The sequence below is a fragment of the Poecilia mexicana genome, unplaced genomic scaffold (assembly GCF_051168715.1).
Source record: "Poecilia mexicana isolate PSO_F unplaced genomic scaffold, ASM5116871v1 scaffold_4, whole genome shotgun sequence".
Taxonomy (NCBI): Eukaryota; Metazoa; Chordata; class Actinopteri; order Cyprinodontiformes; family Poeciliidae; genus Poecilia; species Poecilia mexicana.
In genome coordinates this window covers 7,017,494-7,261,286 of record NW_028263373.1, presented here as the reverse complement: position 1 = coordinate 7,261,286, position 243,793 = coordinate 7,017,494, and the positions used below count along the sequence as shown (strand labels likewise).

General features: G+C 41.1%; 11 protein-coding genes and 2 long non-coding RNA genes across 16 annotated transcripts; 6 read left to right on the top strand and 7 right to left on the bottom strand.

The window, feature by feature from the left end:
* Positions 1–1,007: 1,007 nt before the first annotated feature.
* lrrc52 (leucine rich repeat containing 52) lies at positions 1,008–22,437 on the bottom strand. Its single transcript, XM_014991962.2, has 2 exons — positions 20,839–22,437; positions 1,008–1,336 (listed from the first exon to the last, which is right to left on the bottom strand). The coding sequence occupies exons 1-2, from the start codon at positions 21,485–21,487 to the stop codon at positions 1,008–1,010; spliced, it is 978 nt and encodes a 325-aa protein (XP_014847448.1). The 5' UTR covers positions 21,488–22,437.
* Positions 22,438–22,714: 277 nt separating this feature from the next.
* LOC106920819 (uncharacterized) lies at positions 22,715–31,046 on the bottom strand. Its single transcript, XR_001418886.2, has 4 exons — positions 30,960–31,046; positions 27,418–27,583; positions 23,170–23,319; positions 22,715–23,095 (listed from the first exon to the last, which is right to left on the bottom strand). It is a non-coding gene; the product is annotated as an uncharacterized LOC106920819 (long non-coding RNA).
* echdc2 (enoyl CoA hydratase domain containing 2) lies at positions 31,032–36,395 on the top strand. Its single transcript, XM_014992067.2, has 11 exons — positions 31,032–31,377; positions 32,363–32,430; positions 32,507–32,594; positions 32,674–32,760; positions 32,851–32,943; positions 34,710–34,766; positions 34,867–34,929; positions 35,019–35,143; positions 35,583–35,633; positions 35,722–35,769; positions 35,924–36,395. Exons 1-11 carry the CDS (start codon positions 31,137–31,139, stop codon positions 35,999–36,001), a joined length of 999 nt encoding a protein of 332 aa, XP_014847553.2. The 5' UTR covers positions 31,032–31,136; the 3' UTR covers positions 36,002–36,395.
* A 148-nt stretch (positions 36,396–36,543) lies between these two features.
* zyg11 (zyg-11 family member, cell cycle regulator) lies at positions 36,544–47,900 on the bottom strand. 2 transcript variants are annotated; one of them, XM_014991975.2, is made up of 18 exons: positions 47,733–47,900; positions 47,209–47,374; positions 46,122–46,333; positions 45,690–46,007; positions 45,494–45,607; positions 44,683–44,799; positions 44,460–44,600; positions 44,136–44,312; positions 42,011–42,075; positions 41,806–41,905; positions 41,683–41,733; positions 41,422–41,583; positions 41,226–41,273; positions 40,925–41,122; positions 40,788–40,840; positions 39,514–39,611; positions 38,732–38,919; positions 36,544–38,642 (listed from the first exon to the last, which is right to left on the bottom strand). In XM_014991975.2, the coding sequence occupies exons 1-17, from the start codon at positions 47,805–47,807 to the stop codon at positions 38,735–38,737; spliced, it is 2,280 nt and encodes a 759-aa protein (XP_014847461.2). In that variant the 5' UTR covers positions 47,808–47,900; the 3' UTR covers positions 36,544–38,642; positions 38,732–38,734. The 2 variants fall into 2 exon arrangements, with proteins under 2 accessions (XP_014847461.2, XP_014847469.2); XM_014991983.2 differs by having other exon boundaries at positions 47,483–47,859.
* A 3-nt stretch (positions 47,901–47,903) lies between these two features.
* Positions 47,904–50,974, top strand: coa7 (cytochrome c oxidase assembly factor 7). The gene is made up of 3 exons (XM_014992080.2): positions 47,904–48,304; positions 49,002–49,142; positions 50,200–50,974. Exons 1-3 carry the CDS (start codon positions 48,199–48,201, stop codon positions 50,643–50,645), a joined length of 693 nt encoding a protein of 230 aa, XP_014847566.2. The 5' UTR covers positions 47,904–48,198; the 3' UTR covers positions 50,646–50,974.
* Positions 50,975–51,556: 582 nt separating this feature from the next.
* ralgps2 (Ral GEF with PH domain and SH3 binding motif 2) lies at positions 51,557–137,344 on the top strand. Of its 3 annotated transcripts, none has more exons than XM_014992002.2 (21): positions 51,557–51,765; positions 74,964–75,079; positions 77,621–77,748; positions 78,852–78,959; positions 80,007–80,057; positions 94,213–94,296; positions 97,628–97,717; positions 97,866–97,958; positions 98,115–98,241; positions 121,148–121,285; positions 122,686–122,776; positions 123,669–123,736; positions 123,829–123,958; positions 124,211–124,362; positions 124,462–124,516; positions 125,128–125,205; positions 128,633–128,738; positions 130,147–130,239; positions 132,637–132,742; positions 133,415–133,506; positions 133,595–137,344. In XM_014992002.2, exons 3-21 carry the CDS (start codon positions 77,683–77,685, stop codon positions 133,622–133,624), a joined length of 1,758 nt encoding a protein of 585 aa, XP_014847488.1. In that variant the 5' UTR covers positions 51,557–51,765; positions 74,964–75,079; positions 77,621–77,682; the 3' UTR covers positions 133,625–137,344. The 3 variants fall into 3 exon arrangements, with proteins under 3 accessions (XP_014847488.1, XP_014847497.1, XP_014847480.1); XM_014991994.2 differs by having other exon boundaries at positions 51,558–51,765; positions 77,617–77,748; XM_014992011.2 differs by lacking the exon at positions 125,128–125,205 and having other exon boundaries at positions 77,617–77,748.
* Positions 102,322–118,032, bottom strand: angptl1a (angiopoietin like 1a). Its single transcript, XM_014992042.2, has 6 exons — positions 117,484–118,032; positions 108,171–108,418; positions 107,476–108,084; positions 104,767–104,960; positions 103,745–104,015; positions 102,322–103,668 (listed from the first exon to the last, which is right to left on the bottom strand). The coding sequence occupies exons 2-6, from the start codon at positions 108,358–108,360 to the stop codon at positions 103,481–103,483; spliced, it is 1,452 nt and encodes a 483-aa protein (XP_014847528.2). The 5' UTR covers positions 108,361–108,418; positions 117,484–118,032; the 3' UTR covers positions 102,322–103,480.
* A 4,019-nt stretch (positions 137,345–141,363) lies between the features above and the next one.
* Positions 141,364–161,058, top strand: fam20b (FAM20B glycosaminoglycan xylosylkinase). The gene is made up of 9 exons (XM_014992055.2): positions 141,364–141,604; positions 143,600–143,903; positions 144,375–144,622; positions 145,467–145,553; positions 145,699–145,808; positions 152,782–152,953; positions 157,400–157,591; positions 159,735–159,794; positions 159,890–161,058. Exons 2-9 carry the CDS (start codon positions 143,775–143,777, stop codon positions 160,119–160,121), a joined length of 1,230 nt encoding a protein of 409 aa, XP_014847541.1. The 5' UTR covers positions 141,364–141,604; positions 143,600–143,774; the 3' UTR covers positions 160,122–161,058.
* An 11,076-nt stretch (positions 161,059–172,134) lies between these two features.
* On the top strand, positions 172,135–176,162 carry LOC106920670 (uncharacterized). Its single transcript, XM_014991826.2, has 3 exons — positions 172,135–172,380; positions 173,742–173,784; positions 173,927–176,162. Exons 1-3 carry the CDS (start codon positions 172,135–172,137, stop codon positions 174,292–174,294), a joined length of 657 nt encoding a protein of 218 aa, XP_014847312.2. The 3' UTR covers positions 174,295–176,162.
* A 9,319-nt stretch (positions 176,163–185,481) lies between these two features.
* Positions 185,482–188,413, top strand: LOC148159913 (uncharacterized). Its single transcript, XR_015762753.1, has 3 exons — positions 185,482–187,142; positions 187,238–187,313; positions 187,406–188,413. It is a non-coding gene; the product is annotated as an uncharacterized LOC148159913 (long non-coding RNA).
* Positions 188,414–217,121: 28,708 nt separating this feature from the next.
* On the bottom strand, positions 217,122–219,616 carry faslg (Fas ligand (TNF superfamily, member 6)). Its single transcript, XM_014992136.2, has 4 exons — positions 219,090–219,616; positions 218,498–218,546; positions 218,304–218,390; positions 217,122–218,224 (listed from the first exon to the last, which is right to left on the bottom strand). Exons 1-4 carry the CDS (start codon positions 219,360–219,362, stop codon positions 217,806–217,808), a joined length of 828 nt encoding a protein of 275 aa, XP_014847622.2. The 5' UTR covers positions 219,363–219,616; the 3' UTR covers positions 217,122–217,805.
* Positions 219,617–223,441: 3,825 nt separating this feature from the next.
* On the bottom strand, positions 223,442–225,568 carry LOC106920833 (uncharacterized). The gene is made up of 5 exons (XM_014992114.2): positions 225,433–225,568; positions 225,138–225,178; positions 224,976–225,050; positions 224,675–224,864; positions 223,442–224,046 (listed from the first exon to the last, which is right to left on the bottom strand). Exons 1-5 carry the CDS (start codon positions 225,497–225,499, stop codon positions 223,505–223,507), a joined length of 915 nt encoding a protein of 304 aa, XP_014847600.2. The 5' UTR covers positions 225,500–225,568; the 3' UTR covers positions 223,442–223,504.
* An 8,179-nt stretch (positions 225,569–233,747) lies between these two features.
* Positions 233,748–235,741, bottom strand: jun (Jun proto-oncogene, AP-1 transcription factor subunit). The gene has a single exon (XM_014992148.2). The coding sequence runs from the start codon at positions 235,413–235,415 to the stop codon at positions 234,441–234,443; it is 975 nt and encodes a 324-aa protein (XP_014847634.1). The 5' UTR covers positions 235,416–235,741; the 3' UTR covers positions 233,748–234,440.
* Between the last annotated feature and the right edge of the window lie 8,052 nt (positions 235,742–243,793).

Here is a 243,793-nt window from a genome sequence, read left to right as displayed (position 1 = left end):
AATTAAGCAGATAATCTTCAATAGTACTTTTAGCTAAAAAGAACAACAAAAAAATTGAACGAATACAGACTCAAAACTCCATCGGTTATCAAACTTAGAAACATTTCATGGGAATTAATAGGAATTTAGTTACAAAAAATATATATATTCATGCTCGTATACGATGTGGTTTCCTTAAATGAACCCCATTTCCAGTTCATCCTCGTGATTTCCCATGAAAGGTTCACAGTTTGAAATATTTCGAAGATCCCCACGGAGAGTTTCCGATAACACTTCGATCTCAGCAGCCTCAAATAAAGAGCAGAACGCGTTGACTTTTGGACGGCAGGTCCCTGAACTTCCCGTGTTTGTGTTTCAGTGAGTTGTGAGTCACTTGTTTTACGTACAATCAGCCTACTGTGTTTTCTATCTATTTAATTATGTAACCCCCAAAATGAGTTTTTGCTCTATGTGGACAGATTTCGTCCTGAACACAGAAACAGCTAACGTTGACTATTTCAGGTGAAGATACCGTTTAAACACTGATATACACAAGTTTCCCTGTTTCCACTGTGGCAGATTTAAGGCATCGGTCTTTATTTTTTCTTTTTGTGAACCTCCCCCCATTTTACCTTTATTTTGTGAATGAAGTGTACGTGTGTGCTTGAATGTGCCACTCACACAAGGTGTTGGTAAAGAACACTTTTCATCGTATGGAGGAACTTGTGGTTGTATGTGCAGGGTTATTGCTCTCAATAATCTCAGAGGTCAATCTGTTCTCCTAGCTCGAAGGCATCCTTATTGCTGTCTCTGATTGTTTCTCTCTCACACACACACACACACACGCACACGCACACACGCTTAAACACACACTTTTCGTTACGGTTAAAGAGCATTTGCGATATCTAAATCTGCAACAAGAAGAGACAAGCAGATCTCAGTTTCACGGCGGAGGCTCGTCCCTCCTCCGTGTTCTTGTCCGTCTTCCCTTCACGCAGCGTTTCCGGACGCCTCCCCGCAGCGGCCCGTCACACCTGCATGTTGGGTTTGCTCAGGTCCCCGTTCCCCTGGTTCCCTCCTCCGCCGCTCCCGTTCATCGGGCCCCTCTCGTCCTCGTCCTCGCTGTCCAGCTCCTCGCTCTTCCGCTTGCTGTAGCGCTCGTACAGCACCATGAGCACGCCCATCACCCAGGCCGACACCGTGCCGGCCGAGAAGATGACGAAGCCGATGGCGATGAAGAAGAGGTAGTCCCAGTAGCCCAGGCCCTGGTGGCAGTCCGCCCGCAGCTGCATGCCGACCTCCGCCAACCGCTGGCCCGCCAGCTCCGGAGGGTTGTAGCAAATCGTCTGGCCCTCATCTGGAAGTGGAGGTGAGATGGGGGAATTAATTAGGAGGGGACATCGCATGAAAGGACGTCAGGGCTGAGGATAATGAGTGCATACGGTGGAGGATGAAGGGCAGAGTGTCAGAAAAGGGGGAAACAAAAAGGACAAAAAAAATGTAATTGCTTTGGAGGAAACGCCGGGCGACCATCAATAACATCCACACAGACACAGCCTTCGACAAGGCGTCGATAACCTTCGTGATAAAGGATCCCAAAAGACGCTAACATATTTCCTCTGAGTAATAATAATAAGAAAGAAAGAAAAAAAGTCTTTGGCGTGCAGGACGCCGGAACAGAACATTACTATGCCGCACACACCGACGCATGCATTCAAGGAAAGGTGACACCGGCCCTCCCTCACTCGTCCGACAATAAACACCAACAAATGACTCCGCCGCTGCGGAGAGACAAGCAGACAAATGTTTTCTCTGACAAGACATCTGCCCTCGTAATGAGGAATATGATAACCGGCCTGACTGACGGCTGACCAAACAAAAGACGCAGAATTATTGGCACGAAACAAAACACTGCGCACGGTAAAGAGTTCATTTGGAGGCTGGAGGGGATGGCGCTGGGCGCGTAAAGGTTACAACAGCCAGACAAACAGGATTATGGGATTAAAAGTGTTTCCGAAGAGTTTATCAGGAGAAACCGATCAGCATGCCGGAGTCAATACGTCTTTACGCCGTTCTGCTCTTGTAAAGACTTTGCTCATCATTTACTACTGAAATAAATCAAAAGGGAAACTTTTTTTTTGTTTGAATTGATTGAAGTACATATATGCAGGTAGGAGGGTGTACATACAAAATTTCACTTTAACCCCTTAACTTTCCTGACAGCATCCTCACTGACTTACATACAAAGCATTTCGAGGGCGACAGGTAAACGTTTAGCTCTTTGCTTTCTAAACTGAGTCAGAAACTGGATTCTTTTTATAACTCAAGCTTCCCACTTTTCACAAGCAGAAGAATTATAGCAGCATTGATGGTCTTTGCTCTGGATGATGGCGATGTCTTTCACAGCTGAGCTGCCCACTCCATCCAAGAAACTGTGTCATTCTGCTTCAAGATTCATCACTAAAGATGGCCATACAACACATAATTACATGTTACATAAAAGCAGATCTCTCTTTTTTTTGTCTGTAAGAAGAGATTACAGCTACTTTCCCTAAGGCACCTTCACATCCACAGACTGACGTTATTTGTCCGTTCTCCTTTGCAAGCTGTTTTATTCTCAGTCAGATTGGATGGTGAGTATCTGGACTCTAAAAACAATTAGGTTTAGGACAGGACACTCAAACCTACCAGTATGTTTTGCTCAAATACAAGCCTCTTTTTTTTTTTTCAAGGTTTGTATTTGGACACATTTACAAAAAGTTACTATAAAAGGTGCAATTAAATTCCCTTAGCAGGTTCTTGTTTGACTCTGCAAACAAGCAAAGATGACAACGTCGCCTCGTGAACTTGTAACGAGTCTGAGAGACCTCTCAGTCGACAGTTAAAAGTCGAAGGTCAAGACGAGGTCAGGAGGACGGAGAACGTTTTCTGGGTCAGCCGTTCCTGGAGCTGGAAATCACAAACCTTTCTAATTTGACTGCGGAAGACGTTCAGAGTCTCTGCAGTGGGAGTTCACCGCTGTGCGCTGCAGAAAAACACCGACTTTCATGGATGAGTCATAGAAGGAAAACCTTTCTGCATTCGCAACACAATTCGGCATCAGAAGCTAAAAAAATTAAACTTAACAAAGACCATGGAAGGAAGGAGAGGGGGGAAAACCCTCCAGCCAAACGGAAACATTTTGAAAAATTCTCTACAAAAAACTTAATGCACCAAACACCAACTCAAATTCTCCTCCCAGCTGCAAAACATGTGCTTAAAAGCTGTGAGATCTCGCACGGCGGTGGCATCAAAGGTTCATGTCGATCAACAACACTCAGCCTTTTAAAGGGCATGCAGAGTTTTTTTTTCTTTAAGACACTGATAGATTATTTCAGCATGGATTCTTTTACATGTCCACTAAAATAATAGGAAACTCAGCAGTTTGGTTTTTGATGTTAAACTGAGTACCACTGATGCTTAGTTTCGTCTTTTTGAAATGTGGTCTTATTTGAAGCTTTTTCTCCTCTTGCCTTCCACAGATTGCTCCTCGACTGAGGTCTACTGCTGCTGTACGACAGACAAGCTAACAAGGCATTTACTAAAAGTAACGAAATGAAATAATGACCCCATGCATTACGGAGCTTTTCACAGGTAAGTTATCCCACCACAACTCTGTCTATGGTTTCTATGACGTCTATGCTGAAAAAAGAAAAACCACAAAAAGAGTGATAAATCTGGGAATAAATCTAAAGAGGCAAGAATTCACACTATAGGAAGGCGACTATAAAGATAATTTGCATTAGAGATGGGCGGCTTGATCCAAAGTATAAATAAAATCGATATTAAGTTGGTATCACTATAGGATAGGAACTATGCTTTCGTTTCAGATTCCCTCTTGAATTTTCTTTTTCTTTTTTTTTTTTTTGGGATTGTAGTTTCTCAACTCCACCTAAAAAAAAGAAAAGATTTTGCTTTGATTTGTTCTCAAATGATAAAGAAGGACACAAATAGTTTGTTTTTCAAAAGTTCAGTTTTTCTGTTTTCTCTGTTTATGGTTTTAATGTGTTATTTAAGTATTTTTGCAGACACGTGTAAACTTTCTCCATATTCCAAATTTATTTTAAAAGGAAAAAAACCCCACAAAAACACATAAACGATCAGGAGTTTGATAAGACATCAAACAAGAATACACAATTTTAGTATCGGTATCAGTATCGGTATCAGTGTCAGTATCATTGACAGTGGTGTTGTATTCACTTGGTATCGGATCGACACCAAAACGATATTTTGCACACTTCTACTTTGAGTTTTTATTCTTGACATTGTGAAACAGAAGAAAACAACAAGAACAAAAAACAGACATTAAATCATAGGTAAAATATTCCCCACTGAACTTTAAATCTAAACTAACAATAAAAAAAAAAGGGTTTGTCCTGCGCTTGAAAAGCTGCCAAGTTTATGCCGATTAGAGTGACTTCTGCATGTGTCTAGAAAAGGAAAGAAAGCAGGAAACAGTTTTCAATCAGCCCATCTTCACCAGTCCTGCTACTTCCCCTGCTCCTCCCTGCCTCTTTAATTGCCTTGTGCGCTCCAGAAAGGGCAGATTTTTCTCTCCTTCCTCCAGCTCAGAACAATGAGAGAGATGACGGAGAAGAGATAGAGAGACGAACAGCGGCAGCACTTTTAAAGATGAAAGTCCACAGGGAGTGGGGACCTAGATAATAACAGAGAATCCCGTCAGACGGAGAGGAAAAAAAAAAAAAAAAAAAAAGCTAACTTGTGCACAGATTTAAAATATTTATATCCACATGCTTTTAAATCAAACTGCCAAATGATGAGTCTGATTTTAGAAGGAGAGGGAAGGTTTCTTTTTGCTTTTTTCTTTTGGCAGCAGTCTGAATGGATTTCCTTATTATCTTAATTAAGCTGCAGTTATCTACCAATAAAAGTCCCGACGACAAGGAAAGGAGCGGCAGCAAAGAGCAGCAGGATAGGATCTGTACTTGTCAATCTACCCGGCCTGGTTGCTTTTTTTTAAACTTTTTTTCTTCAGCAGCAGCTGCAGGAAACAGACAAAACAATTACACCCATGCACACTTTACAAATCTCTATCTGTGTTATTCAGATTCAGCACTCAGATAACCCGAGACTAGACAAGATCCATCTGATGATGATGATGATGATGATGATGATGATGATGATGATGATGACGATGATTAGATCGGTGCTACGTAGAATGTGAGGATTAAATGTAACAAATTAGCCAGCTCGGTGGTCCGATAAGCTATCTCTAAGCCCGCCGGGGAGAAATTTCCACAACACACCTGCACAGCTTTGATAAGGTTTTTTTTTTTTTTTAATCGATACGGACGCAGCAATCGCCTGAGGATTTGTCTCACCAAAGGTCTCCTGTTAACGCTTTTATGTCATGTGTGCGCCGGACCTCTGCTTCTTAACACAGCAGCTGAGACGTGTTTGTGTTTATCTGACAATTGTTCCCAGTGCAGGTTTTAAATAAAATATATTATGTACCAAGAGCGTTCACAACGCTTTAAGCTGCTGGGGAGGCTTTTAACTTTATTTTAAGGCATTTTGTGGGATTAGTGATGAGGCATGTGTTAAGATTACATTGAGGTTGCTCTGCAGTAAAAGTTCAGTTGAGGATATTTGCCGACAGGCAACGGCAGTGTGCGACTCGACCGACGTGGTTATCTTCTTCCTCTTCACGTTTCACAACACCTCCTTTTGCTCAAAGGAGACTAAAACGCACCAAGCTGGTTTTTACTTTACCTCGGTCTCTGAAGAAACCGAGGCAAACGCTTACCTTGAAAGTTCACAGAGCCTAACGCAAAACCAAGAAAGAATTTAAAACAGAGGACCGCTTTATCTGTGTTTTTAACTTGGAAACCATCCTGCTTGAGAATAAGTGGCTCTTTCTTCTTAAAAGGGCCCCAAAGTGGGAACCTTTAAAAAACTCAAAACAAACATGAATTTAAAAAATGTTTGGGCTGGTAGAGCATTACCAAAATATTCATTCAGGATGACCGCAATCACACCAGCCTTCGTGCCCCACAGCCATAAGTTGCTGTGGCATCATGTCTGGTCACTGAAGGGTAGCAAAGAATGGTCGAGCAGCTGAAACTGGACACGTCCTCACTGCGTCAACATGTTCAAGGCACCTCAAGAGGAGAGAACCCACTTACAAACACAGACCTAACACACAAGTGACCTACCACAGGTTCACAGCCAAATCAAAATGGATTCACCCAGTTACCACTCGCAAAGGCAAATAAAATGATGCCTTTAAGTTCACTGTCAAGTGACATGCGTCGAACGTTGCCGGGGGAGTTGGCATTCAAAGGCCTTCATGTCTCCATACTTTCGCTCCTCTGAGGCTCTCTGTGCTTCGGCTCGTACGGCTGTCCGTCCACAAGCCTGAGTCACATGTAGTGACTGTTGGAGCCGTTTAGCCCATTCTGACAGTCTCAATACCCTGCCAGGCTTTCTTCCAAGGTAGGTGTGAGGATTGTGCATTATCACTTAAACAGCATCACTTTTTGTAGCAGGATATGGAAACCCCGTATGTGCAGACACGAACGCATTAGCAGACACGTCCCTCCGGATATTTGGGTCTGTTTTCTTTTTTCTTTTCTCCTCTGATCTCTCTTTCAAACATAACATTTTCAGCTTTGTTCAACATTTGTCGATTTATGTCTCTGCAGCCTCCTCTCTTAAACAAAACAAAACAAAAAAAACACTAACAAAAGCCAGGAGTGATCTATAAAACAACGCCAGGGTTTGCAGTTGCAATTACTTTAAGGGTGCTCTAATAAAATCCCTTTTTCTTTTGTTTCACAGGCTCAAGTAAGAGTTCATAAGGGAAGAAACAATAATCAAACCTTAAGGATGGTCCTGCTGACCACGAGCTGCCATAACTCTGTGAAATTAAATATAACAACAAATACATTAGCTGCAGTAATGAAATAATACAACAAAGGCAAATCCGTAAAGTCGACAGGACTTCCTGAACGAGAGGCTGCAGAGGCCGAAAGCACTTGGCTGAAGAATGAACAGAGAACGACAGCAGGATGCTGCAACGTTACAACCCACAGATCAGACGGCTGAAACTAGAAAACACTTGGCTGTTTTCATATGTCATGTTTGCAGCATAAAGCGCAGAGATGAGCAGAAAGTAACAGAAAGTTTTACTGCAAATGATAAATACAAGTTAAGCAAAAGGAACTAAGAGGACTAAACCCAATAGCACAAAGAATGGAACATTGGAATAAATTAAGAAGCTAAACACAAAGGAATGAGGTTATATTGACAATAATGGGTACAGAAACTTGAGTATCGCAACACATAAAACAGCTTTTGTGACTTCCTGGTTCTGTTCAGCTGATAAAACGGATTTAGCTACATGTGCTGTGCCGTGTTATTGACGTCAGATATTGCATTCTTCTTGAAAGTAAACACAAAATAGGGTACTCCCAGGGTAATTTTGGAAACAAAAGGACAACCTCAGTCTTCAAAGCCCATCATTGTAAGCTTTCAGTGATTCCAAACATGTCAGATAAAATGACAATTATCCCAAACAGTGAATAAAGCGGAAGAATAAAATAAAAAAATAAAGCTGGATTCCAGCAGTTTTGGCTCGCTCGCTTAAGAAATCCAGCAGAGGAACAAAAAGAAAAGTCAACCTGCACATATACGTACACTGTGTCTCTACTTAACATTCATGGCTACGTTTTAGAGAAAATTCATGACTGATTGCTATAATCAGAGATAAGAGAAAATAATGTGCGTATTACCGGAGAACACAGGAAAAGGTGGCAGTCAGGATGATTCACCCTCCGCTTCGGCATTTTTCACCGTCTGTTTCTTTGTCGCACGTCCCATCACTCAGACCACTCAGACGTTATTCTGGCACAATGCCCTTGACATTTTCAGTTTGCCTCTGTTTTTCCACAGTGCTCACTTTTTCTGCTGAGTCTTGTCTTCAGTAATTCATGCTCATATGCACTTTTTCATATGCACCCCAACCAACTACCAAAGGTCCCACGAGTCTTCCCTGAAAAATCCATTGTTTAGGATACAGGAAGTCACACGGTCAAAGTTGTAAAAATGCCATTCTCAGAAATGCGTCGTTATCGTATGGATCTCTGTTCTATTGAGCAGAAAACATTTAGTTTTTAAACAGATATTTCGATCTAAAAGCAGAACTTTGTGAAATATTAAACATGCTGAATATAAAAATCTTGATTTGTCCTTTTTTGTTCTATTTGTTCGTCTTTTCGAGCTGAAACAGATTAGCTCGAAATCTGTGTGTCACGCAGAGTTTGCTGGCTGATCCTTTGGATTATGAGTGCAGTCACCATGAAGAACATGTTTGCATGGTCAGTGAACGCACCACAGCAAAGAGGTAAATAAACAACAGCACAATAAGCAATCCTCTGACAGGAATATTGCTGAATGCACTCAGGTAGACATTGCTTTTAACAATATTAGCACACCTTAAAGTTAATAATTATTTATATTTTTTTTTCATTATCTCAATCTGAATCACATGATCTAAATTTTTCACATTGCCAGATTCGCAGTAAATAAAGCTTGAGAGACGAGAGACGGCCCAGAGGAGCTTTAAACTCACATGTGAGCAACGTCGCCTCGTTTCTTAAAAATCTGTGAAGGATCCGCGGGCGATCTCTGTTATTCTTTTAAAATAAATTATGAAAATATTTCTTTGAACGAGGGATTTGCTTCCTCTTTTCCCACAGCCTACTGCAAACAGACCATCTAAAATCACCTACGATTAATAACAATGCGAGCTGTGGATTTTACATTGATATGGTTGAATTAAAATGTTGCAAAAAAATAAAAAATAAAAGCACTTTGAAGTCGCTGGCACTCTCACTCTACAACAGTTTGTGGTAAAGTAACACTTCGCGATGTCTTTTTGCGAGTATTGTGGAATAAAACGACTGATTGATTTTAGGGGAGCTTTTACAAAACGTCGCGACCAAAGTTGACCCTTTTTTTAAGCTACGTTAAATTGCCATAACATGGTCTTACAAAAAAGTTGAAATTCCTGCACTTAATCTTCCTTTTAAAGTCTGCAAAAGGATAAAGCAGACGAATTGTTGCAGTCCTATGTTATTATTTCTGATATTTGCTGGAGTCTCACTTCCTGTATAAAGGTATCAGTCAGAATGAGCAGCAGAAAATACCTCAGTAGAAAATTTCTGCTGCGTTTCTAGAGGTTTCTTAAATCTTTTCTGCTTCCTTTGATTTTATTAAAAAATGTTTCTAGCTAACTGAGTTTTCACTCTGGTATGATGCATTTTCTGTTTAGAGTTTTTTTTTTTTGTATTAAATCACTGCATAAATGCTGTTATTGTCAACAAGATGTTTAATTCGGCCATAAATTGGTAAAGAACTGTTTGAGTTTGCGTCTCAAAAAATTTATGAAAACCACAAATCAGAAATTGATGGATCTGTTTCAATGGAATCATTGTATTTCTATTTTTCTAAACTGTTCACTTTGTCGGGACGGCGACTCTTCCGTGTGTTGGTTGCTGAATTTCACCACCGTCTTGCCGCTCATTAGTACATATTTTAGGTCTCTGCATTCACAGCATTTCGTAATGCTGTAAAAAGACACAGACACCCCAGGAGCCAACTACCGGATGTTTTCAGGTTAGGGAGGAAAAATACAGCAGACAGAGATTTAAAGATGTACAAGAGCGTCCCACCCCACCTTTGTTGCTGCACAGTAGCAGGAACCTGCAGTCTAATTCCTCTTAGGAAAGTAACTGCTGCCTCAAAAAAAGAAAAAACATCTACAGCTTCTGCATGCTTACTGCACTGCAGTTTCCACACAGCCTCAGCTTAACCTAAAATCTGGAAAACCCTGCAGCATGCGCCCGGGTCGGGAAGCGTCGTGGCGTTGTGAGATGTGGCTGGGTGGAGAAAACTTTAAACGTTTGCAAACAAATTAATAAATCTGCACAAGCATGGAGAGAACTGTCGCGTTATTATCGAGGAGGACAGGAAGCAGGCTGCAGCTGAGGTTTTGTTTTTGTGACGAAGACCCACGCTGTCCCGACGTCGGCATGCAACAAGGATTGTGGCCAAGCCGGGCGGAAAGTGTGGAGAAGCCTGCCGCTGAGAGTGCACAAAGCCCTGCGGCTCAGTGACACCATCGGTGCCTGGGGCTATTAGGATAAAAATAGTACTGCAGGAATTAAACAGCAGCAATAAGAGGAAAATACACAGAAAGCATCTTACTGAGCTACAGACGCAGCAAGATACTGACAGCACAAGCAACCGCTAACGGAGAGAATAAACAGAGCATTAAAGTAACTGGTGCATACAAGGTAAACACAAGCAGAGTCTACGTGTGTGTGTGTATGTCTGTAAGTATTCTTTAAATACAAAATTAACTTTTTCTTGAATAATTTTTTAGAACCACAAACTTTAAAGGGGCAGTATTAAGTATTTTCCAGACTCAGTCTCATTTCATAGCGCAATCAATGACAATGTTAACTTCAGTTGTTATAAAAAGTGTTGTACATATATCAAATATGACTTAAAAGAAATCTGACATCATAATTTAGCACCTTGAAATCGGGCTTCCTTCTCTTTAAGAAACTCCTGCTCTTTCTGAAACTCCACCTTCAGGAAGTCATGGCAACATGGCTCCTCTGTTAACCCTTTAATGTCATTTTTACCAGCGTTTCTCCAAGAAGCAGCGAATGAAGAGCTCAGCTGAAACCAAAAAAATCTCACTGTTTCCCAGTTAAAAGCAACATTAATCCACCAAGTGTCTGCTAATTGCTGCTTGCTAGTCTGAAGGAGCTGAGTGGGGGAGTCAGTTTAATGTACTTTACAGAGATTTTAGGCAACAAACCAACATGACGTAGCAAATGTTTGTGAAGTGGAAGGAATATGATAAATGTTTTACAAATTAAAATCATTCTCCCCTTTTACGTCCCGACACCCCAAATTAAAATCCAGTGAAGTGCCCCTGTGTGAAGGCCTCGTCATGACGACCGTAGGACACATCAGAGATAAATGTCTGTGGGTCAGCTCAGCTTAGAAACACACACACAGATCTTGTCCTTGTGGAACATCGGCAGGAAGAAAGCCATCAGAAGTTCAGTTTGCAGTTCGGAGACGCCAGACACTGGAAGCAGGTGCTCTGATCAAGTAAAACCAAAATCAGACTTTTTAGGCCTGCATGTGAAATGCTGTGCATTTTATTGAAAAATTAAACAAACAAAAGAAAAAATTATGCAACCTTTTTCTCCCAATTCATAGCTATGCAAACTTTGTGTTGGTTTATGAACATTTTGGTAAGGAATATTGTAAATGTACGACTAAATTGTGTCTGCTGACACAGAAGCAATTGTTGAAAGTCTGGATGTGGGAAAAAAAAAGTTTTACCTTAAAATAAAACTAACAATTTCACTGGAAAATTGGGAGACGTTTTATTTTACGTCAAGGTCTTCATCAAACTTTTGTGAATAATTTTCACTTTTGTGAATGATCTCTGGAGTTGGACAAAATATCAGACACGCTTCTGTATTTTTGGCACCAGGGACGTTAAGATAACGACCATCGTAATTCCTCCAATTAATTCACATTTTAGTCAGCTCCAGTTCCTCTCTAACATCGATGTTATGAGGAAATATAAGTAGAGCATTAAAATATATGTTTATCTTTTCCTCCATGAGCAGTAATTCTTTTTTATATATTTCTTATCTAAGCTAAGTCTTATCTTAGCGATTGGCACAGTTCTTGCACATTGGCAAGAAGAAAGTCTCTGTTACATCTCTGTGTGTCTCCCAGGGAATCAACAAGCCAAAAAGATTTTTAAAAGTTTTTGGTGAGCCTTTGACAGTCTGTAGCACCAGGCTTCCACTGTTGCATCTGTTTAGCTGTGAAATCAAGCTTGTTTGTACATTTGTTCAATAATTATAAAAGACCAGAATGTGTAAGGACGGCTTAACACTTTTGAAATCAGAGTCTCGTGGATCTGACATTTTATTACTGTTGGATCATAAAAAACATGAAACATGAAACAGAATGTTCAAGAAGGCAGCTCTTAACAAAAAATCGCAAGGTTACAATTTAAAAAAAGAAAAAAAAACCCTGTTCAGTAAATATTTAAATGTTTAAGTTTCTCCACTCCTCATCAGTTCTCAGAAAGACAGAATAATAATCTGATGATGAGAGTCGGACAGGGAGAAAAATTCATCTGAAAAATAAATTACAATTTGTCAATCTTGCATTATTTTTTTTTAATGTTTTTCAAGTTTCCGCTATACCTGCAGGTTGAGTATTTTCCATTGTAGCTTGTAATGAACGACCTTCTGTTTCCCAGGGGTATAAATATGGCATCACGCAGGTTAATAACACAGGAGTAGGTCCAAAAAATCTCACTGTTTCCCAGTTAAAAGTAACATTAATCCAGCTTTTGATGATGGCTGACCTCTTTTTTTTTCTTTTTTTTTAATAACACACACCTTCCCTCGTCCCTCAGACGCAGCATTAGTCAGATTACCGACGTGCTGCTCTCCATCATCTATATGATCCCTGCTTCCTCTGATTCGAGAGATCGGATGCAGCGACGGAAAGCAGAGCGGGTCAAACGGAAACACACCGAGCAGTCTTCTTCTGTCACTCTGTCTCCTCTGCTTTATCACTTCTTCTTCTTCCAACTCTGACAAGTTTGCCCTCATCCTCCACTCACTGCTATCCATCCTCCTTTCTGCTCTTCACACTCTCCTCTCTCATTTCCAGTCCCATTTCGCTGTTGTCACGCACATTCCCGTACACACGCACGCACACACACACACACACACACACACACACACACACACACACACACACACACACACACACACACACACACACACACACACACACACACACGCATGCAGCCACGTTGCGCATCCAAACTCGGGCTCCTGTGCTGACACTCCTCGGCAGCTCAGGTGATCGCATCGCAAACGCGCCCACGCCGTGCATCACATCAGTCCTGGTTTCAAGTTCACGCTGTGAAATGCGGCGGGACATAAAAATATATGCAGGCTCCCAGCAGCCGGGCAGGCCGGCTGAATTTGATACGGTTCTCAGCACCAGATGGGTCTGAGGAACGGTTCCAGCTGATGAATAATAGATCATCTACCTGTATTAAAGTGAATCGATGCCTGCTTGTCATAATGAATGTTTTAATGGGCCGGAGTGACAGATCTGGGGCATAGCTAAAGGTAACTCCTTATTTGTCCCTTTTTGTTTTCATCGGCTTCCTTTGAAGGCCAGTGACCCGATTTTATTTTCACGCTTTCTTCTTCATCTTTTGCCGCAAAGTTTTATATAATCCACAAATTCTTTGGATATTTTATGCATTTCCACCATTTTGCCTGTCGTGTACCTCGCCGTTTGTCTTTTATGAATATTTAACTCCTTTACTGTGTGTGTTCCCCTCTTCTCCCCCCCAGCTCTGGCTCTTTGCCCCTCACTTATGAGCTGTCCAGGACACCAAGGGGCAGCCAGAAACGCTTTCCCTCCGAGCGAGGGCCGTCACCTCGGAAACGCCGCCAGCCCGGCGTCAGACACGCGCCGTACGTCCTGTGCATCTGAAACGACGGACTTCTCAAAATCAGCAGCCCTATACTGTAAGCTCCGTGTGTCATTCAGCGACTCCGGCGTTACATTACGACAAGAAAATGTACGTAAGCTCTCGACGTCAGGAAGGAAGCGACGGCTGCAAGTGAGAGGGAGAGAGCGACGGGGAAGGACGAAAGAACAGCCTGGCTTTAAGTGGACAAATTTTATTCTGTTATGGTTCAAACGCAAGTCTCAAAGCGGAACAATAAGCAATTAATTTATTACCAGTGACATGATAAATAATATTGCCCATTTGTTGTTTAGTTTGTGTGTGTGTGTGTGTGTGTGTGTGTGCGTGTGTGTGTGTGTGTGTGTGTGTGTGTGTGTGTGTGAGTGTGTGTACGATTTTGTCTTGTCGCAACCACAGCGTATTTGATCGGCGCTTTTAGTGATATACCAACACAAAGTGAGAAATTAAAAACACTGTTTTCCTTTTTGTCTGTCTTTACAAATAAAAATCAAAAAGCAGGATTCGAATTTATATCGATCCCCCTTTATTTTGACACCCCCAAAAAACTAAAATCTAGAGCACCAAATTTCCCTCAGAGGCCATAAATAATTAATAGAGTTCACCGGTGTGTAATTTAATCTCAGCACAAATCCCAGCTGTTCTGTGAAGGCCTCAGAGGTTTGTTAGAGAACATTAGAGAAGAAGAAGAAAAAAAAAACGACATGAAGACCAAGGAAGCGATGGAAGTATAGAGATGTTTAAACATCCTACAGAGGGCCGTTCAATCCACGATGTAACTACATTTAGCTGTTTATGCCATGAAAGAGCCTTAATAAAAGTTTAAAAAAAAAACCCAACATAAAAAAACAATATGTAAAAGCTGGTGAGACCAAGACGTAACTTTTTGGTTCCCAGAACACAATGCGAGGTGGAAAAAGCATCATTCTGGAAGCTCCGTCCCCACTGTTAAGCACGGTGGTGGCAACATCATGATGTGGGGACACTTTTCCGTAGCTGGAGCAGGAAAGCTGATCACAGAGGTAAACACAGACCTCAACACAGAGACTAAACTACACTGCAGTGATTAAAATCAAAGTGCGCTGATGTGCTGGAATGGCCCAGTCAAAGTCCATACAAAGATACAATTGGAAATACGTAGTGATATTTGAAATTACTACGCCTAGTGTGCCTAGGCGATGTTGCAGAGAGGGAGTAGGGGGAAAAAGCGGAAAAATGCTTCCAGCCACATATGAACAGGTCAGAAGTACACTGCACCTTTAAGATTTTTATCCACATAAACCATTTATTCACTTCAAGATTCAAACTAAACACACTGAAGTTTTTTGTTATAAAACATTCAGCTTAAAAGGTATTGAATAATTGTACAAAACACTGCAGAGCTTTTTATTTGGACTGAGTTCTATCCTCTTGTTTTTGGTCACTTTTTTACCCTCTTCCTGTTTGTTTCCCACAGAACTGAAAGCAGCTGCCAACCTCACCATCCTGAAACCAAACTTTTGACTTTGGTGACTGTCAGAACATGTCAACTTTTCTTGCAAAAAAAAAAAAAAAAAAAAAAAGAGAAAAAAAATCTCACAGAAACACACTAAACCTGCATCAATGGTTGGAAATTTAATTTAGGTTCAAGGGACGAATGTTGAGCAAGACCTAGTTGTCTCCCGGAGTAGATATGAGCCGTTCCAACCGTTCAGAGGAACACTGAGGCTGCGGTTTGTTTAGTTCTTCAAGCCATTTCATGACAGTACAAAAAGACGCTTCTCAGTGGTTGTTTTTCTCATGCCGCTCTGTGACACTCGGTGACACATTTTCAGCGGCGCGCCGCTCCGTTCTCTTTGTAATTTTATCAAACTGCAGAATTTTCAGCCAACTCCGTGTTTCTTTAACTGCACTGACTGAACAACCTTTTTTTGTCATCACTTTTTCCACTTTCCTTCATAACAAAAACAAACATGTTTCAGCAAGAGGAGAAAGAGTTGCTCTTCAAGATCACATTTAATCTCTGTTTTTCTGAGAAAGACCAGCCATTTTAAAACCAATTTTAGACACAGAGACATAAGAGCTTCCCCTCTCAAAACAGGAAGTGCATCATTCTTATTTAAGACGTGCTCTCCAGATTCACAGATCTCACCTGCCTGTTGTAGACAAAAACCCAAAACAGGCAAAGTATACGAACACTTTTTGCTCATGGGTTATGAATCGGATAAAATCTCTGCCATAAGAAGAAGAAGACATCTGAAGAATAAAGGAAGCAACAAGGTTCATGCCATGGCGACAAGAGATCGCTCAAGCAACGAATCAGCAGGCAGACCATTAAGGTGACTGACGATGGATGTTATTTGTGGGTGTAAAGTTTGTCTGGTCAGAAAATTTGTCATTTTTAAATGGTTTGATTAAATTTAGTTTATTTCTCTGAAAGAGTAAGTAGGGAAGGCTGGCCTTTTTTAAAGTCCTGGGTAGGGTGCCGGTCTACAACGTCTCTACACTTCTGCTCTCAGAAAACATTTCTTCTAACTTCCTCCAACTCACTGGATAAATTGAAGCCGGAGTTCAGGGCTGCCTCAGCAAAACTCCACTTTCAGCCGCAGTCTGGTTCTTGCTGCTGATTTACTTATTTTTTCTTTAACATATTCACTAGTGTTGAAATGCGTTAAAACTGACCCGATTGTAATATTTTGCGATTGTGACTTTTATATATTCCCTTGCTGTTTCCAGTGTTGCCTTGGACAACAAGCCATTTAATTAAAACGTCGCATTTAAAAATAAAACAGGTCTGTAACCAGACTAAAAATAAAGTTTATTAAGATTTCAGGAACAAAATTCCCAAATCAACTGCAAGTAGCACAAACTCAAAAATGTTCCATCTAGCAAACAAAATTATTTAAACAATTGAATATTTATTTTTTTTTTTTTTTGTGCACTGACATGTTAAACTCTGACACAAATGACATATGATATCATATAATACAGAAAAGCATCGGCTGTTCCTGACCAATTCCCTGAACTATGTATTAAAAATGAGGTTCATGGAGCAATTCAGTATTTCCATTTCATGATCAATAACTTTATTGGTAACTTCCTCCAGTATTCATTAGTAATGCACACAGTATTTAATTTGATTTGTAGAAATGTTTTTTCCCAAACAATTTCATGAAACCAAAGGTTAAAATCTGCTGCTGCAGTGGTAAAAAAAAAAAAAAAAAAAAAAAAACTCAACGAAGAGCAAAGCTACGTCTTTTTACACCTGTAAACATTCAATATTTTCCCACTAAAAAGAAACGAAGGTATGCCGAGTCAGAGAGCCTTTTAAACTCTTTTAAACATACTTTTTTATTATTAAAACATATACTTCCCTGCTTTTATTTTGGTTTGTTTCTGCTCAAAGTGACACGTTGCCCCTCTCCTGATTCCCACCGCTGCCTTCAAATTGAAACACAATGTGACTAAACACGAATCCATGTGTCAAATACGAGCCACGTCGTCAGCAGCAAAACAAAGTGATTGTTTTTGAGTTTTGAACCCACAAACATCCACCGCCGTTCGCGCCTGACTCATATTCGCACCGAGAGACGGCGACAGCTGGAATCTGTGGACGTCGGACTCACAGGCCTGCAGGTCGACCGCGAGGCTTTCATGGCCGACGAAACGCTGACGGCTCCAACACAGAGCTGCTCGCTTGATCCTCGTTTCGCCGTGTCCCACGTTTATTTTGCAGTGGTTTATGAGGGCCATGTACGTCCGTGGGTTTGTCTTTGTGAGACTTTATTCATACAAACATCCTGGTTATGGATGTCATCCGTCTTCAGCCGTCAGAAATGCATTTGAGCTCTTATTTTTCCGGGGTGAGTTTTCAAAACAAGTTTTAATTTATCGTTCATTTCTTCCAAGTTGCACTGGGATGACATTACACATATAGGGTCAAATACACACATAAATCCCTATGATATTAGGATAAACGCTCAGCAGTAATTTGCACATCAATCACACACTTATTGTTGACACCAATAAGCTTCCAGCGTAATTCTGGTTGCATGTTTAAGTGCTCTCTCAATTTTTTTTTTTTATCAGAATCTGTAGATTAAACTTGAATGTGTTCTATTGATAACTCACCTACTAAGCATATTTCACAAATTATCACTCTGAGAGTTTATCAGAACCCTGGGTTTGTTGTGTGTTTGAGAAAACTGACCTGGATGAAAACACACTTTTGTCCGCATTTTAAATTTGAAGGTGAAGCAAAAGAATTATGAGGCAGTCTTTCATTTCTACTATGTGCAGCAAAACAGCCCCACAGAATAATACTGCCACCACAGAACAGCAGGTTCCCTTACGCTCTCCCCTAAAAAATACAATACTTGTCTGACATCAAAAACATTTTCTCCAGAAGGCATTTAGTCTGTACACCAGGGGTAAGGCCGGCTTTAATGTGTTTATTTTGGATATTAGTTTGGAGGTTTTCAGTTAATGTTCTGATGTTAAACTGGTTTCCCTGTTGTTAATGACACTGGAGTTTCAGTATTTCCCACTTTATGACTGACCGAAGCTTTGGTGGTTCTTGGGTAATTTCCAAAGGCTATAATTTGGGTGAGATGGAACCTGTATGATCAGACAACGAGCCCAAGAACACAGCTGAAAAATGTAAGTAAGTTAATATTAAACTTTTGGAACACCACTATTGCCATTATTGTGCAAAAACATGGACATTATGCTAAAAAACAAAAATCAGGTCAGAATCAGGAAACCAAACAGTTTAAACAAACTCAGCTAAATTTGAAAATAAGCCAAAATTGTGCTAGAAGCTCCAAAAAAGTGTTTGGTCGATGTGCAACTTGCTACAGGATATTTAACCAAATATTTAGTGGGAGGTGTATGAACAAGCTGGAGCTTGTATAAATCATTTTCACTACATGTGTGACAAAGTGTCCAAAAGAAACTCAAACTTGTTTTTTTAGTTTTTTTTATTTTGTCCTTTCAAAGCACCAAAGCGAGTCATGATGTTCATGCATGTGAACCTATGAGGCATTCATAAACAAACATACACAAGCTGCTCAGTCAGAATATCAACTCTGAATTTGAGAAATAGAACATCAGACGACAGAAATAAGCAAGCTCTCTGTTTATGTGCAACACTTTTTCAGAGTCTGGCTCAGCTGAAGGCGGATAACAACTTTAGGGACTCTGTGCCAGGAGGAGAGCTTCCTCTCAAGCTCCTCATTTCACCCCAGGTCCCCTCAGCTCACACACCGATTAGCACTCTGACACACACACACACACGCAGAAACACCCACATCCACGCACACTGCCCTTCATCAGATAGTCAATGTCCATCTTTTCCGAGCTCCATCATTAACCATCTGGACTGAAGGGTCATAGGTTTATATGCAGTGTGTGTTTGGGTAGTACCTACTCAAACACACACCGATGAGCCTTTGTGGATTTGTCTGTGTTTGTGTTTGTGTATCCAGAAAGGGTCTGTGTCGAGCAATGAAAAAAAAAAAAAAAAAAAACTAGTACAAGAAGGACATTATCGTTCCTTAAACACCGACTCTGGCCTCAGGCTTCCTATAGACACTGAGTTATCTTTGATGAACATATCAGCTATAAAAAGCAACACACATATTGTTATGAATCCTGACCTTAGCTCACCTGCTTTGGAGCTGCGCTCTACTAACATTTACAGACAGCTCGTCTGGGCTGGTCCTCAATCAGAGTGAAGCATTCTGGTTTATCTTATTTGCTCTGACAAAGTCCCATCTTAATGGACATGTTGGCAAAAACCCGCTAAACCCTTATCGAGTAGTGAAGGGCAGCTTGAGGGGGAGTGTGTGTTGCAGGAAGTAAGGTGAGAAAATCTTCAGACTTTCTCAGTTGGACTTACTTTAACTAGGCCATTCTAAAAAAAAATGGATATGCTTTGACCTAATCAGTTCCGTTACTCTGTATTGTCCTCCTAGTTGTTCGCTCAAGGCTCATGCAGCCTCCTTTGGTTTAATTTCAGAAATGCTCTAGCCGTATTCCCATCAACTCTGACCAGAGTTCATGTTTAAAAAAAAAAACATTTATTAGGAGCTAAATTAATAGAATTCTGATTATCTGAGTGAAAGTGTCAATAATAATAGGGGTGCTTTGGCTTATGGATTTATATTTACTCTCCAAGCCAGAAAAAGGAAAAGATGCCACACAGCAGAGGCATTTTCAACAAATAACGATGCATAAGATATTTTATGTTGGAATGTTTCTTAAAATAAATAAATACAAATAACGTGATATGCATTAGGGATGCTCAGAGACCCAGGTTGTGAAAGAAATGATGGATTTAATGAAGAGAGCTCAGACAGTCCAATACGGCAGAGAGTTAGCACACAGCTAATTACCGGGAGCAACTGAAAGAACAACGGACTGAAAACGAGAGCGGAACCAACACAGGACTTAACAGTACGACTGTGGTGACAAGCAGACAAAAGACATATGACGTACGTTTGACGAGGACCCGACAAGAGACAGAGACAACAGGTGGACTCAAATACACACGGGGTAATCAAGGGTACGAGACACACCTGGGAACAATCAAGGGCTGAGAGGACAACACAGAGACTCGGGGAAACAGGACTAAACACAGAAAATCCCAAAATAACTAAACAGAAAAACACGGATCATGACAGTATCATTTATCATGACAAATTACTTATGATAGAAATTTTTTATTTATTGTTGTTATGATAAATTCAAATGAATGATGTTTAAAATGTCCCAAAACTGTCCTGACAGGATTGATAACTTTACCATTTACACAGTTACCATGTGCAGCTCAGTGATAAAAAAACAAAACAACAACAACAACACAAACACACACACATACACACACACACACACACACACACACACACACACACACACACACACACGCACCCCCCCCCCCCCACACACACACACACACACACACGCACCCCCCCCCCCCCACACACACACACACTTCTTGGATGGGTGGATCAAAATTGGGGATGTCTTTCACGAGCATTGTTTGTGTTTGTAACACTGTTACTGCTGTGACACACAGTCACAGTCATAAAATCACCTAAAACACAGTAGTAATAAATAGTCCTCTCCCCACCCCCACCAAAAAAAAAACATCGCGAATATCGAAAACTTTAAGACCGTATCGCCTACCCCTACACCCATCAACAATGATTTCTGAAAACTGCCTGCCTAATCGGACAGGTTTTGACCGAACTCACCTTGGAACTTGAATCCCTCTATCTGCACCCACAGGCAGAGGTCCTCGGTGTCACAGTCGCACCTCCACGGGTTCCCGCTGAGGCCCAGAGAGCGCAGAGCGGGCAGGGCGATCAGACTGCTGATGTTCAAGACCGTCAGGTTGTTCCGACTCACGTCCAGGACCTGCAAAGCAAAGTTCTCCGAAAAGGCGTCCGGGTGGATCTCTCCCAGACTCGGATTGTCCGTCATCCGGAGCATCACCAGGGAAGAAAGGGGCCCGAAAGTCCGGTCCTCGATCTGCAGCAGCGTGTTGAAAGACAAGTCCAAGTAGGCGAGTTTCCGCAAGTTCCCGAAAGTAGACTCGGAGATTTCTGTCAGCGAGTTGTTGCTACAATCGAGATAGACCAGGTCGGACAGGTAGTTGAGCTGAAGGGGCGGCAGGTCCGCGATACGGTTGTTGGAGAGGATGAGCTGCCGGGTCGCCAGGGGCAGGTCGTTAGGGAACAGCGTGAGATCCTGCCCGGCGCACTGGACCACCAGCTGGTCGTCGCACACGCATCCGTCGGGGCAGCCGGCTGTGAGTGCCGGAGAGGGGGCCACCCCCATCACGAAAATAAAGAGGAAGAGAAGCCTGAGGGAATGGGCGCTGGGCACGGGCAAGAAACGCATGACGAGGCCGCCCAGGGCGTCATGAACTCGGGCTGAGCTGGACCAGCGCTCCCCGGCGGCGCTTCCCGGGCATCCTGCATGAGTCTGGGGAGCGGGGAGAGAGGAGAGAAGCCTGCGCTGGGAGTCCAGCCGTCGCTGCCTGACAGCCTGCCTGATGTTTCTATCCAGCCTCTCTTTCTCTCTTGGACAGACTGTCGGTCAGTCAGTCAGTCATTCACACGCACGCCGGCGCGCCGCCACAAGGCATTATAGCAGAAGGTGACCGGAGAGACCTACCAGACTTTGTCCCACCTGAGGACCACAAAACAGCGGGACGTCGCCAAAAACTTCCTCCGAGTCCCATCTTCGGGTATCAGCCGTCTCCGACAGAGTGCATTGTTTGACTAGTTTCCAAACAAGATGCCACGACTTGCAGAAATCGGCTGAAATCCTGAATGTTGCAGACTACTTTTGCGCAACCTCCCTTTTGTTGTTGTAGTTGTCTTTTTTTCTTTTTTTTTTTTTTGTCTTCGCCTGTCAGGTGTGTGTGTGTGTGTGTGTGTGTGTGTGTGTGTGTGTGTGTGTGTGCGTGACGCTATCCAGCAAACAAAACAAAAGCTGATTTCCCCCGTCTCCTCGGAGATCGGTGCGTCCTTTCCCGGTGTCACCGCGGCGCTCTGCTGCGCTGTACTGATGCTCTCTCTGCCGCTCAGCGCGCCCCACTGCGCTCCCTCCTCCTCCTCTGCACATACGCGCTCAAACCGCAGCTACACACACACACACACACACGCACACACACACACACACACACACACACACACGGACACACACTTGTACGTGTGTGTGCCCGTGTGTGACTCAGCCATGTAGGTGATTTGTGCTGGTGACGTCACAAGGTGATGCCCTTTTTCAGAAAACCAGACGTCCGGTGAACAGATGCGCAAACAAAATGAGAAGCAGGGCCGGCCCGAGGCAGAAGCGAACCATGCGCATAAGTCAATTTAACATCTAGTTGTTTTATTATTATTATTATTATTATTATTATTATTATTAGGATGCCAGAGAAAGTCGCAGGGTGATACAGTTTCTCCAGCATAATGGAGATTAGTGTAACATATACAGCACTGCATCTAGATCACCTGTTGCTGAATGAATATGAAATAATTCATATCACGAATGACAGATTTAACATACGTAGCAATAAAAATGTATTACTGATCATACAAAAAGTTGACATTCATAAAAACATTTATAAGTTTGTCAGCTGTTTATTCTCTGTTTTTGTGTTTCAAAATCTATAAAACAAATGTTTGGTAACATTATTATAACGTCATCATTTAATACGTTGTTTGATTTTAGCAGTAGAAGAAATTAATAGCTGCCTTTCCATTTCACAATAAAGCAATATGTTACCAATTTAGCTTTAGATATTTTTTGTTAACACACAGAGATGTGATAGTGGAATGTCATATCATCCCATGTATAAAATCCATGTAGACAGAGTGAAATATTTTACGGCTTTACATTTTTAAAAGTGACCCAGGATAAAGTTATCAGACTCCAGTTTAATGATTAATATCCTTTACTTGGCTCGTCATGGTTCAGTCCAGAGTCAGTGCTTCAGCAGAACTAATGCAAAAATAGTTTTAATTACAAAAAGTGATGTCGATGAAGTCTGAAGGTTCCAAGTGGGCGGATCTTACCGACGCAGGGGTCACCAGAGCTCCAGGAGGAGGCGAGTCTGCCCACGAAGCCGAGGCTGGCGACCGCCCGGTGATCAATGCTCGGTGAACGACGATCCATCGGAGGGAGAACAGGCAGGTGAGTGCAGGAACAGGCAAACCCGAGAGAATCTAAAAGTGAATTATGTCGACACCAGAATAGATTATATGTTGGGTAAAAACCAACATTTCACCAACAGAACCTCATACCAGCTATGAATTATGGAACTGGAGGTGCAATAGGGCTCCCCGTGAATTGTAAAACTAATCAGAGAGTGCTTGAAGAAAAGCTGAGACCATCTGTAAAAAAGTAATAATAATAATAAAAATAAAAAAAATAAATAAAACTGAAGCAGAACTGGATCCTGCAAGATAACAATGAACCCCAAAAAAACATTCCTAAATCCACCCAGGAGTTAAGAAAAAGAAACCAGATCTTAGATTTACTGAGATGCGGTGGAGAGGCTTTGTGAGAAACACCTCAAACGTCTCACAGATGAAAACGAGGAGTGGAGCAAACCTTTGTCAGACCGACGTCAGAGGCCAGATGACAATGTCTCACTGAAGTTACTGCACCCAGAAGGCTGAATGTTTCAACTTTGCCTTGGTTAAGAAACACACTTGGTTGCAGTTACAAACTATAACGATGATTACACCCGAACTCTTAATGCTTGAGCTTTGAACAGGGATGATATGAAGAGAACATCAGCTGAGTTTGTGGTAAATCGTCGTCTCCCAAACAAATTCTGTTTAGGGTTCCACACGACACCAAGACCGGCTGCTGCGTTTATGTGGAGGCTGGGGTGTGTGGGGGTGGTTGGACTGTATAAAAAAAAAAAAATAATAATGTACATAATCTCGTGTGAAAGCAGGCGGCATTAGCCACATACACACACACACACACACACACCCCCACACACACACACACACCCACCCCCCCACACACACACACACACACACACACACACACACACACACACACACACACACACACACACACACACACACAGACGTAAAGGGCCTTATCTCATCTGGTCCGCTGGTTAATTTCTCCTCCGTGTGCGTGTCCCCCGGCGGCTTCTTGACAATAACAACGCATTCGGATTGGATTGTGTTCGCTCCGTTAGGCTGTTAATTGTTTGGCATTGTGGGATTTTTAATTGAGGAAGGAAGTGAACTCGCACACGCTTAGCTGTCAAAATGCATGCGTTTATTTATTTGCTGATTCACTCAGTTGCCTCACCACTGTCACCACTTGTGCTCCCTGATTCTCCCCACAGTCATTTTGATGAGAACGCTCCTGAAACTGGGAGCTTAACTGCTGAAGCCGAGGTCAGCCTCAGGCGGTTAAATACGTTACGCAAGAAAGATGATTAGGTCCGATAGATTTAAACCCTTAAAACCAAGAAGGAAGGCAAATGATTAATGTGACGATCACATTAGTTTGAGTGGGTACGTTGGATCCCGAGGCTTGGAGATGCACCGTGTTATAACGATTAATTTATAGAGATTTTGTTAGATAAATAAAGATTGATTGACAAGTGCCATACCCAAAGCAGCCATGCCTGAATAACCATTCGAGCTATGTTGCTGCAGTGCACCAGCACCTGTGACTGGTCAGCAACGACAACCGTAACAAAAAGGGGGGAACAACGCTAACAGCGTCTTGCAAAAATATTCACACTTTTCTTTCTTTATTTATTTTTTCTCTGTCACATTTTTGTTGCATCTTGCTTCTGATAGCTTTTTGCAATATTTGATTCTTCACAACCTCTCTGCAAACTACAGCTTTACCCAATATCATCAGAATCCAGGATAATCTTATTAGGAGAGTGGCATTTGATTAATCAGATTCAAAATATGTGACATGAACTCAAGAAAACAGGATGGTGAAACGGAATTAAAAAAAAAAAAGTGCTTAAAAAGTATTGTACTCATGTGCACCTTGTGATAATTGTACCTAAGCTGTACAGAAAGTTTTACAAATGATTTAAGCTAGATTTTCTTTACATGACAAAACCCCTGATGTTTTAGCATTGGTGTGAGTGTGTGTGTGTGTGTGTGTGTGTGTGTGTGTGTGTGTGTGTGTGTGTGTGTGTGTGTGTGTGTGTGTGTGTGTGTGTGTGTGCGTGTGCGCGCGCGTGCGTGTGTGTTTGTGTGTGCAGTTTGGAGAGCCAGTGTAAACACATCCACTGCAGAGGGACTGAAGAGATTCATGTCGCCCCAAAACCAGAGCTACAGACTCCTGGACTCGACGCAGAGACTTCATCTGTCTCAGTTAAATCACTTAGCTTGCAGTAGGGATGGCTGCTGCTAAAAAGTGCGAGAAGTTGGATTGTGTCTGTGGAGGCTGCAGTGACTGTGACTTGAAAGCAATGATGAGGTGGATCAAAAGAGGCCTGCAGAGCTTCTGTAGAAACAGCAACATGGAGGCCACTCCTTCCCTCCCTCCCTCCCTCCAATTGAGAGCGGAGTGGAGACTTCCACTAACAAGCAACCAAAAACCATAAGATGACGAGGCAGAGGATCCTAATGAAGAAAAATCACTTTTTGTTGATCCCCATGTGAGTTAGTGTTGCCTGAAAAAAAAATCACTTTTACCTAACTGGGCTGCAAGCAAAAAAAAGTCCAAAATAAATGCGAATATAGTTTAACTCTAATCAAAGCTGATTTCAGCTACATATTGACAATACACTGATCCATGTGGACGAACTGTGGATGAATACAGCTGGAGCGTCGTTTTTAAGTTTCCCACCTGGTCACCGATTAAATTAGATTTAAAAAAAAATAAAATAAAATAAAAAATCATTGCAAGGTTTTTGAGGATTATTTGCACGGAAGTAGCCACTCATAACCTCTTAGTGATGTTACAGTCACAAACGTCACTGCATTTTGTTGAGCCTTCATGTTACAGATCGACACAAACACTGCCTAACCTTCTGTTGTTTTTACGAATAAAAATCTGAAAAGTGTGGCATGAATGTGTGTTTCGTGCCACAGAAGTGATGCAAGTGGCAAATAGAGTTTGTAATTTAATGTCGGTATTAATCCAGCCGTGTCAGAGGTTTGCGAAGAGAACGTTAGTGAACAAACTTCAACAGGAAAAGTGTCTTCCTCTGATCTGAGTTTGAACTATTTTACAAAGAGAAGAGAAACAAAGAACATCAGTCATTCAACGTGTAAACTGGTGTAGACAAACGCCTAAAGACATGCAGCTGGAATCCCAGCCTAAGAGAGCATTGATTTAGTGTTGCTGAATTCAAATGCATGCCAGATTTTTTTTAATTTTCTTTTTGTAAAACAATAAAAAGCCACATGTCATTTCCCGTTTAATTCATGGAAACACCTCGCTTTTGTAGTGTAGTTCATGTTGGACAATGGCATAAAATCCTAATGAAACACACTGAAATTTGTAGATGAAATGTGAAAAGGGACCCTGTAAAGCACAGATTCCCTTCAAAAAGTGGATTCTACTGTGTTTTGTTTTTTTTAATCCATTCCTTAATATTTATTCCAAGACGACCCGCTGCTCTGCATCCATAAAGAACTGCTTGGATAAAGCGATCAAAGGTAGTAAAAAGCAGCTCTTAAAGTTCCCAAACCAGCAACCTGTGGCTGGAGGAAAATAAATCACAGGTGGTTTTACGACTCAGGCTCACATGCTGCAGTCCTGACACACGCAGACATCGTCTCATTTCAGAGCCGCTGAGGTCAGGCGCGGCTATCTATCTATCTATCTATCTGGACTCCGATGTGTCATTATTACAGCAGAGCTCGGGCCGAGTGCAGAGCCAGCTGGAGGAAAACGAGCCCGTTTGGCTTGGTGAAGCCATGGGCCATCAGAATCTTTAATGTAAAACTTTCCTCTCTGGCTGCTCTAAACGGTGTCAGCTTCCAGAGGGCTTTGTGTGCAGTGCAGGCCCACGTGAAAGGAGGCGCAGGGAGGGCGAGGGGGGCAGGGGGGGGACACACGCATTCCTCGAATTGACGGATGGGCCCCTGAGAACGTGATCCCTAACGTGATCAGTGAGGAGTCTTTATTTTTTTATTAAGGGTGTGTTCCGTCTCCTCTGTCAGCTGCCCGATCCTCCCGACCTACGAAGGAGGATCAACCTCATGCCAGCGCAGGTGTCACCTTTGCTGCCTCTCCATTACCTCACATGGTCAGTTTTTTTTTTCTTCTTTACTTTGGGAGATTTACTAGAATCAATAATGAAACTTATTTCCTACCACGGTAGCTGACTGATCTGTAACTCTCCCCCTCTCTTCTTCTCGTCCCGTCAGTCTGCGTCCTTCAGGTCGTGAGTCTGGCTCCATCATTCCACAATGTATTTGGATCAAGACCGGTCGGTGACCCGTGCATCTTGACTGGCTCGGTGCTGTGTGTGATCATCATCTGGAAAGGAAAGGGAGAAGGTTCGACATGAAGAGACAGGACATTCGATTTCACTGTTTGGATCAGAATGTGGTTGAAAATAACTCGCTCTTGCACTTTGTCCGTTTTTACCAGGCTAAAATTTCAATGCATTTTATTGAGATTTTATGTGATACACCAGGGGCCCTGCAGCTTTTAGATGTGTTTCTGCTTCAACACACAACAATCAGGTCATCACTGACCCTAGAGTTCCTCATTTCTCATGTAAAATTTATCAGGATAATAATTTTGATTTATCGTTTTCTCAGTAAACTTCAATTACTGATTTTTTTTAAAAAACTGACTGCTTTATTGGAAGTGTTATTTGTACCATTTTCTTTACCGTTTTTTTCCACGAGAACGTCAATAACACCAACTTTGAAAACATTAAATGCAGTAGTGTAATTCTTACTTTGTAAGAGTGTAAGTTTAAGTTATTTAGGTGACGAAACCTAAAAACATTCAAATGGGAATGTTTTTCCAAGACAATATCTGTGTTTGTGCCACTGTGTAGCTGTGCCATGCAGTCACAGCTTCACAGTTACCTAAACATAACACACTAAATAATTAATAATTAGTATCACAATAGTACCATAAAATATCATAATAAAATTTCCACCTCCTACCCTCTCCCTGCATGAGCTAATCACACCCTGAATTGTTAAAAAAAAAACAAAACAAAAAAAAAACTCAAAATGACCAGCAGCTTCCTGGACCGGCATTGGAGTTTGCTGAAACATGCATGATCCTCTGAGTTTGGGATGTTCTGCTGGGAAGCTCAGAGCTATTGCATTTCCAGTATCAACACACGCTGGTAACGCAATCCACACCTGCAGAAGGACTTTTACGTACTTTGGCCACGTGCTGATGGGCTCACGTGACAAGAGACGCATCATCCCGTTCTTTCTCATTCAGACAAGCAAGTTGCACCTTAAATTAATAATCATCTGAGATTTTCTTTAGATTTTTCAACTCTCTCCTGTGATGCACGTAATATGCCACTGGGTGAAGAATTTAGTTTTTCCTTTATAAAGTGCAGGCTGTGAACAGAAATACTCACCAGCAGGGATCATTAAATGTTGGAATTGATAAGACACTAAATAATTATATTGGACCAAGTGGAAAGCAGGCTGAGGGAAGGTGATGGATGGAAAGGGAAATGGAGGAAGGGAGGTAAAGAAATGAATCTGAAACAGATTTTAAAAATACATTTTAAAGAAAAACTAACCTAAGAAAACAAATTCAAAGCTTGGAATAGATAAACTTACGTATTACATAATTTAATCAACAACAGTTCATATTCTGATCAAATCTTCGGCAAAAACAAACAAACAAAAAAAACAAAACAAAAACAAAAGTTATTTCAGCTCAATCTAATGTCGCAAGGAAGAGCTTTTCAGTAGCCTTTATCAAAGTGTAAACTGTGTGTGTGGCGTGTGTGTGTGTGTGTGTGTGTGTGTGTGTGTGTGTGTGTGTGTGTGTGTGTGTGTGTGTGTGTGTGTGACATGTGGAGCTGAATCTAAAGGTGCAGGCAAAGCCAACAAGAGAATTACGGTCTACTATCATCAGACACAAAGGTCAAACACATTGCACTCGCCCTGAGCAGATCGTCACTGTGCCTGCCATCTTCCTCCTTGCAGACATTTCATCCCCGTGACTCATGCTTGACCTCATACCCTGTCACCAGGCCTCCCTGCTCGCATTCAGCCCTGGGCTTTGATGGAGCTGAGAACATGGACGGCTGTGAGCAACTCGCTCCTGCATCCTAAAATTAAAATCAGCGTGCAACTCGATATGACGTGAAGGCAACTGCTTTGTTGACAATCAAGGCAACCTTGACGTGTTTGCGTCAGAGCAGGCCGCGGCTTTGGTGTGATTCGCGTCCAACTTGTGCATCTTTTTTTTTTTTTTTTCTTTTCCCAGAAACAAACCGTCTGCAGCGGACTCCATCAGGCTCAGTTTCTGTCACTCAGACAGCCTCACTCTCAAGCTGCCAGGGTCACTTCCCGTCTCGTGGCGCTCAGGAATGAAAACATGCCAGACATCAAATCTGAACGACCTGTTCTGCTCTAAATCCTACAGGTATCGCATCGCAGCGCCGCAGAACCCGGAGGCCGGTCTCCAGCTGCGATTTCCACCCACAAGTTGACTCAAACTTTAACTTAAAAGATTGATTTTAAAATTATCCCCCCCCCAAAAATAAATAAATAAAATAAAATAAAATAAAAATTCTGCCACATTTCTGGGACTAGTGTGTGGTAAGCATGAGAACATGTGCAACCCCTCATTAATGTTTCAGTTTCACTTCAGTTTTACACACAGCCACCTGCACTCTGAGCACTACTCACATAGCGTTAATTTACATCACAATTGCAAATTGGTATGATTCATTACGCAGACTCGGCGGAATCAAAGTTAATTAGGAGCAGCAAACAAAGCCAGGCGACAATAAAAACCGACACCGAAAATCGTTGTGACAGACAGAAAAGGAGTCTGATTGATAACCGGTCACTGTCACGGTGCCCGGATCATATGGACTTGCATGCGGATATCCAACTCTCTCTCTCTCTCTCTCTCTCTCTCTCTCTCTTCCACACGACGTGTCCGTCTGTCACTGACCGATTGCATAACTTGTAAAAGATATGCTCAATAATGCATGGTCAGACTAGACCAGAAGCAGTCTGATGGAAAACCTTACCTCAACAACAAAACTAGAGGTCCGGCTGCAGCCTGCGGGTCAGTTGCATGTGCGTGTCTGCTTAGTCCAAAAAGGACCAACGCAAGCAAAAAAATGTGAGAGGCACGTTTCTTTGTAGATAGTGCTCAAACTTTTAGATGGTTGATTGCGTAGACCTCTGTTAGATGCTCAAGACTAACCCTGCTTTAAACCTTTCCACAACTTTTCCACAGACGTGTCCGCTGTCTTGGTCTTCATGGTGCTGCTTGTTCACTAATGTTTGATCACTGATGCTCTCCAGCAAAAATAAAAAATAAAACAAACAAAAAAATAATGGAACAACTGAATTATTTGAGATTAGATTAAACACAGTTGGGTGGCATTTTATCAGTAAGTGACCTCTGAAGGCTGTTGTTTGCTCTGCATTTTATTTGTGGGTATCAAAGTAAAGTATAGTGAGGACCACTGCATGTTTAGGAAACATTCTGAAAACCATGTTACTCTTTACTTTGTGTAGGTCTTTCACATCCAAAATCAAAACACGCATTACAGTTAGCAGGTATAACATGAAAAAAAAAACCCGTGAACACACTACTAATAATTAAAATAGTTTTGATATGCGTCTATTTATATAAATGTAAGTTAAAATTATGACAACAGTGAATAAAAGGAGTTGCTCACTCGGCGTTGTCGCTGCTGTCGTTGTTGACTGCGTCCTGGGGCAGACAGGTCCCTCCTTCCTCAGGAAGAAACCTCCAGTAAACTTCCTGCTGCCCTCGACCAGCCACTTTTTCCCTAGTTGCTCTCACGCCGCTTCTTTTAGGACCAGAAAAACAAAACAAAACAAAAGAACTGAACATGGCATCTGTCCTTTACAGACTGGCAGTACCGAGGTGCTCTCTGTTGCGGAGCTTGGCTGTCCCACGGTGGGAAACGCAACGACTTAAACACCCTGGGTTACACCGGGACGCGACGAAACTGCTATCCGGGGAAAATCGCTCTCTCGCGGCCTGCAGCCGGGCCGACAGCCGCTCACAGCACACAGCGGTGGAGGTGTCCGTGGAGGTGGACCTAAAGCGGCTAGAGGGACAGGACAAGGGTAGGGACACATTAAAAACAACAACAAAAAAAACATTATTATTGTTATCATAATTATAGCTCGACCGCAGTCATGTTAGCAGGTACATGTCATTCATTTGATGGATTATTTCCTAATATTTAAATCCTTTGTATGTAGTGCAAACATCCGCGCAGCTACTTGGTTACTAGTAAAGAAAGAAGCAGCAGCATTCCCACAGGTGACCCACTTCTGGATTATTATTAGACGGTAGAGTTGTGTTTGTCTCACAGGGGAAATCATAGAGTGAAATGTGTCTTTGTGCCGCTATACCTGAAACCACAGCCGGACTGAAATTCAATGGAGCCTTGAGAAGAACTTCCTTTAGGGGGCTCCACTTCCGGTCAAACCCACCACTGCTGACATCTTTTTAATATGGTCCATTCTTTGTTGTTTGTCTGGACATTTAATATGAGATGGTTTATTGGTAACTAGTGGACCCCTGGTCTGTAAATTAGCTATTCTAAATTAGCTGTTTCAGAGGCTTGTTCTTTATCAGCAAATGTAAAATTTGAGATATATAATGTGTGAGAGTTCATGTGGGCTTTGGGGAAACTTCAAAGCACACTGCCTGTCAGCTGGCTGAGTAAAAGTTAATACACACAAACTGTTTGGAAATATTTCTGGTTCAACCCCCACCCCCACCCCCCACTCCCAGATATTTAATAAGTTTGACATCAAATACAATTAAAATAAACGGCTGCGGGGATAATTGCAGCCACATTCCTATTTGGGAATCCCATGATGGCTCAGTATTTTCACACCATCTCCAACAAACCAAACTCACAGAAAATAGGAAGTGACTTTTCTACTTCCACTGCTCACAGCCAGAGACACTAGCAGGGGACATGAACTTTGCTGACAATCAGTAGCTTATCCACCCACAGGCTTGATGAATCCGTTCATTATTAACCATTCGGGTTAACGTCTTGTGTTTTGTTTGTGCCGCTGCCTGTTGTCCCCTCAGGAATAGTGGAGGTGCTGATGTGCCGCCACAGAGCAAGGAACGCTCTCGGTCACACGTTTGTGTCACAGGTGAGCAGACCTGTCTACATCACACACGTTCACACACTCGCAGTACAGACACAGACCTGAACTCTTTTGTGTGCAGATGAGGGAGCTGGTGTCCACTCTGTCCCATGACTCAGCGGTTCGTGTGGTGATCTTCAGGAGTTTGGTGCCGGGGGTCTTCTGTGCAGGTGATGGGGGGGAGGGAGGCCAGGCTCTGCGCGAAAGTTCTCAGTGAATCTGTGGACCAGTGACAATTTCTGTTCACAGGTGCCGACCTGAAAGAACGAGCGTTGATGGACAACTCCGAGTCCGATCTGTTTGTCCAGAGCCTGCGCTCCCTCATGTCTCAAATAGGTAGCGGGGGGAATCAATATACGGAGGCTGAATGATGAGTTTGAGGTGGAGCTTTGAACTTTCCTCACCTCATCTTAACTGCCTCGGCAGCGGTATTGCCCACGCCCACTGTCGCGGCGATGGACGGCGTCGCCCTGGGAGGTGGACTGGAGCTCGCCCTGGCCTGCGACCTGCGCACTGCCTGTGAGTGACCTCACCTGTCAAAAGCCCGGCCGGGGAAAAGGCACACGGCTGCTCAGTCAGGTGACGCTAATGCAGCTGGAAGGGGGACGTCATGTTCTCCCTTTGCAGCTGTCAGTAATCCAGTCATATAAGGTCAGCGGGTGAGTTTACACAGGGTGACGGAGGATAGGAACTTCCATTTTCAGTCTTTGCGTTAGACCGACAGCTCCCAGATTGCATCAGTTGTTGCTCAGAGCAGTGGAGCTCACCACGAGGTACTGGTGCGTCCCAAGGTCTCACGAAAAACATTCTCAGAGGGCACATGACCTGCAAAAGTATTCGTCTGTTTTCAACATTCACATTTTGTGAGGCAACTACCCCAGATCTTAATGTATTTTAGTGGTATTTTGTTTGAAATCCCATTAAAAAAGCATACGACATAAATTATGAAATGGAAGTGCTGGATCCTATTGTGGGTTACTTCATAGCATTGATTCAGTGACGCTGAATACTTATGCACAGCTTTTCAAGATCAGAGTTATGATTATGATTTTTTTTACATACATTTTTTTAAATCATTTTTGTCATTTTTCTTGCTCTAAGCATTTATGAACCTCTCTGTGTTATATAAATCATTTAAGTTTGAAGTTTAAACATGGCAATAGGTGGAAAATTTGAAGTGGTATAAATACTTGCAAGGAAACGTAAGTGACACTGATCTGCTGTGGAAAATCATGTTTATCTTCCCTTTTCACTGAGGAATTTTAAGGACATTGGACACTGTCCAAGTGAGAGCGCAGCACAAATGTTTCCATTTGAAAAATCATCCACATGTTGCAGAAAACGAGAATGAATAAGATGCCTAAAAATCTACAGAGAACGGCAACAATGGAATAGGTTGGGTTTTCTTTTTACAGTGGGAGGGATATGTGAGGTAGTTATCTGTTTTCAGTATCTTACAAAACAAGGAGAAATTGTCATGGAGGTGGAAGGCTAGATGTTAACCCCACTTAGGCTCCTTTTTGAGCAGATTTCAGCCTTATAAAAAAACCCATAAAACTCAGTAGTGTTACAGTAAATAATTGTTCAGTCTGATGACAAAATTAAGCTGCTATATCATAAAAATTTCTGGATACAAGAAGTCTTTTTGGGTGGGCAAATTAGTGAAACACTTTGTGATATGAATTTAAAAACATATACCTGTGGAAAATGTAAATCTAACAAATGGGAAGAAATTAGGATTAAAGTTAGGGTTCTAATGCCTATGTTAGAGATTAGGAGGAAATTAATTCAACAACTTTTGGTCATTGGATAGTTTGTTGCTGTGAATTCACAGCGTATTCCCAGCAGCCTTAATTTATCCAACTAATGCCTGACGATGCACATCCCACACTATCCAAAAGTGATATTGGAAACCTTTGTCGCCATCTAGTGGTCAAGGTTTAACAGATTTTCTCCCTACTAAATATCTCTACATTACATCTACAATCCATTTCTTTACATAGCTGTAAATAATTCAGGCAGTAAAGGGGTTAAATTTCTTATCACTTTTATTGTCTCGGGTGTTTTAATGGCCTGGCGTGGAGCCGTGGCGCTAATGATAGCCATCTGCCCAGCTGTGCATGTACATACATCACCGCGCGATAGGTTATATTAGGTGTGGCACTTCAGTGATTGGTTGAGCACGGCTGAGCGAGGTGAGCAGGTGTTTGGGTCCCGACGCTCTGACAGAGGCATCACTCAGACGTTGACCTTCACCCGTCCTGTTTTGCGTGCGTGTCTTTCAGCAACTTCAGCCCAGATGGGTCTGATTGAGACGACGCGAGGGCTGCTCCCGGGGGCGGGTAAGTCCACCGGAGCTCACAGCAATCACCCCGAGCCGCACTGATTTGCTTTGCGAAGGAGCTGTGAGAAGTTCACCTTGACGGGGTTTTTGTCCTGCAGGGGGCAGTCAGCGGCTGCCGCGGATGGTCGGCGTCACTCTGGCCAAGGAGCTCATATTCACAGGTGGTGGTGAGACAGAAATCCAGACGTCTGAACAGACTCAAAGAGGGTCTGATGGAGCGATGCGGTTGTCCGTCTCTGTGTGTTTTCAGGGAGGCGTGTGGGAGGCCAGACCGCTCTCGAGTTGGGGCTTGTAAACAGAGCCGTAGAGCAGAACCAGAGCGGAGATGCTGCTTACAAAGAGGCTCTGGCCCTGGCCAGAGAGATTCTACCCCAGGTTAGATCACAGTCTGTCTATTTTTAGCTGCAAATTAATAGGTGGTGGCCGCCCAGTCATATCATCTGAATGTTCTGAAGAAGCAGTGTGACATAAATATGGACCAGTGGTGGGTAGAGGACCCCAAAATGGCCCTCAACATATTTTTACTCAACATGCATCTTTAATGCTTTTAAATCTTTTAAAAATGTGACTAGATAAGTATTTCACAAACAGTTCAGAAAGTAAATGGAGCCTTGATAATGCTCCATTCCGCAAAACTGACCTGACTGAGAAAGCCATGTATATAAAGTAATGCATGTTTTTTTTTTTTGTATTTTCATTGACGGTTTGTTTTGTTTGATTAAAAAACTGAAAAGCTTTTGTGTCCAGTTTTAAATACATCTTTAAAAAAAAAAATGGATGTAAAATCCAATGTCATTTCCTTTGTGATCACCAGGCTCCTTTTGCAGTGCGGATGGCCAAAGAAGCAATAAATAGAGGTGTTGAGGTGATGCATGAGGGATTCATCTTCATAATATGCTTCTTGCAATGTCTTTATATCAAAACATGGAGTGACCGCAATCCATTTCCCGCAGGTTGACATTGGGTCAGCAATGGCGATAGAGAGGCTGTGTTACGCCAGGGTACGTTTTCCGGCGACGTTTCCGAATCATTGTTTTAATGTAAAGAAGTGGGCGATTCCAAAGGTTTTGTCTTCCCATGTGTCATACTTGTTAGAGCTTTACTGCTTTCAGTAAAAGCTGATCAGTTCCTCACGCGGCGTCTGTTCCTTCTCAGGTCATTCCCACACGGGACCGACAGGAGGGCATGGCGGCCTTCATCGAGAAGAGACAGCCACGTTACACCGGGGAATGAAAGCGCTCCACCGATATACCAACATGAATTTGAAGAAGGATATTTGTAGAACACCGTTGCAAAGAAAATCTGTTTTTTCCCCAAATCCAACGATGCATTTAAAGTTTTTAGTCAGTGAGGGCTGCAAAATTATTTTTTACTTAGTTGACCCAAAGTTCAGAAGGAGATATAGTAGGATACGAGTGGGTGGGTTCTGTTGATCAAATCTATCGTCGTTATCGATCATCAGTAGATAATTTGACTTGAATTTTGAGTTTTGTAAAAGTAGTAGCATATGTTTTTGATTAGTTGGAGATGATGTCATTTTACTTTGTGCAAAAATATCTCCTCTATTGAGGAACCAGCAGGTCTTTTTTTTGTGTTTAGAAAAATAAAATGAAATGGTTCAAAACTACTAATTGGTACTGATCAAAAAATATTTTTTGTCTGCTTTCCTGATGGTCTGTACCTAAGTTTTATGAAAACTGATGTTACAGGCCATGTTTTTATTGTGTTGTATCTTATAGCTCATGATCTTTTGAGTGGACTAAAAGAAAAAACAGTTTATATGGCAACATACATTCTTTATTTTCATACTTTAAAACATGACTGAGCAGCAGTATGGCACAGTCTCGGTTTCTTCATTTTTATTTATTTTTTTTTTACCCCTTTTCTAGTTGAAATAAATCGTAAGAAAACTAAAACTGGCTTTAAATCTGAGCAATGGACGAAACAGCCGGATTCAATTGAAGCAACAGAAATCCTTACTAAAAATCATAATCCAGTCCCAGTTGGATGGATAACAAACGGTACATGACAAATTTAACAAAACCATAAGGCCATAACTCACTGAACAGATGAGGCGGTGTACAGTAGGTAAGCTTCACTGACTGACATGTTATTTTTGGTTTCTGGACCTGTGATCATAGTTCACCTTGTTATGTATGCAAACTGACCCGTCCTTCGTGGCATCTCCGTTTTTAACCGCAGTTTGTAAAACGCAGGTTGATGCGACTTGCACAGAAAATGCCAGGTGAAAAACTAAGAAGTGAATAATTAAAGTGGCAGCGTCTGTCCTCTGGGTTCCTATGCAGTATGGACATGCAAGTAACTCGTATTATTCAAAGTCTGGATAAGCATTTAAAAAAAAATACATTGAGTATAGAAAATGTTTGTGCATCTAAAGCAGTGGTTCCTAAACGACTAATAAATTAAGTGAGAACAAAAACTTTAGCAGCAACTATTTTTCATTCATTTAGCCACAAACCTCAAATTATTTTATTTAAATTCTGTGTGACAAACACAAAGTAAAGTAGGACAAAAAAAAAAAATTAGAAGTGGTATGAAATCAGTCCGTCATTCTTCTACTCATTAAGTTGTAAAGGGAAAACATTTTTAAAAGTTCAAATACTTCTGCAAGGGATTTTGTTTGAGAGATTTTAAAATAAGCTGCTTCAAATGGCCACAATGCTGAACCTCAACTCTGTGTGGTCCTGTGATATGATTAAAAAATGTTTCAGATTTAAAGCTGCATGGACAAAACAAGCATCTGTATGGGAACCCTGAGGACAGCAGAGGCATCCAACATGGTGTGGCATCACAGTCAGCAGTTTTTCCTCTTTGACATGATTCCTATTTATGTTAGGGGTGAAAAAAAACAATATCTGAATAAAACTGCATGCAAAAACTGAAATCCTCCTTGGCAGAGAACCATTTTGGCCTCGTTATATATTACACCATATAGAAAAGGCAGCTCCTTCAGACCGTCAGGTTGGGAAGCAGTGCAGAACGTAAACGTATATACAGGCGTTTCCCAAGGAGAAAAACTGATGACGCCTACTCTGCCCAGGTCGTTATTAGCATTTGCGTCCAGAAGTATACACTTGCACAAAAAACAGACAGACATAATGTGCTAAATATTCCAATAAAATCTGCTTCTGAGTTTTGAAACTGATTTGTTACTCAAACGAGTTTAGGAAATATCAATTTACTAGAAATTCTCAGTCATCTTGTGGAACACTTAGACCCTCCGAGCGCATCCGTATCAAGTTCCCCTTTAGCAGGTAGATAAAGCGGGCGCTGCAGACGCAGAGGCATGATTTTAATGCTTGGAGCTCCGCTACAGTCAAACGTGCAGGCGTTTATTAAAACCAATAGTACGAGCATTCACACCAGCATGCTTGAGCTCTCAGCAGTGTCATGCATATATTTAAAGTTATACCCCCCATTTCAGACAATAAAGAAGTTGGCAACACACCTGGAGCCATTGAAAGCTCCACCCTATTGCTCAAGTCAGTCGGTTTGGGGTTTGAAGCACCTCAGCGTTTTCTGGTGCAAGAAACATCCATGTGCTCAGGCGAACGAGAGCGAGCACAAATACAAAACCCAGCTTATCAGGATTTCAATTCCCCCCCCCCCATCGCTGGGCTCAAAATATTTCTGTCTTGAAAAGAACACAAAGGAGATAAATAAGGTTTAGAGTGTGCAAACATTAGCTTTTTCTCTGTCTTTTGCTCCTGTTTTCTTCAGAAGCATCCGTGAGCGTTTGCGTTGCGCGACGGGCGTCGCAATCGCCCACGCATGCGCTCTGCTCTCACACGACTCCCTTTTCCGTGACGAGACCGCATTCCAGCTCCCCTTCTTCATCAGGGCTCACTGTTTTCTGAAAGGGGAGACGCCAGAAGATGAGACGTCTTTGAAGCTGTAAGCTTTTTATTTTATTTTATCTTATTTTTTTTAAGTTTTCTTCACCTGTTACTGTGTGGGCGGGCGTCGACTTGTGTGCGTGGGCTGGCCGGTGCGCGCTCTGTGTCGCTGTAGGTTCTCCAGGATGCTTTCAGCCAGCAGTTTCACATCTTTGTGGGTCTGCGGGTGCGTGTGGACGTGCTCCAGCTGGTCCAAGCCGCCTTCCTCCAAAAGCATGCTGCAGTAGCGAGATGCTGCAGCAAAGTGGCAACGGAACATCAGAGAGGTGAGCGAGGTGGTGGGAAGAATTGGATGCTAGGTTTTCAAAGTATTCACTGATAAAAATCTGAAAAGGGTGGCAGGTATTTGTTTCCAGCAGAGTTTGGGGTGTGCGTAAGCTAACTTTCAGCTAATCTATTTAGGCAGAACGCATAAAAAACATCATTAAACTTACAAATCTTGACAAAAACATATTTAAAAACTTCAAGGATTATCAATACCTTTATCAGTATCTGAATAGCACAATAACAGCCTTTATTGTCTTGCACAAGGGAAATTAAGGTGCAACAGCAACATGAAGTTTAAAAATTCTTAAAGTGTTAAAAATAATAATAATAATATACTGCACAAGACTATAGCAGAAAATACTATCCACTTATTAGAAATAAAAGTATTGGACTCGCGATCAAAGGACATGCAACTGAGTCTGACCACTTTTCTACAAATGTACATAATGTGCGCGTGTATTGAAGACCGAAAAAGACAGACCGCTTACAATACAGTAAATCACTGCAGATAAAAACAGATGTATGTATCAGAAACGTTATTTAAAAGTGTTCGTGTCTCACCATTTTTGCTGCATACATGTTGCATGGCCCAGGCTGCCCACAGCTGGACGCCAGGTGTGTGAAAACACTCCAGCAGGGGAAAGAATGGATTAAAAGACCTGAAGAACAAGAGAAGGATAAGTTCACTTTAAACTTTTCTAACAAGCTGTAAATATTTACTAAACAGCCACAGTAGGAATAATGTCTACTTTTTATCGTGACAGTTGGTGTAGGTTTCACCAAATCACATTTAAGACCTTTTTAAGACCATTATGAATGAAATTTAAGACCTGTTTCATGACAGAAATGTGTGAAAGAAAATGTCATATTTCATATATTAGTGCCAGGCTTTTTTTGCCCATCAAACAGGTTTGCAACATAAGTTGTCCAATGGCAAAGACGAAAGTCATTGGGTCAACTGGAGATAATTAATAATCAGCTAGCTAGAAAGGTTTTGTTAGCAGCTAGTTAGCGGTAGCCTCAACCACCTCAAATCACAAAATGTAATGAAGTTTCTGAGTGCGACTCAAATGTTTGCCTGACAGAAAAGTCTGAAAAGACAAATAAACTACATAGAATAGTTTCAACTCGATTGGATTACTGTAACGCACTTCATCTGGGAGTCAGTCAGTCGCTGCTCTCACTGTTGACAGGAACTCGAAAGAGGGGACACGTGACCCCTGTCCTGGCCTCACTTCACTGGCTGTCTGTATATTTTAGGATTAATTTTAAAATTCTTATGTTTGTTTTTAAATCACTACATAATCTTGCCCCGGCTTACCTCTCTGAGCTTCTTCACCCATACATACCTTATCGGTCTCTCAGGTCCGCAGATCAGCTGCTTTTGGAGGTACCGAGATCAAGAAGGAAGCTCAGAGGGGTCAGGGCTTTCTCTGTCATGGGCCCCAAATTATGGAACAACTTGCCTTTGCAGGTCAGAGAGGCCCCTTCACTGTCCACTTTTAAAGCTCGTCTTAAAACACATCTATTTTACTTGGCTTTCAACTCTAGCGGGATCTAGTTTTAAATTGTATGTTTTTGTTTTTAAACTGTAAGTTTTTATTTTATGTTTTTTTATTGTTATGTTGTGTTTTGATGTACAGCACTTTGTATCAGCTGTGGTTGTTTTAAAGTGCTTTATAAATAAAGTTGGTATGGTATGGTATATGAAAGTAAATAGCATGGCCTGTAATTAAGGCAAACTTAATTTTTTAAAAATGAATGTAAGATATTTTAAGGCCTTAATTAAAGTTTTCAAGGATGCGCTGTATAAAATCTCCACATCTGCAGCTCACCTGTAGGCCACCATTTCACACTCCGGAGGGGGCCACTTCATAATGACAGCGTGCTAGAAAAGGCGAACACGTAAATGACCACAGTGCTTCGCATGTTTTGCATCCACCACTTTGAAGAGGTTCTGCTGAACTCCTACCAGCTGCTCGAGAAGCGAGCCCCGCAGAGTCGGGCCGAGCGTCCAGGCCTCCTCGCCTCGTGACGTCAGGTGTGCGAGGATCCCGGCGGCGAAGTAGCTGACCTCCACCTCGGGGCTGTGCAGCAGAGCGCTGATGTGGTCCAGAAAGCTCTGCACCATCAGCTCGCAGTGCAGTTCCCTGACTTCTGCTATGTTGTTCTGCATGGCAGAGGGCGAAAAGGGAATGCCGAGGCCTTAATTTGGGCGGTCAAGCAAACTAGAGTATTTATTCGGAAGGGCAGGAAAAGGTCAGTAAACATACCAGAAGACCTAGCACCTTCTGCTGGATGGAAGATTCATTGGGGAAAGACTGCAGCGATGGCGGAGGGGAGGGATGGAAAATAAAAGTGAGTCACAATGCCCTACAGTGATATGCAAATGTACTATGTGCCGCTAATGATGATTAACTCCGGTTAGGAATCAGCATGCAGAGCCTTATTTGTAATTCTTTTGTGTACCTCCAGCACTTTAATGAACAGTTCCAAGCCTTGGTTCTCAATAAAATGGCGGCAGGTCGTCGGCGATTCATCTGTGAGGTTCCACAGAGCGCTCAGCGTAAACTTCAGCGTCGCGTCCACGACGTTCTGGTTTGCCTTCTGACGCACAATGTGCAGCAGTTGCTGCGAGCCAGGGAGAGAGAGCGTGTACATTTAGTCTAAAGCTGTCGACTTTTACGGTAAACCTGTTGACTATTTTTCCAGTCGTGAGAGGAGTCGTACCTTCACAATAAACAGCTCTGCTCCCAGCTGGGCGGTCTGTTCGGTGGACAGCTGCAAGGAGCAAAACACGACTGTGAAAAAGATCTGGAATGCAGAGGAGACTGTGAGCCAGACAACGTGTACCTTAGCAGCCAGGATGGAGATGATAGCCACAGCCATCCTCTGCATGTTCTGGTCTTCGTGGTTGCAGAGCCACTGCATCACCAGCTTGGCTGCTTCGAACCTTACGAACAGAAATGCACGACGACTCACAATCCAGACTTTGCCTGACGATGTTAAATAGTGGGATGTGAATCATTTGGAGACGGTACGAAGATCTGCTTCTCACCTGTTGAATGGAACCTCTTGTAAGATGCGATCGCTGCACAGAGACAGCAGGCAGTTTTTCTGCAGCTACAAAGAGAGAAAACAAAACAACAGACATTTCAGAACCCGTGTAAAAAAAAAAAAAAAAACATCTTCATGTTGTTGCCAAAAAAGTTCCACTTATTTCCATAAATTTGGTTGAAAAAGATTAAAACAGAACAAGAAAAGGGAAGCTAAAAACTCTGATTGTTGAAAGTTCCTCCATTCAAATTTCAAGATGTCACAACACGCGTTTACAGTCAGTTTCAGATTTATACCGTTAGTTTTTCGATGTTCTGGTGTTTTTTCTGGGACAGAACCACACAGGTGACAACTATTACGGTTACAAATTCAGACAAGTGATGTCTGATGTACATTACACAGCCGGAACTAGCGATTATTTTAGTGATCGACTAGTCAATTGATTATTCTGACAATTAATTGGGTAAAAAAAAGAAAATTTTAATCACTTAAGCCTTTAAAAGATGCAAATAAACAAATAATTCCTTTTATAAATAAGAAAGTAAAAGTACCAGAGGTTTGTACAACTGTCTGGAGCAGAGTATGGCATCGCTACCCCACCTGCACACTGCCACACAGCTGGCCTACAGAAAGCTGCTACATGTTTTCCCCACTTCCATAAAAATTCAAATTTGACACAGACGGTGGAAACTGAAGTCGTGACAATCAACGCTCTTGTTAAAGTTCAGATCAGCTAAAATCTGCGTGTTAGACCTGGTTCTGCATATTTGTTCATGTGAGAACAGATCACAAAGCCACTTCTTCCTGTCGCCAATTTATTCAGAACGACGGCGTTAGTCCCACGAGGTCTCGCTCTCTGTTCCACTCCCTGCACGTCGCTCAGGCGCGCACAGATTCCCAAGAACAGAGCTTTGATCGTTCAGTGCGTACATGTTTAAACACAATGACTGGTTGGACAAAATAAGCGATGATCTAACCTCTCTCTGTCTCCGCCTGCGGATCGTTTTCTTCTTATTCTTCGGGTACTTCTTGATGTATGAGGTATTGATATAATCATTTAAGATAGCTGCTGATAAATGAGGCTCTAATATAATCGTTTTCTGCTCAGGAAAGCGCAGTGGCAAAGAATCCCTCCGCTCTGTGAGTCCCAGACGGATCGCTTATGCTCCTGCTGAGTGTGTGATCAGAAAAGCCCACAGTGTTCAAACAAAGAGTTTTGCCGTGTCAAATTTTGTTTTAGAAAGACAGCAGCAAAAATGCTCCTTACGATCACGGCAAGTTGTTCTGAAACCAACAATATATCCCAAACCGGGAGAATAAAGACAATAAATCTGCAAAGTAAGTGTCTCAAATTGAATTGTTAAATTTCCACCTGTCACCTTCCAGAATCAGTTTAAGAAATGTATGAAAGTGAAGTTAAATGGACCCCGTCTTCTACTGTACTGAAAATCATTTTCTACGACCGGGACTAGATTTTAAAAACTGCTTACTCAAGTGTTTGGGGGACCCAAATATTTTTTTATTTTTATTTTTTACAGTTGCATATTTTTCAAGTAAGGTGTTTTGATATTGGTGGATTTTTAGAAACAACATAGGTCATTAAATCAACAGAATTTGAAGATAATGTAATTATAGAACATCCCTTAGCATGTAGCAGCCTACCAGACGTTTTAAACCAACAATTCATTGATTTGTACCCACCAATGTGTTGGTCTACCAACCAGTATGCTGTAATTTCCATGCGTAAAATACATTTTTAGTGGATAGGGAACCAAAACTGGCTCCAGATTCTTCTAAATGCGACCCTGCCCTGGACTTTCTCTGGACTTTTTGTTGACTTCTGCTGCGTTTTGTGTAAATTACATTTGGTGCTGAAAGGGAGGCAACTCCATGCTGATCCTTAGCAGGAGTGTTATTAAGAAAATGAAAGAGAAGTTATAAAAATCACCCCGAATTCAGTGAAAACATAAAATGTTCTGCCATCTGCCTGCACTGCTTTTGTTGCAGAAAAAGAGAAATGGGGTAAAGAATGATTGCAAACATCCACACAGACTCATGCAGAAGGTTCCTCAAACACACGTGCACTTTATGACGGAGCAACAACGAAGGACTCCTGACGTTTTTACCTGTTGGTGGTTGGGGAACGTCCTCATGGCCTCCAGGAGGAGCTGGGTGACGTTACTCAGCAGCCGGACCGGCATCCCTGCTGCCAGGTCCTGCTTTGTCAGGTTGAACACACACGCGCTGGCAGCCAGCTGGACGTTCAGAGTGGCCGGGTGATTCTTCATGCCCAGAACTACGAGCTGCACAGAAAGTCAAGAGAAACCGTCTGAAGGTTGCTTAGAAACAACAGATACCATGTTTTGTTGTTTGTCATCCATAGCAAAACCCAATTGTTTTGTGTGTGTGTTTTTTTTTTCCTTCCGCATTATTTTGAGCGAACTATTTACCTTTAGAATGTCAGGCCGTGGTTTCTCCATGACGTGAGTCAGGCTGAACAGATGAAACAGAGCTTCCCTGACGAATCCCTCCCTCTCGCTGTATCGCCTCAACGCCTCGCAGATCTGAGTCTCGTTGGCTTCTCCTGTAACCTGTTTCCATGCGGACAAAGCCTCAGCGGACCTAAACTCCTCTGCTTTGTTTCCACGTTAATCCTTGTGCGTCCGTTCCTACCTTAAGATTTCCTTCTCCGGAGAGGAAGTCGGAAAAGCCGGCATCTGTGGCCAAAAGGCCCACAAAGGTCATCCCAGGCCTCTCTTCGACAAACGCCCTGACGGCTTTATCAGACACCTGCAACAAAGGAAGACGGAGCACATACACTTTTACTAATCGATTATACTTTAGTAATACATTAATCTATCAAATATTATAAAGAATAATTTGGGGGGAAAAAATTGGCACATTCTGCAGATTTATCTGCTTAAATCTTTTTAATACATTAAAAGATGCTTTTAATAACAAAGCAAACTTTTTTTTTTGAGTCAAATACAATAACAGCATTCCCTTTGTGAACCATTGATCATTTGTAACAAAGGATGCACCTGCAGCTAAAAAACACTTCTGACATTAACATGTAAAAACTCAGGTTTTTCTGCTCAACTTATCAATACAGCGTAGGACTGATCTGTTGCATTATTGTATTGATTAACTAATTAATAATTGGATAGCAAAAGGCGCTTAATAGGAAATTATTTTGAAATTACTTTTCCAGAATTTGAACTGTGTGAAGCTGAAACTTTTCCATTTCAGGAGTTCTGGGTAAACATCTCTACAGACAAAGCTTATTTATTTTTATCTCAAATGCAAAATATATCCATTTTTGTCTTAATTACTGCGCTCACAATGTTCCTTTAACAAATTACCTTTTTTCTGTTTTTTTGGGGGGTCTGTGTTAATGATTAATCGATTACTAAATTAGTTGACGATCATTTCACTAAACAATTCATCGCGATTAATCGTCTCAGGCCTGACAAAGAAAATCCACCTGTTTCCTCCCCGAGACGTCCAGGGAAACGAGAGCAGGAAGGATCCCCCGCTGCGCCAGCAGCTGACAGGCCACGTCGGAGGTAAACTGCTTGTCGTCGCTGATGTCCAGGTGCTGCGTTGAGCACAAGCGTGAGTTCTGACTCTGCCGCCGCAAATGTGCATTTACCATCGACACCAGAATGACGGCTACCAACCTGCAGCACATTCAGCTGGCCTATGACTCCCAGCAGCTGAGCCGTGCTCATCTCCAGCCTCTTCAGCTGGTGCAACGTCAGCGAGCGCAGGCGCTCCTTCAGGCCCAGCAGCGGGCTCAGGTTGGTCACCGACGTGTTGGAGAGATCCAGGCTCTCCAGCCGAGGGAGCGAGCAGACGTCGACGAGGCCGGAGTCGTAGAACTCCACGTTAGCTAGGGACAGAGAGCGCAGGCCGCGCAGGGCGCTGAAGCGGTACCAGCTCGGTTCCTCCAGGGAGGCCATAGTGAGTCCGGTCAAGATTAACCGCTGGAGAGACTCCTGCAGGGAGAGAGATAAAACAAACAAACAAAAAAAACACAACATTTTCAGACTGACTTCAAGTTGTACGAAGAAAGGATTTCCTAGCAGGTGACACCTCCTGCTTTATTTTACCTGACAGTATTTGTTGGTAGCCAATCCCTGCAGGATGTCAGGAATGGTGAGGTCCGCGTTGACCCTTGCGGCGTCCAGCTCCAGCAGTCTGTGCGGGCAGAGCGCTTTCTGGAACGCCTCGGCAGAGATCCGGGCCGTGCGGATGCAGGCTCGTCTCAGCCGCAGGTACTGACAGTTCCTGAACACCCCCACGGTGCTGTCGTTCAGGAGGCCTGGAGGGGAATGAAGCACCATCAGTCGCAGTTTCTCAACATGTCAACATTTCATTGTTGTTTTTATTTGACGAACAGATACACTCGACATGAGGAGGTAACAGCGAAATGTCGGAGCCGATATTTAAACACGACAAAAACCTTGCGTTTCGATTCAGAAGGCTGTTAACATGACCAAAAGATTTAGTAAAATTCAATTATCTAAAGCAGTGAGTGTATTATATATTTTTTCAAATTAATTACATTTCAACTGACATAAAAGGTGTGTATTTTAGCTGAGGTCTCCCTGTGAAGTGGGTTTCTTATCTGATAGATTAACACAAAGTATCACACAAGTGTGAAATGGGAGTAAAAATCAACTTTCTAACTGACCCAGCCTGTATTTTTTTTTTAATCAGGCTGATTTAAAACATTTTAATTTAAATCAGCCTTTTTAGGTCCCTGGCTCTGATGCTGTTCTGAGATGATACTCTCAACAACAGACTTATAATTCTTCATCTTCACAATAGTGTGTTACCTTGACTCTGCACAAGTGTGTAGCTGTAACATGATTAAAATGTTGACGGAGAAGAGTGTTGACGACTGAGAAATTATTTAAAAGTTTACTTAATTAAACAAGAAAAGCCATACGGAAAGTAAAGGAATAATAATAATAATAAAAAACATAGATATCAGTAGATGCAAATAAAAAAAAGCATGTATAGGGGAACATTATTTCTTCACAGCAAAGAAACATTCCTACACTGAGATGGAAATTAGTGCCTTTAGGCTTTTTGCTTCCAGTCAGTTTATTAAGAATCATCAAATTCTCACTGACCTATTTTATCCCAGATTCCCAGGACATGCATCCCCTTATCCGTAGAGGTTAGGCTTACCTTCAGTGGCCATCTTGGCGAGAAGCTGGTCTGCCAGCTCCTGAGGGAAGAGCACAGCCTCCCTGAAGCACAAGGAGCCGTCAGGCAGCTTCACGCAGAAACACTCCAGGTTCTGGCTCACATAGGTGAGGCACAGGTCTGTCAGAGCCGCCGGGGAGGCGTCATCCTGGACACCAAAGCAGAGGTGTTTTTGTTTATTTGTTGTTTTTCCAAATGAAGGCGGAAAAAAAAACATACTGGCAAAAATAAATAAATAAATAAAATTACAACCTACCGTGTTTAAAAACAGAGAAGCCATAGCCATAGTGTAAAAGAGAAAATAAAGAGGATAGTTGTAGCTTAAAAGCAGCAGAGGGCTGGCGTCAGAAAGAGCCAGAAGAAATGCAGCTTCGCCTGTTTTCTGTCTGTATCAGAGCTTTTCAGTTTCTTTTTCACCTGCCTGCTCTGACACAGAGCTGAGCGAAGCGGAGGGACAGCAGTGAAGGTAGGACAAGCGATAAGCCTGAACCCAGCAGCTAGCTTACTTGTTGTTGCCACTGAGCTGAGAAACCTCCCCCGCTGCTAAAACACCCGAAACCGCCGGAGGTGGCGGAGTTCATGTCGACCAAGCACCGTAGCGACAGAAAACCTGCGAAATGAGGAACTAGACAGGAGCGACGTTTTCACTGCGAGCGACGTCTGTTTTTTTTTCCTCCCCCTCTGGCTGAAGCGAAGAGACTGACAGTAAACAAAGGTCACAACACAGGAAGTACATTAGGAGAGGAGGCGGCGCTACGGAAGCCCGCACAGGACGGTTACGAAAGAGCTAATGCTCCTCGGCTTTTAGAGGTTAAGCAGCACACGAGGGAAGGTAGCTGGCAGCTTTGGTGCTAACAGAACCAGACCGGGTCCACATGCAGGAGAAGCTTTGGAACCACTCAAACAGCTAATTTTGTTGCGCAGCTCCAGCTCATGTTTCCGCTGTGCTGCGGACTTGACAGAAGTTGAGTCATGGCTGGACTTATAAACTTCGAGGATGAGAAGGAGGTGAAACAGTTCTTGGACAACCTGGGAGTGGAGTACAGTTACCAATGTTACAAGGAGAAGGACCCTGAAGGTAACTACAACCCTGAGCTGTTCACAGACCAGCGGTGCTGAAACACGGACCCTCACGTTGCTATTTTATGTTGTGTCACGTTATTCTGAGATATAAAGCTACAGTATTTTATATGGCTGTGCTGTTATGTAATGCTGAAATAAGGCTATGTTTTTCATATATATTTTATGATATTTAAAGTTGTGCCTTTTATATTCTTATTTCGTTCTTTTCATGTTTTGCAATGTTATTTATTTTATTTAATTTACACAGTTTTAAGTTTATTTTAAGTTTTTCTTTTCTGTAATTCCAAGTTACTATATTTTGTTGTTACCTTATTTTACTGTAGGTATACTGTTGTTTTAAGTTATTGTATAACAAGTTATTTTATTTTAAGAGATATATCTATTGTATGCTTTTATGCTGTTTTTGTTGTTTTTAAGTTATGGCAATATATTATAATATAATATTTGCCCAAATACATTATTTTACATATTATAGCATTTAATACATGTATATCTCAATAACAGCAAAGTTTTTTTTTAAAAAAAAGTAGAGATGGAGAATAAATATAAGATAAAATGGACACATAAAGAACAAACACCATGCATTTAAATAATATATATAAAATCCTTGAGTCATAGAATCATAGTTTTAGTTTAATGCTACTTTGTGATGTTTGCCTCTGTGTCTCTAACTTTCTGATGCGTCTCCTTAGGGTGCCAGAGGCTAGCAGACTATTTGGATGGCGTGAAGAAAAACTACGATTCTGCAGCACAAGTCCTGAAACACAACTGTGACACATACGGACACTCGGAGAGCTGCTACAAACTCGGAGCTTACCATGTCACCGGCAAAGGTATGCGAACAGTCCGCTTTTTTTGGAAGGAAAGAAAGAGCGGACTCACTCTTATTACTGCCATCGTTCAATCACGTGGCCTTAATCAGGCTCTAAAGTTACTTAATTACTGCCTCAAACGTGTTAAAAACATCCTAGAGAGTCAACACTGTCATTAGCAAACATAGCGTCTAATCAAAGACAATCACTTGATTTCCAATCAATCACATTAAAAACTCTACTTAAGACTGTAGAAAAACGCTGGACAGCAACTGTGACCTATGGTGGTGGAGGTGTTATGATTTGGGCTCAGCTTGCAGCTACTGAGTTGACCTTGAACCACTCTGTGTGTCAGATATGAGGCCATCAGTCCAACAATTAAACTTAGTCAGAATTGCTTTCAAACTGTTTTTTTTTAGATAACATTTCTGCCCTGACATGTAAAAACCCTAGAACTGAGAGCGGCCATCCCTTCTCTCTCACCAGCAATGATTTTTCAGCTTTTATTTTTTTTATGTCAGTGTTTGAAATGGATTTATTTTTGCTTCAACATTTCAACGAAAACTTTTCTTTTGGTTCTGTTAGCTGCCCTTTTGTTGTTGTAAGCAACATTTCAAGTATTTTGTCTTCAATATGTTGTTTGTAAATTCTTGAAAAACAAAAGTGCAGTAACACCTTCCCAGCATGTCTTGCTCATACAGTAAACCAATAAGTAAGATGATGAGGAACAAGTAAGTTTGTCTGGATGTTTTTTTTGTTTTTTTTTTCCTTTTGGTACCCAAGTATGAATCAGACTTCTGGCTGTTGTACTTGTACATATATTCTTAAGTTAATAAATTCCTAATGTATCCCTGATCCTAATCCTATTAAAGATACAACGATTTAATGCATCTTTAACACATAAAAACTACAAAAATGAACCGTGGGATGTGTATGGACTGTTTTTATGTTCAAATATAGCTACATTTCCTGTTTTAAATTAATATGATTTCAAATTAAATTTTTAGACTTTAAATGTGTTTAGACTTACAGCAGATTTCTGTCGTCTTAGTGAGCCTCTGCTGAATCTGTGCACCAGGTGGAGTGACCGAGTGTCTGAAAACCGCCTATTCCTGCTTCGTGCGCTCCTGCAACGCTGGAGGAAAGAAGTCCATAGACGCCTGCCATAACGTCGGTCTGCTAGCCCACGACGGACGAGCTCTGGACGGCGGCCCCGACGCCACTTTGGCCCGGGAGTACTACGAGAAGGCCTGCGCTGGCGGCTTCGCCCCTTCCTGCTTCAACCTCAGCGCCATGTTCATCGAGGGCAACGCCAAAGGGCTGCCGCCGAACATGAGTCAAGCCTTCAAGTACGCCAGCAGGGCTTGCGAACTCGGACACGTGTGGGGGTGCGCCAACGCCAGTCGGATGTGCAAACTCGGGGACGGCACGGAAAAGGACGAGAAGAAAGCCGAGGATCTGAAGAACCGAGCGAGGGAGCTGCACGGGGCAGAAAAGGAAAGGCAGCTGAAATTTGGGGAGTGATTTTAGACACGTTGCTGTCAAGTGAAGGCTTGATTGATTTTTTTTTTTTACGCTGCCATGCGTTGTTTCGCCTCAGGCAGTTTTGTTGGAGTAAAACGGGATAATTGCAGTTAAGGGATACCAATACGGTGTTTTTTCCAATGTATCTGTTGAAGATTGTCACAACTGTGTACATTTGTGTGATATAGAAAAATGTTGACGTCCAAACAATAAATTAATGAAATTCTAATATTTTTTTTCTGTGCTTCTGCAATTTGTAACCTGCAGTTGTTCAAAGAAGTACGGATAAGGATACAGTAGTAAAAATGTTAAGAAACAAAGCACAAGAATGTGTTTGTGGTGTTGTTATTATAACATTTTTAACTGTTCTTTTTCCAGAGTGAAATGACCTTATTCTGGGTACACATGTTTGAGTTTATTGTGGATTTTCTGTAGCGTGAAAAATGATTAACTGATTAACACCTGATGCACAGCTGATGATATTTGTTTAAATGTCAAAAACTGCTTAAAGATAACATCCAGTGACAGGAAACATTTGAAAATTAAAATAACAGATAAAAATAAAACTTTTGGAAAATTCTGCTTAAAATTTGAGAACAATTGTTGAGTACTCGACTCTACCAACCTCTGCCGAGATGCACCTGCAGTAGTTTTGCTTCTACCAAACTAAAAATAAAAAAGGAGTTTTACCGCAAGTGACCACTAGAGGGAAGCAGAAGCAAACACTTGAACTTTACTCTTATTTCAAAGCCCCATGGAAGCGTTCTACTGCACCCTGCCTGCAACAATAAACAAAGAGAAACGCGGTCCCCATCTGTCAAACTGACACTGTACTAGTCAACAATAATGCCGAGACGGACAAAAGATCTCTGTACTTGAGGGTACTAAAGGCAGGTCTGCTGAGGATGATGAGCAGCCTGCCCCAGTTAGCACCCTGGAAGCTCCGCCCGTCCGTCCGCTGTGCGCCTCCTCAGCTCTCATTCAAAACACAACACAGCTGTTGCAAGACGCACTGTTGTGCTGCGGAGCGTTGTGGTTTATAGAAAACTGCGAAGCGCCGTCCTCTGATGTGCCCGCTGGAATACCATCAGACGGAGACAGAGGAAAACGGGGCATTTCGGTGAGTTACCGCACATAATGGCCCGGGGGGGCAACTTGGATATCGTGAGCCGCATCATTCGGTAATCCCCCGCGCATCAGACGTCGAGCTAGCTAGCTAAGGCAACGTTAAATCCCCATGGACGGATTTGGGTGTGTTTGTTTTTATTCACAGGATGCTCCTTTTTTATATATATATATAAGCAAAGCACCGTGAATCCATAATGAAAGCGTGATTAGAAACGACACGCTTAATGCAGGGATGATTGCCTTACGCAGACTGTTGGTATCTGTGGCTAGGTGCAGAGATGTATTAAAGCTTTTATTTTATTTTTCTTCACTCAGCCCAGGTGAGGTTAAAATAGCCCCTCCGCATACAGAGAGAGGGAGCGGAGAGGGGCTTGATCTGATGCCAGCAGTAAATCATGCGCCCCCTCCTTCTTTTACAAGCTAGTGAGTCAAGCTAGTTAGCAGTATTTGTGACTTGCTAATATGGAGGCGTAAAAATAGCAGCGAGGAGACTCGGAGAGTGAGCATTGCTGATTTTTTTTCTCTCTCTTTCTCTTTGTTCGTTCATATTCAGCGTGTGATTCAAAGGCCGCTGAGTTTACGTGTGGCAGCCAGTGTAGTTAGCTCGCTGTTAGCCACTGCAGGCGCAGTACCTGCTGCCTCTTCCGAGAGCTCATAGGCGATGAACCCCCCGCACAGCTCCCCTCCGGGGGGGAACGCTATGGGTGTGGCGGGGGGTTCACCCGCAAACAATACCGAGGGGGCAGCCTTGGCTTACCCCAAACTTAGCCTTAGCATATCGGGGGAAGGTGTGCGACAGGAAAAGTAGGAGAATTTTGAAATTGGGAAATGGGCCAGAAGCGGTTTTCGACCTGAAATTAAGTAGAGTCGAAACTTAAAAAAAAAAAAAAACACCTGTATAAATTATAAATGTTTATTTTCTGTTAACACTACTGTGGCTAAATTAAACAATCCGAATCAGAGATGTCATCACGTTACAAGCTATCAAAAATAATGTATTTTCATTTTAACTTTATTTAATAGACCCAACACAAAGTAGCACGTAATTGGGAAGTGAAATGAAAAGCATACATGGCTTTCTTTTTGTTTTTTATTTTAAATAAACACATGACGTCTCTTCTTATTCAGGATCTCAGTTTCTCCATTACTTACAGAAACATCCTTTGCCACTTCTTTCGGGGTTATGTCTCTACCAGTTTTGCACATGATTTATCATTGGGCAACATTTTCTCCCAGACAGACTGGATCGGGAGCATCAATTTTTTAAAGTACATTTTTAAGTCTTCCCCCCGACTTCTCTTATGGTTTTTGATGTAGACTTTGTGTGACTGTAACACATGAATTGGATTGAAGACATTGCATTGTGCCTGTAGGTTTTGGCTTCCTCCATCTTGGGTCTTTTGTATCCTCGTCCAGGATTGCCCTTTTATTTAGTTTTCCCATCAACTCTAACCAACTTCCCTATTTCCTGATGCAGCTACCACCCTGTTATACCATGAGGATGGTAATGTGAATATTAGTTTTTCTCCACACACAGGAAAACTAATGCACATGGACCAAAAAAAAATCTTCTTTTAAATTTAACATATGCAAACCTCCTTATGGGATTTCTTTCAAAATCCTGTTTGCTCCCGCGACTTTTTGAGCGCACAACTTGAACACAACTTTCCACTTTACAATTGTGAATTGCTCTATTAAATCTGAGTAAAACACATTGAAGATGGTGGTTGTAAAGCAAGATAATGTGGACAACGTTCTGGGGGCATAGTGCATGAATATCTGTTGAAGGTTAACTTTCCTTTTGTTGGTTTCTCTTTGACTCTCAGCTGTTTGAGCATGCCACATGAGCGGTCATGAACACTCGGTTTGCACAGCTGAAAACGTCCTGCGCCACCCTGACTAGAACTCGATTTTATCCGTTAATGTTTCCTGATTACTGTTGAGATTATTCAGAGAATAGGGTGGACCATTGTTTACATTTTTCAATGACTTCTTATTGTGAATTGGCTAAATGAAAGTAAACCACCCATGGAATGCCTAAGCGTTTTCTGGCTGCTATATCGACACGTTGCTCTCTGTTTGCTGCATAATGGCTCTAGATGTGATTTTGAAAGACCTACGAGAATGCTCTGGGGGCCTTTCACTATTGCGTTCCCCTCTACACCCTCACACGCAAACGGCCTCCCCCCTCCTGTGACGTCGTATCTCCCTTTTCTCCCCTCGAGATTTTTCTTTTGAGGAATTCAAGAAGGTTACATTTCGATATTTCGTACGGCTGTGTGAGTTTGTTGTTCTCCACGCGTCACAAATGACCCAGAGGTCTCGGGTTCAGACTCATGACTTGGCGTGCCTTTTTACAGAGCTGTAGTGTTATTCAGAGGAGACTGATACAATCCCGCTCTTTTTTTTTTATTCGTAACCGCCTTCCTTGACATTTAGTAATGTGCAGAGGACATTCTTGGAAGATGATGACAATTCTGAGCAAGTTCTAAAAACTTGGATGTTTGCAGTGCTTTTATAATGACATGTTTAAATTTTTGCTCCTGGACTTTGAGAGGTTTGGTTCAGAACTGAATGAAAATACGAGAGTTAAGTGGTGGGGCCTTCTCGATCTTAGCCACCAACCTGGGTACTTGTTACTTCAAGCTAATTTCATGGAATTGAGAGTAAACATTCAAAATACTTCTACCCTAAATGAATACCTCTGATCCCTGCTTTTGTTTAACCGTTTGAATCCCACTTTTACTGGCTTTTGAAGGCAGGTTTTTCTTGTGATTCCTCCTCCAAGAGCTGGCAGTAAACTAGTTAGATTTTTACACAACTGGCAGCCATGTTGCTAGCTACTTTCATTAAAAGGTGCATTCGAGACCTACTTCAGTTTGGCTGTAAAATTGTGTCACAGTCATACTTAACAGTGCTTGTTTTTCAGCGTTTTCAGACAACAAAATGCAAAGTTATTTTGGTTTGGTCTCCAGCTTTGAGTGTTTTCAATACATCAGCATTTGGTATCTTTACTTTGCTCAGAAATATTCTCCAAATTTTCTTGTAAAGTCATAATATAGGATCTCCCTCTATGCTGATGATGTACCATTGTTTACAACTAATCCCCAGAATTCAGTTCCTGCTCTATAATCGGTTATTTAAAATGTTTTATTAATCTGTGTGGCCTTATCTCTGGATGTAAAATTAGCTGTAAATCAGAGTATCAGCAGATGCTAAAAAGCCTTATAGCTTTATAGATTAATCTTGGCATCAATTAAAATGATTGAATGAAGGTGTTTGTTAAAATCCGATCTCAACCTAAACATCTACTGCAAATTAATTACGGCTACAACTAACGATTATTTTAGTAAATGGATTATTCTAAAAATTTATAAATGAATTGGATAAAAAAACCGACACCTTGTACTAATTTTTTGATTTTACCTCTTTAGCTATTTTCATACATTTTTCAAAATACAAAAAAAAAGCAAATAATTAAATTTCTTTTGTCTAAATAGCAAAATAAAGATTTTAATGCTTAAAATGCAATCGTATAGCTTCCCTTTAGTGAAGCTAAAACTACATCACCTGAGTTTTGTGTAAAGAATATTTACGGACAAAGGTGTTTTCATCTTAAATGAAAAATATACACATGTATATATTGCACAGTTTTTTGGCTTATTTACTGCTGACTGTGCTCTTTCAGCAAATGGCCTTTTTTGAGTCTGCCAGTTATTCATCACACTTAATCTGAGTTGTTTCAGCCCCAATACTAACAGTAATGCCTTTGAGTCATTAAAGCTGCGTAGGAACGCAGTAACGACACAGATTCCCTGTAACGTAATCAGACCGGCGGCCGGTTGGAGGAAGCCACCCATCGGTAGCTGCACGCCGCACCGCCACTTAATCCCAGCGCTGCCTGACGAACGCTGGCCCATCTGTCCAGGACCGCGGTGTAACTGCTCGGTCCCAGGTCTGCAAATGTGATTAGTCGGAGATTACATCTCTGCGTGTGTGTGTGTGAAATGAAACTCCCCTCTCACAATCAGAGCTTCGTGTTTACAAGAGAACAGGATAAAGTGCTGAAGGGGCCTCTGCGTCATCGAGTGCAGAGTCCTGGTCTCTCAGATTATGTTCCTCCATGCTGTATTGCATCACGTCCCGTCATGGCAGGCGTGTTTCTGACCTTCTTGTTTGTCGGCTCTAGATGCGTGTGCAGGTGAGTTAACAGGCCGTCTTCATGTTGGCCGCTATAGATGGTCTTCGAGCCTTTTTTTTTTTTTTTTTTTTCCTTTAGTCCGCGTCAGCCTTCATCTCTGCGTGACCTCCAATCAGGGCTGTAGCTCTGTTGCCACGGTAACTTTATGCCCGAGTCTGGCATATCCATTCAGCACAGATGGAACTGAGAAGTCACATGTTGTCACACACTTTTTGTTGTTGTTTTTTTTTCCTTTTCTTTTAGCGGCCTCCTCTCTGTTCCTGTCGGGAACGGGCAAACACGGTCTGCGGCGTGCGACGGCTTGTTTTGGAACACTGATAAGGGTATTGTGGACGACTGTGGGTTTGGTGAGGACTGCGTATCAGCTGGGAGTTGGGTGAAGTGGGTGTCGTGGATGCGGGGCTCGGCCAGCGCCTGATTAGCTGCGTGCACGACTGCGTGCAAACGTGCAGCAGGACGATAAGAGGCGAGGACAATGCAGGATTCCACTTCTTAAATCTCAGAGGCTTGCACCACGTTGCAAGGTGCAGACTGAGCTACTTGCCTTTTTATTCGCTACGACGTTTGAGGAAGTAATGGTACAGTGTCTCCCCTCCTCCCCTATCATTGTGTGTGTGTGAGTGAGTGTGTATTTGCCATGTGGTTCCTGTTGTGTTGTAATCACAGCTACTGTTTAGGAGAAGTAGAGGCCACCGAGAGCTGCTAGCCACAGGCAGCGTTGTAGCACAGAGGGTCAGGAGCAGAATCTCAGTCATTCACAGTAAATACACAGCGGGGGGGGGGGGGGATATGTGTATGACTTTGATTTGATTCTATTTTACTGTGTTGCAATCATAAAACCTGGAATACATTTATTCATGAGGGAAAACAAGTCTAATATAGGAAATAATTATTATAGGATCACTGGAGGCGCAATTCTGGGTAACCTTAACAATTGCTATGAAATAAATGTTTTTTTTACATGTTGCTAGTTTTGTTTTTCTCAAGTTGATCAAAGTTTCAAGGAATTTCTAATCCTAGAAACCTAAACAAACAAACAAAAAGCTCTCCAAAGTGCGCTTTTAAAGAACTGCAACAAAAAGCCAATTAAATGATATCCTGTTGGTAACGGGACAGAAAAGGCGTTTCTGGCATAAATCCTAAATGTTAGCATGGAGACTTCAATTTGGGGCTGGGCAACAAATCAGTAACGGCATGTATAGCGATTGACACGTGATCAGTATCGGTAGCAATCTGTCCGATACCGTGTTTAATAATTTCACTGGTCTCCGATTCCAGAAACCCGCACAGCATTCTGGGGGATGTCGGCAGAGGAAAGGTTTCACCTGCTCAACCTCACACTGCTAGCTAAGCTAGGTGGGTGGCATCAACTAACTCACTCTTACTGGTCACCTAGCAACAACTTGTTGAGCAACTTGCAGATTCAGATTTTCACCACTGTGCCTCATAAGTGCTTAAAAATAAAAGGACAAAAAGAGGTGAACAGGAAAAGTCTCATCTCCAGCTTGGTAGTATTTCAGAGACTTAAGACAAAAAAACATAGCAACAATTATTAATACTGGCCGATATGAAACTCTTTGGTCAACTTAAACCACATACTTTGGTCAAATGAGCCTAAGATTGATGCCTTTCCATTTTGGGGTTTTTCCACCCCCTATGGGTTTGGTGTGACTTTAACGTGAAGATGGCTTAACGGGAGAAATAACATGCCCTGTTCTTTCACACCCTTGATACCAGTACACTCACACTGGTCAAACTGGAAGCAGCTATAAAACGTTACACAAGCTTAAACTTTTTGGTGTTTAAAAAAAAAAAAGAAAAAAAAAAAGCCGCTTCATTTGCTCATGTTTACACTACAGATTCACAATATATCGAATTTCATTCGTCATCACAATATGAGTTTGTTCAATCCCAGAGGACTGTGCTGTCCTGCGACTAGTTTTGATCTAAGCCACACACACGCGTCAAACTCGAGGCCCGGGGGCCAAACCTGGCCCGCCGTAGCTTTTCATGTGGCCCTCTGGACTCCAGATTACATCAATTAGACCTTCCACTTTTTCACAAATCTGCAAAATTCACACAAAATCAGCGGATCCCTACATTTTACCGCAAATGTTTTCTCAAAATTGGTCAAAAACGTTGGGTTTAACTGACTGCTGTCTCAGCCGTATGTGGTGTCAAGTTATAGACCGTGATTTCTTTAACCAGTAGTAAAAAGTCACATTCAACACCATATGTTAGTGCTAATATCATAATAATTTCTTACCAATACTCCTAAATTAACACCACAAAATCTGTGATTTTGATTACCAAGAGCATCAAAAACGATCACAAAATCCTATTTGTTGAAAACAGTTTGGTTTTATCAATATATTCTGGCACAGCCGGCTCTTTAAGAACATTCAGATTGTTGATGCGGCCCAAAATGAAACTGAGTTTTACACCCCTGGTCTAAACAATTATCACGTATAAAACACTGAAAAAAAAACAAACAAAAAAATAATAAAATAATAAAAACTACTCAAATGTTGAATTTTCCTCAGAATTTCAGTGTGACATCCCACTGCAGTAAAATATGTGCTTCTTTTAAGGCGTTTTAAGCATCTGCCAGTAAGTGTGGCTAGCACTGCATGTACCGAGCTTTCCCTCCAGTTGGAGGGAGAGCCGTTCCTCCTGTCTGGACATCCTGGCCAAAACACCGAGCCGCACTTTGCCTGTAATATTAACATGGTTTTAAAATGCATTAGACAGTCGGTGTCTACAGTTCTGGACTGTTGGGAGTGCTTGTGTCAGTGAGTGAGTGAAAACAATAGACCTTAAAGTGTGTGGCGCTTTATTATCATTTATCGACCGGACTGTTGCGGCTTCCACGTGGAGAGCTGCAGGTGAATATTATTGTTTCTTTGATTATTGTTTCTTTCATTTACTGAAAGGTGAATATGTGAGAGTTTGGGGAGAAAATTGGTGTGATTGTAATCGGAGATGACCAAACTGGTGTTGCTGGGTAAGCCTAGTCAAATTTGAGACGACAAAACTCTCTCCTTGCACATTATGGTTGCACGATGCTTGTTGAGTCGTTCCTCATCTGTATGTAATGTAATATTATGCACAGCAGAGTGGTTTCGCTTTTTGTTTGTTTTGGTCGGTACCAGCATGTTCCACATGCAGCAAGAAACTGGGATAGAGAAAACCGCCCGGCTCTTGATCAGTTTTTCAGCTGGGATTGGATATTATTAATGTTATACCCCCCGATTTATCTATTAGTGAAACGTCCCGGTTTCGTATGCAACATTTGCATACGAAAACATGCAAATGTTGCATGTTTTTCGTATGCAACATTTATTTCTCAAACCTATTTGAATGTACCATAATGCTCAAAATTTAATGTAGCTCTTTATGCCAAATCTACATTCTCCAGTCCTCCTCCATCCTTGTTTGTTACAGTTCCAATTAGTTTAAAAGTGTCACATTTTTGCTTTGATTTTGAATGTGGGAGTATCTATTTCTACCTTTCTTGAACTGCATGTTCTCCTTTTATACCCTTTTCTTTTTTGTTGTTTTGAAGATTGTCTGTGAGAAATGTATATGTCCCCCTGCGGCATCTTCTGGGCTCTCGCTCAAACATGGATTTCCTCCAATAGTAAACTTTCGCTGCACATTAATAAAACCTGAGTATCTAATGCAAACGGTTGGGATGTCTTGTGTGCACCAGTGAAGGTAGCAGTGTTTGATTTTTCTGGTCAGCAGTGTACGTTTCCACTCAAAATCTGCACTGGACTTAAAGCAACAGCTTTAAGTCCAGTGCAATGCACACCTTGCAGTTTCTTGCAAAAATATTTGCAATTTTCAGTATTTTTATAATGACTTTATTGGACCAGAGTTCAGTGAGGTTGACTATAGAGGGCATGTTTGATAATCAGCTTTTAAGGTTTTGCCACAGATTCTCAACGGGATGTAGATCTGAACTTTGACTGGGCCACTACCTCACACTCCAGTTTTTATTTTTGCGGGTTTTGTTTTCAGGACTTGCTTCCATCCTTTATTTCCAGCATCCGTTCTCTGCTAAAGAAAAGTATGATTGTTTTCTGGCATTTTAAAAACTCCTGCAGCCTCAAGTTCTGCGATTAATCCGCAGCACTGGAACAACGTGAATCCTCGTGTCTTTAGAGCATAGCAAGTGTCAAGGCCGTTTTTCTTCTACAAATAGAAAGCTTTTATACACCGGCTGAAATGAGCATAAACAGACAGATGCCTCACCCTTCCACTTCCTCTGCATATTGTCCTGATCCACCGGTTTGGATCAGACATCCGGCGGGTCCTTTCTGGCCTCGCAGCGTGTGGCCTGAGCTATCTGTCTCGGAGTGCTTTGGCTTGCGTTGGAGCTGAGCGCCGGCTATGTCATGGAAACTCGTGAACTCGGGGGGGCCGCTCCGCAGCCAAAGACAATATATCACACGCAGACGTGGCTTCGGCACTCCATTCTCTCCGTGTTCGCCTCCTTTTTTGCGTTCTGCTTTTCGCTTTTGCACGTTTTAACCCCCAAGACACAGCTGGCTTCCTGGTTTTCTGCTAAAGTGCGCCAGTTAAATTGCACAGATGCCGGAGTCAGCCGATTTTATTTCACTCGACTTGCTCCGATTCTAGTGACCGGCAGATGAAATGACCATAAATCAGGTTTTTGTTTTTTTCCTTTTGCATTAAATGAATCAAAACTAACAAATCAAAAGATAAAGTTGGATAAATACTTTAATAGTTGGATGAATTAACCATGTAATTTAGTTTTTCTCGGTTTGATTCAAAACCACTACCTCTATAAGCGAACATCCAGGATAATTATCTTTTTTGTGTTTCTAATGTAATGATGTAATTAGGGTCGTCATGATAACTTATTTTGCTGGATGATAAATTGTCTCAGGAATTATTGTGATAAGTGATAGTATTGTTGTTTGGAGGCCATTTTCAAGTAATTGATAATGGCTTAAGACTAATAAGCTTTAATTTTATACACAATACTCCTCAACTGGAAGACATTTAATATTTCCAAAATAAAACTCAACAAACAAAAATATCAAATAAAAAGACAGTTTAATTTTGTTATGTTTAAATGTCACATTTAAATGTTTTAGATCATCAGACGAAGATAATAAGAGCAAACAATAAAAGCAGCTTCCACATTTTGGTGGTTTTTAAGGGGGGAACAAGCTACCTAAACCAACCTGAACCTATGTGAAAAAGTATTTACCCCCTAAATCCTACATCAAAAAAGTTGACCAAAGTGGACTATGAATACGAGGATCTTTTTCTGAAATCTTAGTCTTTATTTAAAAACATATTTTTACTCTTCTTCATGTTGTTGGACAGATCAGGCCCTGGCCTGGGTTTGTCTAGGTGAACCGAACACAAAAAAAACCCATCCAGGTAACTACAGTTGCAACATGGATGATCTTTTTTTTTTTTCCCCTACATAAAGGATTTAAAACTGAGTTTTCTTTTTACAGTGTCACAATAGACTATGTTTGATCTAAGAGAGAATGACATACTTTTCATGAATGGTTAAGGATTCACAAATGAAACCGACACGTTCCTGTGACTCTTAAAGGGTCCATTCAGACTTCTGTGACTGGCACTCGTTTCCTGTCGCCGGCGTCGGGTTTCCCGCAGTTCACGTCTCCGCTTGCAGCCGCGGGCTTGTAGGTGCATGCCCGGAGTTCCACGCTCGACATCGCCAACTGTCAGTGTGGGAATGAAGTCACTACATTCGTCACGTTTTCAGAAAGTCATCGCTTTATTTTGTTGTTTTGTTTGGTGCCAGTTTGAAAGAAGCTGATTCAGGGAGGTGTGACCGTATTGCTGAATGAACTTGACGGACAGGCTTGCATCTGATTTACCTTTGCTTCTGAAAAACAAAAGGTTGGGTAAACCCCAGCCAAAGTGGGATTGACAGGATTTGGTGATGAAGGACAGCAAAAGCGACATTTCTGCCGGTAATGCCGTCTCGAGGGAACGCAGTGATTTCTGCGGCAACACGCGCTCTATGGGAGAGGATAGGATCAGAACAAGGGTGTGCGAAGAGAGAGCAGCGAGGATGAAGAAGAAAAGCGGTTTGAGGGGGAGGGGATTGAAGCGGTACAGCTGTTTCTCCCATCTCAGCTGTTGCTCTTCTTATTCGAGGCAGACTCTCTTTCTCCCTTTATCTCTCCGACGTACGCCGGCACCCTAACAGGAAGAAACGCACTGTGTAACGCCGTCCTTCGCTCGGAGAGGAAGATGAAAGAGTCTGCCCCTCTCCTGCTGCTATCTGATGGGAATCGTAACTCCTTCTCCATATTAGTACGCCAGGGGAGTCAGCACCAGATATGGAAGAATCTGAGCGGATCTTCCCATAAACGCAAAGACATTTGAGGAAAATCTTCAGTGTTTTTTTTTTTTCTTTTTTCTTTTTTGTGCTTTTTTTCCATAAGGTCCTCTGTGTGTGTTGCCGGTGTCACGTTTTATTCCTCCCCTTGTGATCTCTGACCCCTCCTGACCTTTCAGAGCAAACAGCTCAATGTGTGTCGGTGTGTAGTTCGAGAGTTCTTGAAAGGTTTCGACTCTCATTTTCGGCGCTCTGCTAAAAACAGGTGTAAGGTGTTGACACACTTTGATCGCAGACTTCATCGTCTGCCCACTCTGTTTTTATTTCATTTTCTCTCTGCTTCACCTCCTTGGTAGCACCCACTGCAGGTTTCACTTCTTTTATTTATTTATTTTTTTTAAACTTTCTGGTGGTGGAGCAAGGGCAGTGCTATGTTAGGGGAAGTGAGGCGTGCGGTGCAGCCTCTCGCTGCGCGGAGACCCGGTTATCTTACTCCGTCTTGCTCAGTTAAGCAACTTCAAAGTCACTTGAATTTTTAGGTTAAAAGTTGCTGAAAAACATTCTTTGCTTTGCTCTTTCTGAAAAATGTATTCACACCCCTTTTTGCCCCTTTACATCAACTAAATGTGACACGTTGGACCCACGTGTAAGGAAACCAAAACATTGTTTTTGAAAGGTTTCTAAGAAGTCTTTAAAGTCTTTTTTTAAATGTACTGCAGTTAAAGTTGCAGTTTCTTTCTTTGTGCATCTAGACATTAACAATTTTTCACAATGTTTTTTGTAAAATGGCTCAAATTCACGGAGACTAGAAAAACCAAGTGGATAACAATTTTCAAGACACACCACAAACTTTGACTTTGTCATTCTAACATGAATAATCTCTGTTTTAAGCAATTCCTTTGCAGCTCTGGTTGCATCTTTATGACCAGTTGTTGCTGAAGGCAAACTTCAGCACCACTCAAGTTTCTAACAGTTTATTTTTGTCTGTGTTGTCCTTTATTTTGGGTGCCTTCACACCAGCCCTGTTTAGTCCGCTTTAAACGAACTCCAGTTTGTCTAGAAGGTCCGGTTCATTTGGGGAGGTGTGAATGGGCAATTGAACTCTGGTCCACCTATGGCTTGGTTTGGTTGACGTGAACTCTAGCGCAGTTTGAATGCAAGTTGCGCTCACTGTCTTCTTTGGAGGTTTTTGTGTTGTTCCCTTCAGTGGTTCTTGATGCAGCGCCACCGCAGGCAGGGAGGTGAACAGGTTTTTCTAAGGATTTGATTCAATTTTCTGTTGGTCTGTCACCCAATAAAATTCCCTAAAGTTTCTAGTTTCAACATGAAAATGTTGAATTTGTAGGAACACTAATGGCTTTTTGTACATCTGCTTTGGGTTAAGTATCTTAAGAGCAAAGTTGGCTTATGATGATACAGAGATGGGAGTTGACTGCTGTTTTGGAGAACCAATGTCTTTCCTGTGTTTAAAGAAATCCTCTTCGGTTTTCCTTCTTTATGTTCCCCAATCCCTTATACTTCATAAAGGTACATTCAGGATTAGCCCTTCTTCAAAACCTTGTAAAGGTCGCACACATAATAATTGCATTGTGTGCAACCACAGTCATTTGAAGTAAGCATTCAGCAGAAACGTAAAGTAGCTACGAACCTTTTGAATGATAGGATCAAGCTTTTACATCCAGGGTTTGTCCAGTTTCCGCCTGGATTTTCCTAGTTTGTCATGTCTGGAATTGGCATTGTTGCAGTGGGATTGCAGGGGGTTTATATGTTTTCTTTCTTCCACATAATGGTTCAGTCTGTCAGGTTGCAGCATGCGCTTTCTGTTGAGTCAAAAGCTCTCGGTCTAAAGCCCAGAGGGAGTCCAGTCCTGGGAAAATCTGAGACTGTATCTTTGTGGTTGCATCAACGGAAAGTTTTTTTTTTTTGTTTTGTTTTTTTTACTTTGTGGCAGGAGACGTAAAGACCTGACCCAATGGTAAGGATGAGCAGCCATGGGAACCAGTTTTTTTGGAACTAGTATCACTGGTTATTTCCTGAGCTTACATTTGAACATGGACACCGGTACATGTTTCACAGCTGTCCATGAAGCAGGACTGGTTAGCCGTGTACATTAGCATCATGTGTGATGCAGAGTTTGATTTTGTCGACGCCTTTCTCGTCTAGTGTGTAAGCAGAACGTGTCAACAGAAAACGGGAAATCTGGAGGATTTTGTAGCTCTGGCTTCCTTTTTATTTCATCAAACATGTTTACACAAATGTTTGGTTTGTCTTTTACTCACCTTAAAACGGCATCCTCTTGGCGCCCCCTGTCTGTGGGGGATAAAACTTGCATGCAGTTTCTCATTATTGTTTTTTTTTTTCTGTTTTCAAATAAAAATGTTTCTTCCCTTGTCCACAACCTTAAGTAGTCGTTCTACATTAATATGCAGACAATGTCACATACTTAAAGCACAACAAGCTGTAGGAACAAAAGTTTATTTATTTGTTACAAAAATGATGATCAAACATACAATCACTGCAAACGTGTACTCTGATCTGATTATTAATAACAAAGCACTGTATTGGTAATTACTTTCTGGATTGTACACCCAGACCTTATGATGTCTAGGCCTGTTGCAATAATTCAGTTAATTACTTTATAAATGAAAACAAGCTCAATGTTCTCCATTTGCACAAATTAGTCTTTTTCTCTCTTTCTAAAATTGGATGACAAGTCTTTGGTCTCAATTCGCCTTTTTTTTTTTTTAGGACAATTTTGCTTACAGAGACTTCATACTTGATTTTATTTGTTGTTTCTGTTGTTTTTGTTTCATTTATTTTGGATATTTAAAATGTCTTCCAGTTCCAGTGTTAAATTTCCATTGGAATTTAAAGTTTATTAGTCTTTCAGAATGTGTTCTTGCATTATTATGCCGTTACCATTAGATTACTTGAAAATGATCTCAAAACAATAATGTTGTTTATTCTTGGACAATTTATCATCCAGCAAAACTTGTTACTGTGACAGGGCTGCTGATATCCATCAATAGTTTATATGTTTTCAAAAGCACGTCTTCCAAAACCTGGCAAATGACGCCCAGATTATTGTCAAGGAATGCTCGCGAAATGGACTTCATGCTTTACTTTAATTTGAAGCTTTGTCCTTTTATCATAAAAATATAATCAAAACTGGATTGTAGCGGTGGGAAATTTGGCCTCATTTTAAATCCTTACCTTATTAAAATCAAAGAAGTGTTTCACTCGTTTGTCTTAGGCCCTACTGAGTATTTTTTCTTCGCTGGTACAAAGCAGGAATTTAGGAAGAGAACGTTTCTCTTTTTAGCACTTCAGCAGTTTTCTCAAGGCATTAACTTTAACTCAAAGCCAGGCTTGCTCAGCCCTTATTACGGTGCCAGTCCTCTGAGGCTCATAGAGGAAGACATAGAGATCCTATCGGCTTCCTCTAAACATTGCGGCTCTGACTGACTGCTCTGTTGCCCCGCATTGTTCGTCGGCCCTTTCCTTGTTAACAGCCCGTGCAAGGAATGACCACAAACAACAGCGCTGCTGCCAGCATCGCACTTCCTCCCCACTTCATCCTCTTCCTCTCCTTCTGCCTTTCCACCCCACTCTCATCTGTCACCGCGCTCGGGTCGCCCAGGCCTCAGCAGTGGGGTTGAACTTGGGCTGGGCTGGCTGCCTGCTCCCATTTGGGCCACAAATCAAACTCAAGCCAACACACACACACACACACACACACACACACACACACACACACACACACACACACTGTAAAGCAGTCCTTTGCCCACGTGACAACCTTCTGCTCTGAGGGCCTGCCTCATGCCACTTCTCCATAGCTTGGCACCGCTCAACCGTTTTATTTGTTGTTTTTTTTTTGGTTCATTTTATGGATAAACAGACGTTGTCGTCAAAACCTAGTTTGGATCCTGTGGCAGCTGCTTTTTCATTCATTTCCAAGGCGTCTCTGAGCTGTAGATTACAGCTGGGATGCATGGAGGTGTTGATTGAAGGTGTTGGCTAGGTGTGTGACGGTACATACCAAGTGACTCTGTCACAGTGGGACGTGTCGGAGGAAAGGAGAGGCCCGAGCAGCGTGTCTCTGCAGCCCGGCCTCTAATTATCCAAGCATTAGGATGCTCAGATGGAGGAATAAGGAGGAGGAAGGCCTGTATCTCTAATGAAAAATCCACAAAAAATCGAATCACACCTTACAGTGTAGGCTGCTGCGACATTACTTCTTCACAAGAACCTTTTATAAAAACAACCGAGTTCACTTGGCTTACTTAGCAAGGAGAGTGGTGAAGAGATGAAAGACACCAAGCCAAAACATATATTTGTGTTTTTTATTTTTTTTTTAAGTCTTACTAAAAGGTTATTGTCCATGATGGAAAACATACAATCATGTTGGTGTATGTTGCAATATTTCTGTTTATTGAGATCCTGATTAGCGTCAGCTATTCTGCCTGGGGTCAGTTTACCTTTGCAAGAAATCATATTACAGATGAAGTATTGAAATGACACGTTCCATTTTCCATCACTTTTAAAGAAAATCGGTAGTTTAAGATGGGGAAATATTTTTAGATTTCCCATACATAATATAAACGTATACATTAATTTACAGAGGTGTCTACTTTGTTATATGCTATGATATGTAAATACACAAGCACATATGTATATACCTATTAAAATTCTAACAAATTATTTTTGTAATATGTTTTTAGCTGTTTCTTAAAACTGTAAACGGTGATTCAAACACACAACCCAGATATGGAGTTGTCCATTCATCTTTGTGAAGAAATGAAATGTATTATTTCCATTCCAACAGCATATCTCTATTTTTAAAATTTTTGGGCCACTTGTGGCTGTTGACAACCGTATTCAGACAGGAAATGGGCAGAGAAAGAAGGGAGAAGGTAAGCAGCTAAGATCGCCCGTGTCGACGACCTGCGGTCTCTGCACACTTGGCGCCCGCTCCACCGTTGCACCCCAACTTGATTTCACTGGAACAACTTGCGTCTTGCTTCAGCTGCCATGTTGGTGATGAATCAACTTCATCGCTGTTTCCGTTTTTTAAAGAGCTTACCAGGCCAAGCTAATACCTGCAGAAAACATTTTCTGTTTTTGTAAACGAAAAGCGTCGTCTGTAATAAATTTATTGGTGTACAAAACATGAATTATTTTAGCTCATGTTTACTGCAGAAGCTACTTTTTTTTTTTGCAGCATTGTTATTGGGCACACAGATATGGCAATAACGATGCAGTTCATCTGGTCAGTTCAGCATCCTAAAACAGCCAAATTATCTAGCCTTACTGATTAGAAAGTCTGGTCCTACACATCCTGGAGATTACAGTGTGGTGTTGTAACTTAATGCTAATCTCCTGAGGGGAAGGAGTTGCTGGACGTAACTCTGGTTCAGTGAATATGTACATCAGCCTCAGGAAACAGAAGAAACCCCCTCTGATTCTCCTTCTTGTACTGTTTAATGGCCGCTCTCACATTTAAAAAGAACTTGCATCTAAATGCAATCTTGGTTTTCCATAGCAAAACACTGAAATTCCTCATAAAGATCCTTTTTTAAAATTTAAAGCATCTTTATAAGAAGGAGAAACTGGTCAAAAAGCTGCAGTTTGGTTTATAATGGGGGATTCAGAACTCTATACGGTTTCCATTAACAGAGGAAATGCAGTCTAACTTGCTGTAGTTCAGGAGTATTGGCATAGTTTGTGTTTTATTACATTCACACAATTTCACTTTGAATAATAATGGATTGAGATAGCTTCTGTAACTTATTTTAATATAGAGAGCCCTTTTCATAACCAGTGAGGTTAACACAAAGTGCTTTATAATGGATAAGAAAAAAAGAGAATAATGAGCTTAAGTTCATACAAGGCAAAAAAAACCCTGTTAGTTTAATTAATAGTGAACAGTGGTGACTGTAGGAGGAAGCACCAGAGATAAAATCCCATTTTACCCCACAATCAAGTTGTTACCTTCGTTTATTAAAATGTTGTGTATATCAAACATGACTTCAAAGAAATTTGACTCAGCAATTTGACGCCTTTAAATTAGCTTCCGTCTCTTTAAGAAAGCTGGAGATCGGAACTCCAAGGAGGAGCTTGGTGGAAATGGGCGGAGCTTTGTGAGAGCAGGCGTTTAGGTTCCCCCGAATGGTCGCCATGGGAGATTCAAGGATTCATCAAACATGCATGAATGAATCAAAACAACACTTCAGGTATGTTTTTATGACAGAATAAAATTATAGCATGATATTAAGCTTGAAAAAGTAGATTTTCTGTAATGCTGCCCCTCTAAATATGGGTAGCTGTAGAAACTAAAACCACAAATAATAAAAAGACCAAATGGTGATATTAAAAGAAAATATTAAATTTAGAGGATTGCAATAAAAGTTGTTTGATTATTGCAGTGAAAATAAAGAACTTAGTCGTACGAGTGCAGTAAAAGTACAATGAACTTAAGAAGTAAATGTAATTCGAGAGTAACTCGAAAATATTTTAAGATGTGTGTACAAATTTGGCATAAATGTTAAACCTAAAAAAAGAAAAAGAGACTAAACAATTATGCTCGTTTTTGCATACTTAACAACTCCATTACAATCTGTTGGTTTAAACTTGAATATGCTCTCATTGGATCTTCAACTGTTTAACGCAGCAGTTATACAGACTATAAATTGGTTTTGCTTGTTGAAATCAAATAAACTCTTTTCCCCACCCTCCAAATGTCTCAAGTGCACACATTTGCCCAAATTTAGTAGTTTCCACTCAACAATTCCTAGAGATTTATTGGCCCTTGCCGTAGAGGCGTTGAACGTTTCTCAGCATTCAGCTGGTATCCCGGTTGCCAGGCAGAAAGTGTAAATACGTGCAGTTCACCATCGTGGTATGACGAAGGTAAATATTTGAAAACGGTTTCACGTTGCCATATCAATTCACAGAACAATTATGTTTACAAAATCTCTCGTACAGTCTCATAATAAACACTGCAAAGATTAACCACCTCTGCTGAAAGCAGCACGCCTTCTAATATACCGAGCTACAGAGAGCGGTGTGCAGAACGTGCCTCCTAAGACGTTCTAATAGAGCCACCATGACTGTTTATCTGACATGGCTGCGGCTGTTGCATGTTCTGTACTTCTCTTGTCCGCTGAGTGCAAAGTAGCATGAAGCTGCTCCTGTTCTCTTGTTGACCTTCAGAGGAGGTCAGAACATCAGTGGCATGTTAAGTGACGGTGCGAAAGGGCTGTTCGTTATGTTCCCTGAACGGCAGCAAAGTCGCACACACTCACACCAGTTACTCCACAGGCTGCGCCACCAGCCTCTGATTGAATGGCCGACCTGCTGAGTGGAAGCATCGCGTATTGAGCTGCTGTGACGCTCGGTTCATTACCGAGCCTGTGTGCCATTAGCGAGCATGTGTGATCAGCCCGGCCCCCTCGTGGTTCCGGATCGATGCGGCCCCCCGTCCCAACCCGAGCGGCTTAATGAGGATCCACGTATCCAGTTTTTAACAAAATTACTCTGCAGCTCTGCTGACTCGGTCCCTGTTGGTTAACAGCCTCATGACGGATCCACTGTGGCCAAATATGGATGCAACCCTTGTTTTTGTTACTGAATGAACCTGTTCCCAGTAAGGGCTGCAACTAATAAGTATTCTAGTTTCCATTTACTCTATTGATTTAATCGGATGGCACTTTCTGTAGATTTTTCATTTGACTGCTTAAGTTTATTTTATGCTGCATTAAAAATGCACGAGAATGCAAATAAATTGTTTTTTTTCAAATAAAAATACGGACATGTTGGCTCAAATGAATTCCTTTAGTGAATGCTTGATCATTTGTAGCAAAGAATCCATCTAAAAAAAATACTTGGATGCAGTAATCTTTTGCATTACTGCATCTAAGTATTTGATAGCAAACGATTAATTGGAGATTATTTGGATTGCATAATTTGAACCAGGTGAAGCTAAATCTATGCGACTTGAAGAGATTGCAGTAGGACATATTTCAAAGAAGATTTTCTTTTTCTTAAATGCAAAATGTAAACAGTTTTTTGTACAGTTTGGGTTTAATTACTGCTCTGTGGTGTCCTTTCAGCAAGTTGCCTTTTTGAGTCTGCATACGCCAATTAACGACAAATCGGTTATTGAGATAAATGTCAACTAATTTAGTAATCGATTCGTCACGATTCATCCGATTAATCGTTTCAGCCCTACCTCCCAGGTTCTTCACATTATACAATTGGGAAATTTGCAACAATTTAAAAAAAAAAAAAAGAAGAAGAAATGAAAGTATCACTTTGACTCTGTCGGTGCTCTTTGTATCTGTGTGCTCTAAAGAGAAGATGATGGGAGCACGGCTTAATGGGCTGTCACATCCTTCTCCGCTCAGCTCAGCACACTGACCCACTTTGGCTCCCTGACTTTGATGCATTTGCTGCAGTTTTTTTTTTTTTTTTTTAACCATCTGCAGCAAGCTCTCCTTCAACCAGGCAGCGGCGAACACTCTTAAACAACACACACAAACGGCATTGGCAGCTAAAACGTACAACGCAGAAACACACAGGCTTCAAATGACTGCTCGTATCTGCGAGCAGTCATTTGTGGTATCTGCGAGCCACATTTTGTGGCGTTCTCTCACACAACGGGCACAGATTCAGACATGAGACTCGTCGGGGCTGTTGGGTGTCAAATGTGGTGCCGCAGACTGCGACTGGCAGAGCTGTCACAACCGCTCTGTTCGCGCTGAATGCTAAACATACCAGACCATTTATATACAGCCTTGACGGCTTGAGATTTGTTTATGATCGCACGATCCTGGGCATGGAGAGAATCCCAAAGTTAGCTCTTTGGACACATGAGGAGCTTTAAGTGGTAAAACGTGATGATTCCTGTTTCTGTCTGACATTGGGGAACGCCGTGGAGCAGCATTGGGTCTGAATGCCTGGTTCTCGGCACCATCTGGGAAGCAGTGCCACAGCTCTGTTATGGCTGCCACAGATTAATAAATTATGAACATGGCTTTTGAAACATTGGATCCAAATAATTGCACAATGAACAACAGATGGTTTTAGAAGAGAAAGATGAATGGAAAGTTAATTTTTTTTTAGAAACGTTTTGACCCTCAGGTTGTCTCTTGTGTGCAGGGCAGTGACACTCTTGACCGCTTAATGACTTTAATAATTGAGAATATGCACATTTGTTTTGATGTAATTATTTCCTCTAGTGCTGTCATATATTTAGAAATTTGTTGTGAAGAAAAACCTGCCAGTGTTCAAATACTGTACTTTAGAGGCAGAAAACTAGAAATATTATTAAAACTTGAGGTACAAAAGTAGATCACAGCCAGCTGATTCTGGGTGTCTGTTGACAATTTAGTTTCTAGGTAATTCTCCCAGAATGTTTACCAATAGAAATTAGCTGCACTAGCATTTAATTTTTCTCAGCGTCTGAGCCAAGTGAACAACAGATTGCACATCGGTATTGTGTAGCATTAGCTTGAAGCTACTTTTCTTTTTTTAAACTTAATTGCATATCATTTTGAGAAAACAAGCTGTATATGACCTTTAACTAATGGTGTAGATATATTTGGACATTTTAAGGTATTAGAATAATTTTTTAGCCATTTATTTATTACAGGTTTTGTTTTAAGCACTCCGGGTTCACCAGAGTGCTTTTAAATTCCCGGAAAAGGTGCCGGTTTGCGATGGTACAGAGCTACTGCTTTCGGAAAACGTTTCTCCTGGCTTCTTGGCCCGTACTGGAGAAATCGGAAATCTGCTGTTTATGAATCCATTTTTGACTTTGAGAATTTCCAACCACCTCTTTCTTTCTGCTTGATTTCTTTAGTTCTTGTTTTTTTTAAATACATAGACGTGAGAATAACCACTAAAACACACAATTGTGTGGTTCAATCCAATAGCTGTTGGGTAAAAGGTACAAATCATGTTATATGCTGTTTAAGTTCAACAGATGAAACATTTTTTCTGCAAAGGGAGATTGAGGTGAGGAGAAAAAGGACACAGGATACGAAGTGTAAGGAGGACAGTGGGTTTGTTAGATGAAGGTGCTGAAGACCTGCTTTTCTGAGCCTCCAGAGAGACGAGTGTAAATGCTTGTCGCAGTACCTGGAGTGTGTTGCATGCACAAATATGCCAGCGCAGGCATATTGGGGCATTAAAAAAAAATAAAAAGAAAAGAAAAATCTCACCACCTAAATTTGCCTCTCAGCAGCTTGGCCTGTATTTGAGCGTGTGAAGTGCAGTTTATGTGCTTGTGATGTCTTAGAATGTGAATACAGGGAGAAATGGCTCTTATTTAAGACACCTGCCATGAGTCATATTCAGTTTAATGACACATCTCCATCCTACAAGCCTCAACTCGAATTGCTCTACATCCTGTCACTCTTCCTCTGGTATTTTCTAGTTTCATCCTCCGGTTCCCAGCTCGCCTTATTTAAGACATGCTTGCTCTGCTAAAACATTGTCATGGCTCATGTTGGGCTTTGGCGGCTGTCCAAATACAAACCAAATCCTTATCACCGCATGCTTCAAATTCTGTCAGCTGAACACTTAACATTCCCTGGACTCTGAACCTCAGGAAGCCAAACACTCAGCCCTGAGGAATTATGTCACCGTACATTAAACAGTCTGCTTTCCTGGCAGGAGTGTCGATGTCAGACAAAAGGACTTTTCTGTCAGAAGTGAGGGCTGGTTATGACTGCATGCGTAAGGTCATGACACACAGTTTTTATTAAAGTGTGTGTTTTACTTATGGGAAGTTATCGCTACTGGTGATTTTTGTAATAGTTAACATGGGATACAACGCTATAGTATCTAAACGACTTAAGGTTGTCAACATGAAATACCCAGTAATGTGTTGGATTTCACTGGTGTTATCATTTTTAGTTAAATTGCTAACTCGGTTAAAACAGAGGATATGTTTAGCTAACGGCTAGCCTTTCACCTCCTTGGGGATTTCTTCGCTTTTCTACAAGCTCTACTAACATTTACTGGTTACTGATTGGTGTAGACGTTAGTGATGCACAATATTTGTGGAATATTATCACTGCACTATTAGTGTTGCAATAATAATACTGCAAATAGGGGTGCGCCGACTGCAATTTTCTGATCTTTAAAAATCTGATCCACTGATTCAGATTTTGGCCAATACTGATTTATTTATTGCATTTTTTTGTCTGGCAAATATTGCGGCAAAGTTGACAAGTTGGCAACGGTGGAGTTGCTATTAGAGTTGTAACCTGGTGGGCTGAGGTAAAGGGATCGGTGGATAAGATCGGTTTCTTGTTTCTCCCAAAATAGAGGAAATCATTGCCGATTTATTGGTGCACCCTTAATCTAAAAGAAATTCTTCAAAATGCTATAATTGTTTACTGATATGTTTTTAAGTATCATGATATTCGGCTTGTTGGATGAAGCCTGACTGCAGCAGACGCCTCACAGAGATTATGGTGACCACGATGCTGAACGTCACAGTTGTACCCAGTCGGATGATGTCCAATATCAAGCAGTGAAGTTTGGTAAAAGTTACAGTTGTAAAACCAGGATGAGACGATGAAGTGACGGGACTTCTCCTTGCCTCTGCAGAGCATTGAGTAACTATACCCCTCCCCCACATGTTGCTGTACACTGCTAGTCAGCTGGCTGAAAGAAGTAATTGGCATTTCGGAAAAATTCTCATCCGCACTAATAGTATTCCAGTGGAAACTAATACCTCTTATTCAGGTATTAGTTTTTGTCAGCAATCCAAATAGTTTTGCCTTTTGCATCTTAAATCAGATGCTGCCTGCACGACCAAGTGGATAAATATACAGCAGCTGGCTGGATGGTTCACCTGATTATGTTATTGTTTCCACTCGTTTCTGTACTTCTAACTCCGTGTCTGGTCGCTGATAACTTCTTGGAGATTCACTTCCCAAAACCTGCACTGCTCCTTTAAGGAGCCGTAAGCCGCTTGGAGGATGGTTGAGTTCAGGGCTGACGAGCGGCTCCAGGTGAAATGAATGACAGCTGACGAGCAGAGACCTGCTCTTAGCCTGGAGCATTTACACCGCTGAGGTCAGCCTTGCTGTGCGACAGAGACGTAGATTTTACGAACCCAGTTTGTTATAAACCTTTTCTACCCTTCAAAAATGTGAATCCACTGGGGTTTTTTGTTGTTGTTGTTGTAAAGGTAGAATATCAGAAAGAGAGGCCCGTGATTTGACCAACAAAGCCCTTAAAGATGTCTTTGATTAGTATGAATGTTGATCTTTTGTTTGATCTGCTGCTGATCGTGATGAAGAGGAGATCTGAGACGCTGTATGAAGTCTAAAGGCCAGCCTAGGTCTGCCAGCAGGCACACATTGCTTTCATTTCATCACACGAGCTGTGATCCCTGAGCGTAGTGAGCCACCTACTGGCCACTTTTGGTAATGTAGGGACAATCAGAGCTGAGCATATAATGAGGTGTGAGTTATGACGTGTTATTGGGGATTTTTGGTCTGTGTGCTGCATGCCGCAGCTACTGCAGTGTGGGTTTTTTTTTTCCTTTTCTTGGAAAACAATCCTGCTGCTTCCCTTTCCATTTTCAGCTTCTCTCTCTTTTTCTTCCACCCAGGCTGCAGAAGCAGACCTCTGAGAAGGAGTGGACCCAATAGAGAGGGAGGCAAGAGAATACAGAGAAACGAGCAGCTTCCCCTCTGGCACTATGCGCATCTGACACACATCTACTAGGTATGGACAGCTTCTTTTTTTTTTTTTAATGTGGTACTTTGCTTCCGGTGACTCAGTGTTTCTGCCTCTCAGGTAATGTCATTTTGGTGTCTTAAGAGTTTTTCACCATCATCTTGAAGAATATTTCAGAATCAGAGCTTTTTATTCGTAGCTGGATAAAAACACATATAAGGTTCTTTCGATTGTTGATTCCTTCAGTTTCGTCTTCTTCAGTTTTGATGATTACAATGGAAATATTTCTCTTTCTTTTCTGAATACAATTAGTAACTAACTTATATTAACTAATATTCCTTAGATATCAATGCTGCCAACTTGAATGTTTCTTTTTTTCTAGATTTATGATAAAAAGTGGAAATTTGTTTTTCTGCGTATATGCAAAGTGTAATTTTAAGGGGGATTTATGTGATTCTGATACTGGAAAAATAATTTAAAAACCTTTTTGCAGTTGCAGTGATTCTGCTTAAAAGTTGTTACCTATCAATGTTTATTTATAAAAATCATTATTTTAGTTCTCAATATATTGATGTATTTTTTGAATTACCAATTAAATTCTCTCTTTTCCATCCTATTCATTCTAATTAATATTTTCAGTTTATGAAATATGAAAAAACATCATTTAGAAAAGATTTACAAAGGGAGTTAAAAGTAAAAATAGGAATCATATTTCGGTGGAAAACAAAGCAATCATGGAATATTACTACTCATTCCAAAAATACACAACTCAGCCAGATTTTGTGTCATTTGCACAAAGTTATGCAAAAACAAAATTCAAGAAACACGACACAAAAAATGGTTCAGGACTCGCCACCGATGGAGGAAAAGGAATCTGTTCATATCTGTATTTATGCGAACCATGATGTTTGGTGTGCTGAAAAATCTAAATTATTGGGTCCGGAGCAGAACAAGGCATCCATAAGGCATCGGAGCAGGAAGTAAAGAAAGATAATTACAGACATGAGATTTAATAAACGACAGACTCAGACTCGTAAACACCAGGGAGCGATTGCTTCCTGTGCAATCAGGCTCTGCTGTCCGACAGAAGGAGGGAAGCTCACATGATCTAACGCTGTTTGCTTTTTGCTAGGCAGCAGCAGTGAAGCCTGCTAATGGTCCTTAAAGCACAATCCATTCACGAGGGGAAAATGCACTCTGGGGTGGTCAAACAAGATCAGTTGATATTAATCGATAGCAGAACTTAGGATTTCGTCGTCTGATCATCTCCACTAAAACCTGTTGCGTAACTTCACACGGTCTCATTCTCTCAGCTCAACTCGTTGGCATCGAACCGACTTGATGTTTCCCTTTTCTGATCTTCTGATAAAGGAAAGAAAAGCAGCTTGGAAGATCCAAACAGGCGTTAAAAGTCGGTCTTTGGATAAATGGATTAGATTTAATCTCATTTGTAGTTGAAGTGAATTCATGATGCTAAGGTTGGCTGGGAGTTTTCCATCTACAATTATTATCATTGTTACCTCAGTAAGCGTGATGGTGGCGCTCCACTCCATGGCTGTCTGCGTCTCTTAAGCGACCGGGAATATTTTCAAAGGAAAAGGTGTAAAAGTGTTGTTGCCTTCTTTCAGCCAGCTGACCAGCAACGTGCAGCAATGTTTGGAAACAAGTCAAACCAGCACCTTCTAGTCGTCAATGAAAAGGATTTTAAAGGGTACGAACACAGATTAGGTAAAAAAAAAAATAAAATATATATATATATATTAAAGTAGAAGTAAAAATTATTATTTTAAAGACGTATAAATACTTAGTTTAAGTTGGTTCCTTATGAGTCAGTATTTGTGCATTTAAGACATAAATGTGATGTTAAATCTGTTGTTCGAATAGCATTAAGATGTCGCAACAACATTACTGGGAGTGCACAGATATATTTCTATTTTAAAACCAAAAAAATATTAAAGGTAATTTCAGTCCTGAGCTGGAAAAAGTATTTATCAATAAATTCTTGTGAAAATGTCATTAAGTTGAATTTCAGTCTATTTACAACAGGACTAGATTCCTTGAAAAGGTTAAAGTTGTGATTTTTATTTATTTTCTTTCAACCTAGAAATTTTAACCAGAATTTTCAATGCAAGCTTTTTTTTTTATTAGTTTACTCTGTGTGGTTTATAAATCGAAAGACAAAAATAACCTCCTCATCTCTGCGGCGCTTTAAAGCGTTTTTTTTAAAGCGCCTCAGGTCTATGAGGTCGATTAAGCCGTTTCGTGCCGTGAACGTAACAAACTCCAAACTCCTTGCGCGTGAGATCTTTTACTAATGCTGAAGCCTAAGCTCCTTCTGCTCTGTTGACCTCAGGTGTAGTAAAGACCGGCCGTGAAAGTGGCCGTCCACATGGCAGCTGAGCCTACGTCTTATCGCAATCACAAATGATCATTCTTTAAAGGCTGCATTTAGTTTGAGCTGTTGTAATGACTTGATCTCAAGACAAATATGCCCATTTCATCCACTAGGGGGTGCTGCTGCTGCACTGTAGGGTTAGCGGCAGCGACGACTGGGACGTTGTATGAGATGTTGTGTTTCTGTCCAGAGAGGCCGAGCAGGCTTTACTGCAGCTGAGAGCGATGACTGGTCTCCTGCGTTGAAGCTCGATGGTATGGGAATGATGGACCTCCCCAATGGCCAATCAAGCATCTCCAACACAGCTGCAACAACCTCTGAGGTAAGGCTGCGCCCGCGCCATCTCATCCCCTTTGCACAGCGTTTCCGTGTAGTTTTCTCTGTGACTGTGGAGGATGGGTTCACTGCCCCCACTTTCATTGTTAACTTACTAAAGATCAGCCAAACATCGGAATCAGCTGACTTTCCCCTAAAGGCCTGAATGTCACCATGTCATAATGCTGAAATGCTGAAAAAAAAACAATTAAGCTTTTTTATTTTTTTTTTATTTTTTTGCTTACAAACACATTGACCAATTGTAAGGCATTAAATTCACTTCTTTTTTGAGTTTCATAAAAAGAGTGTCCTGATTTACAATTGTAATTTTCCTCCAGCATCTAGAAAGAAAAACTACGCAGACCTCGTAGTTATTCCACCAAATATTGATTTCTGATCTCTTCCTGAGTTAAAATATTAGTGTTGTTGCTTCTAAATGAATATCAACATGTTTTCTTTGCATTATCTGAGGTCTGAAAGCGCTGCATCATTTTTTTAAATGATTATTATTTGTTATTTTGACCATATCTTATTTTATGCAAATAAAAACTACAATTTTGCTTGGAATGTCAGAGACATGTCAGTAGTTTATAGAATAAAAGAGCAATGTTCATTTTACTCAAACGTAAACCTATATAAAGTAAAATCAGAGAAACTGATCATTTTAAGCGCTCTCTCAACTTTCTCCAGAGCTGTAAGTTCTCTCTCTCATCATTATGTTTAAAACTAAGTGCTTTTATTGTTTTAAATCATTTCCCGCAAACGTCATCCTACTGAAGAAACTTTATCAATCCTCTTTTAGTACGTTTTTTTTGTTTGTTTTACTAAAGGTTGTGTAACATTTGCATTCTGCCGGTACCCGGGCCAAAACGGCTCTTTGGTTTATAAAGGTTGCAGACACCCAATATAGATGACTACACGTAGTTAGAACCAGGACGTACATAATCCATTATGCACTTGTTCATTACGACCATCGGGGAAATCACGTAAAACTGAAATGAGCAGAAATGTTTCAATAATCAAAGAAAAATAGTAAATCTCTATTTGATAATGGAGAAAACAAAAATCTGTCCACAATTCCTGACGTTGTTTGTTGTGTTTCCCTCGCAGAAGAGCAGCAGCTCAGAGTCTCTCAGCGATAAGGCCTCTTCCGAGCTGAAGAAGAGTTTCGACGCCGTCGTGTTCGACGTGTTGAAGGTCACTCCTGAGGAGTATGCGGTGAGTCCAGTTGCAAGTGGTCTGCCGTTTCCGTCCGCTCGGCGAGTTAAACCGTCCGTACGAGTGTTTAAAAGCAGAGTGTTTGGTAAGCTCGGAGGGGAAGTGCTGAGCTGAGATGGAGCGATATAAGAGGAAATGAGGTCTGGAGCAGCAATAATTAATGATGTTTGGCAGTGCTAAGTTGGTACTCGGGGAATTCCCTCAGCTGCCACTGCACACACTCTCCAATGGTGTCTCTAAATAGACTTCAGAGTCACGTCTGTAATACTTTACAGGCTTTATTCTGCGATTCCCAATTCCCTTTTGTGATAATTCAAACGAGGATCTTTTCTTGATCTCTGGTTAAAATGTTCTTGATGCAATCACTTGCTTGTGCTGCCGTTTGTGACCACAAGATGGCAGTCTGATCTTCGTTTAAGATTTAGAGGCATTTCTAATGTGCTCAAGGTTTTAAAATCACTCTTAGACCTCGATGAATCATTTTCTAGTCGTTGAGAAGTGCCTAGCTCAAGAGTCGGCAACCTGCGGCTCTTTGGACTTTTCACCAAAGGCTCTTCAAAACTTGAACTACATTTAATATTTTTATAGATCAAACTCATGTTTTTGAAGCTTTTCCATTTTTTAAATGCAATAATTGTTTTGAATTTCTACAACAGAATGACACTAAAAGTAGATAATGACTATTTGTCTTGACCTGTATGCATTTTATTTCTTTTTACATAGTTGCATTGACATCCCATCCTTTTTTTTTTTTTTTTTTAACGAAGGTTGTCAAATTTGAATTTGTTTTCAAAAATGTATGGTAAATATTCATCAAAAATAAAATCTAAACTTCATTTAACATTTGCTGCTCTAAACGACTTAAAAAATATCCACTTCAACTGTTGCGGTTGCAGACGCCTGGTGTAGCTTGAATAAGTTGTGCATTGTCGGTGTAAAAACGGTTATTAACATCGATGTTGATGTTGGACGTTTGTTGTTGGGGAGAGCTGTTTCTTTAATATTTTGTCTCAGGAAGTCTAACATCTGCTGTGTTGTCTCCCTCAGGGCCAGATCACCCTCATGGACGCTCCTGTGTTCAAAGCCATCCAACCAGACGTGAGTCACCAAACTATGTGGTTTATCACCTTTAAATTAATATAGTTCTCTCTACTGAGTGAAAGGCTTTAGCTGGGCTTCTCGGGCTAATAACTATAAACTTTATCCTATGTGTGTATTTTTTTATAATCTAACAAATAAGTATAGATATTAGCTTTAGTACTTTTATTTTAGCTAGTTTTCACACTGCAGGGTTTTCACACTTTGCAAAATGGTGGGAGAAAAAAAACAAAAAGACACCAGTTTTGTTAAATGTCTGTAAGTGGGATGTTTTAACCTGTAAGGTGGATTTGGTTTAGTCATAAAATTATTCTTTAGGGAGCTTTGTGAGCACCGACAACATTTGAAAAGCAATTTTGTCAGAAGTGAGCATGTTAAACCCAGGACTGGGTTGGATTAAACTTTCTGAGAAGGCACAACATGACCTCAAACCGCAGTCACACACAGTAATTGCTTTTTTTTTTTTTTTTTTTTTTTAAATCAAAGCAGAGCCAGTGCTAACCCAGGAGTCTGTTCTTTACCGGTTCTATTAAAGAGCCAGTTTGGTTTTCTGCAGCCAGAGATCCAGCTCAATACAATCTCGTTTTCTCCGCCGTAAATGTTTCATCATTCATTGATTTAATCCTGAACGTCTGTGGATGATTATAATTTACGAAGCCAGTTGTTTTAGTCATCTTAAAACAACCCACTGATTAATATCAACAGGAGTGGTATGTTGCAGATTTATTGTAATATTAATGTTGCGTAAGGAGAATATTACAAGAGCTGCTTGGACTGCAGTAATTAATAGCTAATTCCACGCATTGATCTGAGGTCAAAGTTTAGAGTGAACCTGGAAGCAGAAAGACGAGAACATTGTTTAGTCACGGCTTACATCGTAATCGTGCCATTCGCCAACCCCGTGGCGTGTCGTGCGGCCGTTAACAGGAGCCAGCTGCCTGATTAAAGGCCTCGCCGTCAGACTGTCCAGCATCCGCCGGATACCGAGTCCAGTCAGCATTAGTCATCAGAAACCACAACGAGTTCTGGCGAACTCAGAAGATGATAGAAAATGCTTTCAACATTCCTCTGGAGCAGAAACGGAATCATCCAACACTGCAAAAGGACAATCTTGGCGAGTATTTTTGGCCTAGTTTCTAGTGCAAATGTCTTGGTACGCTTGAAATACGACAGAACTAACTTAAAAGTACTTTTTCAACAAGATATAGGAGCTTGTTTTAATTATGCTGCTGGAACTAGTACTTTTACATCAATATTAAGGATTTTTTTTTAACTTAAAATAATCTGTTTATTGCTGAAAAATTACTTTGAAGTTCTGTCTTATTTCAAGTGCATTAGGATATTTGCTAGAAACTGGAGCAAAAGGACTTGGTAAGATTTTGTAGTGTACTTTTTTTTTTTTTTTTTTTTTTACAGTTGCACGTTTTACCGTATTTTATTGAGGCTGCATGTACCGGATCAAGACGGGGTACACCACAACTGTAAAGTCGAGGTTGTAAAAGCTCCTGTTTACTGACTTGTATCTTACTGTCAGCAGTAAATGTGTCTGCTTATGTGACGAGTGAAGCACTACGATGATAATACACTGACTGTCAAGTTTCACCAAATCAAATACATGCTGATTAATGCATGTAGGTGATTCGCTACATGCAGCCAAACAAAGAGTACGTCTCTATTGCCAGACATTGTCCCCCACTGGATTGGGGATTTACACCACAGCAGTATAGTGGGCATGAATACTCAGTGGTGTTGCCTGTTGTAGGCGTCTGTCTGACCTCACCTGACCTCAGCCCCATTTAGTGTTGGGTTGTGGTGTGGCACAGGGACGGATGAAGTGTCCAACATTGGTAGGACGACTAGTGAGGGGCGTCCAACTCGTGGCGGGAAACTTGGTTTATTGAATTTAAATAAACATTAGTTTGTGTCAGTGAGACGGTTGAGTGTTTTTTGAAAGTGTGGAATTGTCACAGATCTTAAATTCTATTTATTTAGATGAAGTTTGAGTCTTCAATGTGTTCTGCGATGGTTGAGGCTACTACTAACTAGCTAGTAACTATTAACTGCTGATATAGCCTTGCTAGCTGGATTGCAAAATTTTTTTTGTCTGTCATGGCAAAGTTCAAACCTATAGCCAGCTGGTTGGGCAGCGTTCGCCTTCGCTATTGGCTGACTTCTTTTGCCAACCCATGTGATGCTCAGGGCATTCTGTATTAAAAAAAAAAAAAAAAAAAAAAGCATGTCTACGGGGTTAAGGTTGTCGAGAGAATTGCGAAATGTGTAATTTTCTTCAAATTTCTGTCGTGATGCAGGTCTTAAATTTAACTCATAATGGTCTTTGAAAGGTCTTAACTCTCAAACCGGTCTGCCTTTGATGCATGTAGAAACTTAATAAATTTTGCTCAAATTCTCAGTGTTATAAAAATATTCTGGAAATTTGTGTCTAAAAAAAAAAAAAAACAAACTGCCCTCACTTGACCTGTTCTAAGAAATGAAAATGTAAATAAGTCAAATAAAACTTCCTCATCAGTTATCATCAGCTTTGGAGGTCAAAAGTTCTTCTATTTTCCAAAACCTGCTATCTCGTGGCCCAACCACTTGCTTTCAACTTTTGTTATCAGTAACCAGAGTCCCCCAAACCAAACCCGGTGTACATATCACAACTATGCAGATGAAGGCTGTCCCACCTTTTCTTGGTATTTGGCCCATTGAGAGTCTCTGTGATCTCATTCGTCTTCCCCTTTGAGCTGCTGGGGCCTTTTTGACAGCGGGCCCGGATTAGCAGGGTTTAAGGTTTACCGCTGCAGCCTTAGAGAAACAGCATGCAGCAACATCTCTGTGTGACGCTGGAAACTGAGTTCAGCACTTGCTTTCATTCATTGTCGTTCTGTTGCATGCTTCTTTTATTCTTTTTGTTGGAAGCAAAAGAAAAGTTGGAGCTCTGGCATACGTTTAGTTTGTCCAGCTTGTTCAGGAGTTAACGATGCAAAATGAAAATGTAGTCTGGGTGAAATTGAGCCGGACTGGATATTTTAAGTAGGAGTCGGAATGAGAAGGAGCAGAGGGTGTGGTTCCCAGGGTGACCCAGCAGAGTCATGGAGGCTCTCTGGTTTTTCCTCCGTCTCGCCGAGAAAACCCACAGCGCTACGACTGAAGGGAACTCTGCTTGAGCTTCCACCGCCGTCTTCCTCGCGTCCTCGTTGCATAATGGGAAAAGCAGCCGGGCGTGCGTCTTCAGGCTTCGCTCTGTTCACGGCCCAAATAGGAAAAATGTTAAATAACTCAATTCCTCGAGTTATGCAATAGTGTTTTTATTGACTTCCAGCCCATTTTTTCTTTTTTTTTTTCTTTTTTTCGCCCTCTGACCGTTTAGTTTCGTTGAACGTTGTGTGAAGGTGAACTCGGTGCAGCACCCCGCTAAAGATTTCATACCGATGTGAAAAAGTCCATTTATCATAAAAAAAATTCTTATAAGAATTTTGATTCATCGTTGTCTCAATACAAAAGTGACGGTGTTATCAGAAATGTGATTTTTTTTTGCTATTTCCTCACTCGGTTTGTTCCACAAGAGGATCAATAAATATCAGTAAGTTTAAAATTCTGATTAAATGCAGGTAATGTGTGGAGCTTAAGTGTCTTTAAGTGAACGGCGTCCTGCAGAAGATTTCAAATGGAAAAGCTGTTCATGATCAGTATGTATTTATTTTATCCATTTATTTATTTGAATGCTGTTTTAGATCAAGCACTTGTCTAAAAAGGAAGTAAAAAAATCATTTTTTCAATCACAATTTTAACGTTATCACAATTATGCAACAAAATGTCCCAAGTCCGTATCGTCCACATCATGTTACAACCTCACAAGCTAATTTTTCTGGGACTCTGTTTCAGTTTAAGCCAACAACATGTTTTCATGACTTCACAAAACGGCTATAGTCATTTCAACAATAAATACATAAATTGACTTTCTTTGCTAATCAGGTGACGTCTTCAGGGATTTTGTTCATTTTGGGGTATCTGACTAAAGGGGGGCGAGCACAAGTGATGTTTCGTGTAGCGCTGGTCAGGTTACTTAAAATCCCAATAAAATTCCTGGAAGTTTCCAGGCCATAACTTGACAAAATGTGGAAAAGTTCAGGAGTCGTGGATTTTTTTTATTTATTTTTTTTCCAAGGCATTTTTACATCGTGTATAATTCCCTTTAGATGAGCGAGTGGAAACAAGGCCATGATCGCTCGCGTTTCCATGACGCTGCATGATGTCACTCTCGTTTCGTTTCACAGCCTTAAGGCGGTTAGCGTTCAATGAAGATTTTTTATTGCTTTTATAAACTCTCTTAACAAATCCAGATGTTTTGAGGACTGATTTTTAGTAACATGACTCCAAAAAAGTGGAATCAACATATTCAATAAATTTCATTTCTTTTTTTTCTTTTTTTTTTTTTGCAAGACAACAAAGAGGAATGCCTTTACGAGACATTTTGGCTGGATTTTATAATCCTGCTATTGCTAGATTTAGACACCGTGGCTTCATAACTTCTAATTAATTTAAAATGTTTGTTTTCCTTCACTCAGCCTCCACAAACACTTCATAACCATCACAAAATCTCACCTAGAGCCCGTGTGCGCTCACCGATTTCACTTGCCTAAATGATCCGGAAAACGTTGCAGTAGAACAGAAGATGATAATGGCTTAAACGTTTTGTCGCTGACTCGAAGCAGATGTATGGAGAAGAGCCCGGATCGTCCAGCCAGACGTTGTGGATCAAGAAGAACTTCTCACCTTGTGCTGTGATGCCAGTGGGAACACCCCCCTGCACACTCCCCCCAAAAAAAAAAAAAAAAAAAAATATTCAAGCTGTGAATTTATGTCCAGGTCTGGGTGGAGGCGGCGCAGTGCCCACACCCTTACAGGTTTAAATGTTTCGGATTATCAGAGAAACGGTTTTTACTGCAGACGAGGTCGTGCTGAGAACGTGAAAACAAGACGCGGTCTTCACACGATGATTCGATTTCTGAAGGGATGCCATCCAAACAGACCCGGCTCCGAGTGCAAAGCAATCCCAGTCTAAACCCAACAACCGGCCGTGCCACGCTTTGAGGCAACAGCTGCCATCGAGTGTTTCCGCTCTCTGGCCTCGAGTTTTGACTCGCCTGTCTTTTCCGATTTGTATCAATTCACCCAGATACATTCTTCTTCTTTTTTTTTTTTTTTTTTTTTAAATCTGAGGATTCAAGTCCAGACTTTGATTAGGCCACTTTGTCAGGTTAGAGGTTTGGCTAATAATGTCAATTTCCACAAAAGATGCGTTTTTCTCTTTACATGTGAACAAGAAAAAAAAAAAATGATGCGGAGAGAAAACTGTTTAAAAACTTTAGATGTTTTTCTGGGTTCTTTCTGACCTCAAGGATAAGTTGACCAGCAATTTGGGTAACCCACGCGCTCCTATGAAGGTTCACCACTGCGTTATGTTGTTTTTACGTTTATGTATTTTGGCTTTCGCTGTGGTTCCCTTTATGAGGCTGATTTCCAGACTGATAGTTTCTCACCCGTTCTCATGTAGCGGGCGTGTTGCTTTCTGAGGTCTCTCTGCCTGCTTCATGTCGTCAGACTGGCTCTTATTAAGTGACTTCTTGGTCTCATAGAAAAAGGAAAGGTGTGGCTTGTTGAACTGAACTCTGTTTTACTAAAAAAAAATTGCAGTTAATTACAGTAGTTATTTATGATTTAACAAAGTTTTATTACTTTCACTCAAAGCCAGATTTGGTTTGGATAGATTTTGTGAATGCTTAATAAATGATAGAAAATCCAAAGCATTAAATTCTGACTAAATACAGAAGCAGAATAAATCCATAAAGGGGAGAGATACTTTTCGTCTTTTTATAAAGTCCAGCCAGGACTTTTGGACAGGAAGTAAACATCTTGTCTCATATGATGCAGAAAATTGTACATCCTGTACTTGGAGAGGCCTGCCGCCAGCTCTCTCCGATAGGGGATTTGCTCAAAGGGATTTCATCTTCAAAACACGTCTCGCCGTGACGCCGCAGACTCGGCGAGCGAGCGAACATCGATCCAGGAGAGCCGTTTCCACGCGAGCGGGACGGAGCCCGTTGCTGGCCAGGCGGCGAAAGCCATTCACTCGGTGGAGAGGAATGCGCAGCCCGGCCGGCGTGGAGCGCTCGGCGTAATCGATGGGAACAGCAGACGGTATTTCTTTGGGACGTAGAATAATCGATGCTGCAGAGCAGACCGTCGTCTAATTTACGGCCCTCCGGTGAATGGCGGTTATGTTTGTTGGCTGTCGTTTAGCAGAGTGAAATGCCATTATAATGACATATGATAACATGGATCACAGCGAGGAGGGAGGGATAGGGAAGGAGGGATGGATGCAAGGGACTAGAAGGAAATCTCTCCCGCGCATCTGAATTTACGAAGCGGCGATTACTGCTGGGTCGAAGCCTTGGCAAGTCCACTTAGATGAACTGTGCCGTCGCGTCGGCGGAGGAGGAGGAGATGAAATGATGTGTTAAGTGAAAGTAGAAAAGAACTTTGATTCGGGGGGAAAAAACAATAGAAGCCATTCTTTCCCTCTCTGTTTTTCCGATTTTGTAATCAGACACGCTGCTGACGATCTGCAGCTGGATGTTTATGAAAGAGTGGGGGAGGGAAGGGGGCAGAAAAGTGTGAGTGATGGAGAGGGGCTTCAGGGGGAGAGAGAGAGGGAGAGAGAGCTCTGCCTTTTGTTTTTAACACAAGAGTCATGGCAACAGCCAAGCTGAGTGATTTAGCGGCTTTGGCCGGCGGTCTTTGTTCCAGCTCTCAGGGAGCAGCAGTCAGGTTGCATTTTACATTCGGCCCAGGACTATGTAGCCTTCCTCACATGTCCGATCAGCCACAGCAGAGCTCCTCTGAACACGCTGAGGGTCGCAGAGTGATGGCTTTCTAGTTGAAGGCAGGCAATGGTTCTTTTTCACGAGTCCGGCTCGAATAGATTTCCCCCCCCCCCCCCACACACACACACACACTCAGATCAGAATGCCACCATCTCTTGCACAGATGTACGATCTGATATTGACGTCTGTGCCGGTCCTATTATTGAGAACAATTCTAAATCTGGTATTGGTGTCAATGCGTCCAATCTAGGAGGGCTGATCTATTCAGTGTAATTCTATGCTTTGTGCTCTGATTTATTTTACTTTATGTTTAAACTTTCTAATTATACTTTCAGAGCCATTTGACAGGAGGTTTGCGGAGGTTTTTTTCTGCACGTTTGACCAGTCAGCCAGTTTGCCAGTTTCTTTATTATTTATTTTACGTTGGCTGCTATGCTCCTAATTGCACCGACTGAACAAATTAAGTGGAGCAGAGTTGTCAAATAAATTTGTAATTCAGTATAATGATGTCACTGTTTTAAAGAAACAAAAAAATAATAATCTTTTTGAGTCACTTCAGTGCTGTTTTGTCTGCCAATACTGAACTTCAGATATTGGTATTTGTATCAAAAGTGAAAAAAGGGGACCAGTGCATCCAAAAAAAAACAAAACAATCAAATCTTCCCGTTCTGCATTTTTCAGAACAACCTCTCCAGTATCGCTGATTTGTCTGGTGTCACGCAAAACCAGCTCATCGTTTTCTCTCATAAAATTCTCACTTGTAGCTGCGTTGTGTTGGAAAAAGCCACAGCTGAAAATATCGACGTCTTCTCACGCAGACGACGGGTCTGGGCTGCAGATCAGATGCGTTTATTGAAAGTTTTCCTTTGCTCTGTTGGCCGAGACGCAGAGAAACGATAAGCTGCTTCTGCTGCTAGGTATTTTTGGTAAAAACGTCAGAACAAAAGTTTGGCCTCTGATCTGCAGCAGATCAGAGGCCCAATTAAACCACCACCACTGATAATACGCACCCATCAGTTCTCACACACACACACACACACGTGTGGTTTATGTGGAAAGCGATACAGAAGTGTTGCTAGAGTTCGGTTTCTGCCACAAAATGTCACAAAATTACGGAATCGGCTGTAATTTCCAGCCGACACATTTGATGGGAAGCCGTGCGTGGAAGAGGCCGTCAGGTTGTTGGCTCACAGCTCGGCTCGGATCCTCATAGTCCGCACATGTTGTTTGGACAGCGATCGCTACGCAACAGAAACAAGAAGGAACACCCCCCCGACCCCCACACTCCCTCCAGCTAGACTGGAGCCTGTCAGCTCTGCGCTCCACACGCATTCATCACCGTCGAAATGGGAGAAAAATAACGCTTTGGCAGGAGAGAGCGAAAAAAAAAAAACCCCAAAAAAACCCACAAGTGACAAGTTTTCCATTGTCCGGGTGGATTTCTTCCACTGCCGTTGTTGTAATTTGGTCATTATATTTAATGAAGTCTTCAAGTGTGAACCAATAGTTACGAGGAGAGTAAACTTTAACACGCTCTCCGATGTTCGAGGAAAGGGAAAAAAAAAACGAAACCCAAAACGAAACCCTCATGAACTGATGAGGGATTTCCTGTTCTATGTATGGATTTATTTACCGCCTGATCATTTTTTTGGCTTTCACTGTAAGCACAAATCTACACCCACCAGGCGTGTGAACAGTATTGGCCAATAGGGGTTTTGTGCTAATTATAATTATTCAATATTTCCTGCAGCTGTAGTTTGTTTTTCTCGGTGTGTCGGGGCGTCGAAACTAAAACTATTCCAAGGAAAATCTGTGGGTGGCGACAGGAAACAAAGTAACAACTGAACATTTCTTACAACTCAGAGGTGATTTAAACCTGAACTTACAAGTTCAAAAAGTGGTAAAAAAACAAATAGCCTATATATATTTGTTTAAAAACCATGTGTGTTGTCAATCTCTTAAATTAATGGGAGGAAAACACAAAATAATCCTAACATTTGTTATTACATTTCCAAATATAATAACAAATTACACATCTAGGTTCCCAGAATTGTAACGTCTTTAAGGAAAAAGCTAAATTAACAGAAACAAAAGATTCAGCATAAATGCCCGTACGCTGTGCTTCGTCTGATTTCATTGTAGAGGATTTGTCATTGGTACTGAAAACAAAAGTCACCTTCTACATCAAAAGTGGCCGTTTCTGCCGTGACGTGCTCGTGCCTCACTGTGGTTTACCGATCAGAAGAAAACGCCTATATTTTAAGTTTATGACATGCCGATAACTGGCTTTGATCACCACCTTTCATCTCCATACGCCAGTCAACAAATGCATCTGTTCCTAGAAAGAAAGGGGGAAAAAATAAAACGGATTTCTCCGGTTTGCAGCGGAGGTGACTGCTAGTTTAAAGGTTTCTGAAAGTTTAAAGTACAGGGGGGGAAAAAAAACTTCACAGCAGATTTTTACTCCTCCTCTTCTCTCCTTATCATCTGTTTTTTTTTGCCATCCCATGTTTTTACTGGCCTGCAGATTTGCAGGGAGTCAGATCTGCAGAGCCGTAAATTGGGCATAACCAGGCAATCAGCCCAGCGTTCCTCCGTCGCACTTCATCCTAAAGCACTAATCAGCGAACAGAAACGACTCCGATCGTTTTTCACGGCGGTCCTCCCTGTCATCCCCTGTAAATCTCTTCGCTGCTATACCCTCCTTTATTTCAGCAATTTTTATTTATTCTTTTCCCCTTCTGTTTTTCTTTTCTCCCCCCCTCCCCCCAAATAAAGTTTCTCGTCTTTATCGGGGCTTCCTGCCTTGGCCCTGGGCCTCCGAGCAGGGCTCCCCGGGGGTCCCGGCGCACAGTTTTCCACTTACAGAGCAGACATAAAACAAAGGGGATTCTTGTGGCATCACACATGATCTCATCGCTATGTGCGGCTCCGCTCCAGAACCTCACTTTGTTCAGATTTCACTTTGCAAGTGTTAGCTTGCGAATCTCCTTCGTCTCAGTCGAGTTCGGATGCATCTTTTATCTTGTTTTTGTAGATAATTGCCTGAAGTGAGATCATTTATTATTATTATTATTTTTGACAGCCTCTGTGTTAATTATACTCCAGTAAAGTGTTGATGATGGAGTCAGCTTCTCTCAAACCTGCAGGATTTTGCTGGGGGGAGAAGGGGGGGCAGATTGTGTTCGGCTCAAGCAGCGTGAGGAAATGACAGGCTGTCTGTGGTTTCGCGGAGCAAACTATTTTACTTCACTGTTTTACTGCAGCGTTTAAAACCTTCGCCTTTTCAAAGCCTTTCTCAGAGCGATCCAGTGTTGATCCAGTGTTGTTTCTCTCCTTTATGTTGGCAAGAGTTTTGTCAGGCCTGAGTGCTGGGAGGAGAGGCAGTAAAGTCACGAGAAAAATTTAGGAAATTAAATCCTAATAGGTTTTGGAAGGGCTGCGGATCAGGGCAGCTGGACTCTCTAATAACGCCACCGAACAACAGGAAGGCTTGAAATGACTTCAACTGGAAAACGACCTGGACGGACTTGATGTGTGTTAAAGCGAGAGGACCGAGCGGTCTGGTGTCGAGGTTTCTGCTGGGTTGTAAAAGGAAAAAAAAAAAGGTAACACTTTATTTGAAGGGGGTTGAATAAGACTGACATGACACTTTCATAAACATGACATAACACCTGTCATGAACATGAATAAGCCTTCATGAATATTTGACTGTTGTCATAAAGCGTCATTCAGTAAATTATGACACTTTTAATACAAAGTCGACATTATTCAAAATGTCTTTATGACAACTTGACATTAACCAATAAATCATTACTGTTTAAACTTTACCTTTAACATAAAGTTACCTAATTTTTAAAGTGCAATCAGTAATACTTTTATAACAAATTTATATCAGTATTCACCCCCCTTCAAATAAAGTGTTACCAAAAAAAGTCTTTATTGGCACCTATAGTACAGACATGTTAAAAACTGCACTGTAAATTAGTCTTTAAGTGCAGTTTCTTAATGTCAAACTGTAAAATGTCATAATATGCAAACTTCAATTTGGTTGCATTTTATTCACAATGAGGAATGTTTAGTTTTACTTTCAGTCAAGAGGCATCTCGTTTTTCTGATGCGACGGAAGGACAGAACAGAAGGGCCTTTTTCCTTACAAGCAACTGGTTGTAAACCAGGTTGGCATCCTGGTTTAAAGGATGAAATGGAAACTTGGGGACTTTTTTTTTTTTACCATCACCATCCTGCTCACTGTCTGAGGTACCAAGGTAAATTGATCCTTGTCCAGCTTAGTGGCCAAAGGAAATGGGCCACTGTTGCATTATTATACAGGATTTCTATGCAATCTGGGGAAGTACTGAAAAGAAAATGGGAATCTGGAAAAATATTAGCTTTTCTAGAGTTAATTTCTTATTCTAATGTCCAAGAGCTCCTTTCTTCCTTCTGTGCCATTTCATTGCATCCTTTCGTATGTTCAGCCTTCTGTTACTCTCTCTCACTCCTTGCAGCAATGCACCGATTCGATATTAATACCAGCATCAGTCCCGATATGGAAAACAATTCTAAATCTGGTGTCAGTGACGATTTGATTGATGTATTACATATTTTACATTATATGTAGAATTCCTAATTGTACTTTCGGGACCATTTGAAAGAGGGTTTCTTGCAGTTTATTTTTGCATCTGTGATTAAGGTAGTCAATCTATTGTTTTTGTCATTTTCAGTTTATTTTTTCATTGGTTTCTGTACTAACCCAATGGCACTGACTGAACAAATTAAAGTTGCACCGAAGGTGCCTGAAGTTTTAAGTCAATTCAGCACTGTTTTTCTGTATCAGATCGGTATCAACCCATACTGTATTGGTATCGGAAATGAACCGATACAATACATTTCATTTCTTTGTGTCATTTATATTTTAAAAATTAACTAAAAAGTTTGACAGCTCTGCACCTTTTACATTATAAACATGAAGGAAACCTGTTTAACTTAATTTAAAAAAAATTAACAATTGGAAGTTGTGCCTTTCTAATAGGATCTCGGAGAAATTGAAGTCAATTTCAGAAACTAAATCTTTCAGCTACCGTCATCCTACTGCATAAATGTGAGCAACATATAACGGTTGGATTTTTCAGTGTGAGATGATGCAGCTGCATTAGAAGATGATTTTATTTTTAGGCTTTTGCGTGTTTACCTGGGGTGCCGGTAAATGTGGTTTCCACTGCGCTGCCTGGGTGGCAGAGAGAGGGCGGAGCCGGAGGCTCAGAGAAAACAAACCAACTCACTTCTAAGTATAGGAAATGAAAGGTTTATAAAATAAATGTAAGGGTTAATTTAAAAATAATCAGAGAGAAATGAGCTGAAATGTCCTGCTTTGTTTGAACTCTCTCTCATTAAGCACATCTGTGATGCTTCATGTCATTGATTTTAAAAATCCTTGTGAGAAGACCCGCTCAGTTCTTCGACAGTTTCAGTTTTATAGCCTTTCCCCCCCCCCTCCCTTTTTTCCTACACATTGGACGTAGACTTAAAGCTTGACCTCACCCACGCATGAATGTCTGCTTTTAACATCTGCATTTGATATGCGGCCTCTGAGACTCAGCTCTGAATGAACGCAGGCTTTCGTTGGAAACGAAACGAAACCAAAAAAAAAACCAAAAACGCTGATACAGTCCAGCTCCGGGGGAGCTCAGCGAAGTTTACTGGACGCTGCTGCTTCCAGACAGTCGCCATGCGTCACTGAGGGGCTGCAGCCTGATTCAGCTGTTCAGGCCGCGCCCCAAGTAAGCCAAGCTGGAGAAATGTTTAGCAGGAGGGCTCACACAAAGTCTCCCCCCCTCCCAACATTATGTCACCGTCCCTGGCCCCTGGGACATCCTGTGGAGGGCCCGCGTTGGACCTGGGATCCCTTTGGACTGTATGTGTGGTCTCTGCATTCCACCTGAAGGCCGAGCGGACTTCCAGCCTGGTTCTGAACCAGAAACAAATGAGTGTTTGCGTGTTGGTGGAATTTCCTCTGTTCATCTTCCAACGCCACGACGGCTCTTGTTTTTAATCAAGTTTACAAAAAACACTCTCTCCCCAGCTACTGCTGCTTTGTAAGAGCATTATTAGGGCATTTATAAACTTTTTAATAAAAACAAAACAATTAATAAACATCTTAGCAACAGAGTCATTAAAGCTGTCATAAGTCATGACGGCTCAAACGTTCTCCAGGCTCAGCTCAGATGTTTGCAGACATTTTTGTGTATTGAGTAGACATGGGCAACTGTAACAATACCATTTATACTGAGATGTAACAGCTTTGCTTTGATTTAAAGCAAATAAACTATAAATATATTCCTACTGCTTCTGCTGTGATGTACCATGATACGTAAGGGAATAATGGGATTTTATATGTTGATATGTAAACTTAAAAAGAAACATTCACGAAATTTATTAGCATTTTCAAGGCGATCGTGCATTTCAGACAGAATATTAGGTATTTGTGCTGTACAGTTCTTTGTTGAAAATACGGAGAGTATAAAAAGTAGAGATGCATCAATCAGGATTTTTGGGGATGATTTTAGTTTTCTGACGAGACTTTCCCACAGTATGTTGGCAACAGAGGCGACGTTGCACTGTGTGTGTGAGGACAGCAGTTTAAAAAGATTGTTGCTTTTTTATGTTTTTTTTTTTTGTTTTTTTTTTGTACTGATCAGTAGCTAGCATTGCTCACCTCATGTTTCTATGGAGTTTTTTCTGGCCTCTCATTAAACTTCACTTGTGCTTTTTCAAACCTGTAACTTTTCAAAGTCTTGGTTGGGCTTGAAAACCGTCACCACTTAAACTTGAATTAGTTACTTTGAAGTCCGTGATTAGATTGTCCGGTTGTCGATATTTTTAGCTCTCAAACCAACCCTTTTTGTTTTGAATTGTGCCAAAATGTGTTCAGTTTGTGCTCTCCTGCCTGTTTCTGCGAGTTTTACGACGGTGTAATAAGAGCAGAGGCATCTTTGCTGTATATTTAAAACAGACATGTTCCTGTATGACTTCACCTGTTTGTTTTCTGTTGCTGTTCCTCATTTATCCCTTTAAGTCTTCAGTCTTCACTCATCTGTTCGGTCTCCTCCTCCTTCGCTTTCCTCCACTATCATGTCTTGGTCCTTCCCTCCTTCCATCTTCCAAAGCAAACCTTCCCAGTGCGATGTGAATCGCATTAGCGGCATGCGTGCGTCCACAACGATCCCTTTGGCTCAGAACGTAATCTGGATTTCATTTGTTGTTTACAGGAGCTTTCTAGCTGTGGCTGGAACAAGAAGGAGAAGCACAGCTCCGCTCCGAATGTCGTAGCCTTCACCCGCAGGTTCAATCAGGTGAGACTCTAACATCCTCGGCACTTGCAGCCAAGTTCAATCTGAAGTCCCCCAAGCACCCAAAAAAAAAAAACAAAAAAAAAAAAAGAGAGAAGGGGAAAGTCTTTCTCCCTGCGGTTGTGGAGATTTATGAGTCTTGGCCATTGAGGTTTGAGGGGATGACAGCTCGTCTTTCCATCATGCCCTCCGTCTCCATCCTCCTGCTCTCAAGTCATCACACCGGTTCTCCCAGATGTGCTTGTTTTTGAAGCTGTGTTTATCATGGCAGCTCCTTGGGTTCCCTGTGTCTTCTCCTCGCACGTGAAATGCTCTTATGTGCATCACGAGTGGTCCCCAGGTGAAGCATGTCTGAAGGCAGACATCTTTTTATCCTCAGCTACTCGCATTTATATAATGGCTTGCAAACACGTTGACACTACGTTTGCTTTTTGTCACATTAAAGTCACAGTTTTGTATGTTTTATTGAGGTTTTATGTGATAGACCAACATGAAGTAGTGAATTGCTAAGAAGACGAATATGTTTTACTTTGATTTAATGTATTTGATTAGGACAGTGCATGTTAATTGACATAGCCACAATTCATGGCAGTGTAAATATGCAGGAATTGACACAATAGCTACATTTCAACCTTTGTCCTCCTAAGACAAGTCGGTACAAAAACATAAAGCGTCTCACTGTACAGGACACAACACGGCACACGTAGTTCTATTAAAAAAAGTCAAAAGAAACCAACATTTACACACAGGAAATAACTAAGCAACATACAGAAACTGTATAAAAAAAAAAAAAAACGGGTTACAAGACCCTCAGCTCTAAGCAGTGGAAGTAGTTAATATCCCAGCTTTGAAAAGCTCCGTTCTGCCCATCATGTGACAATGGAAAGAGTCTAAAAGAGAAACTGTAGCAAGACTTGAATCCTGATAAAATGCAATAATCTGATGCTGGAGGTATCTAATATAATCTGACTGAGTTTGAGATGGCATCTGAGCAAAAATAAGTAAAGCTGGTGGGAACGTACCAAAAGAAAAAAAAAAACTTTACTGCAGCTGCTATTGTAATAAAAATGTTTTTTCTTCAACCATTGAGAGTTGAATATAACTCCACACCATTTAGATTTTCCTCTCTATTTCACCCAAAGACACAAATGTCCGGATCTGCCAGCGTTGCAAAACGTTGGGGTGTAAATATTTTTGCAGAGTAAACAAATGACTGCGCACATGTTGAGGAGTCTCTCTCTCCTTACCCAGTTACGTCAACGGGAAGCTGTGGGGAATGATTCAAGGGACAGCCATCCCCTTTAATCCACTTCCTCTGTTTTTGCCAGTCTTTTCTAAGCCCCACTTCGTCGACCTCACATGTAAATATGATTCAAGAAGAATGTGTTTCTGTGGAAATTTCTTTATGTATGGCAGATCCCAAACGGTGATTCAAGATGTTTGCCGCACACATTCGGCCGCTGCGAGCCAAGGAAAATGAGCTTTTTGGACAGACGGTCTTTGCCTGTCGAGGCAGAGAGTCCCAGAAAGCCCATTCCACATTAACTGTGGCCATTTTTGGGTTTTTTTCCCCCCTTGATTCTAATTTTTTGTTGACTCGGTGCTTTTGGGAGCCAATAAAGGAGACAATTTGCCAGCAAGTTTAAACCGCTACGATAAATGCTCTATAACCTGTTCCTTAAGGCTTACCAAAAGAGTTCATATTTATGGTCAAGGTTTTAACATCTCAGACCTTTAATGCTCCCCAGCCAGAGATTGGATGATTATTTGACTCGAATTGTTGCAGTTTTTACATGCAAGACTTTCATCTTCACCAGTAACCTTAACCCAGAAAACTGGTTGATCTACAGCCGATACGTCTGTGTTTGCTTTGGCTGCTCCACCTTATTTAGGATTATTGAAACACTGGGAGCTTCTCCTCTAAAGAACTCGATACGTTTATAAATCCAGCACTAAAGACGTGAGATTTGTTTAACTGAGATGTCCAAACATGGCCAACGTGTCCAACGTTTTCCATGACAGACAGAGGTTAAAAAGTGAAACAGATCAAATGGAGCAACCAACTTGTAATTCATTCAGCCTTCCTGGCATCGAATGGTAAGAAACGAGCAAAAAAAAAAAAAACGGCGAAAGGAGAGAAATAATTAGCACTTGTTGAAGACTTCATTTGACTTCATTTTAAACACTATTGCTGCGATTTTTGAGACTTTGTTCTCGTAATTTAAACTTGGTTTGAGTTTGGTTCTGTGTTTATAGGCCAGCAGAAATGAGGGGATAGATGCTCTCACCACTCCTTGCCAGGAAAATCAAAGCCAGTATAAACTCAGATTTAGCTCCTTAAGACTAGCCAGCAGCAATTAGCAGCTGCCTGGTGGAACTGGGCAAATACATGCAGTTTCAAAGTGTTAATTTATGAAGTCACACTTCTTCTAAGTCATATTTTAGATGTAGCATTTTTTAAATAACTGAAGTTAACATAGTTATTTGATTGTGCTATGAATAAAAAACATAATACTGCCCCTCTACACAGATTTTAAAAGGTAGAAGTTTAAATTTAGACAGTGTGGGAGTTAAAAGTACGATTATCTCAGACAAAGACACGAAGATAGACAGACTGCTTTTTTTTTTTTTTTGTTTCTCTGTTCAGAACACAATGTCCAGACAGCTGCTGGCCTCAGTCCTCAAGTTAAATTTCTCTTCCCACTATCCCCTCTTTTCCCTCTCTCTTCTCCTTTTCCTCTTCCCATTCCCTCCATCCATCCCCAGGGTTTCAACAAGATTGATTGACTGACCCGTTTAACTGCGTATGTGCAATCAGAATCTTGTCTTGCCAGCAGTTTCCCCAAAGAGACAGATTTCCGACATCCCTCACCGTCTGGCCAAGTGCTCTGAACAAACACGTGTGCCTGCTGTTTTGCTTTTTTTCTCTCTTTTCCTCCTTTATCAATTGGCATTTCATGCGTTCTTGAGTGTATCTACCAACTGATTGTGATCCTGTGTTTTATTTTATTTTTTTATCAAGAGCTCGTTTCTAATTGGCCTAAATGGGGCGTTGCTGTTAACGATCTGTCCTGTGGTGAACTGCTTTGCTTTCGACCACGCCGAGCCCAGAGCTGTCACGGCTTGCTGCAACTTTGGCTCAGAGATTAAGCGATCATCAAATGATGGAGAACAATCCCTGTTTTTACATACCTGAAGTCCTGATTCTGCTTCGGAGATTATAACTTTTGATGGTTTCCCCAGTTTGTTTGTTGTTGGCAGGGGTTTTTTGTTTTGTGTTGCTTGGTGCAGTAATCTCTGTTGGTGTGTGTGTGTGTTTTGTTTTTTTTCTTAGACAAGTTTCTGGGTGGTAAGAGAGATCCTCCACGCTCAAACGCTGAAGATCCGAGCCGAAGTGCTGAGTCTGTACATCCGCACTGCCAAGGTATGTTGCCATCATTGATTTTTATTAAGCATCAGATTGACTGTGAATGTGCAACAGAAAAATAAAATAAAATAAAAATTCAGAGCACAACTGTCTTACTGTGCGAACGTGTCCAAATGTCTGCTCGATGTCGTGTAACCTTTCACAGAAACTGTGTGACATGAACAACCTCCACGCTGTCATGGCGGTGGTGTCGGGGTTACAAAGTGCGCCCATCTTCAGGCTCACAAAAACGTGGGCGGTGAGTGCATTTACCTCATGTGGTCATGGAACGCCCACTGGGCTTCACACCACTTCCAGTGAAATATGGCAGCTTAATTGACATAAAGTAACTGTTAAAATCCTTTTTGCTCTAATTCCCTTTTCTTGCCTTCTGGTTTTGCCTTATTATTAACAGCTACTGAGTCGAAAGGACAAGTCTACGTTTGATCGGCTCGACTACCTGATGTCCAAAGAAGACAACTACAAACGTCTGAGAGACTTCATCAGCAGCCAGAGCATGGTCTCTTGCATACCATACCTAGGTAAGAGAAACCAACGTTTCTACCTATAACAACAACAAATCACCTCTAGTATGATACAATTAAATAAGCAGAAGTCCTTATCATTTATTTACTTACAAATAAAATGCTCACGTGTGAAGTCGAATTTGTCTGTTTTCAAAGTTGGTTTATTTAGATCTTAACATTAACATTCATGAATTAAGTTTTATTTGGTCGTCTGAGCAAAGCAGGCTTGGTGTTAATCAGCCAAATGTGCGGCTAAGCTTTTCCAGAAATGCTTATTCAGGGGAAAAGTAGCAGGAAGACAACACGTCTGATTCATAGAGAGGATTCCTGCAGATTAATGAAAAATTAAAGATGATTTGTCTCTGTGGTCACTCATCAGTAGCTCTGGGTTTCGTCTCTTCAGCTGCTCATCACGTTTGTGGTCCTTTTCTTCAGAACGTTTTTTTTTTTTCAGATTTGGGCTTCTAGAAACCGAAGAAAAACCCTTTAGAAACTAGATTCTTGACATTGATCCTTGTCAACCCTGCCTGTTTTGAAACGGTATTGAAAAGTCTCTGAGTCGTGTTAAAAATCCAGCCTTTTAAACTTTACGAGCTGTTTTCAGGTTTATGATTAACGGCGTATTTAAGCATCTGACTGACTCCGCAGCTGTGCGTGGCATTCTCTTCGTACGGATTATTAAGTACGCCGGTCGGTCGTGTTTTATCATTTAATGTTCTCCCTTTTCCTCAGGTTGCTGTACCTTTCTGCTGCAGCTTTAGCTTTCCCTCTGCTCCTTCGTTTCACTGTCTTTGCCTCTTAGTTTTTTTTTGTTTTGTTTGTTTTGCTTGGCTTCTTTGAACTGAGAGGAGGAGTAAATGTCGCTCATAAATTTGGTGCTCTGTTGAGAAACATTTCAAGGTTCCTTTTAGCAAGAACAAACGCATGAATCAGTAAGAAGAGGGAAGGAAAAAAAAATCCTCTTTTTCCTCTACTATATGTAAAAGCTTTCTTTTACTTTTGGCTGGACTCGCTGACATCACACAGGAATCCCTGATGAGGAGCGCAGGGGGAAATGCTCGCGTCCATGTACGTGGTTTTACTGCCGTACTGTTTGTTCTTGTTTGGGCTTGATGATGACTTTGGTGTTCTTTACTGCCAAACAGTTTTGTTTTGTCTTTTTTCTTCCTCTTTAGCTGTTAGATCCCGCTTCATCGCTGCTGTTGGCGGTTCGAGCACGCAGACTTAAATATGCACAAACAAACACAGACACAAGGCCAAAAGCTTTATCGTCGCTACAGAAAGCCGGAGGTGGCCGTTTTCCTCGAGACGAATGCAAACTCGGGGCTGCGAAGTGGCTTCAACTGTGTGTCTTCACTGCGTGTTAGAAGGGAAGGACTTTCCGTTCGCTAAGCGTTTGGATGATTTGCGACCAGCTGCTCTGTCACAGGGTGGAGTCTCGTCGAGTATTAGTGTATGAGTGGGATGGTGTTTCCCTATGAGATGAGCGTTTTAGTGATGTGAACACATGTGTACTGCGTTGACCGTCTGGCTGTCTTTGGGGATGAAACGGGCCAAGTTGGCCTAGAGGGGGGAAATCGCCACTGGCTCGCTCTGGAACGTTTCCCTGCATCATAAATTCTCTCGATCACTTTGAGAGATTGGAAACGGTGAAGCTTGTTCCAGAGCTTCTCTGCGAATGTAAGCTTCACCACTGCTTGCATAAATAATACATCTGGGGGAGGGCCTCCTGGTGTGTTTTGCACACGAGAACTCGCTTCATTTGTGTCTGAATTAGTGAGAGCTCGCAGGAGAATGGCTGCTGTTTTTTTTTTCTAGACGGGAGGTTTTGACATTTTGAAAATGTATTTCTGGGACGCTTTTATAACTTTGAGTCATGTTTTTGCTCCTTTGCATCTAAATTGCAACATAAAATTGACTGTATTTTAACACCACACTTATCGGCACCCCAGGTAAAGGTGCTAAGAAGTCTTAAAATAAAGTCGTTAAATGTAATCACAAAAATGTCACTTTCAAAAATAAATCTGAACAACAGAAAATATTCAGAGGAGGTTAAAAAAAATCTTATTCTGAAAAAATATTTATTTACCAGTTGATTTTTTTTTTTTTTTTTTTTTTTACCAGTTGATATTTATTTACCAGCATTTTCATTTAAGAAGTAAATTACTTTGATTTGATAAAGTACAAAAATGGCATTTTAAATGCCAGTTTGGCATCTGCATCGTTCTCTCATGAGCTGGATGTGTCGCTATATCGCCATAGCATCCACATCTCAAATCCAACAATGGTTTGTACTCGATCAAAACAAAGTGACGTTTGGCGGTTACACAAGGACAGTCCGTTAACGTGCCAGCTGGAAGTCGGACGCAGTCTGTCCCGAGGCACAGAAACGATGTGCTTCTCTGAAAGCAATACCTCTTGTTCTGGCAGGTGGGGCGAAAGGGGAACGGCTGTCTCCAGTAACCGAGTTTGTTTTTCCTCTGTGAATGCACGACGCCGTTAACTTTAACGAGCTTGAAACTAGATGTATATCTCAGCAGGTAGGTCAACAGTAAAAAAAAAGTAATTGAACTCTCCAAATAAGCATTTGAGGTTCGGCTTTTTTAATTTTGCCGTTGTTAAAATGGAAGCTGATGTTCTCAATGAAACTAATGAGAAACAATGAAAATACATGGTGCTTTGGTAACTTGCCTTGTTAATATTTTATGGTCCCTGTGTAAATGTATTGTGCTTAATGATAAGCTGATCCATGCTTCTTTTAATGTTTGGCATCGCTCAGTGGAGAAAGACCTCGCCGAAGGCCAGAAGCATGCACTAGGGCTTCATTCGTGTTTACTCTGAGTTACGGTTGCCGTGGGACACGGACAGCCATGCATGGAACAACCAACGTAATGGAAAACATCAGGATTAAAGTGTTGTCTCAGATCAAAAACGTCAGCCAACTAAGAGACTAATTTCCCATCTGGCTCTTTTGACACGCGGATCTACGTGTTGCGAGCCAGTACAGCCGGTCCTCGCCAAGGCCGGGGCCCCTGCGACTGTGCCGCATTTTTGATGCAGGTTTATCTGCCTTCTTGGTTTGTTGTTTTGAAATAATGGGGCACATTGTGTTGAGTTTGTTGTGGTCTTATTAGTTTTTTTTTTTGTTTGTTTTTTTTTTTTAAATCAGAAAACTTCGATCTGTTCTGATTTTCAGTGCTGCTTGAGGAAGATGTTCAGAGAAGAGCCCCCATTTCAACACATGCCTATCTTCTTTTTACTACTTTTTTCTTTCCCAATATACACTTCATGTGAAAAGAATGTTCCTCTGAGTCTTCTCCAGATGTTTCTTGGTTTTTATCAAGTTTACAGTCTCTTTCAGCTTTCAATTTAGACTAAATTCCTTCATGACAGCGTTAATTAACATCCGCTCTAATCTACATCTCTCTCTCTGATATGGGCCCGTTTTCCCATGAAAAGTTTTTGGGGGGGGTTTTCCGTTGGTTTAACTCTCCATTTTTCCATCCAAGGACAATGTGAATTTTAAAATGCTGCCTCAGTCCATGTTTATGGATTGACTTTTATTTATTTACTTATTTTGTGAAGTGCCTTGGGGATGTATAAACTGAATTATCCTTCTCACGATGCTTAAATGATTTAATCCAGCGGTATTTATATATTTATTGAAGTGCTAAGATGACTTCAAAGCTAGCATATATATATATATATATATATATATATATATATATATATATATATTACCTGGATGTAATGTTGTACATTTGAACAGTTTTGGTAATTTTAGTTATACATTAGTTTACCTTGTTTCACATTCGCAAACTTTTTCCATTGGGATTTTATGTCAGCTACAAACGCGTGTGTGTATGTAGCAGCTTTTTATCGCTTTCACATCCATCCATCTTCCCATCAACTTTATCCAGTTTCTTAGTCCCTACTAGGGGAAAAAAGCAATCCCACAGCATAATTATGCCTCCACCAAGTTTCATAGGGATGATAATCTCATATAGGAGGCCATCACTCCATTTTTCCATGATCTGACTTCTTCATTTTGTATTTATTCAAGTGTAGTAAGATAACAGATTTTGACTGTAAACGTTCTTCACATTGTTGCGATTTTTATTTGAAAATACATTTTGAAAGACGTGCCTATTTTTCTATTTCACTTCACACTACTTTGTTTCGGTCAATTACGAAAAGTCAGAATAAATTTGTGGTTGTAATAAAACAAAATACATCTGCAGGCCAAAATCAATGCAGTCCTAGAATATTACTGAAAGATCATTCAAGATTTTTTTTAAGTGTTTTATTTTTTCTTGGATGACTGTAAGTTCACATCATATGTTTTCCATCCGCTTGTCAAACAGACGTGCAACTCCTTGTGTTTTTTTTCTTCCCCCTGCGTACATCTGTTCTGGGGTTTCTAATGCACCTCTACACGGGATAAAAACATAAGAACATTTGTACCGTTACTAGAAGAGATATAAAATTGCCAGAGATGACTAGAGTTACTATAAATACACTGATAAATAACAACAAAGAATGGCAGAGTGGGAACACTGAACATGAGGCCTGAGTCGAGTCATACCTTTTTCTTTTTTTAAATTAAACAATTAAAGCCAACAATATTTACATACTAAAGCCAGCTCAGCCTTATCCACAATCAACAAGCACACATATCAATGAGTTCACTTTCTTTTGGATACTGTAAAAAAAAATAATAATAATCCTACGAACAATTTGACAGTAAATTGAGCAAGATCCATCTTCCGTTGTTAGATTTTGTTTTAGGCATTTTAACACTTCAAATTAAAATGGCATCAACTCCTATTGTTCATTACCACTGTGTTGCACAAATATCCGGTGCCACTTGATATAAGAAGCACTACTTTCAATAAGTCATCATTAGCTGCTCAAGAGAGATCTCATGTCTGTAGTAAATGACTATTTTCCTTTATTACATACTCGGTCTTGAAAAACAGAATCAAGTAAAACGTACTGGAGTAATACTGAATGGCCTCAGGGAGACTGATGGCCCGTAACTGCCTGACATCATAGGAGAGCAGTTACTTAATGAAGGCAGTATGATCCGTCTTCATTTTAGCTGTTCTGTTGGAGTTGTTGTTGTCTGGCAATAGACCGATGTCTCTCGGCTGTTTTTTACTCTGTTATGATGGCAAAGATTCCTGATTCCGCCACTTTATATTATTTATTTATGGGTTGAAGATGTAGCGAGGATGAACCACCATCCCGAGTCTCAGTCGATTGGCCGGATCATGAGACGGACAGACTTTAGAGAGTAAAAGCCCCCTCCGTAGGCCGCCCAGAAGATCCCGTCCTGAAATTTGCTGCGGTAGACTCCACCACTGTACCAAACTCCGTTCAGATTGGTCTGACCACAAGCGTTGTACCACCATCCACCTTTATGAAAGTGCGCGCAGTTTCCTGGAGAGAAAAAGAACACAGGATCAGGAGACAAAATCAGTGGGTATGTGAAGATTGTTTGTCCGTGTCGACCTACCAGAGAATTCGTCCCTGTCTCGGTCGAGTGTGGTGAACTGTTTGCCGTTGTTGCTGCTGAAGGAGTCGCCAGCATTTCCCTGGTAGGTCCCCAACCTCAGCTTAAAACCTTCACTCTCGGGCTCCAGGTAGAAGCTGCTGTACTCGGCGTACACCTTCTTCCCTGTCCAGTCCTCCAGCTCTACCATCAGCTTGTAGTCACCCTGTTTTGCCAAGCTGTAGATATTGTCCAGCCCAAGCCAGTGTTCACCATCTATGTTGCCAAAACCTTTCTGTAGGAAACAGGAAGTAGGTTTTTAAATGTCACAGCGTTTTCAGTACGGCATTAGTGGTAGGTGCTGTGCAGTCCAAAGAACACAAACTCTCTAAACCTGAATGAGTTTAATGAAATTTCAGAATGTTGAATTTTAATGTAGCTGGTGCCTTGTAATCAAGCAACACGAGTTCACATCTGCTTCCAATTGGGACTCTAAAGTGATCCTCAACCTCTCACCCAACAAATTAGCTAAAAGTCTCAGGCAGAGAGTAAATGCTGCAAAGTCAGAGCTGCTTAGACAAACCTTTGTTTCCGTTTCAAAAAGTACGCAAGTATTTACTTTAAAGCCTGATTTTTATGACCGAGGGAACCTCTTTGCTTCCTTCCCCTTTATTCCTGAAAAAGAAAGCCAAGACCAGTAGCTTTTAGTTGCAGATTTTGGTGTCATTTTCTGTTGAGGGGAAAGGTATCAGTTTCATAATAAGTTTTCTTTTGGTTATCATCTCAGGGTAAAAAGCACTGAGGGCAACTTGGGAGCTACTTTAACCTCCAAGTCTTTGGAGATTGCATCTGTTGGTCTCTGGATGCTTTTCTTGGCTGCAAGTTTACCGTGTAGAATGTTATTCTATTGGGGTAAGTGCTTGGTTAGAGTCTCTAAACTGAACTGCTCAGACTGGGTCACTGATGAAGGCGCGATAGCATAAACTGTGGGAAAGGTTCACTAGTTTTTCCTTCTTAAAACGAAATCCTTTCATTACTAAACTTACTTTGTAGTTCTCCCAGTTCCGAAAGAAGTTGACAGAGCCATCTTTCCTCTTTTGCAACACTGTCCATCCTCCGTTGTCGAGGCTATGCTCACACCAGACTTGGATTAGGCTTTCGGTGTTATCAGTCTTGAGCAGGTACATGCCGTTGGTGGAGTGACCCGCCCGTCGCACCTGGTAACAGTCCTTGAAAGGACCTGTGGTGAGAGAGTCAATAAGGTCATTCTTGAAGCAAAGTGAGTACTTGATTTAAAAACAAAAAAAAAACAAAAAACATAATTCGGTTGATGAGTGACTAAGAAGAGAAAGTCGTGACTTGGTGTGAGTTTTGACCTCATATTTTCAAAGTTCCCAGTTGAATTTGGGAAGATCAAGGTCGCTTCCTGTGTTTATTGTACAATGTGGCTGCTAGAGATGTAAAGTGTGAAGAAAGTCGCAGGTATATTGCTTGTTTGCACTTTTGACAATGGGGGTTTCATTTTACCTACCTCTATTTGCAAACATACTCCTTCATTTGTTATTGGTTTGCACCAGTAATGGTTAACACAGCAACAATTAGAAAATTCCACTGGTCTTCTCGGTTGCAGTATTATTACACTCAAGACATTGACACCAACGTTCAACTTTTGAGACAAATCAAACTAAGTGCAATCACTACTGGAAAAATCTGCTATATTTGTATACCTTGTTCTGCTATGGTTGGCTTGAAACTGTTAAAGTGAGCTCTGCTTTTAGTTAGGCCGTCCAAAAACAAACACATGCTGGCCTAAAGATGTCTTTCTATGAATTTGCATGCTGAAATTGGTACACGGGTATTCATCTGGGGATAGGGTTTAAAGCCTCAATTGATTCTATTATGTAGCTTTACCCAAAACTGAACCAGCTGAACCTATACCAACATATATTCGCTGTTTCCGCCTTGTGGGAATAGTTATTAGATCAGCATGAACACAGGCTTTGTGTGCGTGTGTTGGGGGTTTGGGGTTCTAAAGACCCTACAGGCTTTTGGTAGATTGGTTCTTGAATGTCTCTGAACTGAACGGACCCAGTGTCATGCCTCTGGGCAGAAATCTAAAACCTAAGGGCACACGCTTGTTTTTGTCCAGCGGTGTCTTCTTCAAACATCGTCAGGTTCCTCAGGCTGAGGCTAAAAATAAATCAAATGTTACATACTGGCCTAAAACGTGTTTAAGTAGACCAAACTGTGGTCCTGCAGGGTGTAATTACAGTTCTGCTGAACCTACATGGAACCTATTTAGAAGTCGTGTTTGATATTTTACCGTCTATGGTGCTTGTGCATAAATAGTTGGTGAAATGGAAAAATTTAACTTTTACTGTCTCTTTTTTTTATTGCTGTCTCTTTCTTTTGGGATTCATTCAAATACCATTGAAGTAAAATTCCTTCCACCCACCTTTTTACCTCTTAGACAAACTTTCCCACCTCTGCCTTTTTCCTTTTTGCACCTCTGCTTCTCAGTATTGGAGCTAAAAATCAATAGAATTTGACAAACACCTGCTTTCTGAAAAACGGTGAATGACCGACAGATCTCCGAGGAAGTTGCAGCAAAATATCCATTAAACTTTGGAATGAATCACAATTCACATTGTGCTTGGGTAATTAAAAATAATTAAAAAGTGAAATCGATTTTAAATCAAGGTCAGTCTGATTAATCTGCTGATTAGAAATGTCCCAAAGTTGCAGGAGAAACTCCATTTCCCCAAAGTTTCACAAACAATGCCAGTACTCCAAGACAGCTGATAAACGAGGTAAATAGATGAAGCAAACCACTATGAAAATCAAATACATCTGGATAAAATTGGAAAGTTTCAGGTTCCTGTCCCTTCATCACTAAATGTCTCCAAATTTTTGGACGTAATTCTCCATTACGTTTTACTCCAAAGCCTTATTTAAGTTACAGTGAGGGTGAGGACAGTGGAAGCATCGACTAAAGCAACTTCTAGATAACGGGTCCAATTAATGTCAATAAGTTGCCTCAGAAAACATGATAGCCCCCTACTAGGTCACCACCCTTTAGTCCGGAAGAGCTTTCTGTCTTCCTTCTGTCTCATGGATGTTATGAACGCTTCGTCCATTTCACTTACAGGTCGGACAAACCTCGTCAGCATTCCCCGACATACTCCCAGTGCCAGCAAAAATATAACTGAGGTTTAGGAATTCCCTCCAAGTAAAATTTGAAAGTTGCAAATGAGTTTAATCTCAGAGATGATCCGTTTCAGATGTCACAGTGAGACGAGTTCTGGGAAATTGGCATTAGCTTCGGGGGGAAAACCTTGTTTGTGTTAAAGGACTCGCGGTTTGTTTCAGACACCTGTAGATTGATGAATTTCTGATATGCTGTCAGATCGGTGACTCTTCTTCTACCTCACAATGCCTCCTATAGTTGGCGTGTTTTCTGACCCAAACCGAGCCTTAGGTGTCTCCCAGAGCTGTTCAAAGAGGCTAAGTCGACATCCCTCTAATGTAGTACATATGTTGAAGGCAGTGCAGCCAGTACAGACAGCCAAGTGGGAACAGAGGAATGCATGATTTCACTGCCTCTGTAGCATGCCAAGGGAAAGCCAACTGTGCCTCAGCACTACTGACTCGGGAGAGGAAAAGCATTTTAATTTGCTTTCCTTTGCTAATTGTGCTTAAGTGGGTTACATAATGAACAAAAACACACTGGGGAATCACAGTGAAGTGGTACATACCGTCAGAGGTGATCGTCCCTTGAGGTGGCGGGGGGTCAAAGGGTCTAGCGGTAGGTGCCTCCATGCGAGAGTCTCTGAGGAAGGCCCGATTGTTCCTCACGATCTCATTGGTGAAGCGGTTATCAAGGGGTATGTTCTCCGGCACCACCTGCACCAGCGGAGGAACTGGTGGCAGCTCGCTCCGTCCCAACGTCCTCATGCATTGCTCCTCCAGCGCGGCGATGAGAATGGACTGATTGTTGACCACGCCGGCCATGGTGGCGAAGCGGGCCTCCAGCTCCTTGTACCGCGAAGCCAGTCGCATCATCTCCGAGGTCACGTTCAGAACGCGGTTCTCCAGCTGGGCCAGCTCCAGAGAATTGTCCCTCTTCCGGATGATCTCATGCAGCAGCTGCATGTAGAGCTGCGTCACTCTGGAGTTCATGTTCCTGCTCTCTTTCCTCAGCAGCTTCATCTCGTTCACCAAGTTGCCATCTACCTCCACCACCAGCTGCAGTGTCTCGATCTCGCGCCGCTGCTTGTTGAGAACCTCCCGCACATCTGCGATGTCCATGCGGGTCACTCTGTCCTTGTCCGGCTCGGGGCCTGTTGTACTGGCACAGATCGGACCTGATGACAGAAATGAATCATTTAAGGGAGGAACAAGAAGCTGTAACTCAAACTGGCATTCGTCCAAAGGGTTGCATGTTGTGTACCTGTGATCCTCTGCTCAGGCACCAGGAATGTATAGGAACACTTTTTGGCATCCGCATCCGGAGCGGCTCTTTTACTCCTCTGGAGGGAGAACTCTTTGGTTCTCCGGGCGTCCCTTGAGCTCCTGCAGAAACTTTCCTCCCACAGAGAGAGGCAGAGCAAGGCGCACAGGCTCCAGATCGGCCCCTGCATCGCTGCCGGCTGGCTGGATGGATTGACGGACGGCTACTGGGGCTCCCTCCAGGCCTCCCTGAAAGAATACAAGACCTTATGAGTTAAGGAAACAGTGACTAACAAAAGGAGTGAAGCCAGGAAGGCTGTTTATTGTGTGCTATTCCTGGACCAACCTTCACTGCACTGTAATGAGTAGGTATAGGACTTTTTTTTTTAATTGACAAGCCTGAAGTAGCAAAGATGTCTTCTGAATAAATTTTGGGTGGAAGGAGTGAAATAAAGAATCTTCTCTGTCCGGCCAACTGGATGACGTCTGCTTTCTGTCTCCAATGAATTCTCAGTTGACACCCTGCTCATTTTTCTGCTCAATTTCCTCTAATAAGACCAGCTGATCCAGAAGTCCCGCTACTTTGTCTTTGTGTCCTTATGCTTGCATTTTCTCCAGTGATCTTAGAATACATTTCTTTAACAGTACAACATAAGGCATAAGGCTCTGTAAAACTCTTTCCTGGAGGCATTTGTGAAACTTTTCAGGATGCCTTAGTTGTGGTCTCTGGAAAACAGAAAGGCTAGAGTTTGAGGAGAAGGAGCCTTTCTTTCTCGGTTTGTTTATAAATGAGATATGTAAATAAGCATAAATAAAACTTCAAACCAGACTCCTCCATTTGGAGCGCTGTAGTGTGGGTCATGTTTTATCTCTAGAGACGGAGCCAGCCGACTAGCTTTTCGAGTTAAAACTTGCTCACATATTTCATTTCTTTGGAGGCAAAGTTCCCCAAAAACAGCTGTTTTATTTTTAATGGCTTCTGCAAAATATCTTGAAAGGACTCTTCAGATTAACATGACTGTTTATTATTGGCGCTGCACCAAGAAAGCAACACGAACATCTCTGAAGACACTGAACGTAATTTCTATTTCTACAAAATGTGAACAAAAATGGAGTAGCGCCAGATTTTAGGGTTTGTCTTTTGTCTTTGGTAAAGAACCGTGAGCCATTTCTCCCGCTAATGCAAGACACGCATAAGCATTGGTTGTGTTCACCCAGTTTGCCCAGCACTATAGTTCACTTCCTTGCAGTCTCCAGTCCGTTTGTATTCACACAACGCATTCAAACCGCGCCAGAGGTCACTTCAACCGAACTGAGACCCAGGTTTTTACGCGGACCAGAATTCCCTTTTTTTAGTCCACATCAGAGTTTGATTGCGCATTCTCACCTCCCCAAATGAACTGGACTTTCCGGAGTTCGATTAAAGTGGAGTAAACGGGGCTAGTGTGAATGCACCCTAAATCTCATGCAGGTGACTTCTGAAGCCAAGTTGTTGCTGGATTCTGGTTAGAGGCATTAGTCAATGGGGTGGACATAAACACAAGTTGATGTACAGTTATGTCAGAACCATGAAAAGGTTCATATGTTTTGTACATGACTGTTTTATTCTCAGGTTCGCCCATGCAGTCTTTCAGTGGTAGCAGCACAATAACCAGCAACTTTTCCCAATGCCATCCACTCCCATCCCACAACCACCTGCAGAAGCCCCCCCAACCCCCCCGACCCTAAATTCCTGTGCAGCTTCCCGTGAGACGGGTTAAACATGCCGATGGGGATGCCGGACAGCAGGCGGTATTTGTGTTTTACTTGAAAAATTTGAGGGGACGCTCACACCGTGGCAGCCTGTCACCCCAGGGGTGTGAAACAAAGCAAGTCCTTTTTTATCTTTGAGGTGTAGCTCTCTGCACCTTCATCCTTCATTCTCCTCCCCCATCGATTCTTGTTCTGTTTACTATACAAACACAGCAAAAAAAAAACACAACCCCACCAGACCCGCTACGCCTGCATTCATCTCCTCGAGCCGTGTAAGACCGACTCCGTTTGGCCCTCCCAGCGGTGCCACATCGCTGAGCCGCGCCTCCGCCCCGAAAAGCCCAGGCCCCGTGTGTCTCTCATATGACGCCATTGTGGTTCCTCAGGAATTCTGGCCGTTATGTCACTTGGAACAATGTTGAAGGGAGAGACCAGAGCGCAGCCAGTGCTGCAGCTCGTTTGCAATAAGCTTGCACGGCTGTCTACGTGATTGAATACTCCGTGTGTGTGTGTGTGTGTGTGTGTGTGTGTGTGTGTGTGTGTGTGTGTGTGTGTGGGGGTGTGTGTGTGTGTGTGTGGGGGTGTGTGTGTGTGTGTGTGTGTGTGTGTGTGTTTGCATGACTATTCGGAGACGTTATTAATTTTTCATGGTTGGGGTTTTCTACTTTTTTTTTTTTTTTTTTTTTTTTTTACAGCAGACTGTGTGTCTGACAGCAGAACCAGGTACTGTATCCCAGCTGACCTCAGTAAGAGCTGCTAATGACTTTACCAGCATCATCTCTTCTCCTGTGTGTCTTTTCTTTGCTTTATAAAGTCTCTGCTCGCAAGACGCCTAGGTGGGCATGAACGAGACGGTCAGAGTTGGAGTTCATCTGTGAGCCGGACACAGCTACTCCTCATTTTTTATTTTATTTTTTATGTTTTTGAGTCTGAATTCCTCCAGTGCATTTGCTTTGACTATGAAGGGCCTCACGTCTTTCATGAAACCACAACATATCAAAGACATTCCAGGATAGGCTGAGGGGTCACATGAAGGTATAGAGTCTGCAATGTCGGCTTAAAACAAATTTGTTTCTCAAAAAAGAAAAAAAAAACAAATTCATGGTTCTGCCACAAATTTTTTGTTGGCATTTTATGCCAACAAAAATTATTTTAGAAAGGTAGTTCTACAAATTACTATTTTCAAGTAGCCGAAAACAAATATTTTTTTTCTACATCATAATTATGCGTTACTTTTTGTGGGCATATCATATAAAATCTATGAAAATGCATTAAAATCTGCACGTAACATGACAAAAGTATGAATACTTTTGCAGGGTGCTGTTATTGTACTGCAGCCGTTCTTTGTGGCCAGGTTTATTCTGACATTTTTACTCTGATCTTGAAGAAATGATTTTGCTGCACGGCACAGAGCTTTGGGTTCTTTGGTGCGAGGCAGAAACAAATCATGAGCATTTAAAGAGAAAGCTCAGGATGCTGATAATGGAAGAAAAGCTAAGCAGTGTTCAGAAAATAACTTATGGCTCTTTATCCCGCCTGGCCAGTTGCCATCAGCATAACTTCAGAGAAATCCTATTTACTTTATCATATCAGCTGTAGCCTTCTCTTTTCTCTTTGTTTCACTTGCGGTTCTCTCCATTTCCTTTCTCCGATCACATTCTTGTTCATCTATATAGAAATACATATGGAATACAAGCCCTGCTATTAATTTAAGGATCCATATAAACTTTAAACATTCTTTTTCCCCTGAAGCTAATATGAATTATTCTTCGTCTTGTTGGCTCGGCTTTTGCCGACGCACTTTATTTATTGTCGTAATATCATTGTGCAAGCAGTGAAATAACGTCTGGAAAAAGGATTTTCAGTTCACTTGGCCTGGCTTGTGTTTTGGCAACATCTGTGAACATCTTCGCTGTTGCTCCACGATGTCTTCACTCCATACTAACTCCTAATTATGATGAAATGTGTTTATCTCTTTAATTCCTCCTCACTCGCTTTTTATCTCCATGCTTTTCTCTTTGCTTTGGGTCTCTTGATTTTTACGTCAATAATAAGGTCAGTCTGAAGGGTTGAACCTACTTCCTATACCAAACACGCTCTTTCAGCTGGGAATCGGTTCCAGTTGAACAATGTTCCTTTCTTTTCTTTGTTTAAAGCAAATAAAACGTATTATCCGATATCTGCTTTGATTGGTCGTTTCTGCTCATTATATCCTCGTTGATTTGCTGTTTAAACCCGTCAGTGTTGAGAGTTTGGGGCCTCCAGACTGCTGCACGCAAACAAAAACAGACTCCCCTCTTTATCTTCACTCTTTCGTCACAGAAATGAGGTGATGTTGAGATAACTAACTTTTCCAGAACGCTTTCGCCCCACTCCATTTATCTCGGTTTGCATTTTTTTCCCCTTCAAGACAAACAATATTTCATCCATCTTGAGCCTGTGTGTGGCAGCTGATTTTGCTCATGGATCCTCAAGTCGGAGAGCGATATTAAATTGTTTCCTGCATGTTCTGAACAAGAGGAAATTAGTCATTTAGTAAACTGGCTGCCTGCGTACCTTCCAGACAGGAAAAATCGGCTTTGAATTTTTGTTTAACTTGCTATACGAATGGTAGATGTACCTCGCAAAGACAGCCATGCGGCACTCCTACTGCCTCAGGTTACACTGTATTTATTGGCATAAAGCCTGTAACAACCGACATATCAGTTTTTCCCCGAACAAATTGATTAATATACGTGCAATTCAAACTGTTTGTGTGGAAATCTGACTCACTGCAGGTGTCTGGTTGGAGGCAAAGTCGGTGTTGACTGTGAACCTTTGGACTCGATTTTCATGTGTGCCTCCACAAAGTTTTTAGAGCATTGGCCAGATGGTGGAGATGCTGATGGCATGAAAACATTGAAGCATTTTCCTAATGCAGCCGTTTAAATATAACTGGTATGAGATTCTCAAGGTACGATATTAGGACAAAATGGATCAATTTCAAAGTATTTGGACAAAAATTATTTGCTTTAAAGGAAAAAGGTGAAGTGTTTTCTGCTGCAGCCAAAATAATGTAATATCTACTCTTTTTCTGTTATAATTTTGAATTTTGTTGTAGTAGTTAACTGTGCTGCACAAAATATACCTTTTTGCAGTTATGTGGAGAGCGGCACATTAAGCCAGAGTTTTTAGTTTAGTGGTTAACTAGCCTGAACTCCGATGCTTTACAGTCATGTCGCCCATATATTGTCAATTGTTGTTTCCATTCTCTTGTGAGTGGAAATATTTCCAAACAATCAAATGAGTCTTTCTCTGTGACAAAAGATACATGTTGAAGCCTTATTTCAGCCTGTTGTTCTGCAGTGCTCAGCAACAGGTAGGGAAGGGGCAGTGCTGCATTACCCCTAAACTGACAGAAATTAATGTAGGCATAAAAAAAGTATAAAAGATGTTTCAGCTAGTTGGCTCCAACTGTCCTAAATGTGTAGTGATGAAAAATATTCTGTACATAAGACTGAAAAATAAATGTCACTGTCGGTGGATTGTGTTGGAAACTCTTGAAACTCTTGGACTTGGTATTTTACTCTCTTATCAACCAAGTGTGAAACACGCAGGCGTTTTGTCTGCCAAAGTCATATCTGCATTGCGTTAGACTTTGGGCTCCTGGTGTTGAGATCTCCTGCAAAGATTTACCAGTCTGCAGCCTGACTGACTGCTGCTGGAGGGAACCATAAACTTGTATAACAATATATTTGGATTTTTATAGTAGAGTCAAAATCCGGTGCTTCCACTCCGCCCCCTATCTGGTCCTCAGACTTTCTTCCAGTGAAGCCAGAAACAAGAAAAAAAAAACAAAAAAAAAACAACAATCCTGAAAGATTCACTGTTTCTCGGAAAAAAGCAATAAAAGAAGAGATCTTGTCTGCAAGAGCAAAAGGAGAAGACTGTAATCCACAACGACTTGGCTTTAAGGTAACCAACGTGGATGTGTCAACTTTTGTGTGTCTGCACAGCGGGATGCAAACTTCCTTCCAGTCAAACATCCATTGCATGATGTCAGTAGGCAGCGTTTCTGCTCACAGAGACGCATTAACAACATTATTAGTCACGCAACGTTTTATGTTCTCGCCAAAAGGCTTGGTAATGGTTCCACAAGAGGAAGCGCGTTCGACTTAAAAAACAACTGACATTAGAAAAACAATTAATGGGTGGAAATCAACAACACCACCGCCGCACGCTGAGGAATAATAAAAAGAAGGAAAACTCATAAAAGGGAAGCTGAAACAAAACCGCAAAGCTTCCCAGAGATTAAATCCTGCCTCTCGGATATATCTTAATGTTTTCTTTTTTGTTAGATTTTTTTTTTTTCTTCAAATGTTTTTCCAACCGTTTGTCTCCTTCTTCAAAGAAGCTTGTTTTGCTTTCTAGGCAAAGAGACCTCATCCCTCTCTATGCCGTATAAGTGAAGTGTAAAGGAAAAAAAAAAAAAAAAACAAGCCCCTCTGGCCCCCCACGGGGTGGGCTCATCTGTTTTGCTTCTTGTGTAGAGAGATGCTAAACATGTGGGCTGATGTTGGGGTCAGAGGTCTCTATGTGGGATTTGGCGTGTAGACCCACCCTTCCTCTCCTTTACCCACCCACTCAAACACTTCACACACCCTCCAATCAATTGGCCTTTGTGGGAAGCGGGGGTCCCCCTCTTTCTCGTCATGCACAGCATTCACAGCCACGGGAAAAAATATGTTTTGCGGGGAGCTTTATGGGATTCTGGTGGCCGAGGTTCACATAAGGCCGACTTTTTCTCTCCTTCTAGGACTCTAAGCCACAGAGATCTGTGACCGACCTCTAATACTTGGGCTTTGTAAAGTTTTGACTTTGATATATTTTTTTTAAATGCAGTTTAGATCTCTCTTAAGTTGTTTCTGTTTGGAGCAGTAATTTTTCTTCAAATGTACAGTCTTTAGCATTTTGTATCGGTGAGTAACACAATTAGCATGGTTAGCTTGGCTAACTGAGCGGCGGTCCCTGTGTTGTAACCCCAATACAAGGCAGACATTTCACTCTTCTTACTCTTAATATACTGAGGATTGATGTTAAAAGTTCAAACGTACTAAAAAAAGATCAATACGTTTGTCGTTCAGTTTCTGTAATTTTTACCGAAGTCAGCTTGAGGTCAGTTCATTCCTTCGCCTGTTCTACGAAGTGTTTCCTGGGCGGGAACGACGTTACGCCCTGCAGCAGAATAACCTTTTGGACAGAAAACGCACCAAGCTGTTGGGTTTTTCCAAGGATAAAATGGCAAAACTGCGAAATTACCAGGAAGCTGTTTTGTAGCAGCTGGCACGCTTCAGGAGAAAATAGTTTATTTTTTTTATTTGCTTCCTAGTTACTGGAAACGGCTAACTCTGTCCTCTTCCTACGATTTCCACAAAAGCGCAACATGGTGCGTTTAATGGTTGGGGGGGAAAAAAAGAAATTTTTACAAGTTCATCTCACTTGTCGCATGTATGGGCTGATTCTGCTAAAAACCAACTGGGTTTTTGGTACCTCTGACATTTCTCTTCCATGACAGTATAAAATCTCTCCACTACAATAACACTTAATCTATTCTCATCTATCAAATCCCAACAATTTTTTATTATTTTTTTATTTTTTGCCTCATTTTCCCTCCCAAGCCTTTGTTTCGTGTGTATTATGTTGCCCGGGGTGACGGGTGGCTTGCCTCTCGAACTGCTTTGAGGATGCTTGGATTTGACCAAATATTTCAGCCTCCAAAAAGATCTGGAGGGGAGTCGGGAGAGAGCGGAGAGCCTGGAAGAGAGAGCATACGGCGTTCCGTTTTGGCTTTTAAACTTTCTGTTTCGGGAGATGACTCGCAGTCTCTCGGCCGGTATTTATTTCTCCTCTGAGTCACACCTCACCCTTGCGCCACACATGCCTCCTATTAGCTGGATCAACACGGAGGAGCTCGTAAATTTGCAGCCTAAGCTCTGTGCTCCCCCCTGCCCAGCTCCTCGGCTGAGTTACGTGCCTCCTGTGTTTACCCCGACAACCCCCTGGCTGACCTCCCGCTCCCTGTTGTGACCCGTCTGTTCGGCTGTGTCCAGAACCTCATTAAGGGGGATTCAGAGTGAGCTTCGTCATGTGGCTGCAGAGTTTGCGCTGCAACCTTAAAAAAAAAGAAAAGTTTTAGTAGCTCCTCATGTATAAAGTCTGTTAGCTTGAGGCACTATAAGGAGTCCAGAGCGGTGGTCTGTGGCTGGATCTGACCTCATGTGGTCAGCGGGCCAGGATTAGTGGTTTCAGTCCAATCTGTGGCTGCATCCAACTGGTACTATTGCTTTCTGCCTCCTGTGGGAGCGTGCAGGCTCAGCGTCAGCAGTAAAATACGATTACCCGCATGCCTGTCATCCAAAGACCACAGCTGGTTGTTGCAGACTGGATGAGCCATCGGTCAGGCGCTGCACTACAACAGAACATCCTACCTGACTGCCGTTTATAGGGGAAGTTTCCAAAGCGTTACACAGAAGCGACATCAAGCAGAGGTGGAAGGTTAAGACAATAGTTGATGTTTGGTTGGATACTAATGACCCGTTGAAAGCCACACTGCCTCCTTCCTCCTCAAGGTCCCGATGAACGCCGGGGCCAAGCTCTCTGGCGCTCCAGCACGGAATGTCCTGGCCATTCCTCCAACCTCCTCTTTATCTTTTTCTTCTCTGCTTCAGCCCGAGTTATTGGAGTTACCAATATTAGGATTTATTGCTGCGAGGGAAAACCGAGGAAGCTTATGAAATATTTTCTCGGGCCTCTTCCTGCTGGCCGCCGTGCGTCGCTTGTGGTCGGGTCTGGGGCTCGCAGATGATGTCTCCAACCACCGCAGCAGGAAGTCGGTGGGAACATTTGAAGATTCACCCTTGCGAGTGAGTGTTTCCACAAATGTGTTTCCACATTTGTAAGATGTGGAAACACCAGATTGATGTAGTTGGTCTTCAAAGCTTTGTCTGAGAAGCCAGAGTTTGCGATTGAAGTGTCTTTCTTCCATGGGATGCGAATTGCTGCGTCCTTGTGCTTCCGATGTGCCGGATTTTAGAAGCTGCAGTATGTATCTGTATGTCTGACTGGACGGGACCTTCACTATGCAAACTATCCTTTCTTAGAGTCAGACCTCTGCTGCAGTACAACCTTCCAAAAACTATAACGAAAAACAATCCCTGCTGCAAGTGATCTGATCTTTCCATCTGATCATATCAGCATCATTTGCGAGAGTTTCTGGAATGCATTGCTCTTGACGTTCCCACCCTTTCTTTCCAGACTTATCCATATAAGGGTTTTTAACTTTTTTGAAATCTCCTCCAGTATCCTCAGTGTTGTACATCTTTACTTACAGAATACTACAGACTCTAGTGGAAAGGAGAAGCAGTACTGCTAAATATCTGTCTGCAGCTGCAGCCTCCAGTCACAAGACCTCTGCACACACACACACACACACACACACACACACACACACACACACACACGCACACACACACACACACACTCATTCACACTCAATTCCCACAACAAACTTCTGCAACTTTTACCTGCTTTGACACCAGTCGTGGGGTCGGTGCTGGTTTTCTCCGGTTATGGTTTAGCCTGCCTGTCGTGTTGAGGTTTCATTGAGTTCCGCTGCTCAGGAATCATCCCTTTTTTTTTTTTCGTGTCTTTGTCCTTGTGGTTTGAGCCGCTCCCCCCCTCACTCGCCCCTTCCGTCCCGTGCGTTAGCAGCAAGCCGCCAGCCTTTTAGCGCAGGCCTTACTTCCTCAAAGCTTCGGCTGTTCCGGGGCTCAGGCTGGGGGCATGGTTCAAAAGCCAGCCTCTTCATCGGACTGAGCTCCAACCGCTGATGCCTTGAGCTTTTCACAAAGGATGAGGGGGGGATGTCGGAGAGGGAGGGCTGTGAGGGGTTTGCTTGTGTTTTCTCTCTCTCTCTCTCTCTCTCTCTCTCTCTCTCTCTTCCTTCCTCGGTTTATTTTTTTTTTACGAGTTGTTCAGCCTCCCTCTGATGTCACTGAGGAAAAGAAACCCATAAAGCAGAATCAAAGAGGTGCTTCATTAAACTTTGCTTCTTTAGCAATATCAGTCGGGCTTCTCTTGTTATGCAAGTGACTTGAAATGATTAAAACATTGCAGGCCTGTCAGGCTGTTGGCTGAGTTTTGAGCAGCAGGAACGAATCATGTTTTGTCTTGGATGCGGGATTCGTACAGGTGCCTGAAATCCCTGGAAAAGGCTGGAATTTTAATGAGGTGTTCTGGAAGGTTTGGAAAGTTATTAATTTCTGCATCAAGTCCTTGAAAGTGATTGATATTCAAAATGTACAGTTTGGTAATAAAGTGCAATCTGGCGTTTGATTACAAGCCTAAATTTGGAAAACCTTACTTTTCAGATGAAACCAGATATTTTCATACACCTAATAAAAAGAGACTTTTTCTCACGGTCTTTTTTTTTCTCGTTTTCAGTTACAAAATTCAAAATTATTTCTATTTATGAAATGCCAGGACATTTAACATTTGTTTTTTTAGATTTATTTTTATTTTTGCTTGCTTTGTATTATTTTTAAACATATAATTTTAGTAAAGTCACTCTAGCAAAATTTGTTTGCATTGTTTCAGTGTAATGAATGCTTATCATTTGCAATGGCTCAGTGGTGTCTTATGTGTGTGGCTTGTATTTTATATATTAAACAGCATTATTGAATTTTCTTTAAATCAGTGTTTTGTTCTTGGACCAGTCAGGTCCCAACATTTCAACGCATAAAATTATCTTTTATTTTAACTGGTACCTTTCTTTATTGAAATGAAATGAAGTCAAACGCATTTTTAGTTCAAGTCTGTGGAAAACAAGTTTAATGTTTTTTGCATTTGAATGACGGCAATGTAGTTAATATAATTTGGCCTATTATAGGCCGTAATGTTTCAAATCCATTTTGGAAAACTCCGATTATATTTAATCAGCAGCATATTGTCATCCACCCACCCATCCATCCTCCAGAACGCCCACATCCATGGTGTAAATAATGAATTGAAATAGTCTTTCTTTTCATCCAAAACGTGGTGCTGGAAAAGTTTGAAAACGTACCTTGAAAATGCTTTTACACTTTTACAAGTGTACGACCCCTGAGCGTGTCGTCCTCTTGTTTCGTAGCCGTCTTCTGTAGCAACCACAGGGCCTGCTTGTTATGCCGCCGGGGTCGTCTTCGGGCGCCTTCCTGTCGAGAACAGCTGGACGCAAGCGGCCAGATAAAACTGATTTGTGGCGCTGTGCCGGCAGAACGCTCGCTCCAGGTGTTGCCTGAGACTTGTTGACAGCTTGTTTTGTTTTTATCACCTCTGTCATGTTCCTAGGAAAAGGAATAGTGGATTTATCCTCTTTTAAACAGCAAACTCAGAAGGACGGAGGGGGGAAGGAGTTCGTGTTTAACCGCCTCACTTCTCTGACCTTTATTGATCCTCTTGGCTTCGGCGCATGTGAACGCGCATAACAACCATCCTAACCACAGGTTCCCTAAACACGAGTGTACGCTGTGCTGCTGTTCCAGCCAGCTGCTGCTCACAGAAAGCAGCTAAGCCTCCGGGATCCTTTCCCTCCTCCCCTGTCCGTCTCTCACATTCCCGGCTTGAGCCTCCAAATTCCTGTAAACTGATTCTCACTTTCCCTCCCTTTTCTTCATCCGAGTTTATTTAACACGGTTCTGTTCTGCTTTCAGCTTTGACCGATGAACATGAACGTGTCGTAAAAGTATTCACACCTCTGTAGCTTAAAATCTTTGATTTATTTTTGGAGGGGGATTTTATGTCATAGACCAACATAGACTAAGTACATCATCATCATTTCATTCGCGGTTTATGCTTCACAAAATGGTTTACAAATAGAAATCTATAAAGTGAAGCATGCGTTTGTATTTAGCTGTGGACATTTTGACTCATTCTTCTTCATAAACCACCTCAATCTCGGACTGCATCGGCAGTGTCTGTGAACATCAGTAGGTTTTGTCAAATGTTCTCAATTGCATTTCGTCCTGGTCTTTGACTGGGCCATTGTGACGTATGAATGTTTTGTTCCCCTGTAGCTCTGGATGCGTCTTCAGGTTTGTTGTCCTGCTGAAATTGTTTCCAATAACAATATTTGTTGCGATAGACGACTGATCAATGTCAATAGATGATACGTCTGATAAAATGTTCAATAATTCCACTGATCCAGAGCCGCTCGGCATTCTGGGGCATGCAGGCAGAGGACAGACTTTAGCCGCTCTAAACTCTCACAGAAAGCTGATCAAGGTTGGTAGCATCAGCTAACTCGCTCGCTCTTTAGTTGCCTAGCAACAACCTGTTGAGTAAGAGGCGCAGAGGCAGTTTAAGGTTTCGCCATCGTGCCTCATAACTGCTTAAAATAAAAACAACGGCATGGAGTGAAACTAGATATGAGGTATTTCAGATATTTAAAAAAAAATCAATAATTATCTCAGTAATAAACGCTGACGTCGCGATTTTCAGCCTTGTTGTCCAAGCCTAGGTTGTTGCAACTTTTACACACGGACTCCTTATGATCTTCTTGCGGCTATTCCTCTTACAAAATTAAAGGTGTGAATAGAAAAATCTGACACACAAGGAAACTTTTTTTTTTCTTCCACTTAACACTTGTGCACATCTTTGTTTTGGTTTCTGGTCCTGGACTTCGGCCATTAGCTTGTCCAAGCATCTGAGAGCAGCTCTGTTCTCGGGGAGGATAAGCAGCTGAAGGTTTTCTTCTCTCATCTGCTAGGTGATGAACTTTGCACATCTGCGTTCAATCTCTGGCCTGGCGTGTGAAAGAGCCATTGAGCAAGACAAGAGAGTAAGAAAAACGACCCCATCAGACTGCTCCTGAAATGTGCTCATTGTTCACGGGTCTCCCAGCGCGGCGGGAAGTGGCTCCTGTGTTTGTCCCCTAAAGTCGTCATTTATGTGATAAACCTTTAACTTGTGCTCCAAGTGACTGTCATCGTCTGCTTATACTGGAGCGACGCCTGTTCAAAAAGCCTGTTGTGTTTGTGGTCACATGTCGACTCAAATAGTGTGAAGAGGCCTGCTGGTTTTACACCAAATGCACCTGAATGAGTGGACCTAGAGATGTTTTGCTACGTCGTCCCGTTGGGCCGTACCCAGGCGTGTTCACCGTTGATCTCCCAATAAAACATTTCTTCTTCTTCTTCTTCCTCCTTCCAGGGATGTACCTGTCCGACCTGACCTACATCGACTCGGCCTACCCGTCCACAGGCAGCATATTGGAGAACGAGCAGAGGTCCAACCTGATGAACAACATCCTCCGAATCATATCGGACCTGCAGAGATCCTGCACCTATGGTGAGACGCGCTCACAAGATCGCAGAAGTAGTTTTCATCGATGCTCGTGGCAATATTTCAACCATGTTCAAAAAGTTTTAAAAGAAGATTAACTGGAATTCACAGGAATTAGAACGGATTTGTTTGGAAATAAACGCCGATAAACTTGGTATTTAAGAGGATTTATTGTGGCAGTTTGTGCTCAGGGAAGATCTGTTTCACAAGAATCTTGAATTTTCTTCAAGATTCTGACAAATCTTGCAAGCAGGATTTTCTGTATTTACCCTTGAATATTAGGTGCTTTTCCTAAACGAGACGCTCGTATCGCACTGCTGACTGCGGAGATATTTAGGCCACAAATGCATTCACTATAACTGCAGCTCAGAGTTCAACACTTATTCTAACACACATTTTGGCTCATGAACTACATGCATTAATTAAATTTTGCAGATTTTATAAGATTCATATTTTTTACATATGATAATAAACATTTTATTTATAAGGTGCTTTTCAAGACACTCGGACGCTGTAATAAAGACTAAAAACAATAATGGTAACAACAGATAGTGATGTTGAACTTATTAACCAAGGACAAAACACAAATGTTTTAATATGATCCAGTGTCTTTAAATAAATTAATTCTCATGGAAAGCCTCCAAAGTTGAATACTTTCAAAATTCTCTTTAAATTTAAGTACCTACGGACATTAAATGTTCAATCCTTCTGCAGCCCAACTGGGTATACTGGGAGTGTAAGCTACTTGATTAGACACTAGCCGCCCTGTTTGCTGCCCCCTACTGGACGCCCAGTGATGAGCCAGAATATCCAGCTGTCTGATCAACTGAGGAATATTTTGCTCGTATTTTCTAATACATGACTATAGATAAAAACACATAGATATCTCATGTCATTTAACAGCTATTGGCAGTTTTAAATTAATATGATTTAGAGAAAATTAAAACACCTTTTTGTCTACTAAAGTGGACATTATGCGTTTTTTAATTTGAAAATTCAAAACACCAAGGATTAAAAAATAAATAATGGGTTAAAAAGATGAGGAACAAGAATCGCAGCCTCTTTGCTTCATTTCCTGTTCCCCAAGAGGGAAGACTGTGCCGGTATCGCTTATATTTCAGCCAGTTTTTTATTCCACAAAGTCCCATAGGATGAATAGTGTCAATATTAAAACAAATACTGGCATAGTACAACTTTTGAGCTATTCCTCTATGAGAAATAAAGAAGATAAGAAAATAAATCATTGTTTTAAATCAGTATTTTTGGATTAAAAGAGGGAGTAGTCTGGAAATTGTAGCTTTTTGGGTGAGTGTGTGGATTTTGACGTTTTTCTGATTGCTTTGTTGTAAATTGAATTAATTCACTCATGTTTCTGCTCTGGCGCATGAATGTGTCTCCTCTCTCAGATATCCCAGTGCTGCCTCACATCCAGAAGTATTTGAACTCTGTCAGGTACATCGAGGAGCTGCAGAAGTTTGTGGAGGATGAAAATTACAAGTAAGAAACAGATGATGAATGTGTTAAAGGGCTCAGTCACTCACTTATTAAGCACCAAAAAATATGTAATTAAAACTGCAACTTTCTAAAAGATTTGTTGAGATATAGCGATGTCATGCACTTCTACTGTTGACAGTAGGAAAGATGTGTGCATCATGTGTGGAAATCTCCATGAGTCAAAAAATGAATTATTTGACCTAAATTTAGTCACATCTACAAACATTTAACAGTTTAAAACAACTGGACTGTGACAATAAAGACCCCAAATATATTTGCATAGTCAGTAAAGATGACAAGAAAAAAAAAAAAACACTGAATTAGTAAAGTTCCTCTCAGAGGGACATCTCAGGGGTTTTCACATCTCCATAAGAGCTGCTTGTATTTTTAAGCAAGCCGCACATCACATGTTAGTAACTGTAATATGTAAAGAGGAATGAAAAAGTTCTAATGCACTGATGATATTTGTCGTTTTCTGCCTCATCATTAAAATGCAGCTTCTAATATCTTTACATTTATGCCGTTTCAAGGAACCGTTCATGTAGAATCAAGAACAGTTTTGCAGTAAAAATACTCCTAAACATGTTCTACTACGCTTGTATGTGACATATTCATTGAAAGTCGTATTTGAAAAGGAGTTGCCACGAACAGCCCAGAGCACCATCTCAGACACGGTGGTGGCAGTATCATGCTTTTCTCCCCCGAAAAAGTTTTTATGCACATGTTAATCGTTGTGCTGGTTATTTAACTGAAGCAACTTTCTTCCACTGAGGCACCGAAATACTTCACAGTGCTAATCTGATTTGGTTTCCTGCTCTCTGTTGTTGCAATGACAATCACTACTCGCCTCACTTTTAATTTAAAGGAAGCGACTAATTTCACGGTTTCCGCCCAGGTTGTCTCAGAAGATCGAGCCAGGCACCAGCACCCCTCGAGCCAACGCCTCCAAAGAGGATCTGGTTGGTAAGTCAGAATTTTTGGATCTCTCTTCTGCTTTTGTAATTGTCTATTTATTTGTGTTTTTTTTTTTTTTGTTTGATTGTTTTTTCTAACAGGTCAGGAAGCGTCGTCCTCCCCTCTCTGCGGTCGTAAGGGGTCCGTAGCGGCCGACGTCCCCGCCACTCCTCCGTCCCCCAGGAACCTGCTGCCCTACGGACACAGGAAGTGCCACAGCTTGGGCTACAAGTCAGTCTGACTTTTGTCGTCACTCATCGATTCTTTCATCCATTTATTCATTCACATATTTATGTTATTCATTCATTTATTTATTAATTTCCCACCCCCCCATGCTTCCCCCCTCAATCATGGCTTTAAGACAGCTAGAAAGCGAGAAGCGAAGGTTTTTTTTTTTTTTTGGTTTTTTTTCTCCTTCTATCCTACAGCAGTGCTGGCAGCTCCCTTTATGTCCCTCCTCTCTGCTGTGTTGTGTCTCCTCAGTTTTATCCATAAGATGAACACAGTAGAGTTTAAAAGCGCCACATTTCCCAACGCTGGCTCCCGTCATCTGCTGGATGACAGTGTGTTGGAGAGCCACAGTCCCAGCAGGGGACAGGCAGAGAGCTCAACTCTGTCCAGTGGCATTTCGCTCGGTGAGACTGAAGCCTCTGTAACGTCGATGAGAAAAGCCATAGCGGTAGCCAGGTTGCATCACGGTGACATTCACCTTATGGTTTCTGTCCCCGGTACAGGGAGCAGTGAGGGCTCCGAGCTCAGTGAAGAGATGTCTTGGCCAGCTTTTGAGAGGTAATGCATCCCATTTCTGCAGGTTACCGTGCAGATCATAAAAAACACTTTCATCGCTGTGATCACATGTCTGTTTTTTTTATTTTTTTATTTATTTTTTATTTTTTAAAGAAAGCCTGTGCAAATAAACTGCAATAAATCTTCCCAGCGTTTGCTTTCAGGCCGTCACGCCTCACCCCGCTACTCCTGCTCTCAAAATCGAGCGACGATATGCAGACGCTACTGCTCCTCCGGCAGCCTAAAAATGCATTTCTGTGCTTCGATAAATCCTTTTACTAATGCCCCTGTGTGTGTGTGTGTCCGCGTGCGTGTGAAGCGTACAGAGCCACACTGACCTGATCGGGAATAAAAAAAAAATTTTTTTAAATCCACAAGCCTGAAGAATCATCCTAACCTCTTTTTCCCAAAGCACCATTGTTTTTGTTTTGTTTTTAAAGTACCTCACATCCATCTTTAAGTCCTCTAACTAACTGACTGCTCCTCATTCAGAGCTAACCTGTTGCAGTTTGAACGGGAAAAAAATAAATAAATAAAACAAAACCCACACACAGATTAACTGTGACCCGTGCCCCGTATCCTATCCTGTCCTATCTTATCCAATTTCTGAACAGGACTCGGTTCTATCACTCTCTGGGCCCAGTGACCCGTGTGGCCCGCATCCCGTACAGAGGAGTCCTGAGGCCCAGCAGGTACACCCACCTCGACCAGAACCAACTTCCATCTGATCCAAAAAGCTCTCTCAGCCTTTTTGTTTTTTTGTTTGTTTTTTGTTTCCCGCACGCTTCATTTGCTGCCAGGCTGCTGCGTGCTGGTGTTTAGCTGGTGTAGAGTCGGGGCGCAATCTGAGGGTTTGGGGGGTTTGGGGGGTTTGGGGTGATAGTGCTGTCCGCCTGTTGGTGGGACACAGAGAAGAGGCTCTCTATGGGGCTGCAGGTTCCTGTCTTTTTTGTGCTGTTGTTCTGTATTCTAACTGCGGCTTTTCTTCGATTTTCTTGCATGTCTGTCACTCACACACACATGGTGGGGGGATTAAAATGGAGGCGTGGGCCTCCGATAGCTTTGAACAGACAGGATGACTAGAGCTGCAGCTTAAAGTAGAAGTGGGCGATGTGATAAAGTTATCAAAACATTTCATCTGCCAAATCTGGCCTGATTACAGCAGCAGAGAAATTAACAAGAAAACTGCTGTAAAACCTAGAATATGATACAATTTGCAGATGTGATCTAATGAATCTTTTTCTCCCTTTATATTGACAACAACTTGGAAATAAATGGCAGTAAACGTTTGATTTTATACTGTGAAAAATATTTTTTTTCTTACAGATATTTCAGATTTTGCTTCTTTTAGTGATGTCAAACGAGTTTTAATGTCAAAGTAAATACAATATAATCATATCTTACTAGCAGGTGGGCATTTATCGTATTGTTGATCAATTATCACAGAAGGTTTTTGATTTTGTTGAAAAATTACAATTTTTCAACAACTCTGTCCAGTGGCATAGTTGGAAAAGTTTTTTTTATATTTAATATTTTTTATTTTATATATATATGTATATATGTGTGTATATATATGTGTGTATATATATGTATATGTATATATGTGTATGTATATATATGTATATGTATATATGTGTATGTATATATATATATGTATATATGTGTATGTATATATATATGTATATATGTATATGTATATATGTATATATGTATATGTATATAAAACTGACATTATCAGAGATGTTGTTTTTGCTATTTTCTCCACTGTCCCTAATAACTTAAATCATAATTTGAAAACTGCGTTTTGTGTCATTGTTGTCTGATATTAACATCTGTTTGATTGAAACATTTCAGTTTGACAAAAAAGCAAAACCAAAATAAATCTGTCAAGGGTTGAATACTTTTTTGTTTTTTTTAACAGCACAGTGTTGGACCCTGTGTGAGGCAAATCTGTCCATTGCAACTTAAAGCAGCTTTCGGCTTTGGATTCATAAAACCGGCTTTAAACAGTTGGAATGAGATTTACCTCAGTGGTGGTGTTTACCTTTTTGATTAAACTGCAGGCTTTGAGTTTGGCTCTGCAGCCTGAGGCTGACTGCTTTTTCAGTTTGAGTCGTGGTTGATAGAAGTTGACAAAATTGCACAAATTTTGTCAAAAAAAATCTTTTTTTTTTTTTAATGTTCTTTCACCTGTAAGCTCTGTTAAATGTTTGGGGGCGGGGGGTTCTTGGAAAATTGAGAGAAAATCATGATAGTGAATTTGCGGGAAATTGATGGCATTAATATTTCTGTCACATCGCCCACTTCTAGGTTGAAGAATTATGTTTAAATTATCTGGTAATAAATTACTTTAAAGCTTTTGAAGGGGGGAGAAAAACATCTTGTGCGTCAGTTCTGATCTTCCTAGTATTGTACAGCTTGGAGCCATAATGAATCCCTGCAGACATGCTGCACTCATGTTAATGGACACAAAGTAGATCCTGATTGCTGATGGAGAAATGAAGAGAATCAGTGAAGACATTCCTACGGAAGCAGAAACCGGCCATCGCTGCTGTTATTTTTTATGTGCTTTTCTTGAAATCTCATTAATGGAAAATAACATATTTTCCATGTTGAAAGGAAATTTATTTTTTCATGGTAAGATGTTTGACTGGAGATGAATGTTTATTAGTCCAAAAAAAACGATAAAACATTGATCCTTCCCTTCTGTTCATCTCAGTGATTTGGTGTCGACATGTTTGCTCTTCCGCAGAGCATTATGTGGCTACAAATACAGACTAGCCGTGACGGGGCATTTAATTACCGCCACTAAGCTACATCATTTGTACTAAATTGGCTATAAAAGATTCATCTCGTGTTGCCGTCAGAAAACTTCACTGTGGTCTTGCTCAAAAAGCGAAAACTATCAAATGATAGAACAAACTTCACTGCAGACGGCTTTAAAATTTATAGCAGAATTCCTCTGGCTGTCAAAGCTTTGACTGAAATCTCCAATTCAGCAATCAAAAACACACATCTGTCTATACAAATTAATCCTGAGAAGTACAGAAATCCAATTATGCTTAAAACTTATGTTTAAGATTTAAAAATATGGATGCACAAAATTCAATAATTTGACCACATCAGTATGCTGTCCTGTGATGATGTTCCAAAGTAATCAAACCTCACATTGTTAAATTTTGGACATTTTAGCTGGACTACCTTGAAGTTGTCTGTTGGCAATAAGAAAATAACATTTTTAAAGCAAGTTTGTTATGAGTTATGTAGTTAACGATTAGTCCTTAAATGCACCGTCACAGCTATCTGCAGGTGTTGCCACAGAAAGGCTGGTTTCTTACTCTGTCTGGGAAAATATGAAAAAAATCTGGAATCTAGCTAGCTAACTTAGATAGATAGCTAAGCAAGATAGATGGATCTGACCGTCTGTCTAGCTAGCTAGTCATCTAGCTACCTTGCTAGCTAGCTCGCGCTCTGTCTCTATGGATCTGTCCAAAAATTCACAGTGAACTTCACAGTTTTGTTTTACAATGAATAATAATGGACTGGGAACCCTGGAAGCCATGACATAAGCTGTAGGAACCCTGGAAAGCTCTGGAGAGCAAACGAGGGTTAACGAATTAAACTGAATTAAAGACGAACCTCAGCGTGTGCTTAGAATCTGTCAATATGACATAACAAAACTTGTTACAGTAACAATAATGTTATAAAGTGGGCACAGCTGCTTTCTGCTTCCATATATTTCTCCTGTAGGGTGAATATTTAAACTCGTGGTTCTGGATGTGGTTCTCTTTATCTGTCAGCCTTCTTCACTGAGTTTCCTGCTCTGATCCTCCAGACAGACACAACCTGCACACCACCTTACCCACGTCTTTTCCTGCCTCCGCAAACGGCAGCATTAAGATTTACATCTGTGAAATATCAGTTCTGTCAAAGGCGGACAGAAAAATGTTCCATAAAAATGTTACAGTTCCGTAGAGACTGGATTAGAGGTAGCTGTGCAGATTGTTTCTGCTTTTACTGTTGGTTTCTCTCCGGTTTTATTCTGGTTCGTTGTTCTGCATGGCGATGCATGGGACTCTGGTTATACAGCGTGTGACGTCTGTCTCTGTTCTGTTGCAGCTCGGCTGAGTCGGAGGAACTTGCCGTTCACCTTTACCCCGGAGCCGTCACCGTCCAAGGGGTGCTGAGGCGGAAGACCGTGCTCAAGGAGGGCAAGAAACCAACCGTGAGAACATGCTCTATACGGTCATTTAAATCAGGAGCACGCAGTGTGCATCCATGTGCTCTTTATATTTAAAAACTTGATACAGAAACACCTGGGTAGTAAAAGCTGGATGTGTAGAACGGGTGCAGAAAGAATATGATCTGCTGAATACCTCTGCTCCCTGTGCCACACTATGAAATTAGATCAGGTGTTTTTCTGGTTTTGCGTGTCTGTTGCACTTAAATGTATCAGATCATCAAACAGATTTTAATGCATGACGGAGATAACCTGAGTAAAAGCAAAAAGCATCAGATTATGACTGTAAAGGGATAAATCTGTCTAAATCAGCCTGGCACTGTTGGAAAATATATAAACCTCCATAACTTTTTTTATTTATTTATTTATTTATTTATTTTTTTTTTTGCTCCAGTTCCACCTGCGATATCCAGGCCTGATTATTGGGAGCCCTGCTGGGGGGAAAAAAATTACTTGAACAGGACAAATCTGACAAAACGAAGTAGGAAAAGATATCTAAAGCAGCACAAATAAATTTAAGAGCAGAGAATAAACAGAGTAATTTATATGGCTTCAGTGATTGACCAGATTACAAAATTACTCAGAATCGTGGTGTTGGTAGCAGATTTCAGGGACTGTTTTCTACTTCTGCTCTTGGATGAGTGGTAATCAATAATCAATGAAGTTGTACATTCTCCTGTTTAGCAGGAGATCTTACAGGAGAAAGTCTATCCATTTGTGACATTAAGCACACGTATGCCTGATCCAGCAGAACAACGATCCATGTACCAAAAATAAGTTATTTGAGAAGCTTGGTTAAAGCCTGGACTTGTTATGATAAAACGATTAACTTTGACATCTTGTTTTCCTGGTAAACTCTTCAATATGGCTGAAGAGCGAGCCAACCTTACCCCACAACCATGTTAAAGGCTAATATGGAGAATAAGGTTCTCCATATTACTACAATGGCACCTGTTGTTAATTTACATTGTCACATACTCATTAGTTACCACATTTAAATGGCAGATATTATGTTTAGTGGCATGTAGGATCAGGTTGGTTTGGATTTCTTTGTTTCTCCCTTTGTAAGTGAAATCCTCATCTGAAAACTGTTTCATGTTCACTCCAGTGATCTTTAGCTGAGAAACATTTAAGTCACAGAAATGATTCCTATTTAAAACTTTATCTGGAAGAAAGACATGTACTTAAAATTCTCATGCATTGAAAATGTATGAAATTATTTTGCAGAAATCTCCTTTTAATCATTAAACAAATAATTTTTGGGTTCCTTTTCTTTTTACATACATTTACGTACATTTCTGAGCATATGTATTTTTTGATTTATTAAAAAAAAATAATAATGAAGCTACTTATTCACTGTTGGGTTCATCTTAATATGTGTCTGTGCGTCCAGGTGGCATCTTGGACCAAATACTGGGTGGCGCTTTGTGGAACTCAGCTTTACTACTACCCTGCCAAGTCCCTGAAGGCCACAGAGAGGAAGCATGTAAGTCGAACCGAATCCTTCAGTTGCGTTTTTGAGAGCGCTGCTCGAGGTCGTTTCAGTTGTTTTGGCAGACGAGGGCAACAAACAGAGCACAGAGACGCACAGAGCCTCGTTCTCCATATGAGCTGCAGTTGTGCGAAGAATGCTCCAAAGGCGCCTGTGTATTTTATAAGGAGAGAACACATGATGGTCATTACCTGCGCACCTCTAAAAACAGCTTAATTACCCGATGAACTCAGAGAAAAACATTTTTGCTTGTTCTTGCTAACAGAAAACAAAGGCAAAAAGCTACATCCTTTTTTCTTTCTTTCTTTCTTTTTCTTTCTCTCTTTCTCTTTCTCTTTCTTTTTCTTCCTTTTTAAGCTGTTTAACAAGATGTTGCATGATGCACCGGATCGTTCTGCTCGGTAGTTTGAAAGAAGGAAAGATTCAGTAAAACCGAGAGGTGGGAGAAGGAAACAGCCGAGTGGACAAGATGTCCAGAGGCTTCGTGGAAAGTGACCGGTCGTAGTTTGCACGCAGAAGATGATAGGAGCTGTGTCGGAGTGGCTTCACGCGAAGCTTTTGTCAGTAATTCTTCCGCTCCAGTTTGAGCTTTTAGAGCAGTGGTTCTTAAACTGGGTTCGATCGAACCCCAGGGGTTCGATGAGTCGGTCTCAGGGGTTCGGCGGAGCTTCTGCCACGGAGGTGAAGACACACTTGTGTAAAGTCGTGATGACGCCCCACTTTGCCATCACTTGCTACAGAGGATCACGTTACATTGCTGAGCCAATCAGAGCACTGATTGAAGGAGCTCCACTCTCAGCATGGATTTGAAGTTGTCTTTAATTACTTCAGCAAAGCTCACCGTTTTTACCAAATTCTGTAGCTTTCGGTGTACAGTGATCCCTCGCTATAACGCGGTTCACCTTTCGTGGTCTCGCTGTTTCGCGGATTTTTTTGTGCAGTTTTTTTCACAGTGCATTGTGTTCTGCGTCCTGATTGGCTCAACAGTCTCCGAGATCCTTCTCTACCTGTGTGCCAGTAACGTTACGGTATTTAAATATAAATAATACAGATTGGCCATTCAGGCGATGAAAGCTGAAAACTTTGAATGCCTGCTGGAAAAATCTGTGGCCAGAATCAGCGCAAAACCGACCGGAGGCTCGGTTGACGAGATCCATCGCTCTGCCGTAGATACAGCTGTGAATCTCGCGGGGCAAGTTGGAGGAGACGCTTTAATGACACGACTCCAGATCACATTAAGGCCGGATTGATGAACAGGCTTTGTTCTTTGGTTTCAATGTAGAGTATTTAATTATGCTGTATAATAATTGTAAAAACTAAAGGTAACTACTTCGAGGATTTCACTTATCGTGGGTTATTTTCGGAACGCGACCCCCACGAAAATCACTGTACTTCTAAATCTGCTCCTCAATTGCATCTTTTCGGGGTTGCTACTGCCTCTAGTGGCGTGGGGGTGGTAACACAAGTAATATAATTACATTACTAAATCAGAATACCGCAAAGTCATTATTTATTATGAATTTTCCGTTCTCTTAAGAATGTAGAGCTAATTAAATGATCTAAACAAGACCTTAATGTGGTTCCAGTTTCTTTCTATGGCCAAACTGTTGAAACTGTGGCAAATTTTAAATACCTTGGGTCGTTCCTGGACAGTCAGCTCAACTATGCTGAAAACACTGAGTATATTTTGAACAACTGTTCTCAGAGACTCTACCTTTTAAGAAGACTTGGTGATCATGTCTTGAATTTGGAGAAAAAAAAATCATATTTTATTTATCACTACAGAAGGGTTCAGTGAATGCGCATATGAAACTGGTGGGTTCGTTACCTCAAAAAAGGTTAAGAACCACTGTTTTAGAGGCTTCCTCTGTTAATAAGTGATTTTTAGGAAAGCACAGAAATGACGGAGAGCATACAGGGAATAAAACTACCTGCATCTCATTTGCTATGGTTGAATAGTTTAGCAGGAGTCCTCACAAACTGTGTATCCCAATAATCTGTACGGTAAATCATTCTCCTACATGCATCCAACTTCTGTTTAGTATTTTCTCTATGGGGAACCTTCAAAAACCTTTCAAATCATATTTGAAAAACAGAAGTGTTTTCACTTAAAGCACATAATGTTAAATGTGATAATTACATAGTGTTTGGTCCTAATATTAAGATATTTACCCTAAAATAACTAGAATCTACAGAGAATGTTTAAAAAATGCAAACACTAGTCATGCAGTTTCCCCTTGTTTTCCTGATGCAGTCGTAGTTCCATGTTTTTATTCTCATCCGGAGGTGATTTTATGGAGGGTGTCGGCTTCTGATCTCCTGCTGCATGTAACACATTTCGACACATTGTGCAAAAGCTAACTGAGTCCATTTTATTTGTCCTCCTGCCAGTTTAAGTCCACGTCCAGCAAGAGCGTGTGCGTGGTGGGTCTGATGGCCATGATGGCCGACGATCCGGAACACCCTGACGTCTTCTTGCTGACCGACTCTGAGCACGGTGAGACTGAAAAATACGACCTGAGCTACTTTGATGTTTCAGTTGTGGCCAGCTGTGGCTGAAGATGGTTTGTTTTCACCTACAGTGCCTTGTGTTGTCGTCCGCTTTCTGGATTTGCTTCCCTTAAAGCAAAATGAGACACATTAATCTACAATATAGTTACATTACTTTTTAAAAAGTAACTTTCCCAGTCTGTCAGGTGCATGTAAAAAGTATTCATCCCCTTTGGATGTTTTACCCTTTTAAAAATAATTATAATCAACAAAATTAGGCTTTTTTTTTTTCTTTTTTTTTTTGACAAAAAAAATTGTCAAAGCAAAAACTGATTTCTTGAAAATATTGACAAATAAATTAACGTGCTGATTTGTAAAGCCAATAAAAGTGTAAAATATCCAAGGGCGTGAAACCTTTTTATAGGCATCTGTACAATTTAGGGAACTTTTGCCAAAAATGTGTCAAACTGGATTTTATTTAGGAGGATAAATTCATATAAACCTTTCAAATCTGGCATTCCTCATTAGAGTAGCATCCACTGTGGCTTTGTTTTCATCTTACTGGGTCACCGAAAGTCGAGCAGCACTTCAGCCGTCTTCGCCGACCGCTGAGAGCGCCGGTGGAAATGAGGCTCTCCTCATTTCACACTCTTTTTTTCCCCCTCTCTCTGTTGCCTAGGTAACACCTACAAGTACCAGGCAGGAAACAGGATGAACGCTTTGCTCTGGTTCAAACATCTTAGTGCTGCCTGTCAGAGTAATAGGCAACAGGTAAGAAAAAAAAAAAAGAAACGCACACCATCAGGGTCGCAGACAAACACACGGTGTGCGTTCTGTAAATGATCGTTTCTTAATGCAGGTACCAGCCAATCTGATGTCATTTGAGTGAGCGGACGGTGGGAAGAGAGGGATGAGGAAACGGAAGCGAGGAGGACGAGGAAGTGGAAGCTTTCACTGCCATGAGCCCCGACAGACCGACTCTCACCCCCCTCCGACCTCACCGCAGCCTCACCTGCCACTACTGCCTTAACCAGAGTTCCTAGTTGTGTCTGTGTGTGTGAGCGCAGGTCTGTGTGGAGACAAGCGACCGCTTTGGATGTGCTGACCACTGAACAAGGACCTGCACCACTGCTCCCGACTCCCACTCGCTCTCTGTGTCTTTTGTTCAGCACTCCAGCGGAGCCCTTACACTTTGCCCCTCCCCAACACACACACACACACACACACACACACTCAGACTTCAACATCTGCAGCTTCATTTGTATTCTTCCTGAAGAGGCGAGCTCATTTTAATCACATCTTCTTCCAGCTTTTGTTTGGTCAGAACACGCTCCACAGCCATTTTTACTTGATTGTTAGTTTTAGTCGCTTGTTTTTGCTTAACGATTACTTGGATCGCACACACACACACACACACACACACACACACACACACATGGAGAAACACACACACAAAATGTCCTGTTATCACATCGGTGTGAACATAAGGGCTCCAGCTTCTGCAGGAACAATTCCCTCCTTTCCTGAGTGTGTACAGTTTTTAGTGGAGAACTTGCCCTTGTTCTTCTGTCATTTACTGAATTTACTAGATGTTTGTACAACTGCATCAGGGCGGGTGGAGCTTCTTTAGATTTTTCACAAATCTCGTCTGTGGTCCACAGTGGTACGATAAACCCAGATTCTAAGCTAAGTTCGTGGTTGGACGGATGCTTTCCAGTTTTTTTTGTTTTTTTTTATTAATTATTATTATTCCAATGTTTTCACCAGAGAGGAAATGCTGCGTTTCCTGGACTCGCGCATCCAAAACACTAAAGACTTGAAGCTGTGAAAAGTCCAGGAGGGAAAGAAACAAGAACTAATGACACGTGATTTTATCTCCTCTGTTTCCCTCTGGCCCATTTGGTTTGTTGGAGCCTCCGTTCTGGAGCAGACACTCGAAGCTACTCAGAGCCATACAGAGTCTGTTTTTTTTTTTTTTTTTTTTTTTTCCTTCCTATGTTGTTCGGTATATGTTTTTGTTGTTTGTTTTTTTCTGTGAGAGAGGGATGGTGCAGTTCACAGTATTACTGTTGCCCAGCAACGTGGGTTTGTCTGTTACATACGAATGTTTTTTTTTTTTTCTTTTTCTACTTTTGGAATATTTTCTTTGAACCCTTTATTATTATTGATGTGCGAAATTTTCAGAAAAAAAAAAAGGATTTTGTTTGTCCGCTTCAACCAGTCCCAGCTCAGTTTTAGGCTCCTAACGAAGTGGCGTCATGGGTGGAGAAAAAGAAGCCTCGTAGGTCGCAATTAGTGCCAAGTGACGTCAGCCTCACCACTTTTTTTTTCTCCTCCTCCCTCTCCCCCCCTCAGGTTGACGAGACATTGAAGGGTTATCAGCTAAAATATGTGGGCCGCAGAAATCCTAATGTGAAAACACGAGCAGAACCTGGTAGAGGAGAGGAGGGTAGAGTGATATTCAGAAATGGCAAATCATTTTACGAACAGGTGTTAGTTTACATTGTACTGGTGTATCTCGATAAATTAGAAAATTGTCGAAAAGTTGGCTTGTTTCATTTGAAATTGTAAAATAATGTCAGGCACACCTTCTGAATCGCTTCCAAACTCTTTTTTCTTCCACTAAACCTTCCTTAATCTGCCCGGATGCTCATGTGAACAACCAGCTTCTTTAGCAGTAACTTCGTGTGGCTTACCCGACCTGAGCAGCAACCGTGTCCATTAGCTAGAAGCTACGTTTGTTCAAATTAACAGAAATAAAAGCCTGCCACTTATCGGCCCGTTCATAATAAATCTATATAATGATTTATACATCACCGAATTACTGAAATAAGCCACGTTTTCAGTGGAATAGTAATTTATTTAGATGCACCAGTATGTTTACACAGCCTAACCCCTCCACTCTGCCCGCTGTACTGTATTAGCAGGAGCTGATTTGTGTACAGGCACGTGTGTGGCCTGTCTCTGAGGTCCAGTGCTGGAGCAGAGCAGGTGGTTAGTGGGAGGCAAATCTCAGAACCAACTCTTACCTCCTGTTCTTCATCTCTGAGGTAATCCCCCCACCCCCCTCCAACGTCACAGACACGCACCCCAATGTAGAAAATCTGTCCTTTAGCACAGCATATTGTACAGTTTAATGGTTCAAAATAGCCACTTTTGTTTAGGTCAGACATTATGTGGATGGATAGGATCAGGTTAGGGAAAAAAATGAGAGAAAAAGAGATGTTATGGTGGACAAACCTGTGGAAGAATGAGTGAGGAAGCCAAAGAAAGGCATGTGTAGTGTGTGTGTGTGTGTGTGTGTGTGTGTGTGAGAGAGAGAGAGAGAGGATTTGGGTGCCTGTTCATACTTCTCTTTTTTTTTTTTTTTTTAAAGCATTGTAATCAAAGCCAGATGAGGTGGCCTGCCACTGCTGAGCAGTGGTGTGGGGGGGTGGTGGCGGGCGTCCAGTTGACCCAATCATCCGTGTGACTAGCGGCTGACGCTACGGCTCCGCGCCGGCTCGCTTTGTGCTGACGTGTGAAGAAAAGGCAGACTCGAAAGTGGGAACTGAACCGGATCAGAACAAGGGACTGCTTTGGAGGGACAGTGCCACAAACTGTGGAGACGGGTTCGGCCCGAAGGGACAAAGAAGGTTAAAGTGCATTTAACCGTGGGGACGCTGGAGGCCATTTTCCTAACCGGACGGCGCCGGTGAGGCACTGAGTGACTGCATGAGAATCGAAGCGAAGAATGTGAGAACCTGCAGAGAGGACTGTGGAGAAAAGCAGCTGGGGGAACAGATCCCCATCATCCTGACGGCGATCACCTTTCCTTTCTTTGCATTTGCTTTATCTGAAGCTAATTGACAATGATAAATGAAATGACAACCTATGTAACTGAGTTTTATACCAGAGCAAATAAGTGCTTTATGGGTTATCTGTGAATTTGAGTTTAATGATCATGACAAGCACTTTTTGTGGCGTTTTCCCCTCACTGTTACCTGGGTTTACATGTTTGTTTGTTTTTTATTATTATTATTATTATTATTCACTTCTGTACAGCGTATGGTCAACATAATGGAAACGCGTCGAATTAATTTTGGGACTTTTCAGTTGTAGATGCTGAGCCGACATTGACATGAGATCCATTTTTGTTTTGTGTAGGAGTAGAAGTTGCACGTATCGGTCTCCCTGTTGAGCGTAAAGCGCCAGGCTTTACTTTTCTCTGCTTCACCAGACGGTTTCCTTTAAACTGACCATACTCTCTGCACACGCACAGCTTCCACTGTATTACCCGTTTTGCGTCGTTCACCTGAGTTCAGTCGAGCAAAAGGCGTTCGACTCGAGGAAGTGTTAGTTTATTCTTTGAATCAATGTGACTCTGTGCCACCTGTCGGGTTTCATTCACTGTTTACCAAGAACGGCTACGACGGCTTGACCTTCACCTGACTCCGTGTGTCGCTGTCTGCCTGTGCCGCGGCGAGCGCTGTGACCTCTCCTCCGAGCGATGCGCTGTGACCTCTCCTCCGAGCGATGCGCTGCCTGGTGTGAAGACTGAGAACCAATAAACACTCTGCCCTGTTTTTTTTTATTTTTTTTTATTTTTTTATTTTTACTCCACACTTCAGCTCTGTGTTTTTGTTCTCCTTAAGGTTTAATATTCAGACTGTTGTAGTAAGTGTTTAGCAAAAATTACTCCATTTTTTTCCCCCACCATCTCCCCAAGACTACATTGTGTTTGTACTGGGATTTTATGCAATGAACCAGCACAAAGTGATGCATAACTGAGGGGAATTAAAAGGATGGATGAGTTTTCCAGCCATATAGAATAATTTTATAGCACAATCAAGTTACTATGTTAACTTCAGTTGTTATAAAAACGATGTCAAATATGACTTGAAAAGAACTTTGACTTTGTGATTTAACGCCATGAAATTGGGCCTCTGTCTCTTTAAAAACGCCTCTTCCTGAAACGTTGCCTTCAGGAAGTCCTCACAGAGAGGCAGCTTGCGTAATGAGCTCAGGAGATGCACACTTCCGTCAGGTGTTTGCTAATTGCTCCTGGCTAGTCTGCAGGAACTGAGTGAGGGAATCTTGAAAACCAAGGAAGAACTTTGTCTCAAAAAGCGGGACTAAGTCCTACGCAGGCATGTTTGCCATGGGAGATTAGATTCCTCAAACATGACTGGGAAAAATCAAGGCAACACTCAAAAATATGATTTTGATGAAGAAATGACATTATGTAAAGCTCAAAGTTATGTTTACTACTTGAAATTTAAGTAGTAAACAGTGGTTAGTAAATGTAGCCCTAATCGTTTGTGAAATTCAAAATCATTTTACTGCGGAGCAGAAGTGTTTCCAGGAAGTTTTGAAAGTGGGCTGAATGGGGGGCTAGTGAGGATCTTGTGGTGGAAAGCAGGAGAGAAGAGACCAGAAATCAAGTCACAGATCCACAACATGGTCCAAGAGAGACTGATTGAGTTCTGATTAACTGAAGCCAATTCTCTTCTTGAGTTATTCATTAAAAAAATATTATCCACACAAGACTTTCTCATCGAGGTAGTTAGCAGGCATTACCTGACCTGAGGTGCTCTACAATTTTGACTTGTCCAATTTACATTCATTACATTACAAGACCAAGGAAGACATTGAATCTTTGGGACAGAAAGCTCAAATCGGTATCCCTTGATAATAGAAAATGCACAAGAAGCAAAACACAAACGTGAAGAAATGAGTCCAACTCTGAACGGTAAGAAAACGTCTGAAGCCAATCATCCTGAAAAGCTAGACTGAGCTCATTAAAAACGCCCACAGAGAGACAAATGAAAAGCTTTCAGTGGGTTAAAGAGGTCATGGATAATAAAAGTGAATCTGCGTTAGAAAAGATGATGTTGGAGCGTTTATTTGGTGTCATCTGAGGGCGTCTGGCTGAAGGAAACCAGCCCGTGCTCTGATACCGATGACGTGGAGTGTCGGGTCGGGACAGATGGCAGCCATTACCTCTGCAGGAAATGTACAGTCAGACAGTGAAATGTTTACTTTTTCCACTGCACAAGTCAAAAGGACGGATGGTGATAAAAGGGACATTTTTCAGGATGAGGACGTCACCAAGCGGAATAAAAACAGACCGATGGCTCTGTGACGGACGGCTCACGTTTCAGTCCAATTAAACCTGGGAAGCTGCTCTGTTAGGAAATCTCTGCTTCAAAGCTGCTAGAAAAGCTACGGCGTCATTTTTCTTACAATTTTTTCAAAATTGGTTTACTCAGCATTGAGTAAAACCATCACTTATGCTCCTAATAGTTAAATATAACTTATCTGAGAAAAAAAAAGTCATTTTATTATTTTTTGTTTAATTTTCTAAAGGATTTGTGATCCCGACGAGGTTTAATGAAAGTACCAGAGTGGCCAGTTTTCTTCTGCCGTTTGGAGCGTAAAGTGTCACAGCAGCTACCCTCCCCCACATGTTGCTGAGGTGAGTCGGTGAAGGCTGGCTGCTACCATTGACTTTATTGCTTAAGAGAAACAAATGAACATTTCGCTGCGTAGAGGTGGCCTGAGCAGAGAGCCGGATTAAGTGAATGGCTAATGTCAGCTCAGTTTATTTTAAAACTACTCATAATTTTAGTGATAATTTAGATTTTTTTTTTTACTTCATTTTACGTATGAGAATCGATGTTAACACTATAACGTGAAATAAAAGGAATAATTATGCTAAATTAAAGAAGATATATCATGTTAGTATTTATTTTTTTAGATTTATGTGTAAATGCAGTGATCAGATTGCTCTATGCTATTTGTCAGCAAATGTATTGAACATCCCAGCTGTTTTATCTATTTATATCCATGACCTATTGATGCTAACTTACAAATAAAAAAGCTAAAAATCACATTAATAAATGGTGATACATGCACTTTAGTAAAAGCCGAAGAAAATGTTAAAAAGTCTGAACTGAAAAAAATTATCGTAGCTTAGAACCTACCAATCGTTGTACATCTATTTATATATAAAAAGATTTAAGTACACTGCATTTATTACTTTTTAAAAATTGCTCAAAAGCCTTTAAGGAATAAATATGAACTTGTGTGATCTTATCTATACATGCAACACATTTATTTACATGAATATACATGATAATGCCATCGCTGAGCTTCATTTAACTGTTACCTCAAGATATTTCCTCTTCCTCATGCATGAGCTGCAGAAATAGATCAGTTTGTTGGTTTGTCTTTGAAGCACAAAATGTACCAATACTCCACAAAGGGGTCATTATGCAGTCAGGCCACCAGATAAGCACGTAAAAGGTCAACATGTATGGTGTGAGGTTTTATATTTAGAAGTCAGACTAATTAAAATAGTGTGATAAGAAAAAAGTGGGATTTCCCTGTGTGGGCCCTTAAACGAAAACATGGGACACGTCATGCGATGGTATCCGTCTTACAGTGGCTTATTTAAAATACAAGTGAATCTCAAATGTCACTGAAATGTCAGCTTACTTCAGCAATTCACCTCAAATCTGACAGGTATATCTATCCATACACACAGAGTGGTATGTTTCGAATCTTTGCATGTAGTGGAAACTGGACTAATCGATAGATGGATAGATAGAGCTGTAAATCTTTCCACCGTCTTCAGGGATCTGGGACTTTGAAATCTAGATAAAAATGTGAAATCTATTTTTCTCTGAAAACTGGACTTTGGGCCAGTCCTTTTCCTCCTTGGCTATGTTTCTGACGATTTTTCTGGTTGCAGAGTGGTTTAACACAAGCAACGCAACACTTATAGCCCACTTTCCTGACTCTTGCAAGACTGACTCCAGCAGCTGTTCACACCTTGTGAATCTCTATTTAACCCTATAGGGACTTTCACAACCCTTTGAAGGTTGCAGTTATTTCTATTAATTTTGCACCTTTAGAAAACAGTTTTTCCTTCCACTAAACTTTTCAGTAACATAGTTAGATATAATGCTCTGTGAAGTGGCTTCTTTAACAATCCCCTTTTGTGGCAAACCTCCCCTCCTGACAGCGATCACAACATAGCGCTTCCTTATTGAAAGTCATGATAACCAAAGTGAACTGGAATTAATTCTTATAAAAATAAATTTATTACTTAAATAAATAATTTGTAAGATGTTCTCATTTTTTTGAGCTGCAACTGTAATAGGGGAGTTGTTAAAAATGCTTGCCTTACTAATTATCTAAGCTTATTCTGTAACAGGCGTGACAGAGCACTGAACGTTTTTTAAACCACAAAACCGCATTAGATTAGTGTTTGTTTTTTCTTCATAGCACATAATGTACCGATTTTCCATCAAGGGACTACCACACAATGAGGGGACCAGCTCGACAAGTGAAAGGTCACAGCATAAGATTCAAATATTTAGTAACGAATATGAATAATAAAAACTGAGGGAGATAAAAGGCTGGAATTTCCTCTGCAATCATTTAAAAAACCATGGCACGCATAATTTGATGTTACACCTCTGGATATGGTTTGATATAACAATGATAAACAGTTTTATAGTGGACCATTTAATCCTGTGGTTTCGGGTCACACCCACATGTGAACCACCGTGACTCAAGTGTAGGTTGTTTCCAGCTGATTAGCTTGCAAGCCGCTTGGTGTCTTGGCGCAGGGGTGAAACACCGCCACCTGGCGGGCAGCTGCTGCCCCTGCAGCAGCAGGAGGAAGTGTTTCGGAAGTGGACGCTCAACGGCAGAACTGGGATCGAGGGAGAGGGCGGAGAAACGGGAGCAACCGACTGGATTGTGGAAATGACACTGGCTTTTATCTAGCACCCGAAATAATTCATGCCTAGCTTTCACGTCATTACCGATAAACCAGAGGCCGCTCCATTTACGATGAGTCGCATAAAAAGGCCGTAAGGTAAGTCAGCCCGGTCCGTGAACCCAGCGGAAGCTATCCTGCTAGCGGCTTCTTTTAGCTAATGCAATAAATGAGCCGCGGCTTGCTAGGCTGGTAGCTCTGTTCGGGGAGATGTGGAGGGTTTAGTGACCTAATAGGGCGAAAACGTAGGCGTGCGTCTGGTTTAAAGCAGTGTGGGAAGGTTTAGACGGTTTTCATGCCGTGTCAGTGATCTTAGCCCCTGGATTGGTTTTCTCTGAGGTGTTGAGCAGCAGCATCATGAAAGAGCGATTGTTTAGGACCGCCTGCCTGCGTGGCTAACACGCCACATATTTACGGTGTGGTAAATGTTTACCTGTCAGCCTGACAGGATTTCCCTAGGCTTGATAGCCTGAGCTAACATTCAGGTTAACGTGGCAGGTAAACATAAGTGATGTAACAGTGTAACCCAGGTTTAACCCAGGTTTATGAGTACATTTAGCAGACAGACCAAGTTTTGAATCATTATTCATCGTATAATGTCTAGTCTCCATGATATGTCTATTATCTGAGTCTGGAGGTTGTTACCTCACAGTGTTGGTGTCACTGGACCCAGATACGTTTAATTGTTCTTATTGTGACCCAGTTTACAGCAGCCTCAGACATCAGCCGAGTTTTATGTCGGATTCTTGTGTACATAAATGTTAACCTTATTTCTTGTAAAGTTATTGTTCTGTTTATGTACATTACAGTCTCTACTGACACAGATTCTCTTACAAAACAATTTATTACCACATTCTGTGTTTGAGACTGAGCATGACCATCAAAGAGCATCACATAATTAGCACATAGTAATGAAATACAATCTGAAAAGTGTGGCACGCTTCTGTTTTCAGGCCTGAGGTGATATGTTATAGAGCAGCTTTTGCTGCAAGTCTTTTCGGTAATCAGCTTTGCACTTCGCTTTCCTCTTTGCAAAATAGCTCCATTGTCGTCTGATGGGGGGGGGGATGTCTTTCTGAACATCAACTTTCAATCCAGGTGAAAGTCCAGTTTATTTAAATACCATGGTATTTAAAAGAGTTCATATTCTCCAGCTTGTATAATTTATTTTTTTATTTTTTATTTTTTTGCAAAGCTGGAGAAACTATTTTGAATTTTGCTGTTTTGCGCATGAAAATATCGTTGACGGAGACACGGCTAGTGAGCGTTAGCTGCTTTCTCCACTATGTTGTTCATCCTTGAACCCACCTGGTGTCTCTGTTGCTGATGACTCCGTCTTAGTCCCACCAAAGCACAGAGTCTGAGGTAAAGGACATGATGTCATCATGTGCAGAATGGGATCATAACGTTGCATAGTAACCTGTTTTATGCTGCTGCTGAGCACTAAGTACATACAGGCTACCCAGGCCTGTCACAATAATCAATAAATCGATTAATCGCATGATAAATTAAAACTAGCTCAATAAGTTCCATTTGCATGATTTATCACTGTTCTCTTTCTGCCAAAAACTTTTCTTCTCTACGTTTCATGTTTCATGTAATCAACTCCAGGAATTTTCTAGGCAAGGCAAATTTATTTGTGGAGCGCATTTTGTGTCCAAGACAATTCAAAGCACTTTCCAGAAAAATCAAGAGAGTTTGAAAACATATCAAGCAAGATAAAAACTAATGAAATAAAAGTAAAATGAAATTAAATCAGGAAAAAAAAATTGATAGAATATTTTCAACTGTCATATCTTAAAAAAACAGTTTTCTAATGTTTGCACAAGGTTTCAATGGTTTTCATTGCAGCAGCTCCTGTTTTATCTGGTGTTGAAATAAAGTCGCGGTCGTTACGGAAACAGGGTTATATGGGCAGGCTTCCACCGAGCGGCAGAAGAACTGGGTCGCCTCCTGCCCCCAGCAGAGAGGGTGGAGGGGAATGACCCACCGGGGCAGCAGATCAATCCCTTCCTCATCACACGTTATCAGCAGCACAACTGTCCTGATTGGTTCTGCTCCATCTCTCATTTTCCTTTCCCTCTTTCCCTGCAGGGAACACTCAAAAATTTGACGTCCAGGTTGGGGGAAAGGCAAAAAAAAAAAAAATCCGGGGCGACAGATTCGATCCTCCGGGGCGGCTTTGGCAGGTCGGGGACGGTCGCCATGCGTCGGCGGTGAGGGGCGACTCGTTGCGAGGGACACACACACGGCGTCAGGAGAGGCGGAGATGAAGCTCAAACAGCGCATGGTGGTGCTGTGTGCCGTGCTCCTGCTGCTGGGCCTGGCCAAGATCTTCCTGCTGGATGGAGGGGAGGGGTCTGCGGCCAGTCGGCGGGACCTCCGCGCCTTCCGGAAGGTCAGCACGTACTTAGCTGACAGGGTCCCCAATCCTGGAAAAGATGGTAGCACTTTATATGAAGGGGTGTGCATAACACTGACACGACCCTGTCATAAACATAACACTCATTATGAACGTGAAGGAGTTTTCATGAACGCTGTCATGAAGTGTAATTCTGTAAATAATGACATCTTTAAAGAAAAGTTACATAAAATATGTGATTTTTGCATTAAAAGTGTCATTATTTACCTAATGACACTTCATGACAGCGTTCATGAAGACTCCTTTATGTTCATGAAGTGTCAGTCTTATGCACACCCCTTCAAATAAAGCGTTGTCAACAAGGTATTTCACACAATAAAATTTAAAGAGATTGTGCATAATTATTTTTTTTGTTGCATAAAGCTTTCCTCATCTGCTTGGCAGTTCATCCGTCCATCTGTTCCATGTTTGCATCCTGCCTTTATAACTGCGTGATAATCCCCACAGATGGAGTCGGGTCTCTCTCTGCCCCGGGGAGCCCACCTCACACACACTCTCCAGTCTCCGTGGGAGATAGCGAGCCAGTGGGTGGGCCCCCGAGAGGTGTACCCCGAGGAGACCCCCGAGCTGGCCGCCGTGCTCACCTCGCTGAGCACGGCCAGGATAGAGCGCGCCGACGTGGGCTACAAGGGCACGCAGCTCAAAGCCCTGCTGGTGCTGGACGGAGGACAGAAAGTGGTCTTTAAACCCAAGAGGTCAGACTTCAGATCATTCTGCGATTGGTTATCGATTGATGGGTTGATTGATCAACTTACGATTAATTGATAAGCGTTGTCTTAAAGCCCTGGATTTTGACACATGAAGGGATGGATGCACTTTTCATAAGGTGCTGAATTAAAAAAACTAAAATAACTGACTGTATTTACTGAGTGAATAAACAGAAAATTGTGATTTTTCTCACATATTTATAAAATATAACAAAACAGGAACCTCCTGCTGAATAGAAAAATAAAAGATGAAAATATGTGAATCACTTAATCCACCATGAACAGAGATGTTCATACACAAGTGCCATCTGTGGCTGCTCTTGAACGAATGTTAAAATTTCGCTCCATGAAGCAGGTTAAGTCGTGATAGTCTTTAAAATCAGTCATGCTAAGTGACGTCATGGGTTTTTTTTCGATCACATCCTGGCCTTCGCAGCACATGAGTAAGTTTTGGATGAGAAGTTGATTCTGCTCGGCTGAATGAGTGTTAAGATGATACTAAAGGAACTGTTCAAGTGTTTATATTCCAAAACAGAACCGCATAAAGTTCATGTCACATGCCACACCGGACTCTGTTTGGACCGTTTCTGTTTTCCATTCTTGTATGGCTCTGCCATCTTTATTTCTGTATCTACTAGCTACGTTTGAGGGTGACCAGCGGCGCCTTCTGCTGGATGGAGGCCAAACTACAACACTAAAACAAAATCTAAGCGGATGTTATTAGCTAATTGATTGGAACTAATTTTGATCTAATAAAATATTAATTGTAAGTCTGTGACTTTCTTGTCCTTTTAAAGTGGTTAAAATTCTGACTTCTGATTTTCTCGCTCAGATACAACAGAGACTACGTGGTTGAAGGCGAGCCATACGCAGGATACGACAGACACAATGCAGAGGTGGCTGCTTTCCACCTGGACAGGTGTGTGTGTGTGTGTGTGTGTGTGTGTGTGTGTGTGTGTGGGTGTGTGTGTGTGTGTGTGTGTGTGTGTGTGTGTGTGTGTGTGTGTGTGTGTGAGTGTCGCACATCGCTCGAAACGATCCGTGACATTTCCTTTCGTCCTCAGGATCCTGGGGTTCAGGAGGGCGCCCCTGGTGGTGGGCCGATACGTCAACCTGCGAACCGAGATCAAACCCGTCGCCACCGACCAGCTGCTGAGCACTTTCCTCATGCAGGGTGAGCGCGCACTTTCCTTCTACTCCGCATGAAAATTTCTCGCGAGGGGTGAGCGTTTTCAGTCCTCTGGCTTTGAGTCAGTGCGGTTGTCTGGAATGAAAGATGTTCTTATATTTCTGCCCCGTTCTGTTCTCGTTCTGAGTTTGTTTTGAGCTTTGTGAGACTCAAATTCACTCTCCGTCAAACTGGCGTGTCCTGTATTTCTCTGGCTCCGTCTGAATATAGTCTAGAAATCCACCCTGTAGGGGCGTGGCATCGGCGATGCTTGCAATAAGACAAAACTCTGGAGAATTTCAATAACAGATGTGGGAATGACCTGAATCAACATGTTTGACCAGTCTGGGTGCAGCAGCTTGGTCTAAATAATTGCAAACCCGTTGCTTGAATCTCAGTTGAAGTATGCATCAGACCAGTTTGAGATTTAAAAAGGAAAAGTTCATCATTAACACCAAATTATTCTTCTTCCTGAGACGGGCAAAGGTTCCTCCAGCCTGGAATTGGCTTGTATCATTTTCCATAGAACATGGAAATTATAAGCGTTGGAGAAAAAGTGTAAAGATAAAAAAAAAAAAAAACCCTGAAGAAATGCAGGTAGTTTTCACAGTTGGTACATTTATTTTACGTGAAATCAACTTTCTTGAATTTTGAATTGCAACATTATACCTGGAATTTCACATTTTAGCCGTCAGTATTTGCTTTTTTTTACACAATGAGTGAATGTACGCACATTAAGAAATCAGAAAAAGTTCAGTTTCGTCACCTGTCTAGACATCCAAACCAAGGACTTTGCACAATTTTATTTTAGAGTTTGACAAACTAATCAGCGAACTACACTCCATTCTTTACTTAGAGATTGTGGAATATAGCTGATTAAAGTTAACTCAGCTGCTTTTTATACATAACACTCTGTTTTGGCATTGCTTTTCTTTATCTTTGGAACCCACAAAAAAAAAAAAAACAATTTTTTTTTTTTTTTTTTTTTTTTTTTTTTTTGCAGGTACAAAGATAAAATTAAACGGCACAGAAACTGTGGTCCGTAAAACTTCAAACACGCATCAGCAAGGATTTTCTGATTTTGGTCATCAAAAAAACAAAAACAAAAAGAAAACCAATGAATTTTTATAAAGTTGCACTTTTATGATGATGCGTCATGTTCTGCAAACATTCTCAGGAATTTTCCACCTTTAACACCACAGTTACTGTAAATGTACAAGCCGTAACAACTTTCTGAAAATCCGTGCAGTCCTCCGGCTCGTTCTGGGGATCCCGAGGCGTTCCCAGACCCGACGGTAAATCGAGTCCCTCCAGTCAAGATCTGGGTTTCTCCTCCCTCCTATGAAAGATGTTCACTTCAAACACTTGTGTGTGTATATATGTATATATATATATATATATATATATATATATATATATAAAATCTATTGATCATTAGTTTAAAAATAAATTCAACCTTTATTTTAATCATAGGGAAAACTTTGTCGATGTGTTCTTGGAGTAGTTCTTCTTGGAAGGTTCAGCACTGCTGCAGGTTATTTTAGACTTTGTAACCGTTGAGGTTTTTTTTTTTTTTTTTTACATTATTTTACATGCTGCTGTTTGAAATCTTTCAACCTTCAGAGAGACTCTATTTAAAATATATAAAGTCAGATGATTATATATTCTATTAGTTTTGCTTCTAAAATTGAGCTCAGCTTTCATAAAAATTTACTTTACTGACATCTGGTTCATGATTTATAGGGCCATTTTTTCCCCACCACTTTAGGACAAAATCGTTTAAAAACTTTTTTTTTTGTTAGTTTGTTTTGCATTGACTCAGGTTATCTTTACCCAATATTAGAATTTGCTTCATCTGAAACATTTTAATGCGGGGGAGAACATTTATCTCACCACTGCAGGAGACAGTTCTACTTAAGATTGAGAAGATTAGTTTCAGGAAAAGCAGCATGAAGTGCCATGTGATGGTGACAGACTAACGCGATGAATGACGATGTTATTTTGATATTACTGTGCAGCTTGGTTTCACACCAACTGTAAGGTACAGGTGTGCCTCTTTGAATTAGAATATCAAAAAGCAAATTTATTTCTGGAGTTCAATTCAGAAAGTGAATCTCACGGTATGAGATCTTCCAGGCTTTTATTTCTGATCTTTTGAATCATTACTTCTCACACCTTCCTCCTGAAAATACTCTGCAGATTCTCAGTCAGATTCATTGCTTGTGAATCTTCTGCCACATTTTTTTCCCCCTTCCACTAAGCTTTCCATGAACAGGTGCACCATCCTGAACATCCAACTGGTTCTGCTGCGACGTTTTCTTGGTTTTCCATTTTGTGGAGATGGTTCCGTCTGTAGGACAAACGACGTAGCGGTCTTTGCTAGTCGGGACCAAAATTTTAAAATCCTTTTATGCTCTTTTTTTTGTTTGTTTGTTTGTTTTAGTATTTTAGTAATATTCAAATTTTCTGAGAAGATGAATTTTAGGATTTTGTTAGCTGTAGTTATTGAAAGAGACACAAATAAGTACATGTTGAGTCAAACTACTGAAATTAATTTCTTTAATAAAATGTTTCGTTATATTCCGTTTGTGGGATTTTCCCCACTGAATAAGTGAACTAAAATTGAACCCCGACTTTTTTTTTTTGTAAAACTTCCAGAGTGTGATTGTCACAGCAATAAAAGATTAATTAATTTTAAGGCTTTATAGATGTCTTTACATAGAAGAGCTGTATAAAAAAATGCTTTTTGTTCTTTACCTGCTCTATAAGTTCGTTTTTATTTCATAAAGATGAAGAGGAGCCGCTGCTCCTCCGTTTTTGGACGTGTGGCAGCAAAGCTGTGGTTCTGTTCCTTCATATTTCTTTGGGGGGAAAAGTCAGACCAATTAATTTTAATTCCACTCTTTTTAAGCTATCAAGCAAAAACTGAATATTTCAAATAATTGCTACATTAAAAAGAATTTCTTAAAGACAAACAGACTCAGGAGGAGTTTTATACTTAATGGGACGTATTAGTAAAATGAAAAATCAATCATGTGATGCTGAAAAAGCGTTTGATTCTCTTATCTGGTATTATTTATTCAAACATTTAAAAAATGTGGTTTTATTTACCCTTTCAGTTCAGTCCTAAAAAAAAACCCTCACCACATCTTTAATGTGTATTAAAGATACTCAATATAAGAAATGTTTTTACGCCACTGATATTTTACTTTCTTTTTAGATGCCTTAAAGTTGGAACACATTTCAGTCGCAGAAGAAAGTAATCCAGATCTAGTTAATGTTACGGTTGATAAATCTAATATCAATTGTGAGAGAATATATTCACCTTTGCAGGAATTTCATAACGTTTCTAGGCTAAATTAAATCAAAACGAAGCAAATCTGATTATTACAGAAGATGGTTGGTTTAATCAATGTGTGACTCTGGTAAACACGTCAAGTTTCAGACAGATGGAAGAAATTCACGTGGAAAAGTATAATTAGTTTCATGATTATCCCTGAAATAAAACAAAAGCAAAAAAGCAGATTTATTTATATTTCTATATATATATATATATATATATATATATATATATATATATATATATATATATATATATATATATATAAAAATTCCCTTCTCACCCTCTGCAGGTGGTCTCTTTCATCCTCTGAGCTCGGGTCCTCTACCAGAGGCCTGGGAGCTTGAGGGTTCCTCCAGTATCTTGGCTGTGCCTAGAACTGCACATTTCTGGACTGAGATGTCTGATGTTCCTGGGATCTGTTGTAGCCACTGCTCCAGTTTGGGGGTGACTGCCCCGAGGGCCCCGATGACCACAGGCACCACTGTGGTCTTCACCTTCCAGGCCTTCTCCAGTTCCTCTCTGAGGCCCTGGTATTTCTCCAGTTTCTCATGCTCCTTTTTCCTGATGTTGTAGTCACTTGGTATTGCTACATCCACCACAACGGCTTTCCTCTGTTCTTTATCCACCACCACAATGTCCGGTTGGTTCGCCATTACCATCTTGTCTGTCTGGATCTGGAAGTCCCACAGGATCTTGGCTCGGTCATTCTCCACCACCTTTGGGGGTGTTCCCCACTTCGATGTCGGGGCTTCCAGTCCATATTCGGCACAGATGTTCCTGTACACTATGCCCGCCACTTGGTTATGTCGTTCCATGTTTGCTTTCCCTGCCAGCATCTTGCACCCTGCTGTTATGTGCTGGACTGTCTCAGGGGCCTCCTTGCACAGCCTACACCTTGGGTCTTGTCTGGTGTGGTAGATCTGAGCCTCTATTGCTCTGGTGTTCAGGGCCTGTTCCTGTGCAGCCAGGATGAGGGCCTCTGTGCTGTCCTTGAGTCCAGCTTTCTCCAGCCATTGGTAGGATTTCCTGATATCAGCCACTTCAGTTATTTGTCGGTGGTACATCCCATGTAGGGGCTTGTCCTCCCATGATGGTTCCTCCAGCACCTCATCTTCTGTTCCCCATTGCCTGAGACATTCGCTGAGCACATCGTCCGTTGAGGCTTTGTCCTTGATGTATTTATGGATCTTGGATGTTTCATCCTGGACAGTGGCTCTCACACTCACTAGTCCTCTGCCTCCTTCCTTACGGCTCGTGTACAGTCTCAGGGTGCTGGATTTGGGGTGGAACCCTCCATGCATGGTTAGTAGCTTCCGAGTCTTAACATCCGTGGCCTTCATCTCTTCCATTGGCCAGCTAATTATTCCGGCAGGGTATCTGATTACTGGTAATCAGATACCCTGATTACCAGGGTATATTGCCAGGATATATTGCACGGATATATATATATATATATATATATATATATATATATATATATATATATATATATATATATATATATGTGTGTGTACACACACACACACACATGATGTTGGAGGGAGTGTGGAAACTTTGTGGCCGATCGTTTTCATTTCCTTTGGGATTGTCAAGTTCTCCAGCCTGATTGGCTGAAATGATTTGTTTCATCACTGATCTGGAGACCGAATGCGCTTTCTACTCAATATATTTGGGAGAAGCTTCATATAAATCCAGCTTAGAAGATAAATGCAGTCGACAGAGTTCAGTGTCTGTGAGTTGCAGTTCAGACGTTAAATGACGATCGATAAGGTTTTCATAATACTGTGCAGCTTTATCAGATTCGCTGCGCAGGTAAAAGTGATAACTTACAGTGTGAGCGTTAGGCTGACAGAGAAAATCCAGTATGTGTAGAAAGGACGTCTTTTGCATATGAGAGTTTTTTTTTTTCTGTGAAGTATGTAGAGAGGCAGCTCTGGCTCTTTTTTTTATACACAGCGCAGCATAGTTGCCCACCTAAATCACACGAGTTTGCTCTGTGTCACCAACTTTACTTATCGATTAATTTTGTGTTTTTTTTTTAGTGACTCATTGCTTCAGTTCAGATAATTTTCAGCCCTTCATCTTCTCATACACAAACAGTTTTTAGCGTTTCAGGTTTTAATCTGGTAAATTCTCATGCAGGAGGTCTCGCAGTTATTTTGTTTTGGTCACAATCTGACATTTCATAAGAGCCTTCAGGCGCCAACGTGGGATTAGAGCCAGTTCAGTTGAAACGGTGATAAAAATCTAGAATTAAATTATCTGCAAAATCTGAGCATCTTTTTGATTATTTATCTCTGCAAAATATCAAAATGTGAATTTGTGGAGAAAAGCAGGCGGATCCACTATGGTTCAGTATCTGGGTTCTTTGTCTGAAATGGCAGATCACAGACAAGAAACAGGAAGTAGGACTCTATAGAGGGTCTCTCAGTCCCGCCAAATAAAACTCGTCTGGAACCACAAATGTCACGACTTTTTGAGAAAGGACAACTTATAATTTTAGGTAAATGTATTACTGGAGGGAATTAGTTATTTTTAAAGGGCAACCATCTTATTTCTGTTTGTAGGATTTAAAATAAACATAAAACTTAGCCAAAAGAGGACAGATTGTTTTAAAAAATAAAGACAGGTTACAAACTAATGACAAAAAACATATTACTAGCACTTCTAATGTCATTCTTTGTTATAATTCAATGCAAATATTGTAGAAATAGACTAAATAATTGTTAAAAGACCTGCGTTGGTTATTGTATCCAAATTTAAAAACATTAGCAGGTTGGAGATCCCTGGACTAGATGAAGGGCTGACTTGACTCAGACCCGTTCTATATTTACAGTTTTTAATTTCCTAACATTAATTTACTTGCTATCTTCAGATCTTTGCTGACTCTTATTGTAATTATTCTACTAGATTTTTGTCTCGACTTTTATATTTTATTTTTGTCAACCCAAACACCAAGTGGTATAAGAGCTTTTCTGGCTGATTTTGTATTTTTCTTTCTTTCTTTCTGGATAGTTTATGCCTTGGTGTGTTTTTTTTTTTTTTAATTAACTCTGAAATCTTACAGAAACATTTAATCTTTGTGGATTTTAGTCACTCTGATAAATCATCTCAAAACATCATACAACTCTGGAAAAGCTGGGGGGGATTTTCCCTCTTGTGGGAATGAGCTTTGACTATTCAGGTAGAAAAAGTAAAACGTTTTTTCGCATCACACGAGAGGGGGAAAGAAGAAATAAAAAATAAAACGGTACACTGGGGCATCTAAACACCTTGTGAATTCACCGTCCATTCAGTACATCACACTGACTCATCTCTGAACCCGTGTTAATATTCAGCCTCATTGTTTTTTCTTTTTGATTTACTACAATGCAAATGAGCGACGTATGAATTTTGAACTCGTCAGTCATGCTGCAAACCTGCAACTTCCAGAGTACATTTTCTATGACGATGAAAAAAAAACACACAAAAGCTTCACTGCTGCCCATGATGTTGGAATATCTTTTACAACTTTCCGCAAAATGACAGTTTCATGACTTATTCCTGACTAAACGTATATTTTAAGTTTTTTTTGTTTTTCTTTTGTTAAATCACAGCTGCTGCGTCATTCCCTGTTCTCATCGCGTCTCTCTTCAGGTAACAACACGTGTTTCTACGGGAAGTGCTACTACTGCCGGGAGACGGAGCCGGCGTGCGCGGATGGCGAAACCATGGAGGGGTCGCTGACCCTCTGGCTGCCGGACGTGTGGCCCCTGCAGAAACACCGACATCCGTGGGGCCGCACATACAGAGAGGGCAAACTGGCCAGGTGGGTGTGGCCTTCACGGCCGCCTGGGACAGTTCTGTGACACGGGTGCGATTCCGTTTGACGATTGTCAAGAAAAATTAAAACGTTGTTGTTCAGGCTGGTGACTGAATGTGGGTGAGCTTTGATTGCTCATAACCTGACATCAGAAAGCAGTTCGGTGTGTGTGTGTGTGTGTGTGTGTGTGTGTGCGCGTGTGCGTGCGTGTATGTGTGTGTGTATGCTGCTTCTGCTGGTGAGGGAAGTTGCTCACAGTACTGCATTACAGCAACGAATTCCCTTCTGCAGCTCAGACATCCCATCATTTCCCAAGAGTCCTCTGATGGTTAGTGTGGCTTTCACATGGGTGAAAGGAGCAGAAACCTGTGGTGCAGATGGTGGCGGCCTGCTTCTCTTTTAGCAATAATTGGACAGAGAGGAAATGTTTTGCGTTTTGGCAGAAAAGATTCTAGTATTTTTTCTAAGGGGCGGCCGTTCATCATATAATTTACCATTAAAAGTGAAAAACTTCTTATTATAACAAGAAAGCTGATTAGTTGTCACAATAAACTCAGATTAACGCTGTTAAAAAAAAAAAAAAAAAAGTCTCCGTACTGTCAGCATTGTCAGTTTTGCTATTACTGTTTGTTCAGTGAACGTATCGACAAATTTGAAAATATGATTAGATGTATTTGCTGTGTACGGTTCACTCATACAAATCACACCTTTTTTTTTATGTGACTATGATTGCTGGCCATACAGTTTCCTAAAAAAGAACCGAATAGTTTGCGTCGTCACTTTTGTCGTCATCACAATCGCTCCACAACTTATCACGGCCCCCCAACCCCATAGTTTATTCTGCTTTTACTTCCTCGTTGCATCGAAGTAGTTCAGGTCAAATCAATTTTAGCAACAGCCATGATGTAAATTCAAAGGCTATTTTTAATATGGTCTCAGTTTAAAAACAAGGGCTGTCCCCGATAAAAAAAAAAATAACTGAGATCAACCAGGCCTGATGGCGCCCTGACCCGTAGAGTCAAGATAACTGGAACCTCTCTGATGACACAAAGTTGGCCATTTAAAGCAATTAATCAGTGGATGAAAGACAAAGTCATTAGCATTTATGTCTAAATTATTAGCCACTGTTACTGAGGTAGTAGCTGTTGTAAGAAAATATAATATGTGGAAAAATTGACCAGATCTCTTATCAGAACCACCAATGTGCTTATCTTTGTAAAAACTCATCAGAATTTTAGATTTTAGTTCATTTTTTATTTATTTTACTTATATCTGTTTTGTGATGAAATAGCTGGGAGAATACTTTTTTTATTACATAGTAGAATTATCATCTGAAACACATAAACAAGTCCAAAAAAATTGGAGACACACTTCCACTGCAATTGTTCTTGTTATTAACCATTTATTAAAATGTTTTTATTGATCTACAAAATATAGACTTGTCAGAAAAGAGGAAAAAATACTTTTTTATGTGCAAGCTAAGAAATGGGAAGTAAGCGTTCTGGAGAAGCTGATCCTTTAAACGCCTAACCACATCTCCAGTCTCCAACGCTGATGTTGCTCATTATTTTATACAGTTGACTTTGTTTTGCCAGGTTGTTCCGTTCCGAAGATTGTTTTGAGCATTAAGTGCCAGCAACCTAACGCTTCTCTATCCCAGTTCATCTCTGACTTTTGAATATCTTAAAGTTTAAATTCTCCCAGGGTATTTTATTTTTTTCTTTAAAAAAGAAACATGAGAGAGCCCCCGCACCCCCCAATGGGCCAGGAATTAAGCCTTGTGGGACTCCCTTGGGTATTTGCAATAGGTTCGAATAGAACCGTCTGTCTGTACTGCCTGGTACCACTTATGAGATAATTTCCAAACCATTTCACGTTTTGTTTAGAATAAACATCTGGAAGACATTTAAGTAATTTGAAGTGGACGATAGTGTCAGAAGCTTTAGAAAAATTGACTGCTTATGTTGTTGCATAGCAGCAACAACATACCCATCTTTTTTTTTTTTTTATGATGGGTAATTAAATATTGTGCCGTAGAAGAAAAAGTACAGCATGTCTATGTGAAGAAGAATATTTTATGAGTTACTCTTAGTTAAGAGACGGCAGAAAGGAGAGAGGAGCATCAATAAATCCAAGACTGATCAGATCAGAGGAGGTCCAGATGACAGATGTCCTGATGAATCTTTTTATTGTGAAATGGTATTTTTGCCTGGGAACTTCTAGCACAGTAACATTCTTTAACGAGATCAGCGAAAAGATCACCGTAAAGAGGAAATTCCTAAATTAGATTTTTGGGAAAGAGAAATTAACTGGATGCAATGAAAGTACCAAATCACTGTCGAAACCTTTTTTTTTTTTTTTTTTCCCCTGGTGATTCCTACTGGACCTGTTCAAAATGTAGTCATATAAATCCACCAACAGGTGGGTGAATGATTCCTTCAAATCCTTAATTTCTAACTTAATTTCTAACTCAAGCATCACAACATTATTGTTTGGTTTTTGTTTTGGTCAATAATGAAAGACTCCAATGTTACTCGAAAACAAAAGATGAGTTTTAGCAAATGCCAGATAAGCTCGGTCTATGATGAAACCGAGCTTATCTGTCAAAACATCAACAAGCGGTTCGCAGACTGTGTAATTTGGCAGGCACCTTGGCCATTTATTGCACCAGAAATGACGTTATTAGCACAAGTGGGTGAAGCTTAACCTACTAAATGTTTTTGAAGGTTAACGGAAAGTTTTTTAAAACTGAAACTCTTCCACCTCCAGTGAAGACTCGGTCAAGACTGGGATGCATTTTCTCGTTGAGCTTACTGTTGTAATGCCTACTTTTAAACAACTTTTGATCATTAATAGTACTATTCTGAAATACCAGACGTGTTTCATACAGGATTAATTAGAACTGAGTTTTGGAGACCTAAATAACGTTAGAAGCTCTTACCAGGACTACACTTGTACACGGGAATAACGTATTTCGTATGTAAATACTTTACAAATATAAAAGTGAGCCACAGAAAAGTTAAAACTTCAAATGTTTTTCAACTTATACAGGAAATTTGTGAAGAAAAAGTTAGTTTTATTTGAACAGCTTGTCACTTTTTTCCTCGGTTTCTGTAGAGTAATAACAAATTTGATCCGGTTTTCTTTTTTGTTTTGCTGTGTAAAAGAATGTGCAGTATTCCCAAAGCATTTTCATGTGTAGAAATCATTATAGTAATTTTATTGTAAGAATTTTGAGCTGCTATGATTAATACAGATCAAAGAAAAAAAAATCCACTGAGGCACAAATTTCTGCCCAAAGAAATGCTTGCAAGAAAAGAATGTGATGTTATTTGATGTTGAAAAGTTGGGGAAAAAAATTATAATTCATTGTGATTAAAGGCATATACATTTATGAAATTAAAACTAGGGTAGTCTTTGAAATTGTAAATTCAGGAACTTGTAAGAATCACGTGGCTGCATCGAATCTGGTCCTGAGATGTTTTGACGCAGGAAAAGAGCCACGTTCTACCTGAAAGTGGACTTCATAATCTCAGACAACTTTATTTTTCTTTTTCAAAATTTTGACTCGACCGTGTCAGAATGTCGTTTTAATATCGTAAATGTATAGAGATTTTTTATCTCTTGGCTTTGACTTTGTTGTCAGGCAACATCCAAATTTCTTTAATATAAAAATGTCAAATTAATCTCAATATTTTAGATATTTTTGGCAGAAGTATGTATTTTATTCTCAATTTATCCTTATTTTTATTTGCTTTTTTTTTTTTCCAAACATGCTGTTATGTACTGAGCTAAAAAAAAGTCCATGAAGTAACTAATTTAAGTTGCTGCCAATGAGTCATTTAACTCTTCATATCTGTATCGGTGAATCAAAATAATCATATAGCACAGTGTAATATTTCATACCAATAATGGATACCTTTTCATGCTGTCCATTTTGTCCAAAATGTCTGTCTTTCACACAGTGTTTTGTTAGATTATTTTCCCTTCACATCAGTCCGGACCTGCAGGCTTGTTCCCCTTTATCTAAATTTAGCCTAACTGATTTTATTTCCCGTCTGTGTGCGAGTTCTGGTTTCTCCTTTCTGGTTCCTGTGTGTGCACAGCTGCGCCGTGTAGACAGAGGGCAGCTACGAGCACACTCCACTGGCTGTGCTTGTCGCACCTGTTGTGCAATAAGAGCTTTGAGGAAATCAAATTGGGAAACATAAACTGAGCCGCAGATCTTGGTTAGTCACCGTAGCGATGCTCCCATGGGACGTTTCACCTCATTTCCTGTCTTGTAAAATTCACTTTAATGACTTTTCTGTCGTCCTACCTTCGTTCTTAAATGTCGCTCTAACCACCTGATCTTATCTTTCATGGGCTGACAGGAAGGTACTTCCAGTTGCCATTGCAAACAAACTTATTCCAGTCCATCTGAAGAACTTTCACGTTTGTTTTTTCACATAGGTGGGAGTATGATGAAAGCTACTGCGAGGCGGTGAAGAAGATGCCCCCATATGACGCGGGGCCGCGGCTCCTCGATGTGATCGATACGGCTGTTTTTGATTATCTGATCGGCAACGCTGATCGCCATCACTACGAGAGTTTCCAGGATGACGGCGGAGCCAGCATGCTCATCCTGCTCGATAACGCCAAGAGGTGAGGGGTGATGAACCCACAACATGATGAAATTATTTTGATTGTACTTTTTATTTTAGTTTTTTTTTTTTTTTTTTGAAGTCATATCACGTTTGTTTTGCATCAGATTTAAAGAAGTCCCTTGTGTTTTTTTTATTTTTTTTTTACCGTAACCGAGACTCTGGAGCAGTCTGTGTGCAGCACAGCACTGAAAAAACAGATTAGTCACTCCTGAAGAGTTCCAGTAAAATTCTCCTTTTTAGTAAACGTGTCGGCACCATAAGGATATTGTTAATCCACTTTTTACATCTCACTTCTGGTATCCCGCTAAATTGTCACTCATCTCTTCCAGTTTGCCCATCTCTTTTTCAAGAACTTGCCGCCACTGAAACTGCTTTGTAACTGAGTCATCTACACCCACTCCTCGGATGGAAAGATGAGGGTTTTTCTAGTCTTGCTCTTAAATTTGTTTGTTTTATAAACACATTCTGGTTTGTGAACAGTTTTACTGATATCTTCTCTTTTTTCTGAGAAGCATGGTGTCAGACTTTTTTCTTTTTTTTTCTTTTTTTTGTCTGGCTGTAAAGTCTCTCTGGCAGAACAAATACATTATTTCATATCTGATTTTTTTTTTTTTACTTCTAGACCAAGCGGCAGCAGATCTTTATTTGAACATTGAATCACTTTTTGCTGCTGTGGTGGAATGAGGGAATATTGGTCTTGCATTGGATGGATGATGAGGATTATTCTCTAACAAACTTCAGCACCTTAAATAACTCATACCTCCTTAAAAAGCCTTAATCTTGAAATCAAGGCCTTAAAAAGTCTTAGATCCACTTAAAAAACATGTAAGATGGTATTAAAAACATTCCCCATAGGTCTTAAATATTGTAGTGGCAGGACTACTTAATTTTGTATATTTTATGTAGGGTTTTTTTTTTTTCTCATAGGAGTTCCCATCAGGCAACAGTTTGAGTCGACTGCAAATTTATTGCCAGTTTATTGCCGTTCCCAACCTGTACAATGTTGCATGTTTGTGGAAAAAAAAAAAAACTCGACACAGAAAACGGTCGTGCTTCTGCTGCTAGAGGTTTTGGAGCAGCATTTGGTGCGACACAAACTGAGAAGTCGAGAAAAACAAACAAACTCTGAAATCAGAGGTTTATGCCTGTTGACGAGTTTTATTTCAACAAAGTTACTACTGTGTGTGTTGTTATGAGAGAACAGCTGAGAAGGAGGAGATTATGGAAAAGAAGCGGAGCATGAGACGAAAACAGAGCCGCAGCTGCAGATGAAAAATGGTGGAGAGGGGAGTAAAAGGACTGGCAATTAATGTCTTGAACTAAAGTAAGAATGTGACAATGTCTGTAGTTAATCAACCGGTACAGTTTCTACTTCTTTAGATTTTGAGGAAGATCTATTCCTCGAATAGTTCTTCCTGTTTGTCACAGTGGTTAAATACTAATCCACAACCCAAAGCTGCAATGGCTATATTTGGTGTCGGTGAAGGGAACTACCTCATAATTAGGAAAAGTCGTACACACATCATTGCTTTCACTACTTTGCTTGCACACAGAAGAATATTTATTACAAATATAAATCCAAAGACCCTATAAAAGCTCTAAAGCTGGGAGATCTGATGCAGTTTATACAAAAATTCACTAACAAGCTCTAGGGATAAATTATTCTTCTCTATCTGGAATCTTGGTACCCCAGACAGGCTCAAAGCAGAGTTTTCACTTTTATTTAGATTTTTTTGTATAGTTATTTAATTTCTTCATTTAATTTCTTCTTATGATTATTATTTAAATGTTTTTTTATTTTTTATTTTTTGTTTTAACTGTGGTTGCCCATGCAAAATAATGTAAATAGTGTGGGGCCTTACTACTAGTGCATGGTTTGATGACTTCTGCTTCTTTGGATGAGTGATCCTGATGTTGGCGGGTCGAATGAAGGGGGCTGAGTGTGTTTCACCTGCAAGTGTAAAAATATGAGCAACATTAACATGTATCTGTTATTTGTTGCAGCTCAGTATAAAGATTTTCTTTTTAAAATGGTCCTTTCTCAGTAATTTTGAGGCAAGAGCTCAATAGTTCGATGTATGCATGGAGTATTCACACACCTTCGATTTCTCTTGTTCGTCTCTGTTGTGTTTTCTCGGCAGCTTCGGCAATCCTTCTTTGGATGAGCGAAGCATCCTGGCGCCCCTCTACCAGTGCTGCATGTAAGTCCCCACGCGGTCAGGTCACATTCCTCAGATTGGTCTCTCCCATAATCAATCGCCTCTGTGTGTTTTGTGCTTTCGACTTCCTGCGACAGGATTCGTGTTTCCACCTGGAACAGGCTGAGCTTCCTGAAAGGTGGAGTCCTGAGTTCGGCCATGCGACAGGCGCTCGCTTTTGATCCCATCAATCCCGTCCTGGCGGAGCCTCACCTCGCAGCTCTGGACAGGCGTCTGAACGGAGTCATAGCAACTGTGAAGCAGTGCATGGAAGCACAAGGCCCAGACAACACACTGATAGAGGATCGGATGAATCTCCCGCATCCGTAGGAAAGCAAAAGCAAGCGGCGAGGCTCGTCCAAACAGCTGTCTTCAGACTATGGCTCTGCAGCTCCAGGGAAGCAGAAGCGGCAAATGAAACGGCACGGCGGAGCAAAGGCGGCACGTTTCTTCACCCTCCATCCGTTTATCGACTCTCTGAGGAATGCGATCCTCAACGGAGAACTCTGTTCAAAGAGTCGGAGAGCGCTCGACCGTTTCACATCCAGCCTCTCGGGACCGGAGTGAGAAGGAGAGCAAACACTGCGAGCAAATTCTACCGCTGCTGGTGTCTATGTTCCTCCCACCTCTTGCCAAATCCTCCCTCATCGATTATGATTGTTCATGTACACCTCATTAGCCGCAGACGACGGATGAAGAAGTGTGAAAGCTTGAAATGAGTCTCCGACATCTCTGTGAAAGCCACACTTCAGACTAGAGCCAATAAACTGAGAAGTTACTTTAATTATATATAAAAAAAATACTCCCAATTTATTTTGAGTTTTAAATGGAACTGATAATTGACTCATTTTTGCTCAGTATTGTACATATTTAAGTAGTGATGTAGATTAATGAACTGATGGGATATAAATATTTGGACTATAATATTAAATGAAATTTAGAGTGTGTGTGTGTGTGTGTGTGTGTGTGTGTGTGTGTGTGTGTGTGTGTGTGTGTGTGTGTGTGTGTGTGTGTGTGTGTGTGTGTGCGTGCGTGCGTGCGTGCGTGCGTGCGTGCGTGCGTGCGTGCGTGCGTGCGTGCGTGCGTGCGTGTGTGTGCGTGTGTGTGTGTGTGAGAGAGAGAGAGAGAGTAAAAAGGAGAGAATGAGTGCCATACTGTGCCGTAATTCAAAGCTACTGACATGACAGACTTGAATCATGGTGGGGGTCAAAGGTTTTGGGGTGTTTTATTTCATTTTCGGCATTAAACTATGGTCTACATCTGTCTACCCAAGTAGTTTTTTTCTTAGTCTCGTCACCAAAATAATTTGCCATCAGACTTTCCCCTAAAAGCAATTTTCAAATGTTGATTATGGCAAGAAATCTCCAAGTCATCAGGGCCTACGTAAAAATGTTCTTTGCTTTGAGCGTGGAGTTAACTGTCATTTCTTTCACAATACATTTCCTTCATTAGCATGCCAAGAAAAGCTGCCTCTTGAGTTTCCTCTGACTGTAAATCATAAGTGATGGTGACATCAAGTACAAACTAGAAAGTGTGCATTTCCTATGAAAATGCAAGTGTGTATACTTTTGGTGAAAATGGCAAAAGCGTTTGAAGCCGACTGCTGAAGACTTGCAGAAAGATAAGAAATAGTTCATGCGGTGTGAAAAACCCAGGTAAAAGCCAAAATTAGCTAAAAATCTTAAACTAGCTAAAATGATAATATAGCATCTAGGCTACCACTATGCAATGCAATGTAAAAGAAAAAGAACTCATGTAAACCCTGAAATTTGGAAAGGACAGAAACGTTCCCCTATTCCTTCTGATAAAAACGCCGGGTGAATGAAATCCAAACCTTTTATGGTTCCTGAGACATCGACATTTGTTTGGAGGCATCGTTTAACACGGTGACTACAAAAAAAATATGCTATAGCAGTATGAAAAAAGCAATGTCAAAAGCTCAAATTATTCCCAGGGCAGTTTAACAGCATAAGAGCTGTTAAACTGCCCAACTTCAAAACTGGATGATTGATTGCCATTAATAGGCAGGACCTGAAACACCCACTGTGAAACACAATGGACATTTTATATTGTAATTCTCAATTCTGCCACAGGATGGAGCGGTTTCCCCCATGGGGAGAAAAATTCATAAAAAGCTGAATATTATAAAAAGTATGAAGGTTACGAATACCAAGAGGTATAGCCGGCAGTAGGAGAGCAAGCTGCATAGTATAAAAGTTGAATGGTGAAAATAGCACAAAGTATGCAGGAGAAGAAGCGCGGCGAAATTTACAGAGCAACCAGAAAAGTGGAACGCAGCATTCACACGAATAACTTTTAAAAAATATAGTGGGTAGTACAGGGGGCACGTTTGTCAGTACGAAATCTGCATCGGAAGATACATACATAGCATTCTTTTCAAAACATTACATGGAATCTGCAAAAAGTTTTACATTCAAATTTAAGCCATAAATTTGAATTTAAATGTCTTAAATTTGTTAAGAAAAGTAAGTTGGCCTTTAATATGTTAATCAAAGGATTTAAATTTTGAATTAACAGGACTATTTGACTTGGCTCAGGAAGTATCGTCATGGTTTTACAGCATGGAAGTGAGGTGTCCCGTCAGACCGTCAGTTCCCGAAACCTCACACACAAAAGAAAATGGTAAAAGTGCGCTTGAGGTCAGTGCCAACCTGACGATATTAATCTCTTCTCTTAAGGAGGCGGGAAGGTTAATCCCTTATACTTTTTTATTTTTCACATCGAACTTTTCTGTTAGGAAAAAGTTTGAGTCGCACTCAGGCATCTTTATTGCATTCTGTGTCTAGCTAGCCAGCTAGCTTTTTTTGCGTCCATCATGAGTAAGTACAAATTTATTGCCAGTTGGCTGAATGAAGTCTTTGCATTTCTGTGGAGATCCATCCATCCACCAATCCGTTTTCTAACGCGCTTATCCCTAGTGGCGTTGCAACGGGTTCTGGTGCAAGAGGCTAATGTCACCCTGGACAGGTTTCTGTGGAGATATGGTTCTTAAATTCTGTTCAAAATTGTCTTAGAAAATCTTAAGTTTGAGTTGGTGAAACCCTGCGTTAATGATGGATGAACTCAGTGTAAGGATCCTATTGACAGTTGGGCAAACTCATCAAATTTTAATCATATCACTTCCTTTGTCAGAAAGTGACTGGTCATTGGTCATCGCTCATGAAGCCGATCCAGGCCTGCGACTTCTTCATTTGGTGAGTGAATAGCATAACAGAGACAGGCTGACCTCCCGCATCATTCTTTCACATGAGATGGCAAAATGTCACTTAATCACGCCGGTGCGTGTGTGGAAAAGGCAAATGTGTAGTAAATGTGTTTAATCACATTATTATCATTGAGTTTCACAAGCCAAACCCAGGACTAGTTATTGTCGGACTTGTCAAATCAAGAAATTTCCTAAAACAAACAAATCTATCTGGTGACATGAAGCAAGACTTTAAAGAGCTTCACGTCTCGCCCAATCTAAAGAAACTCAACAATCAGAAGAAAAGTCGCTGACGTCTTCAAGCTCGATAGGGTTGCAAAGTCTAATGGACAGCGAACTTTGGCGCACTCCTGTGGTCTCAGGTGTGCGCCAAAAAATAGGCTCCTATTATTTTCTAGCAAACATTCCTCCCTGATGGAGTCTGATCATTGCCTGATGCTTTCAGGCACCGCGCCCAGCCCTGGTTTTCTAACATGCTCTGTTCAGGAGCGTTGCTGATTCTGATATCCAAAGCTGGATTCCAGTAGTCTGTCCTAAATCTGTCCTGATAAAATGGTGACATAAAATGTCATCATTTTCATCATGATTTGATGACGTCTTGTCACTGTTGAGGAAAATGTGCTGCAGTCTGACTAGCATGGTGATGAAACAAGATATTCGTGTTATCTAAATGATAGCAAAGAAGAGTGAGCCAAAATCCATCCACAGTTGTTTCTGCCAGGGTGGACACGGCCAGTTACCTTCTTCAACTAATGCATGAAATCAGAATTTAAAAATGTTTTTTGTCTACTGGTCTGAAACATTTAAGTGCCAAGAAAAACCAAAGCAGAGGATTTCTGTTAAAACACTGCTGGTTTCTCAGAGCCCCGTCTATGTCTAGACAGTAAATGCTGGGCTTGCTGGAAGGGACTTTCGTTTTACTTTTACTTTTATTGTTTGCCGTGTTTTATTTCACTCAGGTTTGACACAGAATGTGTCACGGCTCTTATCTCGGGTGCAGTACTTGTTACTTTCCTCTCAGTTCTAATAATCAAGTTTAGTTTTCATTTTTCATGAGGCTTGCCTTCTGCACAAAACCTTTTATTTTCACTTTTCCAGCTTTGAGTCAGGTCCAGATTTAATTTCTGCTCACAAATCGGTGGAACAAAAACAACTGAAATGCCCCCCCCCCATCCCCCCTTCTCCTTCCCGCCGTGCGGTGAGGTGCTCAGTTAGACATCAAAACAACCACCAGAAATATTGTTGTGAGGTATTGTGGGTAATGTGCTGCGATTGATCGAGCTCAGCTGTGGTTAGGGCACCTGCGAGCGGGTCCGACCTCTTCCACCTGTCTTCAAGATCTGACTCCAGATCCGGGGCCAACTCGAGCAAGCAGGTGCGAGAGCATGAGTCGTCACATTTTAGAAACCCGGCCGAGCACCCTTCAGGATGTGCGTGGGCTGCCGATGAATAACCAAAATCTCACTGCTCCAACACAGACTCAATCTTTCCTCGTCCATTTTAGTGTGTCAGCTAAAGCAGAAATACCCGTGTTGTGTCCAAAGACAGAGAGAAAAAACTCCCTCATCCCTGCTAATCCGCCACTGTTACAGTATCTCTTGCTAAGGACTTTCCCCGTCTGAGCATGCTCTTCTGATACACATCATCCTTTCACCACACCAGCTAATTCTTATCACTTGACATTTACTTTTAAAGTGTTTAACAGTGGCCAGGGCTGGCACCGCTGACTACAAAGCGTGCGCGCTCAGCTCCGCGGCCCGAGTTGCATTTGTTGCACCTAGAGAAGGGGAAGCATCATTATGAAACCATGAGGTATGCTGACACCCTTCTCCCTTTTCCCACGAGCAGATGTTCTTTCTCAGCTGTCTTCTTGCCTCATCCAGCATGTCATGTGTGTGTGTGTGTGTGTGTGTGTGTGTGTGTGAGTGTGTTTCTGTTGTGTGTTTGCACAGCCTCATGATGTGGGACACCTGTTTCGGTTCTGCTAAGCAGGTGTTTTACTTTGGACACATATCAAAACATTGAAACTTTGATCAAAACCACGATGTTTGTCATGTTGGGGCATGTCAGGTCATGTCAAAGCAAACGTTCAAAGAAGAAGCAACACTTCTACACAGAGGTGGATCGAAGGGTCCTCTGATGGTCTTGAAGGATGGCGCTCAAATCATTCTTTTTTTTTTATCACAGAGTGTCACTCTGCAGCACTCAGGTTGCGATCTTCACATCAGAGCTGTTAGTTTTGTTTCCCGCTTCTATATTTACTATCCATGTGTGGCTTATGAGCAGTAAACACGATTCAGAAAAACGAGGATTAAAGTGTAGTCAACCCAGAACTACACACTTTAAATCCAATACCGAATGCGGCAGCTACTGTACAAGTCCCAACGCTTACAGAAATCACCAGACCTTTCAAGTGTTGCATCTTAAAATAAAGCGGTGAAATGGGGCCCTGAGAGTTTTGACTCAAACCAAGTGCCACACGCTCACTTGCTATCGGTCTATAAATGAGGCAGCGGGGGTCATTTTTCTGAGCAAAAAAGCAACATGGGATATTTCACAAAAAAAAACTAATCTCTCGTTATTTTCTTTGAAGCATAACAAAGTTATCAGCCTCCCCTTCCCCCTACGTTTCTTTTTGTTTTGCTTCCAGCTTGTAATCTTCCGCAGCGATCTCTATCACCTCTTCTGAGGGTCCGATCCTTTTATGTGGCCGTTTTTAGAGACGTGTTTCTTAATTAGCCACCCCAAACTGACCTATGATTCATTAAACCTCTTCAGCACGCAACGCAGGCTTGATAACGCCTTCGTTGAACATTGATGTCATGTGAAAGTACAAAGCCATCAGGGGATGGATTACATCCACCGCTGACAGACCGCTGAGGCGAAAGATGATGTAATTACAGCGCCAAGATGGCTTCTTTACCAAAACATAGGAGGCTTTGCACCCTGGTTTCATCACTCTGCTGTTTCTGTGTTTCTGCCTCGGTAAGTCATACGTTGACATGACCCATGTTTGGCCTTTGAAAATGACAAAAAACCCGGCAGAAACCTTCACCAGATTCTTTATGCAATTAAACATACAACCGGTCTGTTTACAGGGGTTATTTAAGCACCAAACTGAGACATTTTGCCATTTAAAATCTGTGAGTTCGTCCAAACTCAGGGGCTGCTCTCTTCGAAGGAGTAGAGCCCATGACCCATGCACAGAGAGGCCATCATCCACGACGTGGCAGACGACTTTGACACGTTTCTGGCTCTCTCACAACCCACTTTCCTGTCTGACCTCTCTCAAATAAACGCAACAGAGACAATAAAACCTTACAAAAAAAAAAAGGACCAAAGTCTTTCAATTTGAAAAGCCGTTGTTGCGTGAATTAATCAGCCTCCAGGTGTGGCCTTCAAAGGAAGCAGCCTCTGAATCTGAACACATATATATTACTTAAATCCCCGGAAAACAACAGAAAATTGAAAGCTTGGCTATATTACCCAAATAGGTAATACAGCCAAAAACCTAAAGGCATAAAAGCAGTAAATGGTTTGTTTGTCTTGGGTTGTTGTTCTGCAACAACCCTTCATAGCTCTTCTATGAAGAGCTATGATGTAACTCTTCATAGAAGCTACATCTGGTGATGTTCCTGGAGGGCATCAGTGGAGCTAATAAATGGTTAATGGTCTGTGTTTGTATAGGGCTTTATCAAGTCCAGAGGACTCCAAAGCACTTCACACTACATTCAGTCTTTCATGCACTGGTGGTGTTGAGCTACATTGTAGACATACGGAGCAGGACGAACTCCAACCACTGTCGCCCCGATAACTTCATATTTTCCCTCTAGAGATGAAACGCTTGGCCTCGTCTCTCTGGGTTTAACTCCGTGTGTTTCCTAGACAAAGCAATGGAAGAATGAATGAAGAGGAGCCACTGCTGCCACTAACTCTGCTGTTTCTTTAATGCAGGAAGAACTCCGTGATCATTGTTTGTGTTTTTGTGTGTGTGCGTGCTCTCTGTATTCTCAAACCCCATTCAGTCGCGCCAGATGACTACTCATACCGAGCCAGGTTCTGCCGGAGGTTTCTTCCTGTTAAAGGGGGGATTCCCTTTTCCACCGCTGCCACATGCATGCTTGCTTTTAGCTCGATGCAATCACCTGGGTTTCTATGGACAGAAAATGTTTTAACTGTTTGAACAAAACTTGATATATAAACTCGAAGGTATTGTTTTGTAGCTAGGATCAACACCAGATTAAGAATGTAATTGACTTTGACTGCCTATTCACAGACAATATGCAACATAGATCGTCTGACTAGAATGTAAAGTACTTTGTGACATTTGATGTGTCTCTACTGAAATAAACGACTGAAAATTAAATCTACATCCTGCAGGAAGTTGCATTTTAGTTATATTTTGTGACCTCTAGAAGATTTTCTTCCAGGATCACCTTTTGTTTATCCTCCCATTGACTCTGACCAGCATCAGTGCTGAATACACATATCCCTACATTAGCATTAGCATTAGCCTGAAGGCCAAAGAGTTTCATTTTTGACTCATCTGACCAGTTCAACATGCTTACTTCTTCTGCCAGCTCCTTCAACAAAGGTTAGATTTGTGGAAGGCGTTGTTGATGTGGTATTTTGTATCTACTTCAAAAAAATGTATTGTGTTTTCACTTTTTTGCAAGTAGGCAATGAACTGAACTGTGGTTAAGGATAGCACAGTAAATTTGTCACCAATGGTCACTCTGACTATTTTTTTTAAAGCTATATTTAATTTAATCCCTCCACTCACTTTATATTTTTGCCTACTGCACACCATTTATCCTGGATCCCATTGTTCATAATTTAAAATTGCAACAAACTAAAGTGACATTTGCCCACTAAAGCCCTGATGCAAGAAATTAATGTAGAAAAACATCAGATTAGCACAAACAATACCTTTATTTGCAGATTTAAGGCTCAAAAATATGTAGACTCACCTAGTTTTTTTAGTGTGTGTTATAATTGACACGTTAGGCTTTTTTTGGGTCACATTTCCTAATCAAAAAGATGCACTCTGCATGTAATATACAAAACACATGGCACAGGAAGCAAAACCAGATTTCCCGTCCTGTGAACACCCACTTTGTCAATTCTCAGCAGTTAGCAGCTTTTTACAGGCTGTGTTTGCTTTTCTCTGTGCCAGAAACTGCTAGAAATGAATCATGGGGCTAAATGGTGGTGGGCTGTGGAAGGGGGACACACTGGTTCTAATCAGCATCTGAATCGCACAAAACTCTGTCACTCCTTCACAAGATGAGTGCTGGAAATGTCTGGATATGTAGCAGTGTAAAATCTATTACTAAAGGTCAAACTTTTCCAGTGTCAGACATTTTCAAATGATACATTTGGCATTATAAACACTCGGATATATTTCATTATTGAAAACATTGTCATCAACAGGCCATGCAGTGTACTGCGGCCCCAAAGAGACATTTTGTATGCGTCATAACAGCCTGCTTAAACAGCATTTAGTGTCTCTGCTCTGCTTCAGTGGCCTTTATTCACACTAATCAGGCAGGAAATGGGGGAGGACTGGCGCTAATGGCAGTAAATCAAAAACACCGGACACTGTACCGCATTCCGCATGTTTAAAATTCAATTAGAGAAGGTTTTAGAGGTGAGTACTAACTCTCTCAAGTTTTGAATATACTAGTATCAAAAACTAATTCTAAACGTTTGGACTTTGTACAGCTGCCAATACAATTATGAGTCAAATGTTTTTGTTTTGTTTTGTTTTTGGATGTCATTTTTTTGTTGCTGGGTGTGACCAAGCTAAACTGATCACAGTTATTTTGAACTTAGCATATGGTAGTTTAAAAGAACGTCCTCCTCTTGGTTGGTTTGTGCAATTCTTTGGCTTTGGCTCCTCAAAAGAAATTGGATAGTGGGAGAATTGGACACAGAACTGTTAGCCACCAAGTTACGAGTCAGCCACCAACCTACGAGTTAGCCATCAAGCTATGAGTTAGCCACCAAGTTACGAGTCAGCCACCAAGCTAAGAGTTAGCCATCAAGCTACGAGTTAGCCACCAAGCTACAAGTCAGCCATCAAGCTACGAGTTAGCCATCAAGCTACGAGTTAGCCACCAAGCTACGAGTCAGCCATCAAGCTACAAGTTAGCCACCAAGCTACGAGTTAGCCATCAAGCTACGAGTTAGCCGCCAAGCTACGAGTCAGCCATCAAGCTACGAGTTAGCCACCAAGCTACGAGTCAGCCATCAAGCTACGAGTTAGCCACCAAGCTACGAGTCAGCCATCAAAGCTACGAGTTAGCCACCAAGCTACGAGTTAGCCACCAAGCTACAAAGTCTCTTGGGTGATAGATTTAACCATCAGCTGGGTTTCTTTAAATAGAACTTATTTTTGAAAACAAAGACTTAACTGAAAAGTGTACAATATAAACTCATCTTTCGCCTCGAAATCCGAACAACAATTCAAGTGGCACAACCTGCATCAAGGGAAAGGGATGTTTTAGAGCTCAGGTGTCAAACTCCAGTCCTGGAGGGCCACTGCTCTGCAACTTCTAGATGCGCCTCTGCTGCACCACACCTGAATGGAATAATTAGGTCATTAGCAAGGCTCTGGATAACTTATCTACACAAGACGGATGTAAAAGCCATTTCATTCCAGTGTTTCGTACCTGTGGCACATCTAGAAACTGCAGGACAGCGGCCATTGAGGACTGGAGTTTGACACCCCTGTTCTAGAAGTTCTCCATTTCAGGTTGAACTCTTGGCTTCGTAAATCTGTTTAGGTGGTTTACAAGCACATACAGCACTGAAGGACAGGGGAAACCCCACAAGTAAATGTCTGCTCAAAATATTTATGCCTCCTGGCAGCACCAAAGGCCATTTCTGGGTTGAGACGAATGTATACAACCCTTCGCATGATGTTGTTATGTACTTTTCTGTACGGGCTGACCTATTCCAAACATTCGGACTGATTCATATCGCCTTTTAAGATGTCAGCAGACAGCGTTTTTGTTGTTACTAAGTGAAAGAGAAACATTGGAAATGGAGAAGGGTGAATCTTCTTCAACTTCTGCTTCGCTGCACCAAAAAGTAAAACTGCAGGAGAGACGCGGTGTCCAGAGAGGAGGCTGCATCATGTCATGTTTGGAGTATTCACACGTGGAATGTCCTTTCGCTTTCTGTAGCTTCATTGGAGTGGGGAGTGCATGACAATCACTGCCGAGGAGACAGATGAATCAGCTGACATCAGAGTTCTCCGTCCTCATTGAACCTCCCTGCGGGACAATGCGAAGTACAGAAAAACTTTTAAGGGGAACAGAGGGGGGGAAAAAAATCCTGTTTTTTTTTTTTTTTAGCAAGTGGAACTATGACAGTCGTTTTTATCTCAGCTGATAGAGACGTACCCCAAAAGTCTTCTAGAATACGTCAGTGTAACTTGAGGACATACAGACGAACGTTTTTGCCTCCTTTACAGCAAAACTGACTGAAGGTTAACCAGACCAGATGGAGAGTGCAAACATTTTCCTGATTTTCAACTGTTTTTAATGAGTTTTTGTTCAGAACAGTTCTATATTTAACTCCATCCATTATCTTGTCAGCTCAGACCAGCTTTTCTTTTCCTTATGGCATGACACTGCCACTACCATGCTTCACTGTGTGGTCAGGAGGGTAATACAGAGGTGCAGTGTTTTCGCATGCAGGTTTATTTTTTTTTATCTCATCTGACCACAGCTCCTTTCAGGTGGTTAGTGTGTGGCTTGTAAATGTGACGGGTGGGGAACAACTCACAGTTGCCAGAATCTCCCACCTGAGCTGTGGATGCATACATTTGTTTAGCAATACCCCGAGATGTTCAAAACTTGAGACATTGTTTTACAGCTTACCTCTGTCAAATGATACGTTTGGTGTGGTAGAATTAAGGTGACTCGGCTGCAGGTTCATCATTAAGTCATGCAAATATGTAAAACCGCAAAGATCCATTTGGACACAGTCCCTAATCAGCATTTATTACTGTGTCCCATCTTATTTTAAAATGTTTATTACCTCCTTCCACTTCACAGTTGAGTCAAGTTTGTCAGTTCATGAAACAACATTTCTATAAAAAGCTGATGCTTGTGGTTATGAAGTGACAAAATTGGAAGAAGTGTAAAGTAACGGCGTCAAACTCATTTTAATGAGTTGAGGTCATGAATGTCCTCACACAGGGCCGGTTGGTTGTGGCAAAACGTATTGATGACACCATCGATTTACAAACTTTTAAGAATACTGCAGCTTTCTCTGCATTCCTGCCTACTTCTTAAAAGTAAATACTATGTAACATCTCTTGGCGTTGCTCCGGTTTGGTGCTTTACAACTAAAACCTGATGTGATTTGAGTGATAAAACAATAGTTAATCACGCAGCTGTTATCTTGAGGTTCTGTTCATGTCCTGGTGGGCCAGAGCTGACACGTGTGGTTTTGCAATGTACTGTATGTGCCAACATGGCCTCCTTCATCCTTGAGACAAGTTTACATATTTCTGACCAGCCAGCCAACCAGACTGGGACGTCCTTCCCAAAGATGCTCACAGCATCAGATTGACCTCTGACCTACTTTAGTCTTCATCAAACGAACTGAAACCGACGACCACCGTCTTCACTCTAACTCACTACTGAATGGGTTAGAGTCAAGTGCCTCTGGTTTCTTAGAAACAACTTGTGTCTTCTCTTCCTCAGCGGGCTCCCCCGTCCCGAGCGAGCACGATGAGAACATGACCGTGATTGAAGCGTAAAAGCTGCGCGAAGTGGGAGGTTTCACTCGCTTCAGTCTGGACTGCCAGCGTTGTGCCACTAAGGATCCCCGCGCATCGTGAGCGCACCGTCAGCCAATCAGCGTCCGGTGCGCTGGTTTCGCTCCCGATTTCCTGAGAGTGCGCGCGCGTGCGTAGAAGTGTCTGTATGGGTGCGCGCGCGTGCGTAGAAGTGTCTGTATGGGTGCGCGCGCGTGTGTGTTTGTTTTGTTTGTGTGTGTGTGTGTGAGAGAGAGAGAGAATCTGCGTGAACGTCGCTCGATCGGCGCGCACCCCCCCCCCCCCCGCCCACATAAGCTCAGACAAAGTAAAGTTGCCCGATCATGAGCGATTTCTTTCCAGTCACTCCCCACCTTTCGGCGAGCCCACTCGAGTTAAAAAAGCCCCGCAGCTCCGGCTGGGAGCTCAGAGCGCTGATCGATCAGAGGACGATGGTTACCGAGGGAGGTCGCGTGATCCGACGGAGCAGCAGAGTGAGGAGGCTGGCGGTCGTGGTGGCCGTGCAGAACCTGCTGGTGGTCACCTGCCTGCTGGTCACCCTTTACTTTTACCTGATGTCTCCGGCTTTGGTGAGTTCAGCACGGCGGGAGGGGGAAATGTATAATGCTGTCGTCTTTAGTTAAACTTGTGAGAAAAGTTTAAAAGTCACGATGTGGGTTTATTTTGTTCGAGATGAGTCCTTTCAGATAGATTCCTGCACGGATAGATTTATCTTAGCAGGGCTGTTGCAAGATAATCAGCGGTCCAGGGGCAAGACAACTGAATATAAATAAAATAAAAACAAACAAACAAAAAAAAATCTGATTTGAAATGAATAATTTAAATGTGTGACATTTATGCCCACCTGTTTTCCTTTGTGAGCTAAAAGTCTTCCATCTTATATTTGGAAAACCACATTTTAAAAATGTAAAATACACGTTTTGGGAAACTTAAGAGTTTTCAAGTCTGGATGTGCATGTTTAATATTTACTTTATTATTATTATTTTTTGCATTTAAAAAAACAGTTCTGAACATCAATGATGAGCTAGGGTTTTTTTTTTTTTGTAAGTCAGGGGAAGAGGATCTGTGTGTGAAATTCCAAACTTGTCATTGTTAAAATCGGATGGACAGATTCTACATAAGCTCCATCCTGCAGCACTCGTTCCTGTGAAATTAGCCTGTGGCATGAACCTGAGATTTCTGGGTGCTCTTTTCTTTTCACGCTGAAAACTGCAACTTGCAGAAAAAGTAAAAAAAAAGAAAAAAGAAGAAGAAGCAAAGCACAGCTACTGAGAAAATATGGGACAGATTAAGACTTATCTGTAAAAAAAAAAAAAAAAAAAAAAAACTGACAATAAATTGAAAAGATTTGTGCTTTAACTCAAAAGTCACGAGATTGACAGTAGAGATTTGCAGCCGGCTCATACGGCAGGACATGCATGTTAACCTGTAAAAGCGTCCGCAAATCAGGACGAGTCAAAATCGGTGTTGGAGGAAGAAACACATGGACATGACTTAATGAACATGTTTACCCTGCAGTGTGGCTGAGTGCTGCTCTATGTGACATATCAGCTCTCTGCACAGCTTTTAGGAGTTCAGTGACTAACATTTGTTCTACTTTTACACTGTGCTGTTCTCACTACTGGTATTAATCACCCACTGTGAAATTTTCCCTGGTTTCTGTCAACATGTCTATTTTCACACTGCATAGCTAAACCACGGTATCAAACAAACAAGCTTGATGTTCCGTCTCTCCTTCCCTGAGACAAACATCAAGGGATCCACACACAGAGCTGGGCTGCGTGACCTTTTCTGCAGCTCTCGTTTTTTAATGTTAGTCATGCTGCCTTTGAGGGGACAGCTAGCATCAGGAGAAAACAGCAGATAACTACCACGTGTCTCTGATATGTCCCTCACTCTCTCTATTTTGTCTCTCTCCCTTTCTCTTAGCAGCCAAAAGCCATCCCGTACATACAGTTTGACGTGCACACAGGTGAGAATTTTACCCTAATTCTCAATATTTCCCCCCTCCAAAAATTGGGGACTCAAAAACTCAAACATTGCGGGGGGGACCCCATATGTTCTAACCTTTTTTTTTCTCAGTTTTAACATTTTTTTTTTTTTTTATCTTCCAGAGTTCAGACCAAACACACTTCTGGAGTTGAATAAGTCTAGCGAAAGCAGCTTGCAGAACAACAATGGCAACATCACCATCGGCTGCACGGGGCCCTACGTTTGGTACATGCAGGCCTGCTACAACAACATGGACCTGAAGAACACGACAGTCAGGGGGGATCTGACGCTGCTGGCGAAACACAATCTTCCAGTTGGCTCCATCTCCATGAACGCAACACAAGATGTGGTCTGCAGGGGGCTCCACAGTATCGTCTACCTGGTGGCAGAAGATGTAGCCAGGTTCCACTTTTCCTCACAAAAGGGATTTCGGTTGTTGAACGTGAGTATGGGCCTGAGCTACCTGCTTGGAAATAGATGTGAGTATTGACTCAATCCAAAGAATAAATAAATACATAAAAATGCTGATGAGATGAAGACCGGATCTGGGTGGATTAAGAGAAGCGGACCCACCTCACACACAGAGCTACTGGGGGGGGGGGGGGGGTCGATTCCTGCTAGGAGACTGTCTGGTTTTATTTCCTCTGCCGGAGATGCGGAGCCTCATGGTTTGACTGTCAGCAGGAAATCTCCGTGTCCAAACAAGGACAAATCAATGCATCTCAGCTGAAGAGATTTAGTCTTAATTTGTAATTTAAAAAAACATAAAACAAAACAAAAACCAAAGCTATTTTACCTCCTTAACAAGTGCCTTGTTCTGTATTTTTAATGTTTTTTTTTCTTTGTTCATTTATATTTAAGGCTGGGAAAACAAGCTATGAAGCTAATTCTTAATTTATCAGCCATTTGTTTATTATTTTTTCTTATTATTATTCCTATCATAATAATTATTATTATTTAATACTCAAACAAAGCAATGAATGTCACAGTTTCTTGGTGCTGCGGTGACAGTTTCATGTCACATAGCTTTCGTGACCAACATATCGCTCTGCTGGTTCTTCTGTAAGCTAAGAGAAAACATTTCCAAAAGCTAGAATCGGATTGTGTGTTTTGGTGTTATTGCTTCAGGGTGACTTGAATGCCAAATGATAACTGACTCACTGTACTTTTGCATAACATGAAACAGCAGAGCTATCTGACTGTGCAGCTGGGAAGCCACACGGACGCTCATCAGCTCTGCACTGCTGAGGCGCTCCCCTGGCTGTACTTGATCTTGACTGCTGGATTGTACCAAATGAATGTATTTTTGCTGTCGGTGCACTGAAGCTCCGCTCTGACTCTGTAAACTTGGCGTGTGCGCCGGTCCGACTCAGCAGTTTTACCTCCAGTAAAGTCGCCAAAACGTCAAACGCCCGCGACGTCGACGTCGTGCGGCGCCGGTCTGCCGCCTGTAGGTGGCCCACGCCGAGGGTTGCCACCTTTCAGAAATCAAAATAAGGGACGCCCACTAATGCGCGTCGTCATAGTTTCATAAGCGGGGGGAGGGAGGAGTGTGTGTGCTCCGACTAGGTTTACCAAGGGACCAGCCCCTATATATTTAAAGCCGGGGGGGGGGGGTTGGTCTGTGTTACCCAGAAAGCAGTTGGGCACAATATCGCAACACCAACACCATGAGTGACACAATGACTGGGGCAGCCTACTATATAAAGTACTCGGGGACCACTTCTGTATTGTTACACATTCACTTTTAGAGAATACGGAACAAATCGCTACAATTAACAGCCAAATACGGGACGCTTCCGTATTTTAAGGGACGGGTGGCAACCCTACCCACGCCTCACCCGGCTCATCTGGCGCCGGTGTCTGTGGAGTGAAAACTAACCTCAGACTCGTTTGATGTTGCAACCGGACTGACTCACACAAGCCAACAAAGAGAAAAGGCCAGATAGGAGATGAATGAATCTTTTTTTTTATTATTATTGTTGTTATTATTGGTTCTTCACTCATGGTGCACACGTTTGTTTCTTAAGTGCTGGATTATGGTGTATGTTTGTATGTTTTCTTTATTATTATTATTATTATTATTATTATTATGAATGAGGTTGCAGCTCATCAATTGATTGTATCTTTATTGTAAAATGTGAAGCACATAAAGAGGTTTACTGTTGTATCCACTTGTGGTTGTGCAAAAAAAGGGGGGGTAATAAAGCAGACCTTTTGTTTTTATTGAAACTACTACTGTGTGACGTGACACGATCTGTGTACTTTACCCAGGGAATGCAGCGCTGATACCTCTTCTGACCTCTGGCACAGCTTGCCTGTGTGTTGAAACGTTAATAAAAACGAGTTTCCCTCTTGCTATCTTTGCCTGCTCCTTGTTTTTGTTGTAACGCCTCCTCGAGCAGCATGTGAGTGTGGGTGGGTCTGCTGTGAGACCAGAGAGTTTCGTCATCACTGCCTGCTACATCAAACGCTCTTCAACCAAAAGTGAAAGTGAGCTGAGGAAAAAGCCCAGAAATCACGTCACTCAGTGACCCGGTGTTGCAACACCGTCTGTTTTGCTTCAGGCTGCCGTCTGTGATCTTTCCTGAGCCCTGAAATTAAATCAGAAATATGAGACACGCCTCTGTAAATACGTGCAAAAGTGCAGTTGATCCCCTTACAAATGTTTTCACTATTGTTGTGGTATAATGTTTCAGATGTGATTTTATGTAAAATTAGGATGTCGGTTTGTACAAGACTAATGTTAAATGATTTATTTTGTGCACATGTGCAAGACGTCCTATAAAACTAATTACTGGTTTTGCCACAAAGGCCGAAAAAATCCGTGTGGGAAATTTGTTAAAAAATTTTCATAAGTTCCACCTGTTTGAGGTCATGCCTCAGCATTTTATTCAGGGCCTTATGTTATATTTCACTGCAAAAACAGAAAATATTACTAGGAATTGTCTGTCTGGTTTCTAGTGCAAATATCTCAGTGCACTTGAAGGAAAACTAAACTAACCTAAAAGTAGCTTTTCAGCAAGATATAGGAGCTTGTTTTAAGTCAGTACTTCTACGTAGACTACCATGTTTATTGGCAGATTTGTTCACAATTGAGAAAAGTGTTTTGCTATAAGTCAAAAGATCTGCCAGAGAAACTACTAGTGCTACTTTTAATGAATATTCAAGAATCACTGACTTAAAACAAGCTCATCTCTTTCTGAAAACTTGCTTGTAAATTTGTTTTGTCTTATTTGAAGTGTGCCCATACGCTGAGATATTTGCAGTAGAAACTCGACGGGAAAAAAAAACAAAACTTGATAAGACGTTTTGTTTATACAGTGTAATTTATTTATTTATTTTTCATGCAGAGGTGGGTATACTGGTGTGTTTTCAACATGCCAGCTGGTCCTGAGCTTCAGGTCACCAACAAACGGCCTCACTTTCTCCTACAGGATTTTTTTGTTGTTGTTTTTTTGGACCTTTTTTGTTTCTTTTTTCTTTTTTGGTTTTAGAAATCATGATCAACAAAAACAAAAAAAAAAAAAGTCAAACTGAAAACTCATTTTTCCAAGATAATGACAAGTAAATGAAAACATATGTTTGCTTCTTAATGTTAATTTATATTAGCATTGATTGCAATTTTGCTCCAGAGTTTAAGTAGGAGTAGCAAAAAATAGTTCATTGTCTTAACATGCCGTCTGCAAAAAATAGAAACCAGTAAGGATCAGAAACCCTGAGGTTGTTTTTCACTTCGCAGCAGCAGTTAGTTTCTTGTTTGAACAAGACAATCTGTCTGGCTTTTTTATAAATATAACTTCTGCGTTCTATAAATAAATCAAGAGGTTTTCTGTTTTGTTTTCTTTGATGGGCGCATCTGACGAAAGCAGCAAACGTTGCAAAATCTTTCCTACGTATACGTAGGTGAAAGCAGCAAGTTTGAACCTGATTTACACTCCTGCTTTGCTTCAAGGCAAGTTCACTTGTGGAGCACCGGGCACTGCAAAGGAGCAGAGATGAATCAAAGTGAGCCAAATTAAGTGACATGCATAAAACGCAACTCTTAATTACAAAAAATACAATGAAACATTTAGGCAAGCTTAAGAAATGACATGATGGTAAAGCAACTTTGGCCTTTTAGAGTAAGCTGCAGTAAACAGAAATGTTTTCGGGGCTGATTTTAAAAGACCCAAATGTTTCTGTACATCGCAGGTTTCCAGGGATTTCGTTCCAGCTCTTCATGGTTCAGACTTGACAAGTAATTCTAAAAAATATTTTTGTCTCAGTTTACCCTTGAGGCCCGTGGCAACTCCCACAGGATCAAAATTAAAGCAATAAAAATTTAAAATAGAAAACAAACCAATAATAGACAAAGTTTCAGTCACTAAATGTCCAAAGCTGGTATTTCTGGTGCATATATCTGCAGTCTGTCTGTGGAGAGAAACCTGTACATTGTTTATGCAACCAAAAAGAACAAATGTCGACACTGACCTGACGTTGGCTGCTGCCCTCGGAAAGCGCGTCAAAACTCAATCGTCCACACTTGTGGGATCTGTAAACCGCTGCGCTTCTAATTAAATGTCTGGCATTTCGCATCGCTGTTCTGCAGAACTACTTAACTATGGATGTGAAACCAAGACTGTTGTTGTAAAAATCCCTGTGGTTTCAAATTAATCAAAGCAGGCTATTAGCATTAGTGATCCTATAGTTTTGTCTAATGTCTTAGACTTTGTCTTGGTGTCCAACTGCACAGACTGAAACCCCAAAACCCAGTCATGTGGTGGAACAGTGAGTTTCAGGTACAGGTCCATCCAACAAAAGGATTGCATTGATTTTAATGTTTTACTCTTAACAGACAAAACGTTGCTTCCTGGAAGCTGTCATGAGTCAGACACCATAAAGTGCAACAATGGTCGACAGAGAGCTCAAAGTACGAGGGGCGATATGCATTGCAGCAGACGTGCAGAAATGTAGCATTACATATGCTCATCAAACAGATAAAATATTACACGACAAATGGTGGAAAGTATGTATTTGTAGTTGCGTCTGAAATTGCAAAATTATGCAATCAATCTTTTAGGAGATATTGGGAAAAATGCAAATAAAGTATAAAATGAAACCAGTGTTGGTTCAATTTCTAAACTGTTGCAAGTAGTTTTGTAGTACTGGAGACCGGTCTTGGTCTCGAGACCACTTTTTGATGGTCTCGGTCTTAGGCTTTTATTTCAAGACCGGTGTTCTGACCACAGCTGTGGAAGTGTCACTAAATTGTCACCATACTGTTTGGTTTATTTGCTAACATTCTTGTTTTCACTGGATGCAAAACATACCGATTACAATCCAAGCAGTAAGGTAACTTACCAATTACGTGTTTCTGTTGCTGCTGCCTCGCACGCAGCACTCTGAGACATGCGCATAAGTCATAAGATATGACGACGTGTGAATTAAGCAGCGCTTTGCTTTCAGAGACGTTGGGGACTACGTCCAACTTTTGGCGTCACTTTCAGGAAGCTCAAAGAAAGGTAAGCTATGCGGACGTGATGTAAGCTAACCTAGCTATGCAGTAACAAGTATGTTGCATTTCCAATGAGAAATGGTGTCACTTACTGCGCTTAATGTGGGGGCGTTGACTGAAGTGTTGCACATGTGCGACGAAGCTGTAACAAAAGTCTGGAATATTATTCAAGAACGAGCCGATTCTTCTGAACGACTCTTCACTGTGAATGATAGGACTGAGAACCGTTCTTTGTTTTTGTAATGCTCTGCACTTACTGCAGTAGCTATTATTATTCTATACTACTTAATATATATATTTATTTAATCGTCGAATAAATAAATAAGAACGTACGATCACACAAAGAGAATGCTCATTGCTCTTTGATTATTTTCATAATTTGTCAGCTGTGCGCTGCCTGGCTTCATGCAGTGGGAGACAGAGTGACAACAGTCACGGTGCTCTCCTTTGCTTGGTTACTTCTTGGTTGTTGCTCTTTGGTCAGTGTTCATAGTTGAGCGTTGCTTACTATTAGTGCATTGTCATGACTGCTATGTTTAATGGTGCAGACAGTGGTGGTTTCTGACTTTGGCCATATGATCAACCACCCAGATAACAGATAACAAGATAATCTGAGACCTCTGCAGAGTGTGACACAGAGATGAAAGCAAAGCAGAAGAAAGAAGAATTTCTTAATATAATAATTTATTTCAGCTCTAAGCATTTAATATCTAGGTGTCTTTTATGAGAATGTGGATCTTTGAGATCAATTTGAGAAACAATTTTGATCGTATTTCACATTTTATTGTGTCATGTAGCACACGGCGCCGGTCTTGGTCTTGTCTTGGTCTCGGGTTAGGTGGTCTTGATTACAACACTGATTGCAAAATTTTAACCTAACAGTTTTATTTAAGTGGATTTTTGAAACAGTTGGATCTGCAATAATAATAATAATAATAATAATAATAATAATAATAATAATAATTCCCTGTGCTAAACATTTGATCTGAGATCCATAGGCAATGAAATGTCCTACAAAGTATATCATCAAAGCACTGAGACCAAACAGAATATAGTAAGCCAGACATAATCACTCAGTATTTCAAATGTAAAAACATAACAAATACCACTTCTTGCAGCATTTCTTTGATGCATCAAAAGCAAAACATCTGCCCTCCAACGTAAAAATGTTGTGGTCAAAGGATCGTTGTTCCAGTAAGGATTTTCTCCCGATGCATTCATGGGCTTTTCTCAAGGTGCTCCAGTTTTTAATCGACATTTCAAAAACATGCAAGTTAGAGTAGATGCCAACTCTAACCGCCTTTTGGTAATAGTGTGTGCATGCATGTGTTTTTGTTTTTTCCTTGGATGTCAAAAATATATATTTTTTGTATACTAATATGAAAAAAAAATGCATTTAATTGATATTTCAAGTTACAAACTATCCACACAGGAAAAAAACAACAGCAAGAAAAAACAACAGCTGAAGTGAACAATTGTCCTCACGAGTTTACACACCCTGTTGTAATTTGTTTGATATTTTGGCCATTTTTCAGAAAATATGATGATGCGAAAATGTTTTCACTCATGGTTAGAAGGTGGGTGAAGCCATTTTCTGTCTTTTTAAATCGTGATGACAACAGAAACTGCCCAAATGACTCTGATCAGCAGTTTACATACCCCAGCTTGTAATACCAAGTGTTGCCTCCTTTGCCATCGGTGACAGCTTGGAGTCGTTTACGGTCATTACGGATGAGGTTCCTTATTTTCTCTGATGCTGATTCTTCTCAGCAGAAAGCCTCCAGTTCCTGTAATCTACTGGGCTGTCGTCTTGCATGAAGTGTGCGTTTGAGTTCTCCTCAGACTGGCTGAATGGTCTGGAGACTAAGAAACATCAGAAACATCACTGTATCCTGCTGCAACCAATGACTGATTGACTTGGCCTTGTGTTTCCTGTTCGCAGCTTTCGGGCAGATGAGTAACTCTCATCAGTAACTCTGTCCAGCCTTCATGCGCCTTTGCAGGCCCCCAAAAACATAAGCAATCCACCTCTGTGTTTCACAGCAGGAATGCTACACCTTTCATCGTAGGCCCCTGTTGATTTGTCTCCAAATGTAAAGTTTGTGGTTGTGGTCTTTGCGCTGCTTGGTGTATCGTAAGTGGGAAACTTTGCGGCATTTGCGTAGTGATGGCTTTCTTCTGCTAGGTCGAGCACACAGTCCATTTTTCTTCAGGTGCATCTGGAAACGGCCACGGCCATTTTTTTATTATTATTTCAGGAAGGTTTGCATTTCAGCTGAAGTTATTTGTGGGTTTTCGAACCGTTTTCCCAGCAGTTGTGGCTGTACTTTTGCTGGTCTACCTGCTGGTTTGTGGTTTGGTTTCAACAGAAATTTTGCATTTTTACAGTTTGTTGGCTGCTGACTGGGATTCTCAGTTCCTTGGACATTGTTGTGTATCTGTTTATTGCATTATACTGTTCAATTGACTTTCCCAGCAGATCATTTCACATTTCTTTCACTTTCCATGAGTCAGAAACATCCATGCTGCACTGGGGAGAAAGATGCAAGGGTCTGTCTGGAACCCAAAAACTCACACACACACACACACACACACACACACACACACACACACACACACACACACACACACACACACACACACACACGCACACATGCACGCACACATGCACGCACACATGCACGCACACTGATTACAAGCAAACAGATCACAGATGAAGGTGGTTTCCTTTAGTAGCCATTCAGACCCATTTATGCCAGCTTGTGTGCATGTTGTGAAGTCAAAATCACAGGGTATGTAAACTTTTAATGAGGGTAATTGGGGTAGTTTCTGTAGTCATAATGATAAAAAGTAAACTCAGTGGTACAGTTGTCTGACAATAAATAGCTTCACCCAACCACTAGCCACAAGTGAAAAACACCTTGTTAGTCATGTTCTCTGAAAAAAATGGTGAAAAAAATCTAAAATTCTGCTAGAAAATGTCAACATGTGAGCACAGCCATAAAAAAGCACAACTTGACCCCGTTCTGGATAAATGTTTCTTAAACTACAGTTAAAGTAAACAACAGCCAGGTGCCAACTGGAAATAAATGCTATTTTAATCTTTTTTTAATTGCCTTTTTATGGATCCTTTTCCCAACTATGGAAAGTCCCATTCAAGATATGAAATCTATGTTTATGGATTTCACACAGCGGCCAAAGCATAAGAAGTTTCGGATAAAAAGAAAAAAAAGAAAGAAAAAAGAAGCGTCTGCGTGTTACAACATGCATGTTACATCAGCAAAAGACTGGTAGAACAATAAATATGACGACAAGCGTATGTTCACGGGCCAGGTTTCCTCAGGGCAGTTTCCTAGTGGTAAAGTCTTGGCCATTTGACATTTATGTGACTTGCAACATTAACAAGTTTCTCTTTCCGATCAAACCAGTCGAATTTTCCTACGTCTTGCTGCAATATCTCACTCAACGGATAATGTCCTAAAATTGGCAACGGTTGTTATATAAAAGAAAGAAAAAGATATAAAAAAAAAAAAGACGTTGAACTCTGACATTTTACGGTGCTCTGTTTTGCTCTTGCCTTGTGCAACCACAGGAAGAACAAAACCTGAGAGGTAAAAACATGCCTTTCCTTACAAACAAAGAGCGTTTTTATTCATCTTTCACTTGATATGTTTTTCACAGATGGTGTTTCTGATTTTGCACACTGCTGCAGTATCAGAACCCTTTGTAACCCCCTATATGGATCAGATAATATAGGTGCCACTATGAAACATGCTAATAAGATGGTAGCTTTTAATGAAAATGTGACTAAATTCACATCTACCAAAGACTTTAGCTTAATCCAGAAATAACCCTAGAAACAAGGAGATGTGTTTCTTTCTTTATAAAAAAAGTTTCTGAACTCCACTCCCCCAGCTTTGCTTTTTGTCAGAAAAAATATAAACTAGAATATGCTCTAATTGGAAAAATCAGGGGTGAAAAAAACTTTTTGTGTTAAAAAATAAATATAGAGTTCACCATTTTGTCCTTCAAATTTAATTCAAACACATTACTGGTTTGAGTCTTTCTTAAACCAAAATTCAACTCTTAACCAAAACGTAGCGATCAACATGTACGTGCCGCATTCCTTTGTTCCAACCAAGTTTTTTTTTTTTTGTATTTTTTTTGTATAACAGACAACCTTTATATACAAAGGTTGTCTGTTATGTGCAAAGGTGTCAGACAGTGTGCTGCACAGACAGACAGAATTAAAACCACATGTGAAGCATCAAGGGACCCTATCTGAAGGTGTGCATGCCTGTACATCCTCAGCAGGCAGAGATGCAGCGACATTAATCACAATTTTTCACCGCATGACACAATGCTATGCAGATCTTTTTTTTTTTTCTGTAAAGTGTTTCAACCAAAGATCAACCATCTGTATGGTTGGACTAATTTGATTACTAGTGTTGGTCCTCTCCTTTTTTGCAAAACAGACATTCCTGCTGAGAAAGTAGAGATTTTTACAAACCAATCCAGTTTGTTCACAATTTCACTTTAAGTAAATGACAAAACATTGTGATTTATTTATTTTTATTTTTTTTTACCACATCTTGTCTCGTCCCTTCACTCTGCTTTTACACTTGAATAATGCACATTGCACACCCCGGACATAGCATACCAGGACACGCAATGTGCTAGTAGGCAATGTACTATTGCATTAAATGTTATTCTTTTGTGTTTTCAAGAATATTTAGTAATTCTGCATGTAAAATATTGTGAAAAAGGTAAGACATTTTAAGCATAGTTTAATTTAGTTGCAGGTTAGTTCCTGAAATGCAGCCTATTTTTACTAACTGCACTTTATTTATGGGTATCAGAGTAAAGGGGTCAGAGTGTGAAAGCACACCACCATTTTTTACACTTTTGTTTGTAGAACAAACACCGTATTTACTTTTGCTTCTACTTCACATTTAGGCTCCGCTCGGCGTTGGTCCATCACTCAAAAAAAAAAAAAAAAAATATATTAAAGTTTGTGGTTGAAATGTGATAAAATGGTTGAAAACACATAGAAACATTTGTCAAGTGGAAACCTTTAGAATATATGTAGCTAACCACCACTTGTTAAATTTAACAGAGTTAAAACAAAAAAAAATACTGACAGCTGGAAAAACCTAAATTAGATTTTTAAGTGAAACGGTTTCCTCATTGTATTATTTCATGGCTGCCAAAACGGCCAAAAACAAACAAAAAAAAGGCTGCAATCAATAATAGTAACCAGTAGCTTCCTATAAAATATGTGATGTTTTTTTTTTTCTGAAACCAACTCCAAGTGTAACTGCACTCAAACCACAAAACCTGAAACTCAGGACAATCACAAACAAGATAAGGAAGTGCTTCAGGTAATGTAAAAACAACAACAACAAAAGCAGAAAGATGTGCAGTTTTTGTCGGAAATGTGCGCTACAAGCATGACTGGCAGCGAGACTGGAAGTCAAGACTGATAAATGACGTAGCTGGGGGAGTCAGTGGTAGGTTTATCTCTGTGAGTGGGCGGGACGACGACTGTGATGCAACACTCCAGTTTCCCTCGTGGAGGACGCAGCCACATAGTTCAAGGCCACGGCACAGAGAACAGAACATAGATGGGGGTTCCACCTTCATGTTTCACTGTACCTTTGTGTTTCAGTCAGGGTTTCGGTTTTCTCACCATTATATTTGGGCTGAAGCATCTTGCAGAAATCGAAAGGGAGTAATAATATCCTGGGTGCAGCAGAATGGGAGGTTGTGCAGACTCACTGGTGATGTGGAAGGCTTTCAATAACTCACTTTCAGCCCGCTTGGTTTCTATGCAAGGGGATTATGAAAAGGTTACAAATCATAACAGAAGCCAGAGCTGACACAGGAGAGTCTTCAGGTGTCAGAATTATTGTGATGGGGTCCAAATTGCAGCTCGAATCAACAGTTTTCTATGCAGCATAGCTGCCTGATCTGCAAGACATAAAAAGTCCCACTGTGCATGTAAACATCACAAAACTGTAATGATTTGTATCATTAAACACTAATTTATCTATATCTATATCTATATATATATCTATCTATATATATATATATATATATATATATATATATATATATATATATATATATATATATATATATATATATATATATATATATATATATATATATATATATATATATATATATATATATATATAAAATGTTTAGAAGCTTATTATTAAAAAGAAAAATAAAAGAAAAAAAAAAATAAAAAGAAAAATCAAAAGTAATCAAGGAGCAGGAAGAAGCACAAGTTCAAGCTAGCAAAATCTGCATGGACAGTGGCGATTTCTTTTCTGATATGGGTGACACGGGCAACCGCCCAGGGTGGCATCTTGTGGGGCACAAGAGTAGTTCCCCCCTCGCTCCTCCACCCGCTGGAATGGTGGTTCGCCCAGGGCCCCAAAGAGGCTGGGACTATATTCTATGTACATTTTGCATAGAATATGCATTAATCTATGCATAGAAGAGTCTGAATGGAAACAGCGTCCATAATATCTGGCTGTCATTGGTGGTCATTGGGCGAGAGGCAGCCCATAACCTCCAGTCTGTTACTGGGTCATCACAGCAGGTATTGGTGCTTCAGGCAGTGTGGGCAGCTGGGAAATGAAATCAGTGTCCCTATGAAACTTGTCAAAAGCGGGAAGGCCCCTAAAATGACTTTGGCCTTGATGAAACCCAGTGGACCAACATGACCTCTGAAACGGCCAGGCTCTGGAAATGCTACACTGAACCTTAAGCACCTTGGATTCTGTGTCTTCCTCTGCACTCTGAAATCTTGATTACCCAGTGAAATTACAGCGTGTTCTTTCATCTGAAAAGAGGACTTTGGACTGAGTAGTAGTCCGGTCCTTTGTCTCCTCAGCCCAGGTAAGACATTAACTAAGACAATCCCTGGATCAAAAGTGGCTAAACAAAAGGAGTGTGAAAGTTGTGGTCCATGTTGTGGAAGTGGCTTGCTCTTCCGAATCTCTTGAATGGACTTTGCTTCAAAGTCCTTTCAGACTTTTTTTTTTTAAATAAGACTCAACTTTCCATTATCGTACTTGCTAGGCTCTCTGAGCAGACAGCACCTTTAACAACAAGCTTCTGTGACTTAATCTCTTTGTGGAGGGCCTCAGTGACACCTGTCTTCCCCATGATTGTGTAGAAAAATAAAAATATCTAACACATATATATCACTGTGCACAATGACTCTGTAAAACACTTGTATTTCACTTTCTGCATTGAACTAGTGAAGCAAATTCCCTTTCTGATCGTATTGTCACTTAATATGCTGTTACCGTATAGGAATCTGTTTCAGAATTAGATTTGGAAAGAGGAGTCACGGCACTGAGACTTGTTTTCAATTTCCACAAGGCAGGCAGTGCCTCCCTCACCTTCTCTCTGCCTGAGGAAAAACTTCCTGATAAGTAGGGACTGTTCCTTGTGGTCATGTTTAATTATTAAACGACTTTTGGCAAGTAGCTGCAGAGGGATTCCCTCGTTCATTTCTGTTTTCTTTCCTCATTGCTCAAGGGCGGAGCCTGAGTGTGGGATTCCCACTGTCTCTCTGTGTGTGGGAAGACACCTATATTAAGGCATCCTCACCTGTACCTTTCACAGTTTGCATCATGGAAAAGCAGCAAGTGGCACTGAGAGAGACACTGATGGGCAACAGGATGACACCGGGGGCTTTGGAAGCCGCCGGTGGACCAAGTAGCTCAAAGCAAAGTTTTAAGCTGGTGCTTGGTTTGGTTGCTGTGATGGGACTGCTCATTGTGGTTTTGGTGACTGCCTTCATCTACTGTTTCCCTCAGGTAGGAAAAAAATAAGAATTTGCAATGCTAAAAATACTGTTGGTGCTTTCCCCTCTATTTGTTCATGTATTAATACTGGTTCTGCCTCCTTACAGAGTGGACTGATCGCTTCCTGCAATCAGTCACCAGTGACGGATCCTGGAACATTCATGAAAAATTGCACATGGGAAGGTGAGTGCAGTTTGTCGTTTCTCTCCTACTAATGATGAAACGTTGTGTTTTCTGAGAGAACTCACTGGGAATTATTTTCACTTCTTCTTTAGAGAGTGACGGCGAGAAAACGTGTGATATATTTACAGCAGACGGCTCTGCAAAGTATGTAGTCTACGGTTGGGTGAAGTTTCCTGGAAAAACCTACCAGCAGCTCACTCTCATCCTCTCTGATGAGAGTGAGAGGAACGATAGCAGAAAAGTGGAAATGACAGCGGACCAAACACAGGAAAATTTCTTTGTCTTCAAAGAGATGCTAATGACCAAAAACATGAAATTAAGTCTCTCCATTCCTGCCAAACTCAAATCTTGCAAGGCCAGCCGTTTTTATGTTTATAAAGTGTGATCAGGATGGCTTTGAAAGGTTTCTAAATGGCTTGTGAAACTATGCCGTTGCAGAGATTAATCAAGTTTGACATGTGCATACCTGCTTTTGCTTGACATGAGGCTGTTTTTAAAGTTGCCTACAAGCAGAGGTAGGTGTGAAAGCTCGCACTAAGGGAGCAGGCTCACCTCCTGTCATGAGCCCACATCAACACAAAGCTCCCGTTTGGGGAGATTCGCCTCAAAAAACGAGCTGCAGCTTGTCAAAGTATTTCAATAGGAGGTAAATACAGAAGGTAATTCATAATGCGCTCTGCTTTCTTGTCAGCCACCGCTGGAATAGCAAAGTGTAGGCCACTAACGGCGATAATCTCACTTTCGCACAAACAGAAAAAACAAAGAAAGAATCCCTGACAGTCATCTTCATCTCTCAAGATGAATACCTGTAACCTGTGAATTGACTTGAACAGCACGGTTCATTAAAAGGTTGTAAAAATCCACCAAAACAGACATAATGCTGTAAAAACGTTGCCTAAAATAACGTGTAAATTTTTAATGTGTTTATGTTTTTTCCCTCTCTGTACATTCTTCTTTCAATTCTGACAATGTTTTGTTTTTTATTCAATTTTGAGTTTTCAAAAATTGGGGAATTAATTTGATGTACTGCTGTAAATACTCTGTATAATACTGTGCAATGTACCTTGATTTTTTATGTATAATAAATTATATAAAAAATAGTTGTGCTTCTCTGCACTATGTTTATATGTGTGTCTCATTTTCAGTTTTACTGGGTTTCAGTCCAGTAAAATTTGTGTGAAATTCCTAATAAGTAGCAGTCCCACTCACAAGCAAGATAAGTCACTGTTTTGGCTGAAATTTCTAGAAGGTTTAGTAAAAGTGTAGAAAACCAACAGACCCAACAGACATGATGTGCATGCTGCTGAAACTAAATCATTTACTGAACGGGGCACGTTAAAAAAACAAAAAACACAGCGCCGAGTTGCATGATGCCGCATGTGAGTTTGTCCTTGAAAAACAGAGTAAAATGGGTTCTTTGATTAAGAAACTAATAAAAGAGCAGAAAACCCTCAAAGAAGTGCAGAAAATGATAGGCTGTTCAGCTAAAACGATTTCAAACACTTTAAAACAGCAGCCAAAACCAGAAAGGCGAGGAAGAAAAAGAAAAACGACTATTCAAGTGGATTATTACAGTTATTGACAACATATAATCACTATAATTATGGCTACTGTTACATATTTTTTTAAATTTTTTTACTCCCCTGGACTAAAGATACAATTTAAAAATACTGCTTTGACTTGTATACAAGTTGTGTTATTGTGTGCACTGCAAAAGCACAAAATCTTACCAAGTATTTTTGTCTAATTTCTACGGCAAATATCTTAGAACAACTGGATTAAGACAAAACTAATGTACAACTATGCTTAAAAGTTGTACAAGTTAGCGTTGTCTTACTTCAAGTGTACTTACATATTTCCACTAGAAACTAGACCAAAAACGCGTCTTAAAATGTTGTGTTTTTGCGGCGTACGTTTCATAGCTGCATATTACACTTGTGTATTAACAAAGAAGTTTCTTTTGCGATTGAAACCACCAGCAGACGCTCAACCTTCAGCTGTTTTGGCCTGACACGTTGGGGCTGCATATACCAAAATAAACTTCCCCTGATAACGTCTTATGTGTTCACATGCAAATTGTAATCGGAAGTGAGATTTTCAAGCAGCCGGTCTGGTTGGAGCTGCAAAGCAGCATGCCTTGATTGTGACGTAATGCCAGAAGTAACACCGCAGGTTCTTTACCACGTGCGCCCACACACCCTGCATGCGTTGCTTCATCTGGTTAAATAACACTCAGACTGACTCAATTTTCCTTGATCAAATAAATGATTAGCAACCAGGCCTTTACAAAACATGCTAACTTGGCTCTTTCATCTGTCGCTTTATACGCTGACATGGTCACACTTCAGCATGAGTGCTGCTTGTTTGGCTTGCAGTGGTCATAACTCTACTAACGTCAGTGAGCATTGTTTCTCTTGCATAAGATCTGAGATGGATGGGGTTTTTTTTCTTTTTAATTCGATTCATTTGTGGATTTAGAAACTGCTTGGAGATTCCTGTTTGTACTGGGGTGTGGTGGTAATTTCACCTCTACAGTGATTTCTGTGTTCGTACATAGAAATCACTGGTAAGCTGATCCTGGTTCTGCCGTTGGGCAGGAAGGAGCTCTCTGGTTGGAGTAAACCAGCTCTGCTTCCTCTTCATGCTACGATTTGTCTAAACTGGCATATTAAAGCATCATTTCAGATAGAAAGCTGCAGCAGCTTGGTGGGACACCCTGCTGTTTTGATTCCCCAGTTTTGTGATTTTGTTTAATTGTCTTGCTATGTGTGTTTGCTTGGGGTTATTGTTTGGTTAGGAGTTGCTCTTTGTGGCCTCCAGCCACAATGGACATATATGCTTGAGTCTGGGATGACTTCATTTAGTCCTTGTAAATTTTTCTAAGCTGTAGTGTTTCTTTTCTTTGTATAACTGTACCCTGATCTCTGTGTCCAGGCTGAGAGAGCCTCCATGGGGTCTTGTCCTTTGTGCTGTACGAATTGGTGGTGTTGGGCGTTTCTTCGACTGAGTGTGCATCCGGGTGTTTGGGCTGATTTATTTGGCTTTAGCTTTTTGTTGTAGTTTAGGAACCAGTTCCCCATGCTTGGATTCCCCTGCCCCCGCTGGTAGGCCTCAGTTCTGCCCTCCCACTGTAGATTACGTTTTGGATTTTAAATGTCTCTTAAAAACACATAAAACAGTAACTTTTTGTGGAACCATGTCTCATTCTCATTGGCGATCGAACCTAAGCACCTTACTGGTGCTGTACATTTTTCCTTGGGTGTAATTTCCACTTTCTCAGTGGTTTTCACTTGAAGGAAAGACTTTTCCAGTTGTTTTTTTTCCAGATTAAACACTGAAAATGTGTTTCTATAATCTGAAACTTCATCTCAAGATGAACATCTAAATGAAAAGTCTTAATGTAAAGGGGCAGTGTCATTTGTTTTAAAGGCACATAGAATCATTTTGTACCTTCGGTTTTTATGAAAATGCTGTATATATTAAATATGACATACATACATTTGACTTTGTAATTTAAGGCCTTAAAATGGGGCCTCTGTCTCTTTAAGTCCTCCTCTTTTTAAAACTTTGTCTTCGGGAAGTCATCTTAATGTGGCTCCTCTATTAACCCTTTAACAATGTTTTTATCAGCATTTAACTCAGAAGTAGCTCCTCTAATGAGCTCAGCAGACGCAGATCTACACCAGGTGTTTGCTAATTGCTGCTAGCTAGTCTGAAGGAGCTGAGTGAGGCAGAAGCTGGTAAACTTCAGCTCCTAGAAGGAGCTGCTGGTCCAACCAGGCACTTTGCACAGCTGAATGGTTACCATGGGAGATTAAAGGATTTCTCAAACATCCATGAAATAATCAAAGCAAAAGTTTAACATGAGGTGACGCTCAGGAAAGTTGATCTTGCATAATACCGCCCCTCTAAGGGCTAAATATCTTATGAACTGAAATGGAATATTTCATAACTTTCGAGGCATTTTTCTTATGAATAATTAGCTTAGACTAGAACAACGGGGACAGGAGAAACCTGGGCAGTGCATCTATTGCGGCATGTGATGAGTTTTATAGACGCATTGTGCTTTTTCAGGGTTTCAACTCAAAATGCATTAAACCAAGGGGAGTGTTTATGAGTGGTTAATTTGCATACATAATAAATGCTGAATCTAACACAGACATCGAGCTGAGCACAGGCCTGAGGAGGAGAGTCAGAGAGGAGCGGATGCTAGGACATGTATTGAGAGAGAGGCTGTTGGATTTAAATGTACACATGACAGTGTTTGTTCACACAGTCCACACATTAGTCTCACTGCACTCAGATATACAAATAAAAGAATGGCTATCAGCAGCACAACAGAGAGGGACCAGGCTGGAAGGGCCAATTTTGAGCAAAACTGTAGAAAAAAGTGAGGGATTTTTAGCCATTTTGTTGGGAAAAGCCTCGGGTGACACGCATAATCTGGGATTGTTTTTTGGACCACTCAGGATTGGCTGTTGTCTATTGTGAAATTAGACATAAATGAGCCTAACTTGTGTCTGTCATTGAACTGCAGTGAGACTTTCAGTGACATAGACGTTGTTCCTCGGATGACTGGTTGAACCGGTACTACCTCTGATGTTTTCCCGTACTGAGAAATCGGGTTACATTTGGGACCAAACTGGTCACACTTCCCTTTCAGCTCACTCACCAGTGCTGTTCCATACTCTGTAGTTTACTTCTAGTTTTGTTTGTGCTTTTTAATGAATGACATCTTAAAGTTGCTCAATTATCAGTTTATCTTTGTAGCGTAATTGGAGTGCAAAATGTTTTGGACTCGTTGCCATACAAGTACGGACCATTTCAGCATATCAGTGCAGAAAAAAAGTTCTCTGTCAGAAACAGATGTTTGTCATTAATGTTATTAATTACTTCCTGGATGAGTCATCACTTTAATTGATTGGTATTAGGATTTTCCAAGATTGAAAAATGGACAGGTTAAAATAGATTGACACAGAGTGACATGTGGACTACCAAAGTGAGATGTTTCACTTCCAGAGCCTTTTTGGAAGGCGCCAGAGATACATTCCTGCAGTTGTGCAACACTCTTTAAAGAAGAACAAGATCTTAGAATGACTCAGTCCAACTCTGGGTGGAAATAACACTGTCACATTGTGCAATAGTCACAATTAATAGATTTGTGTCACAATCAAGCAATATGTCCTGTGAAAAGAGAAGCGCCGATCCGAACGAGGCAGCCGTTAATGTTAACACAATGTCTGGAAGCGTGGCTAACACAGAGTGAACAGCTTTGTTCACTTCCTCCGCTGCCGTTGCTAAAACTACAGGCAGACTACGATCCTAAAACGGTGTGGAAAATTGACGTCATCATTCACAACTTCTATTCTGTTCGCTGATCGGCCCGGTACAAACTCCACTGGAGGAATCTAAGTCAATGAGAGAAAACTCAAACTGAGCAGTGAAAAGAGGTTTAAATCAAGTGGAGTTGCATAGGAAGGCAATGGCCAGGCTACTTCCACAGTGACTGGTGTATAAAATCCAGCATGTAGGCATGCACACTGCTTCTCCAAAGATTTTCAAAAGAATGGATCATTGTCGAGAGCTCCAGCTTAGAACAGCAAAAAGATTTTCCCCTCATCCCTGCAAAACACTAGACAGTTATAATAAAGTTATACTGGAGTAAACGTGACTGGTACCAAAGTCAACTTTGTGGCCTCACCACAAAGTGGTAAAGCCACAAAAATCTGTATTCCGTTTTTATATCCGCTGTGAGTCCGCTTCCTTGATTGCCTGCCACTTTGTTGCTGTTGCACAGAAATTTCCCAAACGTGGGACAATAAAGAATATTTCACGTCTATTCCAATGGATCAGGTATCCAAGTCCAAGCAGCTATTTCCAAGGTTTATGTCCCTAAGTGCAATGAAACTTAGAGACACCGGATACGGTTTACAACATGCCAAGACTAAATTCTTAAAGCGGCAGCGACGTGTTCTCTGAAATGATGAGTCAGGTCACTCTGTCTGTTTGCTTGTGCAATCAGAGTGCCCGTTTAGTAATCTTTCCGCATCAATTAAAAGCAACCACACACCCAAAATAATTTCATTATTCTGAGGTCAAAACAGACTCAACGATGACTCAGAGGATGTCTACCTGACCCCTGTGTTCGGAGGCATCTTTCCGACTGCTCACTCTGAAAAGGGTGTCTTTTCAATCTGCTCGGTGGGAAACGGTGTTTATTGGAAACTTCTTGAGTTGATAAGGTTGAGAGTCGTGAATACGAGCATCAACCAGACTGAGCCACACTGGCTGGTTTGCGATGGATGATGACAGCCGGATGTGGTGGAGGAGAAAGGGGGTCTAAGTGTCCAGCTAGCTCATCAAACTTGCCAGTGTCCATTTGGATTGTGGGAGATGATGGACTTTGTCACGAGTAACGTAGCGATCTGTGCGGTCGACTGACATCCCAACAGTCAGTGGAGAGTGTGTGTGGAGTCACTGAATATGCCCAGTGTGATTGTTGATCTGATCTTTAGTTAAACCCATCTCTCTTTACTTCTCTGGTCTGACGTGAATTGCTGGTTGTTCTGCCTTTGCACTGAAATGGCCATAACACAACATTTACACAAGAGAAAACAAAAATAAGTTTTTCGTGTGTACTATTTCCCCCATCCCCCCAAAAAAATCTGGTAAGCCTAAAGCGAAATTTTTGCTTTACAAAATTGTGCAGTTTTCTGGGACAAAGTCTGCTTCTTTTCCTTTCACAAACCTCACTTTGTGGCACGTAGATGTATTTTCCAAACCACAGCCAATCGGCGACAGCGAGGGGAATTTTTTTTTTTCTTCACACGTATCGCGTTGTTCATCCTAGTTTTTATAGCATGTAGGTGTTTGTACTTGTGGTCAACTGACTTATAAATAGGTCCCAGAAACGGTCTTCGCTTGTCAATTTGGTAATATTTTCTTTATCAGCAGATGTAAGGGACTCTCAAATACTAAATGATAAAAACACAGTCACTAATTAGGTATCCTATGTGAGTTTTTTTTTTAATTACTCATCCTGACAAATACTTTAGTTTTCATTTGCCAAGACTCCAGTGGAAACCTGGACACTGTGCTTCAGCTACAAAAGAAATCGGACAGTTTTCACTTTCCTTGGACGAGATTTATGATCTCCACATTACAATCTGGGTGCTTATCTTTGTATATGAAATAATAAACACACACACACACACACACACACACACACACACGCACACACACACACACACACACACACACACACACACACACCCTTTTGGAAAAATAATTGCCCACTCCTGCTCCACAGGTTTATTTTTTAATTCTGCGGTAATTGCGTGTGTATTAACATCCACCTCCACTCTTTTAAATAAAAGTGAGGTTGTGTTGGGAGGCTGGTCAGATGATAGAGAAGTGAGCGAATGGGAACTTTTATTTCCATTTTCTATTAAAGTCCTCAGTGAAGTATCACCTTCTAAAACATTTACACTTTAACTTAGTTAAGGCTTGCTGCTCCAGTATTTTTTTCCATTTATGGATTACAGACAAAAGGCAGTAATATGAAAAAAAAAAAACATAAAAAAATCCAGACTTTGATTTTCAACCATGTGACCAAGGAATGCAGCAGCTCTATTTATAAAACCTTCAGTATTTCTTTCCGTCTCTAAAAAGCGTCAACCACTCTGGTCACGTATAAAGGTTTCTCAGAAAAAAGAAATCAGGCTTCCCACGCAGTCAGTGAAGTGGGGGTGGATTAATATACAGCTAGGCAGGTGAGGTAGGAAACTGGTCAGAACTGCTGGGATAGTGACTGGTATGTCTAACCTTTAAAAAAAAATAAATAAAAAAATCTGCCGTATTTCCATGATTGGAAACGAACACACTTTTGGTAGACGAATGGAAAAGCAAACAACCTTAGCTTCGTTTTAGGATGGTCACAATTTTATTTCACATGTTAATGTGGTTCCATAAGTGACTCATAACACTGTTTGACAAATGTCTTCAGTGGTGCTTAGATCAAACTTTTACATCATACTTTCAGAGTCCTAAGCAAATGCTTGTACCTGGACAGTTTGGAGCGGATATATCCGTTTAGTTCAATGAAAAGATTCAGTTCCAGGTAACGGCGTATTTCATGAGTTAACTACTCGCCTGTTCTCAGTTTGGAGCCGGGCTCAGGAGGTTTCCTGATCTTTTCCAGCCTGAACTGGCAGCGGGTTAAAGTGTTTAACCCCATAAAGTGCAGCAGCACGCCTATCGTTCCATTTACAGGTGAACAGTGCAAAGTTACACTGGGTCAGTGTGATATTTTGCATACTAAAAGGGTGCAACAGCCAAAATAAAAACAATTTGCAATCCGCTTCTCCGTCGCTCAGATCAGCTGACCAGATGTGGTTGGAAATGTTGAGGAAGCGGCTGAAGCTCGGGGAAGATCAGGCGTTTCATGCTGAAGCTTTACCGCTGCAATTTGATGAGAAGATCTTCACCAGACAATTTTAAATCTGCTCTTAACACACATTTTAAATCTTCGCCTTTTCACCTGGGATAAGTTGTTAATTTCATTTAATCCGAATTGCATTTTATTACAACTTTAATCATTTCATTGTTATTTAATTCTCATGTTCTATTTTATTCATTTTGTTTAACACTTTGGTCAATGGCTGCTGTTTTTAAACTGCTTTATACATATTTAATTTAAAAAACAGGACTGGAAGATAGAACATTTTTCCATTGATTATTGCAAAAGCTATAAATATGCTATTCTGGTTATGCAATTTAAGTTATATTAGTTTTATGTTTTTCCTAATTACTGCCTCCTAAATGTGTCTGACACTCCAGCAGGAGCAGCTGTGTTTGATGCAGGGCCGTAAATATGTTTTTCAGGAACCTGAGCTTATATTTACAATTATATATTTTTGGTAAATTAACTTTTAATGTGAAGCCTGGAGGAGAGTGATTATTTTTTTAAGTATGATTTTAAATATGGGGGCAAAGTGGAGCAATTTGCTGGTAGTCTTGTGGAGCTGTGCTGTGGAGGAGGGGACCTGTGTAGCGGCGGCTTTGGGGAAATAGGCGGCGCCTCTCATGAGGACGTGTTTAGGGGCCCTCAAATGGTTGCCATGGGAGAGTCAAGGGTTCCTCAGCGACGCTCCAGGTGTGTTTTTGATGAGGGAATGACATTATAGCACAATAGAAAGCTCATAAATTCAGTTTCAAGCAAATCTTGTTATAGAAGGAACACAGTCTTTCAAATTGTATTTTTTGTAGAATATAGATATTTAAATGGATTGTGTTGCAGTGAATTGAACTGATCTAAATGGAATAAATTGGATTCAGTAAAAATAGATTTGCAGGGTAGCGGTTTGTCACTGGGAGAGGTTGTTCTAAGCCAGAGGTTCCCAAACTGTGGGGCACGCCCCCTAGGGAGGGCGCCGTGCCATTGCAAGGGGGGCGCGGGAAGCCGTCTGGATGAAAAAAAAAAAAAACAAAAACAAAAAAACATGAACGCTGTATGCGCTGTTTTTTTTTTTTTTTTTTTACCTCAGATTGGCCAACTCTCTGTTATTCCTCTGTCAATTTGATACAGTAGGGGCTTCCACACTTCCCATATCTGTGTCCTGTGTCACTTTTATCAGCAGTTAAAACTGTTTAATCCGTTGTTAACATGTGGTAACCTGTTTTTCCTAGCCGCCTTTAAACACAACATGAGCGCTACGACGCTCGATCTGGGTTTACATCAGTGAAGGAGACCTGCTGCTGCTGCTGTTCGGAGCTACGTAGGTTTGTGTTAGAATCATGGCAGCAAACCAGCAAAACGTAAAGAACTTTTCACAGTTTTTCCCCCAAACTAACCGACTGAGTTGAGTAAAGCTGTTGGATGCAGGTAATGTTAGCTAAAAGATGACAAGATGACTAGCTAATATCCCCCACCCACACACCTCGTTCAACCAGACAGCCATTTGTAATCCATAGGGGGGGCCCAGAAAAAGTTTGGGAACCACTGCTCTAAGCTATTAATCTTAATTATGATATTATGTAAAAAATAGTTATTGCACAATCTCAATAGCATTTAGGTATCTATCGAAATGCTCGGCTACAGTAACAGTAGTATGAGCTAAAGTGTCAAGACTATGATGTTATTAACTAACCATAGAAATGGAAAACATGACATTTAAGTTGTACTCGGTGAACTTATTACTAACCACATTTTTATATGTATGTTTAGCATTATTATCAGGGGCAAGTAGGAGTCAGAAGATGATTTTTTTCCTCTATCGTGCATTTGGGAAAGTCTGTGGTGCGATGCCGTACGTCACTAAACTCTTCATTTTTCCATTTATACCACAGTCCAACAGGTTGCCCATCTGATCGGCTTTATACATCCCCACTGTTGTTGTGTGTGTGTGTGTGTGTGTGTGTGTGTGTGTACTGTCAAACCGGGGCACGCCTACATAACATCTCTCCACCATCATCCATTTCCTTTACCTCTGATCAACCGGGGGAGGTTAAGCTGGAACCCAGCATGCACACCACTGTCATGGTCTGTCTTTCCGCTGTGACACATAAACATCCCCTACGTGTCACCAGAGTTTAAACCACGCAGGTCAGCTGATTTCCTCTGTATCCGCCTGCTGCGGCACAGGTAATGTTGTCCGTCTAGCTGAGCCCACCTGTGGTTGAGAAAACGATCACACGTCTAGATAAAAATAATAATAATTTTTAAAAAAATCAGCAACGACTGCAATTTGACTTTTCCTTTTGCGGTCGAATGAAACTCGTGATAAAATATTTTCTGAAGTGTCGTCACCTTGCTTCCTACCTGACACGTTTGGTGATTTATAAGTGGTTTGTACGACAGAAGAGGCCATGCCGTGTTCAGTGTCTGCCGTCAGTCTGCGCTGGGCAGGCGTTTCAGTTTTAACTTTAATCACTCAAAACTGTAAATGTTTCTTTGCATGCAGTCGCTTCTGAAACAAACCACAGAAACAACTCAAACTTAATTTCATGTTCCTCCCTCAAGACCTAACCTTAGTCTTTTGAACTATCAGTAAAAATATTCTCATCAGGCATCCAGAAAACAAAGGATAGCTTTCAGGTTGCATATTTATGGGAAGTCTGCGTGACTTGACTGTGAAAACATTTGTGACGATCAAAACCTGGAAGAGGTCAAGAATAGAGGGGGGGGAAATATCTGTGGTCACCATTATGGTTTTCCAAATAACCGGTCATTTATGTAACTTTTAGCAAAAAATACAAAAAACATGATTCTTGCCTCTGCATCAACAGGAATAGATAAATAATGCAATATTTTCAGGAGTATTCAAAAGGTAAAATTTGCTTCAAAATTGCCCAATATATTGCTTCTGGGCTATTGACACAAAACAAGAGAAAACACATCAAATCCCATTACTTTTAGACTTAAGATAAAGATTCTTATGCAAACCTTTAAGTGGCTTTGTACCAAACTAGATCACAAACCTGCTTTATAGCTATTAAAGAGACAATCTACTGCAAATTCCCTATAATGGCTATAAAAAAAAACCTAGTAGGCTCAACCTTTGGTAACTTTGTCCCAGAACTATGAAACCATTGTATTAGCATCAAAGAAGCCACCCTACTAAATACCCAAAAGACTCCATCTGCATCTCTGGAATATACACTGCTCAAAAAAATAAAGGGAACACTCAAATAACACATCCTAGATCTGAATGAATGAAATATTCTCATTGAATACTTTGTTCTGTACAAAGTTGAATGTGCTGACAACAAAATCACACAAAAATCATCAATGGAAATCAAATTTATTAACCAATGGAGGCCTGGATTTGGAGCCACACACAAAATTAAAGTGAAATGTTCCCTTTATTTTTTTGAGCAGTATATTTTAAATGTATCTTCTATGTGAACCCATTTCATTTACTACTCATATTTTCTTGAAGTTTTAATCTATAATTACTTTGTTCATTATTTTCAAATTTCTAGTGCAACTTTAATGCTTGATTTTCTTATTAACTAAGCTTTGCTGCCCTGTAGCCATCCTTTATCATTTTCCAAACACCTATTAAGCCCTTTTGACGATATCCTCCTATTCATAACATTTTCATTTGCGTTCCGATTATGCTTTAACCTGAAATGATCCGGGCTGAAACAGCTCTCCAAAACAACAACAAAAAACCACGTTGAGCATGTCAGCTGAAGGCTAGGCTTCTCTTAAGAGTTGTAAGAACGAAATATAAAGCTGACAGACAACAACAGCATCGACCTTCACGTCCAGAAGCAAAGAGTTTTAAGTCATTCGGATGCTTAGGAGAACAGAACTTGGCAAGGTATTAAAGGGAAAGTCCCGTATCATTTCCTGTGCTTCATGATGCCTCCCACCTGAATATGTAAAACTCAAAGAAAAGAGGGATCAGCGGGCCCGTCGTCTGGTGGCTCTCTGCAGCCGCATGCCACGACGCTCTGTCTCAAACTGGCACCTTAACACTGAGTTCACAGCAGGAGATTCACCTGACGGATCTGCAGCATTACGCTGTCATGTGAACCACCATAGATCTTGTTCAAAATCCCTCACCATCTGCTACACGCCATAAAGAACGAAAGCAAGTCTGAAAGCAAACGTCAGTCAAACCCGGTGCCAATATTTGGCGAGACGCAGATGTTGACATGAATGAAACGATGTAACATCTGAGAAAAGGTGGGCGGATGTTCCCTTTAACCCAGGACTCACCCCTACTTGACACCCGCTATGAGCTTCGTTACCCAACAAAGTGAGCGTGCGTTGTGCTGGAAACTGCAGATGTTTGCTGTAATGATGACGAATTTCAGTCATGGTTTTGAAAACTAAACGCGTCCAATAAAAAAAGATGTGATGTCAGAATAATTGGAGGGTGAGTTTTGGATCTACTCTTGATATAATGCAGGCTTCCAGGCTCAGGAGTTTTCATGTTCTTCAGCTTTTCAGAGCTGCATCTCTGTCTTTCAGCACTAAGACAAACTATTTACTGCTCATAGATACTTAAAGGTTTCAAGTTGGACAATGACTGGATACTGGAGTCGTTGCAAAATGAGAAAAATGCGCAATGAAGCATTTAATTTAAAATAAAAGGGTGTCAGGAGTTCACTGGATTCACTGCGCAAAGTTCTCATACTATTTTTTTTTGCATCCAAACATAAATCCAGATGTATTGATTATTCCTACCTATTAAACTTTCCATCATGGTTTTTGTTTGTTTGTCTGTTTTAAACTCTGAATCTTATTTTTTCTCAAAACATAATGACAAAGTCTTGACTAGTAAAGCCATTTTTCATTTAATTATTGCTAATGGCTCTCTCTTGCTTTGTAGCGTTCATCAACATTTTGAGAATAAAGACAAGGACAGTTTTGTTGGTAGCTCTAAATTTCAACAGTTATTCTCTCTCTGAAATATTAATGGGAAGAAAATCTTATTTAAGGAAGTATTTGTTAAGAAATAGGTTTTAGCACAATCACCGACAGCACAAATCCCTCCGAGCTAACTACCTGAATTAAAATTAATACTTTAAGTTGCTTAGAGTGTTTAAAAAGGTTTAACGAGCAAGTTGTGGCCTGTAAATATGAGGAGACACAGAAGGAAAGATTCAAGTTTAAGACAATAAAGTTAAATTTTTCGGTCTGAGAAAATGCTACGTTGTTATCAAAATATTTTGTCAGATTTTGCACATCCTGGCTCGTTCTCGGGTCATTTTGCGTTTAATGGTGTGTTTTCAGCCTGTTTCGTGATTTCTTGGTGTTCCAGTGCCCTTATTTTGCAGTTGCTCTTGTTTTTTTCTGCCCCCACAATGATTCACACCAATTATCAGTCAAGTAGCTCTGCCCACACCTCGCCTTTCATACTCATCTTGATACAAACTAAATCAGTCAGAAACTTCCAAAAGTATGGCGGAATTATTAGATTTTTCTTTTCAGCAGCTTAAAGACATCAACCGTCTGTAAGTGAACCTGTGAGAACATCAAAGGTGAAATAGTGAGAAAACATCCTGCACCTTTAGCACCTTATTGGGAGACGGCTGTGAAATATCAATGCCTCGTAAAAATATTTGTGTAATTTTAGACGACAGCAAAAAAAGAGATAATTGTGACGTCGAAGGAAAACGGCAGTTTTTAACATGTTTGACAAATAATCTGAAACTGTGCATTTGTGATGGTTTAAGTGTCTTTGACTGGAATTACAGCTGCATGTGTTGTGTTGAGTTTCCACCAGTTTTTGCACAGCTGGAGACTGAAAATGTTTGCCATTCTCCTTTGCAAAATGGCCCAAGGTCAACCAGACTGGATGAAAAACATCTACATAGAAATCTTGCCACAAGCTCCTTACACAAATCTCTTCAAGGTTGGAATAAGACGACCTGTTTGCCGTCTTCATGGATTTTTGTACAAGCACAGAGGCAACGAGGAGAGGTTGGTGTTAATTACTTCAAAGGGAATACTTTTCTTTCTTAACCTTCTCAGCAATATAAAAAATATCGTAGGTATGAAAAAGTGTCTTAAATACTTTATAAAATTAAGGTGAACAGTTTCCAAAATATTCAGGGTCAAATGTTTTCCATTTTGTAGGTCTAGAAAATGTTGTCTGCTCCCAGAGACAAAAACAAAGCATTCTGAAAATCACCCACTCGGCTCCTCCAGACTTGTGGCAGCAGCAGTTAGCAAATACCTGGTAGAAAACTGCATGTCTGCTGAGCTCATCATATGAACTATTTCCATATATAATGCTCCAGAGAACGAAGGCCATCGTTGTAGTCAAGCCCACCTAACCTTAGACCAAGAAAAGACCAAGACCAGAGTGTATCGAGACCAAGACAAGACCAAGACTTTTAGGGTCCGAGACTGAGTCAAGACCAAGACCGGCGCCCTGCACTACAAGACACAATAAAATGTGAAATATGATCAAAATTGCTTCTCAAATTGATCTGAAAGATTCACATTCCCATAAAAACACCTAGATATTAAATACTTAGAGCTGAAATAAATTTAACCAACATTATTCCATCTCTGTTCTACAATCTGCGGCGGTACCTAAAAAGATAACGACCTGGGTCTTTGCCCATACTCATATTGCTCATATCAGAAACCACCACTGTCTGCACCATTAAACATAGCAATTAAGGCAATGCACTAACTGTAAACAACGCTCAACTATGAACACTGACCAAGGAGCAACAAGCAAGAAGTAACCAAGCACAAGGTGCACACTGTGACTGTTCTCACCCTCTTTCCCGCTGTAATGTCTGCCACATGACAGGTGACAAAAACAATCAGAGAAATGTGCATGCTCTGCGTCCTCTTTCATTCTTGTGTTTTATTTATTTGTTAATTAAATAAATATCAATGTATATAATTAAATAAAATAATAGCTACTGCAGCGTCGCAAAGCATCACAAGAACAAAGAATGGATCTCAGTGAGGCTCCAGTATATCTATTTAGTAAAGAGCCGTTCAGGAGAATCGGGTCTTTTGAGAATGTCACGTCACTATTTTGCAGACTTTTGGTCACAGCGTTGTCCCATATGTGCAACACGTTAGTCAACACCTGCGCACAATAATCCAGCGCAGTGAGTGACAACTTTTTTTCACCACAAATGCTTAGGTGTCCCTGTACAGCTAGCTTTGCTAACATCACATCAACGGAGCTTACTTTTCTTTGAGCTACTTTTCTAAGTGACGAAAAAAGTTAGACGTTGTCTCCACCGTCTGTGAAGCGAAGCGCTGCTGAGTTAGCAGTGGCCATCGGATTTCTTATGATTTATGCAGCGCTATTCTATTACTGACTATTAGACCGACATCTTCTGCTGCTGAGAGGAAACCACTGCGCATGTCTCAGAGCGCCGCGTGCGAGTGAGAGGTGGGAAGGGGAGGGGGAACAGAAACACATAATTGATAAGTCACGTTATTGCTTGGATTTTAATCTGTATGTTTTGCATCCACTGAAAACAACGATGTTAACAAATAAACTGGACAGTATGCTGTAAATTTAGTGATATTACCACAATTGAGGTCTTGACTGGTCCCGAAATTAAATCCCGAGTCCTCAGCGCATGACACCGAGACAAGACCGAGATCATCAAAAAATGGTGTCGAGACCGATCTCGAGTACTACAACACTGACGAAGGCGGTGTGTCAGAAAGAGTAGGAGCTTCTTAAAGAGACAGAGGCCCAATTGCGAAGTCAAATTCCTCTTAAGTCATGTTTGATATATAGAGAATTTTTATAACAATGGAAGTTAACATAGTTACCTGATTATGCTATGTACCTGGAAAATACATAATACTGCCTCTGTAAAGATGCAGAAAAGCAGGAAGTGGATTATGATACTGGCTACAAAAATAAATTACTGAATGTTTTGCTAATTAATTGACTAAAATGTCTCTGTTGAATGTGGTGTTGAGACCTTGACGTTCTGCTGCAAGGCTGCAGTTCGGGGCAGAGATATTTGACTCTTTTTTTTAGTTCAAATAAACTGGAACCTCATTGAGCGCACCTTTATTTGAAGCTTGCTCACTTGTGCTGATAAAAACTATTTATTTTCACTTTTTAAAATGACCATTTTTAATAAGCAAAAACATCTTATGATTTCATCCCTGCCACCACCACAGAAAAGTCTGAGGCTGAGGATCTGTTCTTACTGTAAGCGTCATCTTTAACTTCTTACTTTAAGGTTTGTCATGGGCTTCACCCACCTCGCCTGCATCTCCGTTAACCTTTCCGGCCACTCCCAAGACAAACTCTATTTTGTTTTAGTTATTCTATAACTAAAACGCGTTGGCACAGAGATAAGTTGTGGAGTGTGATGTGCAGCAACAGTTTCCTACCACAAAGGTGTTTTTCCAGCTCCATTTCTGTTTCACACGTCCAAAGCTCCTTGATCTAATCTGCCTGTTTGCCATCATAGTTAGTTTCCACCTGCAGACAGTACATTTTAAAATACTGTCATCATAGGTTTTGTTTTTTCTGCTGCCGCAAACAATTGGTGTAGGACTGATCTGTCGATAGATTCTCTGACCCGAGCAGCAAATCTCTGCAACTCCTTTAAAGTTACCACAGGTCTGGTCTGCATATGTGGTTGGTGTCTGTTCATCTATCTGTGTTTGTTGATTAAAGCTCTCCTTGGAAAATCTGTGGGCTTAGGTGGACCACCACGTCTTGGTGGATTTGCATTTTCTAATGATGTTTGTTTGCACTGGATTTCATTGTAGGGGTATCAGAGTACAGGGGCCACCTTAGGCCTGACTACAAATGCATGCCACACTTTAAGATTTGAGAACATTTTTTGAAAATCATGCCTCATTTTTCTTGTCCTTTCCAACGAGGCACACTTTTAGTTTTTTTTTTTATTTTGTTTGTTCTGTCAAGAAAAATCTCCCTTAACTAATCCTCAATTGCGATTGTGACGTGAGCGAATGTGTAAATGAAATTTGTTGCTCAGTGAAAGACGGATGAGGATTTTTTGTTGGAAATGAAAAATTTTTAAAATTTGCAGCAACTCTCTGCTGACTGACCAAAAAGAGAAAAGAAAAAGATGCTTAGTTATTTGTGGAAATGATTTATTTAATCTAATGATCTGCAACCTACATTTCTGGTAAATGCACACTTTCCATTTCATTCACACAGGGAGACGATGGGCACATTTCTTGGACAACACACCCACGTTGTTTGGTATTGCTGTGCCAAAACACTATGTGTGATGGCTGTGGGGACTGCAGAGAGCAGAGTTGAACAGGTTTTTGCTGGCGGCTGAGTCATTACGAAGCCAATTTATGCATCAGTGTCAGAGGGACACCAAGGGAGAGTGAGCAAGTGAGAGCGGAGAGAGAAACCCAGATAAACACCTAACACCTTTCTGCGGAAAATCAATAGGTTAGAATATGGTGGCAGTGAGAGAGAGAGAGAGAGAGAAAAAAAACCAGAAACAGTCGAGAGAATCCCACCTTAGGCACACACTGGCCTTGAAAAAGCAAAAAAAAAAAAAAAAAAAAGCAGACATGAAAAGGCAGAAAGATGAAACACAACTACTGAAAAAGGGGGGCAGGCAGAGAGTGTCAAAGACGGAGAAAGAGAGATAGGTTTCCAATATATGGACAGGGGAATCCCCCCGGCGTTCAGCCACTGTGGTGGGGCTAGCTCTCCCACGTCCCCACCAGGCTTGAGGCTTTATCTTACATCATGAGTGGGCTTTTGTCGTCTGCTGACTGCTGTGAGTGTTGCCCTCCCTGAGCAGGCTTTTAGAGCTCGAAGCTGTTGGATGGGAATCCCCCCCGTCACGCAGCTCCCTGCTCGCCTCTGTGAACTTCTCAATCCTGCTTCTGAAGCGTCGTGCACATCTTTATAGGCATATGAGCAATTCATAGATTTTAATGCATACTGTACATTCCAGGAATGCTTTTGTGCTGACTAAAATAGTTGAGACGTGGTGGACCCCCTACGAGTTGTTGTTGGTGAAGTGTCAGAAAAAAGGGTGCAGTCCCTGCGGCGATGGGATGCAGCTCTGCTGCTGTTATTTGGGAGAAAGTCCCAGTTTCAGAGACACACTCTCTGACTCTGTCTATGAGTGATATCTTGATAATAAATGGTGCTGTCCTTGAAGGAAATAGATTACGTTGCAGAGAACGGAGGAGAGCCACTGACTTGTGATGTTCAGAGCCAGTGGGGCTGCAAATCTGAAAAACTGCAACAGTCCAAAAGTGGACGTTTGTTTTGTCTGCCGCTCTAGCTCTTATTTTTGTTTTTGTCGCTCTCCCATTTTATTGTGTGCAATTTGTAGCTGATGGAACAAACGTTCACCTTCCTGTGCTCGGATCGTCAAGTCGGTTTGTTTTTGACATGGACTTTCAGCGAGCCCTGCAAAAGTAACTTTGTCACAACCAAAAGGTTCAGTGTATTTTGGTAGCCAGTGGATCCATGTAAAATGGAACGATGTGTGGTTTTTATTTATTTTCTTACAAAAAAAAATAAATCCTGAAAGTTTGCAGTGCGTTAACCTTTGCCTCTCTGTAATTTTCCCAGCGACTGTCCTGCATTTAGCTGCACTGACCGTGGCCACCTGTCGTAAAGACTAGAAATGTGGAAAAGGCAAAGCAGCCGCAAGAAACTGAAATTAAAGTTTGTCAAATGGCTACTGGTATTAATATTACTTTGCCCACAAATCACAACAACAAACTTTCATACACGCCAGTTTTTCCTATGACTCACTGGCACATCAGGGAGTCTTTTTCCACTCGCTTTGTTCAATTTCGTCGTTTCATTTTACAACAGCACATAACTCTCTGTTGTCTTCGTAAATCTCAACAGTGTTTTTTTTCCCCCCCAACTGAGAAAGATGTGGGACAGATTTTTTGTTGTTGTTTTTTTGTCAAACAACTTTGAGTTTTGATTTTGCTCCTACGGTAAGCTAATACCGGGTCTGACGATGTTGAGTTATCACTCAGTCCAACATCCACACATTTGGAGAGGATCTCTGGACAATATGGCAGATGAGGCCTGTCATTCGATCCGGCGAACAGAAAGTCTAAAGAAAGATTCTCAGTTTTGGTGTCATTGTCAGAAAGCTCAAGGTTTTGTTTAGTACAGTCATACTGAGGGTCACTTATCAAGTCCCCATTAATTTCAATAGTCTGTGGTATTTATGGTATTTATTTCCCTGGAGGAGTGCTTGACCTGAATCAGTTTTCTTATCCTTACTGTAAATTAAGGAACTCTGAGAAAATAAAATAGATAAAATGTTATAACAATGGCCTGAGTCTTTTTTTTTCCCTAACGCATCTTTTGGAAAGTAAAAATCACTTTTGGCAAAAAAAACAAAAAAAAAAAAACAAAAAAAAACTTTACTTTATTTAGTCATTTTCACACAGAGAAGAAAAAGTTTGCTTTAAATAGGATCTTGTAAAACTACAGGCTCTGCCAGTTGTCCACACATGCAGGTGAAAACATACATGGGACTCTTCATGCCAAACATGTGTGAGTGTGTAAACACAATATGTATGAGGGTTTCTTTTTTTATATATATCGTATCAGACGTGTTTTAATATTGTCTGACGAGGAATCCGTTCATCAGGATTTCCAGCAAAACAGGAGAGTTCCTGAAGCTGCGTCACATTGAAGACGGTTCATATGATCTGAAAGACGCAGTTCTGGAAAAAGGTTGCACAGAGTTTTGAACCAAGTATTTGAAGAAGCCAATTATATAAAATAAATATCTATATAACAATGTTTTGGATCAACATATCCGTATGAATCCAGCTTCTCACACATGAATGCCTTAAAAACAGACATTTTCAAATGTTTTTTGGCCACATGAGCCTGACTTTTCTGCTCCGGTTCGGTCGAGGAAAGGCCAATTTTTCTAATTGGATGCATGAGAACTTGTTCAGTAGTAAAAACATTAGTCACGTATTTTGTGCTTGAAAATTATTGCCATCAGCACACACCCACAAAAAGCGTTGCAAGTGACTGATCTCAATCAAATCAAACCTTGTGAAGTTTCTTATTTGCATTTACAGTCAATGTAAATTTATGAGTCTTTGATTTCAATCAAACCGAAGCTGGTTGTGTTGGTGGTGGAAGCCTGCAGTTTCTACTACTGTCATCTGACTGAGATTCAAATAACAATGTTGAATATGTAGCGGTGCTTTGTATTCATTGTAGATTCAATATGGGAGTAAGAGAAATGTGCGGCCCACGGACAAAAAGCCTCATGACAGTTTGGTCCATGAAAATCCGACCAGACGGTGTACAAATGTTCATGTAACTTTCTTGTAGTCTTGTAGAACAAAGTTACAAAAATGTGGGACACTGGTAATGAGCCGGTTAGCATGTTGCTAACAGGTAAACATATGGCCGTTCTGGTTCGTGGCGGAAGTCGTGTCTATAACTCCGCATGGGGGCGAGGAAAAAGGTGGATACGCTGTAAAAAGAGGACATGATTTCAGAGGGGAACCTTTTTTTGCCCAGAGGAAAGAGGACAGGCTGTAGCATCTCAGGTGTATCTACCTGCGTAGTACCCTTAGTGTGAGATCCTGTAACCATGTGACAGGAAGTCAATCACACTAATCTCTTAGCAGCACTTTATATATTTGTGTGTTGTTGTATAAGTCAGTATATACACGTTTGAAGTGCTTTGAAGAGTCAAATCTAATAAAACCAAAATCTGCTGATGCAGCATTTGTATTTAGAAGAGACATAATATTGATCATTTGAGTAAAAAGAGTTGTGACACATTACAGGTACCTGCAGATGGATGCAATTAGTCTGGGATCCTAATAAACCAAATGGCAACACTGTTGGTTCTGAAAGATTCAGGAGCGTCATCATATTTGGCTGAGGCTCCTGGACGTTGTTGGAGGCCTGACTAAATTGTAAGATTTGGATCCCACAATACAACAGGAAGTCCTAGAACTCAAGGTCAGAAATAAATATCTTTAGAGGACTAAAAGATAATGACTAGTAATTTTAAAAACAATTTTCTGCCTGAAGAGAGGATCTCTGCAAAGTGGAAGGTCTTGCATGCCTCGCAGTCTCATTGCATAAATAGTTTGAAAAGAATCACAGGTCTTTATTTTTAAAGGTTACAGGTTCCTCTTGTAACATACAGTATTTTCAAACAGTTCAGAGCAGCAACCACTGTGAAACAATGAAAGATTAAAGCTGTATTAGTTTGATTTAACAGACTATAAGTCACTTTCTGGGATCAAGATCCGTGTCCTTAGACTACAGTTGGACTTTAACCAGAGGAAGATCTGCTAAATGTAACCTACAGAAACAGGTTACAGATCAGTAAAATGTTTTCATTGCATGTTGACAGATGGGCAGCTGGTGCAAACGAAAGTAATGAAACCAGTGAAACAAAGAGTCTATTTTTTTTACTGTTTGGGAAAGTCGGAATACCCGAAAAGTTCCAACATTAAGTAATTTTGAACTTCACTGATTGCAGAAGATTAAGTAACTAAAACTGTTTAGTGTTTTGTAAATCTACACACGATCAAAATATTAACCTCATCATCCTGTGATATTTCTGTAAGCCTTGGAGTCTTTACATGTTCTGGCTTTCAATGCCAACAAGTTTTAGGAGATCTTTGTCGCCCTCTGGTGTCCATTACAAAAATACTCATATTGACAAAATGTTATTTATTTATTTTTGAGAGCATTAAAGAGCATTTTCAAATGTTTTTTGTATGATGATCACCCTGACCCTATATGGGCCACATCGTATTATTAGAAGGTGAAAGGGCTGGGACCAGGACCAGAATCACGGCTGGGACCAGGACCAGATGCAGGGCTGGGACCAGGACCAGAATCACGGCTGGGACCAGGACCAGATGCAGGGCTGGGACCAGGACCAGAATCACGGCTGGGGCCAGGACCAGAATCACGGCTGGGACCAGGACCAGATGCAGGGCTGGGGCCAGGACCAGAACCAGGGCTGGGGCCAGGACCAGAATCACGGCTGGGACCAGGACCAGATGCAGGGCTGGGACCAGGACCAGAATCATGGCTGGGGCCAGGACCAGAATCACGGCTGGGACCAGGACCAGATGCAGGGCTGGGGCCAGGACCAGAATCACAGCTGGGACGAGTGCCAGAACCAGGGCTGTGAAAAGGTGCCAGAACAAGGGCAGGGACCAGGACCAGAACCATGGCTGGGACCAGTGCCAGAACCATGTCTGGAACCAGTGCCGGGACATGGGAACCAGGGCCAAGACAAGGGCCTGATCCAGTGCCGGGACCAGGACTGGGACCGGCACCAGGATTGGGACCAGGGCCAGAACCAGGACCATGACGGGAACCACGGTTGGGTCCATGTCCAGGACCAGGGTCCGATCCATGTCTGGAACGAGGGATGTGACCAGGGCTGGGTCCTGGATTGAGACCAGGGCTGGGTCCATGTCTGGAACCAGGCCTGGAACCGGACTTAGAACCATGTCTGGAACCAGGGCCGTATCCATGTCTGGACCATAGCAGGGACCAGGCCTGGAACCATACTTAGAACCATATCTGGAACCAGGGCTGGAACCAGGACCTGGACTGGGTCCATGTCTGGAACCAGGCCTGGAACCGGACTTAGAACCATGTCTGGGACCAGGGCTGGAACCAGGCGTGACCAGAGTGTCACCTATGTTTGGTACTTCAGGCCCCAGAGTGTCCTTCTCTGTACTTAGCTCGTTGAGAATTCTCCTAGTGAACCTTTGTGTGCCTCTTCCTCAGGTGTTACATTCAAGAAACTGTGAGCCATCCTGAAATCAGGTCAGATGGTTGGTTTTCTGACCCTGATCCTCGTGACGCTGACAAGAAACCCGAACTACCCAAGCAGTGGATCCCCCCACTTACCAGTCCGCCCTCCAACGCCGCCTCTCCAGCCGTCCTCTTCCTCCCATCAAGCCCTGGACACCCCCAGACGCCTTTCCCCCGGTCCAGATCCGCTCCCAACCATGTAAGCTTCACCTGATATCGTTTCTTCACCCTCGTCTGAAGATTCCTACTGAGCTTGAACTAACCATACCTGTCCTCCTGTGCTCAGATATTTGGCGTGTGCCGTTGAAGAGATCCTGGACCTAAAACACTGATGACTCACCTTCCTGTTTTGTTTCTTTGCAATAAACCCCTTACATTTAAAACCTGTGTTCTGAGTTGTGTTCTGCATGTGGGTAAGAAAATTAGAATCCAACATGACAACAGCATGAATTTTGTGTCAGTTGGTCACAAGGCAAGATATCTATTCAAATTTATTTCTTAATAGTGTTTGGTTCGGCAATTTGTTGGCAGTCCCGTGAACCTCCGAGCGCTTGAGGGGGGAGCAGCAGAGCAGTAGAGAACGGCTGGCCGAAGTTAGCGTTCATAAATCAGATCAACCTTGAGCTAAACGCTGCTTACTCCACGGAGCTCGAATATCCAATATCCAACTTGAAAACGACTTCGCTGCAGTAAATTTCAACGGCACTAACGAACTAGCCCACTTTGGTTTGTTTTGGAGCAAGATGGGGGGGATGGTGAACTCTGGATGACCTAAAACAATTTTAATATTTCAGAAACCAAAGCTGCACAAATGAAAATTTTAACGGCACACACCTGCACAAACGGAGCACTAACCACTCAGACTATTTGCTGGATTTTTTTTTTTTTTTTTTTTTTTTGACGTGGGTGGGGTGTCAGCTGTTCATGCAAGTGAAAAGGCAGATGGATTAGAAACTAAATATTTACTTGCTTTAACTTAAACCTTTGGATACAAAGTTATTGAAATAACTTAAAGTTAAGTTATATTAATTTTTTTATGTGTTAAGATGACTATTTGAACAACACCTATTGTATTATTTGGCACCGATAGTGTATTAAACAAGTGTTAAACTATTTGGTGTAAATTATTGGTCTGAATTAAAAAGCAGACTTTATAATTTATAAAGAAAATAAAACTCCCTTCATTGGTCTCGCTGGTGTAAGTGTCAAATTAATTCAATCAACCAGTAGATGGGGCTAGAGAGACAAGGAAAGAAAAAAAAATAACCTCCCTTAAATTCACTGAAACTTTTCCTCCCCTTTTGGTAGCAGGAAGGTTTTAAAATTGAATCCCACCTTCCTGCATGGAGTTTGCGTGTTCTCCCTGTGCAATGGGTTCTTTCCGCTTACCGCTCCAGCTTCCTCCCTCTGTCCAAAAACATGGCATTTAACTGGTGCATCTCTACCCTGATTATTTAATGATTGAACTGATTAGCTGCTTACTTAAAACATGCATAAACATGAAATTCTAATCACAAGCCATTCCCTTAGTATTCAACCCGACACTAAGCTATAAATGTATGGATATTAATTTTGAATAATATGGTACAAATGCATTCCACTCGTCCCTAAAATATGCCTGATTACTAAAATTGTCGCACTTGGTACACGTTCTAGAAAATAAATAAATGTTATATTAAGTTACTCTGTGTTGTTTACCTCTGTTATACACTCAGCTTGAAGAAAGGTCTGTTGCTTTTACATTTCACTACCTGTTACTATTCTTAATAACCTCTGATGACTTTATTCTATGAAAACACTGCAATCTAGTCCGGGATCCAACGCGTCCATATTGCCTGCAGTACCCCAATCTTTCACCAGATGGCAGAAGATAGCGTCAGAATTGATAGAAATGGTATTAGGGGAAGACAGGAGTTGTGCGGTGGCCATAGAAACACATCTGTGTGATACATTTGGCATAATCCGGTTTAGTACTCCATTTATACAGGATTGGACTGTTTCTAACTATAAAACTTAACTCACCTTTTCTACCAATATAGCTTTTATCCAGTAGCTTTTGTTTAGTTTGTCTTTTGTAAAGGTTTTGGCCTTTCAGTCTTACCAATGGGAATATGTTGTTTAGTGTCTCCAGAACATTGTGATTAGTCAACAGTAGAGGCATTTAGTTGCTTATTGGACATTTGTAAGTAGATATTTCACAAGTGATGATTGGTTAAACCTTTCAGTATTTTGGTAAGACAAGTTCTTAATATCTTTGTGATGACAGCAGGGAGTCAGAGTTCAAAGTCTTTAGTCCGATGATCCCAAATAAATCATTATTTGAACTGCAATCGAATCTGCAGTTCAAATATCTCACAGACAAACACAAATAACAGGAGACTGAACTTCATTTGACTGGTGTTTTCTGTAAAAAAAAAAAAAAAAAAAAAAAAAGATATCACATAGATTACAATTATGACTTTAAATTAAACAATTAACCAACAAGATTCAGTTTAGTTATGGTAGTTAAAAAAAACAAACAAACATTTAATTTTCTCTGTACAATTTTCTACCTTAGAAGTAATAGGAAAATATCACATTTTAGGTTATTTTATGGAAAACTTGGACATTTTCAATGGAATGGAAACCTTCTTGAACACCTTCATTATCTACAATCAAAAAGGTTTCTGTTAATATTTCATATTTTTAAGAATTGAGACCAGGATGAGTCATTAAATAAATTGTTCAAATATTAAACTGCAAACAAATCTGTTGTAGAGAAAAATCTATATTAAACAATATATAAATAATAAAGAATGGTGCAAAATCTTTGATCACAGCCTTAGACAAACACTTTGTTGAAACATCTTTTGATTTTCTTTCAGAATTTAACCTTGGAGTCTATTGGGTATTCTCATGGTAAATGGATAATAGTTTCCTTTCAATGTGACTACAGCAGTTCAAACTTTTTGCCACAAGGGAGAAAATTATGACGTTAAAGACACCTGCAGAGCCTAAAACATATATTTAAAAAAAGTTTTAAAAAAATGTTAAAAAAAAATTCATTGTACCTCTTTCATTTCTTTTTCCACTTTATTATTTCAAAAATGAATTTTTAAAAAATATTCAAATGAACAAAATTTTCAGATTTTTGTGAAAAAGTGATCCATAAAATATTGTAGATCCAAAACATACATTCGTTTTTGTGGGTTGAATGTTTTTGTTTTGCACATCACCAAGCCAGATTTGCTCCATTGCAGGATTGTGATCTGGGGCCTCATGAAACCGATAACAGGGCGTCAAATGGCCCTCGGACCACACTTTGGACACCCTCGCTCTATAGATTTTTCAGTCAGACTTGCGTCTAGCTTTTCCAGAACCTTCATTTCCTTGCGGTAAAGCCATTGCTTTGTTCATTTGAATGTCTTGAACCCCCTGTGAAAGATGAAAACCATCTCCATCCTCAACCTCTTGTAGACACCAGAAGTTTCTCTCTCTCTCTCTTTCTCTCAGGACTTACCCAAATCAACAACATGGCCATTTTTCACTTGGAAAACCCATTTGGGTCTAATGCTTACTAATGTTTAACTCACTGGCTGATGTCTGAGTTGTTGCTACAATATTTCCATATAATATAGAAGTATTGCAGCTCAAAGGCCACCAATCCCTCCTACAATATCCACCCCCAGACATGATGCTGCCACCCTCGTACTTCACAGCTGGTATGGTGTTTCCTCGTTTGCAGCCTTCAGTCTTACTCTTTGATCATCACGAGCAGCAGAATGTAGACAAGACAAGAATGTACACAAGTCATTTATTCCAAGTCTCAAGTTTTGCTTTGCACCAATTCAGAGTCAAGTTGAAACTGAAATTTCTCATCAAATCTCCGATGTCTGGCGCATCAATGTCCCGGCATTGACGTAGGTTAGGATGCTAACAAGAGCAGATTGTTGTGAGGCAGCAACATCCCATAATCCACCACTGTCAGCCACTGACAGTGGTGGATTATGGGATTGCTACATGTCACAGCAAAGACATGTAGCTCACATACCGGCTTCCTTTCCCTCTTCATTACAAGAGATAAAAACTGTTAAGACTCGATTCTCACACCAGGTGTTCAAGTCAAGTCTCTAGTTTTTAGGGCACAACTCTTAGTTGGGTTGGAAGTATTTTATTTTAGAGACTTAATTAACTCTGAAGTCTCAAACTTGTGTGGCCAGAGATTATCACTCGAGTTTGACCTTTCGGCCCTTGTTGGTATAGGAGTTGTTTCATGGTAAATTGTGACATTCTTTTACTTGTTTAGACCAACATTTTCACAAGATTGGCTTTTGTTCTGAGTTTGATATACACATTTCACCCGTCTCCTTCCTGAACTGTATGATGAGCTTTTCCAAGCTGTTTGTAGACTGTATCTTTGGTCTAGTTTTTAGAGTAAATATCTTAGTACAATTAAAATACGACTAACTTACAAGTAATTTTTTTTGCAATATATAGGAGCTTGTTTTAAGGCAATACTTCCTCAATATTGATAAATCAGTACTAGTTCCACTGGCAGATTATTTCACTTATAACAAGACATTTTTACTATGTAATAATCTGCCAGTGGAACTAATATTTTCTCATCAATATTAAGTAATTATTGACTCAAAACAAGCTCCCATGTCTTATCTTGGAAGTTAGTTTGGTCTTTTTCCAAGTGTGCTAATATATTTGGACTATAATTCTAGACCAAAAATACTTATTTACATATAATGATGACTCCTCCAGGTGAGATACAAAGTATTTCTGGGGACAGACCAGAGTTTTGGTGGAGCTCCATAGATTTCTTCTCTTTAAAGCCATGATCATATTTATCTTTGTAAACTTCAGAATTTGAATAAAGTAATTAGCAAATATGAAAATAAATCTGATAGCGCTAGCTGAACTAAAACTGTACGTAAATATCTAGTCCCACTTTAATAGTGCCTTCCTTTGACTGATAAATTTATACAAGTTTATTTTGATCCTTTGTGGCGATCCGTTGTCACCGCTCTACAAAAGAATAAAAATGAGCAGTAGTCCCTCAGTTGACTTTTACTCCAGGTTCATCAGATTCGTCATAAGTGGTGGTAAGTGTGAACTGAGCAAGACTGAATGCTGAAACTAAATCCAAAAGTGTTTCACCAAAGTGTCAGTGTGCACAGTTATATAACCAGGTTATTGCAACATTGTTCACACATTTCCTCCAAACTGATTTGTTTCTGAATTGTTAACCCTGAACCGGTCTTCACCCCGTGTCATCATGACTACTGGCTTCACTATACCCTCAATATATACAAATATTACATGAAAGATTCAACAAGTTTGGAATAATTCACTGTTTTCAAAAGTTTCAGTCTCAAAGATCTGGAATTTTAATAAATGCTTTGAGAGCCACAGTAAATTAACTATTTGTAATTTGTTTTTGTCTTCAGAGGAAAGATTACTTCCACTTTATGTGCAGTTAGTTGGCAAAACCTCAAATTGCTACCGATGTCTTGTTGAAAGCTATTTAAAGGAACCTATAGATTATCTTCCTATTCTATATTTCTCTGTGGTTTCTGACTGAACAACATGCTCCAGTTTAATTTTGTTCTAATAATGGCCTAACTGAGTTTGAAACCTATACAGCTTCAAAAGACGAAATATTAAGAAAGATCTAAGTAGCAAACTTATAGACGGTGCATTTTTATTTCTATCTGTGCAGCTTGCATTGAAAGAAGTTTGATGTGATTTATATCTGTCTGCATCCAGCTGATTAACGGAAAAGGGTTTTGTGCAGATATGCAGCTGAGCTGCCGGCTCGACAAGATGTTTAACCAAGATGGAGGCATATCTTTAAAGGCAGCGCTTTCACAAGCAGCATTGTGATATGAATTTAGTGAATACTGGAAAGAGATGCAACCACATGTGTGCTGATTGCAGAGTCTAGAAGCCGTCGGCCGGGCAAGATTGCCTGAATTATGCTGCTGAGTAAAAACCGGAACACCTTCAGATGTGTGGTTTTGGAAAAAAAAAATAAAAAGACGCTATCTTATAACTTATGAAACCTTCTTCTTGTAGATGTTAATTTAGTGGAAGGCAGCGAGTCAAATCAACCAGCTTCTGATTCACTGCCACTGAAGTAAAAGCTGACCTGAAAGCAACAGCTGTTAGAGGCCAGAACATGTGACTGAACCCACAACAATAAAACACAAACTTTTTTCTCAAAAACTTTGCAGGGTTTTTTTCCGCCCAGGTATCACCAGCCAGCTCTTCTGATCTCAGCACCAGAGGCCAACTTCTAAAGAAGGCTGACCGCATGGACAAGATGAAACACGAAACCTTTCAGAAAAATCAACCTGCAGACATGCAAGACCCTCTTGACGTTCACACAGGAAGGAAGCAAGTCAACACTGCTACTGCTATTACCCCTCGTTCTGTTAGCCAGGCTGCACATTTTCACACTCTACTAACCCGACTTTGTGGTGTACTCTGCAACGAACAGATTAAAACTGAGAAAGAAAAAAAAAAAAAACGAGACTAGTCAAAAGAAAAAACATGCATATTTCTCTTGCAGGTCTATGAATAATCATTTAATTACAAATTCACATGAATAAATGTTTGAGTCTGACATTGCTGCCTCTCTGCCTTAGTGGAATCTATGATCGTGAAGCTCACAATCAACAGAAATACGCAAATACTTTCCAGTGGTCATAATCAAAACTAGCGTGGGCGTTCCACCCAAGGCAGACTATACTCAATTATGAAACACAGTCAGATTTCACAAAAAACATTCATCATTTTACTTTTGCTTCAACACACAGAAATCTGCTTAATACATTCCTTTATTATTATTGTTATTATTATAAAAAGAAAAAAATAAATCACCTATCCTATATTACAGGCATACAGACGAAAATAAATACTGAAAATGCTACAACTAAATCAGCATCTTAGTGTCAACTAACTCGACATTTTCCATGAAGGCAAAAAACCTGAGGTGTAAAAATGCTGTTTATTTCTCTGTGCTGTTTTGCTTTGAGCTGCCAATGAACAAAAAAGTGCACCGCCATCTTTGGGTTTCTATATTGCAAAACAGAATATGTATATATATTTATATAGTCCAGGTATAACGGATAAAGAAAAATACAATCAAAGGATCTCTTTGTGGAAGTTATGAGTAAGCTTTCCTCCTGATTCAGAGCAAAACTACTGCACAATGAAACAAAGCTGGAACAATCGAAACTCTTCAGATCTTGTACAGACCAAAGAAGTTGCCATAATGTGAGTGGCTGAGATAGGTCGGGTGTGACACGTTCACGTAGACCCTGTCTAACTTCATCAGCTGCAGGCCGCCGCCGAGGTAGCTCTCTGCAGTCCACGGGCTGTTGGGTTTCTGGACACAGAAACCCGACCTGTGGGCCTCCATCAGAGTCAGGGGTTTGAACTGTCCCGCCCGCCTCACGAACACGACGTGATTGAACGAGGAGGTGGGGTGGCAGCTCTTGAAGATCAGCTCCACTCGAGAGTAAACGTGGTAGAGCCCCGACTCGTTGACCTGCAGGGCGCCGTCTTCGATTTTGTAAGCGACCAACCCGGAGGTGAAGGCCTGGCCTGCTTTTGGTTCCCATCGCAAAGTCATTTGGGACGGATGATACTCGATGCGCCCTGCAAGGGAGACGGTTACATTAAGCAACGTGGACTTAAGAAAATCAACGATTCGTCCTCGGGTTAATAGGAACCTCACCGAGAACATGAGCCGCGGGTCTCTTGGTTTTCTCTTCTGTTTTCTCTTCTGTTTTCTCTTCTCCGTTTGAGTCGGGGTTATAGAGACCTGAAATGGCCGTCAGATTAGCTCACATCAACTGTTTTTGTTCACCATCAAGAACATTTTCAACATAAAGGATGGCTGCGTGTGCGGAGAACACAGTGTTCCCATACCAATTTGCTTCTGGGATCCATGAGACTCAGTCACGGGGTCAGGTTCAACCTTGAGGGGAATAAAAGAAACAGAAAGTCAATACCACATCACACAGAAGAAGTGCATCTCAGTTGGGTTTTTTTCTAAAGCTGACAGCTCTGCCTCGGCACATGTGAGATAGAGGATATCCTGTCTGAATGGACGGGTGACCACAGTGGAACAGCAAGAGGCTCTGGCTTGCATTTTAAATGTCAGAGTTCACAAGTGAAGCTATTTTCATTTTAAACAGTTCCAAATTAATTATTAAACTTTGCAGGTCTGCCCAAACTTTCCAGCCTTGGTTCCATTCTCCCACCTGACACCTCCCTGGTACCACCTCCATATGTAAAGATACTTTCAGGTCTTGCTACTGAACAGTGCTCACAAACACATGAGTCTTGGCAAACATATTTCCTTATCAACAAGAAGAGCTACAAGAAAATATTCTACACAATGCAAAATCCCGTTTTTTAAAAATAACAAATTCTGCAATTTACTTTTGTGTGTGTGTGTCTCTGTGTGTGTGTGTGTGTGTGCGTGTGTGTATGTGTGTGTGTGTGTGTCAGTCCTTACCCTATTTTTGAGTTTTTCCTGGAGTCTCAGGATCTGCCAGGCTTCAAAGCCCAGGGCTGCGAACACCAGCAGGAACAACATCAGCACTATCATGACCAGGCTGCAGCTGACCCCCATGCAGCCTCGGCTCTTGCTGCGGCTCCTCACGGTCTCCCGGGCCTGCGGGAACGACCAGCATGGGATGAGGTTCGGCTGCGTCGCCGACTCACCCCGACCACCGCCCTCGTCCACCAGGAATACCTGAGGGAACGGGTACCTCTGGTCGTAGCTCATGGTGCAGGACCCTACTGGGAGGACGAGTTGTCTGCGAGTCTGACTGCTCTGAACTGAAGGAGGTGTGGACTTGTGTCTGAGAAACCCTTTTCACGTCGAACCCAAGAAGCTGTCAGAGCATTCACCACCCACTGCCTCCCACGCCTCCCTTTTAGTATTCAGCACGAAACTAAAATTCGTCAATTGATAAGCAGCCACTCTGATTAGTTACACAAACTGATCTGTTTGGTTTTGCTTCCTAATCTTTCTCAACATAACCAGGTGACTTTGGGTCTATGTGCAAACCTTTCTTTATGTAGTTATGTAGGTTAGCTGCACCTGCCTGTAAAGGAAGTTTGAGGTCTAGCTGCCCCTTACCTCACTAACCGCCCTCTCCTCTTCTACATAAAGAGACCTTTTCACAAATTCCACGAAAGGAAAGATTGAGCAACATCGCCCGTCAGGAGCCGTTTTTCAGTCGAACGCAAAAATAGCTGACCCTCTTCTCACCGAGTCGGACTTTGACCCAATTAAACGTGGTTTCTGATGCATTCTTTATCTGTGTCAGGATGGATGGGTGGCCCTGTGTGTTGGTAAACAGTGATACAGCAGTTTCAAAAGCACACCGCGTGTTCTCGGTGGGAAGAAGCGGCTGCCACATGAAAAGGAACGAGCTCCGTGCATTGGGTTGCGCGCTGTCTGCTTCAGAGAGACTCGTATAGAGACGTTCGCTGAAACAGACGAAGCACAACGCCAGCCCGTTCCTCTCAGACAGTTCGCAGGAAGGAGCACATGAGCCAGGCTTCCTTCCACCGGACTGACACCCAGTGCTGCTGCTGCGGTCTTCATAGCAGTTTGGGTTGGTTTTGTTGGATATTGAGCAAGTGCATTGCGGCTTCAGTTGCGGATGCAACACTTTCCACTTGCAAGACTATCTGCTATCAAAAGAAAAGCAAAGACATGCTGATGGCATATCGTATGGTCTTTTCAAAGCCCCTTGGGTGGTTTGGTAAAAAAAAAAAAAAAACTTGCTTTCAGATGAAAAGATAGGTGAGAAATTCCTGCATGTGATATTTTGTGCAGTATCTGTGAAGCAAATAGATAGCCATACTGAAACTTCACTCCATGCTGCAAAATGGAGGCAAACCTCATTGTCAAGTGAGGAGAAACTATTCTGTTGTGAGGTCTACCTGTCATCTACACACAAAAGCCTCCAGGGTTTCCACAGCAAGGTGAGCATCAGAACGGCGCTGCAAGCGTTTTCTTTCGTTTCTCCAGGCTGAAGCAGCCGAAGGGAAACCCAGCTCGCAGCGTGCACACGCAGCTCCCAAGTTAAAGGGCAATTACGTCAAGCTTAACCATAAACTTCACAGACTGCCAGTAGCCTGCAAGCTGATGTGCCTGTTTCCCAGAAGCGTCATGCTGAAACGGGCGCTCGCAGCAACACTAGCGGCAGCAGCAACACCGAGCCGGCGAGGTGGGAGGGTGGGGTTTTGGGGTCTAACCAGCAGGCTGCTGCTCCAGTTATTATAAGCAGGCGAGTGTAACAAAAACGAATCTCTGAATCAGCACGAGCGTTTCTTCGTCATTGTGTTTCCCACCGTCTTCCTCTCTTTGGCTGCAGGTAGCTGTGGTCTGGACGACTGATGACACAAATAAAGCAGAATAAATGACAATGAAGTTCGTTACCTGGAGAGAATGACACCAAGTCGTTTTTTTTTTTTTTGAAAACGGATATTTAGTTTTGCACGGCACATTTGATGAATTACCATTTCATAAGAAGTTCCTGGCAAAAGCATTTGTGCCGTGCGAAATCTTGTAATGACAAAGCAATGCACTTCAATATATTGATTTTGGATTTATGTGATAGACCAACATGAAGCAGCACATAATTAGTGAAACAAAAGAATAAATACACATATATCTAGCAAGAATATGCATATTCTTACTAAATAAACTTACAAATAAACCTGCGTTCTTCCCTTCAGGTTTGTCCTGTGTTAAAATTCATTAAACTTCTTATAAACTCTGCGAGCTTCCTTTTCTCTGATATGAAAAAAACCCACATAATGATGTGGCCACCACCATGCTTCACTTTAGGGCACACCTGCAGTGAATGCCAATGTGCACATTACACATTTTGTTGATAACATGACACAAATGTAATGTTTGACACTGTTAATTTTATTCTTACGTGCAGTTAGTTATGTTTTGAACGTCCAACTTTGTTAAATGCATTTTTTTTCTCATCCTGGTGCTGATGGTGGGCACTGCAAGATGTGCAATGGCGTGCAACATGACCACAGACAGGAAGTGCTGATCAAGCAACACTAAGTGCATTTCTGTCAAGAGGAGCACAGAATGGCCATTTGCCCTGAATCAGTTTAAGTCAATTTATGCATCAGTTTTTATTGATGCATTGAATCATTGACTTGAAGTTCTGTTTGGTGTATAACTAGATGTTTGTATTGTTTAGTTTATTTTAAGTATTGGGTTTTTTGGGGGCGGGGGGGCTATTTTGTGCCAAACTGCTCAGATCAGTCAGTTTTTTTTATTCATCTTTGTCTTTTGTTGGGTAGCTCAGTTTTTTTTTATTAACCAGTTTACAGTTAGTGTTAAACTTTGTTCAGTTTATTTTACGTATTTTAAGGACACTGTTACCAATTGTTATCAATTGAATATTTTTCTTTAATTTTCAGGTAACTAAACTCAACTTTAAAAAAAAAAACAAACAAAAAAAACATCTATATCCCCATGTCTTACATGTTCAGCCCGTTACAGAAGGTGTTTTCAGGATGGCTTATGAGGTTAGTTCCCAAACACAACCTTGTGGAGGTGAATATTAACTTTGATTTTATTTGACATTAGCATTCTTGTTTTATCTTCCAGGCACAAATGGATTTCTGACATCTTTCTTTGTTGTCACGTTTCCATGCAAGTCAGATCTACAGATTGCATGACTAAATATTTTCATGAATGAAGTATGGATTTGTGCAGCTCCCCCTGAATTACCATAATCATCAGAATCACTTCTGAATAATGTCATCGTTGCCTTTTCAGTGTAGGAGGTGGGGATGTCACGCAGTGTTTGCAGTTTAACCACGCTTTCCATTCCTGGTCGTTGGACTAAAATGTCTGTGCAAGATGTTCAAAGCTCTGGGTCCTTTTTTTTTTTTAGTTCCACAAACGTAAACTCTATTTATTATTTGCATTTGGATTTTATGCAAATAAAATCCAAGGTGTACAAAGCCACACCTCACTTTTTTAGCTCTCTTTTGTAAAATTGTTGCAAACCGTGCATCACTTCAAGGTTATGAAACAAAAATTTCAAACCGCTGCCACATTGTTTGAAGCCACAAGACTCTTTTTGTTAGACTATTACAACAAGTTACGGTATTGTACTTACTTAGGTCACAACCAAACAATAGAAGGTAATTAAGCCCCCACTAAGACAAAAAAGTCATTTGAAAGTGTCACCTATATTATGAAATAGTACATAAGAAGAAAGCTCTCAGTAGAAGTGTCATAATTGTTTATTCATTTTATTTTTATTATAACTTATTTTAGTGCTCTGTGTGCTTCCATTTGTCTTTAATTCTGGCATTTAGAATAAATCTTGTTTTTCTAAAACAGATTTTTTTTTACAGTGATCTGATCCAGGCAAACCAACTCAGCAACAGTTCTCTTCAATTTAATTCTAATTCAGGTGCTTTCGGATTATATTTTCTGTGGCGATCAGTTACAGCCAAGCAATAAAGACAGCAGGTTTTTTAATTTTTACCACAGTACAACAAAGCGTTGTGCGGTGCAGAGCCCAGAATTATTATTGATGGTTATATTTAAGTTCTATAAGGACCCCCTCAAACATCTGATGGTACATCTCAAGGAGTCATCTTTGAAATAAATAAATACGGTAAATAAAAAAAATTGGAAAACACGTCGACAGGGGAACTCAGGCCAACATAACAGCGTAAATGAGACATCTGCAAGAAGCTAACGTTTTTTTTTGTTTGTTTTTTTTGCCTATGCTATGTTCTTGTGACAAATGTAGCCTGTAATTCAAAAACAAAGATATGTGCTTTAAAGAAATTTGACCATCATTACAAAATATAATATTTTAATTGAGGTTACACACTTTTTAACAAAACCAAAAAACAAAATCACTACGTGTTAGTGTCCTCATCAGAAGAGGAGTAACAATCAAGTCCCAGGATGTGTCCACTCTTGTCCTCTGTTAGCCCCGAGTCAGACGCCGCTGCACAGCTCGAGTTGTTTTCTTGAACAGCGCTTTGATCTGTTTTCACCGCAGAACCACTTGTGGGCTTCTCATTTCTCTCTGGGCTCCAGCTTTTAAACTCAACCGTTTGCTGTGAGTGGAACTTACTGAGGTTGGGAAGGCCAGACTGCAGCATCCTGGCGAGGTTCTGTGTTTGGGAGGAACTCTGGCCCAGAGCCGGTCCTCTGAATGCAGCTGCAGCCACCGCCAGCCGCGTCCGGTCGAAGGAGAGCGGCTGGTCCTGGACTGAACTGGCGTCTAAGACGGCGCCGGTGGGAACGAGGCTGTGAAGCCTGGTTTCTGAAAAGCTGCAGGTCGCCGCTGTTGCAAAGGACCGAAAACATCCGGGAGAATCGCTTGCAGAGTCACTCTCACCTCTGCTCTTCTGGCTCCCTTTATCATACAGCTCATTAAGTCGAGGGTTTTTATCTATGAATAAGAGACATAGAGACAGTTAGTTAATCATCAGTAGTTTGAGAGATTTCTCTGCAACTCAAAACATAATAAAAAAAAAAAAAACCAACAACTCTGCTATCTGAACTTGTTGCTGTGACGGTGATATGTCGCACTATGTGGCTCAAAGGATATAAATAGAACTGATTTGCAGTATGTCTTAGATTATCCAATATTATATTCTTCTTCTTACATATAACGTTTAAGAATCAAGCTACATCACATACAGTTCCTCACAAATGTGAGACAGAAGTATGATAAGCACTTGTGAACAATGTAATTATTTAAAACAGCTGAATATTCAGATATGTGCAGGCAGCACAGTAGATTTAACCTTAACTTTTACTCATTGCTCATTTCTGTAGCATGCACCGAAGCTGCCAATACTGTGTTTACAGCAGTAGCGCACAGGAGGGCTTAAAGTGACTTTAAGCACAGCGGTGTTTAAAGCTTAGTTAGTGGTTTCTAAATAAGCTTTAGAAACCACTTATTAGTTTCTAAAGCTTATTTAGAAACTAATAGGTGGTTTTTCAGGACAGTGACGCAACTAAATTAGTCATCAGATATTGGCACTTTCATTTTCTGTGACAACCAAAGCACTGACCAGCATTTGGAGGGTTTTGAGCCTCTCCTCTCCGTTTGCTGTAGGCTCTGGGAGTCCACGGTTTGTGCTTGCATGAGGGGTCTAGAGCTCGTAACTTGCTGATGAAGCTTTTGTATTCTTTTTCCAAAGCCTCGATGTGCAGCTGGAACTCAGCTATCTTCCTCTCAGGGTAATGAGGAAGCTGGGATTGCTGAGGAGTGGACAAACAAAACCAAACCAAACAAAACAAAACTATGCAGAGTACTGGGTCAACAAACAAGGACCGATGATCCCTTTACAACTCACCAAGCAGCTCTCTTACCTGCAGGTAATACTCGATCTCACTTTTGATGCTGGGAATCCACTTTTTTACAGACGGAGCTGAATTCAGAGTAGACTGTGAAGAGACGTGGTTTAAAGTGTATTCTTCGTTAAAGAGTTCGGCTTCAGTGGCTTTAAAAAGACATTTTATCCGATTCATTACCAGTTTGGGTCGACGCTTATTTACATCCTTAAGCCGTCCCTCTGGAAAATAAATGTTTCATTAGTTCACCTGCTCAGAACAAAACAACAACAAAAAACCCGCTACTTTATGTGGGATATAGATTTATAATAATAATAATAATAATAATAATAATAATAATAATAACAGCATTGACAGCAACAACTTAACACGAGTGAAGCTAACAGGTAAAGCTAGCTGCTGGGAAACCCGCAGGGTTCTTATTAGCAGAATATGAATAAAATGGCGCCATGTTCTACAGACGGTAACTATTTACCCTCTCTCTCTTTCTGTAGCCACAGTCTGTTCAGTCTTCCCTGTTGTTTCTCCTCGTTTCTTGCCATGGATTGAAGTTGCAATATTGAGCCGCGACTCAGCCAAAACAAACTCACGTGACCTACAACAAGTGCCACGTGATACCCAAAGAAAGTTGAGTCTTAAAGGGGACGTGTCTGTAAATCTAAAAGGCGGCTGGAAGGAAAATAAAAGGTTATTGCTATAAAACAAAAGCTGAGCTGGGTCCAAGTCAAAGGTGTGGCAGCCTTGAGAGGTTTATGAAAAAAGACTTATTCAAATATTTAGGGAGATTCACATGGCATGCACTGTGACTGAAGTCAGTGATTCAAGAACCATCACTCACAGAATTATCCAGGACATATGGACACATTTTGGACTCCATAGAAATATGACAAACACAAAAGAAAATATTTTCATATCATGAAAAAGTTTGTCTTATTACAGCATTCTCTTTGTTTTACTCCATATTCCGCACAATGTCCACAAACATGACTGTTAGAGGAGTTGTTCTCTCTTTCCCTTAGGTATAAGTATGTCCATGTGTCTCTGTGTTGCTCTGTGATGAACTGGCGACCTGTCCAGGATGTATCCTGCCTATGACTGCCAGGGATAGGCACTGAGGCCTGTCACAATAACACATTTTGCTGGACGATAAATTGTCCAAGAAGTTATTGTGATAAGCGATAATATTGTTGTTTTGAGACCATTTTCAAGTAACAAAATGGCAATGATATAATAATACAAGAACACGTTCTCAAAAATTAATAAACTTTAAATTTTAGTCAACATTTAATACTGGAACTGGAAGACATTTTAAATATCCAAAAAAAGTAAACAAATAAACAAGACAACAGAAACTACAAATAAAATGAATTATGAAGTCTCTGTAAACATATTTATCTTAAAAAAAAGCGGGGGGGGGGGGGGGGCTGTTGAGACCAAATCTGAGTCTCAGGACATTTGTCTTCCAGTTTTTGGTGGAAAGAGAAAAATGATAAATTATGCAAATGCAAATTATTGAGCTCGTTTTAAGTTATCGTGTGATTAATTGATTTATTGCTTATTGTGACATGCCTACTGCCACCCCGACCTTCCATGGATAAATGGCACAGATAAATGAATTAGACTTCATGATAGCTACATAGTTAGCCTATCAAAGCCTATCATGTTAATAGTCTTGTTGTGTTAATTTTGTTTGAACATTTCATAAATATTAGTGTAGGGTAATTCATTGTGCCTTATTAACAAGAATAATAATAAAGATGTAACTCATTTCCCAAGTCTTTTGGGAAGTGAAAAACCAGGAATATCTCCATGTTTAGTTTTGTTTTTCAAAAAAAACAAAACAAAAAAACAAAAAAAAACAAAAGAAAAACCCTGACTTGGTCTTGGACATTTAATACTCTCTTTGACCCCATTATGATTTCCAACAAAATGAAAATATACCAATTCAGCACTGTCACCATGAGTGTGTGCCTCCTTCTGATTAATATCATTGAAGTGGAAAGTTGATGTGTGTGGGGGGAGAAGGGGGGCTGCAGCTTGCAAGTAACAGAAAATAACTGAAATGACAGAAAACGAAGAAAGAAAAAAAATCCCACCCTGCGCTCTAAGAGTCTGTGGTGTTAGATTTTTATCACTTAGACCTTTTATTAAGAATCAGACAGGAAGAAACAACACAAACCGCGCCTCTGATATGCGTCTCTATCATGCTGTTGCAATTTGATGCAAGCAACCACAGAAAAAAAAACAGCTCACAAGAAATTAAGGTGCAGGACCACAAAAATTATTTAATCATAGTGCCGCTTCTGTATTATGGTACCAATGAACATCGGTGTATTTTAGTAGGATTTTATGTAACAGGCCTAGCTTTATTTCACAACCATGTACAGCATAATTGTGCAATAAAGCCAAAAATGATGGTACTGAAAATGTTTTACAAAGAAAGATTTGAAAAGTGTGGTGTGCTTTTGCATTCAGCAAGCAGAGTCCACAGCGTGTTTAGGGTTATGTGCAGTCTTGCAGATTGCTTTTTAGCACGCGGTCAGAAATTTTAGCTTTGGTTTTATCTGACCAGAGCACCTTCCCTCACATCTTTGCTGTGTCACTTATGGCTTGTGGAAAACTGCAACTAGGCCTTACGGTTTTTCTTAGAACGACTTCATTTTTAACACTTCCTATAAGGCAAGAGTTGTGAGTAATTGCAGGTAAGTTATCGTATTCTCACCCCTGAGCTGTCACTTTCTGGCTGCTAGAAGCCTGTGCAGAAGCTACTGAAAATGAGTTTAAAACACAAGTGAACTCTCTTTGCAAGTAAAATGACTTAGTTGCAGTCCATTTTATTATGGAGCATCAGCGTAAAGGGGGTTCCCAGAGTAGGTGATTATTAAAAAGGTATAAAAACCATCTAGCCATCTTTCTGATGAAGAGTGCTCAACTTTGTGTTGATCTGGTAAGATCCATCCATCCATCCATCCATCCATCCATCCATCCATCCATCCATCCATCCATCCATCCATCCATCCATCCATCCATCCATCCATCCATCCATTTTCTGTACACCCTTATCCCTTAGTGGGGTCGAGAGGGGTGCTGGTGCCTATCTCCAGCGAACGTTTCGGGCGACAGGCGGGGTTCACCCTGGACAGGTCACCAGTCTGTTGCAGGGCCTGGTAAGATGTGGCTTCAATGTGAAAAAATGTGAAAAGGTTCAAAAGAGATGAAAGCCTTAGCAAACTACTGTGACTTCCATAACCTTAAAGTCTAATTTCTTATGTACAGGCAGATGATCTTCTGATACTGTGTGATGCAGTGGTCTCAGATGAAGATGCTGTATGTTCAGCAACACCATAAGGGTTTGCAAAAATCCTCATCAGAACATTGAATTGAAGTATTTCTCAGCCTTAGAAGTTACGTCTTTATTGGGGAAAACTTTTTTAATGAGCTTTTAGGATTGTTTCTGTGTTATTGTCATGTTGAAGCTTTCAAACCAACTGTCTTAGGATTCAGGGGCAGATCATGATAACATAATCCTGAACTGCATTAAATGTCTGCATATTAAAAAGTGTGCTAAAGGCTTCATATATGTTTAGGAAGAGTGTTAGAAATGTTAAGGTTTTATTTCTTATCATTTTGTTTATTTTTTTAAATCTTTTATGTTTGTATGATTAAGAATGTTCAAAAATATAACTGTTGTGCACAAGCTACACACTTTAAATAGTTTTGCCTTTTCTCAAGTAAAGTTTTGTCTTCTTTGTTCACCAGATGGGGGTGAGTTGAATGTAATTTTCCACTGTCCAGCAGCATAACGTTTTCTCATTAAAGTGTTCTCCCTTTTGCTGGGGAGCTCAGAGCTCACTGACCTTCGGTCCCGAGCGGGTTGAGGGCCAGGAAGGCAGTAAAACTCATGATCTTTGTGTGGTTCAGTTTTACAGATTGGAAAATATCCTAACAAAGAATGAAAGAATAGTACTGTCTGACATGCCAGTGCTAATTACAGGAAATGTGTACCAGCAAAGGGCTTTAAGACTCAATGTTTGCTGTTGCAGTGGAAATTACAACCAGTAACTCACAGTGACGCAGAATTAAATAAGCAGGATGATATATTTTATAGGACTGGGACTTTTCTGCAGGATTTGAGCCTCTAGACGTCACCATTATTGTACATTATCTCTGCTTTAACAGTATTTCTCACTGAACACATGCTGGGTTTGTCTTCTGTGTCTGTGACCTGCGGCTGCATCTTCACGTCATAATTTGTAGCTTGCAGCTTAACTTCCTATGTGCACAGTTTACCCTTAGCTTATGAACCTTCACCGTGTGTCCTGGTGTATCGTGCATGCAGCACATTGCAGAGGAGCATCTTCATCATTGGCCTGCTCAACTGCAAAACAAAGTCCTGTTGTTGAGTGACTTCAGAAAGGCTATGCTGCTGTATTTCTTTGATTTAGTGATTGCATTTTGTTGAAGTTTTTTTTTTTTTTTTTTTTTTACCTGACCCAATGACTGCTAGAAATAGGTACCAGCCTTCTCTTGAATTGCTGTTCAAATAATAAAATGTTTCAGCTCTCTAACATCTTGCTTTTTGCACATTATTGAACCTTTACTTTGATTAACTTGGAAAACACAAAGAATTAAATGATGAATGGTCTGTACTTGCCATTATTGCTATGCTATTACTGCTATTACTATTTTGGCACCTTATAACGTCCAGAGGACCCCAAAGTGCTTCACACCACATTCAGTTTGTCACTTACTCAAAAGAGTTTACCCACCAATAAGTCGGAAATCTGTCTAACCAAACTGGAGGACAGTAATTTCCTGGATTATGATCTTTACAGGTTTTTGATCGGAATATTTCTTTTTTTGCAGAAAAGTTTTCCCCTTTGTTTTACACCTTGAACATAAATTGATCTTATTAGTTTCCGTCCCTTAAGTTTGATAATATCTCTGGTGCGATGTTGCATTTAGTCAGCTTTCCTCCAGCCTTCCGGGAATCCGGAACGATGTCGAGCCATTTCGTTTGTTTAAAGAAGAAGAAAATCGAGAATTTCTTTTTGTTGTTGTTTATTGCTTTCTTTGTAATGACTCATAAACCTGCCTTGTCTTGTTTGAATAATTATGTGCCAGCACGTCAATCCGTGTTAATCTGTGAAGCATCGAGAACTGCAAGCTGTACAAACCGCTGCAGACAATTTCAGGAGTTGAAGTCAAAAACCGCAAGAGGGCGAATACATTGGTTGTGTGGAAATGTGTGAATCACTCCTACACTGTTACCAGAAAGACCCTCAGCTCGTGGAAAACTCATGTTTCAGCACCAAGCCTATCTTTCATCTCTCTGGTCGGGTAACCCGGCAGAGCTGTCAGGTTTCAGGGGGCTTCCCTGGAACAGTCTCCACGTTCTCCTTACCACTTACCTTGTGACTTACCTACTTTTATAAAATTGTCTTGTTAGAAGACTGTTTCAAAAATAAGGTGAATGCAATCTGAATCCTGCAAGAATAAATCTGCACCTACGCGGGGAAAAACAATGCTGCTAAATATTTGAGAAGTCTGCACCCGAAAATGACTAAATATTACCAAAAATGGAAAGGATTTTAACCAGGTTAGAGTCACTGGTCTTTTAATACATACTATCTGAGTTACTTTGTGGCAACAGATGACTTTCTCTTCAACTTTGCTTGTTTCAGTAACAAATAAACCAATCGGTTAATATTATTTATTTAATATTATCAGTGAATACCTCCCTGTCAGTAAATTACGGCAGTAAATATGTAGACTTCTCCAACTCTAAAATCTGATGAGCTTTGTCCTCTGATCCGTTTGCAGGAGGACCAGCATTAGTTTTCAAACAGCACCCCCTAGAGGCAAAAGATGCTGAGTTAAAGTTTTTTTTTAATGTGTCCAGATGCATTCGGTATAACGGTGGGTAAAATCAGCGGGTCTTTGCTAACATATGTCACTTTTTCAGCCTCTGGAGATCTGCCTCAGCCTTTGAACACGGAGGAGGAGTGAACCCTTCTTTCTCACGTCTGTCAATATCTGCTACATCGTCTCTCACTGGTCACCATCAATCACATTTCCGTTTAAACGTTGAAGAAAACAGAATAAAATTACATTTTTGTTGACACCTGACACAATTACAGTCAGTGATAAGCCAGTATTTGTTTCTTAAAGGGGATTTATTACATTTTTAGAGCAAAAATCCTTGCAGCGGAGTCAAATACCCTTTTCTTAATTAGCATTCAAACTCCTCTGATATATACAGTAATTTTACATACTGAATGACTTTCAGGTGTAAATTCAACATTTATTATGCACGCACACATCCTCATGGACATCAGATAATTGTTGCTTTTGCTGTTGTATTGTTATTTTTGTTTTTATTGCTAATTTTCAGCTTTTATTGGCCCACACAAAAGCCTCTATTTTATTAATAATTTTGGAATATTTCATATTTTCGTGTCTATTCTCACAAATCATAAAAACCATTCACAAGACGTTGACCATATATTAACTTAAGCGTGCTTATAAAGAATTGTCATTGATGTAGCCTAGTTAAAGTATCTTACCAAGAGGTTGGACTCACTTACAACAACATTAAAAAAAGAAAAAGCACTTGACTTCTTCTTATGTAGAACATTGAACTTTTTATTGCGGTTATAGACTTTTAATTAGTTTGCCCTTTGAGACCAAATCTAATTTTGTCCCCGGATTTATTGGACTCACCCGGTTATGCAGCAAAGCAGCAGATTAAACAGTCGATCCACTTCCCGTAAGAAACGCCCCCCTACGCCGTGACGTGGTCTTCCGAGCGCTCCCTCTCCTTATATGGCGGGGAAGGATGCCGTGTTCCGGGATGATGTCACGCTGATGTAAGTTTGAGAAACCAAATCGAATTGGGTATTAAAATATAAATAAGTCTTTGTGGGAAAAAATATTTAACTTTTATAATTTCGTAGGTTAGGAGTAGTTTTAAAAATTTCAGAGACATAAACTATAAAACGTGGAACTAATTTAATGTTGTAGTTAACAAGTTAACAAGCCAAAGCGACAAATTGGGGGTTGAACTAGAAAATAAGTATGTGCAATATGTTCATGAATAATTTTATTTATCATTTGTGTTAATGTACTTACATATATATGGATATATTATTGTTTATTTGCTGGTATTGTTTCATTTATCTTCTAACTAAAAGCAAAATTGTTTCCCAAACATTAATGACTTGTGAAAAGTGTTTCAGGTTCTGATATAACCAATCTGAAACTTCCTCGCTACACGGTGCATTACCAAAGAAACATTGTTCTCACACTGAAACATGATAGTGGCTGCATCATGGCCTGAGGTTATACTTTTCTTTAGTTGAAAGTTGGATATTTTGTGTTGGTGGGGAAATTATGAAAAGCTTTAGTCAGCTTGGATCAAAATCTTCAGATCTACCCATAAAGCTGAAGAGGGGTTTCATTTTTCAGTATCACGGTGACTTACACATGTATCCAAATAAGAAGGAAATATGTCTTCACTTGAAGAAACTGAGTTTTGGACTGGCCCAGCCAGAGTTCAGAACCAAATCATCTCAATCTGCGTCACAGGCCTGTTACAAAGAGAAATCCTAAGAACCTGACAAATTTTGAGAACTTTTGCATAACAGTGTGCAGATATTGTAAAATCAAGATGTGACATTCTCAGACTGCATGAAGAAGATTGAGTAACTTAATGAAAATAACAAAGCTTTATTATTATCTCAATGTTTCAAAACCTGTATTTTTATTACGGGTGTGTAGAGTCTATGAGATTAACTAATTAAGATGATAATCTATTTTTAATTAAAACAAAACAAACGAGGAACCACTACAGGCAATAACGATCCACCACAAGGAATCTCGGTTACAGTCTCTGTCGCCCTCTAGTGGCGAACTGGATTTATGTGAACCGGGGGGGCCTGTTGTTTTAAAGTATAAAAACATTACATAACTCTTGAGTGCCATACTTCTGCTGTCCTGTCAAAAACACCTGTTTACTGAACAGGCAAGACTATTGTGTTCACTAATTTAAGCGATCTGGACGATGTTTATTGAACCGAGACTGACAATCTGAGGTCCAAAACAACTAAGACGGGCTTTTACATGTTCTGTTTCTATGAAATATTTCGTAATAGAGGAATGGGCATCAAAGTCATTTAATTTTTGTTGTGTTTGTGCATGTAATGCTATTTTTCCAAATATCTGATCATATAACTCTGAGAAAGGGCAGCACATTTACAAAGTTACAGCGACTTTAATTAATTCTATTGCACAAAAAGCTGGCACTTTGGCGTCGTTTTTGAAATACTGACTTTGTTGATTTCCGAAAAAAGTGAAGTTGGATACTCGAAAGTAGCAGCAACACCGAAAAACCACAGAACTTCAGCGTGCGTCAATTTGGTTGAGATTTTAAAGTGATTTTAGCCTAGTATCACCAAAGAGTTGGCATGAAACTATTGTTTATAGGGTTTATTGAGATCATTTAGGGATTCAAAGAAAAACAAAACAAACTTCTGTGCTTAGTCACAGAGTGGAGATCAACCCCAGCCCATCTGTAGTATAGGCTTTCATCAGTAAGTGAGCCTGGCCTGTCAGCTGTAACCCAATCGCTGGGCTTGGATCAATACCAGCACTAATGGAATTTACCTTGATGTTCTCAGAACTAGCAGTTCTTGCAACATGTTGCAACATGTTTTATTGTTTCTGAGTTCCTGACATGGCACACCCACTGTTTTTTTTTCCTGTCACAAGAACACAGAGAGACACTGTTGCTTCATTTCATCTGGTTTATTTTTTTCCTCCTTAAATATTGATTAGTTTCTGAAGTGCTCAGAAGACAAGCAATAAAAAAAACAAACAAAAAAACATTATACAGTTTCCTTATTACAAATAGTAAACATAAGTACTCCAAGTTGATCTTATATACATATAGCAATGAGTGAAACCTCATTAAACGACTTTTAGAAAAAAAAACAAGAAATTCTTGAAGCTTTTTCTAACTTAATTTCTTACAATTAAGAAAAATTGTGTTTTGAACTGTAACTCAGAGGTCGGCAGCATTTGTTACAACTTTATTTAGCGTTGACAACAAGCCCAAAAAATATGGCTACAGCAAGAAAAGTCTCTCAAGTCCTAATACTGAACTTCTCCTTATGGAAATGGCAAAGTCCATGCAGAGCTGTGGATAAATCAAGAAAACTTTTAGTTCACTTTAGTTCAGTTGGTGCATGTCCTCTCTGGTTCATGGCTGCTCTGACTGTCCCGAGCCCCATCTCCAGGACGCGCCTCAGGGGGAGTGAGTGGCAGTTCACCGCCCCCCACCCCCACCCCTTCCCAAGTGACCCTGTCAGTGTCGCCGCCATATCCTCCCAAATCCCATTGGGATGTCTTTTTTGGGGAGACACGCCATCACAGGAAGCGTCCGTCTCTTTCAAACTACAGTCTCTCCTGTCTGCTGGGGTCGCCTCAGAAGGTCTGGAGCTGCTGCGTCAACATGAGCTGGCAGCCGCTGTTGACGTGGTTCATCACCTTCTGCTTCAGCTGGGCCACCTGCTCCCGCAGCATGTTGGCGGTGGACGCCAGCTCGGAGTTTTGGGACTTCAGGGTCTTCACCTTATCCTCCAGCCGGGAGATCCGCTCCAGCTTCCTCTTCCGGCACTTGGAGGCTGCAATGCGGTTCCTCATGCGCTTCCTCTCCGCCTTGATGCGCTCCTGGTTCTCCATGTCGATCGGGGAGAGAGGAGGGGTCTCCCCCGGCATCTCGGGCACCGTCTGCGGCTCCTCCTTGAGCGCCGTGAGCCGCGGCAGCTGAGCCGGGGACGGTTGGCCGTAGATGGGGAGCTGAGGAGGGGGCGCGGGGAAGGACACAGCCGGCGCTGAGGTGGTGTAGCTCGGCGCCGACACGGTGCTGATCGCCGGATTGAACGTATTCAAGTCCTCGTAGACCGGAGAGTCGGAGCGCATGGCCGGGGTGTTGTTATAAACAGTGGCACCGGCGACGGATGAGACGGGCGGCAGAGCCGTGTTGACGCCGGCCTGCGGAGCGGAGGCATTGGTCGTGGCCGGCATGTGCTGGTGGTGGAGCTCGGCCAGGGCTCGGACGAAACCCTCCGCGAAGCCCTCCTGCTCGTCGGTGACGTTCTTGGGGCACAAGAACTGGGTCGGGGTCGGGGTGGTGGTGATGAGTCCGTTGCTGGACTGGATGATGAGCCGCTCCAGCTCCGGGGAGGCCAGCTTCAGCAGCCCCACGTCCGGAGAGGTGAGCAGGTCGCCGGCTTTGGCGCGCAGGTGAGGCTTCAGAGAGCACGTCGGGTCGGACAGGTTCAGCGTCATGCTGTGCTTCAGCGCTTTGGGGTTGCCGTATCCGTAGCCCGCGTTGTCGTTCTGGGAGAAAGCGTTGAGTGAGTCGTCATAGAAAGTAGTTTCCATCTTGGTATACATAGAAGACGTTTTAAAAAGAGACGCAGCTAGAGAGTCTTCTTAAAAAAAAAACCCAAACAAACAAACTTCTCGTCCCTCTTCCTGGTTTCCGAAAGTCCTCTCAGTGAGTAAAAAACCTCCAAACTCAGAGCGACACAGGAATCAGAACTTACTTCTTCTCTCACTCGGACTCGGCAGGGCGCTCAGTGTTGGTCTGTAACAGTTCACTAAGCTTTTCCCACAGTATCCACAGCTGTACTGAGTCTAAGAGTGAAAGGCGCCTCGCAGCTGCTGAGCTGCTTCCTCTTGCCTGGATGTGTATACACTGAAAGCTAGGCAGCGTGGAGGTAAAGCTTATCTGCTGCCGCGGCTTCTCTAAAAATAACCATGATGTCATAACAGGGCTCTCCTATTGGCTGGAGGGCGTGCCCAGGGGCGGAGTCAAACACGCCCGATAAGGTGTGTTGCCTAGACAACCACCCAGAAGATTCTGAGTCTCGCGGTGGATTGTGGGATGAGGTAATGTATTAAAGCAGTGCGTGAGCGCGGTGCATTGTGGGATGACGTATTGTTTTTGAATATTTGGTTACCCGCTTTTTTGCAGTCAGTGGCGGGACTGGAGGAGCGGTTTCAGTCCCTTTTATACAGCTTAATGTCCTCTACGTGTCACCAAGTAAATGTGTTTAATATTATTACTTATTTTTTGCTTTAATAAAAGTTTAATTTACATTATATTCATGTTATTGTCTTTATTTTTGAACAGTAAAAATCAGAACCTCCAACTCTGAATTTTCCTCCAAATTCAGAGTTGGAGGAAAAAAGAAAAAGAAAAAAAAAACTGGGTGGACTTATTCTGATACAAAGTTTCTTCAGTATTTTAATTTCAGTGGATGTTGTGAAGGTCTAAAGATGGAGGTCTCACATAATTTGTCCTATATGAAGTTAATGCAGTCATTGTCATTATCATGGTTGCACTGTATAAAGTCCCGTGTAAAAGTGTTAATATTCCTGGAACTTTTTCAACTGTTGTGAAGCTAAACATAAACTCTAGTGTAATTAAATAAGTTTTTTTGTGATGGACAGAGCAACAAAATTCAGTGCATGATAGTGACATGGAAGAAAAATGGTGCATGTATTTTTTTCAAAACAAATACACAAAAGAACATTTTAAAAAATCATATCACAGAATGATGCTGCCACCACCATTTTTTACCATGTGCATAGTGTGTTAAGCAAATAAAAATCTGATAAATGTGTGTGTTTGGATATAACCCCTTTTTATTTAGATGCCTTAAATATATTTTAGAGCTATAGACACAGTACAAACAATTGCCTTCAGACACCTAATCTTGTTCTTCTCTGTGTAAAGAGACCATTAGTAAACAAACAGACTGGGCCTGCAAAAACCTCCCAAAGTGTGAACAAACTGTTCAACCCCATTCTTCAGAGAAGGGCAAATAGTATGGAAACAATGTAAACTTTCCAAGACATGGCTGTCCACCTAAGCTAAATTGCCAGTGAAGGAGAGCATTAGTTGGAGAAGTAGCCATGGTTACTATGGAGGAGCTGCGGAGATCCACAACTCAGGTTGGAGAATCTATTGGTAGGACATTTAAGTCTGAGCACACTATCGGGTTTACGGAGGTGTAAGGGGAAAAAAAACATTGTTGAAAGAAAGCATTTTCAGTTTGTCAAAAGGAATGCAGGGGAACCTGTAAACATGAAAATAAAACAAGGAAAATGCAAACCCTCAACACAACATTCAGCTTTCAGCTTCTCTGCCCCCGCAAATCTGAAACAAACTTCCAGAAAACTGCAAAACAGCCAAAACACTGAGTTCTTTTAAAAACCTACCTGTTAGAGTTGCCTTTGGTTAATAATAACTGGAACACTGATCAATAAATTTATTATATAGTTGATCATTATTCTCGCTGATGGCATTTGACAAAATCTAATGTTTATTGCTTGTTTCATAATTGTTTACTGTGTTATTGTTTGCTTTGTTGCTGAAATGTGCCATGCACATAAACTTGACATTCAAGTGGTAAAACGGTGGTGGCAGCGTCATGCTGTGAAGATGTGATAAACCTGGGGATTATAAAAACAGATAAGCAAGTTGGGAACATGAACTTGAAAATATTAGCTCAAAGCTTCACATGTTCACATCAGCCAGACACTTGATGTTTACCTGCAAGTAAAGTCGAGTAAACAAGCTAATTAAAATGTTTCCACAAACAAAGTATGCATCTCCTCCTTCGTCTTTTCCAGAGCCTTTATATTCACCTCGACAGCAACTTGCTTGAGCGAGAACAAGCTATCGGCTTGTCCTCATAAAGGTGCACACTATCTGTGTTGCGGTGTGTAATTAGTGGAGTGAAGTCTATTGTCCCCTGGCCTTTGGTTTGAAATCACGGGTGGTTTAATGGGAGGAGGTTAACCCGTGTGTCTGACGTGTTCCCCTCTGGTCCTCCCGCTGTCTGGGTCACCCTCTGCCCCGCCAGCTTTACTGCCCAGTCTCTCCAGCATGTCCAGTCTAAATATGTCCCCCATGAGTGTCAAGTAAATCAGTCGCCTGGCGCTGCCTGGCGCGGAGAGGCACCTAAAATCATAAAGCGTCGCCGCAGTTGGACTTTTTATGGCTGCTAATGCTGTCTTTATGTACTGCAGTAAGTGTCAGAATGGTCAGTCAATAATCTGATTTCACTTTGATTTACCTGATCTGATGTAGTTTCTTTTCAGATTTAAAGGACGCGGAGAACTTTGTGGTCACAGACCAGACCAGGAGCAGCTTAATGCAAGCCTTGCTACCACGTTTTTCTTTTTATTTCACTTTTGGTCACTTTCATTGACTATATCACAGTGTTTTTCACTTTGGATAAAAAAAAAATATAGAAAGCAGAAAAACTACTTGGAGAATTTGTGAGACCTTTTTTTATTGAAGGGTGTCTTCTCTGAGGCTCAGGCCAGAGGAGAATAGTCTCATGTTTTGCTTTTAGCTGGGTGTTTTTAGCTGCATGTTTTGGGTGACTATCCTGTTGTGATATTTAAATGAAGACTTGTTTCTTGGAAAAAAACACAGCGTGCCAAATCTTCGCAGAGTCTTTTTTTGTATATATTTACCACGGTGTCTTTAACACAGAACCCCGCAGCGTTTCAGATATTTTATGGAGAACTTTCCTTTCCCAAAGCTCACACTTTTAAAAAGGTGACCACAAAATGGAAGTCTGCCAAAGTCATTTTATGTCTAAGCATGCATGAGCAAATTAACAGAGAGCAACCCTACTGTTCGAGTTGTGAGGGAAGGATTTCCTGCTGTTGTTGGATCCTGGGCCTGGACATTTGGTCGCCTACGAGTAGTTATCCTTTAACTGCTTCTGAACCTTTTGTGTGCATGTTTTCACTTAAATTCTCTGTTTTGTTTTTTTTACAAGCTATAAAAGAGACAATTACACAGCACTGAAACGAGTTCCACTTATTTGCTGACTCTGTGTTGTTATTGTTATCCACAGTTACTGAATGTGTCTTCATTTCGAGGAGGTAAACACCTGGCTTTTGACTCTTTCCTGTACTAAAAACAAAACAAACAACTTTATTGTGCACTGAAAAAAAATAACATTTTAGGAAACTATTAAATATTTGCCAAACTTCTGACCAAGCACATTAGTTACTACTATTGCCTTTTCTGTTTACTTTTTACCCGTATGGAAAGATCGTGAGAGCAAAAGGATTTTATTCATCAGGATTAAATCATTTTAGTTAAGTAAATTCTGAAAAGAAAATGTTGTAGTTTAACTTTTATTTAAATGTTCTTAGCAGTCAAACTTATTTTTAATCTATTCAGAAATATCCACTCACTAACAATAAATAATAAACCAGATAAAAATCACACTTTGTTGATTCAGCTCCAACAGTTTGCTTCATTAGTGCCGCTGAATCTGTTGCTTATTTTCAGGACAGAGAAACAGCGCTGTGTTCTTGAGCATTGTGTTCCCGCTGCATCCTGAGGTGGTACACTCAGTCTATGTTGTCTCGTCTTTAACTTTTTCTCCCACCAGTAAAAACCCAGTGCTTCTTCTCTCTCCCTCCCTCCCCTGTGTCTTTCACCTCTTTCACTCCCTCCGCTTTGACATGTTTCTTTGCTATTTATCCCTCTGGATTTCCCCCAAAATGTCCCTCTCTTCTCTGTCTCCCACACACTTTGCCTCCTTCTTATCTCTCTCCTCCTCCTCCTCCTCCTTCTTTCTGGCTCTCCTTCTCATCTTACTCCTATCAGCTGCCGTCCAGGCTGCAGGATTTCCCTTGTGACGGAAACAGGCTGCAGCCTTATTGTATTGTTTCAGCGGTTCTTTGCAGTAAAATCTCACACAGCTCTGCTGTGCTTGTGTTGGTACCAGAAAGTTGAACTTGTGCATCGGCCAAATCGCCGCAAGACACATGGCAAAGATGAGAAGCGATAAACCCAGTGAAGTAGTAGGAAGAACTTTTGCTTTTTGCTCTGAATCAAACTCTGGGTTAGGATTATGGAGTGAGTGAGAGAGAAGAAGATGGACTGTCTAAAAACCCAGACTGCGCTGAAAACACAATGGTCTTGTCCGGCATGAATGATTGTTGTTTCAGCTGTTATGTGAAAGAAAAAAAAAAAAAAAAAAAGCCCTGCCAGATGTGTGTGTTGGACCAGACTGTATGCATTAAATCCACACTCTCACAAGTTGTGTGTGTGTGTGTGTGTGTGTGTATGTGTGTGTGTGTGTGTGTGTGTGTGTGTGTGTGTGTGTGTGTGTGTGTGTGTGTGTGTGACTCACACTGGTGAAACAGGCGTGTATTTATCACTGCAGGTACATTTGTTATCCGTTAGCAAATTTACAAATGCATTCGCACACAGTGTTCAGGCCGCCATGACCAGCTGCTCACTAACATCTGAATCCAGAGCTAAAAGTAATTGGGAAAAAAAAAGAACTCTTAAAGATATGCACTGATAAGCCAGAAAGTCCTGAACACCCACCAAGAGGCCAGCTGCTCAGTCCAGTCAGAGCTCTGACATGGTAAATCTCGGCTCTCCTAGAGGCTCTGGGTTTGGGACTGTTCCCATAGATCCTCTGGGCTTCTGTGTGGGTTTGGTTTGCTTCACGTCCCATCAGATATATAGTCGTCTCAATTGAGGTGTCATAAAAATGTTAAATTCATGAAAGAATGATTAGACAAATGGGTGGATGGTTTAGAATAGGAGCACAGCTTCTTGTCCAACCTTCAGCTGGATTTACTTGTACTTGACCAGATTTGGAGCAGAAATACATCAATAGCTGGTGTCAAAATATCAAATCTGCTTAAGAGTTTGTTTGGATTTTGTTGCGTGTGAAGGCAGACAGTAGCTAATGTAAAAGGAAGCACTGTGGAAAAATCATTCAACATTTTCTTTTTTCTCCCTTTGGCTGAATGTTTTTGTTTTAGCAACTTCTAGTTCTATACATCTAGGCCTGTCACAAAAAGCAATAAATCAATTAATCGCGCCATAAGATAAAAATCATTTGATACTTGTTGAAAAGCATTTTGAAAAATGTGGCAAACATTTAAAACCAGAGTAATACATCAGACCAATAAAAAAAACATTTTTAAAACAAAAATGTGGGCTTTATAAAACGTGTTTAAAACTTGCCTAAAGGTTGTTTTTGTCAAAATGTGTTTTTAACCAGAGTGAGAACCAGATCTAATTTACTAAATGAATATATCAAAAGTTGATGTCGTCGCTCGACCTGCATCCACACCTAGTAAAACCAGTAAAACCATTATCATAAAGAGGCCGTGGTCATTTTTGTATGATTAAAGATCTCCAAGGGACTTTTTTTTTTTTTAAAGGAAAAACATTTCTTTCTAAAATATGCAAGGTCGTTAAATGTTAAAATTGACGTGTACCTAATGTAACTACCATTGTATAGTAATTCGCTTGCTTTTCCGTCTTCGGCTTGACCACGGCTTTTGCGAAAACCCCCAGTGCTGCATTTTGTGCGGCTCACACAAATCCACTCTAACCGTATCAATAAACTGTGGTCATTTTTCAATTAAAAAAAAAAAAAAGAGAGAGAGAGAGAGAGAGAGAGAGAAAGAAAGACGCGGGTAAATGACAAACGTCCCTCGTTCATGTATGGATTTACGACACGCTGTAAAGCAGAGAATTGCGGCGTTTAATTATAATTCACAGAGAGTGAATCTTAGGGAGTGATGTCTCTTTGTTCTTTGCATCGCTAAGTGTAGGATGAGTGTTTGATGCCCGACTTTGACGGCGTGGTTTCGGTTAGCGTTTTAATTCATTTGCCCATAAAAGTCAGCGCTGTTTCCCGTCAGCCTCCCTTGCTTCTGCCGTGACACACGGCTTTATTAGCGTTGACAATTAATCGCCGCTAACTACCCAGACTAATCCCAGATTTATTGCTCAGAATCATATGGAATATTGATTGTCTCTTCCTCTTTTTGACCCTCCCATCTTGCTGTAACTCACTCGCGGGTGTATGATGACCTCATTGGAAGAGGGTGGCAACAGGCACAGGGCTTTTTCAACCCCCGGTTCCAGGACACAGATGCTGTTTTTATCATGGCTGAAGCCAGAGAGCGACTCCAGCGAGAGGCTCCCATCCACTGGGTTTTGTATGTTTGTGGGGCTGCTGGTCTGCATTCATTTTTATTTGTTGTCTCAAAGTAATTCAATCTGGGAGAGTGAGTCTGGGCCTCATTATGTAAATTAAATAACCTCATCTGAAAAGAAATGCAGAGTGAGCCGCTGCAGGACACATCAGTGAGCACAAGCTGGCACAGGGACACATTTAGCCAAAGTAAACGGGCCTTTTTGACAGTACATAGCAGGTTGTGTGTACGCAAATGTGTGTTAATGTGCATACACTCTGGGACCTGTGCCTTTGCTCTCTGCCTGTAACATCGAGGTGTGTGTGTCACCAGGGAAAATGATCGATAGCTATTAAAAACCACCAGAGCCTCGGTCCAGATGGAGGGCGTGTGTGTGTGTGTGTGTGTGTGTGTGTGTGTGTTTGCCTGTGTATGTGTCTGCTTTGCCATGATCTAGTGCAGTGTTTGTACAGGTGGGACACTATATGGCAGCAGCGCTAACCTGTTCCACTCCATTTAGCCCCGCAAGCCAGGGAACCATACCAACCGCACACAATGTGTGTGTTTTAGTATGTCATTTCTGTGTTTGTGCCGCCGTTTGTGTGTACAAGAGGGACCGGGAGGTTGTCAGCGTGTGTTTGGACTTTGCTGGTTATTCTAGCCTGGCTTTTCAGAGGCAGGGGAAAAAAAAAAAAAAAAATTAAAAAAAGGAGCAGAGGGGGAGGAGAGTGACAGGACAGAGAGATTGTTTTCGACTGGGCAGCAGTTCCACTAAATGAAGGAGATGGAGGCTGAAACACGGAGGAACAGAAGTTAGTTCTGTTGTTTTCACTGAAGAGGAAGAGGGCTTATCGGAAAGGCTGTGATAATCATGATGAGGCTCACGGCATGCAGGATATTTGCATAAGTTACAGTTAGGCTTTCTGGAATACAGATAAAGTACAAGTGGATCTGATCTGGAGGAATCTATGAAAACAAAAAAACTGTTTTGTTCTCATCTTCTCTTTTCCTTTCTCTCTTGCTGACTAGAGTACACGAACACAGTCAATCACATGGAAATTATCTTCACTCAGTCCTCCGAGACATCTTGTGAAACCTGATCAAAGATCAATAGCGCTGTTATGATGCAGCGAGAGAAGGTTTCAGGCTCTAATGATTGTCCTGCTGTTGGATTTCAGACCTGAGGGGGGGAAGCAGCTGTCAAGTGAACATCACTAATGTCCGTCTGAACTGGTCTGACCGACTCTGGAAAGCAGGAGTTTTTTGGGGTCCAAAAGGCAGAATTTTGTTTCAACACAATGCCATGGATATTTCTGAGGGTGGACATTTCAGTAAATTCCTCTATGAAATGGATACCTAGCAGGTACAAATTCAAATTCGGAAACCTCACATATCCATTGTCAAGCATGGAGAGACGATGGTTGTTCCTCCACTCTGATGTGAGACTGAAAAACTACTTCAAGCTAAAGTTTTACAAGTGATTTAGAAGGTGGGCTTAGTTTTTCAAACACAGGCTTTCCCTTTTGTTATTATTATTATTTGTTAAATAAGTGATAATAACAGTGTAGGACATGATGTGTGTTTTTGTACGCTTGAAGCCGAGTAATTTTAAAGGACCCAATCACTTTTATTTTGTTCTAATTTATGAAACCTTATCCTGAACATGGACGTTCTTCTTACATGGAAATAATACATGTTCATTTGGAGCTGATGAAGCTGATTTTGCTTTAGTTTATTAATCATGAATGGTGAATATAAAAGCAAAGTAACCTAAACTGAAGATA

What these genes read in the sequence shown, in the direction of transcription:
- lrrc52 (XM_014991962.2), bottom strand. Translation starts at nt 21,487, where the DNA reads ATGCGTTTCTTGCCCGTGCCCAGCGCCCATTCCCTCAGGCTTCTCTTC. An exon ending in AGAGGGATTCAAGTTCCAAG is followed by an intron (nt 1,337 to 20,838) that starts GTGAGTTCGGTC and finishes CTCCACTTCCAG; the next exon opens with ATGAGGGCCAGACGATTTGC.
- echdc2 (XM_014992067.2), top strand. Translation starts at nt 31,137, where the DNA reads ATGGCATCTGTCCTTTACAGACTGGCAGTACCGAGGTGCTCTCTGTTG. An exon ending in CTCCCTCATGTCTCAAATAG is followed by an intron (nt 32,761 to 32,850) that starts GTAGCGGGGGGA and finishes CTGCCTCGGCAG; the next exon opens with CGGTATTGCCCACGCCCACT. An exon ending in CAAGGAGCTCATATTCACAG is followed by an intron (nt 34,930 to 35,018) that starts GTGGTGGTGAGA and finishes GTGTGTTTTCAG; the next exon opens with GGAGGCGTGTGGGAGGCCAG.
- zyg11 (XM_014991975.2), bottom strand. Translation starts at nt 47,807, where the DNA reads ATGAACTCCGCCACCTCCGGCGGTTTCGGGTGTTTTAGCAGCGGGGGA. An exon ending in CTACCAACAAATACTGTCAG is followed by an intron (nt 46,008 to 46,121) that starts GTAAAATAAAGC and finishes CTCTCCCTGCAG; the next exon opens with GAGTCTCTCCAGCGGTTAAT. An exon ending in CAGAGCTGTTTATTGTGAAG is followed by an intron (nt 41,584 to 41,682) that starts GTACGACTCCTC and finishes CCTGGCTCGCAG; the next exon opens with CAACTGCTGCACATTGTGCG.
- coa7 (XM_014992080.2), top strand. Translation starts at nt 48,199, where the DNA reads ATGGCTGGACTTATAAACTTCGAGGATGAGAAGGAGGTGAAACAGTTC. An exon ending in CAAGGAGAAGGACCCTGAAG is followed by an intron (nt 48,305 to 49,001) that starts GTAACTACAACC and finishes GCGTCTCCTTAG; the next exon opens with GGTGCCAGAGGCTAGCAGAC. An exon ending in TTACCATGTCACCGGCAAAG is followed by an intron (nt 49,143 to 50,199) that starts GTATGCGAACAG and finishes TCTGTGCACCAG; the next exon opens with GTGGAGTGACCGAGTGTCTG.
- ralgps2 (XM_014992002.2), top strand. Translation starts at nt 77,683, where the DNA reads ATGGGAATGATGGACCTCCCCAATGGCCAATCAAGCATCTCCAACACA. An exon ending in CTCTTGCATACCATACCTAG is followed by an intron (nt 98,242 to 121,147) that starts GTAAGAGAAACC and finishes TCCTCCTTCCAG; the next exon opens with GGATGTACCTGTCCGACCTG. An exon ending in AGGAGGGCAAGAAACCAACC is followed by an intron (nt 128,739 to 130,146) that starts GTGAGAACATGC and finishes CTGTGCGTCCAG; the next exon opens with GTGGCATCTTGGACCAAATA.
- angptl1a (XM_014992042.2), bottom strand. Translation starts at nt 108,360, where the DNA reads ATGCAGGGGCCGATCTGGAGCCTGTGCGCCTTGCTCTGCCTCTCTCTG. An exon ending in GGAACTGGGAGAACTACAAA is followed by an intron (nt 104,016 to 104,766) that starts GTAAGTTTAGTA and finishes TGTTTCCTACAG; the next exon opens with AAAGGTTTTGGCAACATAGA. An exon ending in AGACAGGGACGAATTCTCTG is followed by an intron (nt 103,669 to 103,744) that starts GTAGGTCGACAC and finishes TTTTCTCTCCAG; the next exon opens with GAAACTGCGCGCACTTTCAT.
- fam20b (XM_014992055.2), top strand. Translation starts at nt 143,775, where the DNA reads ATGAAGCTCAAACAGCGCATGGTGGTGCTGTGTGCCGTGCTCCTGCTG. An exon ending in ACCTCCGCGCCTTCCGGAAG is followed by an intron (nt 143,904 to 144,374) that starts GTCAGCACGTAC and finishes TAATCCCCACAG; the next exon opens with ATGGAGTCGGGTCTCTCTCT. An exon ending in GCTGCTTTCCACCTGGACAG is followed by an intron (nt 145,554 to 145,698) that starts GTGTGTGTGTGT and finishes TTTCGTCCTCAG; the next exon opens with GATCCTGGGGTTCAGGAGGG.
- LOC106920670 (XM_014991826.2), top strand. Translation starts at nt 172,135, where the DNA reads ATGAGCGATTTCTTTCCAGTCACTCCCCACCTTTCGGCGAGCCCACTC. An exon ending in ACCTGATGTCTCCGGCTTTG is followed by an intron (nt 172,381 to 173,741) that starts GTGAGTTCAGCA and finishes CCTTTCTCTTAG; the next exon opens with CAGCCAAAAGCCATCCCGTA. An exon ending in ACAGTTTGACGTGCACACAG is followed by an intron (nt 173,785 to 173,926) that starts GTGAGAATTTTA and finishes TTTATCTTCCAG; the next exon opens with AGTTCAGACCAAACACACTT.
- faslg (XM_014992136.2), bottom strand. Translation starts at nt 219,362, where the DNA reads ATGAGCTACGACCAGAGGTACCCGTTCCCTCAGGTATTCCTGGTGGAC. An exon ending in AGGAAAAACTCAAAAATAGG is followed by an intron (nt 218,547 to 219,089) that starts GTAAGGACTGAC and finishes ATTCCCCTCAAG; the next exon opens with GTTGAACCTGACCCCGTGAC. An exon ending in TGGATCCCAGAAGCAAATTG is followed by an intron (nt 218,391 to 218,497) that starts GTATGGGAACAC and finishes CGGCCATTTCAG; the next exon opens with GTCTCTATAACCCCGACTCA.
- LOC106920833 (XM_014992114.2), bottom strand. Translation starts at nt 225,499, where the DNA reads ATGGCAAGAAACGAGGAGAAACAACAGGGAAGACTGAACAGACTGTGG. An exon ending in GCTACAGAAAGAGAGAGAGG is followed by an intron (nt 225,179 to 225,432) that starts GTAAATAGTTAC and finishes TTTATTTTCCAG; the next exon opens with AGGGACGGCTTAAGGATGTA. An exon ending in TCAAAACCCTCCAAATGCTG is followed by an intron (nt 224,047 to 224,674) that starts GTCAGTGCTTTG and finishes TCTTATTCATAG; the next exon opens with ATAAAAACCCTCGACTTAAT.
- jun (XM_014992148.2), bottom strand. Translation starts at nt 235,415, where the DNA reads ATGTATACCAAGATGGAAACTACTTTCTATGACGACTCACTCAACGCT.